This window comes from Callospermophilus lateralis, chromosome 16, assembly GCF_048772815.1.
Source record: "Callospermophilus lateralis isolate mCalLat2 chromosome 16, mCalLat2.hap1, whole genome shotgun sequence".
Taxonomy (NCBI): Eukaryota; Metazoa; Chordata; class Mammalia; order Rodentia; family Sciuridae; genus Callospermophilus; species Callospermophilus lateralis.
The window spans coordinates 22,413,852-22,702,209 of record NC_135320.1 but is presented as its reverse complement, the minus strand read 5'-3'; the positions used below and the strand labels follow the sequence as shown (position 1 = coordinate 22,702,209).

The window sequence follows — 288,358 nt, the reverse complement described above, 5'->3', positions numbered from 1 at the left end:
GATTGCTGTTATTCAGTTAGTAATGTGGTCTGTGTTGCTCTGAGATGAGAACCAAATTGCAAAGAACATGGTGACCTTCAGGAAAGGCCTTAGCAGTGTGTGGTACCACCACTGAAACAAAATGGCACCCAATACAAGGTCTTAAGAGAAGTTCCTACCATGACAATCTGACTCCCCCTTTCTGAGGTTTACCCTACTGTCCTGATTTTACATCAGCCTTTCTCTGTCTTCTTTGTTCTTGTTCTCTATTGAAAATATGGAATAGGACACTGTGGAGTGGCTTTATTTTTTTTTAATCACTTCATCACTAATCTGATAATTACATGACTCCAACTTTTGCCTGAGAGAAAGCTTCAAAATCAGTTTCCAAAATTGATTTTTGTTTAGTCTTCAGTCCAATCATTTCTTTTACTTTTTCATTGTCAAGTCAAACTCCATTGGTATAAAAAGGGTGAAAATTATCTTTGTCCAGTGTGTTCACACTGTCTACACTATATACCCAATAGTCACACAGCAGCCTTTTTGTTAACAGTTAGCATGTCATTGAACCACAGTGTTTCAGAGTGCCTACAACATTCACCTCAGCTCATTTCATCCTGGGGGCATTTTATTGTCTCACATCATCACAAGAAGGGGAGCACTTTATAATAAGCCATTGTGTGAGAGAGATCACATTTACATAATTTTTTATAGTATATTGTTATAAGTCTTCTACTTTATTATTAGTGATGTTCATCTCTTTCTGTGCCTAATTTATAAATCAAACTTTACAATTGGTAGGCATGCATAGGGAAAAACAGAGAATACGTAGTGTTTGGTCCACTCAGTGATTTTAGGCATCTATTGGTGGTCTTGGAAGGTATCATCCATAGACCAGGGGAAACTAAGCTCCACAGATCTATATCTTTCACAGGAGAGGACAGTTTCTTTCTTCCTTTCAGTTTCCATAGAGAACATCACCTTTCTCCCAAGGCTTAACACTCTTGTAGCAACATCAAATCTAGATGCCACATAGTTTCTAACTCGGCCACATGTTTCCTACTTCTACCTAAGTTCCTTCTCTAATACTTGCCTGTTTTTTTATTCAAGTTATTAGAGTTTCCAATTTGGAATCATTTCAAAATGATCTTCCCCAAACATATAGGGCCATTTGCAAGTCCAAAAGTTAAAAACAATTACTGACTTTCCATTGCCTTTTTGAGATAATCAGAGAATTTGTGCTGACATTCAAGGCCTTTATTCTGCAATCTTCCCCTGCTTTATTTTGGTTTTTACTCCTGCTTCCCTACCAATACCCTAGGCGCAAATCAAAGTCAGCTGCTATTTGATGGATATGTTCTGTACTTTCCCATCCTTGCTCTCTTAGGTATTTTGTGCTTCCTAACTTCTCTACCTAATGTACTTCTACCCATGTCCAATGACACAATCGCTTTGAGCCTCTTCTGAAGCCCATTGGTTTTGTGTTTGAGACTCATGGCACTACCAGTCTTAGATGTACTGACATATGCATCCCATTAACGCGACTGCATGGCGACTGCATCGCAAGTCTTTCAAGAACCAGCAGATCCAGTAGCACCTGACGTTATTACATGCTTTGGACACAAATTCCACATATGCAGTCTTTTTGCCACTGCATTTTGGAACTGCTGCTTTGAATATTGACCCGTGACATGGGGCCTCCCCATTATTACTGCTGAAGATTTGCTTTTCAGATTTTATTTTATTTTATTAACAGTGTCTTGACTTCTAGTCGCAGGGAAAGGATCCTCAGTGTTCACTTCAGGATGGAATGGCATCCAAAAGGAAGCCCAGGGATAGAGGGTGGAGATGGAGTTCTAGGCAGCTTGGAATCAGAAAATTACAGCCTTGTATGGGCTCATGAGCAGCCCAGCTCCAAATCAATCCTGATGCCCTGCACCCTGACTGTAGGGAGGAAGGTCTCAGGAAATATATCACTAAATAAGAGCTCACTCTTCCAGGTGAGCCTGGATATGAACTTGTTCTGGCTCAAAAAATGATACCCCAAGGTGTGACAGTTTGGGATGCTGAATATTCTGAACTAAAGGACATTGGTAGGACCCAGAAGTAGCCCCAGAATGAAGGTCTCTCTGCCCTCCTAACCCTCTTGTCTCTAGGCCTTCATTTTCCCCAAATCAAAGCATAGAAAGTAGAGTTCCTCTTCTCTAAGAGGGTCATAGAGACTAGAGCTCCTTTTCCCCAAGCAAGACAGAAAGCCTAAAAGATTACTCTAGCCTTCCCCTGCCTCTCTGTTTAAAAACTGTCCATAAAGAAATGATCTGCCTACCTTTTCTGGCAGTACATCATGAGACCCTCATTCTAGAAGGGGTCCTGCTGCACACCCCGGAGGAAGAACCGGAACCGGAATGTCCAGATGTCCAGAACCTGATTAGACAGGCTTTGCTAAATTTCCAGTCTATTACATTCCACCAGTCTGAAGGCTCCTGGGGCACATGAAATTTTGATTCAGTACTTTTTGTTTTGCTTTTCTCTTGCTGACTTTTCTTTAGTTATAAAAGTGTTGGCTGTGACTCTTTGAGGGGAGGGGACACCTTTCCTGTCCCCCAAACTTAAACCAGAACAGTGAGAAAACTGAGCCTCATCCAAGGCAATAATCAGCATTAACTTTTCCGTGAATATGCTTCTGTTGTAAGGACACACGAGGCAAGGCACCAAAGATAGGAGGAAACAGTTTTATTTGGTTGCAGCCAGGTTCAGAGGGCACAGCTTTTGCTGTAATCAATCAACCCCCTGAACCCCGAGTTCAGGAAGTTTCAGAGTTTTATACCCAGCATGTAAGGGGAGGGGCTCAGAAGTTCACAGTCTGCAGAAGTTCACATAAAAGCACCTTTTTCTTTCACTGTTTTGGGCAAGTTAACCCTTCAAGGACAACACCTGAGAAGGGGAGAGCTTCTTCTCCCCTTTCTTTCCTCCCCCTGCCAGCTGTTACCATGGAGCCCAATTGCTAACTTATCTTAAAAATGTAGACATCTCTGTGAAGCCCAGCTCAAGGCCAGAGGCCTTGTTTGCACATTTCTACAAAGTACTATACTGGATACGTTTGTGAAAACTAGTAAGGGGGTGTCCAGACCTGGAGTGCTGGTATCCTCCCAGACAATGGCCAAGTGAAACAGGGCGACAGGAAAATAGGAAGTTTATCTAAATTGAACTCTATTGCAGAGACTCTTTTGCTGTCAGTCCTAAAATCAGCCATGGTGAAGAGGGCTTTTCTGTGGAGAAAGGGGGTGCTACTTCACTTCAAACTCACTTGGATGGAAATAAAGAGTTGAAGAGGCAAGTTGAATTATTTGGGGAGCCAGGAGCTGTGCAGATATTCCTAACATAATAATCTTTGACAAATAAATCGTTGGCTTTTTTGTTGATTCTCTTCTTGTGCCAAGTTCAGATCTTCACTAGGCATTTTAGAGAGAGTAATATATTTATTTAATCTTTGCATTTTCTGTGAAATCAGCATTTCTTTTCTATTTTAGAGATGATGAGACAATCTTAGGGAGATCAGGCAATTAAAAAGGTGTAGCGATGTAGTTCTGGAAGACAGCTTCAGAGAGATAATCCTAAACCACAGGGGGTCAGAAATGAGTGTGCTTTGTTCAGCACTATGAAGTGGAGGAAGCACAAATAGTAATAGCTGTAGAGACAGCCACTTATATAAAAGAGAGTCCAACTACAAATAACCACAAATAGAAAGATAGTCTCTATGTACAAGAATCATTATGGCTGTTCTTTCAATTTTGCTGTCAAAATACATTTTCAAATGTTAAAAGAAGCAACATTCTCAAAATGCTTTCTTTCCTTCTTTTTTTTTTAATAGCAGAAAGCTTAGGTCAAGGTCAACTTTTGGTATTAAGCCCAAGTTTAACTGATAGTGGCACAATCTTTATAGTAGTGACAGGTGCAGAATATCTGACATGAAGATATTTTTCAATATGTTTTCTTTGTTACAGCTTCATGTGAAATATATCTGAAGCTGTAGAAGAAAATGATGTAATTATCTAATTTCTCCCTTCAGTTGAGCAATGTAAAGCTTTCAGGAAATATAGCAATATGCTAGGGGCAGTGGCTCATTCCTATACCCCTGCTACTTAAGAGAATGAGGCAGGAGGATAACACATTTGAGGCCAGCCTAGGCAACTTAGTGAGAATCTATCTCAAAATAAAAAACAAAAAGGGTTAGGGATGTAGTTCATTGGTAAAGTGACCCTGGTTTCCAGCCCCAATCTCAGAAGGGAAAAAAAAAAAACAAAGAAAGAATGAAAGAAAAGAAAATGTTACAATATTATTCTTGTCCCATCAACATAAAAATCGTGCGACTGTGATTATATAATTAATATATAGTATGCAGATTAATTCTAGTAACTTATATGAAAAGGCTATGAAAATTGTAATGTCCTTAAACTGAATGGTTTTAAAATGCAATTGGCCCTAAAATACTTTCTGAAATATAATTCAATTATCTTTTAATGTTTATAAAACAAATCATGGGAAACTAAATGTCAACCAGATAATGATTTTGTCTCTATGAAAGCACAAATTCCTTATCATTAAACAACTGTAAAATCCTTTTATGTTTCTAATGATGTGGTTATTATAAAACTAGATGTAATAAACTGCTCATTGTTTTGTGTTTTCTTGTGAAAACAATTTCATCAAGAACAGTTAATTTGCACTATGTGAAAATGTGATCAGAAATATTTTTGTATTTAAGTTGTAAAATTTTGAACAGCACAATATTTGGGAGAGTTGTTTCTATATTAGAAGTCTGTTTCCACTTTGGGATTTTTAGCAAAAAGCATTTTATTGTGGCTTAACCAAACCACATCTGTAACTCTATTTATATAGTGGTATTTTGTATTAGACTTATTAGAGACTAGAATTCTAAAACTTTGTGAGCTCCATATTAAAACTGTCCTTCAAGTTATATAGAGATCTTCTAATTATCTCTTGTAAATTCTCTCTCATTCCTCAGAGATGTTTTTTGTTTTGTTTTCAACTATTATCATCTTTTCAAGTTCCTTTTCTTTCCTGTTCTTATTTCTTTGGTGTGTGGTTTGTTGGTATTCTTGTATCTGGTTTTTACTTTTAACCTGTCTATGTCTTTATATTTAACATGTACATTTGAAGTGTATATTTAGATTTTATTTTCTTTTTTTCATCCAGTGTAGTAATTTTTGTCTTTTGAGCATTTAATCTGTTCACATTTAAATTAATTCCTGCTTTAGTTGCTTTAATTCCATTATCTTGCTATTTGTTTTGACCTAGTCTCACTAATATCCTTTATTTCCCCTTTTCTGACTTTGTTTGGATTAATCAAGTAGTTAATCAATAAATTTAATCATTAATTTTTTCTCCTTTATTAACTTCTTAGTTTTTAACAGTTATCTTTCAGTACATAATTCAATATGCACTCTTAACATTTTTGCAATGTATTAATTTCTAAAAGACATAAAAATCTTACAAGAGCGTTTCTTGTTTGCTTTCTTCCTTCCAAATTGGGACATACTGGAGAATAAAAATGTACATTGTTAATAAACTGGGCACATGCTGTACCTGAATAACTTTTTGGCAAATTAATTAAACTGCAGCCCTAGTCTCACCTGTAAACCAAAGAGAACATATGAGCAAATGACATCAAATTCATATGGATATTCTGAGAATTTAAAAACAAAATGCTGTAGGGCACAAAACCCTGCCTGGCATATGTTAGCTATTTAACAAACGATAGTGATATTTTTTCTATAACATTTTCCAGAAACAGATGCTTGCCTTAACTCATGTTTATCTTCTGCATTTTTAAGAATCTCCCTATATTCAAATTAAAAGGTACTATCCCAACAGTTTGTTGGAATGACCTTCTGTCTATACTTACTACTAATCTTTCCAAACACATATGGAGTATGTCACTCTCCTGAGGCTAGTTGGCTATCACTCAAGAACAAAGTTCAAACGCATTTACATGGTTTCACACTGTACCAATAGGGGTGGTGTGGTTCTGTGGTACCTGGCAACAATTTAACCTCAAGGATAATTCCTTCAAGAGGGGCAAATTCTTTATTCTTGAAACAGATGGAACAAAGATAGTTCCTGAATTAATTGGTTTATTGAAACATAGTCAAAGCAAAATAAGCAAGAAGAATATATGAAATTACAGGCCAAAATAAGTAAAAGAAAATCACCAAGTACAGAGTGCCAGTAAGGAACCAAGCACCATGCATTCATGGAAGAAATTGTCCAAATGGTCTGGGAGATCAGTTCCCCCAAGGTCATTCTCAAATAGTTCTAGAATGCTTTCAAGTTGTCCTGTCGGTGAAACCAAGGACTGCTCGGCCAATGTCAATGCAGAGCGAACATCTGCAAAGCACAGTGTCATGGTGAGATGTGTCTCAAACCTGGAGGACATCAAGTCTGGAGGCACTGACATTTATGGTTCCAGAAGGGTATTATCCTTTCAGATGTCAGATTTGAAGGGAAACATCCAGGACACCAACTCTCCTATTTGCATACAGGTGCATAGTTTTCAAGGTTACTATCAGCTAGCCTGTTGGCTCAGTTACAGCTTGTGTTGTAAGAGAAGACTCAAAATAGAGTTTGCTGTCAAAGAATATGCATATTAACCAGAACTAAAATATCAGTTTACTTAGATTCACAGGAATCATCACATGGCAAAACACACATGACAATACATGGCAAAGAACTTTCCAAGTCCTTCCTTGACAGTCCACCAACATAGCCTACATTCTAACAAACTTAAATACTTCTACAGCAGATTCAATCAAATCAGGCATAGGGGCTTTTATTCAGGCTGCCTGGAGACCACTTACTTACTCTTCAGATCCATTTCATCAGCATTACTAAGGTTTCTCTGGTCTTTCACAATTAAGATAATTGTTCCCTCTTTTATGCTCCCATATGACTAGTGTGTAGGCAAATTTGAAAGCAAGGGAAATGAGTATTTTGAGACTTAAACAAACAAATGAGATCAACATGACAAAGACACCCTAGAGGTAATGTTTCCCAAACCAAAATTAGGAGAAACTACAGTATCCAAGTAGTTGTAGCTGTTATCCAAAGAGCATTTAAAAGAATTTGTAGGATATTTGTGTTATAACAGTGATCGAAGGTACAGTCACTTCTGCTATGATACTGGTTCTAAAACTGTGAATTTGTTCTAAGACAATTAATAGATTAGGGAAACAATTTAAGTATTAGCAAATTTCGAGTTTGCTTCTCATAACATTTTACCCCTGGGATCACTAAAGTGAATGCAGAATACTACACTTGGATGACCCCAAGTGTTTGGAATACACAAAATGTACATGGTGCATATTTCAAACCTCTCCCAACTACCTAGGTCACAGTGTGTGCTATCCTGTGAAGTTGCATTTTATAACTCTTCTCCATTAGTGAAATTTTATATATATATATATATATATATATATATATATATATATATATTGCATTTTATAACTCTTCTGCATAATTTCACTAATGCAGAAGAGTTATAAAATGCAACTTCACAGGATAGCACACACACACACACACATATATATATATATATATATATATATATTCATATATATAACATGATTGTGTGTTTTTGCGTGTGTGTGTGTGTGTGTGTATATGTATATATATACATATATATATGTATATATATATATTTAAACACAAAACTCATGGATCATCCCAAATCTCTTTAAGCATCCTGTTTCAAAAATGTCAAGTAGTGCTTGTCAAACAGATAAATAAATAAAAAGAAGATAAGAAAAACAAGCACATCTAGTTACAAGGATCTTATGGAAATAATCAAGTCTTTTGTGTGTGTGTGTGTGTGTGTGTGTGTGTGCGCTAATAGTATCAGTTTAGTACTTTCAGATACCAGTATAATTTTTTAAGTTTTCAGCTGCTCAGTGAAGCTCTAATTGCAGAGAGGAAAGGTGAACAGGAATTTCCAGCAATGATATAGAGGTTAATTGAAGAAAAAAAAAAAAAAGCTATACATTGGATCCGATTTTCATTTTTGATGAAATAGGTATGACGATAATTTGAATCTCAAATGTTCCCAATGGTACATGAATGTAGAAGAAACTCTATTTATTATTATGAAGCCTAAATTCCTACTCAATTTTACATTTAAACTCAAAATGTTCTTAAGCATTTAAAATTTACATATATGCTGAATTTTTTAACAAATGTCATTACTATGTAAATTGAGGGAAGACTATTTTTTCCCCCCAAAACTGTTCTCCACTTAGGGAAGGCAGCTCCCTGACAGCAATGCCAATTAGGATATATGAGTCATAAAAAGGCAGGGGATGCCGGGAGAACAACCAAAAAACAAATAAAAACACTTCCAACAGGAATAGTCTGTTCTTGCATCATATTCATAGCTATTCTATCTGTTTATGCAAAGATTTGACTGCTTAATGTATCTTGTATAATCATAAATCAGCGTTTACACATTGAAATAGATAAGTCGAATTCCTTGAATAGATTTAGGGCATAATATCCTTTTAGCCATGTCTTTTGTTTTCTATCTTCCAATGCTGTGGGATTTTGCTGCTGGACACTAACTGCCCCACTTGCTTGAGAGTAAACAATTCACCTGTATGTGCTCTTTTCCAATGCGAACCAACCAACCAACCCGGAGCCCATGGACCAATGCCTGCTATGTCAGACTCTCACACGCCAAGCCACCATCCATTTGCCCTAGTCACCCAAGACCAGAGACAGTCAAAAGGAATAGGTCTTCTGCATAACAGCCTGCCCACACTATTTCAACCCAAGCCTGCTTACCAGCCTTGCACAGAAACCAAGACAAAGGCTCTTGCTGTAGATCCCATGACAAAGGCTCTTGCTATAGATCCCTTCTCCCTCTGCTGATCCACCCCAGTGCCTCTCCTTGTAGCCTCTCCACCCCATGACTTGTTGTGCTCCTGCTTTTGGGAACAGTAACAAATCATCTCTTCAGTGGCAGTGGTCTCCTAACCTGTTGGCCTTGCCATACCTGAACAATACCATCAACATACTATATTTTAGAACAAATATTTATTTTAAAACATAAAGCTTGGGTTTTTCATATTCGTTTCATGATCATGAAGGGTTGTTACAAAATATTGGTTTAAAATGGTAGTCAATCTGACAAAATTGAAGACTACTGGGCTAGAACTTGATAGTATTGGATGAAAAATATCAGCCTAGTTTCAGAAAGACTATATCAATTGGAAGATGTTGGTTGCCTTTGAGCTGGGACAGATAACAGACACACATTTTACCTGTCTGTCTCGGCAGTGATGAATGAAAAGATGTCTTGATAAGCTTTTGCAAAGGCTGGCTTTCCTTTCCTATTGTGTATGGGAAACACCAGGTGGAGCCTGACACAACAGAGTCTCAAAACTGTCATGACCCTCTTTCCCAGACCCCATGATCAAATTCACAACATTATATTAATGTGACCTCAAATACCATGTTTTAACATGGGGAAAAATGATAAAACAAGAATGAGAATATCTTTTTATTTCTTGCCAATTAAAAATTTCCAAATGAAATTAAAATTACATTCTTGAAAGTGTAGTTAGTACAAATCAGCATCCCAATCTGATGATTCTAAAACAGTAGGAAAATCAAGGAACTAACCCTAGAAGACTTTGTTCATCTTCAAGATCAGTTTGACCTTGATAAATGAGGACTTGGGTTGCACAACCTTGAGAAACTCTTAATTTTCCTTTCCAAACTTCCACAATACTTCGCTGCTGTTAAGTCATTTGGTTCTGTAATTACAGTATTTTATTAGTTTGGTTTTGTATCTTCTGTTTTCCTGTTTCTCCTTAATACCTAGGGTATATATTAAAAAAAAAAAATACGTGAAGTTTTTAATGAAGAGCACAGTTCCAGAAGCTCTTGGAAAATTGTAATTTTCTTTACTATTATTTCTGTTTTTTAATACTTTTTTCAATCTTTTTATCCTCTCATTAGAAATGACAAACTGATTTCTACCTCATTCAGTTTATTTGCTTCCCTCAATTTTGATTTCTTTGTGATGCAAAAACTAAGAACTTGACATTTGGATCTCAACTCTAGTATCTCAAATATTCAAGAATAACTCCAGAAAGAATTGCCTCTACCCAGTTTTCTAAATTCTTTATCTTTGTGGGAAAAAAAATGACTTTTTACCCTTGTTGAAAATGTTTTAACTGAATATTTTGCCCACATTATCTAAGTTTTGATTGAAGATTAGGCATTTGGTTAGTGAGGAATAAATAAATGGAAAAACATCAAGTAAGACTGTTAGAGGAAATTTCATGCATTTAGATAAAGAAGAATAATCAAATGATTTTTTATAAAGGTAAAACACTTAGCTGTCATTTATGTACAAGCAGTATTCTCCAGTTCCAGTCTTGTTTTCCTTTTATATTTTTTCCACTTGATTCTAAAGTCATAAAAACAAACCATGGAACACACACCAAGGATAAATTGCCAATTCTAGTAATACTTTGGTAAAATAAGATCATATGTTATTATCAAATAATGTTAATGATAGGGGCAAATATTCCAAAATCAACAGAAATTTAAAATACAAACTTTGTAACTTTTATCTTCTTTTATTTGCTGAAAGAACTTCCTGTAAAGTTGACAAATTTTGAGGGCAATTCTGGCTGTTGTCCTCAATCACAGTTCCAGTTTCCCTCTAGTTGTACTATTGAAGTTCAAGGTAGATTCAATAAAAGTTGAGTTTTATGCCAGTGCTTCACATGTGTTGACAGAAGTCATCAATTCCTTAAAATAATAATGTTGGAAACACAATAGTGAACACCAGCACAGTAGTCCACCCAGTAGCTTGCTAGAAGTGTTGGGCAGTTCCCTCATAGGAGCACCTTGAAATGGTGGTGGTGAGAAGCTTCATTGAGTAGTAAGTAATTTTTGATCACTTAAGTTCATTAGCATGTAAATATTGTGACAAAATGTTCAGATATTCCCAAGTAAAGTCCAAGGGAGAAAATGCCTAAAAACATAGGGAAAAGTAATTTATATTCATTTTGATAATCTCTAATAAAATAAATTATTTCAATATATAGTGAGATGAGTTATAGTCACATTGAGTTTGAAAAGATGATTGATGCTTTTGTGTTGATTTTATTATTGCTCGGGCATTTATGAGGTTAACTCACCTGCTATTATTTGTTTTCCTTTTTTGTTTTATTTTTAGCATCTAGGTATGCGTTTTTTCTTTTTCTTTCTTTCTTTTTTATAAAGAGAGAGAGAGAGAGAGAGAAATTTTTTAATATTTATTTTTTAGTTTTCGGCAGACACAACATCTTTGTTTGTATGTGGTGCTGAGGATTGAACCCGGGCCGCACGCATGCCAGGCGAGCGCGCTACCGCTTGAGCCACATCCCCAGCCCAGTATGCGTTATTTATTCTTTTAACAAGAAGTAATAGGATACGGGGAATCGTGAGTGATTTAGAACAATGATTTCTTTGACATATGTAATTCCATTGCATACAGTTATTTTAAAAACTTACCCATGTAAAATTTCATGTGCAACTTTATAACACGTCATCTGGAAAATGCAGCATCAGGTAAAAATAGTAATATCTGTTTTAAAAATTCCCCAAGTAGTTAAACATATTATATAAAGCCTGCATTCATTCTAACTCAAATCCAAAACCTTACTCTTTAGCCCTAAACTAGATATTATAGGGAGTATACAAGAATTTCATTTTAGCTCTGAGTTTGTAACTACTTGTTCATAGACATGAACAAAAACACATGAATTCTATGTTTTCACAAATCATAAATTTAACACATTTTATAAATTTTAAAAACAAGACTTGGGCTATTAATAAACAATATATCACATTTTCCTGGTAAAAGAATAAGAATGACCAGAATGAAGGAGAAGATTTTAAAAGACCAGCTGAATATTATGAGGAAATGGAGTGGAACAAGAAGTCATTAAGAACCCAATTTTCTACATGTGGAGGACAGGGCATCTTAATGCTTCAGCAGCAATCATATGTGATAATCTTTTAAAAAAGCAATTCAACATAATAAATACCAGTGTTAAAGGAATTGCTAAAAAATCAATGGTATATGAAAATATTTGCTAACTAGAATTCCTTTAAAAATTAGAATTGAATCTATATACCAAGGAAAATGGGTACATTTCATCTTTATGTAAAACCCTAAAGCTTAGTGCTGATTCGTATACAAGGAGTCATATGGTTCTGGCCTTTCATGGAAGTCCATATCCCCTAGGTTTCCATGGAGGAGCATGAAGAGGGGGTTCTGGAAAGGTTAGTCATTGAAAGGAGTATCTGGCAGTAGATATCAGGGCTCTAGGTTTTGGAAAATTAGTAAAATATTGAGAACTATAGTACATTCTTTGTGATGCTTAAGAATTAAATTATTTAATACAATTCATGGCATAAAATAAACTTGGCCAAAAGTGCAAATACGTTTTATTAAAGTTGGCCTAATATTGAGCTATTAGAACTAAAGGAAAGACTGAAGACAAAGTTTAGGACAGTTCAATGTGGCAGGGAATGGAGGTGAATGTTAGGAATGCCACAGATTGAAGAAGTTGGGCTTATGCTGGGAATGTAGATCAGTAGTAAAATCCTTTCATAGCATACTTGAGGCCCTGGGTTCAATCCCCATCACTATTAAAAAAGAAAAACAAGGCATGGCCAAGAGCCATAGAACACAGAAGATGGCTATCAGATGCAGTAGTGACTTCATGAAGAAGATGGAAGCATTCCATATATGCCATGAAATCATTAAGAATTTGTGTTGTGGATGGGTATATCTGTGCATTCCCTCCCTATGCATGCACACCAGGGAAGGTATCCCTAGTTATCAGTGGCTTTTGAAGGGAATATGTAAGCTAAAGTACAGGGCTAGGACATACTGGTAGAACATTTCTCTCTCGTCTCACTATTGAAACTCCATTCTTTTGTTTCCAGGGGACTGTTCTCCTGGCATAGCCAACTCTTCTGAGCACCATGGACAGGGGAACAGAGCTATACAATTCTGCAAGAAACACAGTCAGTTACCTGAAGAACGTGTCACTGACATGAGCAAATTTTCTTTGACATTTATAGGGGGGGAAAAAAAGATTGCCTGAGATTCCATACCTGTGATTTCATACTATGATAATGTCATTCCTGAAGCTTGTATAACATTTGAAATTGTTTTGATTCTTGAGTACAGACATTCTTACCAAGCAAAGTTGCTATAGTTTGTTGAACTCATGCCTCGCTGTTATATTATTTCTAAGTTTATTACTTTCTCAAAATCATTCAGTTCAAGCAGCTGTTAAATGGAGACCTCTTATAAGGTGAAGATGTTATTTAGCACTGTAAGCTTCAAGTGCTTTTAAAGAATAAAAAGAATTTTGTATTTATTTGTAAAAACTATATAAATGGGTGGCGATAAATCAAAAGTGTAGTTACCTTGACTTCTATTTAATATCACATAAAGAAGTTCAATTCTTAAACTTCAAACAGCAATTTCTGGTTCATGACACCACTCCTGGGTTTTGATTCCACAGAAAATTTCAAAGGCAGATAATGTTAATTTTATCTTTTAGCTAATATATAAAATTTACTAAAGTATTTTAAAGGTGTTAGAAGTTTTTGCTTTTTATCCTACTGGGGGGGTTACAATAAATGAACTCTGCTTATACCTGAAATAATTCTGATTGCTGCTGATAATATAATTTTCTTTTCAGTCTATGATTCACGTTTTTTTTTCTCCCCAACTATAAGATTTCATCCAGCTGCAGCAATGAGGTGAAATCAAATCAATCATCTGACTTAGGGTTAAATGTAGATGACATTTCTTAATAAATATTTTGACTGAAAGTTAAAACAGAATAATAGCTTATTATTATATGAATTCAGCTAGTTCATTATCATTTATCAGAATGTAGCACCCCAAAAGGATTCATTGGCTATTATATTGACTATTATAAATTTTCATCAAAATAACAGTGTGACCCAAAGTGTCAAGTATAAGAATTAACATGAGGGGCTGGGATTATAGCTCAGTGTTAGAGTGCTTGCCTAGCACATGTGAGGCACAGGGATTGATCCTCAGCACCACATGAAAATGAATAAATAAAATGAAGATGTTGTGTTCATCTACAACCAAAAAAATTTTTTTTAAAAAGAATTAACATGAGTAAGAACAGTTTTATATCAAACCAGAAAGTCCACAACACATCAGATTGGCCTGATTGTTGATAATTTAGTTAATAACATTTATTACCTATTTATTTAAAAAGCGTTTTTTTTTCTTTTACATTAATATGCTTTATTTGGGAAATTTGTTCGCATATATTTAAAGATTTATAGTTAATAAAATAATATTTATTCAAATTGGCATCAAATTTAAAAAACTAATTTTCTTTGTTTTTGTTTTGTAATTTCGTTGCTTTTTTGAGAAAGAGAACAATGGCATTAAAACTATGTCAACCCAAATCCAAACCACATTTCTATATCTATAATATTATTTATGATGCCTAATGTGATTTTTGATGGTCTCGAATACTGTGAGATATGAAAGTTTTTCTGAATCATCCAGAATTTATTAGAATAATAAATAATTTGTTAGAATAATAAGAATTTGTGGAGATACCAAGTGTATAATGTGGAATCAGAAGAGTTGTTTTGGAGTACTGACTTGGCCATGCACAGTGTTTTATGATTGCCAAGACTTTCATCTTGCTGTGCCTCAGTTTCCTCACCTAAAGAGTTGATTTAATAATAGCCTCATCTTAAAGGACCAGTAAGAATTTGAAGATATGATGAATGAAACTCTGCTTTTTAAATTATACAAAGATCTATTTAAGCATTTTTTTTTGTAGTTTTAAATTTCTCATATTCCAGTATGTTGAAATTAGTAATCCAAAAATAGAAACCAACCTGTTACTGTTTGAATGTTAATTCATATGTTAAGCTCATATGTTAAGGCTTGGTCCCCAGATCATGCAGCTATAGGGAAGTGGAGGAAACATTAGGAGATGGGGCTTAGTTGGAGGAAGTTATATTATTGGGGGTGTTCCCTTGTAAGGTGTAATGGGACCCTGGTTCCTTCCTTTTGCTTTTTTTTTTTTTTGCCATGAGGTGAGTGACTTTATTCTACTACACATTCCCTGTCATGACGTTCTTCCTCACCGCAGTCCCCATCCCAAATGCAGTCATTTGTATTAGCGTCTTGTGAAAATATGCATAAAAATGTGGAACATTACCTTAAATAGGATATCGACGTCTATCTTACTGATTTTATTCTAACTCATTTGTGTATGGGGGGTGGTGTCTGCATGAGCATGTGCACATTTAGCTGTATATCTCTTTATCAACTGTGTAGATTTATGTATTGATGACTACCGTCAAGATAAAGAACCATTCCATTATCTCAAGGGTCTCCTGTTAGTCAGCTTTTTGTTGCCGTGACTAAAATGCCTGGTAAGAACACCTCAGAGGAGAAAGTTTATTTTGGGCTCACAGTCTCAAAGGTCTCAGTCCATGGTTGGCTGGCTCAGTTGCTCTGGGCCTGGGATGAGGCAGAACATCATGGTGGAAGGGAATGGAGGAGGGTATGCTCAACTCATGGCAGCTGGCAAACAGGGAGAGAGACAGTGAGGAGTGAGGGACAAAATGTAATCCCCAGGGCATACCTCCAGTGACCTACTTTCTCCAGCCATGTCCCTTCTGCCTACGGTAAAGTAATCCCTTCAAGTTATTAATCTATCAAATGGATTGATCCACTGCTGAGGTTAGAGCTGTTATGATCCAATCATTTTACCTCTGAGCACTGAGACATTGAATCACCCATGATCTTTTCAGGGGATGCTTTATATGCAAACCATAACAGGTCTCTGCTGGGTCCTTTTATTACCAAATCTGTCTCCCTTCACCATTCCCTCATTAGCCTGTTATTAAGTATTCTCTACTTCTGGCTCTTGTCTTTTCAAAGATCTTATATAAACGGAATTATATAATTTGCAACATTTTATGATTATCTTTTCTAAAAAGACAACTTCTTCCCCAGAGATTCACTCAAATTATTGCTTATATCATTAGTTTGTTCCTTTTAGTTTCCGAGTAGCATTCCATAATACGGATGTGATACAATGTGCTTAATGAGTCACCTATTGAAGTATGTCTGGGTTGCTTCCAGTTCGGGGATATTATGAATAAAGTTTTTATAATAATTTCATACAGGTTTTTTGGAGGACTTGCAAGCTTTCATTCTTCTGGGATAGATGCCCAGAAGTGCAATTGCTGGGTTGTATTGTAATTGCCAAACTATTTTCCATTGTGGTTGTGCCGTTTGCATTCTGATAGGCAATGCTTGAGTGATCCAGTTCCTCTGCGTCATCACAAGAACTTGATGTGTTATCACTATTTTTTTTTTTTACTTTGCCCATTACAGTAGGTATAGAGTGATTTCTTATTGTAGCATTAATTTGCACTTCCTTTATTGCTAATGATGCTGAACATCTTTTAATGTGCATATTTGCCATCTGTGTCCCTTTGGGGGAATTGCCTCTTCATGACTTCTACCTATTTCTTATTCAGATTGTTTGTTTTTTTACTGTTGAGAATCCTTACTGTATTGTACATACTAGTTCTTTGTTGCATATATGATTTTCAAATAGTGTCTTCCAGTCTGTAGTGGTCCTTTCATCTTTATAACAGGATCCTTTGATGAAAAGTTTTAAATTTTGATTAAGTCCAATTTGCTGTTTTCTTTGTCTTTGAACTATATAGTGCTCTAAATCCTGAAAAAAATTTCTCCCATTTTTTCTAAGAATTTAATATTTTTACATTTAAATTTAAAACCTATTTTCAATTGCTTTTTGCATAAAGTGAGAGATTTAGGTTTCTTTTTTCTTTTTTGCTGATGGATATAAAATTGTGCCAGCACCATTTGTTAAGAGAATCATCCTTGCTTCTTGAATTACTTGTGTATTTTTGTCAAAATTCAGTTATGTATATTTGTGTGGGTTTATTTATGGGTTCTTTTTGCTGCTCCATTGATCTATGTATCCATCCCTCCAACCATACAGATTGTCTTTTTCATCTTGGTTTAGACTTGGTAGTGTTTTAATCACATCCAGTTTACCTATAGGTGAGGGAGAGAATCCTACCTTAGGGTTATGGAGATGGCCAATCACATGGTACCTAATACTGGATAGATGAGACTGACAGTATTCACTTATACTCACAGCCTCGTGAAGAATGATACCCCATGCCACAGGGAGATACATAAGAATGTACACAGGGATAACTGAAGGAGTAGAGGCTGTAAGGCAGGTTTTGTACTGTTAAAGAGAATGGAATGCTCTTTTGTCTATGGGTGAAACATCAATTCTTTGCTTGGGCAAACATTAGTAAGGTTTCTGAATCTTCTAGACTCATTTGTTTACTTCCTTGTAAAATCCATTTTAAACAGAGAACTCTTTTCAATAATTTAACAAGAACTCCCTCCTCCTTGACATCTCATTACACTTGATATCTCATCAGGTTCTTCGTCCTCCACTCTCCCTCAGGTGATGTCTGATCTCTGGGTTCTGCCTTCAGCAGGAATCCTGTTATGTTGGGTTACCCAGAATCTCCCTTGCCTCTGATGTTTCCTTTTAGTAAATTTCCATCCACCGACCCCGACCTTGTTCCTTGACTATAAATTCTCACGTGTGCATTCTATATTCAAAGTTGAACCCAATCTCTTCCTCCCATTGCAAGACCCCATTGTAGTAGTCTCTTTATCTATTGCAAGAGTCCCAAGTAAAGTCTTCCTTACTGTGTTTTCTGAAGTATTAAATCAGAGGATGTGACTGGCTTCTTTGAATAATACTTTGCAGTGGCAGAAAACTGAAACCTGCAATTCAAAGATTGATAGGAGCTGTACCTGATTCTCTCAATGAGGAGGATTGTTTGGTTAATGGGCCTTATCTACAGCTTCAGAGTGGGGAGGGAAATTTGATGTTAGGCCATTCAAAGCCCTCTAAATCCCACCAGGTATTAAAGCAACACATAATATTGGATTTAAATTTTAGGACTTACACTACAGATAGTTCATAGCTTTTGCGGACTTGTTTTTTTCTTCTAAATTATTTTTTTTTTAAGAGAGAGAGAGAGAGAGAGAGAGAGAGAGAGAGAATTTTTTTAATATTTATTTTTTAGTTTTCGGCGGACACATCTTTGTTTGTATGTGGTGCTGAGGATTGAACCCAGGCAGCACGCATTCCAGGTGAGGGCTTTACCGCTTGAGCCACATCCCCAGCCCCTCTTCTAAATTGTTAAATTAGAAATGTAAACTATTTGGGATTTTCAAGATTAGTCTCATAATAACTGTAGGATCTGTAGTGATAATCCTTATTTCATTCCTGACATTGTGATTTATGTCTTCTCTCTCCTTTTTTTTTTTTTTTTTTTAATGTCTTTCGCACCAGGACTCCAGTCAGGGACACACACACCAGGAGTGCAGTCAGGGACATGCACTATAGGCCTGCAGCCAGGGACACACTTACCAGGACTGCAGCTCAGGACACACACTATAGGACTGCAGCCAGGGACACACATGCCAGGACTGCATGTGTATTCTGTATTCAAAAATCTTAGTGATTTTTTGAAATGATCTTATAAAATAGATTTTTTATTCTGTTGTTCTATTTCCAATATTATTAATTTCTGCTTTATTTCTCTATTATTCCTTTCCTTCTACTTGTTTTAGGTTTACTTTGCTCTTAATTTTTCTAATTTCTTGATGAATGAACATATGTGTGTATATGTATAAAAATATGTGTATATATGTATAAAAATATGTATATATGTTTATTCATACATATCTGTGTATATACATATATAATTGAAGCTTTTTCTCATTCCTAATGTAAAAATTTTTGCTGTAAGTTTCCCGCTTAGGACTGCTTTAGCTGCACCCCATATATTTTGATATGGAGTATTTTTGAACCAGTTGTATGTTTTATATTTGATTTGATATTTTCTCTGTATAGTCTATGGAGTACTTAGAAGTATGTTGTTTAATCTCAATGTGCCTGGAGATTTTTTAAATTTTTTTTTCATATTAATTTCAAGTTTGATTATATTATAGTCAGAGAACATGCTAATATAATTTTAAAAAATTGTTTGATATTTTTTATATGGCCCAAGATATGGTTTCTTTCTTGATGAATGTTCTATGAACACTTGTAAAATTATATTTTCTGTTTTTTATTTTATGAAGTTTTCTTCTGCGAACATCAAAAACTCAATACTGTTGGTTGATTGTGTTGTTCAGCATATCTGTGTTCTTCCTGATATTGTCCAGTAGCTGAGTAAGTTGCTAAAATGGAGTTTAGAAGTCACCAATTGTAATTGTATATTTATATTTCTCCTTCCACCTTCGCCAATTTGGTTTCATGTATTCCAAGGCTCTGTCATTTGATATATACACAGTTAGAATCCTTATGTCTCCCTGGTGGATTTGTGATTTTAAAAATAATACTATTATAAAAATAATACATACATATATATGTCATTCATATATATATAAAATGCACACACATTTAAGGTAATTACTAACATGTTAGTACTGAAGACTCCCATTTTATTATTTGTTTTCTGTTTATTTACTCTAGTTCTAAATCTTTTATTTCTTGTTGCTTGCTCTTTTGTGGGTTCTTTGAACATTTGAGTGGATTTTACCTTAATTTATTTCTACAGTTTTTAAATGCATGACTTTGCTATTTTTTCTAGTGGTTTTTTAGGGATGTTGATATACATGAGCCACTTATTACATTCAACTGGTGTGGACATCTTACCACCTTCAGTGCTTGGAAACCTTACTTCTTTTATGCCTCTCTAGTGTCCTTATTTTAAATATATTGTCTAAAGTATCAGATGGTGTTACAATTTTTGTTTCAATAATTAAATATGATTTCTAAAACTCTTGAGAAGAATGGTGTGTACCCATATGTCTACTTATTCCATTGTTTCTTCTCCTTCTTCTTTTTTTCTATTTTTATCCTTTTCTTTCTGTTTGAAGAACTTTTCTTAGAGCTGGTCTATAAGAGTAGGTCTCCTAGCAACAAGCTCTTTAATTTTCCTTCTTCTAATAATGTCTTTGTTTGCTCTACCTTACTGAAGGATAATTTCACTGGATATAGATTTTTGTGGTTGATAGTTCTTTCCTTCTTAAACTTGGAAATGTGCCACTTCCTTCAGGTTTCCATTATATCAGAAAAAAAAAACAACTCACTGTCACTGGAATTAATGTTCCTGATAGATAGTGTATTACTTTTATTCTGGCTGCTTTCAGGAAAAAGTCTTTCATTTTGATGTCTTTGGTGAAATCTTTGGATTTATCTGCTTCTTGAATCTGTGGGTTTGCATCTTTTACCAGTCATTTTATTTTATTTTTAAAATTTTAAAATTTGTTTTAGTCATACATGACAGTAGAATACATTTATGTACTTTGATATATTATACATAAGTGGGGTATAATTTCTCATTTTTCTAATTGTACATGTTGTAGAATCACATCTGTCATGCAGTCATATACGTACATAAGGTAATAATGTCTGTTTCATTCTACTATCATTCCTATCTGCATATTCCTTCCCCTTTCTTCTCTCCCCTCTACCTAATCAAAACTAACTCTATTCTTCCCTAGGGCCTCCCCCCATTTATTGTGAATTAGCATCTGCATATCAGAGAAAATATTCAGCCATTGGGTTCTGGGGATTGGCTTATTTCGCTTAGCATATTTTCCAACTCCATCCATTTACTGGCAAATACCATAATTTCATTCTTCTTTAAAGCTGAGTAATATTCCATCAAATATATATATATATATATATATATATATATATATATATATATATACACACACACACACACACACACACACACCACATTTTCTTTATCCATTCATCTATTGAAGAGCATCCAGGTTGGTTCCTTATTGTGAATTAAGCTGCTATATAAACATTGACATGGCCACATCACTGTAGTGTGCTGATTTTAAGTCCTTTGGGTATAAACCAAGGAGTGAGATAGTTGCATTCTAAGTTTTCTGAGGAATCTGTATAGTGCTCATTTTAAACAGGGGAAAATTGAAAGCATTCCTTCTAAAAACTGGAACAAGACAAGGATACCTTCTTTCACCACTTTTATTCAACATCGTCCTTGAAGGTCTAGCCAGAGCAATTAGACAAAAGGAAGAAATCAAAGGAATACAAATAGGTAAAGAAGAGCTCAAACTATCACTATTTGCCATTGACATGATTCTATGTTTAGAAAATCCAAAAAAATCTACCAGAAAACTTCTAGAACTAATGAATGAATTCAGCAAAGTATCAGGATATAAGATCAATACCCATAAATCAAACACATTCCTATACTTCAGCAATGAATCCACAGATAAAGAAATTAGAAAAACTACCCCATTTACAACACCTTCAAAAAAATAAAATATTTGAGAATCAATCTAACAAAAGAGATGAAAGACCTTCACAATGAAACTACAGAAAACTAAAGAAAAAATTGAAGAAGACCTTAGAAGATGGAAGGATTTCCCATGCTCCTGGATAGGCAGAATTAATATTGTCAAAATGGCTGCACTACCAAAAGTGTTATACAGATTTAATGCAATTCCTATTAAAATACCAATGACATTCTTTATAGAAATAGAAAAAGCAACCATGAAATTCATTTGGAAAAATAAGAGACCCAGAATAGCCAAAGCAATCTTAGCAAGAAAAGTGAAGTAGGAGGCATCACAATACCAGGCCTTAAACTATACTATAGAGTTTTAGTAACAAAAACAGCATGGTATTGGCACCAAAACAGACATAGAGATCAATGGTACAGAATAGAAGACATAGAGACAAACCCACACAAATACAATTATCTCATAGTAGACAAAGGCGCCAAAAACAATCTCTGGAGAAAAGATAGCCTCTTCAAAAAATGGTGCTGGGAAAAATGAAAAGCCATATGTAACAAAATGAAATTAAACCTCTGTCTCTCATCCTGCATGAAACTCAAAGTGGATTAAAGACTTAGGCACTAGAATAGTCATTTTATTTTTGAGCTTAGTCCCATTCTTTCTCCTCTCATTTAAGATTTTGGTGGTACAAATGTTGGAACATTTTATTATCATCCTATTGATTGTGAGATTCTGGCTTGTTTGTTTTTAGTCTATTTTCTTGCTATTGTCCTAGTTGAATGAGCTCAGTTAATCCATCCTCACTTTTACCAGTTCTATACTTATCTTCACTCTTCTATCGATCCCATCAAGTCATTTTTTTTTCTAAGTGATATATATATATATATATATATATATATATATATATATATATATATATATATATATATATTTTTTTTTTTTTTCCCCAGTTCGGTAACTTCCATTATTTTGGTTCTTTATCTTCCTCTTCTTCTTCATCCTTGAGTTTTATGATGTCTACTTTAAAATCCTTTGTCAGATAATTTCAGCATCTGAAATATCTTGATGTAGATATTTGCTGGTGGTTTTTTACCTGTTCAAGTTGTGATTTTCCTGGTTCCTATTAGGACAAGTCATTTTTAGTATATCTTGGACATTTTGATTAGGAGAATCTGGGTCCCATTTAAGTCTTTTATGTAGTGGACAATCACCCTGTTTTGGTTGAACATGCAAGTTGTAGTCTAATTTTGTGGGCTGCGGTTTCAGTGACAGTTTAATATTCAGAATCTGTATGGTGGTATTTTGTTCTGCTTGTTCATCTGGTACTATTAGTGCTCTGCTGTATTGCCTGGTAGGAAGGATGGGGGTTGCCCCAGGCCAGGATGCCTGGTATGTTTTTGCAGGAGAAGTGAGTGTTAGGCCCTTGAAAATGATGTCCTCTTTTGGACCAGGTGCTTGTTGGGGTGGGTACCCTCTCACAGTTCCCTGAATTGATGTGGAAGTAGAAAGAGGAGTCTTCAGTCTATGGGAACAAAGATGCTTTCCAGGCCAGGGCATTTCTTATATAAAGGTTCTTCCTACAGGTGACATCCTACTGACCCTGGATCTCTCAGTGAGAGAGGGGAGTATCAGATCTATTAGAGAAGGAAAGCCTTTCCCTCAACCACATGTTTTAGCAAGGCTCTTATTGCCTTTGGGCTTGCCTAGATTTGCCTGTTTTTGTTGGGGGGACTCATGTTTAATTCAGGGCAGGAATGACAGTATTTGAGTTATCTCTGGGTTTATTAGGTTGTGTATCAGAAAACACTGAGCCTGGGTAGCTTTCTTTTTTCAGGGTCAGGATAAAGGAAGCATAAAATGTCTTGCAGTTGTGTTATTCCTGTAATCCCGGGGTCACAAATCAGTTATCCTCCTTCCTGCCTTTTAGAATTTCATTTTGGCTGCCTGTTGCATTACTTACTGTACTTATCTGGGAGGACCAAACAGAAATAAATTCTATACCTTCTCGTTTGAGCTAGAAGTCCTAGGCTAACTAAAAGCATGATTTTTATAACTTGCAGAGTGTTGTGGTTCAAAAATCAGATGACTTTATGTGTGTGCGTCTATTTTTGGACTCTATTTTGTTTCAAGACTCTATGTTTTGATTAATCAAGTCTGCCTCTGATCTTCATCACTGCAAGTGATACCTCTGTTCTGCAAAAAAAAAAAATGCAAGTTATAGTTTAAATACATTTTTGGTGCTGCTGTGGCTGCTACTTGTCTATATTCAGCTGATAGGGCTTGAACAAATCAAATTGTCTTCTGGTTCATTTTCTCATCTGTAAAAATAGGAAGATTCATTGAAAATCTGCCTCTGAAATCTGTTACTAAATAAACCATGGAGGACATGAAAAAATGTTAACTAGCAAATGAGGGAGCTATTTGGCAACGGTTCTCCTGAGAATTTTTTCAAGTCCATCAAATTAATAAATACTTACTCAGAATATCTCACCATGTGACTTTGTTCTTCAGTCTTCAGTCTTCTCCCTGTTGGTTTCCTGTTTGGAAAATCAACTTTAAAAAAAAAATTGTTCTCTTGTGGCTCTTCCAGTTTTCTTTGATACTGTGTTTTATAAGTCCTATTCTGGGCTTTATGTTAGATGCAACTAAATGCTTGAAATACAGCTACAGACATAAGATATATATGTGTATATATCTATATATCATATATTGTATATGTCATATGTACATATGACTATCCAAAGGATATTATTAGAATAAAATTATGGTCAAATATCAAAAGCCTGCTAGACCATAATCTCCATGAGGGGAAAAAGTGGATTGATTCATACATGCCATGGTATCTCCAAGGTATCTCCAGAGCAGAGACTCAATGCATATTTATTGAATTAATAATAGTAGTAAAAGGAAAATTCAAAAAGCTGCATTTGCCATGGCATGAGCTCCAGTCAACAGGAAAGTGTATCGAATCCATCTTAATGGAAGCTGGCTGATGTGCTGTACCAGGGGGTGCCACTGAGTGCGGTGCTTGAGTGCAGAACTGGGAGGGAGAGATTGGTGGGTGGCTAGAGGGTGCCATGTGAGCAAGGCTGGAAAGCTTTGTGGATTTCAGATGGGAGTAAAGGGAGAGGAGGTACTTAGCTTGGGGAAATAACCTGACTAGAAAAACAGAGGGGAGAATTCTGGAGAATAGTAAGCAGAATAGTTTTATTTAATTGGAGAACTAGGAAAATAGTTTTTACAAATTGCTTGGAGCCCAGATATCACTGAGTCTCTATTTGTTTATACTCTTCGTTTTCTACTCTAACCTATGGTTGCTTTGTGTGTGTATGTGCCTTCAAAAAACAATAACAGCAAAACAAAAATGTCCAAATATATTTTCTATCATTTCCCTTTGTTTTTATTAGTTAATATTTATTTATTTATTTTTTTGGTACCAGGGATTGAACCCAGGTGTTGTTGACTTCTGAGCCACATCCCCAGTCTTTTTAATATTTTATTTAGAGACAGGGCCTTGCTAAGTTACTGAGGCTGGCTTTGAACTCACAGTTCTCCTGCCTCAGCCTCCAGAGCTGCTGGGATTACATGTATGCGCCATTGTTCGTGACATTTTTTATTATCGTTAAGCTGATTAATTTAACATAATTTTTGGAAATTTAAGTTTGAAAATCAAATGAATCATCAAACTTTAACAAGTAGTATTTAACATGTAATAGGAGCTCACTCTGTATAAATTAGTTCATTTATTGTGGCAATACATAAATGTTTTTATAAAATTTAATGAAACCTATTACCAATATTTTTAAAATGAATGATAGAAAGCAGTATATCTTGAGCATGTTATCCTTGGAGGATGTCTGTTTGATGATCACTTTTCCATTGAGAAAATAAAAACAACTAGTAAATTTTTTATAAGCATTAGTAATTAAGAGACAGAGGGTCATGTTACATGTTTATAAATAAATCATATCAAGACTCCTTAATATGTCTTCATTCTCTCCAACTCTGTTATGATCTAGGAGACATTAAAAAGCAAAAAAAGGCAAAAACATTATTTAGCTATAGAGAAGAAAATATTAATAAATTCTAAATATACTACTTGGCCTCTCCCTTACTTTCCTATCACTATTGACTAGGATACAAGTTGTCTTCTGTCCGAAGCTGGAAAACTGAGAGAATTAACTACCAGTTTAAAAAAAATCTGAAAAACCATTATTCTTTCTAGTAAAGAAATAGTGAAAATACTTATTTCATTATTTGATTTTAACATGGTATCTCAAGGGAGGCCCTGGGTATGCTGGTGAAGAATACCTATGAAAGAGCCATCTCAGGATTGCTTTACTGTGTATTCTCCCACCAAATAGCACAAATGATTCTATTTAGGGAAATAAAAAGATAAAGAGATGCCCTCATATGATGAAAAGGCAAATGTGATTTTAAGTCTTTTATTGTAGCAAACTTTTATTCCTTTTTCCTCTTCAATTGGCAACATTGACCCACCAGTGGTAACACAAAACATTTGCCTTAGGAATTGGTTTTATGCCTTTAAAATGTTAATTGATGGTGTCTCAAGTAATTCAACTTCTCCTAAAGGAAGCAGATGTTGAAAGTGCACACAGCAAGGTTTAGATTCTTTCCCTTCATTAGTTTTGAAAAGATGCTGATCTCAATGATCTCCATAGGCCAATTTGTTAAGAAGAAAAATCACTTTAATAGTTGGTGAATGAAACCTCCCAGCCTCAATTAATCAGTTCAGTAGCAACTTCACTGTGGTGTTACACTAATAGGAATCTTCCCATTTAAATCTTTTGTTTCTTATATTTCTCCAAGCCTCTCTCACAGTCTCTCATTTCATTCTTTCTTACATTCGTATATCTGCTACATGATAACTTACATTCTTCTTTGCATCATTATTTTTTAATGTTAATGTTTTATTTAACCAAATAAATCAGAGTTTTTTAATTTCAAAATATAATGCACATGCAAATGATGAAAAAGATACATATTTTTTTGCCAAGTCTTCAAAATCCAGTGTATAATTTTACACATAGAGCACATCTTGAGTTGAAAGTTAAATTTTATTAGTTACCTGTTATATATTTAGATTTTTTCAGATTTATACTTGAAAAAGAAGATTCAAATATCTAAGTTGTTCTGAACACCTTAATGTTTTCTAAAAACAGAATCAAATGTAAGGTTGTAAATTTAAATTTATACCCATTAAGTCAAATAAATCATTCCAATTCTTTTTGTGGCTTAGTGTCTCACTGTATGGATTGACCTGACTTAACTGTTTATTCATTCACCCATCAGAGGACATTTAAGCTGTTTCCAGTGTTTGGCAGTTCTAATAGAGCTACTGTAAATATTTGCATGTAGGTTTTTGTGTGAACATAATGCTTAATTCCTCTAGGGTAAATGATAAAGGTGGGAATGCTGAGTCATAGAGTAAGTCTATACTAACTTCAGAAAAAATTGCCAGTCTTCCAGAGTGGTACTGTTCTGTGTTTCCATCTGCTCTGTATTTCTACCAGCCTTTGGTATAGTGAGTAACTTTTATTTTAGTCATTATCCTGTGTGTGATATTGTTATAGTTAAAGCTTCATCCCGGGGTTTCATAAACTGACTTCCAGACCACTCACGTATAATCGAATCAAACCTTATTGAATCACACTGGTAGTGGCTGACCAGAACATAAAGCTGTTCCCCTGATCAGCCCTGAACAATTGCAAGGGCACTCCTTATAAGTCTGAAAACCGCAAAAGGGATGTTCAGGGTCTAGCCAATGCAAGCAAGCTAGAAGCGGGAGAGTGCAGTCAAGTGGTGGGAGGCCTAACCAATCAGTTAGCCCAGTCACCCCAGTCACAGAAACTGAGCCCCGTTACCCTAGTTACAGAAACAATGCCCCATTAGGTGGTTTCGTGTTCTTAAAGGTTTCTATAGCAAAAGGAAAGGAACATCTTGCCCCAGTCATAACCCTTCTACTTGGCATGGTTGTTTTACAGGATGAAGTTATAAAACAAAATGGAGTCACATTTGCTTCTACTATCACAATATGATGTATTTCCCTCACAGGTAGTGATGTGGAGCCTTGTTAGCTATGTTTAATTGTCTTTAACATATCCTTTTTGGTTGGTGATGTGTCTGTTCAAGTATCTATACCTGTTGCAGGATCGATGACCTGTATGGCTAGGGGTGGCACTGGTACAAGATTACCTTGCTGCCATAGAGGTTATTTGTCCTTGGTCTGACAGACTGTGGTCATTTCTAAAGTTTCTTAGGTCAACCCTTCTCCATAACCTCCTTGGGAAGCTGTTTCATATGTGTGTAAAAAATTTAGATTATTTGTCATATTCTGCATTTCATCTTGAGATCCTTCAACTTCCAAAGATATATTCTAAAAATCTGGGTACATTAAGGGTACGTTAAGGTTTATTCTTTGAGTTGTGATATTCTGTGGGTTTCAACAAAAGCATATCATCTTGTGTCCAGTGTTTTAGTATCATAAAGAGCAGTTTTATTGCCTATAAATCTACAGTGTTTTACCTATCCCACCCAACTACACCCAACAACACCAACAACAACACCAACTACACCCAACACACCAACAACACCCAAGAGACAACAGATCTGTTGTCTCTTTAGTTTTATCTTTTCCAGAATTTCATATATTTGAAATCACAAAGTATGTAGCCTTTCAAGTCTGACTTGTTTTACTTAATAATGTGTAGTTAAAACTCATACAGATCTTAAATTTCTTTTTCATTTTTTAGTTAATGGGTAATAATTATACATATTTATAGAGTACAGTATAATATTTCGTATACATGTGTATAGTGTGAATTGATCAAATCAGGATACATAACTTACTCACGATCTCAAACATTTATCATTTCTTTGTGGTAAGAACATTTGAAGTCCTCTGTCCAAGCTATTTTTAAATATACCATACACTGTTGTTAACTGTAATCACCCTTCTGTGCACTGTAATCACCCTTCTGTGCAGTAGGATACCAAAACTTATTCCTCCTGTCTAGCTATGACAGTGTACCTGTTATCTCCCCAGCCTCTATGCCCTCCTACCTCCCCAGCTTCTGTAACCACTATTCTACTCTCTACTACTATAAAAATAAGCTTTTAAAAGTTTTGACATAAAAATGAAATCAGGTGGTATTTGTCTGTTTTTGCCTGACTTATTTCACTTTACATTTTGTTCTTCAGGTTCACCCAACGCCATTGAAGTTTTTTTGTGATGCGTTAGTGCATTTTTTATCATGAAGTCATCTTCCATTATTTGAATGTACTCCAGTTTGTTTATCCTTTTATTCACTGAAGCACATCTTGATTGCTTCTGAATAATTCTGGCATTCTGAATAAAGCTGCTATAAACATGTGTGTGTAGGTTTTTTGTGTGGACATAAGTCTTCATACCAGTTGGGTAAATACCTAGGAGTACAATTGCTGGATCATGTGGTAAAACTATGTTTAACTTTGTAAGAAACTGCCAAAAGATCTTCAAAGTGGTGGTACCACTTTATATTTCTAGCAAGGATGAATGAAAATTCCCGTTGCTCCCATTTTCTTCAGCAAGTGGTATTGTCACTTTGGGGATTGTAGGCTGGAGTGCTACTCCAACGTGACTGATGTTCTCACAAGAAGATGGACAGACTTAAGGGATGTATGCATACTGAGAAAAGACCGTGTAAGCTCACTAGGAGAAGACTGCTATCTGTAAGCCGAGGAAAATGGCCTCATGGGATTCCAAACCTGTCCGCATCTTGATGGTGCACTTTCAGCCTTTAGAACTGTACAAAAATAAATTTCTGTTATTTAAGTTCTGGTCTGTAGTAGTTATACCAGTCTTAGGAAACTAATATACAAGGTTTCAAAGGTTTTCTTCTCTGCTTTCTTCAAGAAGATTTATAGTTTCACACTGTATTTTGGTCTCTGATCCATTTTGAGTAAATAATCTTTTGTGGTTTAGTAGAAGGACTGTGTCTGTGGTTCTTTATGTTTTGCCCATTTGCATATAGATATGGAATTATACCAAATACACATTATTGAAAAGACTTTTTTCCATTGAATTGCTTTTGCACTTTTGTTAAAAAAAAAAAAAAAAAAAGAAAAAATCAGTTGGCTAGTGCCAGACCACAATGGCACATACTATCCTGGAGGCAGAGGCAAGAGGATTGCAAGTTCAAGGCCAATCTGGGCAACATAGTGAGACCCTGTCTCAAAATAAAAAATAAAAAGGGGTGGGATGTGACTTCGTGCTTGCCTACTATGTGCAATGGCCTGGGTCCAATCACTAATACTGAAAAAGGTAAAAATCAGTTGATTATATTTGTCGTTATTATTTTACTATTTAGATAAGTGAATGTGAATTAATACTTAAAACAGTACGTACTACTTACAGATATGGCAATGATCCACTTAACTCAATATTAACTATAAGGCTATAAACTCATTGGTACAATCATTAAATCATTTATCTTTATCTGGAGTATTCTTTTTCAAAGATGCTGTCGGACAGATCTATTCCATAGATGAGAACATTTCAATTTAACGAAAATATAGCTCACTTACATTGGCATTTAGGAAGTAAGTTTCCAGGCTAAATATTTTAAGTTATCTCATATTTGATCACAGGAAATCACAAAGGCTTTACCTGGTCACGTCTGGGAGGAAAGCTATACAACCAGGGCATTATAGTCTCTGGAGAGAGTTGTAGTCAAGGACCAATACCACCCCCTGGAGGGAGTTGTAGTCTCTGGATGGAGTTGTAGTCAAAGACTCAATACCACCCCTACCTCCCCTTGCCTTCTACAATCTTATCACCTCTGCATTCCTAGCCTAGGCAACTCCATTTTGAGAATGTATTACGAAGGAGAGGGGGACTCAGCTGTAATAATGTCAAGGACCTCGGCTGAGACTTACTTACGGGGAAGACTGGAAGGTGTTTTTCTTCACTCAGATTGAGTAGTTCTGTATTCCTAACCCTTTCCCACTCCTAGCATCCATAAAATTGTGAGAAACTTTTGTTCAGGGCTTCCTAGGCACTGAGATCTGGGCTAATCCATCTGACCTTCTTTTTGTTCTGTTCTTTGGGAGAAAAAACTGAAACTTTGGGGAAGTCACCATCTATTTTCTCTTCTTGGCCTCTTCCTTACCATTGAAGTGTTGGTTCTCAATGCCACAATGTTGGGGGGTGGTGATTTGGGAAAGTCATTGAATCATGAGGATTCTGACCTCATTAGTGGATTAATCCATCAATGGCTGAATGGACAACTGTGAGGTCGTGGAAATTATAGGTGGTTGGTGGGGCATGGTTAAAGGAAGTAGATCATTTAGGACATGCCCTGGAAATATATTTCTTGTGCCTGGTCCCTCTTTCCTCCTACCCCTGTACTTCCTGGATGACATGAGCTGAGAAGTTTTCCTCCACCATGCTCTTCTACCGTGATATTTCTGCCTTAGAGCCAGCCCACCATGGAGTCAGATCTCTGAAATCATGAGCAAAAATAAATGTCTTCCTCTAAGTTAATTTTCTCAAATATGTGTCATGGTGATGAAAAGCTGACTAACATGCTTAATATTGGAATAAATAAATAAAGGCTTCATTACTAGATTGAGTTTGTTTAATTGTCTTAATGTACTCTCATGGCTCCTGCAGCTTTCTAGCAGTATTTATTATGATTTATTTCTGAAAATTAAATATAGTCCTTAGTTCCTTTTAATGATCTTTCTGTTATCTATCTCTCCATACATCTACCCATCCCTTACTCTGTATCTATTTTAATGAGTTTTATAGATTGTGATTGGAAGATAGGACCATAGTCTGGAAGTTTCTTGGAGATCTTAGAACCCATATCTCTGAAAAAAAAAATTAACATTTTCAACTTTTAAAATCCGCAAATATAATGCTTGTGACAATGGTGAGTGCTATGCTTAAATTGGCCTCAGGAAAAGCAGATAATGGGCACCAACTGAATTTCATTTGTTAACTATAGCCTATGTTAACTTCTCTAATGATAAAGGTTGTTTAGATTACTTGTTAAAGTTAAATTTCCTGAAGCCACTCCAAACCAACTCAATAAAGATCTTTTTCAAGGAAAGGAGCTGGAAACTATTATGGTTAAGTGCCTGGGCTCATTCTTGTCATCAGAAAAGTTTTGGTGATCTTGTCCTGACCCGAAGGTACATAGATATTTGATGATAAGAGTTCTAATCTTTCTGCCTTTGACTTTATCAAATTGTAAAATTTATTAGGTCACTATTGTAAATCATTAGAATGACAATGTTGCTTATTTGGGGTACTGGGGATTGTTGGGTACTGCCGGAGTGAATCCTGGATAGGTCCATCACTGAGCTACATCCTAGTCTTTTTTTTCATTTTTTATTTTGAGGCAGGGTCTTTCTAAGTGACTGGGGGTCTCACTTAGTTGCTGGGGCTGATCTTCAACTTGCAATCCTTCTGCCTTAACCCCCCAAGTCTCTGGGATTTCAGGTGTGCCCTTCCATGCCTGGAGTAATATGCTTTGATTATGTTTTATCCTTCTCTTTTCTTTGAGTCTGGATTCTATTGGGTTTGAGAAAAAAGCATTCTCACGGTTAAATTTTCATTTACTTCACATTTAGACAGAGGACATTTATAAGAATTCTCAGGAAATTTGGTGGCAGACTTATTTTCAGAGATATATTTCATTTGAGTGTTATGAAACTTATACTAGACACATTAAAATGAAGACAGACTCCTTTATAATTTCACTTTCATGTTTTCCGCACTTCTGAAGCTGAAGCAAAGTGCAGTCCTAAGATATTTGTAATTGTAATTTTTATCATGTCAAATTTCTTATGGTTATGACTTATTGCATCTATTTGCAATCCCTGAAGAATTCTACGGAATGTTGAACTAAATTTACTTGGAGAATATTTTTTTCCCCTAATGTTTCAGCAGATTCACACAACAGCTGCTGGACTCTCCTCCAAATAGTTTAGTAAAATGAGGATCTGGAAAAAGATTTGGGCTCACTCTATGCAACAGGCTCAGAGTTTGTCACTTATAATTTAAACAAGCTTCCATACATTAAATAAAATCTATAATATTTAAAAAGTTTTTGTATCTATTTATCCATGGACACCTGCACACATGAATGCACTACTTTCCAAAAGAGAGACACGTATTTGCAGATTCATTACAGAAACAATCATCTTTCAGATTTCATAATAGAAACCATATTAACACAGTGTATGGTAGACTTTGTGCTACCTACAATGAATGCATTTGAGTTTACAGAATTATGCTGTATATTATCATAACAGAATTTTAAATGCTTGAATATAAAATAGATTGAACTCCTACTTTCCCAAGATGTAAGGAGATACACACACACTTACATATGTTTTTCAAAGAATGTTATTTCATAATGAAACATGAGCTCTCAGCTGGGTCAATCTGACTCTTACCATAAGTAAGAATGAGTATTGGATCAATGATTGATATAGATATCTTTGGTCAAAAGTGGAGATGCACTCATTCAGTAGGATAGCTTCATAAAATATGTGAGCCCCTGCCTTTTATCAAATCCACAAGCCAATGAGGGGGGCATATAAATGAGCTACTGAAAGGAAAAACAATAAGTATTTTAGAGGGAAATGCACTATTTTAGGGAAGCCCAGAAGTACAAGTCAAAATAAGTCAGTCTGGAAGTGTCAGATGTCCTCATAGGAGAGATCACTCTCTGGATATTGAGGGAAAGTAGTAGTTGGAAAGGAGGCATTTTAGGAGGAAAAAATAGTCTGCATAGTCATGAAACGTGTAAAAGACTAGGATCTATTTGACAAAATAGTTGTAGACTAACATGTCCACTGTGTAGAATACATGTGAGAAAGAAAGCCTCGCTTACTAAGAATGAAATAAAGTTCCAATAAAAGTAAAGGTTATTGGAATATCATGCCCATCGTCTGATGCTTAAAACAACATTAAATATTTTGATGAATTATTGTTTTGTAATTTTCATATTTAAACTAAAATAACTAATTCAGCCAATAAGGCAGTATTCACTAAGAAAAACACAGGAAAATACAAATGAAGCATACGCAATGTACTTGAGAAGAGAACTTTATTAAATATCCATGTCTATGTGATTGACAACCACTTGATATAGTTTCAGTATATGAACATGATATCAAACCAGGACCCGAAGAAAGACCTGTAGGTATGCCCACCTGAGGGCATCCTAATAAAATAATCAGAAAATCTCAGCAGAGTTGTACTTAAGAGAATTCTACTATTTTGTAAGCTATAGCCATCACTGTGGACCCTGTAATCTACCTTTTAGTGTATTCCTTTTACAAATGAAAGGGCAACTAAGGATCACAAGAGATTGCAGGATATCTTTGAAGTGGAAAGAAAGTCTCACATAAATAAATATGAGAAAACCACCAGAGGGAACAGAGAGTACAGAGAGTAGGAAAAAACTTCAAACATAAATTCCTGGAAGTGGTCCGACTTCCAGTGTGGGTCCCAAGTCATTCACTACTAGATAGAATATCCTAAAAATAAAACCTATAAACCCTGGACAAAAATGTGAAAACTATTATCCAAAGTAGGAGATAGTGAACAACAGTCATCAGATTCTGGAGAGGAGATAACTTTTGGAAGAGAAAACTCTCTGCCCCTGTCAACTCCATTTAAATTAGTTTTTAACCTTAAAGCAGTCTAAAGTTGGCATCACACTGTGTGGCTAAACTGTTAAAAATGTCAGTCTTTCTGTCCTTAAAGAAACAAAGGACATATTTTTTAAATATCAAAAACATTGGAGAGCAAAGTGAAAAACTTTGGAAAGGTAAGAAAATGGGAGGGTAATAAAGAAACTTTGAAAATAATCTATGGCTCGCCCTTATCTACGGGTATGTAAAGCAGACTCCAAGTATCAAATATTCAAATTGAGCCAAACCAAGTTAATTGCCATGAGAAGAGCCCAGAGTCTTTAAATTACAGAGTTCATGATGTCCAGGGTACAATCCAGAATTATTCACCAACAAAAAAATCAGGAAAGTATTAACCAGTTTCAAAAGAAAAGTCAGTAAAGAGAGCTTGAGCCCAATAGTGAAGGAGACATTGGGAATAGTTGGCAGGATTTTAAAATGGATATGCAACCCTGCTAAAAGAGGTAAAGGGGAATCTGTTTCTGATAAGTGAAAAGATAGAAACTGTTTGAAAAACACAACCAAAATGTAATCTAGAACTGAAAACACAGTATTTGACATTAAAATTCACTGGATAAGATTTGCAGCAGCATGGAGTTTAGTGGAAGACAAAGCAAGAAACCTTGATGATAAAATACTAAGGATTTTCTAATTTGAGGAAGCAAGAGGAAAGACGGGGAGAAAGAGAATTAAAGGCTTGTGGTCCTATTGGAGAGCAGGGAAAGGTCTTAGATTCAGTTGAGTCTCAAGATAAATGGAGGGGGGCTGGGATTGTGGCTCAGTGGTAGAGCGCTCCCCTAGCACGGGCAGGACCTGGGTTCGAGCCTCAGCACCACATAAAAATAAAGGCATTGTGTTGTGTCCATCTACACCTAAAAAATAAATATTAAAAAAAAAAGATAACATGAAAGGAGCAGGGGGTAAAAATATGTGAAAGCAATGACTGTGACTCCCATTTCTAACCAAGATGTAGAAACTGGGGCCATATTTACCCCCCTAACTGAAGAAACAAAAAAAATTATGTGAAATATGTGAAACAGCACTTAAGACAATGGAAATTGGGTAATGATTTCCTTAAGGACAGCAAATAAATGAGGTTAATACCAAGTCACTCTCAGCTTAAGGACCGAAGGGTATTTCCAGGCTACAGTGAAGGGAAAGTCCTGTGACTTCCAGAAGTGGATGAAACAGAACTGAAAGTTTGGGAAAAACACAGTCTCTAGACACCATAGGACAGAATATCAGAGAAAAAAAGGAGCTATGCAATCAGAGAACCCCAAAGACCTACAGGGAATCCCTTCAAGGGCTGAGCAGAGTACTGATCCATGCATTCAAGTGTTAAGGAAACTATGGAAGGTCAGAGAAAAAATCAGATCCGAAAGGTTTAGAGGGAGCAGTTCATGGTATTCACACACAACTGGGAATAGTATCTGATCTCACTCTTCAGATGTGTACTCCAGAAACTAAAAAGATGTTGCTGAGATACATGGAGAGATACACTGTGCTCCTGGTCAGAAGACTGCATGTGTCAGTACTTCTACATTCATTTGTAGATCTAATGCAATCCTAACCCAAACCTCAGAAGACTGTTTTGTATAAATTGACAAACTGATTCTAAAAGTACCTAAGATAGCCAAAAAAAAAAAAAAAAAGTAAAAGAAGAACAAAATAAAATTAGATCAATATTTCTTTAATTTTTAATATAAAGCTATAGTAATCAAAAGTGTGTGTGGTACACATAGAAACAATGAGATCAAAGGAAAAAACTAAAGAGATCAGAAATATGTCCAACTTATGGACATGTGGACTTAGGGACAACTAATTTTTTTTTTTACAAAGATAAAAAAGCCATTCAATGGAGAGAAGATAATGGAAAAAGTGGACATTCATACATAAAAAACAATATATTTTTTCTATTGTTCTATAGCATAGTCAGGTAACTATAGTCTACAACAGTTGATAAGATATAATATATTTTATACATGCAAAAAATTATTGTGCAGTACTCCATAAATATGTAAAAAGAAGATGTCAAGAGTAAAAAATTTAAAACTATTTAACAAACAACAAATGAACTTTTATCCACATAGAAAAATTTACTCAAATAGACCATAGATAAAAAAGTCTATAAAACTTCAAGGGAAAAAAAAAAACCTATGAGAATATCTTTGTGAGCTTCGGTTAGCCATATGTTCCTTATATATGACTCCAAAGGCATGATCTACAAAAGTAATCAGCAAAGTTTGAATATCCATTTGCAGGAGCTGGGGGAAGGAGAAATAGGGAGTTATTTAATGTATACAGAATTTTAGGTTTGCAAGATTGAAAAGTACTGAATATTGGTTATATAACAATTTGAACACACTCAACATTGGACTTTACATTTAAAATAGGTAATTCAGTAAGTTTTAGGGAGTTGTGCATTTTAACACAATTTTAAAAAATTAATTTATTTAATCTAATTTGTTATGTATGACAGCAGAATGCATTTCAATTCATATCACAGATACAGAGCACAACTTTTCATGTCTCTGGTTGTACACAAAGTAGAGTCACAACATTTGTTTCTTCATACATGTACTTAGGGTAATTATGTCCATCTCATTTCACCATCTTTCCTACCCCATGCCTCCTCCCTTCTTCTTCCTCCCCTTTACTCTATCTAAAGTTCCTCCAGTCCTCCAATGTTCCCTGTCTCCATTATGGATCAGCACCCTCATATCAAAGGAAACATTTGGCATTTGCTTTTTTGGGATTGGCTTACTTCACTTAGCATAATGTTCTCTAACTCCACCCATTTACCTCCAAATGCCATGATTTTATTCTCTTTTAATGCTGAATAATATTCCATTGTGTATATATACCACATTTTCTTTATCCATTCATCTACTGAAGGGCATCTACGTTGGTTCCACAATTTAGCTACACAATTTAAAAAGTGAAAACTTAAACCACAATTTAAAGAGTAAAAATGCAAAAATAACCCAAATGTCTAACAATAATGACCTGATATTATGAAGCGTGTCATTGCTGTATGGAACAAACCCCTGTTCTCTAAAGGGATGGAAGATTTCATTAATTCATGATTCAGTAGAAAGAAAAAAATAAGATTAGAAAGATGGTGAAATGAGATGGACATCATTACCCTAAATACATGTATGAAGACATGAATGGTGTGACTCTGTGAACAACCAGAGACATGAAAAATTGTGCTCTATATGAATACTATGAATTGAAATGCATTCTTCTGTCATGTATAACAAATTAGAATAAATAAATAAATTTTTTAAAAGAAAAAGGTATGTGAACTTATAATCTGTTTTTAAAAACTTCACTATATAAATTTTTGAAAAACTATAATATTAGCAGACATGATGACTAAGTGGTGCAAGTAATATTTTATTTTGTTCTTGTGCATAGTTCCAAAATTTTCTAATACATATTATGTTTGTAATCAGCTTTTAAAAATTACTGAAATCGGGGCTGGGGATGTGGCTCAAGCAGTAGAACGCTCGCCTGGCATGCGTGCGGCCCGGGTTCGATCCTCAGCACCACATACAAAACAAAGATGTTGTGTCCGCCGATAACTAAAAAAAAAAAAATAAAAATATGAAAAAAATTCTCTCTCTCTCTCTCTCCCTCTCTCCTTCTCTCTTTAAAAAAAATAAATAAATAAAATTACTGAAATCATTTTAGTAAATGAAAGTACATGAGTAATAAAATGTATAGAACTTTTAAGTTACCCATGTGCTTTATTACCCATGTACTTTCTGAATTTGTAATACACCCAAAGTAGAAACAACTGAAATGTCCAGTAGGTGAATGGATGAACGTATTGTTGTATAGCTGTACAACAGAATACTACTCAGCAATGAAAAGGCGTGCTACTGGGTACACACAATAGTGTCTGAACTCAAAATAATTATGCTGACAAGTAGTTAGACTAAAAGTGTATGAGTTCATTTATTTAAAATTCTAAGAAGTGAAAATCTATAGGAGATCAATGGTGGTGAATTGGGTGGAAAATGAGAGGAATTACTAAGAGGCAGAAGGAAACTTTCTGTGTTTTGATTGTAGTGATGTATTCCTGAACCTATCTATATATAGAAAAAAAATCTATCCAAATGTACACTTAAATGTGTGTTGTTTATTTGTATGTCAATTACATTTCAATAGACTATTTTTAAAAATTAATGAACACCAAGTTGAAAAATAAAAATGTAACCAAAATTTGGTTCAATGAAAGTACTGAAGATCAAAAAGAAGAAGAAGATATGGAAAGCACCCTAAAACAGTGAACAAGAGAACAGAACGATGTATTTAGCGATCTGAAAGAAGAGAAAAAAGCTTATCAACTCAAAAATTTATATCTAGAAAAAATAAAGGTGAAATAAAGGCAATTTTAGATATGGAAAAGAGAATTTGTGGCCAGCAGACAGGTCCCTTGAGAATTGCTAATGGGAAGTCTTTAGGTTGTAGGGAAATGATACCACATCAAAATTCAGATCTTCTAGAAGGAATTGAGAACCATGGAAATAAAGATAAACATTTCATAATGTTAAAAGGGTCAGTTCAACGGGAAGACAGCATTCACAAATCATTTCTTCTCTCTTAACAACTGCAAAATCCATGAGACAATAATGACAGAATCAAAGGGAGAAATCATTGTACAACCACAGTTGAGGATTTTAACACCATTCTTTTGACAATTGATAGAACTAGTTAAAGAAAATCAACAAAACAGACAGAGCTGAATAAGCTAACAATTACCTTGACCTAAATTATATTTATAGAACAGTGTACTCAGTAACTGCAGGATATGCAGCCTTTTCAAGTACGCATGATATGTTCACAGAGATAAAGCCTATGTTGGAAACTCATCATGATGTAGTAAACTGAAGAGGCCTGAAAGCAGCCAAGCAGGGTGGCACATGTTTGTAATCCTAGAAACTAGGGCAGGCTGAGGCAGGAGGATTGCAAGTTTGAGGCCAGCCTCAGAGACTTTGCAAAGCCCTAAACAACTTAAGGAGATCTTTCTCAAAATGAAAAATATAAAGGATTTGGGATGTAGCTCAGTGGTAAGATGCCCCTGAATTCAATCCCCAAAGCACATGGAGCATGTTTTGGGGAGTGGGAATGTGATGCGGGATGAGAAGGGAGCAGAAGCAAATGTCAAGCAAAGACTGGGGACCAGAATGGCATGTGACATCTCAACCACATAATTGTCAGAAGATCATGGGAATGTATCTTTCAAATTCTGGATCCTTTCTAATCTAGCATTTATTTTACAGTCAGTTGGTGAAGCTAAAAATACAACATTTTAAAAGATGCATCAATTTCAGAAAAATTGATCTTCCTTGTGCAATTTGTCAGGAATTTACTGGATGATGATCAACCCAAATTGACCTGTAAAACAAGAAAGTAAAGATGGGCCCTGGAAACAGGAAACGCAGCTGAAGAGCAAGGTGGTGTTGACCGTTGGGATGGTGGAGAGGACAAAGCCCAGAGAGCTTGGGAAGTGAGCTCACGGGGGTAGCCTTCCCAATTAGAGTGAGAGTATCCAGGTATTCCTTGAGGATTGTTCTCAGGAGTAAAATAATCCTGTTAACCTGCTGGTTTTTTTTAATTAATTTTTATTGTAGGTTGTTCAAAACATTACATAGTTCTTGATATATCATATTTCACACTTTGATTCAAGTGGGATATGAACTCCCAAAGTGGGATATGAACTCCCATAACCTGCTGTTTATGAAGAGTTTTATTCACACTAGTGGGAGAAAGTGGGGCATGAATCAGGGCAAGGTATATAGGAATGGAATATAAACAGGAGGCCTTGATTAAAGCCAAGGACACAAAACGTTATGCAAGGGTATTCTTCCTCCATTAATGAGTGCACAGTTCAGCTGTGCGTTATTATGTTAATATAAATTCCATTAACCTATCATTAATCAAAAATAATAGATAACTACATTAGGAAAATAGGAAAGAGTACATAAAAGAACTAAATCCACATCTTCCACAGCATTAAGTCAATAAATATTAATATTGGAAAAAATCATAAATACTACTTTGTATGATAATACAGGACTTTGATGGGAAATATGAGAAGAAAATGACTGGACTTGAATATCATTTCCTATGAGCAGCATAGACCTGGGATAAGAAGACATCAGGGGTTAGCTGTGTTTTTTTTTTTTTCCCCCTTTACTGTAGCCTCATAAAGCTTGGATTTTAAATGGGTTAAGTAAATAATAAAAATATGAAATAATATTAAAGATAAGCATCACTCAGATGATTGTTAATTTGAGTTAAATTCCTTTAACTCAAATTCATATTATAAAGTAGAATAATCTTAATGATTTTCTCCATGGAAATTATTAGGGAAATGTTAAGCTGATTAGACACTAGTTAGCATAACAAGTGTAGCAATGTATACTTTTCTAACACAACGATTATTTTTCTAGTAGTAGGAAATTAATCTAAGAAAATTCAGATAATTTTTAGAGGTCTCTTCTCTAAGAACTTACTCAAGAGCAGTAGAAATAGAAAAAGTTCACCAATAAATATGGGAGGCATTTTTATGAAATATTGAATTTATTTAGAAGAAGTGACTTGCAAAACTTACTTTATTGTGTTGTGTATAGACCCTAGAAATATGCCAAGGACATAAGCTGTTACAGGCTTGATGTCCATAAAACACAGGGCTGAGCAAGTCACCACCCAAGTTCAAAAACCTCTACCCCATTGCCTTCAAAATGAAGCCCGAACTTCTTACCTTGACATTTGATACTGTCTCGGCTCTCCCGGAAAAACACATTTCCTCAGTATTTTTGCTCCTTGGCTGTATTCTTCAGTCGAGTAAAACTGAGATTCCAGCAGGTCTTCTCTTCTCCATGATATTTTTTGTACTATTGATTTTGCTAGAATTGCTAGGAATTCTTTTGTCTTCTTTAATAATTCTATTAAATTAAAACATGGATGTTTAATATTAATTGAAATTAATTAATTAAAAGTTACTTAATTAAAAATCAAGACCCAGAAAGGATTAGTAACAAATACACACCTGGGACACTGTAAGCTGTCAACAGATTTTTGGTGAATTACAGACTTGCTCAAAGGGAGGCACATCTAGGAATACAATCTAGGTTGTCAGATCACTTGCAGGACATTAGTTCCACTACAACAGGTTAGTATCACTGAGAAAATATTTCCTGTGTATATTAACTAGCATGATTTATCAGTCTGGTTAAGTTATTGTGTAGTAATAGACTCCCCCTCCCCCACCATGTGATCTACACACACATGGGGCAGGTAAGCATTTCTCCTGTCTTAGTCTTTCAGGGCTGCAGATCTCTTTCTAGTATTTCAGGAATTCACAACCCCCACCATAGACGAGGAACAGAATTTAAAGAGCTTGTGATGGTAATTAAGTGATCCAGTCTGGAATTGATACATCTTAGAACATTTTCCTACAACCAAGTAGCCAGAGCTAATCTTATGGCCAAGCCTAATTTAAAAGTGGCAGGAAATACAATGTTATTTTGTGCCTGGAATAAGAATGAATCAAGGTATTTCTAAATGAAGAATGCTGTGTGGTAGGAAACTGTAGGAATGTGGTTGATGGGCCTACTATATAAATTAAATCTGTTTTAGTAAGGGTTTTCTTCCTCTCTTCATGTTTGATATAGAACACTCCTCACCCTCTAGCAAAACTATAAGTGAGATCCAAAGTTTAGTCAAGTATAGTGTAGGGTTGTGAACAATACTACAAACAATTTTTTTAAATCAGTCTTCCAATTATAGTATGAAAATACAAAGAAGAAATACTTCATTAGATGTGTGTGAAGCTCATTGCTCAATGCACATCTTTCTATGCATGAGAAAGTAAAATACAATCATTGGTTAGTCACTTTGTCTCTTCATACCCCAAAAGAGAAGTTCATTTGGCCATCTTTCTTTGAGAATTGGCACGGTGTAGATGAGGCAGTAATTGCGTATTGTATTATTTTCAAATGGATATTTTTGTAGGACATTATTATCAGACTTGTAAAAGCTGTAGTGAACCTTAATTAGGTTATTTCAACTTAAATGAAGTGTATTGTATGTCTACTAAGTACCAAATATTGTGATGTGTATATGGCTTGAAAGAGTCTGTTAAATAAGATTTAGGGGAAGCCATCATTTTGGGGCTGAGCTCCTGCACTAGAACCCAGCAGACCAGAACAAATCCAAATGGGGTCACTCTTCCTAGATGCCACATAGTCAATCTGAACTTTAAAATGGACCAGTTTCCCCAAAACGGGAGATTCACAGCAAAAAGTCAGAAGGGGGCCCAAGCTACTTGACCTGGCATGATAAAAAAAACCCACTGCTCTGTCTTAACATTATAGAGAAAGTAACTCTTCAACGACGAATCCATTCCTTCCCATTATCTATCTGCTTCTTTCAGCCCTTTTCTGCCTATCAAGCCACCCCTCCACTTAGCTCACTAGAGCACCTTTCTATTAAGTAGGTAGGATGCTGCCAATTCGTGAAGAGACAATAAAGGAAATTGGGTCATTAGAATAAATTTGTTGATTTTTAAAACAGAGGGTAAGAGAATAACAACTCAATAGCAGAATAAGTAGTGTCATACAGATTTTTTTCTAATGTTCCACTCTTGCAAAGGATCATATCCTTGCAATGTGAGTTTTCCCAGCATAGGCATCCTCAGACATGGAAATTGGCTATTTTAGACTTAAGATAAATCATTTCACAGTATTTTTCCCCCCATTTTGCCTCTTTGAACCTAAAAAGCCTGTGTGGAGAGTAGTAAGCTGTGTGGCTAGAGCACAGAGCAAGGAAAGGAAGAAGGGAGGACAAGAGGTCCCCCAGTGAGCCTGGCACCCTGGCCACCTCCCAGGTTGGGGCGAAGACTGGATATGCATTTCTCTAGTCCTTCTGTCTCATATTTATTCCCTTCTCTCCCTTGTCCCTTAACGTGCTTGCTGTGGAACTGACTGGTTGAGCAGGCAATTCTTTCTTTGTGTCTAGACCACAATGGGCAATTACTGTTTCACTTATTCTGGGGCACAGAGATACTTTCAGGTAAAAGCCATTTATCATTAGAATAATGAAGCCTGAAAAGTCATACTGTGATGTTGCCATCCTTAGATTGTCCATGTTAAGGATGGAAGGAAAAGATCATTATTAAAATATTCATAGGTAAGATGGAAATGTATGTTTAATATTCATTATTCCATTTTGTTCATTTGTCAAATGATTGCATAGGACATGCTAAGTCTCAGATTCAGATCTAAGTATTTCTATGAATAGTAACACATTGAATCCATGCACTAACTTCATAGAACAGGTATTATTATGGCCATACTCATCTTACATATGAAGAAACTGTCCCCCCAGAGAGATGAAATGCATTGCCCAAGGTCATACAGAGTTGGGACTGTAGAGTTCCTGCCACTAATTGTTATGCTATGTTGCCTTAATGTTGAATAATGAAAGCATGGGAAAAGAGTTTAATAGCTCATTGTAGCTGTTAATTTGATTTCATTCACTTTCTTTATGGTGTCCAACATCTGGGGGTGTTTAAAGATTGGTCAGGCGCTGAAAACACTGTCAGGGATTTAAGAGCCTGGCAGAACAGATAACTTGAAAACCCTCCAGCTACAAACACCAAGAATTGCTCAATAAATTATAACTAACATCCTTATAAATGCATGGCTGAACTGCTAAAAAAGCCAGGGAAATTGCCTTAGGCCAGAAATGAAGAAGGAACTGAAAATCAGGACAATGAACTGCAGAGCTGACACTGTATTGCCCCTGGGGTATTTATCACTTTAAATAAAATAGAGGCAGAAATTTAATACTGGTGTAGGAACTGGGACTGAGACCCACAACTTTTATGACACTGACTCTTCAGTGTCAGTGAAACTCTGAAAAGTTGTGGGGAGGATTATAAATTTATACAACCACTTTAGAGAGCAATGTGACAATGCCTCATGAATTTGAATATGTGCATCTTTATGACCAAGGAATTTCTTTGCCAGGTTATTACTGGAGATACTCTAGGCCATAAGAAAGTCAGACACGGATAAGAATTTTATTTACTAATGCATTGTTTGCATTAGCAAATACTTGGACCAGGAGAAGTATTTATAGCTAAATGAATTGTGCTGTAATCATACAATGGGATATGCAGAGCAGGGAAATTGATGTTCCACACACATGTATCAACAGGATAATTCTCTAAAGCTTCTCTTGTAAAAAGGAAAGACCTGTTGCAGAATATTTGCCGCATTGAGCCTAAGAGCTGAAATAATTTTTAAAATTTGTAATTCTTTACAGAGAGAGAGAGAGAGAGAGAGAGAGAGAGAGAGACAATTAGCCTTGCAGATGTTAGCTTCCCTTTGGCCTTTCCCCCAGCTACAGAAAGCTCTTCCAAGCAGAGCTCACAGCATAGTAAGAAAGATAGAAGGAAGTTTTTAGCAAATTTTTATCAAATAGAGGCAAAAGTAACATAAAGCAAACAGACCAAATTTCACAAATCAGATCTATATTCCTGTAACTCCTTCTCTCCGTACCACATCTTCACATTTTTCTGGTCTCACCCAGTGTCTCATTTCCTGAAACCACACAGATACATATAGCTTCAAACTAATGTGAAGTCACTTAAGTCCCTTTTTCTTTTAAACATGCATCTTTACCCTATTATGCAGCTCACCAAGGAGTCTCCTATTGGGATCTATTTGTAATTCTATGTATGTGTGTTTTAGAAAAATGCTTTTTCTCCGCCATAAACAATTAAAAAAAAAAAAAAACTTCCAAGAAGTTCTTGGAACCAACAAAACTTAACAAACTTAACAATTTCATATGAATGGATGCACACAACATATACAATATGTGATGCTTTGGGGCTGGTTTCTTTCATTTGCCATGATGTTTTCAAGGTCCATCCATGTTGACGTCTGTATCAGTACTATGTTCATTTTATCACCAAATACATTGCGTGAACAGGTCAGATTTCATTTAGTTGATCATCAGGTGATGGATATTTGGGTCTTTGGGTTACTTTTGCCTTTTCACTATTACGAATATTATTGCTGCAAACATTCATGCATAAGTTCTTGTGTGACAATTTGCTTTCATTTAAACCCAGGAGTGGAATTGCTGGGGCATATGAAAACACTATATATAACCTTATGAGGGACTGTCAGACTGTTCTGCAAAAGTGGCTACACCATTTTGGTTTCACAAGCAGTTTACGAGGGTTCTAGTTGGCCTTGACAACACATGTTATATGGTTTTAAATCACATTTAGCCCTCCTAGTGGTGTGATATAGAGTTATGGTTTAGATATGAAGTGACCCTCAAAGACTCATGTGTTGAAGTCCTGGTACCCAATGCATCACTGTTCAGAGGAACATGGTTGGAAGAAATAAATCACTCAAGACCTGCCCTAGGGACTATGTCTTGTTCCTGGTCTCTTCCTCCCTCTCTCTCTGTCTCTGCTTCCTGGCTGTTATGGGCTGAGAAGCTTTCCTTTGCCATGCCCTTCTGCCGTGATGTTTTTGCCATAGAGCCACTTGACCATGGACTGAAACTTCTGAAACTATGATAAAAAATAAAACTTTTTTTTTCTTTCAATATTTATGTCAGGTATTTTGTTCATAGTATTGAAAAGCTGATTAACATAAGTGGTATAACATTGCAGTTTTGATTTACATTTCTGTAACAGATAATGATGTTAGACATCTTTTCATGTAGGTTTTGGCCATTTGTATATCATCTTTGGAGAAATGTCTAATCAGAAACTTTGCCCATTTTTTAAAAACTGACTTGTCACTTTTACTATTGAGTTGTAAATTTTAGTATTGAGCTGTAAGCTTTATATAGCTACAAGTTCCTTAAAAGATAAATGATTTGACAATATTTTATCCTATTCTGTGGGTTGTCTTTTCACTTACTTGATAATGTCCTTTATACCAAAAAGGTATTTATTTTTATTTCATCCATTTCACTTATTTTTTTGGTTTGTGATTTTAGGCCCATATATAAGCAAACAAGACTTAATCCAGTGTCACCAAGATGTATATTTGTGTTTTCTTATATAAGTTTGATAGCATTTGCTCTTAGATTTAAGTCTTTAAAACAGTTAATTTTTATAGAGAGAGTGAGGTAGACATCCCACTTTATTCCTCTGTATATGGATATCTAGTTGTCTAGCACAAATTGATGGACGTGCTCTTCTTTTTCTACTGAATTGTTTTGGCATCCTTATCTAAAATTATTTGACCGTAAATTTGGACTCTCAATTCTATTCCATTGATATATTTCTTTATATTACTACCATAGTTTTGACTGTGGTAGATCTTTGTAGTAAGATTTAAAATTAGAAGTGTTCTTCTTTTCTAAAATTGCATTTCTGTATGAATTTTAGGATCAGCTTGCCAATTTATGCAAAGAATCCAGTTGGAATTCTTATGACAGCTGTGCTGAATCTATAGATCAATTTCAGAAGCAATACCATCTGTATTAGTCCATTTTCTGTTACTATAACGAAACACTTGAGATGGGAAACTTTATAAAGAAAAAGCATTCAGTTAGCACATGGTCGTACACGTTCAAGGACATGGTACAGTGGAAGTTTAAGGTATTGGGCACGTTCAAGGCATTGGCTCTTCTCTGTTGAGGAGCTCATGCTGATTGGCATCAAAATGGGAGGAATGTCTATGGTAGTGAGAGTTTATATCACAAGATAGGGAGCCAAAGAACAAGGTGAAAGGCTCTTAGGTAACAACTTGCTTTCTCACATATTAACTCAGAGTTCCATAAGAACTACTTTAATCCCTTCCTACGCAATGACCTGAAGACATCCCAACCTCTTTAAGGTCCCACAACGTCTTAAAACCACCACAGTGAGGACCAAGTTCATAACACAAAAAAACTCTTGGAGAACAAACTCAAACCATATTCAAGTCATAGCACCAAATTAACAATAACAAGTCTCTGACTTTTGAATATGGGATATCTTTCATTTTATTTATTTCTTTAATTTATTTCACCAATATTTTGTAGATTTCAGAGAATAAGCTTTGCACTTCTTTTGTTAAATGTATTTCTAGGGCTTGGGCTGTAGCTCAGTGGTGGAGCGCTTGCCTAGCATGCGGGAGGCACTGGGTTGGATCCTCAGTACCACATAAAAATAAAGACATTCTGTCGTTTACAACTACAAAAAAAAAATTCCAAAAAAATGTATTTCTAAGTGTTTGACTTGTTTTTGATGCTATTGTAAATACAATTGTTTTGTTAATTTCATTTTTTGATTGTTCAATGAAAATATATGGACGTAAGCTGCATTTTTGTATATTGATCTTATATCCTGCAACTTTTCTAAACTCATTTATTAGTTTCCATATTTTTCTTTTTTAGTGAATTCCTTAGGATTTTACATATACACTATCATGTTATTTGCAAATGGGAAGACAATTTCTTTTTTTTCCTTTCCAATTACGTTGATTTTTATTTCATTTGCTTGACTGATTACCCTGGCATACATAAATTTCCAATACAATGTTGAACAGAAGAGGCAAGATGCTATTTTTAGCCTGAGTTTCTCCTGAATGTTTTTTTTCTTTCTTGTGATTAGTGTTAAAGTCTGAAAATGGCAAAAGTCAGTGAAATGAATGAGCTTGTGTCTTTTTTCCCTAGGAGCAGTAAAGAAGGAGCAAGTTGTGGCAAACCACACACTTTCCTACTGCCACTCTCTAGAAAGAGTTAAAAGCAGAAAAGAGTAAATGATGACCATTTACAGAAAGAATGGAAGGTGAGCAGGAGCTGTGGCTCCTCTTCCCAGAAATACAAGGAGGGCAAAGCCTGGGTTAGGCCCGAAACATGTCTTGAGAATTAATAGTGTAAAAGCTTATGATGGGTCTTTGTATCTTGAAATATAATCTTAAATGTACTAGACTGTCAGCAGTTATTTCCAGATGATTTTTTTCTCTGTACTCCTTCTCTTTTTGTTCTTAATATTGGCATTGAAGTTCATGCAATTGTTCATTTAAATCTCCATTTTTTTTTGCTAAGTGGCAGAATAGTGAAAGGAGAATTATTTTAAACCAAGAACAAAGACAAATGAAAAAGTCAGTCTAATGTCTTTATTTTTTAAACCAGACTTTTCTTACCTTTTTAAAATGGGTAACAGAAAATTTGGAGATAACTTCTGAGTTATCTTTTAGTGTAGTCAGTGTAGCAGCTCAGTTGATATTTACTGAGGGCTTACTTTGGCCAGCATTGAGCTAAGAGCTTGATCTATTCCCATATAAACCTCACAGTAGCCCTACAATGTAGGCCTCTTGGTTTGGGTATTTTTTAACATTCTACCTGTGGGAGATGAGGCTTAGAGAGAAACTTGCCAAAATTCACAAACTTGGTATGTACTGGACCAGGATTCAAATGCATGGAAGTCCACTTTGTGTTGCCAGGCAACTGGGCTCCTAAGAGGAGACCCAAGAGAGATTCAAGGAAAGAAATTATAATAGACTTATGATGGTTCAACTCACAATTTTTCAACTTTATGATGGTGGGCATACATTCAGTAGAAACCGCGCTCAGCATTTTGAAATTGGATCTTTTCCTGGATCAGAAATATGGGTCATGATCCTCCCTCCTGATTCTAGGCGGCAGAATTGGGCACAGCTCTGTCAGCGGGGACATCACAAGTGGAAACATCTGATACTCTATGGTGTGCTGTGTTGCTAAGTGAGGATGTTCAGTAGGTGACAGGTATGAAGTGCACTTTTGACTTATGCTCTCCTCAATTTGCACTGTGTTTATCGGGGATGTAACCCATACGAAATCGAAGAGCATCTCCATTACAGGCAGGGAACCTGGGGAAGCCTGAGGGTATTCAGGACTCAAAAATCAGGAGGGAAGGAAGGCTCTAGCTCAGAACTTCTATCAGAGTGTCTGAGGCAGAGTAGAGTAAAAAAGGTAGGATTGCCTAGTTTGAAAAATTTCAGCCATCTATAATTTGTGTGTATGTTCTCTAGTAGCCTGGTTCCTGACCCTGAGATGATTATAGCAGAAGAATATTTTCTCCTGTGTGTTGGGGGGGGGGGCGATGGAGGAGGTGTGACTCTGGGATGGTTATTCTGTACATAAAGATCATGCTTCTGAGCCCTCTGCTATCTCTAAGAATTGATCATTATTGGGAGGGGCAATCTTCCTCCAGCTAAAAAGCATTTTAAGATGTCAAAACATATTACAGAGTCCATATGTTTAGGCTCTTGTGTTCTAAAATCTGTGAAAAATTACCAAAAAATATATCACAATATGCAAACATTTACCTCTTCATATTGTTGAAACACGAGATTGCTCAGTAGTATTATAAGAACATTAAATGACATTATGGGATTTTATTCTAGATTGAAATAGCTTTGAAAGTAAAACATTAGAAAACTAATAAAAGGGCTCTAAATGTTAATGAATATTGTATTGACAAGGAGTATCTCCTGGAGCATACTGTAATCAATCTTCTCTGAACCATATTCCTAGCTAGGCCCAACTATTGAACTTCTGTGTCTGCCTTTCCAATTGTAGCATGAATCTTGTTGAGTTGGCTTAGCCACAATCCCTCTTCAACTGAAATGCTTCTTCTTAGTAACATTTCATCCACTGATTCTTGGCTTTGAATTTTCACTTTCCTTTGTTTCTGAGGTCAAGCCCAATCTCTGTCCCTTACTCTGTCCCCATCACAGTAATTCCTACATGGATAGAAACAGACCTGAATCTAGTCTGCCACTTTTTAAGAACTTTAGAGTTATACATAATAGTTGGGTTCATCCTGACAAACTCATACATGTATCAAGTGGAAATCTATTTCAGTTCATGATCCTCCCCTTTTCCCTACCATTTTCTCTCGCCTCTCTCATTCTCTTTCCTCTATTCTACTAGACTGCCTCTCTCTCATCTACTTAATCATATCTGATTGGCTCTTTCTACCTACCCATAAAGGTAAAGTTCCCTGTAGTATATTTATATGTACACATAACATGATTTTTAAAATAATTGTCTGCCATGTTTTAACAATATGAACAATATTTCTTTAGCACTATTCAAAACAATAACAGTATAAAGTGGTTCTGCATAGCAAACGAAAGAACTCATGCTTTTGGAATCAGACAAATTTGGATTTGAATTTTGGCTGTTCCACCAGTTATTTTGGTGTGTTATTGAATAGCTATCGACCTCAGTTTCTTCATCTTTAAATAAAGAGCAATAGGTGTGATTGTGGTTTACTCAGTTGTGGGCAGGTAACTGACTTTGTAATTCAGTCTCAGTTTGTCACCAAAGCCAGTTTAACTGACTTTGAGAAAATTACACTTTGAGAGAGATAAAGATCTCAAGGGGGTATTTAAATGTGTGGTTATCAGCATGCATGCTTAACAAATATAAAGAAAAGCCATTTATTCTGGAGAACAGGCAAAATGCACTTGAGAAAAATCCAGTTTTGCACATTTCACTTCATTCTGTTGCTGCCTAGTATTATTTTTACCTAATTGATATTTGGAAAATGAATATTAGTGAAATGTAGATTGATCATATTTTCTTATTTTCTGTTTGATTCCTAAAATATCCTTACTGTAATCGCTTTGAGACAATTTTTTTAATATTTATTTTTTTAGTTGTAGTTGGACATAACATCTTTATTTATTTATTTTATGTGGTGCTGAGGATCAAACCCAGGGCCTTGCCTGTGCTAGGTGAGCACTCTACAGCTGAGCCATCACCCCAGTCCTTGAGACAAATTTTTGGTATAATGTCATTTTATTAAAGATAATCAGATGGAAAGGAAAAAAATGTTTTGATAGCATTTTTGGCAAAACACATCATATGAGTCAGTATGTGTTAAAAGAAAGTAATAAGTATTCTAAGATACATGAAATCTTGGATTCAGTAGAAAAGATTTGATTAAAAAAAATGTGCCTAGGAATATGAACTAACAAGCAAGAATTTATAGACAAAGGATCTTCAAATGTTTGAGAAAGTGGATATAGCAGGAAACATTTGTCATTAATTCCATCAATTGGTTTTCATTGACAATGGTGTGCAGATATTTCAGGACCAGGCTGCAAGATGAATGGGACCCCCATTTAGAAAGAGAGGGCAGGGGAGAGGGAGAGAGAACACACAAATTTAAGAGGAGAGGTTTAGAGAAACTCATAAAGGTAAATCAATTCTGTTATCTTATTGAAACACTTTCTGTCTTAGTCTTTTTTTCTATTGCTATAAAAGAATACCTGAGACTGAGTAATTTATAAGAAAAGAAGTTTATTTGCCTCATGCTTCTGGAGGCAGGGAAATCTGAGAGCACTACACAGCCTTCCGTATGGTTATTGGTGAAAGCCTTGTGCTGCTCCAATGAGTCAAAGAGCAACTGAGTAGATCTGAAAGAGGCAAAGAGAGAGGGGAGCTCTTGATTTATAATCACTCACAGTCCTGCTGGAGCAAGAAAGGTATCCATCCATTCTTGAGGGCTGCACCCCATAACCCAGACATCTCCCACTACCTTGCCCACCAACACTGTGCCAGTGGTGAATTTCAACATGTGTTTTAGAGAGGACAAACCATATTCAAGCTATAGTACTTACTGTAAACACTTTGTACTTATAAAAGAGTGTTTTATTAAACAAAATCAGTTAGACTTTATTATGCATGTTTATTAATCATGATTTAAACATAAAGGACTGAGAACCTACTTATTGGATGTGTTTCAGAGCCACAGAACGAATCACCAGCATTTTATTAACTTGCTCTGTCTTTAATCTATTCTTTCATCTTTCTGCTCATTCATTCATCCGGTTTTTGGTTTCTCAGGTCTCAAAGTGAGTAAGTTTAGTTGCTGTTCCCTATGACTCCATTATAAATATTTTACAGCAGATATACAAGTTAGTGTGATCTCTGAGGCTTGTAGAAACACAGCTTACCCCCTAGACATTACAGAATACTTGTCTCTTAAGACAAGAACCATCTGAGGGAGGGAGGGTGGGCATTCTCTATGGGGTATGTGCCAACATTTGCTTTGGAAGGAGAGAATTTACTGACTCTTTTGGCTACCTTAGTATTCAGAATGTTTTTGCAAAGAGCTAAGTCATTCCTTTTTATTTTTTAAGTTTAAATTACCTCTAGGCAATAGTGGTTCTACTAATTCTGTTAAAAAGTACCTTTAACCTTTTGTGCTAGGGTTGTTGTGATGTACTTAATTATGACTGAGAATTAGCTGGCATTTGGAGAGATGTGTGTTTGAGAAATAGGTCTCATGTTGCTTATTCCTTGATAGTTAGTCTGGAACAAAAGCACATCCTGTCCTAGGCAGAGTGCCTGATTCCCTAGGGTGCACACCAAGTAGAATTGTTTTGACTTACCACAACATCTTCTGTTTGCTTACTTGCTCATATTTTCTCCTTCCTTTCAATAAATTCAGTATTATGTTACAGTATCTTGTAATATTTTCCATTGTTTAAGTTTTTCCCCTTCCTAATAAAGACTCTCATTCATTAGGATGAAAAAATCAGGACAATTTTATTTTAGAAATTATTAGCAAAAAAGCATCTTAGGATTAACAGAATTTTACTAATAATAACAAGGGTATCTATGAAATTGGAATCTGTAGATTCCCTTTACATGATTCATGACAATGCAAATAGATATTATAAAAATATATTGACATAAATTAAAGGATTTTAGGATACTGCTTATCAACATTCTACATACTAAAAATTAAATATTAGAATTAATATTATATATGGAAATTAAAGAGATGGAAATACCACTTGATAAGGCTGAATGCAGGATTTTACAAGCTAGTAGCGTCTTTTGAATTCTGAATTTAGTAGGTTCAGTAAGTTGGTGTGATCAGCGTACATAGGATCACTTATTCTAATGTGATTGATTAGCTAACATTCAAACTCAAAAGAGATAAACTATCCATTCAATATAGGGCCAGAAAATTAGCCTGGTTTCTACCACCCAGGCTACATCCTATCCCATATCTACACAATGGGAAGTCAGATTATTCATCAAAGTGATTCTAGGTTTGAACAGATTCAGAGCAAAGGGAATTGGTACTCCCAGGATATTGGTGGCCAGGGTTTTGGGTGTTGATTATACATAATCTGCTACTTACTAACTTTGACTTTGAGCAAGTCTTGTCTGATAAGTGCCTCAGTTCTCCCATCTAGACAAATGAGGAAAATGACAGTACTTCTTCCTTCATGAGGTTTTGAGGACGACATGATTTAGTGCAGGATATCAAGTGCTTGTGATGATGCTTAGTACGTGATGAAAGCTTTTCTGTGCCTATTCACTTAAATTGTAAGAAGCATTCAGCAGAAATGAAGAAAACTCACTCTCTATGCCTATTTCCCTTTATTCAAATGTGCTGAGTTCATTGGGAAGATGTTTGTGGCTATTTGTTACAAAGTGGCAAGGTAAAAGATCTAATATCTTCAAGGCTGGTAGTCTAAATTAAACAAAAAATTGTGTAGAACTTTCCTGCTCAACTTCAATATTAAATTAATTTCAAGGGATTACATGGCTCATACTCCTTAATTGGGTCATCTGGACTTCACCATTGTTCGCTCATCTTTTATTGAAAATCATTTGTTTAAGGATTGGTGCAAGGTGTTTTATAAATGAAGTTAGACAAGGGCTTTAGTACATCCTATAAATTGGATTCTGTATACTTGTAAATTATGCTGACAGGCACTCTTATAACACAATGAGGTCAGAACAGTCTCACTAAAAAATGGCCCTTTCATGCTGTACCCAAGCCAAAAAAGGGGAAAGGAGAATAAAGGTACCAAGTTGTAATGCAGAAAGAAGTTGTTAAATTCAATCCCAGCCACGGTTACTTTTCATTGTATCTTAGTGGAACTAGGTGATACAAATTATTAAAACATAAGGCAATGGAATCTTAATTAAAAATATGAAGAACTGACTATATGAAGATATAGTATATTACATGCTGTAAAGTCTAAGAAAATTATTGAGATACAATTCATGATTTTTAGAGAGTTGGCAGTTTAAAAGAGGGACCAAAATATGCATGCAATTAACTAAATGAAACAAAACAGACTTTAAATGCCATGAGTCATAGATAAAGTTTAGCCTGAAAGAACATAGCTGGATTGCATTAGTTCTAAAGACTAGATCAATTCATTTAACTGCTATTTATGGAGTACCTGCTACATGCCAGGTCATGAGGCATGGCCCATTCCACAAGGAATGCTCATATCTATAAACCCAATTCTTGACTGATCTTCAAGTTTCAGAGTAGAGAGTGGAAACAGCTTCAACTTTAGCATTTGAAAAATATGAATTATAACCTTCCCCAACCGATTATACATTAGGTGACTTCAGCAAATAATTTTCATCTCTTAGCTTATTTCAGAAATCAGTACCACCTTTGAATTTCTTGTATAATCTCATTCTATGCATTGATGGATAGATTAATCCTTAAATACAATACATGTTGAACACATCCCATTTTCTCCATTCTCACACTCCCATTCTTAATGCTGGTAACAGCATTTCTTATGGATTCTGTAATCCAAGTTGTCCCTTCTAATCATCCATGAGATGTAAATCATTTCTTAAGGTGATTAAGACTTCAAAAAACTGAATTCTGTTTGGTTTTTAACCTCACATGATGCTCCTTCACCATATATACCTGTTGCTCCTCCACCATCAACCCTTGTGTACCTCTGTACCTTTGCACATGATATTTTTAATGCCAAAGCCTGATATTTTATCCCCATCCTTAATCCACCAAAACAAAAACAAAAAACCTGAAAAACTTTAGAATTTTACTCTTCCTTCAAAAACTTTGCTCGAACTGTATACCCAGCTGCTCAGGAGGCTGAAGCAAGAGGATTGCAAGTTGAAAGCCAGCCTCAGAAACTTAGAGATTCCATCTCAAAATACAATATCAAAAGGGCTGGGGATGGAGCTCAGTGGTTAAGCGCCCCTGTGTTCAATCCCTGGTACCAAATAACTCCACCAAACAAAACCAAAACAAGCAAATAAAAAACCAGGTTCTTTATGAAAAGTACAATCAAATTGTACAACCAAATGATTATTGATTAGGATATAAAGCATATGATCTTGATCCTGCTCTGTACTTTCTTTCTGGCAGTTCTAAGAAGAATAGTCTTTCCAGACTGATTAATTTATTTAGAAAATAAGACCTAAAGGTAGCTTTGCAGAAAATATCTACTTCTGTAATGTGATTTATAAGTCCCTCAGCTGAAAGAAGCTGCCATACCTGACCCCGCACTTTTTGCTCACCACCCACTTCCCAAGGATAATTCTCCTATAAAAACTTGGCATATCTAGGAAAACTCAAATTACCCTGTGAAAAAGGATTGAAAAAAAATCTGAAGCTCAATTATTTTCTCTGGATGAAATTCAAACTTCTGCTTACTCCTTGCTTTTCTGTTTCCTTGTTAATCATTATCTCTTCTTTCTTCTGCTCTCCATTTTCTGGGTTGGGTGGTCTAGAAGAGGGTGGCTGACTTTGTTCTAGCCTGAGTGTGTTCTTGCTCTGCCCAAGTGGATCTCACTGCCCATCTTAGTTCTTAGTTTGTGAGTTAATCCTTAAGACAGCAAGCACAACTCTTTTACTTTATCAGTAGAGTCAGCATATTTTACATAACTCTATGTGCACAGTGCCTCCATTATTTGTATATATGCCAATTTGTTAGAGTCTGTAAACAAGTCAGGATGGCGCCTGGCATTTTGCCAGAGAAATGTTAGAGTCTGTAAACGAGTCTGGATGGCTCCTGGCAAAATGCCAGTGGTTTGTGAAGTAACTCCAGCGAGCCATTAAGTGTGGAGATTCCTTATTGGTTGACTGATGTATCTAGTTTATGTTAATTAAGATAAGCTGTGTGGAATGTATATATACCCTCCTGTCCTACAATAAACGGCTCCTACTCCTGCTGTATCAATCTACACAAGTTATTCGTCACCTCCGGGTTATTTTGCTGCAGCCGGACTGCGGTACCAATTGTCCCAAGAAGACTGAACACCTGAGGAGAAAGACAAGGCCTTTTGCCTTTGAATTCTCAGTTCTTACATGTTGTCTGCCATGGAGAGGAAGAGCAAGAAATACCATAGCAATGATCTCAGATTTAAGGATAAGTGTAAAGAACCAGGAAAATGCTTTGTGGAGGAGGTGGCATTTGATGTAGGCTTTGAAAGCCTTTGAAAATATTTCAGAAATTATAGATATGTAATTTTGGGATGTTCATGTTTTAATATACATAAATGGGTATGTGTATCTTTATGATTCTCTCCTTAATACATAGGCATTTTACTAGATGAAGCTTTGTCTATTCTATCCAAGACCCTTTGTGCCGTGCTCTGAGCATGGTGAAAACTTGGTAATTATATTAATTATTTGTAAAGAATGCTCCTCCTTATGTCTTCTAGAGGAGACTGACTCTGCTTTCAGAAGGATGGCAGACTGATTTTCCAGTTATATCAAAATTACTTGACTTTAAAGCTGGGTCATAGATGGTTTTTCCATATGGTTATTCTCCATGGTTATTAACAATCATGTTATTCTTATAACAAACAAGTGTTGGTAGTCACTCTGTATTTAATAACTCCTGAGGATATTTAAAAAAAATCAAAGTATACCTTTGAACCACAGTGGAAAGCACGTTTTAAACCTGGAAACCTCACTGATATTTGATTAATTCTCTGGCAGATGACCTAAGTTCAATTGTGAAAGTAACAGCTAGGACATTTTCTTCATCTCAAATCATGTCCATTTCAGGTTATCAGTGATGGGTTAAGCTCCTTAGTTCATCTGGCAGATTTCTTATATCTGAATTATTAATTGGCATTAAAAATACTTTCTGAAATATTCTATTCTAATCTTCACTATTGCATCTTGTCACCTATCACTTAAAATACAGAGGAAAAGGTGGGTCACCAATAAAGAAATTATGAGTCACAGAAATCCAGAATAGTGGAGACAGAAAGAATCTATACCAGTGTAGTCTGCTAAGAAAAATGATTCCCATTAATATAAATATTCATATTTATTAATGTAAGTGTTATGATTTTGGCAGCAAATAAGCATAATGGTGAGGAAACCAGGAAAATCGACACTGGAGCATCAGTGTTTTATTTCACAAGAAAGAGACCTCTGTGAAGAAACCTGTGCTGTCTGTAGATCTTCAACTCGGAAATTCCTGCATAATAAGAAAGGTACTGGCTAAATTTAAGGAGACACAATGTATTCAAACATTATTAAGGGAAAGAGTGTAGCATATGGGATGTAGCTAGAGATATAGATTTGAAAGGGAGGGCTGGCTCGCTTTGATCTTTTTTGCCCTGTCAGAGCCTGAAGCAGCTTTGTTTCCAGCCTTTGGGGTCAGCACTTTGGGGAGTTTTTAACCGGTTCTCATCTTGCATTCGCCCGTTGACTTGCTCCAGGCAAGCCAGGTTTTTGTTTCTTGTATTTTAAGAAAAGCAACTTCGTTTTCGCGGCAAACCCTTCGACCCACGCACCTGCTCACTTCTATGCCCTTCTTGGACCCTGAGTTAGTACAGGCAAAGCACAGGTGCCTGGGAGAGGCCCCCAAAAGGATAGTGGGGACAATCCCCTTCGAACTGCAATTGTAGCTGCCAAGGAGTAGCCAACAAGGACCAGATTTATGTGCACTTTGAAAGAAGCACCTTCACCATTGGCTTTTTGAGAGGCGCTGTCGCTAGGGAGCGGCTGGTAGGGCGAGCCCAGCTTCTGGGAGAAGCCCGGGCTGTTTGTTCCTGTAACCTGGGAGAGGGGCGCACACAGTCGCGCGCCCTCGTACGCACACTCCTGCTCGCCGCCCCTGGGCGCCCGCTGGGAGGAGCAGCCTCGCCGCTACCGCCTCCCACCCCCTGATTCCTGCTGCTGCCGCCCAGAGGAGAGACGAGCCTCTGCCTCGAATTTCCCCTCGGCGCTGGCGCTGCGGAGATTCGCGCGGGTGGGCGTGAGGAAGAGAACCCGCTGAATGAGTTCTCCCCTCGCCTTGGAGTTGTCTGAGTTGGCGGCACAGCGCCCGGGTTTCCGGCACTCAGCGCCCCACGACCTCGCCTCTCCCGGGGCTGCTGCCCACGCCCGCGCCGAGGGTGGCACCAGCCGCGCCAGGGTTGCTGAGGCTCCTAAGCTCCTGTCCCAGCCCCATTTCGGGGCAAAGGAGGGTTGTCCCCCACGGAGACGCACAGTCGCGCGGTCTTCTCTCCGCGGCCGATTCAGCGTGTCCATGGCGTCTCATCAGCAAACCCGAATCCAGGCTTACCTAGAGAAGAACAAGATCGGTCCTCTGTTTGAGGTAAGGCAATGTGGAGGAGGGTAGTCCAGCTGTCTTTGGGGGGAAGGGGTGTAGAAACAACCAGAATACCCCCCAAGGGAAAGAGGGTTGGAGAACGCGCGCGGGAAAGGGCTCCCTGTAGCCTCAGTTCACTGGCTAGTTCTGCTCAGCCCAGGTGTCCTGGAACGCAGCCCCGCGGGCACTTCGCCAGTTACCTGGACGCGGACAGGTAAGCTCGATAGCGCCCAGCATCTGCCTGACTTGTCCTGCGCCTGGTGGCCACGTGTGTGGGACCCGGACAAATTGAGAGAGGTGATAGGCACAGATGCACACACTCAGACTTATCTTACACAGGCACACTTTCTTCCTGGAATTCACACTATCTTGCCTGTTGGATTTTCTTTTTTCTTTTTAAAAATGTGGGCGGTAGTGGAACCCGAAAAGGTGGAGGAGGTGCATATCAGTGGGAAGGAATATGGTTAACTGGAAGAAAGCTTAACTGGCAAGGGATAGGTTTCAGTAGGTGCGGGTTTGTTGAGTAAATCTGGCAAACTGGAGACTGATACCGATCACTGTCAGAAAGAGGAGCCCTTTGCATTGCAGTCTACCTGCGTTAGGGGGAGAAAGACACGGAGAAAGGTTTTGGGAAAAGCCCTCGCTTATTTATGGGAAACAACTATAGCTCTGAGCTGTTTTCTTTCGCCATCAAAAAATCAATGACAAAAAACACAGTGGGAGAAAAAAAGAGCGGGAGGACGAAAAAAAAATGAGAACGGAGACAAACCTAGCATCAGCACAGCGTCTCCCTGGTTGCCAGGCGCTGGGAAGGGGTGGGGCGTGTGGGGCAGGTAGATGGGCAGGTGCTGAGGCCCATGGGGAGAGACGCCAATGGTTCCTTCCCCTCCCATCTTGGTTCAGCTATTCAGCTGGGGCATTCAGGGTGGAGAGATACTAGGAGGGACAGGGTGTCCCCGGTGGCCCCCACCCCAGAAACAGCTGTAACCATTAAAGGGTGGTGGTGTGCCTCAGTGACTGAGCCAGACAGAATCGCAGGTGGGGAAGAGGGTGCACTGGAGGTAGCAGAAAATGGATCAGTTTTTCTGGGACTAAAGAGAAAGGAAAGAGATCTGTAGAGAGAGAGGAAAAAAAAAAAAATTAAAAAGGGTGTGTGTGTGTGGGGGGGGGTGCGAATTAATGCCCCGCGCACAAAAATGGAGAGGAGGGCACTGATGTGGTCAAATAGGTCTTTTCCCTGAGAAGGATCGATGTTATTTCATTTTATTTATTTATTTTGAGGATTGATTTTAAATAACCAAGGTTTGCAAGGTTTGCAAGATCTCTGAAGTTTTCCTCCCAACTTTAAGTTAATGTTGTAGTGTCTCCAAAGATACGATCATTGTTTCAACAGAAGCTTTCTGAAAGGGGTCACCAAGCCCTACAATTTTTGTTTCTGACAAAAGCATTAGCAAAGGAAGTCTTTCTGTTAAAAGGGGTAGCAAAATAGACTTTCTGAAACTAATAGAATTTTTTTTTGTCCTTAGTGATTATTGACAGTCCATAAATCCCATATAGCAAGAACAAAAAAGGTAGAAGCAAAACATAACAACCCTTTGCAATAGTATATTAACTGAGCTAAAATAATCACAAATACATTTAGAGTGTCTATTTGCTGGCTGCTTTCCTAGAATATAAAGCACAATTAGTGATGGAAAAATAAGTGAATTGTTTTTAATAGATTCTGTTCTCATTTAACTTATTTAAAAATTCCCAAGATTCTTTCCAAGTAACAAAAATAGAATTTGGAATATAGGTAAACTTTTTACATAATTATGAAATAAGCCCAATTTGATATTTACCCAGTGCTCCCTCTTTTAAATACTCACCAGTTAATTCTGCACTGAATAGTTTTAAATGCTATCAAAAGTGTCTCATAAAAGCTTTAGTTCTCCTCATCAAAAAAAAAAAAAACATGCTTTGTATTTTATTGAATACATATTACATAAGCTTGGAACCCATTAGCATGGATTGCAGTGATGAGTAGTTAATTTTTAAGGGTTGATGTGCACTTTATATAATTGAAGGGGAAAATGCACAAGTTCTATTCTACTAAAAGCAGGTTGGGACACAGATCCTCAGGCAACAGTTTTCATCATGATAGCTTGGTTTTGAGAATAGAATTACACGCTGAAAAATCTGAACATCTCACTAACTTGTAGACAATTTTCCTTCATGCTAGAAAACTGGTAAAGAGATACCACCCATGAAGGGCACATTGTTGGTCTAACACTATTGTCAAAATTCCCAGGATCTCACTCATTGGTTCCATAACTGATTCAGTAGGTCAGAGGAGGTGCCTAAGAATCTGAGTTTACTAAGAAGCAGCACAAATGATTATTACAATTTTAATTCCAGAGGCACATTTGAGGAGACAGTGACAGAAGCTAAAATCTCCTTTGGCCAATCACAAATTGAATTAAGCACTTCCTAATTTTATCACCTGTACTTTGTTGTTGTTATTTGTAGTATTGAGGAACTGTAGCTGATGACACAGACTTCCTTCATAGTTTTGAAAATATGCAGTATCTGATAGTATGTCCCCTTGTGGATTTTATAAGTTAGGAATGTTTTAAGAAAAATTTTTGGAGTGAGACACTTTAAAGAGAATGTATGAAGACTATTAAAACAATAATAAAGATAACCTTCATACTGTATTTAAAATAACTTAATTTTTTTTAACCTATAAGGTTTATTGGCTTAGTTTGGTTACTTAGTTTCTTAGTGTATTTCTAATATCTTAATCATTTGAGAAGCTTGTAATAGTGTTGAATGCAATATGGTGTTCCAAAAATGACTTGAATTGAAATTAATTTTGTTTTCAAGTGATTTTAGGAGCATAAATTTATACTACCTTTGAATGTGATCAAAGATTTTTTTAGTATGATATTTTTTATTAGAGCTTTATAGTTATACACAGTAGTTGAGTTCATCCTAAAGTCAAATGTATGGAATTCGACTTTAGTTCATATCTCTCCCCATCAAAGATGTTTGGAGGCATTAAAAACCATGCCTAAAAATCATTGAGAGGGCTGGGGTTATAGCTCAGTGGTAGAGCGCTTGCCTTACACATGTGATGCCCTAGGTTCAATCCTCAGCACCACATAAAAATAAATAAAATGAATGATATTGTGTTCATCTTAAAAAATAATTGAGAGTGCTCATTAATGATGTTTTAATTCAATAAAAATATGTAAGGTGAAAATTGCATTCCACAAACTCTTTGAAATTTTTGTAAAGTATGATAATTTTACTGGTCTTACTGGCTTTATTGGGGCAGGCAAGCAGGGAACACCTTGGGAATAAGTCTATAAGGAATGCTTGACTTTGCTGAAATAAGATAGAACTCTAGTCCTACTTAATTTGTTTCCTTAGATAACAGGCAGGTGTAAAATGGTTCGGGTCTGACCAAAATACAGTATTTTTGTAACATACATGAGCAAGATGCATAGTGTAAATACGAAACTTGTCTAAAACCTGAGGCTGGCTAGTTAGTAGTCAAAGAAATTGTCAGTCAGAAATTCTGAAGTTGAATAATTATCTGGCCTATAGCCACTTAGTTGATTACAGTAGTTTGCTTGTATTGTAAGCAGTTTGACTTAATTCCTGAGAGATTATATGATTTGGAACATCATAATGCCTTACTTTAAAGTGGTATACAATTTTAGTTTTTCCCATTCCTCTTAGATAAATACACTAATTACTTCAAGATTATGGTTTGATGGGTGTGCAAGAAAATCATATACTTTGGTTCAGGATTGATCACACTCACAAGAGTATGAAATCCTAAACTATTAAAAAGAAGAATAATTGGAGTCTTTATAAAACTTCCAGAGAATTCTCAAGTCTCTTTATATTGAAGACATGGCAAGCCAAACCCTCCGCATTTCTCCAAAAGTGGTCTGCCAATGGCACAGTTTTGTCATCATCTTTGTTAGTTCCGAGTTCACGTGGGCTAACTGCACATGAACTGGCTGGCATGCAGGTCGGAAGGAGGACTCCTGAGCATCCCTCAGCCTGCCTCCTGATACCCTTGGCTGCTGCACAGCTCACTCTTGTCTGGTACCTGTCACATTGGCAACCCCGATTCCATTCTGCTTCCCCCTTTCCCAAGCCCATCACTTTCCTTTGTTCACCTCCCTGAATAACAGTGTGAAAAATGCCCCCTCCCTCATCAGAGAGTTTGTGGGATCTGAGGACATTGCTTCAGTTCTCCTAGGGATCACAGTCCTGGGCTGGCTGTTGCTCAATGCCTGAAAACAAGTACTGCATTGATTTTGGTCAGATTTATGGCTGTAGTAGGGAGGGCAGTGGCGAGGAGTATAAGAAGGATAGTAGTTACTCACTTAGGGCGGAAGGTGAAACTCAGCCTTTAGAAATATAAAAATGACATTTTAATAAATAGGAAAATGCTCTCATAGGAGAAATGATAAAATTAAAAGCTTCAAACTCGTAATGTGCTCAACTTAATGGTTTGTAAATATCTTTGGTGAAATCTCTGTTAGGGTGTCAGTCCCAAAGCCTGAAGTTGTAAAAACTTTTTCTCTATATAAATTTGCACTCATTTTTGTAATCCCAGAGCATTTGGAGGAGCTGCAGACAAAGCCGTTCTTAATAAAATTTTGCTTAAAATTAAACATTATCATGCATTTACTTCAAAATAACCTTAAAATAAATTTTCTTTCATTTCTGCCATAGTATATTTTATTTTTGAACAGTTTATAAAGAAATAAAACAACTAAATGTTTAATACAAAAAAATAAATCACTTTAAAAATAATAAAAGAGAAGCATACCAAAAGTGGCATCAATATATCTGAAAACAAATTGTTTTGGGGTCTTTTCTAAAAGAATGTGATCAGTGGAAATATGAATCTTCCTCCCTTCTTTCTTTCCTTAATTAAATTAATGAGCCATTAGACAGAGCCATGCAAAGAGAACAGCTAAGTTGGGGCAGTTGGCCTAAGAGTGTTAGGGCAAGATTAAAGAAGGGGGCTGAGTGGGACAATGGCCTGGCAGGGCCAAGAGAGTTGTGATAAATGAACTGAAGCCAGGGCATTGAGAAAATAAGTAAATATGTTGAAAATCATGTAAGTCAGTATTAGTGATAGCAGTCACAAAGATTAAAAGGGGATAAGAGAATGAAATTGAACTGGATTGAAATTGGAGTTATTGGTGTGATTTTATGCCTTTCAATAATGTAATTAGGTGTAGATATAATAGAAATATATTTGTAGATATTCTCATATGCTGAAGTGCTTGCATCTGCATTTATTTCTCTGCTTTGTCTTTCCTGGCAATGGGAATAGTCACACCTTAATAGTAATGAGCACACCTAGTATCAGATTTTGGCTTCTAAATACCATTCTCCACTAGTAGAACCAACTGGAGCATCTTGATTCTTGGTTTGGGGCTGAGAAAATATAAGATGAATGAACCTGGAACATCTTATGTCAGGAAGTAAAGAATGATAGGGATGTGTCAAAAGGACTCAGAAGCCAACTTGAAGAGGCTCCTAACCCTAAGACAGCTTGAGGATCAAAATAAAGAATGATAGTAACAGGCTGCCTTGCAAAAAGGGTGTTTCTCTTTTACTAGGTTATAATGGAAAACAGAATGTTTTCAATCCCTGGAGAGAAGAGAAAGTTTTACCTTATAATGTCAGCTAATAAAAGCAGAGGGATAATGGAATTAGAGAATCATTACTTGAAAACCATATGGAAGATAATTCAGGCAAGAAATATTGATGCTAAAACCAATGGGTGAAAATAGGATGAACATAAGATATTCCATACTGTCTAATTATCTTCCTACAAAATACTTGTTGATTTCATAGGGAAAAAGTAACCTTACAGCAAAGAGACCTGGAAGATGCCACTTTGCTCAGGTGATGGGACAAACTAATATTGTATGCCCTACACTGGATGCAATTAAAAGTACACATAGCATTGCAATATTCCTGCCAATCACATATGATTCCAATTGACTAATTAGAAAATAGCTAATAAATCTAATGAGGAAATTCTACAAAGTAATTTCCTAACATCTTCAAAAATGTTAAGTTGGTGAAGATGAAGGGAGGCCTCAGTCTGAGGATACAAGACAAATGCAAAATAGGATTCTAAATTTTTTGACTGCTACTCTGAAGGGCATTATTGGGAAAGTTAATAAAATGAAATGGGATCTTTAGGTGAAGGACACATGGAATTCTTTGTAGTATTCATGTAACTTTTCTACAAATTTTAAATTATTTCAAAATAAAAATATTTAAAATAATAAAAAAACTGTATCCAGGAAATGAGTATTTACAAAATAGTTCATCCTTTGGGTTTTTTAAATAGTAAATTATGTAAAATTCAGTTTGGAATTTTATCAATGTTTGTATATGGAAGTTATTGATAAAATAATTTATAGGAATATAAATTCATTTCTCACAGTTCTAGAGTCTGGGAGGTCCAAGATAAAGGTGCTGGCATTTGGTTTGGTGAGAGGCTTCTTCTCTCTTGTGTGTCCTTACGTGGCAGAAGGTAGTATGGCAGACTGTCCATAGGCTGCCTGAAACCTCTTTTTAAATAAACTAATCCCATTAATGAGAGAGCAACCCTTGTAACCCAATCACCCTTTTAGAGGCTGCACCTCTTACCACAATCCCATTAGCAACTCCCGACTTAAAGGGGGACACAGTCAAATAACATGTAGGAGAAATACTGCTTAGACTTTTCCAGAAGGTATATTAAATGCTACGACACAGTTGGACCCTTCCCAATTTGCCCTTCCTTCTTCTGTTGTCTAAAATGCCCCTTTGTAATTCCTCCAACCCCTCCTCACTCTGTCCACATCCCTAAACAACTACTAATGTCCTTTATGTCACTATGGATGTTTTTTTCATTTTCTAGAGTTTTGTGTAAATAGAATCCTACACCTAGTACTCTTTTTTAAAGGGGTGGTGGTGGTGGTGGCAACATCTTAACAATTACTTTGGTGTTATTCATCTGTGTTGCAGCATGTATCAATAGTTTATTATTTTTATTGCTGAGTCATATATTGTATGGATATATGTTCTCATTTTTCTTGGGTAAATGTAGTATGTTGAATGGATCAGATGGCAGAAACATGTTAAAAATTTTAAGAAACGTGTGCACTAGGTTGGAAAAGTATGTGTACAATTTTACATTTCTGTGAACACTGTAGAAGAATTTTAGTTTTTCCATTATCATCAAAACTTGACATGCCAGATAAATTTAATAATGGTCATATGAGATATCTCATTATTATTTTAATGATTATACTTTAATAATTTGCAAAACTATTAAAATTTAAATTATTAAAATATAATTTAATGTATAAATATTATATATAAATATCATTATAAAATTATATTTTAATAATTTATGTTTACCTCATGATTAATACCACTGGTTATCTTTTCATGAGATTATTTGCCTTCAATGTATCTTTGAAGAAGCATCTGAGCAAATATTTCCCTATATTTATTTAGTTATTTGTATTCTTGTTTTTTAGTTTTAAGATATTTTAAAAATACATTTTAAGCCCTATGCATTTCTATATAAAATTCCAAATCAGTTTTTCAGTATTTATACAAAAATAACTGCTGGGATTTTCATGGGGTTATAATGAGTCTATAGATGCTGTTAGGCAGAATGGGCATCCTAACAGTTTAACAGTTTTAAGTCCATGTAGAAAATTTCAGAGAATCAATAAAAAATAATTTAGAAGCTGATTCTTTTACAGGAACTGTAAGTTAAGTAAAACGTTAATTTATTAAGATTTTAAATACAAGTTGTTTTCAAATGGCAATGAAATTAAAACAGAAAAAGTACCATTTATAATGGTATTAAAATTAATACACGTCACGGTGCTGTATGCCTGTAATCCCAGCAGCTTGGGAGGCTGAGGCAGGAGGATTGAGAGTTCAAAGCCAGCCTTAGCAAAAGCAAGGTACTAAGCAATTCAATGAGACCCTGTCTCTAAATAGAATACAAAACAAGGCTGGGCATGTGGTTGAGTGCCCCTGAGTTCAATCCCCAGTATTAATAATAATAATAATAATAATAATAATATATAGGAATTTATATTTTAGATAACATATAAGATCTCTATCCTGAAAACTATAAAACATACTTGAGAAAGATTTAAAGAGGCCTAAATAAATCAAGAGGGATATTCTTATTTATGGATTGGGAGACTTAATACTTTTAACATTTGGAATCCCATATCCTATTTGGCTTCAGCTCTCATTAAAATGACTGTAAGAATAAAGACAGTGCAGTATTGGTGCAAAGAAAGAGTGATGTATGGACCAGTCTAAAAATGGAGCCCATGGTCACTTGAAGGGAATTTGTTGAATCATTGAAACAAATGGTGTGAAACAATTGAATAAATGTATGTCAAAAAAAATAACTTTAATCTCTACCTAAACATACAGAAATGAACTTGAAATGGATTATACACCTAAATGTAAAAATTTGTACTTCTAAAAGAGAATGTAGGAGATGATTCTGGTGACTTTGAATTTGGCAAATATCACTTAAATCTGACACAAATATATTAATTATAAATAAAAGAATCATGAAAGTAGACTTATTCAAAATTCAACATTTTTTCTTCCAAAGGCACTTTTAAGAAAATACACTGGGACAATGTACATCTGAAAAAGGACTTGTACCTATAATACAATTCTTGGATGATAAAAAGTCCTAATTAAAAAGTAGGAAAAATTATCGAACACTTTCCATAAGATGATGCCCGTAGGTGACAGAACACATGCAGGAGTAGCTGCTCATCATCATTAAAAAATGCAGACTAAAACTCCTCCTCACTCACTGGAATGTCTGAAGTTAGACTGACCCTGGTAAGTTCTGGTAAAGATGTGGAGCAAGTGGGACTTCCACATGCTGACGGCAGGAACACAGAACTGCACAACCACTGTGGAAAACAGTTTTGTACCTTCATTCTAATAGCCCCAAATAGGAAACAGGTGAATTACTACATGAATGGCTAAACATGGTGTGTGCATGTATAATACAATACTGTTCAATAAACATGGATTATCAATGCACACATTACCTGGACAAATTCCCCACTGAGTGAAAAAAAGAATTCTGAAGTTTACATGTTACGTGATTCCATTTCTGCAGTAGTAACAAGATTATGAAAACCGAGAATAGATTTGTGATTTCCAAGTGTCAAGGGTGAGGTAGGGGGAAGAGGAAAGGAGGTGGAAATAACTTTAAACGTGAGGGATTCAAGTGGTGCTGGCCAGGTCCTTGACTCGCTGGTGTCAACATTGGTGTTTGGTGGTGGTGTGATTCTGCAGTGGCAGAACAGTGTTTCCATAAATGGGGATTTCTTTGTATTCTTTCTTGTAACTGTAAATGAGTCTACAATTATTTTTAAATAAAAATTTTAATAAAACTGTTCTTAGCCTTGAAACATAATTTCTTAAATTTTTAAAATTTATTTTACATTTATTCTTTTTAGATATACAGGATGGTAGAGTATATTTTGACATATCATATATACAAGGAGCATAACTTCCTATTCTTGTGGCTGTACATTATGTGGAGTTACACTGGTCATGTGTACACATATGAACATAGGGAAAGTTACATGTGATTCATTCTATTGTCTTTCCTATTCTCACCCCCACCCCCACCCCCCGTTCCCCTTCATTCCTCTTTAATTCAGTGCACTTCTACTCTTCCCTCCCCCACCCCTTATTGAGTGTTATCATCCATGTATCAGAAAAAAATTCAGTCTTTGGTTTTTGAGGATTGATTTATTTACTTAGCATGATAGTCTCCAGTTCCATCCATTTACCAGCAGATACCATAATTTCTCTCTATAGCTGAGTAGTATTCTATTGTATATATATACAACATTTTTTAGTTCATTCATCTGTTGAAGGGCACCTAGGTTGGTCCCATAATTTAGTTATTGTGAATTGAGCTGCTATAAACTTTGATGTGCCTGAGTCACTATAGTATGATGATTTTAAGTCCTTTGGGTATAGACTGAGGAGTGGGATAACTGGGTCAAATGGTGGTTCCATTCCAAGTTTTCTAAGGAATCTACATAATTAGGCAGATGGCCTAATAGAAAGATCAAAGCAAGTTAGAGAATTGATTAATTGGAAGGTAAAATGATTTCTATTTATGGATAGCTGAGATAAAGAGATGAAAAATCTGAGAAGATAAAAATGATATATCAGATATTTTGTAATTATTTTGGGGGGAATAACATGGGTACTAATCTGTGATATTGATGGAAAGGTATTTAAATCTGTGTAATGAGAAATATAAGAAATAGTCAGTGATATTTAATGTAGCAAAAGTTAAGAACAGCATGTTGGTGGTACCATATGCGAGCATGAAAAATGTAAAATATAAAAGGAGATATCAGCAACAAGTCTAGACATAGTGGAATTATTCTTATCAAACTAGATTTTCAGGTGAGATGAAAAATCTTCCTATAATCTGTGAAAGAGACACAACAGGAATGAAAGGCTACAGAATGGTGACACAGAGGAAGATGGGAAAAATATGTACCAATAAAATACTCATCAGGAAGTTGATACTGTGTTTCTAATTGTGATACAATAGGATTCAAAGTGAGGTACATCAGTCGAGTTAGATAGAGGTAGAAATATTTGTATTCCATGATAATATACTTCCTAAACTTTTAAGGTACATCTGTGAAAAGTAGGAAGAAAAGAAAGAAAGGAAGGAAGGAAGGGCATTCATAGCAGGCATATTTAAAATATTTTGTTTAGAGTACATGTATTAAATTGGTAACAAAAGTACTGGAGGAACTGAATAACCAACTAATAACTTGATAATAATTACATGAAATTAGGAATCCAATAAAGAATGAATTGTCATAGTAGTCAAATTTCAAATGTTCTTTTTAGAATTGCACATATCAAATTAATAGAATAAATAATTTATATATAAAGGGATTAAATAACCCAGTAAGAGACTTGATTATACATACACATATATGCACACACACATATAAATGTATACTTACATATGCACATATAAGTGGGTCTATGTATATATACTTTTGTGAGCATATATGTCTGTATGTATATGTGTGATGGTATGTCAGGATACAGAAAGATAGTCACTATCAAATAAATTTGTACTTTTAAAAAATACACTTATAGCATATAGAAAAAATTCTCATAATTTGAGCCGCAACTAACAGTAATTTCACTAATTTAGAAGACCTACTGGCCACATTCTTTGACCACAATACCTGATAAAATTTAACAATCACTGCTGAAGTTAAACCTCCCTGCATAACATCTCTTGCTATCCCCCATCCCATCTGTCCATTAAAATATTTGTGCAGTATTGTACTAATAATTAAAATTACTAAATCAATCAATCACTTTTGAATTACTTATTTGAAGTAGGATATATTATTTATTTCAATATGGAAGTGTAGTTGCCTCAGTATCACTGATTGAAACTTCTGTGTTGGACATTTGTTAAAATTTATCAAAATTAAAAGGAACACTCTGAGCCAGGAATTTCATTTGTAGATTTGTATTCTATAGAAATATCTGCATATATGCAAAAACTACTAGATCATTAATCATGTATTGTATGAAAAGGTCAAAAGTTATGAGCAATGTAAATGCTTACAGGTGGTAAAACAGTTGAATTATTGTTAAATCATATTTTGAACAACTACAACTGTTAAAAAGAATCAGATGGATATATATATACAAGACTATATATGCTGACATGGAATGGTGTTTATAATATATATTTTAGTGAATGAGTCATAGATATTTGTGTTTCTTAAAATATATTGAAGTAGATATCTAAATGGCTATGTAAGGGATAGAGGACTTAGCCTTGAACCTTGATGAAGAATTAATTTCTGAGATTTCCCTACCTCCACAAACAGGGATAGACACATATATAATAAAATATAAATAAATGCATGATAATCATAATGCAAAATTAGGAAAGTTGAATGTCTTCAAATAATATGGTGGGAGTGGGAGTTTTAACTACTTTCCTAATACATTCCAGGGTTTTATGAGTGATGGAAAAATACATATTTGTTATTATTTATATATTTTTGTGTCTCAGCTATCTGAACTTTTCAAATAAAATTTTGTGTAGGTATTAGAATAGAAATGGAATAGAGTATGTATTGTGTGTGTATAAGTGTGTGTAGCATATGTGTGTGTCTCTGTGTGTGTAGTTTGGGAAATTTATATTAAGTGATTGGAAGAGAAAGAAAGGATTAGTCAAAGGGTGACATTTACTTTGTACCCTAAATTATTTCAATATTTAAAATATTCATACAGTACATTTATATTTCTCAATAAAAACAAAGGTAGAGATTAATTAGAAAAGCAAATATTTTATCCAGTAAAGTACAGTCCGATTCAATAGAACATATTTTATTTTGAAAATTTTATACCCAGTGTCATTAGAAAGGATAATAGATTCAATAATCATGGTACCCTTCTAGACAATTTATTATTTCCAATAATTTTTATTTTGGAATAAAATGATGGGAAAGGTCTTGGGTTTTGAAGCATGGTGGCACTATCTCATTACTTGATTGTCTACCAGGGTTGAGTGGGTGACACTGGTTCAATATGTACACCTGCTTCCTGTACTTCTTTCTCATCCATCCAGATATAATAAGGCTCCTCTGCAGGCAAGGTTTTGTGTTAACCAGGTATATACTGACAAAAGTGTTTGTTCACGTCCTATCTCACAGTGGATCTTAGGTTCTTGAGGGTGAGAAACAAGTGTTTTGTGTTTTATTTTGCATCTGCTCTGGTTTCTAGTGGAGCATGAACTGTAAAGCAGAGATTCAGCAGATGTCTATTGAAGTACACAAACCATTGACGTGTGTTTTTTCCTTCTACAGAAGAAAAAAAAAACATCAACAATGAAACTAGTTGGCAAACAGCATCTTGATTTTTTTTAAATTTTATGATCTTTAAGAAAGTATCCTACACCCCATTAATTTACCTTTATGTACAGTGAAAAACTTTTAATTATGCCTGTAGCTACCTAATGAGTTCATAGCCATCTTTTTTTCTATTTTAATATTTGCTTTTAAGAAAGAAGACAATAAATTTTTTTAAAAAAATTGTTCTAATTTGTAAATACATGACAGCAGAATGCATTTTGACACATTGTACACAAATGGAGCACAACTTCTCATTCCTCTGGCTGTACATGATACGTCATACTAGTTACGAGAATGATAAATTAATTCATACCAAAGTGCAAGGTGTAATGCACAACCCTCCTCTAGTGCATTTGTATTTAATAGGAAGTTGCCTGACGTGTGGGTGTGTGTTTGTGTGTGTGTGTGTGTTAGAGAAAAAGAGAGAGAGAGAGAGAGAGAGAGAGAGAGAGAGAGAGAGAGAGAGAGAAGAATATGAATATGAATGAGAGCAATGCAGAGGCAGCTGACCTTTGGAGATAACCGAGGCTTTGCTATCCGCTTGACCCTGAGCAAGTTATTTAACCCTGTGAATATTGCTGTCTGAACCAATAAAATAATATGAAAAGGGATATTATGAGAAATATATGAGATGAAAAAAAACCTAAAGAACGAAGTTCAGTGCCTGGCACTTGGTGGATACCCAATACATTTTGGCTGTCATCACATTAGATGCTGTTGCTTCTTTTTTCCAGCAATATTAATGGCCCAGTGACAATCAGGTGGAGAGAGGCTTTTGAATGTTGGCCTTTGGAGTGTGCCTCTATTCCTTTACCTCTGGAACTGATACTTCTGAGAAAGTATCTTGGCAATGGTGTGCAGAAGAGCAGCACTGGGTTCTAGGTTAGCAGAGTATATATGTGTGTGTGTGTGTGTGTGTGTGTGTGTGTGTACCCCCTAGTGGGGGCAGAGGAAGTTTTGGTGATGCTACTGCATCACCAAAGTGACAGTATTCCCTGCAAAATTAAAATTCAAAAGCATGCCATAAAATTAAAGAACAATCTAGAATATCTCTTATTGTATTAGAGAGGCAGCGTGGATCACCCTTCATTAAAATGGCATACACAACCCCAACTGTTCTGTCACTTTCTGTAGTGTAATTGCCTTTGCTTTCCTTCATACCCCTTATCATCATCTCATATGATCCCATTGGATTTTTTTCCTTTGACTTCAGTTTATGTTTCATTTATTCTTACTAGAATATAAACTCCTTAAAGAATTATATTTTCTTGGGCTGCGGATTTGGCTCAAGCAGTAGCGCTCTCGCCTGGCATGCCCTCGGCGCTGGGTTCGATCCTCAGCACCACATACAAATAAAGATGTTGTGTCTGCCAAAAACTAATAAATATTTAAAAATTCTCTCTTCTCTCTCTCTCTCTCTCTCTCTCTCTCTCTCTCTCTCTCTCTATCTCTCTCTAAAAAAAGAGTGTTATTTTCTTAGTCTTTTTAGCTGTTTGTATCTTCATGCACAGAAAGTGTCTGGTACATGGTAGGGATCCTACTAAAAAGTTGTCAAATGCATTTTTGAGTGAAAAACTTAGGATCAACCTATCAAACCTGAAGTACATGGTTTGTGTTAGAATAATCATTTGCCACTAGGAGCTTGAAAATATTCTTAGTAGTTTGTAGGAGATTTTACTTTCTTGCAAATTAATTCAGTTCATGGTTAACTTTTCCACAGCTATTGAAAAAAAGTTTGTGGTTAACTTTTCAACAGTTATTAAAATCTTCAGTGCATGATATTTGGAACTTTGTGTGTATCCTTTGGTACATATTTTTGTTTGTTTGATCCATTATGTATTAAGAAATACAAACATGAATAAATCCCTTCCTGTCCTCAAAAACTCATGTGTATTTAGAGAATACTGGTACACTTGATGCTCTCAAACTATATTATATTCTGACAATTTTACAAAAGTCTATCATGGTTTTCCATTTATATACTGGTCAAATTTTCAGACTCATCAATACATTAAATCATTATAAGACTAGAAGTAAGAAATTCATAGTTGAAATTCCGATTCAGTGATTAGTTAAGAAATTTTTGGCCATGAAATCAAGTATATAAAATTGGGTAAGTTAAAAGGAAGTTTCACTAAATAAAGCACTTTCAGTTATTGTTGCTTTGTTTCTAGAAGTTATTAGCAATAATAAAACATCTAAAATGGGTTATTAAAAATATCTAGGCATAGGTAGTGTTCTACAGGAAACATTTTGATAGTTTTGGGTTAAGAGTTGTTGCTGGCTGGGCTCCTGTAATCCCAGTGGTTTAGGAGGCTGAGGCAAGAGGATTGAGAGTTCAAAGCCAGCATCAGCAATTTAGCAAGGCCCTAAGCAACCCAGCAGACCTTGTCTCTACATAAAATATCAAAATGGCCTGGGGATGTGGCTCAGTGATTAAGTGCCCCTGGGTTCAATCCTTGGAACCAAAAATAAATAAATAAATTAAACTAAATTAAAAAATGTTGTTCTTGATGTAGAAAAGACAGACAAGCTTTCTTTTAAACAATAGCCTGCAGCAGGAAGAAGTGCATACTCCTGTTATTTCACTGTTAGAGCACATTGATCCTAAATTCATAGTGACAAGCAATATTGCATTGAGAAGACATTTGATTTGTCTGTACATTAAAACAATATGCCTGTGTGTGTAAAGTGAACTTCATGGTATAAGATTTATTGTAACTGTGGTTTTGAGACATGGTCTTTAATTTAATTCTTTTATGTCTATGAATTCTCTCTAGAAAACCTGATTATTGTTTTGGTCATTTTTTTTCTTGTTAATTTTTAATGAAAGATGTAACAGCATCTTAGTATTATATGAAATAGCCATTAAAACCAGCTAAGTTTACTAGGCACAAAATATAATTCTGTTCTGATCAAAAATATTTATTGAGGGACTGGAGTTGTGGCCTGGTAGTAGAGTGCTTGACTAGCACATGTGAGGCACTGGGTTTAATCCTCAACACCACATAAAAAAATAATAATAAAACAAACAAACAAATAAATAAATAAGTGTATAAAAATATTCATTGAACATTCTCTGGCGTTTTTCCTCTTCGCATTAGAGCAATGGTATGATAAACAATACTACTAAGTTTACACAGATCTCAAATACTATACTTTGTTCAAGTTCTAAGCCTTTCCACAGTTTCATGGAACTTTCACAGAAATGCTTTAACTCTCACCCTCACATAACAGTCAGCAATGACATTGAGATCTGTGTACACTTGGCAATGTTCCATTCCCGCAGAGTGGCAGGGAAGACAAGGCACAGGTCAGCATCATGAGACTTACCAGTAGTTCAGGTTTAAAGAAATAATACTCAGAGAAGAATTTGTTAGATTTATGTTATTAACTTCGAAATTAGCAAAAGAAGAGATATTTTTGGATAAAGTTACTTGAACAATGACCTGGATACACTTTTGTGTAAGGCTAGCCCACTGACTGAATTACTTTCATTAAGTTGAGTGGCATGACTGAAGAAGCTGTTTTGTTCATTGAAGAATGTTAAGGAGGGACATGTTCATTATATTAGATAGCAAGCACTTAGGATGACTACTGCATCATTTTATAATGTCAGAAATTACTCAGCCACAAAGAAGAATGACATTATGGCATTTGCTAGTAAGTGGACGGAACTGGAGACTATCTTGCTAAGTGAAATAAGCCAGTCCCCAAAAAGTCTAAGATTGAATGTTCTGTCTGATGTGCAGAAGCTAATACAAAATGGGTGGGAGGGGTAAAATAGAAGAAAGATCAATGGTGTGGAGGAAGGGGGATTAAGGGGAGGGTGGGTGAATGGGATAAGGAGAGAGCAGTGGAATTAATCTGATCTAACTTTCTTATGTACGTATATGAATATACTACTATACTTCATTCCACTTTTTATTTATGCTGTTTGAATGTAATTTATGTTTCTTTGAAAAATGCATTCAATCCTTTCTGAAATAAGGATGAATAGAAATATGTTAAATCAATCATAAGAGATCATACTCTTAGTCCAAATATTTTTAGTATATTATAGGATACAATTTATTTAGTATATTTTAGGATACAATCTATTTCCTGTTGGTACATACTATAGCTGGCTGTCTTCTAAAATTATTTATTTGTCTCATTCTGGATTGTTCGGTGAGAATTTATTTGTAGACCATGTCTTCCAGGGTTAATCTTACAGGCAGTAGGATGAAGCTGCCTAAAAGCCAAGATGGTGCCCTAGGGCCTCTGCAGAATTTCCCCCATTGTGTGCTGACTCCATCTTGCTGCTCAGATTTTTCATTAAAAATATCATCAGATAGACCCTTGCACTCCATTCATCTCAGCAGCTCCCAGCCAGTCTCCATTGGGCCACACTGTTTTATGTTTGCCATAGTTTTCATCAATCACTGACATTTCCCTATTTATTTGTTCAGTGTTTGACTCCTCTTAAATAGAATCTCCATGAGGACAGGCACTTTGGCAGCCTTGTTCTCTGATAGAGCTTCATATCAGAAGTTATAGTTTTTGCTTATCAGAAGCTATAGTTCCTGCAAGTAGCTATTCACACTTTTGGAGGAATTTTTTGGGGGAGGTGGGTACCTGGAATTGAACTCAGAGGCACTCAATCTCTGAGCCACATCCCCAGCCCTGTTTTGTATTTTATTTAGAGACAGGATCTCACTTAGTTGCTTAGAACCTCGCTTTTGCCGAGGTTGGCTTTGAACTCAAGATCCTCCTGTCTCAGCCTCCCTAGCCGCTGGGATTACAGGTGTGTGCCACCGAGTTCGGCTTGGGAAGATATTTATTATTGTTTTAAAATTAACAGATAACAATTTATAGCTACTGATTCTGATTCTTTTTATATTAAAAAAGCATTAAGTAAACTTTTCCCCAGATGGGATATTATGGAATCAATGAAATTTAGAAGATAAATTTGAGATTATATTCGAAATATTATCACCATAAAATATGGTGATAACATGTATACTACAGTGAATAGAATGAAGGATAAGAATGGTGTAGAACTTTTATGTTATATTCTAGGTTAATGGGCTATTTTTAAAAGATGATGTTCTAGATTAATAGGCTTTTTAAAAAAGTATGATGTGCTAGGTGATAGGACTGTTTTTCTCCCATACGACCCATCCAGTTTTCTAAGCTCTCTGCATTACTGCACTATCACTTTTACTATTGTTAAGTCACTGTTTTGGATGATTTATTCTTCTAGAGGTCTCTACTAGCTGCCTCTTAGATACTGTATTTGCATATTAATCCTGAATTTCTTGTCAGTTAAAACCTTAATGGGAAATTTTGGCAGAGACTGAAAGGAGCATTATAATTGAACAGGCCAAATAGAAGTGATCGTAATGAGAGGACAGGAGTAGGCAGAATGGAAATGACTATCAGGTGAAGACAAATAGTGCCAGGTGGGGAGGTGGAATGAGTCAGAATGTTTAAATAAAGCCCTCTTATCCCAATATATTTTCCCTCTTTCCTCCCCACTTTTAAACTCATTATTATTATTATTATTTTGGTACTGGTGACTGAATTCAGGGGCACTTGACCACTGAGCCGCATCCCCAGCCCTATTGTGTATTTTATTTAGAGATAGGGTCTCACTGAGATGCTTAGAGCCTCGAGTTGCTGAGGCTGGATTTCAACTTTCGATCCTCCTATCTCAGCCTCCCTAGCAGCTGGGATTCCAGGTGTGCGCCACTTTTTTTTTTTTTTTAAGAGCTGAAAAAAACATTGAGAATTGTGATGGCCCATGCTATATGGCTTCATAAAGCTTTGTGTTATTTCACCCCATGCCTGAGCTCTTTGTAGGAAAACTCAGGGATGAATTGTGGTAAGTAGTGATAACTATGGTGATAACATATATACTACAGTGATTAGAATGGAGAATAAGAATAGTTTATAAGATATACAAACAGAATGGAGGATAAGAATGGTCTATAATTTTTATATGATATTCTAGGTTAATAGGCTATTTTTAAAAGATGATGTTCTAGGCAGCCTCAAGAAGTGGCTAAAAGCCTTCTTATAACACATTTTCTTTATAGGAGTCTCTCTTGGACATGTCCAAGGCCAAGCTGGAATCTGCTCTTAATATCAACAAGTCAGCAACTGGGATTATGCAGCATGCTGAGTTCAAAAAATTTTTAAATATTTTTATTACTTGTTTATGGACCTTATTTAATTTATTTATTTATATGTGGTGTCTCACATGTGCTAAGTAAGTGCTCTACCATGGAGCCATAACCCCAACCCCCAAAATATTTTTGAGCGAATAATATTTGAAAGAGTTTTCAAAGAGTTGAATCATTTTGCATATGCCTTAAACTCGGAATGACAAAACAAGATGTTGCTTCTGCTGTGGTTAAAATATCCTCCTTTTTTTCACTCCGCATGGCCATGCTTTTCAAACAGCATGTGTATATGTTCTTTGACACATGCCAATAACTGCAGAACATACAAATTCATGTAAATTTTTAAGATAATCAAACTTTAAAGAATTTTTATGATTGCATTTTATCACTTTTAGCTCTGCCTCCATACATCCCGGAGGATGAAGAGGATGAATGCATGGCCCTGTTCACTGAAATGGGACCACCAAGTAGGTTTAATTATGATGAAAGGAAGTTTTTCACTTTTATTTTAAATGTGCATCTAGAAGCATACTATGTTGTTACTTAGGTTGAAAATTTTTTCTGAATTTTCTATGTAGAGAGCCCCATTGTTCGTGAAAATGATAGTGTTATCTCTTTTTTGCAGTTGTTATACCTTTTATTTCCCTTGTTTGGTCTCATTATGGTCGCCATTATTGGGTGGGGAGAGGAAGCATAGAAGTTCAGTGGATTAGACAAAAGGAAATGAGGGGAAGGAAGGGGGATAGGAATAGGAAAAAAAAGTGGAATGAATCTGACTTTACTTTCCTATGTACATATACGAACACTCTACAGTGAATCTCAGCATTGTGTAGATCTACAAAACTGGGATCCTAGTTAGAGTCAGTTATATCCTGTATTTGTACAAATATATCAGAAGAGATTCTATTGTCATTGTACCTAAAAAGAACCCCCCTGCCAAAATAAATAAATGAAAAATAAAACAGAAGCACTCTCAGGAATCACCCAAACGCATCCCATCTTTCATTTTGCTGCCCTGTGATATGGACTTAGTCACAGACAGCTAGTGAAAAATGAAACCAAACCAAACCAAACAAAAACTGCTTTGTAGCATAATCCAAGAATATTCAAAAAATAAAATAGGTGATCAGATGTTGGATGTAAATTGCATAGTAAAAGGAAAAAGTGGTTAGCTTTGATTTGCAGTTTATTTTATATGTTTAACTTGTAAATTTATTCATTTCATGACTCCAATATAAATGTGCTCTTTTGGCTGTCTATTCTGATATGATCCTATATCATGAAACTATATACAGCTACTCTTTTTATACTGTCAAGGTGATACCTAAAGTTTACTGGATCACTGATCTCTTAAAACCCAGTCTATGACATTTCTTCCTGAAAGGTTTAGGTTGGGTTAGTGCCTCATGGATGAGGTTTTGTCCCTACATCTGTTAATGCAAATGCAATGCATTTTTGTCAAACTGTTATAAACTAGCTTAACAGAAAATGTGCAAACTTTGTTGCATGATCTCATATAAATATGATAGAAGAACAGAAATTAATTTATTTGGCATGCTTGGTGCATTATTATAAACTAAGGTGCCATGCTTTGATACCAAATATATATTGTGTTAAAAGTAGTTGGTTTTATCATTTTACTTTTTTTCTCCAAGTAATGATAGGAAATAAGAACCAGTGACAAATTTATAATTTCAATAAACCCTTTAGATGGAATATGTTGAATTTAATGATAGATCATAATTTGAGAGATCCTGGTGAGTAATCCTAGAAGAGAATTTTTTATTGCTGAAATTAAATTATAGCTGTCTCTCACTATCTACAGGGAATTCATTCCAGGACTCCTTGTGGATACTCTTGTCTGCAAATGCTCAAGTCACTTATATAATAAAATAGTGTAGTTTTTCAATCCTCCTACGTGCAGCATTTTATATTACCTCTGTTTTACTTATAATACTTAATTTTATGTAAAGGCCATATACTCTGTTGTTTAGGGAAGAGTGATGAGAAAAAATGTCAGTTCAGCACAGAAATAATCATCATGGATCTAAAGACATATGGCACAACAGCACCAGTGTACAAGGCTTGTTTCTCTTGTCACTATTATTTCAAAGGTCTACCTCTTCTGATCACTACTACTCAACAATCTTCAACTTTTTGAGGACACATGGATAACACACTCATATTATACTCAGAAATAAGTGTATAGCACATTGTAACCAGATGCAAATAAAGACTGAATATGAAGGCCCTCAAATGTGGAAAATAAAAAAAATGAAGTATTCTAAACAGTCTACAAACATCAATACCTTTCCCCTGTCATATGCACAGAAAACAAAATATTTTCTATTTCATTTGATATTTTCTGATTTGAAACTTATTGGAATAGACTGTTGATTGTCATTGCCTTAAAGCATGATAAATGAAATGTTCCTTTTATTATTTGGTGTGATTTGAGTTAAAAATTTCATGGAACACTCCTATATTTCCTACAAATAGTACAATACCTTTGGTCTCTTTTGTAATAAACTTTGTTCTTTCCACAACCCTAAACAGAAAAAAAAATGATGGCCATTATTGATGAAAATATGAAAAGTGATACTTTGTCTTTTTTGTTTGTTTCTATAGATTTTATGCCACTCTGCTGGCTAAGACCTTTAATACAGCGTTGAATAGAGATAGTGGGCAATGCTTTGTATTCATGTGTGTGTGTCCTGGTTTTAAGAGAAAAGACTATTAGCAGACTATTATTGATAGCACCTTTTATAAAGTTAGAAAAGTTGTCTTCTCATAATGATTTTCTAGAATTTTTAAATTAAAAGTTGAGTTCAATACTACTTAAAGGCTGTTATGTATAGAGATTATCATATGAGTTTACTCTTCTATTCTGATAATGGAAAGAACTGCATTATTGCGGTTTTAAGATGTTAAAATAACTTTGCGTTCTGGAAGAACTGCATACTTCTCAGGATATATAATCTACTTGTTTTTTAGTTGCTGTTATTTTCTTTCAATTTTTTCCCTTCTACGTTTAGAAATTTTGAACTCAATTTCTTTCTTTTGTTGTCATCCCAGATATGATAGATAGACATGTGATTTGAGATCTGAAGTTGAGCCATGGGCTAGTTGTTACATGGTACTAAAAGTGTGAGACTTGAAGGCATTGCATATTACAAAAGTATATAAATGCATTTAGCAGTATTGCAAAATTGCTAAGAGAATGAGCTTTATAGTCAGGCACATCTAAGTTTGAATGAAGTCCAGGAATTTAACTTATCCTCTGATTTCCATCCATCAATCCAGCCATGCAAATGTTTCTATAAATTTTATGGAGTTCCTACAACATCTTATTAACTGGGCTCAGTACTGAGGTGCTATATGTGGCAAGGTCAAGATCCCAGTCCTTTCTCTGTTCTGTTCATGTTTGTATCTCCGAGACCTAAAACAATGCAAGTAATTTTTGTGTAAGTGAAGGAGAATAGGGACGAGCATATAATTAGAAATGGCAAACATTGAAGAAAATAAAATTAGAGAAATGATGAATATTGATTGTACTGAGAAGAGGAAGGATAGTTCTTAGGACAGCTTATAAATTGGGTGGGTATCTCATAATCACTATTTGGGTTTTGAAGGTTTTCTTGGGTGGTAAAGTCGAGGCATAGTATGGGTGCAGATAGTTGAGGTTGATGAAAGGATAGGAACAGAATTTGTGCAGAGGAATAACCTAACAGTATGGAAGGAAGCCCTGATTAAGGGAGGTACTTGGTCTGATTGAAATTGGAACACAGGTAGTGTGCCTTAGACGTATAGAATGGAGAAATAAAAGATGTATGATGTGGCCGAAGAGTGGTCAGGGCCAAGTCATGAGGTTAGTGTAATTCCTCCTTTTGGTCCCTCTGCCTTTCCTTTTATGTGCTCTGCATTTTTTCTCCTTTTTCTTTCAAGCATTTCACTTCTGTCTCTCCATGCCTGTATATTCAACTGTGTTTCAACAGATCAAAACAAGAAACAAAAAACCTTGCCCACTAGTTTGTACATCATTTAAAGCAAAACTACCCTGAATTCCTTGTTATTTCTTTATGCACTATTTACACTGAGTGCTTGGTGAATTAGAACTGCCTTTGATTTCTAATATGGCCAAACTGGCCCATGACATTTTATACAAAGGGGCACCTATTTCCAAGTTTCTGTCGTAGAAATAGCAACAGAAGCTCCATGCCCTTTGGAACAAGAGGCCCAATGGAAAAAGTAGTCTATAACCTATCTCAGATCCAAATTGCCCAGTGCAGCAAGGGATACAAGGAATACCTTTTTCTCTTTAAAATGTCAGCATGAAATACCGAGAGAAGGAGCCATCAATCAATAGGGGTCGAAATATGAGACAGGCAGAAGCAAGGGAGATTTGGTGAGCTTAACCATTGGAAGTGGAGGCAGATGGTAGAGGAGGAGGTTTCAGCTACAATCCCAATAAGAATTTTGTAGGATTCTGCAATTTTCAGTTACATAAGCCTCATTGGACAGTGTCTGGTACTGTATTAATCAAGAATCCTTAGGAAGCAATCTACATGAATACTTTATTTTTTAAAAAAGTGAGTTTTAAAGTTTCTTTTAAAGGCCTGCCTATCCTTACCCTTCTACCTCCCATCCCACCCTATTCTGCCCCTGGTCATATGTGTGAGTGTAGTAAGGCTGAGACCTGATAAAACTGATTTGGAATTACACTAAACTACTTCTTTGTTAATTTGTTCAACAATTTTTTATCAAAAACCTGATTTTTCATATTCTGTGTTTGAATGGTAAGTGTCTTCAGAATAAATTCCTTGCCCATGCCTTGATTTGTCGGTAAGGTTAGGGTTAAGTTTTTCCTCCAGCAATGTAGGGAGCCTGTTTTAGGGTGAAATCCACAGTATGGATAGTAAAGCAGAAACAACCAGATCCTTGGTGATGTTATTCAATTAGCCATTCAATTAACAAACTTGAAGTCTGTCCAAGCTAGGGCATTCTAGTTAAATAACCCAGTAAATCTTCATTACTATTTAAGCTAATTAAAATAGAGTTTGCTGTTTCTTTTCACCCCAGGTGTCTTAGTACCCATACATGATAGATAAGTTGGGGGGAAATGATAGAATGGTTGGGATGCCTTTGTTATGAAGAACTTCATTTTTAAAGTTTGAAGTCAGGTCAATATATGAAGGCTGACATTGAGGACATCCAGCTAAAAATACAAACCTACCGTTATAACTTTCAAAAAGTAAAGGATTATCTTTGAGATGAAAAGGGGAAATGAAACATCAAACATTTATATAAATTCCCTGTATATTATTAAGTGCTTTTCCAAGTTAGTGTCTTAGAATTTCAAAAGAAATAGTTGCTATGTGAACAAAATGGGCAAACTTACATGCATCCTTTTACATTATTTAAACAGATATTTATATAAATCAGTTACTTAAAATTGGACCTTGTACTAATTAACAAATACTAGCATATAACCTCATTATTTGGAGAGAGAAACAGATAATGGGACACTTTAGCTATTTGATGTAAAGTCAGAGTCATTGCATCTCTGAGAAATTCTAGTGTCTCTGCAATTGCCATTCCAGGCCCTCTCCATTCCTGGTGGCAAGAATTAGATTGTCTTCTGAACAAAACTTGAGGAAGGAACCATTGCTTTTCCCAGAGGAAGAATGTCTTGCAGAGTTTTCTGCAGCCGCATTAACCAAGCATGAAGTTTATCTACTTCTACCTCTCCTGCCCCTCCCTAACAGCATGGAGTTAGATAACAGTTATCGGTATTATTATTTTTTTTTAAAGAGAGAGAGAATATTTAATATTTATTTTTTTAGTTTTCGGTGGAAACAACATCTTGGTTTGTATGTGGTGCTGAGGATCGAACCCGGGCCGCACGCATGCCAGGCGAGCGAGTTACGGCTTGAGCCACATCCCCAGCCCCAGTTATCAGTATATTATTTTGACCATTGTTACTACCCTTGTTTTTCTTTCTGACTTTGGCCCCCCTCTTGCTCTTGCTGCAATTTCATCTGTTCTTGTCTTAGTCTAATTTTTGGTTGTTAAAACAAAATACTAAAGACCAGACACTTTATAAAGAATATTCATTTATTTAACTTGTGGTTCTGGAATCTGGGATGGCCAAGAGCTTGGTGCTGGCATTTGGTGGGGACCTTCTTGCTGCATGACAACGTGGCAGAGGGCATCACGTGTTCAGGGAGAGCTTGTGTGCTGTCTTGGTTCTTCCTCCTCTTATACGTCCACCCATGTCGTCCACCCCCATGACCTCATCAAATCCTAAGGATCCCGGCGAAGGAACTTGACCTCCAAATATTATCAGTACTTTGGAGGACCCATTAACCACAGCAGTTCCCTTTCATTACATCCATGACTTTCCCTTCATTATTTTTCTTTGCTGTGCTGGGAAGCCCTTCTGTTTCATGGGTACATGCGTATTCATGTCTGTTTTTCTCTGTTACATGTTAACCCCAGGCTCTGTTCATAGTCAGAGATTCTCTATCTTTAGAGTAATTGAGATGCATAATATGGCTGACTATGCCTTTAAATTCACTTGGTAAGTTTAAAAAAAAATGTAGATCCACTCTTCCCTGACAGGAACAAGATGTACTTGAGAGAGAAATTGAGTTCAACCCAGAAAAATAAGTGGTCGAGAATGAAAGAACCTCGAGGAGAAATCTAGCGTTTAATTACGCCTAATTGTCACTGTGGAAATGACTGTTTACAGTATTGTCATTTTAAAAAAAGATATTTTCGGAAGTGACATTTTGATTAGGATAATTTCCTGCTTCTGGCGTAGTAGTGCGTTTTTTTATCATTATTGGGCTTTGTGGTTGTCAACGCCAGCAGAACTGTTGACAGGTTTTTAGATTGGATGAATGCAGGCCCAAGATGTCTTGGTTCTAGCTGGGGTTTATTGAAAACATCAATATTTCATTGACATAAAAAACAACTGTATGCCACACTAATTGGATTTGATTGTGCAACTTGCTAAACAGATATACATAAGACTGTGATGAGTTCAGCAGATCTTTTAGGTGTGCGATTTGCAAAGAAACTCAGGATTAAAACTCAGGCTTAGAAGACCTTATAGACACATGTATTATATTCAATTCAAACCAACCAACATTTTACAACATTTGCATTTGCCTCAGAAGGTTATTAGGGAAAACACTAACTCCTTTCTCTATGGCCATTTGTGCCCTAAGGTGATTTACTGATAGTGCATATTAATATATTAGATAATAAAATGTAAGAAAAAATGAAAGCTACTAAGATAAATCGTAATAGGGAAGAGAAAGCTTAGAGGTGACAGAATTATAATTGAGAACCAGCAAAACATGGGTAAGGGATCAGGAGAAGGGAAGACGACAGGTAAAAGGAAGATACTGGGGAACAAAATTGACCAAATTTTGATATACTGTGTGCATGTACAAATATATAACAATGAATTCCACTATTGTGAACAATTATAATGCATCAATAGAAAAGAACTGCAATTGAGAATATTGGAGAAAATTGTTGTAAAGCATGAACAATTTCCTTTATTTAATACAAGAAAAAGTTTAATGATAAATTATTTACTATGTCTTTCTGAATATTTTAAGAAGTGCAGCAAGAAACTGGATTATAGTGGCTGATCTAATTGTCATGTTATCTGAGAGAGAAAGACTAGGTTACCGTATTCTAATGAAAGGAGAAAACAGTAAACTTAATCTGTATTCATTAGCTCTACTCTAAATATTCCAAAGATCCTAAGGTAACCACAGTAGGTTCCAATTAAGCACTAAATGTTTTCATCTCATATATACTCAAATTACATTTTCAGGCTTGCCAGTGCCGCTTTTCGAATATTCTGGCAGAATTGGAAGACTTCCACCATTTATTTTATTTTTTTTAATCAGATTATTATTGTTATATGTAATTATTGGGTTCATTTTGACAAAATCATGCATGCATGACATTGGATTCATTCCACTTTAGACCCTGTTTCTCTCACTTTTCATACTCTCCTCCTTCCCTTTTTTCTCCTTTTTCTAATCTACTGGTCTTCTTTTCACTTATTTATTTATTTATTTTGTATTTGTGTTTTCTGCATGTACAGAAATGTGGAATTCCCTTTGCTGCATTTATATACATCATGATTTTGTTAAATTCATTACATATTCCCTCCCCATTCCCATTCCTCCTCCCTCTCAATCATCCCTCTCAATCTACAACTTTACTAATCTCCCTGTATCTCTGTGATATTTGAACCTAAATCCTATCTTTCCCACCATATTTTGCTCTAGCTTCCACATATAAGAGAAAACATTTTAACACTGATTTTCTGGCTTATTTCACTTAGCATGATGTTCTCCATTTCCATCCATTTACTGGAAAATGCCATAATTTCTTTCCTCTTTATGTTGAGTAAAATTCCATTGCGTGTATATACACCACATTTTCTTAACCCATTCATCTGTTGGTGGGCAACTGGGCTGATTCCATAATTTGGTGATTGTGATTTGTGGTGTCATAAACATTGATGTGACTGTATTGCTATAGTATATTGATTTTGGTTCTTTCTGATAAATACCAAGGAGTAGGATAGCTGGCTTCCATAGTGGTTTCATTCTTAGTTTTTTGAGCAATCTTCATACTGCTTTTGAGAGTGGTAATACTAATTTTCAATCCCACAACAATGTATGAGTGTACTTTTCTCCATACCAACCTTGCCAACACTTATCTTTATTTGTAGTCTTGATGCCATTCTGACTGGAGTGAGATTAAAATCTAGTGTAATTTTTATTTACAGAGTTCCACCATTTATATCCTAAGCTTGAAATCTCAAAAATCATTTAAAATAGTCACATAAATGAATTACAAATTGGATATAGTATATGTGTGTTCCATTTCTTTATTCTTTTAAAATGATTTTTAGCAACTATTGATTAAATATAGCAAGTAAAAATAATCAAGAGAAATATAAAAGTCTTGTCTAACCCATTCATCAGAAATGTTTTGTTAAAAATTTAATATATACTCTGAGTCTTCTCATGCTGTTACTTGTTATTTAACAAGAATGAATTATACTTTTATAAACTGGTTTCATTTAGAAATGTATCTCCCATAAAAATTCTATTGATAAATTAAGTGTAATGGCATTCTACTGTGTAAATACACAATAACATTTAATTCATTTCCTATTTTGTTGGGTATTTATTTTTTGTGTGCTTGCAATTATAACCATTGTTGTGGTAGATGCATCTATGGAACTGATTACCTTACTCCTAGGGTAAATTCTTACTGACAGATTTGCTATACGAAAAAAAAAATGTGAATAGTTTAAGGAACTTCACACGTATTGCCTAATTGCTCTTTAAAGAGATTTTTACATATATAATCTCAGCAGTACAGTTATCATTTCTCTGTATTTTTGCCTCCATTTTCTCATCTGTGAAATAGGAATAATTATAATAACAGTATTCTTTCCTACTTTCTAGGCTTTTTGGGAAAATAAACTACAATGATATATGACAATATTTTATATGACAGAATTTGTAACCTGAAGTTCCAAGATCCTGATGAGATCTTCTCCAGTAACCGGCAGTTCTCTATCATGTTACTTTCCCAAGTTCTTCCGTGGTTGCTAATTGTTTCCACCTCTTTCTCTTTGCCCCTTGTCTGTCCTGTTTCTGTCTTTCTCACTTTCTAAGTTCTTACGTCGTAGGCACCAGCCAATCATTTCCCATTTAGTAGTAATAAGAGTCTGAAGAGATGGTATTATGACCCACTCAACCAATCAGTTTATGTAGTTGCATCTTTTTTTTTAAATCTACTTAATCTTTAAAGCCTCATATACCATATTAGTTAGAAATAACATTGTTTCTCCCTCAATTTTTCATGCTGCTCTGTGAAAGATCCCATAAAATCTAATGGTTTATATATTGTAAAGGAAGAGGAAGGGTCAGTCCATTTCTTTATATACTCTAAATACAGATCACTTGATTTGTAGACCATGTACCTTTTCTTCTGGGAGAAGCCATTCTCTTTGTTTTGTTGTGATTTACCCTTCTGTGGTAGACTGTACGCATGATTGCAAGGGTGTCTCCATCTGCCTTCCTGAGGAAGATTATCTTCTGTATTCCCCTTGATCTCCTAATTTCACATAATTTTTGAAATATCATAGAACTTTCCTTATTTAAAAAAAATATTTAATCAGTCTCTGGCAAGAAGACTCTGCAGTTAGGGCAACTGCTATAGGTAGATAACACTTATCAAAGAATGTAATCTTAGAAAAGCCATTAATGTCCTGAGATCTGAGTCTTTGCTTGGAAAGTCTAGAGATTTGCTCTTGATATCTTGCCTGGGTATCTCTGACCTATCTCTGAAAAAATAGCTCACCCCTATCAAAATGCATATCAGACAGGTGAGGACAGCCTAATGCCATGTTTAAAAAAAAGATTTACTGTCCTTATGGACCAGCTAGTGATCATGACCAGAAGGCTCTTGTCTTGGAGTCAAGCATAATAAATAGAAAAAATATATATTCAAAAATATTTAATTTATTTCCTGTAAGAAGTCTTCAATTTATTTTGTGGGATTTTCTGTTTGTATGAGTAGAGCTACAGATTCCTTAGGAATGTTACTGGGAGATGTAGGAGGTAAATGTTCTGATCTTACACTGTGTTACACAAAAGTGGCCCAACACACACACTGACATCACAAAAACAAAGGTTTAACTTTTGATACTAGATAACTATTTAAAACTGGCCAGTAAGATCTTTCCTCTGGGTGAGACTTGGGTGGACACTGCCAGCCAGCATTTACATATTACCATTGTTGACAGTCTCCCTTCTGGTTGAAAAGTTGCTTTTTTAGGTTTGTTAAGTGCAATCAGATAAGTCAGGAAGCTTCCTTTGCATGATTTTTTTATATCTATGTTTTTATCTGTTATTCTGGAGTTTTGCTTGGAGGTCCATTATTATTTCATTTGTAAATTGTTAAGAGGTCTCACATCTCCAAGAGAGCCCAGTTAGTATTTTTAAACAATGCTGTTGTTTTTATCATGCCCATCAAGCTGCTTCTAGGAAGAAATACATTTGGATCTGGTATGTTCCTCTAAATTTCAGGTCCAACATATACATGTGCGTGTACAATGCAAGCATAAATATGCTTCTAAATTATTAGCTTCAGATTCATGCTTCAAACTGTAGTGTACCATAATAGTGGACCCTTCTGGGAAAAATTATGCAAAAACTCCCCCACCCCACATGTTGCTCATTCTGATTCTTTAATATTTGCTGAAAGTTGGTCATACCTTTTCTATGGTCCCTGATATGTCCTGGAATATCTTGTCCCAGCATGCTCATGAGGAGAACCAGGCACTGACTAGGTGCTGAAAAACAGTTGTTGAATGAAATTATGTATGTTTATATCATTAAGCAGTCTGAATGAGACTGTGTAGCTTCCTTGGTAGGATAGGGGGACATTTCTCTTCCACTAAAAGCGGCAAACAAGACTTTGGAATAAATATGGGTGTTTTTCAAGCAGTCTGCCCTTCAGATGTGTGTCCTATTTAGAAGTAGACACTTGGCCACACTGCCCTTTCTTGGCAGACTGTTATAATAGGAAGGGACATTTTACTGCTAAGTACTTTAGAGATGGAAGTTTGGCTGGTTTCAATTCTGTTTTCTGGAAATATTATATTAAATTTTTCTTAGCTTCTGGAGGAGACATCAATTTTGAGTTCCCAATCATCTCCTTGAAATTTCAATAGGTTTCTTAACTAGAAAAGGAAAAGACATTCATAGCAAAAACAATGGATCAGAAGAACCCGTATTCAATGACTTTTGCCAGTCTAGTGTTCAGAGTACAGATATTTTGCTGTTTTCATCAATTGCAGATTTACAGTCTGGCCCAACAACATGTTTGGAATGAGGGGCTGTCTGTGTAATATATGGAGCTGGCCTCTGCGGCTGAGTCTGGGCTTTTGTTGCCAGCAGATTGCTTTCCTTGCTAAACAAAAAAGACAAGATTAATTGGTTAATAGTAAAACTCTAGGATGTATGATTAAATGTTGCATAACAGCAAACATTATGTGTTCAGGAAAAGAAACGATGCCCAGTAGAAGCTTAAATGAGTTTCCTGAACAGTTTGCCCTCTGCTGTTGCCGATCACTATTAACTCTAATAGGCTAATCTTGTTTTTTTTTTAAAATACGTAAAAATACTTTGACAAGGATTGTGGTTCAATTGTTCTGTGTGGACGTAGCTGTTATTTTCCCTCAGCCAAAGATACTGTTCTCTCTCTCTCTCTCCATCTATTTTGAAAGATTGGAAATGTGGGGTCCAATAATAACATGATGGAACAAAGCTCACGGTGGAAGCAGATGGTGAAATTTTAACAAACGAGAGATTGGAAGATTCCAACCTTTATTTTGGTGATACATTTTCTACTAAAGAGGATGATCTAGTGCTGGGGCTGGGGCTCAGTGGTAGGACGCTCGCCTAGTACGTGCGAGGCCCTGGGTTCAATCCTCAGAACCACATTTAAAAAAATAAATAGATAAAGGTATTGCATCCAACTACAACTGAAAAAATAAATATTTTTTAAAAAGAGGTTTATCTTTAAACTCTACAAAATAGGGCTTTCCTGACTAAGAAGAAGCTGAAAATCAAGAAAGAGCAAAAACAATGCAATATGCTTTCATGTTGACTTAGAGAAGTTGAATTTTTTGCGAATTTAAATGACTCAAATTGAGTGTACAAATTCATAGTCTATTCCCTTTATTCATAGGCCAACACCTCACTATAATTACTCTGTGCCAATCATTGTCTCATCACTAGGAAAAAAGTACTTTAAATCTCATGATAGCCCTGTGTTACTTGTCACTCCCATCATGGGGATAAAGACATGGAGGCACAGACAAGTTAAGTAAATTGTCTAAGGTTACAAATCAAACAAACGGAAGGAGAAAGTAGGATTCAAACCCAGGAAACATGACGTCAGTATCCATGAGCTCAGTCCCCATTCTATACCTGCTAAGCTAATACACAGGAGTGCCAGCTTACTAGAGGCAGGAATTTTAATTTTCAAGATAGTAGAGTAAGTATGCTCTGGAATCCACCTAAGATAAGGTTAGTTAATCTATAAATAAAATTGTAGAATTTGTGATTAGATGTTAAATAATTTAAAAACACTAGTCAGTGGGACTATATTCCCCACTAAAGCCAGTGTGAATGTATTGGAAGCAAATCATTCACTATTTTGGTATTATGTAAAAATGTGGATGTGTAACCGATGTGATTCTGCAATCTTTGTAATGTTTTGAATAACCAATAAAAAAATAAAATTAAAAAAAAAATCATTCCAGTAGTTCTTTTTAATAGGATAACTGGGCTCACTGATAAGACCCATGAAGGAGAAATAGCTTATCTGAGATTTTTTTCCCCAGACAATAGGAAAAGACTTTCATATGCTGAAGACAGATGTGCATAAGATGGGGAATTGTGTAGCGAGTGATTGTGCAGATATTTGGAGCTTATTGAATCATTCTGCCCATGAGGACGGGTTGGTGATAGTTGTGAGCCTGGAGGACAGTCCCTGCTGCCAGAACATGTCTTGTTCCATATTAAGTTTCAAACAGAAACTTAAATATAAAAGGCAAGCCTTATTTTTTTAAAAAAAATACATTACAAAAAAGGCTGAAACTTAATAGGGATCAATATGAAGCTCAGAATTTTGATTTCAAATGTTCTAAATGCAAATTGTCATTATCAAATAGCTAGAGTAATGAGAACTATGTGGTGATACTAAATATAAGAAGGAAGACTTGGAACATCACACATGTCTTCAACCATGTGGAAGATGGTTGTACAGGTCATGTAACTATTCTATGTATGTTCAGGAGACAAAGCTAGAATCAGTGGGTAAAAAACACATTAAGCCTTCCTAATGATATTACTGTTTAAAAATCGAATGGGTCATCTTTTCTTCTATAAGCTCTTTAATGTCTATGACTGGCCTTAGCTAATGATCAATTCTGCTTAGATCTGTGAGTTGAGAAATATTTTTGGATTCCCTCTGCCTCCTTTCCAAATGCCTTATACCATTTGATCTCCTACAGACTCTTAACTGTCCTTGCTGTTTAGGGCATTAGGCAAGGGTTGCACTATCTTAGCACAGGTGACTCTGTTTTGAGACTGTCCTGCAGGGATATTTAGCAGAATGTCCTGTAGGGTATTTAGCAGAATTGCTGACTTTTACCCACTAGAGGCAGGAATAGCCCTCCCCTAGTAGTGACAATCAAAAATGTCTCCAGGCAAATGTACCCCGAGGAGCAAAATACCCAGTTTGATAACTTTTGCTTTAGGGAAAGGCATTTAGATTCTTGTTAAAATGCAAATGTTAGGAGATGTCTGAAACAATTACAGACCCCTGATTTTTCAGTCTGGCCTTGTATGTCATTTAGCACTGTTAGCTATGGCTAGATGGGATTGAAATTTAGGACAAGTGGAGTCAAGGAAATAGTATGACAAGAATCACCAAAAACTAGCTGTCTTAGCTATTTGGGCTGCTGTAACAGAATTACTATAAACTGGATGGCTTCTCCACAACAGAAATTTATTTCTAGAGGCTGGAAGGTCCAAGACCAAGTTGTAGAGGACCTTCTCTCACTGAGTGCTTACCTGGTTGAATGAGCAAGGGAACTCTCTGGGGTCTTCGTTTTAGGGTACTAATCTCATTCCTGAGGGCACTTTCATGACCTAATCACCTCTCAAAGACCCCTTCTTAAATATTATTACATTGGGTATTACATTTCAACATATAATGAGGGTGGGGAGGACACAAACATTCAGCCTATAGCAACTACATACAGAGAGCAGCTAAGTACAGGGTTTTAGTGGCGCATAAGTCCACGTGGGATTCCCAGTAGGTGTTCCTGTCAAGCCAGGGAACAAAACACTTCTTTTACTTACTTAGCATATATGACATATGCGGCTACGTATAAAAGAATACAAAATGAAGACAATTTGAACTTTGATTTTGAACCCAACAGCATGAGCTCCTTTTCCAGCCTGAGAACTCTTACTTTGAACTTCTCATAAGTCTTTGAAATATTTTCTTTGTAAATTATCTCTTAGCCCCTAATTATACTACAAGTTTATTAAGAAAAAAAAATTGTCCATTGAGTCACAGTGCTCTCTGCTCCCTGCTCTGCCTTGGCGTCTCTCACCATGTCTTAGTCATGCTCCAGAAAATAGTTGTTGAATAAACAAATGAATGAAATTGCATTTGGCCGAACCTTGAATAATAAGGTTTGGATGGGACAGTGAGAGATTTGGGAGGTTCCCAAGGCCTTCCAAGCTGAAGGATGGAATCATGCAAAGAGGGGCTTGAGACACTTAGCAACATGCTTTCTTGAAGGAGCAGCTTGGTGTACTGGCTCATGGTGCCTGAGGAAAGTAGAAGATGGACAGTTGATTGGTTCTACACAAGGAGCAATTTTGATGTCAGGCTGGCAAGTGGGTGCTTATGTTGGTAGGGAAGTGAGAACAGTGAAATCTGTGCAAGTTAATGCTCATCAAAGTGTTGTTTTAGGAAGATACATCTTTTACAATGGTTTGTGGGGTGACTGGGGTATAGAAGGCACTAATTAATGTTTATTGATAGGGAAGAAATGATAATGGCCTGACCCAAGGTGTTAGGTCAGTGGAATCAAGAAAGGAGGACACGGATGGGACTGTTAGGAGGTTTAATTGAATAGTTATGGAGCAAATGAGAGTTGGACAAAGATAGTTCTGAAGTTTCAACTGCGGATAAAAACAGTATTGTTAGTTCCATTAAAAATAGAGAAAGGAAGGCAGTCATCGTGGTGGAGAGGATAATGACAAAGGTTCTGAACAGACAGAGTTCCTAGGCAAGAAGACACAGCAATGGATGAAGATTTGCCATGAGCAAGTAGTTTGCTTCACAGCACTGTGGACAGAAGGAGGAAAGCCACTCTTAGTATCTGTGAAGAACCCCGATCCACATAGGTCATTCCTAGTGATATATAGCTCATTGTTTTCTGAAATCTAAAACATCCAGTAAGCAATCAGGCAGGAATATGTCGTCTCTGGTTAGTTTTTCTTTTAGCCTTAATGTGTAGGCATTATTTTGAAAAAGAAAATGATTGTTATTTCCTCTCATCCAATGTCTGGTCATTTAGTTCTGGTTAGTAAAAGCTACCTACTTGCACTCAAACTTAAACTTTCCACGGTTGCAGGAATTCTTTGCTCTCTGGTGAGCGCTGACCACATTTCCTGGTGGTTGCATCACAGCAATACTTGATTGCCTTCTGTTGTTAACGATTATTTTCCACTGATCATTTTCAGTCATGGATTCTATGAAGATTACTTCTGGTTGTTGTTCCTAACAACCATTTTGAATTCAGTTCTTTCTTTCCTTCCTTCCTTCCTTTTTTTTATTTTTTACTTTTTCTTTCTTTCTTTCTTTTTTTTAGGTGAGATAGACATTTCATTTACTGTCCCCTCCCCTAACTCACTATTCCATGGAAAAAAATGTTCACACAGCCTCTATAAAGAAAGGGTTTTGGGATAACATGCAGTTACTTAATTTTGTGTTTAGCAACTTCAACCATTAAGCGTCCTCATCTCTTTGTATCTCTTTTCAGAGCCTAGGGGAGACTAACTCTTCTTTTCTTCTCTCTAGAATTGATAAAATGTCTTGACTTTCCCAGCTAGCAGAGAAACCCCTCCTCTGAAGTATAAAGTACTATAACCACTGTCCATCTTTATTGTAGTGGAGTGCATTTTGATATATAAGTTTTTTTTTCTACTATCACAGTTTAAAGTCCTTGGGAATAGGGACCTACCCAAATTGCATAGCAGGCTGAAGCAATATGGTTTTATGATAATGAATCTCTTAAGAAATGAGCAGTATATATTCATAAAGTTATTTTTTAAATTAATCTTTCTTGATACATGTCAGTTGATTGATACCAAAACATGTAGTCAAAACAATGCTAAGAGGAAAAAAAAACAATGCTAAGAGGACTAAAATAAGAAGACTTGTGTTTTAGACTATTTAGAGGAGTTGAATGACCTCACATCCTTTAAATCACCCTCCATGAATCTGGTCTCAGTAAACCAGTGATTCTTAAAACCATATTGCATATCAAAATCATCCAGAGGGCTTATTAAATCATAGTTTGCTAGGACCCATTCTCAGAGTTTTTGATTTGGTAGATATAAAGTCATAGCTAAGAATTTGCACCTCTAACTCCCAAGCATGCTGATAAAGCTGGTCCAGGGACCACATTTGAGAACTACATTCTAAATTTAGCTTTCCATGAGTGTTGTAAATTTCTCATTAGCCATTTCTGTCAAGTAAGTGCACCATGACTCTTTTTTGCATTGCCAGTTGATAAAGAATGCATGTAAAACTACCAATTACCAGGTGTGCTGCTCAGCAGGTAGACAGTGAACTGAAGCTTTATTATTGCTAATAAGATCCGGCATCCATATTTTTGTATGCATTTATTATAGAGATTTACTAACTCCCCCGTCTCTGCTAGAAAATGGAGGTAGAATAGTGAGCAAAACTGTGTCCTCATGGAGCCTGTAATGTTTCGAGGAAAAAGAGTAGTAAGTATACAGCTATAAAGGTCCAAAGACATGGTTCTCAGGATATCTGATCGTGGATATGCTCCTTACTTTCTACCTCTGAGATGTAGTTTTGAGAATAATACTTGGTAGTGACCATGAATTAAGTGAGCTATCTAATGTGTAAGTGCCATTTGTGTTATTGAATGCCACAAATATTTGAGGTATAAACTGAAAAAAATAAAAGAATGCTCCTGGTACACGATGAGACCAGGAGAGAGAGAAAACGTGATTATCTAAGGCATTGTGATGATGTCTTTCATTTCAAGCACATCCAGTGCCCAAATGCAGTGGATATCCAGGTTGTTATACATGCCACTCAAGCCTCCCTCATTAAGAGGTGTGAATTGATTTTGTAATTATTATATTGTGAAGGGCATGGTTGACTATTGTTTTCAATTGTTACTTAGGAACTCTGGATTTATCAAGCACTTGGAGACTGATTTATCCAAGGAGTTGTACATTAAAAACCTGAAGGTGTGACTGAATAAAAGAAAGAAAGTGAGTTTTTGATATATATAAGGTGGTTTGGCAATTTATTTTCTATTTGCTTTCCAAAAGGCTTAGTGAATTTATGTGGAGAGAAATATATTTGTTTATCACATCAGAAGCAAAAATCTGATTCAAGGACAGTTTCTTTGGATAGAAATTGTTTTTAGCTTACATAATCCCAGTGCTGACCCTGTTTCTTTTAGAACCTTTGCTAGGGTGCTTATGTATTAAGGCATATGAGTAAGCATCGTGGTGAGCTGTATTTTCTCCTCAAGGGATCACTCTCCCCACCGTTAGGAGTAGAAAGGTGGCTCTGTTGTTTCCCCAGATTTATGTATCTTACCTTTTTTCAAATTTGAATGTGATTTGCCTTTTTCCCTTACTGCTCTTGTACTTTTCCTTTTGGTGTGGGATCTTTTGCCATGGACAGAATGAGAAGAAAGCAGGATACAATGACTGTGCGCTTGATTGGGGTGTGTGATGTGGGTGCTGCCTCTGAGTCTGGCAATCTGTCCCCTGGACCAGTCCCCTATTGTTTTAGTCAGCGTTTTTTTTGCCTCTGTGACCAAAAGACCTTAGAAGAACAATTTTAGAAGACGAAACGTTTGTTTGGGTCATGGTTTCAGAGGTCTAGTCCATAGATGGATGACTCTGTTGCTTTGGACCTGAGGTGAGGCAGAACTTCATGGTGGACAGCTTTGAAGAGGAAGGCCGCTCAGGACATGCCAATAAGGAAGCAGAAAGAGGAGGGGTGTGGGAGAGGGAGAGAGAGAAAGAAAGAGATGTCTTTCCATTTATTAGAGAGATATTATAAACCCCTAAGGCATACCTCTAGTGACCTACCTCCTCCAGTCACATCCAACCTGCCCACAGTTACCACTCAGTTAATCTGCTCAAGTGGATTAATGCACTGATTAGATTAGGGATCTCATAACTCAATCATTTCACCTACTAAAATATTGGTTTTGGGGGGTACTAGGGATTGAACTCAGGGGCACTCAACCACTGAGCTACATCCCCAGCCCTATTTTGTATTTTATTTAGACACAGGGTCTCACTGAGTTGCTTAGCGCCTAGATTTTGCTGAGGCTGGCTTTGAACTTGAGATCCTCCTGTCTCAGCCTCCTGAGCTGCTGGGATTAGAGGTGTGTGCCACCATGCCTGTCTCTAGGATTTCTTGCATTGTCTCATATGTGAGCTTTTGGAGAACATCTCATGTTCAAGTCATAATACATGCCACGAAGTGGTTTGTGTGGGAGTTGAAGACCATCAACTGAGTCTCTTCTTGAAAAAGCAAAGCCTGAAACGTCATATAAATTTAAAACTGTTTAAATCTGTGATTTCTTTTCAGTAAAAAGGAGATATCTACTTGCTTTCTACCTATAGCAAAAATGGATCAAGAAGAGATAGCACAAAGGTCATATATGTAATGGCAAACGCTCTGGTAGTGCAACTTGCCATGTATTGGAGGGGATTCTGAATGAGGCAGTGTCATATGGAACTCTTTACAATTCAGACAGACTCGTTCTGTGCTGCTGTTGCCCCTTTTCATTGGCTATGGAAATGTTATTGATTTTGATTGTGCAGGCTGAGTCTCTTCTTCAGGCTACAGATTTTGGGAACTGAAGATCTGAATTGGAATTTAAATTTCACCATTTATCAACTTGGTTTTATTTTTCTAACATGGAGATGAAAGTTATCTTTAAGAGTGTTGCAGTCTGTCTCAGAGTTCTCCAGAGAAACAGAACCAATAGAGATTTATTTTAAGGAATTGGCTCATGTGATTGTGGATCCTGGCAAGTGTGAAGTCGGCAGGGCAGGCTGGAAACTCAGGCAACCATCAATGCTGCAGTCTAGAGACAGAATTTATTCTTTAGAAAACCTCAGTTTTTAGTCTTAAAGCCAAAACTAATTGGATAAAGACCATCTTTATTATCAAGATAATGTAAATAAAATCAATGATTTTAGATGCTAACCACAGCCACAAAAAAACAAAAATGGTTTTACATCAAAACCTAGGTTGGTGGTCCATTAAATAACCGGATACTGTGGCATAGCCAAGTGACATGTGAAACCGCTACACAGGCATCTTATGAAAAACAGCTAGTATTTATTTTTAAATTAACTTGGTACTTACATGAATTATTTCATTAATTGTCATAGAAACTGCAGGAGGAGATATTGTTATAATCTGAGAAAGGATAAAACTTGCCACTGTAACTCATACAACCACAGGAGCCAGGCTGTGTCTGGGACAGACTCCTGTCACAAAAGTTTTCAAATTCAAACCAGGAATGAGAATGGTTTTATGTCTTAAAGTCCAATGCTGGTGTCTCAAAGTTACTCAAAGATACTCAGCCTGCATAATCAAAAGTCCAATAGTACTGGTGTCTCAAAGTCCAAGGCTATACAACAGTACTGGTGACTGTGTCCTGTACCCTATTTAACACTGTCAGAGACGCAGCTATGATGATGAAATTCAGAGAAAGATAACTACCCTGAGTGGTCCAAGAGCCTTTCCCATTCTTTAATTTGGCCTTGTTCACTGATTTTTTTTTTCTTCTTTCTTTAAGCAACTTTGAGTTGGGCTTCTGTCACATGCTATCAGGATTCAGCATAATATTGTCATCTTTTTTATGACAGTGACAGTTAAAAACCAATTATAAATTCTCAGTACGTTAAACCACAGAGGTCCCCCCGCCCCATATTGCATATACATCTGGGACAGTGGTAAGTTCTGGTCTCTGTCATCTTCACTCAGAATTCTGTTTCTGAAGTTGAGCCAGCCCCCACAGCAGGGGTACAGGAACATGGCAGATCTTGAACTGGCTCTTAGATAACTTCTCTTCAGAGTGTCAGAAATCACTTCTGCTTACATTTCCTTGGCCAAAGCAAATCACCACAAGAAACTGGGAAAGTGCAAACCTACCATGTGCTCCAAAAGAGAAAAACCAGGAAAATGAAGGACTTCACTATTTAATACCAAACTGTTCCTACAAAGTGTCACTCTTGTGAAGCATCAGGGAGGGTTTTGTCTGTAAAAAGGTGATTGATGTTATGAGATTGTAAATTTGGATTTCAGAATTAGGAATTTTTCCATTATTTGCCATTATTTTTGTTGATTAGCTGCAAAATACTTTTCTTCTCTGAGATCTTAAAGATTTTCTTTTTTTAAAAAATAGATTTCTACTCCACCCCCACACTTAGTTCTTTAATCAATCTGGAGTTTATTTTTCTTTGGAGGTCAAATTAGGAATCCAATTTTATTTTATGTAGAGAGAACAAATTGTCTCAATGCCCTTTATAAAATTAGATCTATTTTCTCCTCTGATATGTAAGCCCATGTCTAACATATCACATTCCCATATTTACTTGAGAACATAGAGAATTTTTATTTTCTTTGCAATATTCTATTTACTTGTAGTTTAAAACAAAAACCTAGAATAAATAATGTAAGCTACCTTTGAGTTCCAAGTGCAGTAATATTCACTACATTATTCTTTGGAATTTCTGTATCTTTTCCCAAAATATTAACATTCTGCGGAAACATTTTTTTTTAACTTTTGTTTAACTACTATAGAAAAATTCCAATACAAAATAATTTTGCTCATCAAGTAATTTTCCCAGTTGTACTTTACTTTAAAAAAATACTTAATACAAAAGTATTCCAGTTAAGTATATAAAAAGTGGGTAGCCTCTGAGATTCCACTTGAAGGGAGACTGACCCCAGTTCATCCTCTGTCTGTTCATGGTGCTAAGAATATGCCTGTTGTAGGGACTGAATTCCTATTTTCTGATTTTGTAGGTTCTTATGATTTTGAAAAGTGATAACATCGTGTTCTTGCTTCAGGTAATAAAGACTACATGTTGGAAAAAGCCCAAGAACTGAATGTTGACCTTGGAAATGTTTTCTAAGGAAATGTATTAGAAAAACACATTACTTTCTCATTTTGTTTAATCCATCAGTCAAAATTTTATTTCATTTGTAAAACACTACTTTTACAGATGCTTTAAGCAAATTCTTTGGGGCTGGTGAAGGAAGGAAAGGCTAAAGACGTATACTTCCACATTTAGTGAATTTCATATAATTGAACAGCCTTTTCCTGAGCATGGTGAATTGGATTTAGGTGTTGGAGAAGTGATTGGTAAAGCCTAGATTATCTGGATTGGAGAATAGTCTTTCTCTGTGTTACAAGGAATATTGGTTATGTTGTTCTGATTTGATCACGTATAAAAAAAACATGGGGACTTAGCATATTCTTCATGGTGTTCAATGTTGTGGTAAATAAATAAAGGATATCATGAAGCTAAATAGAACACCACCAATATCCCATGTATTTGGTGGAATGAGGCATGAGAATGTGACCAGGTCAGTGGAAAATAATGCATTTTTATAGTCAACCCTCTTCCCCACCACAGTGCAAGAGCACCAAGCTGCAGTGACTAAGGGAAGGTAGGTCCCAAGGCCAAGCATTGGCATGACTTTTCTTTCCCTTGGCTTTCTGATGGCATGGAGGAAGTAAATGATCATCATGGCACAAATAGAGAAAGGGCAACCTGTGAAATATTGACCCAAGGCAACAACATATTTCAGTGTAGAATTTGAGAGTAGATAAGTGGCAAGAGGTAAAATTAGAGAGATCAGAAAGAGCAATTCATGCAGATCCATCTAAAGCATCCTTAGGAGTTTGGACTTTATTCTGAAGGTGATGGAAAGCCATTGAAGGGCTTCCAACAGGTGAGTGAAATAATTAGAAAAAGTATCAGATGTACTCTGGTGTGTTTTCAAAATGGAACGAGATGGGAGGCGATGACATCTGTTAAGAGGGCATTATGACAGTCTAAGGGACAGGTGATGGCGTGAAGAATTGCCGGGAACTGATCATATTCAAGATTGAGATACGAAGGGTCAGTCAGGCTTAGGAATCAGCTACCTGTGTGGGTGGAGGCGGGAGCTGATGGTGAGGGAGGATTCATGGATAATGCCACAGGCCAACAAATGTGTGAAAAATCTCTGTGTCATTAATCATTAATGCAAGGTGGGTCACTTCACTCCAGTTAGAATGTCTGTTATCAAAGACCAGAAATAACAAAGTCTGGCAAGGATGCAGAGAAAAGGGAAGTCTCATATACTGTTTGTGGGAGTGTAAGTTAATGCAGCCATTATGGAAAAAGAAAAAGAAAGAAAAAGAGAAGGAGAGAGGTGGGTTGGGGAGACAAAGAAGGAAAGAGAGAAATAAAACTACCATATGATCCAGCTCTCCCACATAGGGGATTATATCCAGAGAAAATGTAACTGTTATATCAAAAAGATACTTGAATTCCCATATTTATTGTAGCACTCTGCACAATAGCAGAGATACAGAAACAACTCAGGTGTCCATCCACAGATTAATGAAGAAAATGTGTATATACTCAGTGGAATATTGTTTGGCCACAAAAAAGAAAGAAATCCTGTCATTTGTGGCAACATGGTTGGAACTGGAGGACATCATGATTAGTGAAATAAGCCAGGCACGGAAAGACAAATACCATGTGTTTTCACTTATTTGTGGAAGCTAAAATGTTGATCTCATAGAAGTATAGAATAGATTCATGATCATTAGAGGGTTGGAAGGGGAGAGGGGAGGAGGAAAGGTTGGTTAATGGGTACCAAAATACAATTAGATAGGAGAAATTAGTTCTATCCTTTTGTAGCACAGCAGGGTAACTATATCTACAGCAATGTATTGTGTTTCAAAATAAATGAAAAAAGAAAAGGAATTCAGTTTTCCAACTCATAGAAATGATACATGTTTGAGGAGATGGAAATGCATTTCAATACACATTGCATACATGTATCAATGTATGATCATTGTACTATATGCTCTATATGTGTGTGCATGTTATATGTCAATTAAAAAAAAAAAACAGAATAATGCTACAGCAACAGAATCAATTGCAGAGGCATGCTGTTTCCCAGAGAAGAAACATCCCTGGGAAATTATTGCCTGATTTTAAGGACCAGGTGTTGTACAAAGTAATTTTGTCATTAACATTATAATACCCTTGCATCTTAGTGTCGGATTCCATCTTTTGAACTCATTTGCTTAACAGTTTAATTCCTCATTTTAAGTAAAGGCAATTATCTCAATTCAGTGCTAAAAAAAATACTGGCATTTCTGCTATTGCCATCTAGTGGCCACTATTTAATTTTGTGGTCAAGATTTCATCTCTTGAATTGTATCATTCTGAAAGAGAAGGCTATACTGTGGAAAAATTAACTATTACAAAACTAGTTTTTGAAAATGAAGTAATTAATTCAAGGGATACCTGCCATTGAATGAATCATACTTGGTAGAGTGTTAGTGATATAAAGAATACTATTCAGTTTTTGTAGTTCAAATTCTGCAGTTTGCTTAGAGGAGGACTTGAAGCAACTAATTTTAGGAGTTTTGGGGAAGTTGAGCAAGAAATTCCCCAATAATCTGAATTTATTCATATCATATTCCTTAATGGAAAATACACAAAAAGGTAGGAAATGATTTTTATAACTATTTGTGTATAATACCTACTGACCCAAATGTTGGCATGAGTCTAGCAATTAACCTTGTCACATTTGGGGGGACACAAATGACTTTTCTCTGAACATAGAATTCAGTGGGTGGAAGTAGCAAAATATACTATTTGTTTCTACCCCAACCTACAGACAGACAGACAGACAGACACACACACACACACACACACACACACACACACACACATACTCTGGCCAATAGTAGGGACAAATTCTTTTTTATACCTCTTAGGTTTGCCACATAATCTCAAAGAAAAAAATATGAAAATTAGAAGTCTTATCTAATCACTCTCAATTATGGATATAAAGAAATTTAGAAGTATATGTGAACCCACATTCTTGTGGCTTCTCACCTCCTAAGGGAGTGGCAGGGGTGCAAGTGTGACCTGGTTAGTACCCTTGGAAGGACTACTGCAGTCCCTTCCACACCTAGACAAGAGTTACTTGTGAGACTGTTGGCTCCCCACGACATCTGAGAATTATGCAAATAACATCCTCACTTTCATGAAAAAAATACTTGTTTCAAAAATCTGAGTAGAAACAGGGCAGTGGTGCACACCTGTAATTCCAGCAACTCTGAGACAGAAGGATTGCAAGTTTGAGGTCAGCCTCAGCAATTTAGCAAGATCCTGTCTCAAAATAAAATAAAAAAGGGCTGGGGATATGGTTTAGTGGTAGAGTGCTTACCTAGCATGCACAAGGCCCTGGGTTCAATCACCAGGAAGGCCCAAGAGGGACACCAGGTCCTATATCAATTTCAAGCATCTGTGCTTGAGTTCGGTGTCATGGGGTAGATGGATCACTTCCATATCCTACCCCAAACCTTCAGTGACAATGAAAACTGTAGAATGAATGCAGGGATAGAAAGTGTGCCCATTATACGGAATGGCTCTTGATGCCTGATAAAAACAGGCAGCGATATAGAGGTTTAGTAACTTTTGTGTTTAATGGCATGTTACTCTACCCATACTTTTGAAAATTTTACAGTGATTAAACAAAAAAACACTTTATTTAAAGCACTTTGAGGCCTATTTTTCTCAACTTCTGTACCCCTCTGCCTGCCTCCAAATAATAGGAGACTATTTTATTCATTCTAATATCTCTCAGATCCTGGTGCAGAATTTGACTTATGATTTAAAAACAAAAATCTCAATGTACCTGCATGTTTCTGATTTATATTTCCTAAAAATTTAATAATGAATTCATCATCAATAATTGACCTTCATACTAAATTAACGATGAATTCTGTCTTGTTACAACATGTAGCACATCTCTTAGTGGCTTTGTAAACTTGAACAAATTAGTTGATCCTTGGGGTCTTCTTCCCTTATTTGTGAAGCAACTACCAGTCATTTCCAGGGTCCCCTCCAGCTCTGCCTTTTGGACTGTTTCTATTATTTCCCTCAGCTGTACCCCTTCATTGGTTTTACAGTGAAGCAGCCTCCCTTATCCTAATCCTCCAAATATGCTTCCATTCTCATTTCAATCTCCATGTTTTCATAAATGCCACCCTAACTAGGCACCCAACTTCCAGTTACCTGGATAATTATCTCTTTTTTATAATTATTTATTTAGTTTTTAGGTGGACACAATATCTTTATTGTATTTCTATGTGGTGCTGAGGATCGAACCCAGTGCCTCTTGCATGCTAGGCAGGCACTCCACCACTGAGCCACAATCCCAGCCCTGGATAATTATCTTAACAATCATTAACTAAGTAGGTTTTTTTTTTCATTTTATAATTTAACTTGCAGAGAGAGTCATATGAGTATATGTTAAGTGTTTTATTTGCTTACTAATGGTAAACTATTACAAAGAATGAGGTTCAATGATCTATTTAGCAAAAAAAAATGTTATCAGTGGACTTTTAGGTGGTTTATGATCTTTATTATAAACAATGTTCAATAATTATCCTTGTACATTTATCATTCTAGAGTTGCCAGATCTGGATGCACATTTTCATTTTTCAAGTGCATGGCCAAGTTGTGCTGCATTGTTTCAGAGCCATTCCTTTTGTCCTGTGAACTTCCCTACATATTTTTCTGCTGGTTTCTTCTAGTGTTTTTTTTTTCTTTTACTCAAAGAAAAGCAAAATATGTGTATCACAGGCAAAGAAAATTAACAATCCTGAAGTAAAGATTATAGAAAACACAAAACTACTAAAATATATCCTATGATTTTCCAGTAGTCATTTTAACTTGTTGGCGTCTGTAGTCCCTCTTAATTAACTTAAAAGCCTAACAGGTATACTTAAATAAAGCTAATTAAAGTTCTCCATAGTCAAACCTGTGATTAATACTGGCTAGCATGAACCTATTTATATTAAGTATACACACACAGATTGATTAGCATAAACCTGGAAGGAATATATAATCAACCAATTATTTGGAAACATATTATCATCTGCTGAAATAATATTTTCAAAACTCAATAGTATTATCATAAAATAAAGTGCTTTTTTTGTTGGAAAGATCATGCACACACAAAAAAGGTAACTATTAGAGATGATGGATGGTTTAATTTGCATGACTACCATTTCATCAGGTATAAGTTTATCAACACATTATGTTGTATTCCTCAAATTATGCAACATGAGATGAAGTTATTATTCTGGCACAGGGAACTCTACTTATATAACCCAGCATCCCTGTCCAAGAAATGATTTTATACTCATTTGAGAAAGTTTCAAATAGTCTTGAGGTAGACATCCTGTATTTCAATTGTTTTGCTATATATGCAGTTTTAACATTGAGGAAATTTACTGAAAAAGTGGTTTGTAGCACAGCAGCCTCTGACTCAGCAACTCTTAACATTCTTTTAGTCAGAGCTGATTTCACAAGCGTGTGACCTGTGCGGTCACTCAGGTCTCCACACTCAGGGGGTTCTACTCCTGATAGAGGCTCTGTTATTGCTGTCTTGAAATTCCTGATCACTTTTTTTGGGGGGGAGAGGCAGTACCAGGTATTGAACTCAGGGCACTCAACCACTGAGCAACATCCCCAGTCCTATTTTTTAATTTAATTTAGAGATGGGGTCTTGCTGAGTTGTTTAGCACCACGCTTTTGCGGAGGCTGGTTTTTGAACTTGCTATTATCCTGCCTCAGCCCCCCGCCTCTGTGATTACAGGTGTGAACCACTTTGCCTGGCTCCTAATAATTTTTGAACAAAGCATTCCACAAATGATGTTACCAGCCCTACCTTTAGTATAGTTTTCAGGATGAAACTGTCATTTATTAGAAGGTATTCTTGAGTCAATATTAATCAACCCTAATTACAATGAAATTTTTCCAGTGGAAACAATATGAATAAGTCTGTTTTATTTGAAACCAGCAGCCAATGTATGGTGATTGCACATGAAATCTTCATCCTACAAGGACTGAGGGAGTGAGCCCCATGCATTGCAGAGATTGTCTTCCCTCTCCTGTCACTGAGAAGTTTGGGCATGGAACCCTTTGATAAAGTTTCTTTTGGTTGGATGATAATGGGCATGACGGTCAGAGTGATAGACTGGGATTGTGTCTGTTGATGACTCAGTTGGGAGAGGTGGGAAGTAGGATGGGATCCTCCGGAGAGTCTTTTCCGTGAAGAGAGATCATCAGCTCACTCTGGACCAGAAGCTTCTTGGGCAGTACTGTTCCCAGTGTAATTCATCTCCCATGGTGATACCATCTCAAAGGACTGCTTTTCTCGGGAGACTGGAGTGCAGGGTGATGCTGTGAGACCATCTTCTTTGTGGTGGGATTTGATGAAGGTGGCTCAAAGAGAGGAAGGTCAACCAGGAGCAGGAGGCCAGGAGCTATCCCAGAAGGTGGAGGCTGGAGCAGGAGGAGCCCAGGTGGGAACTGCCTCTACTCTGTGGCTCTAGATGCACATAGAGTGATCCACATAGAAATTAAAAAGTAACCATATTTTATTCAAATCTCTCTTAAAGAACTTATGATGTTCAAGTTGTATATTTTTAAAAAGTTGTCTTTAGCATCTTACCACATTTCCATGTATTTGGCTGCCTCTGATTTTTGTATTCTTATTGTACTTTTTTTTCTTAGATTCCTTTTTTAATCTTTATTGCATATCTCTTCAAGAAAGAAATTTTTAAAATTTCTTTGAAGTGAAGTAGATAAACTCTTTGAATTTCTTGTATGAAAATATTCTGATCTTCCCCCAACACATTTGATGTGTAACGACACATTTATAGAACTCTATAAGATCATTTTCCCTGCTCCCCGTAGTCAAGAATCTTAAAGGGATTGCTCTTCTTTTTAACATCAAGTTTTACTAACAAGAAATTTAATATCAGTCATGTTCCTTCTACTTTACTTTTTCTTCTCCAAAATCTTTGATTATTTTATTTCTCTCTTTGAAGTCACAGCATGTTTCATTATGGACCTTTTTATTATTCTGAACTTTTTGATGTTTTGAGTATCTCTTCAACTTAGGGATTTGTGTTAGGTTTCTCTTTATTTTCTCATCTGTGTTGGCACTGTATTCTCTCAGATGCTTCTTAAAAGGTGTTAGGTCTTCCATATCTTCCATAGTTTCTATTTCTTTTTTGTTTTCCCAATTTGTGCTTTATTTCACTTATCATTAGATTTATTCAGCTTTGTTTTTTTGGTGCATTAATGTGACCTTGATTTTGCCATTCAGTTTTACATTACATTTGTATTTTAATTTTAGCAAAATATTTGAATCCCCATGGACTGTACATTTTCCTCAGTTGTCCCATTTGTCTTGACAGTACCTTCTATATTATAAATGCAACATTCTTTCCAGTCCTACTGATGGATCCTGATTTTTATGATTTTCTAATATAGCTCTATTTCTCCCTGACTCAGGTGTTCTCGTTATTTATAGACACTTGTACAATTTTTCCTGGTGATTTCTGGTTGTTTATGTATAAACATGAAGGAAAGATAAGGTTGCATATGACAGGAAACTTATTTGACAACTTGTTTGGAAGTTAGAACAGTCAAGTGCAATTCCTCATATCCTTGACCAAAGAATGGTCCTTCTCTATCTGGGAAGGTGGTCCTCTTTGACTGGCTGAATGAACAGCTCTGGGAGGGGCGCACATGGAATGGTGAGGGAGAAAGGGGACACCTGCCTAGCCAGCCAAATCAGCTCAATCAATCCTGGCGATCTATAATCAATGGAGTGACAGATGTCACAGTCAGATTGCCCTCACCTCTGGAAGTCTGAGTTTCTCCCTCATCCTTCCTCCTACATAACAAGAAAGGTGAGGTGAGTTGGCTAGATAGGGTAGCAACTGTGCTTCCTGTGTAACACCCATGTGGGAAGTCAAAAGTGCCAAAATAAGGAGAACCTTATTTTATGGGCAGAGTCCTCAATGTTGGCATACTGCTACATTAATTTATATGCTCATTTTTGTATATGCCTGATGCTGTGATTTTTCAATTAAATGTATCAGGGCTACATACCTTGTCATTTGACCTTTTTTGTACTTTGATGCCTTACAAACTTAGATAATTGAAGGAATCTGGAGAAGAAATTCAGAGAGCAATACCATCAGCTGCAAAACAAGGATATTTTTTGTTTTGTTTATTATCTATGGAATGCAGTACCTCATTTATGGTGGATGTTCAATAAACATTTATTAAACAAATATATAGAACCAGCCATTCCAAAGGAAGCATTCAAACATTAATTTAAAAATCACTACATATCTCATTTAACTGGCCCCTCGACAACCCCCTTTATCATGCCCAAGTTGGGACTCTTGTTCTTCTGCCCTAAACGTCCCCTGCTCATTGTCTCATGTCATGGTGGGTGGAACCAACATCAGCTCAGCAGTTTCACCCCTACTCCTAGGTAGTCTTGTTCTGTAGGTGGCTCTCTCTCTCCATCAGGTCCCCTTCTGAAATTTGTACAAAGTCAAGCCGCTGTTTTCTACTCTCATATACCATCACGACAGATAAATAGTCTCTGAACAGCTCTTCTGCATCTTCTCTTGACCTTCATGTAGTGTTCCAGGCACAGCTTTTAAAAGGGTAAGTCAATGTTGCTCCCTTTGTTAACATTGTTCATTGACTTTGCAATATGTTCAAAGTAATAATCAGGATTCAGTGTCTTAGTGGAGAGACTGTGCAAGGTCAAGCCTCTCCTACCTCTTCAACTCATGTGCTTTTTGCATCCTTTCGTTCATTTTGACAGCTCCTCAGACTGTACCAAGCTCCTCAATGCCCTGGAGTCTTTGCATTTATTATTCTGTCTGAAATGCTAGTTTTTTGAATGTCTGGTTCTAGTGTCATCCTCGGGCCTTAGATTAGATATCACCTCCTCATAAAGGCTTTCTTGTTCACCCGATGGGATATATCCCACCTCTATTTTTCTATCATACATTACTCTGCCTTTTTTTTTCATAGAATCTTCCTGAATACATAATTTATATTATTTGTTAATTTGATTATTTTTTTAATGCTTACCTCCTCTCAAGAGCATGGGCTCTCTGATTCTGGACAATGTCAATATGGTTTATTCTGATATAAGAGACTACTAAAAACATGTGATATGAAAGGTAAAGAAGTATCAAGAGAAACCTTATTATCTATAGGTTCTAGAGATTATTATCATAAGAGATGAAACTGCAGGTTGAAACAGTATGTGGTCTTCATTGCCATGATAAGGGGAATGTATTTTTTTCCAGGTAATATGCAGCTACATAAGGTTATCTTTTATTCATTTATTCTTTCTTTCCTTCAGCTAATTTGCCAGAAGCTGTTCTTTGATTTTGGGAAACAAAGATGTCTAAGATATGTTTTCTGACCTCAAGAACTCTACAGAGAGCTGCATTGATAAAACTCTTTGGTTTAATACAGTGGGATGAGTTTCATCTAGAATTGTATTTGTAATTTTATTCTAATGCCTATTATGTCTGACTGTTTGAGACATAGTGGCAATGATTAGAGCTGTTTTTTTTTAATTCCCTGTGTTTCCTATTGTCAAGATCACTTCTTTGTAGCTGTATGCAGTCAGTATCTGAGATATCATTTGTTGGTCATTCCTTTTTCTTCCAATAAACTTCCACTTTCAACGTTCACATGGCTACTAAAGAAACTGTGTTGTTCTACATGGTCTTAATGCTTTGGCCTCAGTTGATGACTATAGCTAGACAGCTGATGTATGAACTATGTCTCTTCCCTGGGAATTTAAACAGTTGAGACTCAGACAGTCAGAATTCTTTACAGGAGTAGATAGAAATCCAGGGTGATGAGCATTGCACTAGGGGCCACTTTCCCACTGAAATGACTGGCCCTTTCAAGTGCTTTGAAAGCCTCCCAAGGAAGGTCAGCAGTCAGATCCCAGGGACTGCCCGTCAGGACCCAGCAAACCCCTGCACTTTGGACTGGGACCCAGAAGAACTTCCCTGTCCCCCAAGTAATAAATAAACAGGAAACTGATTCTCACAAAGACTGCATCCAAGATATGAATCATCTGGATTTCCACAAAAATCTAAATTCTTTAAATTGATTCAAAGTGATTATGGATTGTTAGTGTCTACAGATATTCAGTACTTTTCCTACTCTCTGGAGGAAGCTGATAGCATCCCAGGGCTCAAATTATTCCTAAAAAAACCATCAAGTGCAACATCTGACTCACAACTAGAATATAACCAGGCACAACATTGAGAAGAGCCAGAAATTAATACAATAAAATTAAACAAGGAGAGCCTAGAGATATTAGAATTATGAGAGACAGATATTGCTCCTTTTTAAAAAATAACTTCTATATCTTAAATGAGATTTTCTACTTTTACATTTGTTTCAAGAGGATTGATAATTGATGGTTTAACCACGTTTATGACAGCTGCTTTAAAATCCTGGCCTGATCATTTTAACATCTTTTCATGCCTTGTAGATATTGGCTTCATTGAATAGGTCTTTTTCCATTCAGATTGTAGTTTTCCTAGTTCTCAGTATGAGAAGTGATCAAAAGAATATACTGGACATTCTGGTTAATATGTTGGGAGACTCTTAATCCTATTTAATGATCCTCTGTAATTTATATTAGCAGGCAATTGCACCATGTATAAGTTCTGGCCTGCTTTTTTAGGCTTTAGTTCCAATGACAGTTTGGCTTCAGAAGAGGCCTTTCAGTGCTATTTTTGTCTGCTTTTCTCTTCTAGTTAGTTCTGGACCTAAAGTTCTTTTCTGCATCAGTTGGTATCAGTGAGTGATGGGGTAGGAGAAGGAAGAGACCCTGGTCCTTGGGCTTCTTGTGCTCTTTGGGGAGTGCAAGGAGACAAAGAGCTTTGCTGCCACTGCAGGTGAATGACTGCCTACTGGAGCCCTGATTTGTGGAGCCAGGGTTTGTTCAGTTTGGGGCTTTGCTGCTGCCACAGTGGGAACATCAGACCCCCAACCAGTTCCCTGATTCTGCAGCAGGGATTGAATAACCTAGGGCTTTGGGATGCTGCTTTTGGCAGATCACACTGCCCACCTGTGCTTGGCTGCACTTCAGGGGTTAGGGGACCCACTAGGTGTCTGTTAGAGTTTTCTGGTTCTTCTGTTCTTATTGTTTTGTTTTGTCTGTGCTTGGTGGTTCCAGGCTGTAAACCTCTTTGGTGTCCCCTTCAGGGTATGAGGTATATAAAAGACAACACAGGGACTCAACACATTGTTATTCTTCCTACCTTCTTCAATCTAGATTTCAGAGTCCTTTTATCATTTTTGAATAATGCCCAAGGGCTTTAGTTATATTTAGGAGAAAAGAGCAGGGAAAGCGACTCTAGTTGCAGAACTTGAAGCACAGTTTCATTATTGTTGTTGTTTTTTTTCACTTGTAATTTTACTATGATGTGTTTATATGTAGATTTTCTTTTTAAACTTATTTTACTTGTAACTCTTTTTTTTTAAATCTGTGAATTTATGTTTTGGATTTTTCCACAGTTTTGGAAAATCCTCTGCTATTATATCTTAAAATATCTGTCCATTTTCTCTGTCTTCTACTTCTGGGACCTCAATTAAGTAGTCATTACGCTTTCTCAGTGCATCAATTCTACTTCTGTTTTTATTCTTTGCATGTTTTGTTTCTGTGTATTTTACTATTAATATTTTCTTTGAACCTGTCATTTAGTTTCCAAATTTTATTTAATTCATTTAATCGTGCTATTGAATTTGTATTTTAAGTTCTTAATATCTTCTAAGGTATATTTTAGTTTTGTGTATTCATGTAGTTCTCTATTGAAGTCAGGTGTGGTGACACTTGACTGTAATCCCAGCAACTAGGGAATCTGAAGCAGAGGCAGAAGGATTGTTTGAGGCCAGCCTCACCAACTTAGCAAGACCCTGTCCCCAAAGTGAGAGGTGTTGAGTACTGGGGATGCAGCTTAGTGATAGAATTCCCTTGAGTTTAATCCCTAGTACCAAAAAAAAAAAAAAAAAAAAAAAAAAAAAAAGTAGTAGTAGTAGTAGTTTTAGCAGTAGTAGTAGTTTTCTATTGAACTTTAATATTGCCTTTTATCTCCCTGAACATATTTAAGCCACTCAGTTGAGTTTGTGGTGCTTTGTTATGGCAGCCCCAGGAAAGCAATACAGTGGGGATGGATAACTAGGAAAATCGAAGAAAGAAAACAAAAAGTTAAATGCCTCTTACGTAAACAATGTTAATATCAATAAAATAACTGTCAGTGTGGAAGGACTTCTATGATCAGGTACTGCTTTATATAATTATATCTTTCAATCCTCTCAACAGATCACGGATGGATTGATGTGACTAGTACTGGGCAGGTTAATTTTAACAGCTGACTTTGTGGAAGATGGGGCAGAACCCTGATTTGAATGTTTGCTACTTTCTGAGCTGGAACTGTTCCCAACTTGGACTGTTAAGAATGGTTTTTGAGATTTCAAGCAACTTGTAAAGTTCCTGGAAATTGGACCCTCACTCTGACGAGTTCATTACACCCCTGAAGGTTATTGATCCCGTGTCATTGATGAGTATACTAAGCTAGGCATAATTAAATAACTTGGCCAACAGCATCAGGTGTCAGAGTGACAGCCCAAGGGGAAATTGAAATAACTGCCAGTGGAGATAAGCTCTGCTCAATCAGATTCAGCCACAGACTATGACAAGTTTGAGGAGGGGTCTGTAGGGTCTTACTCTCAGTAGCAGCATTTCCATCACAAACAGAAATGTATGCTCATGGATACATCAGTTAAGGTCACTTTGCTTTTTTAAAAAATAAAATAAATACAGAAAACTCAGAATAACCTATCACAAAAAAATAAAGGAGGAAAGAAAAGAAAAAATGATCTACTGCTGGACATTAATAATAGGTTACACTCAGAGCAACCAGCAGAGCCAAGGAGAAGCAGCTCCAGTACTTCTGGCAAGACTTTGGCTCTGCCCCATTTCCTTATTCTGTCCTCAGGGGCTTCCTAGAGTTGGCAGCCTGTTTATCACATAGTCCAGGTGCTGCTGGACTATGTGAGATACCACCTGAGAATGCCAGCATCCGAGTGGTGTGATAGCATCCCTTGCAAGCTCCTCTTTATGGATTCTGCCACATATGGACCCTTGGGATTTATGGTGTAAGGGGAGAGTTAGGAAGGACAGTGAATTTGGTGTTCATAACCTCTGCCATTCTTTCTGCCCCAGTGGACACTGCTTTAAGCTGAGTGTCCAGATTCCCTTCCATCTAAGTCACAGCCTGTAACCATCATAGGATTTCCAGAACACTTGTTGATCCTTGATTGAACAATACACAGATATCTTGGGGAGTATAATGCCTTGCTATATATGATAATATTTAATCTTCTTGGTAGTGATACTGGCTAGTTTAAAACTTACTACTATAGACTCAAACTAACTGTTCTAACTCAATAGTGAAGGTTTGGCAAAAAAAAAAACAAAAAAAAACAAAAACAAACAAACAAAAAAAACCATAGAGAGGAGCTGGGGTTGTAGCTCAGTGGTGGAGCACTTGCTTAGCATGTATGAGCCACTGGGTTTGATCCTCAGCACCACATAAAAATAAGCAAATAAAATAAATGTATTGTGTTCTCTTACAACTAAAAAAGGATATTAACAAAAAAACAATAGAAAATAGATTTTTCAGAAGCACCTGTCTTACTCTGTTTTGAGCTGCTACAACCAAATGCCTAAAATTGAGTAATTTATAAAGAACAGAAATTTATATCTCATAGTTCTAGAGATTGGAAAGACCATGGTCAAGACAAGTCTTTGGTCTGGTGAGACCTTCTTGCTGCATCTTCACATGGCAGAAGGCAGAAGGGCGAGCTAGCCAAACGCCATGTGTTTCATTTTGTTTTTCTGAAACTGAGGATTAAACCCATGGGCAGTTTATCATTGAGTTAAACCCTCAGTCCCTTTTATTTTTTGTTTTAGACAATATCTCACCAAGTTGCCCAGCCTGGACTCTAATTTGCAATCCTCCTGCCTCAGTCTCCACAGTTATTGGGATTACAGGTGTGTGCCACCATGCCTGACTACTATGCTTGATTTTAAAGTGTAAGATGGGAACACAGAAATCAAAGACATTTAGTGCTGGTGGAAAGGTAGACATACAGATCAGTAGAACAAAATTGAGAACCAAGAAATAGATACACAACAAATAGGCTGATCAATTGTTGACAAAGGAAGAGAAAGTGATTCAATGAAGGAAGGATAGTATTCTCAATAAGTGGTACTGGATAAAGAACATTATTGCCAAAAAATTGAACTTTGACCTCAAACTTTGAGCTTTGACACCATATTCAAAAATTAACTCAAATTGAGTCATTGAGTTTAATGTAAACCAGAAAATTATGAAACTGTACAAGGGAATTCAGAGGAAAATATTCCAGACATAAATTTGGTGAAGAGCTCTTATATATGATGCCAAAAAAACCACCCAAAAACCCATAAAAGGAAAAATTGAAAAGCGGGACTGTTCTAGTCAGCTTTTTCTCTTTCTTGACTAAAAGGTCTGGCCAGAACAATTGTACAGGAGGAAAGTTTATTTGAGGACTCACAGTTTCCGAGGTCTTAGTTAATAGACAGCCAACTCCAGGTGAGATAGGAACAACATGGTAGAAGAGTGTGGCAGAGCAAACCAGCTCATGTCATGATCAGAAAACAGAGAGAGACTCCACTGGCCAGATACAAATACATACCCGAAGCCACACCCCAATTCCCACCTCCTCCAGCCACACCCCACCACTTCAGTTACCTCTCAGTTAATCCCTATCTGGGGATTAAATCACTGATTGGGTTAAGACTCTTAAAACCCAATCATTTCTCCCCTGAATTTTCTTGCATTGTCTCACACATGAGATTTTGAGGGACGCCACATTCTAAACCACAAAATGGACTTCATTAAAATTAAAAACTTTTACTCCAAGAAAAATTCTATAATAAGAGTAAAAAGTGAAATCGTAGGATGGAACAAAATATTCTGAAATCACACATATTGAGCAAAGCAGTATTATCTGTAATGCGTAATGAGCTTTTAAAACTTATTAAATGAATAAATAATCCCATTAGACACATGGGTCTAAAACATGCATAGACATTTTACTGAAGAAGATACATAGATGACAAATGAGCACATCAAGAGATGTTCAACATTATTAGTCATTAGAGAAATACAGTTAAAATTACAATGAGATGTCACTGTAAACATAAAAGAATGGCTAAAATGACCCTTATATGGCAAATGAGAAGGTAAAATTGTATGATCACTCTAAAAATAGTTTGTCAGCTTCTCTTAAAACTAAAAATGGCTTTAACATACAACTCAGCAATTGTACTCTTAGGCATTTAACCCAGAGAAATGAAAATTCTTATTTACACAAAAGCCTCTAAATGAATGTCCATAGCAAAATTATGCATTATATTTCAAAACCCACAAACTAAACAGATGTCCTTTGGTGGTATTAATGAATGATTAAACAGATTATGGAACATCTACATCATGAATATGAGTCGGCATTAAGTGAAATAAACCTCTAATATGCTCAATGGCTTGGGTGAACCTCAAAAAATTATGCTGAGTAGAATACAGAATTCTCAAAGTGATATATACTTTTTTATATATAACATTACAAAATAACATGAAAACAGATTATTGGTTGCTGGATCTCAAAAATGAAGAGGGGAATGGGTGGACACGACTATAACATATCATGAGGAATTATATGATTCTAGTATAGTGTATTATCATCCCTTGTAGAAGTGGTTATTCCTACCTACACTACCATGAAATTGCATAGAGCTACACACGTCCATGCACTCACAGACATGGATGCTTGTAACTTGTTGAAATCTGAATGAGCTCTACAGATACCAGTTTCCTAGTGTTGATATTACACTAAAATTTTCAAGATATTAACATTGGGGCAAGTTGAGTGAAGGGTATGCAAAACCTCCTTGTATATTTCTTTGCAACTTCCTATATAAAAATTTATGGTTATTTTAAAATAAAGAACTACAAACAAAAATAATGAAAAGAAAAAATCTTTAGAAATCTCTGAAAAAAGTCAGATATTCCTTAAAGAAATATGATTAACTTCTCAAAAAAGGAAAAAAAATTTTTTTGAGATGGGATGTCACTGTGTTGCCTTGGCTGCCTCAAACTCTTTGGCTTCCCCTGCACCTGGGACTACAGGTGTGCACTACCACCCCTAACCATCACCTCCAAAAAGAAAAGAAAAGGGTAACAAAAAGAAAAGAAATCCCAATTTATAATTAGATATAATTAAAATATTTTCCAGTTTAAAAAGCATGTAAAATATTTCTGTGCGAAATGAAACAGAGTCTTGTCACCACTAATATAAGAAGTTTTCTCTTATGTTGTTGAGAGTGATCTCAGGAGGATAGTTGGAAATCAAGAAAGAAATAGGAGCAATAAAAATTGTAAATATGTGAACATATCTAAATTAATGCTAATGGTACAAAATTAAGAAGTAGAATTATAATGTGCAACAATAAAAATACAAGCCAGAGGTGATAGTGGTATCAAGTATTCTAAAATCCATGCAGAACCTCACTGTGTGTTTCCTTAGAACAAAAGAAGCTTTGATCACTTTGATCACTTAGGAATTTTCCAGGATCTTAGGAACTCTGTGCTAGGAACTGTGAACAGAGATCTAACATTTTTCTAGAATACCATGCCTCAGACATTGCAGATCATTTTTGGCTATTTTGGACATTAAAAAAACAAGCACAGGCAGCATGTGTTATTTATGTCTTGCTTCTTTTGCTCATCTTTATGCTTTTGGGATTTACCCATGTTATGAAGTACAACTATAGTACTACTCTGCCGCGCAGTCCGGCTGGGCAAAATAACCGAGAGGTGACAAGCAATTTGAAGGTTGAAGCAGGAACTACTTTTATTTATTTATTTATTTATTTGTTGGTTGTTCAAAACATTACATAGCTCTTGACATATCATATTTCATACTTTAGATTCAAGTGGGTTGTAGAGGATAGGAAAGGTAGCAGAAAACAACAGTTACTAATATGGCATTATGTAAAAATGTGGATGTGTAACCGATGTGATTCTGCAATCTGTATACGGGGTAAAAATGGGAGTTCATAACCCACTTGAAGCAGGAACTACTTTATTGCGAGTGAACTCAGCGGGAACTGAGCGAGAACTCAAAGTAGCGGGTTTCTAAGGTAGCAGAACCGCCTTATTGAGGGACAGCAGAGGTATATATACCTAACGGATTACACACAGCTTGACTCAATTAACATCATCTAGATACAGCAGTCAGCCAATAAGGAATCCTCACCATCTTAATGGCTCGCTGGGCTGCTTCACAAACCACTCCTCCTGGCAAACTGCCAGGCGCCATCTTGACTTGATTTGCATCCCCAATACTACTCATTTCCATTGTTGTTTAGTTTTTCACTGTGTGAATATAACACGGATTATTTTTTTTCATTCTACTATTAAAGGATTTGGGTATTTCCAATCTTCTTTATTTATAACCAATTCATTAAAAATGCATGTGGCCTGGCACTTGGTGTTGCCATTTGAAGTGGGGCAGGTTTGGGGGCCTATGTCCTTAAATTTGTGGGATCTGATGCTAATTTCAGATAGAGAGTTTCAGAATTGAATTTAATTGTTGAGCACCCTGGTGGTGTCTGTAGCATCAGAGTTGGTTCTTGGTGGTGTAAAAAACCTCAGAAAACCTCTCAGTCAGGTGGTGAATGTATAATGAAAGCATAGAGATGACTGTCATAAAGGTCTGGAGAGTGGTTAATTTTAGGAGACTGAAACAATCATTGTGAAAAGGGTGGCCATGCTATTTCCAGCTAACAGTTCTAAAATTTGCTCTTGCAATTGCCTGCAGCTGAATTGTCTTGAGGAATGCCAACTTGACAAAATGTTTACTTATCTTGAAAAATATAACATCTGGAGAGACCAAACAAACCAGCCCTCTGCCCTGTATCTTCTTTTGTTATAGGAAACCAAACGGGAACTCCCACTGCTATGAAATATGGTCTTGTATTCCAAGTGGTATGCTATATATTTTAGTATATTCTGGACAACAAACTGATAAGTAGACACTGTCCTGCCAATTTTAGGGATGAGACAACTAAGGCCTTGAGAAATAAGTAACTAAATTCATACAACAGAATATAAATCTAGGTCATTTAAGTACCCCATCTATAGCTTCTTGTTAACTGCAGTATTTTTTCAAATTCTCTTCTAGGATGCCTGCAATCAGAGTGAGGACTTACTGTGTACTTGTGTTTGCCTAAGATGGCCCACTGTATTTATCAGCAATTTGCAATACAGAAATGTATCCATGTACAGAAATGTACATCCTTTCCTCAGATCATCAGTCCCGAAAGGAGGTGCTGGGTGTGCGCTATGAAATTTTCTCATGATCTGCCAAGCTGGTTACCCTATTTTATTTACACATTTTATAGGAATGATAAGAAGCAAAAATAATTTTTACTCAACTGAGAGAAAGCTTCCTTTTTATGACAGTTTCTATATACATCTATTACCTCCATTGTGGATTTATGTAATTAATTTGCTTGAGTTTTGAACTGTTTCAGTATTTCCACTAGGATCACCTATGTCGTACTCCTACAGAGTAATTTCCAAGTGAAAATGTGGAAAATTCCACCTAACACCACATAAGTTGCTCTGATATAATTCTCTAACTAAAAGTAATTCCATGTGCTATGCCAGTATTTCTCACTGGGGACCTCTATGATTGCCTATTAATTCAGCTACAAGCTTCTGTTTTTTTTTTATATATGAGGAGTATCAAAGTGCATACTGAATCTTCAAAAATTTTATCTGAGAAGATATCTCTGGATTAGAGAAAATATTAGTAGGCATTAGACAAAATTTTGCATCATTTGTCATTTGAATAATTCTGCAGGCTAGATGTATTATTTTACCATATTATTAAAAATAGACAGGATTCCATGTCTATGGTTTAGCTTTAGAATTAAGAATGATTAATTTATAGTTGTGGTATTTTCATTTTTAATCTTTATTATAAAGCAACTTATTTTTTATTTTTCTTACTTTCACCTCTGGATTATATTCTATAGTGTACAATGAGGCTAATTAGATGCTTTTTGGTTTATTATAAGTGAGCAAAATAAACCTACATTTTTATTAAATCATATTTAAGAAGGGCCAAAAGACTTACAAGTCAGGAATAAAATTTTCTTATTCCCTGGGTCTATACATTGTTGGATATGAACGTAGGTAAAAATGACTGTGAGCATTGGTAGGCTGGTGAAGACCAGGTTGAACTGAAATAAGCAGGGAGTTAACAAGCACCTTTGTAAAAGTGTCAGCTTGTTTTGCATCTTGTATGCAATTCTTTCATGTATACTGAGTGATTAATTCTATGTAGAATACTTGGCATTTGTGTCTGGTAGGCTTAATAAATGATTAGTATGTCAAATAATTATTGTTCATGTTGTTTTCTTTCCAGATGAGTTCAGCCTTCTAAGGAAATTTCATTTTTAATTGGGAACTAGAAAAGTGGGCTTAGGGAAGGCTTGGGCATGATCCTGACATACAGCAGTCTGAATTCTCTGAATGGTATGGAAGAATCTGACAGGAAAATATCAGAGATGTCTCTCTTGTTCTCACTGTGCATGGAAACCTGTATACTGCATTGGAACCCATTTCTTGCCAACCTGAAAAACTCTTTTTTGGTACCAGGGGCACTTGAACATTAAGCCACACTCTCAGCCCTATTTTGTATTTTATTTGGAGACAGAGTCTCACTGAGTCGCTTAGCACCTCACTTTTGCTGAGGCTGGCTTTGAACTCAAGATCCTCCTGCCTCAGCCTCCCAGACTGCTGGGATTACATGCATGTGCCACTGTGCCCATCTGAAAAACTCTTAAATCTTAGAGATATAATAAGGTGGGGGGAAAAAGCCTTCCTTTTTACTGCCATAAAAAAAGTGAAATGAGAGAGAAAAGCATGGGTTATGTACAGATAGAAACCAAGTTGAGTTCTATCCATTGGGGGAATAGGCTTTTTTGGAAGAAAAGATATTTCACAGCAACTGAGTACCAAACACACATTCTCACATTTATTGACAATTGAATGTCCATTACCTACTTAGTTATGAAATACATTTGGGTGGCAGGGGTGGGGATGGATTTTGGAAGGTTTTGATCTCAAATGCAAATAATTAAGAGGCCTACTTAAAAACAGAAAATTGAAACATGCAGATTTAAAACAAATCAATTCAGTCATCAGATCCTAATGCCAGTTGTGAACTAAAATAACATTTTACATACAGTAATGTGCCATATTCTATTAATATTTAAAATAATTATAGGTGCTGAGTAATAACATATGTGATTAATACTACCTTTATTTAATAAGAGTACAATATCTTGCATATGTATTAAATTTTTTGAAAAGGCCCCATAACAAGAAATTTCTGAGAGTTTGGAAATGGATTTAATTTTTTTTCCTGATAATTTTTTTCTGAGGGTGAAAGGAATATGAAGTGTTACTTACCTCTCAGGCAAATGAAGAAAAAAGTAACTGAACCTCAAGTCACAAATTTTTAGGCAGAATGCCATGCTGTGTACCCACAACAAAAGTTCTTAACACATGGAGGCTGGAGCCTCTCTTCATGGATGGGTAAACACCCAAGAATATTATGTATCATTTGGTGTCTGCATGTAATTATGCACATTTTGTTTACTTTTTAAACAAGGGATTCTATAGCTTCCAACAAATGAAGTACATCTTTTACTAAAATAATTTTTACTGTCCCCTGATTACTCATTTCAGTTTTAGTAACAAACCACTGTGATAAGCTACCAACTCACTCATGGTTTTGGTTTTGTTTAGTGGACAATTAATTTAAAGTGCATTTTGAGACAATCATTATTACCAGTTATTATTTATTTTTTTTGTCTCACTAGTCATTCCCATTTTTTGTATAGTACAGGTTGTCTGTCCATTACTGGATATAGTAGTCCTCAATTCCAGGAGTCTTCACATGTTGTAGAATACAAATTTGTATTTGCTTATTACTTAATGATTCATGTTCTTTAGGTTGGTCTTCCAAATTTTTAAAAATGATGTTTATCTTCCTATGTAATCATAATTTAAAAAGTAATATTTTGAAGTGTTACAAGTAATGGAAGGGTAATTAAAATAATAGGTGACAGATATCAATGCAGGGGGCTGTTTTAATGTATAGTATATTTATGAAGTTAAAGGTTATATTTGGCAATTAACTATATTACAAAGTCAGTTATTAAAATAAAAAATAAAGAATAAAATGTTTTTGCACATACAGCAGTGCAAATGCATGATTATGATAATAGTAGTAATAAACAGACATACATAAATAAATTATATAAAGATATAAATATTGAAAAATCATAGTACACATTAAGATAGTAGCTGACAGCTTTGTGGGTATGTCATTAGTGGTTAAGTCGGAAGAGATAACCCCCTCTGTGTATCCAAGTCCTAATAGGGTTTTGTAAAACTGAGTTTTCATGATGGAGAAGTAGACAGTCAGATGCAGTCAAAGGGACTGTCAGCCGGGATCAGAGGAGCTGACCCTGAGAAGCTCAGCCTGCAGCACAGAAGCAGGTGGTCTCCAGTGCTTGCCTGGAAGCTGCTGCACTTCTGAGCTTTGCAGAGCTCTCAAGTTATCCCAAGCTGCAGTGGAGTTTCCCACAAACATGCTGGGAAGCTGCTGTGAATCTCATCCACTGTCACATCTGCCTGCAGTCAACTTCAGAGTAACTGGCATCACAGACATGAGCTACCATGCCCGGCTAACTTTAGAGAATAATTTCTTCTGCTCCTCTGTGCTTTCTAAGACCCCTACAAATTCCTCTCCTTGAGAAACTCTGACCTAGATCATATGAAGGAGATTCTGGAAATCATTCCCTAGGAAGTGTTATATCTTAGAAGGAAGTGTTAGATCATCCATCATGGTAGTCTACACATAACTCAGGGGCTTTGTGAATGCTTTGCCGTCATTATCTCATTACCCCATGGTAACCCTGTGATGCAGTTACTATTATCATTCACATTAGTACATGGAGTATTTATTTATTGTTTTGGTATGGGGGATTGAATCCAGGGGCGCTCTTAACCACTGAACCTCATCACCAGGGTCTTTTCAGACAGGGTCTCACTAAATTGCTTATGACTTTGCTAAGTTGTCAAGACTGGCTTTGAACTGGAAATCCTTCTTGCCTCAGTTTCCAGAGCCTCTGGTATTGTAGATGTGTTCTACCATGACTGGCTAGTGGATGGAGTATCGGATGTTAAGGTGATTAATAACCTTGCCTAAAGTCACACAGCTAGTAAGTAGGAGATGAATGATCAGGAATGTGTATCTGATTTTAAACCCTATGTGTCTAATTTCTACCATTTCCTCCATTTCCTGTATCACCTATTGCATATTCCATACATGAACAATTTTATTGATATTGCCTGATAAGTTTAAATTAGAATTTAAACATTTTTTTGGTAACAACTGCTAGTATATTTTGATTGCAACCCGAATGACTCAGGTTCATCTAGGCAGTGAGTGCAAACACATCATAATACTTGCATTTTATCAATACCTAAATATTTAGCCTAAAATGTCCACAGGCGTTTTGTTACCAGGCAGAAGTGCTATCGCCACTCTTATTTTCTTTCAACTTAGACACAGAGCACAAATCTCCTAGGGAATTTCATGTCATGACTCTTACACCAATGGCAAGACTGGCAGATGAGCCTCTTCCTGGACACACTCCATCTACGGGTATTCAGAATGTGTGCCTGAGACTGTCTTCATGCTCTGAGATATTTTCTTCCTCTGGTCAGTGATTCTTGTGAAACTTCCTGCTAACATTCTAACTACACATCTCTATTCTCACTTCCTCAAATCTTTCAGCCCCTCGGTTCTATTTTTGTGCCTCTAAGTCCCAGGGGTGGAAAGAAATCAATCTTTTTATTGCCAGGAGCATCTTTGCAAATCTAAGGATTCACATTTTCTTGCCCAGGAAAGGGATTTGTGCAAGTTCAAGTTCTCAGAATCATTTGAGTTCTAATGCCAATGGATATGTGGATTAAATAGGAGGCAGGATCATTCCTCTTGTAAGTAAAATCATCTACGGCTAGATGGATTTATAATTTTATAATCATGCCAGGATGGATTCTACTGCCCTGTTTCCCAACCCAGATGCCTAACACACTCTATTGCAAACATTAACTGTTTTAATTTTGCTGTGACTGCAATTGTTCTGGGCCTTCAATCTCTAATATTTATTAGTGGAATTTAAGTGTAGCCAAAACTAGTCATTAGACTGATAATACTTTTAAAATATAATAGAGATTACTTGGCATATTTTGACTGTGTAATCCATCTTCTGCGGAAAACTTTGGGGAACTGCAGTTTATTTTACAAGAACAAAAATATGGGAACTTCCCGTCCAATCCTCAAGGTGGAATTTTTTAATAAAAAGCATATGATACCTTCTGCGGTCTCAGGAGAGAAATCACTGTGATTCTGGAGCCCTTTACTCTGACCTAATTTTGCTTTTATCTTAGTGCTCAGGCTTTCTGTGACTAGAATAGTCTAGTTGGTCCCTCTGCCTCTGGAGGAGAGATGTCACCAGAAGACAGTAATGAAGAGTTCCTGAGGGTGGGTACTTGACAAGTGGCGTCCTGGGATTATGTCATGAAAGGAATTTCAGCACATGCCAGTCAGAGGCACAGACAAAGATTTATTTGGGTAAGCAGAGACATATTCAAGGGAAAATGTGGGTTATCTCAAACCAAAGGTGGAATGTTTTCTCTGATATGTGGGAGCTAACCCACAATAAGGGGTAGAGGGAATAAAGTTTAGTAGAGTAGACAAAGGGGATTGATGGGAAGGGAGAAGGAATGGGAAAAGGAATGACAGTGGAATGAATCTGATACAACTTTCCTATGTTCGTATATGAATACAGCACAGAGAATCTCACCATCATGTACATCCACGAGAAATCAATTTAAAAAAAATAACTATGGGTAAATGGCAGAAAGATAATAGAGGGAAGGGAGCAAGTGGAGGGGAGAGGGGAGGGGGAGGGGAGATGCTGGGGTGTGAATTAGAATAAGATATATTCCATGCTTTTATAATCATGTCAAGAGGAATTCTACTGTCATGAATAACTAAAAAGACCCAATAAAAAACCCATGAAATTAAATTTAATATTGCAAGATATCATATTATTTTGTGCCTATCCGGAAGCATTCTTTGTCAAGATAATGTCATTTCAAGATAAATAAATAAATAAAACAAATGATGGCGGGAAAAGTGAGATGTGCTTCTGGGGTAACTGGTTCTTTTTTTAAAGAAAACTTGGTGAAGGGTGGGTATGGGAGGCTGGGTAAGGATGGCATTAATCTGGTGATCCCAAGATTGTTTATGATGGTGTTGTCATTCTCAGGGTCTTTAGACTGGTATTGGTTCCATTATATAATCTATAGATAACACTAGAAAGTCCCCTAAATTATAGGTTTCTTAAAATATCATGTCTCTCTTTGCTTAATATATTTATTGGTGGATTAATTAATAGTGCAAAAGGTAACTGTCATGAGTAAGTGGTTTTATGTTAACTCTAAGATTTATAGATTTCCCTGAAATTTGGGAGTGATAGACCTTGGAAGAACTAAGTTTGGGAATGACAGGCCTCAAAAAGTATGAAGAACTTTAAAATTATATTTTCTTGTCCTTCCTTAAATGTCTCCTATGTATTTCTTTTTTCTTCTGTCCTACTTTACTTCTTATTTTTTCTGCCTCACTTCAATTTACTTTTCTTTCCATTTTCTAATGGCATTTGTAATGTACAATGAGCTCAAATAGAATGTAATACATCGCTCTCATAAGTGCAAAATCTGAAATGTTTAAAATTCCAGCCATTGATGTATAATTGGAGTTTAATTGAACCTGCAGTGCTTCATGATTACAACAGTAGACAAATGGCCTCTTTAGTTATAATGCGAATGATGAGATTTTTCAGCAGCAGAAATACATAAGACTATACTAAATGGTGTTTGCTTACCTGTTTTTCAGACTAAAAAAAGTATTACATTTGTCTTATAAATATTTTGCATTACAGTGTATGTAGGGTAGAAACCACTTGCTCTTTTAAGCTCCAAATCTAGGTTCAATCAGCACATTTTTTTGAGATACTTTGAATTATTTGATGCATATCTCTAAGACCAGCTTGGGATCTTGTCATCTACAAAAACCATTTAGGCTCTGCTCAGATAAATCTGTGTGTTTGTAGACTGTTATAAATGTAAGCGAACATCCCTGAGATAATAGGTGGACAAATAGTTAGCAAAATGACTCTGGAGAGTACAAAAGGCAGTGAAGAAAATAAAATGATAAAGACTTAAGAAGATTGGTTAAGGTTAAGCCTCGCTGAGAAAGTATCCTTGTAGACTGAAAGATCATAGGATCACCATCAGCCATCTGAGAGAAAAACATTCAAGGTGGAGGAAAGAGGTCACCATCAACAAAAAGACAATGGTATGGCAATTTCTAGTACCCCTTCCACTAGGATTCCTAACATCTGATTTTTCAGGCCTGCTCACTAGATTGCCTCTCCTAGAATCTGAACATAAAATGACAGTTGACAGACCAGAATTCTAGGCTAAAACCAACAAGATGGAATGTGACTGATAAGACTGAAAAGTGGTGCTTGTGAGTTTACAAATCCAATTTCACAGCACCCGCGGCTTGACAGCTGTTCATGTTCAAACAATCTGGGGATTCTAATTGACCACAAATTGGAGATTGTTTTTTTGCTCTTTCGGACTAGAAAAAACAATGTGTAGATATTACCCTTGGGCAAATTTTGGCCCAATTTAAGGTATCATTAGAGGTATTTAAAAATGGAATGGCCTGTTTCGCAGGTAAAGATCTTGCTGTTGCTTAATGAGAGGGAGAGGGAGAGGGAGAGGGAGAAGGAAAGGGGGAGGGGGAGGGGAAGGGGAGGGGGGAGGGGGAGAGAGGGAGAGGGAGGAACATACACAGAGGAAGAGACCAAAAGATTTACTCATCAGAGATTTTTGTAAAAAGAAGATTCTGTAATGTTTGGGGACTATTTCAGACACTTTTTCATTTCTGTGAATCTCTGCATATTACCCATTTATTTCATTCCAACAAAATTTTCTTCATTTTGGGATATTTATGTGTGGATAAGAAGGAAAAATGACATTAGTATATGCTTAAATCAGCTTTGTGTCACCACGACCAAAATACCTGACGAGAACAACTTAAAGGTGGAAAAGTTCATCTGGGGCTCAAGGTTTTGGAGGTTCAGTCCATGGTAGGCTGAATCCATTGCTCTAGGCCCAAGGGAGGCAGCACATCATGGCCAAAGGGCCCAGCAGTGGGGAAACTGCTTGGCTCCTGGCAGGATCAGGAAACAGAGAGGGGCAGAGGGAGGAGCTGAGGAAAATTAACCCCTTAATGGAATGCCCCCATGACCCACCTTCACTAGCCATGTCCCCCGGCCTATGGTGACCCCCCAGTCAATCCATTCAAGCTAGAATGGACTGATAAGGTCACAGCTCTCATAACCTAATCACTTTAGATTTGAATATACCTCATTAACACAGTAAATTTTGGGGGGTATCTGATATCTAAAACTTAACAGTATATAAGACATATGGTGAATTTTATCTAATGCTTAGTTTGTAATGGCATCTCTCAGAACAGTAAGCAAAAACTTAAAATTCTGAGATGATGCTTTTTAAAAATAAGTATTTAGATAAAATTTTTAGTATATTTAGGTTAACTATGAGAAATAAAGATTAATATACACAAATACTTCTTGGGTTTGCTCTGTTTTAGCTGTGCAATGTAGACAGTTCAGTTCTCTATACTTCACTTCTCTCAGAATGAGAGCAGTAACTTGTCCCTGCCTGAAAATATTCTTAGGATTAAATTAGTCAGTGCCTAGAAACAGTGACGATTGACAATATTAAATGCTAATTTAATGTTTGTTATTATCTTTGCTATGGTTATTAGATATAAATGTGTGCTCCATTCTGTCTTCAGGAATTAATGACCAAGCTAATAACTGAGACACCTGATCAGCCAATCCCATTTCTTATTGACCATCTTCAGTCTAAACAAGGAAATCGTGGACAACTGCAAAGAACTTTGTCTGGATCCGCAGCTCTCTGGGCAGAAAGTGAAACATCAGGTAAATAAAAATATCTTCTAGTTAATTTGTGATATATCTAATGAAAAATTTCAAGTCTTTTTTATTTTGATAAGATCAATCTAGATGATAGGATACCTAAGGTTTTCATGTATTCGACTGTGACTTCACCCAGATGTTAAAATTTATCGTATTTTTGAATTTGACGATATTGCATTGTACTTCAAAATATAAAAATCAGGGTATTTTATTTTAATAGAGATGGTTCAGACTTGCAGAGAAGGATTTCATTGTGTATGAGTTTAACAAATTATTCTAATTTTTTGTTTCTTTTATGAATATTTTGAATTAAATGCTTATAGTTCATCTGTATAGAAAAGTAAGAAAAAAAGTAAGAAAAAAAGTCTACAAAGTTAGTTTTCTTACTTCTCAAACTGATGATCAGTCTCCATTTTCTCCAACCCTTATGTTATCCTGTGTATAAGTTCAGACTTAGGAGAAATCGTTCCTTCTGGATGTTGGGGAACCAGCCCTCCAACTTTATGATAATTTTATTTCTCCAGTAAACACTGGTGAGATCCTTGGGCAGACTTGACTTCACCCTTTTCTGCACACCGTTCTGTTGTCTCAGGTATTTATTTTCAAGCCCAGATCTCCTTGGGTGCCCAACTCCTTGCCTGATTCTCCAGGGAATTAGCTTGTTTGGACTCAAAATGTTTTTTTCTGCAATGCCACTATGACTTCTCTTCTCCCCTTCATGCTCTGTGGTATCTCATGAAAAGGATTTTGTCTCTACATGTGTTGTCATATTAGTGCTTTCTCAAGACACTGAATAGAGAATAGGGTATTTCCTGAAGAATGTAGACATCTCTGGTGTTGATGATCTATGCACAGCTGTCTGCATCATACGGGAAACTAGAATATGAGCTTTTGGCATACAACAGAGGGAACTCTTGTTTTTTCTTGGCCCCACTTTCTTGTGTTTAGATTATAAATTAGGTGTTTAATCTATGGCTTGTAAGTGCTAGGATGGCACCCACCAGGTGAAAGCATATCAGATGAGCATCTGTGAGCTTACCAAAGTTCATGTGAGTCCATGTTTTATAAAACATTGTATCTGAAGAGAGAATGATTTATTACACTGGACACTTTAACCAGTACACATTTAGCATCTCAGTGTCCTTGTTGGAATTTATGCCTGGCTTAGCTAAGTGTTAAGCCTCACCAGGTTGCAAGTCAAGGTGTTGACCGGGTTTCATTCTCATCTGGAGCTTGCCAACAGAAGAATCTGCTTTCAAGCTCATTAGGGTGAATAAAGACTTCACCCAACAGAGGCAAAATCTATCCCGTGCAGCTTTGTGACTGAGAACCCTGTTTCCTTTTTGGCTTTCATTTAGGGACTGTTCTCAGCTCCTAGATACAATGCAAGGTTCATTGCCACATTGCTCTCTCACCTCATGACAGTTTACTTTTTTAAAGGCAGTAAAGGAATTTCTCTCATTCTGTTTTGCTAAAATGGAGTCTTATCTAATATAATGTAATCATGACATTGACAAAACCTTTGCCATATTTTATTGGATAGAAGCAGGTCAAAAGTCCTGACTTTATTCAAGGGGAGGGAATAGAATAATAGGGCAGAACACCTGGGTACAGCGATCATGGTTATAAATTACCATGTTATTTTTCCAGTTTTCTTAGAATTCTGACTTTCACAAGCACTTATGACTCTTTTCTTGCAGAAGGGGAAAGGAGGTAGGAGATTATTATAACTCCCAGTTTATTGACTTGAGTGATGGCATAAATGCTCATTTAATAAGGCAAGATAGGAACATAGAACTAAATTTATAAAGGGAAATATAAGCTCAATTCCTATTGATTAATTTGAGTTTCCTGTGGAAAATCTTTGTAGATAGTTACAGTAGGCAGTTGGTGCTGACTCTAAAGCTCTGGGGTAGTTCAAGGCAGAAGTCCTGGTGTGGAACTCATTCAGTATTATACAACTTGAAAGAACGATCAAGGCTCCTCATCGGAGAAAATGCCCGTTTGTTGAGGAACAGCTCTGCATATTTATAGAGCCGGGGGTGGTTTGACAGTTTGACAGTTTAATGGTTGAATGGTTTGTCAGTTGGCATGGGGTGCTTTATGATTGATGGGTAAGGATCATGTGAGTCAGCAGGGCTAGTCTGATTGGTGGGTAAGGATCATGTGAGCCAGCAGGGCTAGTCTGATTGGTGGGTAAGGATCTTGTGAGCCAGCAGGGCTCACCATTGGACGGCTCTTCTCAGGGGATGGGGAAGTTCTGATTGGTGGGTAAGGATCATGTGAGTTAGCAGGGATCACCATTGGATGGCTCTCGGGGGATGGGGAAGTTAGTCTTTGGAGCCGAAGTGACTCCCAACACAACTAATCATGAAAAACATGAGGGTGAAAGAATGGAGGAAAATGTGGTTAAACATGTGGAAGATGTGTACTTAGAATATGGAAGAATATATGTGTAAGCTCATTCTGGATGCCCTAAATTTTGTTGTTTATTAAGAGGTGAGGTTGTTTGCTAAAGGTAAGAGAGTTTGTTAATCAGTTTTGGGGCCTTACTGAAGTTGAAGACATGAATTAATTTTTAATTAATTCATCATAGAAAGCATCAAGAAGGTGATTTTTTTTCTTCATTAGTATTCATAAGATCTGGGTTGGGAGAGAGAAAAAATTTTGAGGGGCAGATTGAGAATTGTGGTTGTGATACCATGCGGCTCATGGAGGGTGGAAGAAGAGTTTTGTGGAGGAGTTGATATTTGTGAGCAAGTGATTCTGATGATGATGAAGCACAAGGTCAGATATGAGGCAGTGAGCAAGGGCAGGAGGAGATTTAGACATAGAAAGCTAAAAACCTTCAGGAGATTGATGTAGTGAAAATATGAGATGTATAGAAAGAATATTTTTAGGAATAATAAAAGAAATTATTTTTCTTGGATACGTATAGATTTTTTAAACTTATGTTTTTCAAAAGTTTTATTGGGCTGTTGACTGTGATTTTTCAGGAAAATCAATCATGTGTACATTGAGTCTCCTCCACGGCTCTTCATTTCTCTCATTTCATTTGGCATTGTGTTTGCCTTTCATATTTATTGACTCTCTTCTTAGGGGGTTTATTGAATAAAGTATGTTCTCCATGCCACTGATTAAATTTTTGACAGTTCCGGTTCTCTCTTCTTTCTTACTTTGAACACAAATTTAAATGTGTTATTGCATTTTAGTCTCCTACTCATCTTTTTTTTTTTTTAAATGACTTTTCTGTGCACATTTCCATTTTCAATCATAGGTTGGTTGACTTATCTCTGCTTTAATTTCTTTATTTTGTTGGGGGGAGTACCAGGGATTTAACTCAGGGGCACTCAACTACTGAGCCACACCCCCAGCCCCATTTTATATTTTATTTAGAGACAGGATCTCACTGAGTAGCTTAGTGCCTCACTTTTTCTGAGCCTGGCTTTGAGCTTGCCATCCTCCTGCCTCAGCCTTCTGAGCCTCTGGGATTACAGGCGTGCACCACCGTGCCTGGCTCTAATTTCTTTTGGTTTCATACAGTCCGTTTTCTTTTATTTTTATTCAAAAGACAAATCAGTTGTATTCTGATATTTAATGCTTTTAAAAGTATGATCTCTGCATTGTGGATGCTATATTCTTGTGTTTTTAAATGAAATTTTTCTTAGAATTATATTTTTTTCTGTTTATTAAAATTTAAATGTGGAGTATTCTATCTAGTTTTAGGTTTGTCCACCAATAGTGTAGGTGAATTCTTCTTGTCCCCTTACCATGTAGCTTGAAACTATTTGGATTCTTTTCAAACTTTGGGATAGGTGAAATCATGGCTGATATTGAAATTTCCAGTAGTGGTCACATCCTGTCTCATCTCATCTCTTTTCTACCAACTAGATAGGAATAGTAGGCCTTGCTATATTATTTGAATTAATATGAATTGTTTTCCTTGCCCAGAAAGAACTACAGAATAAAGAAACCCATGACACCCAATGTCTTATTCTTCACTGACTCAGTGGTCCTTTGTATATTGCTGTATTTGATGACAAGAATGCCTTCATCCTTATTATTGATTTTTATATGTATTTTGTTTTAACAGAATCTAAAGGAACAAGAAGAGATTTCAGAAGCTATGATAAACCTTGGCAATTAAATGCAAAGAAGCCTAAAAAATCAAAAAGTGACCTTGCTGTGTCTAATATTTCTCCCCCATCGCCAGACTCCAAATCATGTAAGTTTGTTCTTCAAATATTATTTCCTTTATAAATCTGTTGTTCAAGAAATAAAGAAAAAGTAGTAACTGAAGCCAAACTTTTAATCTGGTTTTTAAAAATATTTATTTATTTATTTATTTATTTATTTATAGTTATATGTGGACACAATATCTTTATTTTATTTTTTTATGTGGTGCTGAGGATTGAAACCAGGGCCTCATGTATGGCAGGCGAGTGATCTACCTCTGAGCCACAACCCCAGCCCTTAATCTGGTATTTTTGACCATTAATCCTAATGATTTCCACTTTCAAGTCTGCATTGATATTGAATTATACGTATACCTACTCATCTACTTATACTCTCAAACATGTGTAATGATTTAGACCTAGTACTCTGTTCCTTGAAGAATACAAGTTGTAGGGAGCAGTTCCTTTGCCTCTCATGGCCAGTAGTAGCATTATACTACATTCAAAGCAGAACCATATCTGCATTTAATGAAGTACCAAAAAATCAAGTTAAATCTTTTAGAGCAGAGTGAAAGATATTTCCATTCCAAACATTTAACAACAACAACAAATCTTAAATCCTCTATCTAGGATCTCCCTGACCCTGCTCATTATTATTTGTGACTGAAAAAGTCTCTATAGAAACTCTCCCACAACGCCATAAGTTCCCTTCTCCTAATGTCCCCTCTTCCTTTCCCACTACCTTAGTATCCCCTACATTTCTCCAGGGCTCTGCTGCCTCCACACATGTGGAAGCTTGTTAAATAGTTCAGGAGCTGTTGGAACACAGGAGAGCTTGAAAACTGCTTTTCTTATACATCGATTTCTTATGTTTGTTATAGAGTGAGATGTTTGCTTTGAATTTCAACAAAGAAAAGAGTATGTTTAAAATAATTATTTTTGTTTGAAAATCTTTGAAAAACCACTGTGTGCTAACTGGGGTCTGAATCTGGGTTGTATGTGAAAGAGACTGAAATTAACCCTATCTTCATTTACATAGTGGTACTCATAAAACTATTGGATCAACCCCACCAAGCTATTGTGAGGTTATATGGAATATTATGAACATTAAATGGTCTTAGCAAATGACGATTGTGATTTGTCAACTTCTCCTTCTTTGCCAGTTTAGTATATAAAATTTGATCCCAACATTAAAAAAATACACAAGTCTAAAATTACCATGTCTTCTTTGGACTAGTATGGTTAGTGGTATCCAACGCCATTCCTGACCCAATTATGAATTAAAATGGGAAAAAAATGAATAAATTAGGAAATGAAAATGAAATGAATCAAGTCTCAGTTTCCATCTCTATCAAGGAGTCATCAGCTTTCCCCCTCTTTCTCTATTTGCCCTCCTTCCACCTCCCTTTCTCCTTCCTTCCTCTTTCTACCTCTGTCTCTCTGTCTTCCAATGATAAATCCATAACTATAAGGGTTTACTAGTTTATATTGCCAGTTCTGGATTCCATCACTTATCACTGAGGGGAAAATGCCCAAAGCCCACCTCATTCTGTAGGCTCTTTACTCTACATAGGATGCTACCAGCTGCAGAGTGTTGCTGGTGGTTGGCATCTGATTCTGCCTCCTCTCAACCTCTGGTTCCATAGATCATTAGCAATATTTTAATGGCAAAAACAATAACAAAATAACATTTTCATAGTATGTGTAGAGATAATATATATAACAATAAGAATAAAATGGGTGAAGGGTTAACATTGGAAATATACTATCAAATATTAAAATGTTGTTGAAGTAATAGAATGTCACTTGAACTTAGATTGTAATAGCTTAAAGGTGCATATTATAATCTCTAAAGCATCACTAAAAGCAGTGTGAAATGCACAAATGAGAAGTTAATAGATACATTAAAATGGAATATGAAAATGTTCTTTATCCTCCCAAAACAAAGGCAGGAAGAGAGGAACAGAGAAACAAAGAATAGATTGTAAAATAGAAATCAAACACCAAGATGATAGGTTTAACTATAAATATGAGAGGAATTGTACTACATAAAAATGGATTAAATATTATGATAAAACAAGTATTGTCAGGCTGCATAAAGAGTATAGATTTTTTGAAAAACAAGAAACATGTTTAAATATACAGACAAAACCAATTTTAAATACTAAGCATAAATAAACCTATATGACTATATCAGACTAAGAAGAATTCAAAAGAGATCATCTCATAATGAAAAAAATTATTGAATCAAGAAAACATGATAATGCTGTGAGGCAGTGCACATAAGAACAGTGTTTCCAAGTGCCTGATGTGAAATATATAGAACTAAAAGCAGATAAAGACATAATAAGTGAATCAGAAAAATCAGTAAACACGTAAAAGATTTGAACAACCACTTTGAGTTAATTGATATTCATAGAACACATGCACAATAAAGTTAGAACACACACACACACACATACTAACACACATGTATATAATTCTCAATTTCTGCTAGAATATTCAGAAAGACAATTAATATGGTATGCTGTAAAACAATTATGAAGTTATATGAAATATTTTTGTGAAGAAATTTTCTTAAGTTAGAAACAAATTACAAGAAATTTAGAAACTCTTCTTGCCTCCACATTTTGAAATTAAAAAGCTCATTTCTAAATAACCAAGGAGTTAAGTACAAAATTGCAAAGGAAATTTGACAACATTATGAAAAACAAAACATACAAATTTGTAGGGTGAACTAAATAAGTGCTTAGGAGAAAATTCATAGCTCTAATAGAGGCATTTTAAAGATTGATGTTTTAGAAAAGAAAATGTATAAAATCAATAACCTCAGCTTTCACCGTAAGAATATAGGTAAACAATGAACTAAATCAAGAATTTGTTGAGGGAAATAAATGAGAAAAATAATGTAATTGAAATAGAAAATAAAACAAAGAAAAATTAATAAATCCCAGAAGTTGGTTATTTGAAGATATTTACTTAAACAATAAAACTACTTTGCATATTCTTATCATATGCAAGAGTATTAGGAATGAAAGAATAAAAATTATTACAGATTGTGAAGGCATTAACAGGATACTTAGAAGATAATTTTAACAGTTCTATGCCAGTAAGATTGACAACTTGTATAAAAGATATAAGTCATTTGAGAGACACAAGAAACTAAAACTTACTCAAGAAGAAATAGATATATTTAAGTTTCCTCTATCAGTTAAATAAATTGAATGAATTATTAAATAGTTTCTCATGAAAAGGACTGGAGTCCAAGATGGCTTCATTATGAGATCAAAACATTTGAAACTAAAAGAAATTAATACCATATGCAACTTTTCAGAAAATGGAGAAGAAGGCTACACATTTCAACTCTATTTAGGTGACCTCCATAAACTAAAACAAGACAAGGACTTTACAAGAAAAGAATACTAGAAATGTTCCTATTCCAAGACCATAGATATAAATATTTTTACCACCTTTTAGTAATATTAGTACAGAAATGTATGAAAGTGATCCAATTTATTTTATGTAAGAAATGCAATGTTCATCTAATAGACAAAAATTTATCATTGCAATTCACTATAAAAAAGAGTAAGAGAGAAAATTTATACATTCATTTCAATAAACAGGGGGAAAATATCTGACAAGACACAGCATTTATGATAAAAACTCCATCAACTTAGGAATAAAAGAAAATATCCTCAGCCTAATAAAGCTCAAAACCAGAAGTCTCTCAGTTATTATCATATTCTGTATTGAAATATCGAATACTGCTCCTCTATCAATGAAATAAATGCTTACAACTTCTGTTCAAAATCATAGTGTGAATGAATTTCGGCAAGATAAAAAATATATAATTGCATGCGAAGATAGAAAAACCTTTTTACTATAAATGTCAAAAATTTATAAACATGAAAAACACAAAAGGAACGTAGAAGAAAAAAACTAAAATGAGTAAGTAAAATTGTCAAAATCACAGGATACAAAGTAAGCAAGCAGACAATTGTATTTTGTATTCTGACAGTGTAAATTGAAAATGTCCTTAAAATACCATTTGTAGTAGCATCAAAGAATACCAAATATTTAGGGACAAATTTGAAGGGAAAATGTGAAAACTGCCTATACAGAAAATTAGGAGACATTGTTGAGACAAATTAACTAAAACTTTGGATAGATATATCCTGTTCATATTCAATATTGGTAGAGGGTAGGTGGTACATATTGGCCTAGAATTTGAATATGTCCCTAGCAGGCTTTATTCTAGAAATCGATATAAATATTTGAAAAATATACCAGCCAAGGAAAAAGCCTATGATTATTTATATCACTCCTGATAAACATGAACTAGATAGGAAAATTTACCCCACCTGCCTTATAAAACTGTTGTTGTCAGTTCAACATAAATACCTCCATAATACAGTCAGATGAGCTTCCACAAGGACATATTAATAGTAAAATGGGAAAAGAAAAGGTGACTTCAGCATTGGACATCCATTTGAACAACAAATAAAACGAAATACAACTTAAATCATCCCTGAAGGAAGTAAAGGATTTTTAGGGATGTTCCAGTTACTATGGCTGCTTGACCAATTGCCACAAACTTCTTTTAAATAAAGAGTAAAATAAATAAAGAGTAAAATGTTCAATTGACTGGCATTTAGTACATTCACAATATTGTGCTACTATTCTCTACCAATATTTAGTTTGATAATATTTTCATCACCCCAAAGGAAACCTGTACCCAAGAAGCAGTCCCCCAGGATTTCCACATTCCACCAGCCCCTGACAATCTGCTTTCTGTCTCAGTGGAGTTGTTTCTGTTCAGAGTATCTCATGGATAAAATCCTAGAGGTGTGACCTTTTGTATGTGACTTATTTCACTTAGCAAGTTTTTTGATTCATTCATTTCAGCAAGAACACAACTTCACTCTTTTTATAGCTGAATAATATTTCATTATGTGGATGTACCGCATTTTGTTTATCCATTCTTCTCTCAGTGGAAATTCGGTTGTTTCCATCTTTGACTCTTATGGATTGTGCTGTTCTGGGCATTCACATGCAAGTATTTATTCAAATACCATTATTTTTTCTCATTATTTGGATATATGTCTTGCAAGGAACTTAGTGGATCTTATGGTTATTGTAGGTATATTAAAGTCTTCTTTTATTTAGAATTATATTTCGCCCTTCAAGTATGTCAGCTTTTGCTTCCTATAGTTTGTGACTCTGAGGCTAGGATTGTATATATTTATACTTATAATATATACTATTATAATGTTCTTCTCTGTCATTTGTAGTGGTTTTTCTTTTTTTATTTTATTTTTTTAAGAGAGAGAGAGAGAAATTTTAATATTTTATTTTTTTAGTTTTTGGCGGACACAACATCTTTGTTCGTATGTGGTGTTGAGGATCGAACCCGGGCCGCACGCATGCCAGGCGAGCGCGCTACCGCTTGAGCCACATCCCTATCCCCTGGTTTTTCTTAAAATCTATTTTGATATTAGAACAGTCATGACAGCTCTCTTTTCCACTAATACTTGCATGGATTATCTTTTAATCATTTCTTTAAATATTCTTTCTACTTCTTTATCCCTTTTCTCTCCTTTTGAGACTACCATTATATTTGGTACATCAGACATATTGATAAAGTAAGAAAACTAGTGACATTTCCATCAACACCTGAATGGTATTTAATATAAATTTGCATCTATTTTATATTTTAACACACTATTTTAGGAAGAGAAAGCTATCTTCTTTTTTCTGTATTTTTATGTATTTTTATTGGTGTATTTCAGGTGTGCATGTCAATAGTGGGATTTGGTGTTACATATTCACATATGCATAAAATATAACAATTGAATTTGGCAAATATTGTTCCCCAGTACTTCTCTTTTCCTCCCTTCTATCCTCCCTCTGGTTCCTTCCCTTTACTCTAGTGATCTCCCTTTGATTTTTATGAGGTCCACTACCCTTTTTCTTCATTTTTCCTCTCCAGCTTCCACATAAGAAAACATACAATCCTTGACTTTCTGAATTTGTGTTATTTTGCTTAACATAATATTTTCATGTTCAACCCATTTTCCTACAAATGACAGAATTCCATTCTTTTATTTAGCTGAGTAAGAGTCCATTGTGTATTATTATATCAAATTTTCTTAATCTAGTAATTCATTGGTGGACATTGGTTCCATAGTTTACCTATTGTGAATTGTACTGCCATAAACATGTATATTCATTTATTACTATATTATGCTGAATGTAATTCTTCAGGATAACTACCAAAGAGTAGTATACTTGGGTCATATGGTGGTTCCATTCCTAGTCTTATGAGGAACCTCCGTACTGATTTACACCGTGTTTGTACTAATTTATACTCTCACTGATAGTGTAAAAAGTTTTCCTTTTTCTCCACATTCTCTTCAGCATTTATTATTGTCCATTCATGATAGCTGCCATTCTAACAGGGGTGAGATAAAATCTCAGTGTAGTTTTGATTTGCATTTCCCTGTTAATGATGTTGAACATTGTTTCATATATTAGTTGTCAATTTGTGTTTCTTCTTTCGAGAAGTGTCTATTTAGTTCATTTGTCCATTTAACAATTTGGATTCTTTGTTGTTAATTTTTTAAAGTTCCTTATATATAATGGATAGAAAGTCTTTGTCATAAGAGTAGCTAGCAAAGATTTTTTTCCCACTCCATAGGTTCTCTCTTCATATTCTTTGTTTTGCTGGGTAGAAGCTTTTTAATTTGATGCCATCCATTTAGTAACTCATGGCATTGTTTCATGAGTTTTGGGGGTTCTACTGAGAAAGTCATTACCTGCACCTCTATGTTGGAGTTTTGGCCCTAAATTTTCTTCTAACAGTTGCATGGTTTCTCATCAAATTTCAAGATCTTTGTTACATTTTTAGTTGACTTTTCTACATATGGACAGCCAGTTTTCCCAGAACAATTTTTTTTAAAAAAGGTGTAATTTTTGTAGTGTATGTTTTTGGCACCTTTATTAAGGATCAGCTGACTGTATCTGTATGGGTTCATTTTAGTGTCTTTTATTCTGTGTCATTGGTTCACATGACTGGTTTTGTTCAAGTATTATATACTTTTGGTTACTATAGCTCAGTAGTATAATTTAATTCAGGGATTGTGATATGTCCAGCATTGCTTAGAAGTTTTGGCTTAGAATGGCTTTCGCTATTAGGGGTCTTTTATTATTTCAAATGAAATTTAGGACTGTTTTATCTAGTTCTGTGAGAAATGGCATTGGTACTTTTGTGGGGATTGCTTTGAATCTGTATATTTCTTTTGGTTGTGTGGCCATTCTAACATTAATTCTGGCTATTTGTGAATATGAGAGGTCTTTCCATCTTTTGAGCTATTCAATTTATTTCTTCAGTATTCATTGTAGAGGTCTTTCTCTTCCTTGGTTACATTTATTCTTTGATTTTTTTGAGGCAATTGTTAATGGGATTGTTTTCATAATTTCTGTCTCAGCATTGTTGGTACACAGGAAACCTATTGATTTTTGCGTGTTGATTTTGTAACCTGCTATTTTGCTGAATTTATTAGCTCTAGCAGTCTTTTGGTGGAGCTCTTTGTGTCTTCTAAGTATGGGATCATATCATTTACAAATTTCAATTCCTATTTTTATTCCTTTTATTTCCTTCTCTTGCCTAATTGCTGTCACTACAGGTTCTAGTACTGCATTGAATAAAAATGGTGAAAGTGGATATCCTTGCATTGTTCCAGATTTTAAAGTGAATGCTTTCAAGTTTTTCCACATTAACTGTGATTTTGGCCTTGGGTTTGTTATATGTAGCTTTTATGAAGTTGAGGTAAGTTCTTTTCACCCCTAGGTTCTTCATTGTTTCTATCATGAATGGGTATTGAATTTTGTTAAAGGTTTTCTCTGCATCTGTTGAAATAACTGTGATTTTATTGTCTTTAATTTTCTTTATATGTTGAAAGACATTTATTGATTTGCATATGTTAAACTATCTTTGCATCTTTGGGATAAACCAACTTGATTGTGCTGTACAATCTTCTTAATATGTTGTTGAATATGATTTGTTAATTTTTTTAATGTTTTTGCTTTTAAGTTCATGAGCTATATTGGTCTGTAGTTATCTTTCTTTGATGTATCCTTATCTGGTTTTGATATAATATATAGTCTTCATACAATGAATTTGGAAATGTTCCATCCCTTTCCATTTCATGTAATAATTTGAAGAGCATTGACATTAGTTCTTTAATGGTCTGGTAGAATGCAGCTGAGAATTCATCTTGTCTTGGGCTTTTCTTTTTGAAAGGCTTTGTATTACTGCTTCTATCTCATTGCTACTTATTGATCTGTTTCAATTTCATTTCATTAATTTTAGATCTGATCTTAATTTTTACCTTTCTTCTACTGGATTTGTTCTTGTTTTTCAAAGGCCTTGAGACTCATCATCAAGTTTTTTATTTGGGATTGCTCTGATTTTCTTATGGGAGACACTCCTAGCTGTAAATTTTTCTTGTAGAACTGCCTTCTTTGTATCCCAGAAATTCTGGTATATTGTATCACTATTCTCCTTTGATTCAAACACTATGATTTCTCCCCTGATTTCTTCTATCACCCACTCATCATTCAAGTTTGTTGTTCAATATGCATATATTCAAATAGTTTCTGTAGTTGTTTTTTAAAGTTGATTTCACATTTTATTTCATTGTGATCAGATAAGACATACACAGAGTATATATATATATATATATATATATATATATATATATATATATATTTATATATATATATATATTTTTTTTTTCTAAGGGTTGCTTTGTGGACTAAAATATGATGTTTTGGAGAAGATTCCATGAGCGTTTGAGAATAATGTATATTCAGCTATTAAAATATAACATATTCTATAGAAAAATTTAAGTCCATTTGGTTTATGATATATATTTAAGTGTGAAGAGTCTGTATTGGGCTTATGTCTGGGTGACCTATCAACTGTGACAGAGGTGTGTTGAATTCACACAATATTATTGTATTGGAGTCTTTGGTGCTTTTAAGTTCTCTCCTTGATTTGTAGGTCATGCATTTTAATTATAATGTGCAATGAAGAGGTGCTTTTCTAAAAATGTAATTAGGTTATACCAACATTTGGAGGCATAAATATTTACTATAATTATGTGTTTTTTTTGGATTGTTCTCCTTACTGTTATGAAGTAACCTTATTTGTCTCTTCTGATTAATTTTGTCTTGAAATCTGCTTTGTCAGACATGAGAGTAGCTACGTTTGCTTTTTTTCTTGGCTCCACTTTCATTATATACCAATTTCCATCTTTTCACTTTCATTCTGTGACTGTCTTTGCTATAAGGTGAGTCTCTTGCAATAACATATAGTTGGTTCTTTTTTATTCCACCCTTCTATCCTATGTCCTTCAGTTGGAAAGTTGAGACCATTTACATTCAGTGTTTTTATTGAGAGATGTTTGTTCCTGTCATTTTGACCTATTTCTAATGTTTAATTTGTTCCTATTTCTCATTTTTTAGCTACTCATCAAATGAGATTGGTCCATTTATGAGCTCTAGGGTTTGTTTTAATTTCTTCTCTGTGGAAGTATTTCCTTTAGTGTTTTCTTTAATACCAGCTTAGTAGCCATGCATTCTTGTAGTTTCTCCTTATCTTGGAAAGTTTTTACATATACTTCAATTCTGAAGGATAGCTTTAGTTAATATAGATAGCAACCCCAGTTGACATTGATTTTCTTTCAGGGAATGGAATACATCATTCCTAGTTTTCCTGAGTTCATGTTGAGAAATCAGAAGTAGCTCTGACTGGCTTATCTCTACATGTGACCTGAAGTTTTCCTCTTGAGACTTTTAAAATTCTTTCCTTCTCCTCTATGTTAGGCATTTTAATTATGTTTCTTGGAGAGCTTCTTTTTTGATCTTGTCTATTTAGGGTTCTGAATGCATCCTGTATCTGGATGTTCATTTCATTCTCAAAGTTTGGAAAAATTAGCTGTTATTATTTCCCTGAAGAAGTTATCTATTCTATTATCCTGTATCTCAAACCCTCCTCAATTCCATGATTCTTAAATTTGATCTCTTAATGTTGTCCAGAGTTCTTGTATATTCTGATCATGGTTGCTTATTTTCTTTTCTTTAATGCTGTCTGAATATTCACGGCTGGCCTCTTTATCTTTCAACTCTGAAATTCCACCTTTAGCATGGTATACTCTATTAGACTTTCAGTTGAACGTTTTATTTAATTTATGATATCTTTCATATCTAATATTTCTGTTTGATTCCTTTTCAATATCTCTATCTCCTTATTGATTTTTCCATTCATCTCCGGTATTGACTTCCTTAATTCATTGAGTTGTTTTTCTGTGTTCTTTTGGAATTGACATTTTTATAGTCATTCTTTTGAATTATTTCTTGGTTATTTCATCCACTTCCATATCTTTGGTTTTAGTTGCTAGTAAACTTATGAACTTTAGGATATGTTGGGTCCTTATTTTTTCACATTTGTTGTATTCCTGTGTTGAGTTTTATGCATTAGTTGGGATGGATTTCTCTTCTACTTATGTGTGGGCCCCTTTCAGTTACAACCTTATTTTGCCAAAATGTCTTAGAGTGATCTATATTGAGACCCCTTTTAGGTATGGTACCCACAGTCTTTGTGTTAATTTTTTCTGGTTTTTTTTTTTTTTTTTTGTAGCAGCCGGTGTCTATGAATGCCACCTGAGGGCCCACCCTAGCCATTCTTCCTTGAGGCCTGGTCATTATTTGGGGTTTTTTGTTTCTTCTATTTCTTGTTTTAAAGTATGACTGAAGTGTGAGTGTCACTATTTTGTGTGTGGAGTCAGTAGCTCTATCTCTTGACTGGGTTTAATTTAGCAGCAGAGTCTCTACCTATGACCTTGTAGGATCCCTATAGATTCCTAGCACCCCATAAAAAAGGAGAAACAAAACAATAGCAACAACTGAAGCAAAACCAATTTACAGCATTAAAATAAATACCTGGTTCTTACTATGACATATACAATAATAATTGTTACAGAAACAGGAGTGGGGGGATCATCAGTTGTCTACCACAAAAAAACAATAAATAACCATGACCTAGGTGTGGCATTAAAAGTAGGGGTCAACTGTGCCATCTACAGTACTATTAACCAAAACAACATGAATGGTGGGGGCAGGAGTTATTTAAACACCTATAGTTTTAAAAGATGGTAAAAATACAGTTCACTAAGGAAAAATGTGATAGGAAGGTAAAAGAAAGGTTAGAGTATTCAAAGTGTGAATAGAGAGAATGCAGAAGAGATGTAACAAGTGATGGCTATAAAGGAGGAGAAAAAAAATAAAGTAGTAACAGGAGAGAGAGAACAAGAGAATTTGGCTGTCAGTGGGAGAAAAAAAGGAAAGAAAGTTAAATAAGAGAAATGAACAATAACAAAACAAAACTAAAATAAAAAATCCTGACCCTCAAAAAACAAGGAAAAATAACTATTATAAATAATACTAAAAATGAGAAAGAGAAAAAACATATATCCACGAACCAATCAGCACAGCAAGAACACCAAAATAAATAAATAAAAAGGGAAAAAAGATTCTTAATGAAACATGAAAGAATCCTATCCACTGAGGTGTTTAAAACTGTTGACAAGGATGGATGGTCACTGCCTGTGCCCAAATGCCCTTCTCTCAATTTCTTACTGGCAGTTGGGGATAGTGAGCAAGAGCCAGTGTGCACACCTTCTATTCTGTGGTTACACTGAGCTGCTAGCTGGGATCTGCATCAAACTGAAGCTGGTTGAAATAACTCTCAGCTTCCCTTTCCACCAGTGTAAGTAGGATGGAATGAGAAGTGCTCTCCATTGGAGTTTTGTCTGCACAGACCAGATTGTACTTCCAGAGTGGGGATGCTGCAGAATTTTATGAGGGGTGTTCTGGGGACTGGAGCTTAGCTCTGATTAGGACTTAGGGACTTTGTTGGGTGGTATTTGCTCTGGAGAGATTATGTCAATACACCCCTAGGGCCAGGCAAATGCTGATCATGGCTGGAGTATGGATCTCAGGAGCTCCAGCCAACCCTCCACAGGTCTCACACACTCCTGCTGTTACCCAAAAGACTACCTTCCCAGACTGAGTCCCTGAGTATAATCAGACCTGCCTATTCAGTTTCCTGACTTTCTTCAGCTGATCATATGAGCCACTAGACTCAAAAGGAAAGCAAATTTTACTTCTCTCTGTATTTCTGAGTTGAACACACGTGGTACAATCTTCTCTGTGCCTGTTTCACTCAAGTTTTGCTAGATACACCCTAGGCTACAAGGTAGGTGCTGGGGGGGGGGGCGAGTATGGCAATGTTGGCTATGATCTCTTGGAGCTCCTGCTGCAGCAAGCTGCCACATGGCCTTCTCAAGATGGCTCTTGGCCTCAGCTCTCCACTTGCCAGTTGAGAAACAGAGCACTTTTCAGACACCAATTTGCTGCACAGCCTCTCAATCAGCTATGTTTGGGCTGCTTTTTTTGAGCTGAAGGTTTTTCTATGACAAATTTTTCTATTGTGTTTTTCCCTCTGCTTGTAACATCCCTCCCCTCGACAGTAAACCAGGGCTTCTGCAACGACCAGCTTGGTTCCAAGGTACTCTTTCTTGTTCTTTGTTCAGCGCACCTGCACTTTTGAATCTGTAGGAAACTCTGATTTTCCCATATTGAATTTTATTGAATTCCCTCTTTCATGTACCTGGCTGAGAAGCAGTACTCCCACTGCTTGAATTCCAAGCCATGGAGCAACTGGAAACACAGCCTTCCTCAACTCCTTTTCTTTCAAGAAAATTTCTACCAGATGTGTAAGTCTGATAAACAGAGTTTGTATGATAGTCATTTTTGCAAGCAAGGATGGTGTTCGTCTGAGTCCTGGAAGCTAGAAGTCAGAGATTAGGTGTTGGTGGGGCCATGCTCTCTCTGAAGGTACTAGGAAAGGGTATTGTCAGGGCTGTCTTCTAACATCGGGTCAATCTTTGGCTTATTGCAATAACTTCGTGTTCTTCCTGTATGTAGAAAGATATATTTTAAATTAACACATTACCTGATACCCATATTTGGAATAAAACTAAAAAGTTTTCCAAAAGATTGTTCATTCTTCTTAAAAGAAAAAAAAAGGGCTCAAATATATGAACAGTCATTAACTTTCAGAAAATACTGTAATCAATTTCATTTTTAAAAAATATTTATTTCTAAAACTCACTTAAAATTGATTCTTATGTTGATCAGACCAGTTTTGTGAAGAATAAAACAATCTCTTATTCTCTCCAAAAGGTTGTGAGCTTGGTAGAATGTAATCTTCATGAATGAAGGGTACTTTGTTACTTTAATTCCCACTGTCTTATTCATACCATTTAGAATCTAAGTACCCACTACACAGTTTGTGCCATATGAATGAGTGGATAAATTATTACATTAATGGAGGAGTAAATGAGGATAATTTAAGGATGGGTTAATGTTAAAATATATTCTAGTGTTCACAAGATATGAGTTTAGAAGTTAGAAAATTTCAGATAACAATAACAACAACAAAAACAACAACAACAAAACCTAGCACTTATACAATGCAACTGATAGAAGACAAACATCTCTAAGACAATATTATGTTAGCATTTTCAATGGTTATTTGTCATAGTTAAGGTTGGTAAGGTTCAGTGAAGATTTGCCATGTGGTATTAAGTACTTCTGCTACTAGTTATGTAGCCAGTGGAATGGCTACTGGGAGTGAATAAGATACTCACAGAAATTACAAGAATGTCATTTTCCATAATTTTCTGTGCTTGACTAATAGTGTATGCTGACTCTTTATAGCCATTTCATATTTATGATCCAGTTCAGAAAACCAAGATAAGTATATTGGTTTAAATTAATACCCCAAACTGAAACCAACCCTCAGTAGTTTTATTGAGGCTTTTGCATTTGAGGGAGTATTTCTCAGTTTTCTTATTGCTTAGTATTCTTACATTAGCATGGTATTAACAAAGAGAAATAGCTGGATATTTATAGATTTTAGGACAAAAAAGAAGAGACATTGCACGTGTGTAGAAAATACAAATTACATAAATGTAAGAGAATGAAGATAAAAGAACAGTATCTGAAAAAATCACAATATGGAAATACAGAAGACAGCACACAGTGACGATCTCATTATAATCAATTTTAAGTATATCATAAATATACTACTGGGGATAGTTCTTGTATATTTAAAATGAAAATAGAGTACTTACATGAACTTTCAGAGAAGATTTGAGATTTATTGAGTTCTAAAAAACAATTGAAAAGTATAAATAATTTGAAACTGTTTCAAAAAATGTAGAGGTTTATCAATGGGTACTAAGTTACAGTTAGGACAGTTGACTTGACCTGGTATGCTTTGCACTGTAGGGTGACTGTGCAAAGCATACCAATATATATTAATAGTAACATACTGAGTCTTTCAAAAAACCTAGAAGACAGGAACTGAATGCTTTTCCATAAAGAAAATGCTACATGTACTCTCCCAAACTTAGCCATGATCAGCATTTGCTGGCCCTAGGGGTGTATTATAAATGTTTGAAACATCATGTGTACTCCACAAATATATATATAATTGTAATGTTTTCATGTATCGAAAAGGAACAAAAGAGAAAGAAGTGGAATTGCAGTTGTACTCTGAATGATGATGCTGGATTCTCCATTGTAGAGGTTGCAGTTTTACACACTCATTAGTAAAATAGAATTCTGATTTCAACTTAAAGGAAACGGATAAGCAATATTTCAAAAGTCATGAGGAAGAAACAGAAAATTTATTTTTTTAACCCATACAAGAAAGTGTTGGTGGAATTCACATTGAGTCAAAAATTTGACTGATACAATCATTATTCCAAAATTTGGCAGGCTTAGTATATAATAGGCAGTTCTGCAAAGTAGAAACCTCATTGTGAAAAACTGCTACCTCAAGACATGATGGATGGTGTTTTCACTGGAGTGATCTTTCACTCAGTAGTCTTAAGGATCCCCTCTGATCTCAGATGTTGATAGCCTTTGCTGTTAAGTCTTTTCAGTGACACTGTTCCACTGGTTTCCAGTTCTTCTGGGGATAATTTTATGAAATACATTTAAATTGTAGAACCAAGTTTTTAAATGAAGTGTGACCTAAGTAAAGTTTCTAATCCATTAGAACATTTTACAGATATATTCTCATTTGAAGGCTACCTATTGGATGGATGACCTCCCAAATCTCCTTCTAGAATGTATCCAACCCGCTTTTGAAATCACCTTGCACAGTTGACTTGACCTTGATTGAACTGTCACTTTGGTTGTCTTAGATTTGGTTCCCATAAGTCATGTACCATGTATGTATCAAATTATTACAAGTTACGAAAACATCAAAAGAACTTGTCCTTAGTTTCTCTCCATAGTTGTGTAGGAGAAGTTCTTGAGTGTGGTATCATTTTTGTGTGGTATCTTTTCTCTATTGTGCTGCATATACCCTCCCAGACGCAATGATGTAAAGTCATATAGATTTTTAGATCCTCATGATTTTGGGTTGATGGGTCATTGTTTCTCCTGGTCTAACCTGGGCTTGTCCTTGTTGGTGCATTCAGGTGGTGGGTCTGCAGGTTCAGAGCTCAGCTGATGATGGACAGTGGGGCCTTGTCTGGTGATTATCTGGGGAAATTAACCAGGACTGTTTTTTAAAAAATATATGCTCTTGTTCTGTAAATTAATAAGTACAAGAACAAGAAGACAGTAGGACCTTGATAGCACATGCTAATTTTCAGGAAACTAGATAATGCAGTGATGGAGGATGCAAATTAGAGAAATCATTCAAAGAAAACTGAAGTGTGGAACAAAGTTTTGAAGAATCTGGTACAAATATCATTTTATCTGCTCCCTCATCTCAGCTTCTCTCAGCCTTGGGCTCAACCTATAGGGGTTCCTTGGGAAATTACCTTAATGTGACAGCAGCATGCCTACAGGTATTTTCTAGGTGGATCACAATCACCCTGTCTACACTCTACTGCTTGAACATCCAAGTGTTAATATAAACCACTGCCTCTGTCCCAGGGTCCCGTAAACTAAGAGAAGCTTGGTGAAGCAGATACATTTTGTTTTAATTTTAACTTTTAAGTTTATTTAAATGATAAGAGCAATATTTGCTTATTTGGACAATTAAAAAATATAGATATGTGGCAAAAGAAATAGTCACTCTCCAGTTCTCATCCATCAAATTTAATTCTTCCAGACTTAGCTTTAGCTTTTTGCACCTTCTTGTGCACACAGCATATATAATATGGTGGGTAATTTGCTGTAAAAAATTGGCCCTCAACTGTACAAGTACTTAAGCAACTCGTTTTTATTATTTTAAAATGCATCAGGGAAATATCTCCATGGTAATAAACTTAGATTTAACTTATACTTTTTAATAATTTCATGCTGTAGCATGGTGTGAATGTACCATAATTTATTCAGCTCTTTCTCTGTTGAAGGACATTTACATTTTTTCCAGGGTATATGGAAACTATTTGCTGAAATTAAAAAAAAGTAACTTTCACTTTCTGTGAAAATAAACAATTTTGAACATATACACAAGTACAGATGTGCCATTTCTTTCTTTTTTTAAAAAAATTTTTTAGTTGTAAATGGACACAATGCCTTTATTTTTTTTTTATGTGTTGCTGAGGATTGAACCCAGTGCCTCACATGTGCTAGGCAAGTGCTCTGCCACTCAGTTACAACCCCAGCCCAGACCTCTGTCTTTCTTTCTTTCTTTTTTATACTGGAGTTTGAACCCTGAGGTGGTTTACCACTGAACCACATTCCCAGCCCTTTTTGATTTTTTTATTTTGAGAAAGGGTCTCACTAAGTTGCCTAGAGCTTTGCTAAGTTGCTGAGGTTGGCCTCAAACTTGCAATCCTCCTGCCTTAGCCTGAAAAGTTGCTGGGATTACAGATGTGCCCCACTGTGCCCAGTACAGATGTGACATTTCTTTTTGTTGACTTACCAGCCATAAGATTGTTGGGTCATGAAAGGGTCAGTCATTTCTCAGTATAAGAGATATCATCAGATTCCTTTCTCTAAAGGTGGCAAAATGAAATATTTCAATAGTTGGAGACTATGCGCTATATCCTTATTACTAAAATACTTTTTAAATTTTATTTTATTTTCACCAAAATAAAATGTAGCTGGGTAGAGTGGCACACACCTGTCATAATCCCAGTGACTCCTGAGACTGAGGCAGGAAGATTGAAGTTTCAAGGCCAACCTCAGCAACTTAGTGAGACCCTGTCTCAAAATAAAAAAATAAAAAATAAAGAGATGGGGATGTGGTTCAGGGGTAAAGCACCCCTGAGTTTAATCTTCTGTATTAAAAAACAAACAACAACAAAAATCTCTACCTGATTTAAAAAGTAAAATGGTACTATGAGACAGTAGTATCCTTCTTATTCCCGAACTCTTCTCCTAACGTAGAATAATTTTCAATGCCTTTAGATGTTCCTGTTGACTCCTCTTACATATCTAAATGTATAAGATACCAACTCAATTCTTTTACTTTTTCAATTTGGGCATCATCTCTTGACCCTCCTCCACCTTCATTTTTGTGCTTTGAATGCCAAATCCCACCTCAGCTGGGCAGTATAGTAGTTACTCCACATGCTGGTTAAAAATATTCTGTGTATCAATATTATTAGACTATATTAATGCATAGTTTTCACCATTGGGTCTTACAGTGTCCAACTATTATTTTTTTCTAGAATTAGCAATTTTTTCTTTTCTGATTATTTTGTTTTCTATATACCCATCACTATTGCTTTATTCAAACCCTGCCCAAAGAATTAGACCTTCTCAATATGATCAGACACATCAAGTAATTGGAAACTTCTATTTCATTTTATGCTATTTTGTATTTTTCAGAAGGTTTCGGAGACCTCTCTCCTCCAGTCTTCTGTCCTCTTGCTCTATTCTTGACTTCTGGGCTTCTTGACACTTTCTCAGCTGTCTCTTTAAATCATTCTTCACAATCATCTTGAGAAACACCCTTACTTTTCCTTTTGGGCAGTCACTTGTTGCCTGAATTTCAATCTGTACTTTGGCTTACTGTCTCATTTTATTGGAGTAGCTATAGTTGTAGATTTCTGAGAAACAGTGCCTGAAAGATCAGTTCTTGAGTCCTTTGAATATCTTCATTGGTTCTTTATCTGGTATTAAATTCTGAGTCATAAATATTCTTTAGTTGGAATTTTAAAGGATTTCTCCCCTGTCTTCTAGGGCAAGTATTGCCATTGAGAAGTCTAATATCAATTTGATTTGCTATTTTTGTCCACGAAAGAGTTTAGAATATTTTCTTTTTTGTCACTATTTAAATTTTCTCTTGCCAATATGTCTTAAATTGTGCTGGATATTAATTAGGTGAAACCCTTAAATCTGGAAAACAATTAAGTTCTTATATCTTTATTACTCTGACATTGTTCTCCTCAATTAATGGTTTAATGTTCAAATAGTGTGAAATGTTTACTCTCTTGGCATCCCTCTCTTTAGGGACTTAGGTTTCAGTTGTCTCTGCCTTGCTAAATCCAGTTACCACTCATCAGTTCATTTTGTATTTTCGAGAAAAAAACCAAAAATCTTACCTCATACTGTCCTTTCTCTTTCTTCAATTAGTTCTTTGAGAGAGAGAAAAAAATTGCTTGATCATGGCATAATTTTAGTGGGATCTTGGGAAGAAGTGAAGGTAAATACATGTGCTTAGTCTTACATGATTTTTTAGAAGACATTTGTAGAATGTCTTAAAAACATTTGCTAGTTGGTCATAAAGAAGTAATTATTTTTAAGCTGGTAATATAATACAAAATACGCTTCGTGTGTTTCCCTTAAGTTCCAGAAATGATTAGTTCTACATTAATACTTGAATTTCCCTCTTTTAAATAAAATCTGCCAGACTTTCCTGACATGTTCAGTTAAAACATTTTCTTCAAGCCCAACATTATATCTTCCTTTCTGCTGGCTCATAAGAGGACCATCTCCAAGTTAAGCATTTATAAAATTCTGTACATTGATCTTGGTTCAGTCTTTCACATAATAATGAACAGTGAGTTTGTGTGGTTATACAGCATGCTTATGAAATAACCATTTTTTTTAAACATAGTGCCAAGGGCAGTAGAGCATCCTAAGTGGAACTGGCGGACTAAACCAGGAAGCCGGGATTTTGATGAATTGAACCACATCCTTCAAGAGAGCAAGAAGCTTGGGAAAGCCCTTGAGAATCTCTCCCGAAGTAAGTTCATTTACTTGATTATAATTGAAATTCTTAAACATCATTAAAAAGCAGAAACATTCATTACTATTGGCAATGCCCCATTTCCAGCATCCTCATTACAATTCTCTGAAAAACTGAGGCGTTCGAAGGGTGTGAGATTGGAAATGACTGATTTTGCATATTACACAGATTTCTGGGTAGACTAATTACAGAGCATTTGAGGAGCTGTAGAACCCCTTGGATCTGTGTTACTCTATCCCTCTACTTGGTTTTTGCTACCCAGTTCAAATGTATACCTGATGGCATCTTCTTCATTCTTCCTTTTTGAAAAACATCATCATCTTTCTAACTAATAAACATACTCATGGTGTCCATAAGTCTTGGATGTCTTTGAAATTTCATGGATAGTAACAACTGGGCCAGATTCTTCTTAGAATCCTTTCAGAGCCTAGGAACAGTGCATTTTAATTTACTTTTTTTTTTTTTTTTTTACAAAAGCGATAACTGTAATCAGAAAGCCTGGGTTAGAGGTTTTGCTGTGCTATAATAGCACAGTGACCTCCAGTAATCACTTAACCTTCTTGAGTCTTGGTTTTCTCATCTCCAGAACAGAAAGCTATGACTGTGCCTCCTGGTAGGGGCAAAGGCTTAAAATACTACTTACATCCCATGAAAATTTTAAATAAATCTTATTTTCATCAGAGCAGGTGAACAAGCATTTTGATTTGATGAATGCTCTCTCTGTATGTAGACCTGCATAGGCACTTCAGGATTTCAGTGGTTAGTTCACAGTGTTCCTCTCTTTCTCTGGTTCTCTAAGTGCTTATCAGTTTTAAAAATTGAATACCTTTAAAAGCATATTAATATCAGGGTCTTGCTAAAATATTCCTTTAGTGCCATGGAATATTCAGGATTCTGTGACAATGGATGTAGTTCAGTGGTTGCTTGCTTACTATGTGTGAAGTTCAGTCCTCAGCACTGAAAAATGTTAAAAGATTGTGAAATGAGCATCTGTTTCTTTGTTTGCTTTTAGATAGCATAGTTATAATGATTTCATGAATTTTATCACAGGTAAATATGGGCCCTTGGAAGGTTTTAGAAGAAGTTTTATTATGTTATAATTATATGTGGTATATAGTATTATATACATTTATATGCATATTATGCAATATATATATATATATATATATATATATATATATATACACTTACACAAGTATAATTTCCATACCTTTTTATTTAGAACTCAGTCAAGCCTTTCTTAGACTTTTGTGCAATGAAACCTTTCTAGAAGTTAAGCTGCATTATAATAGGATCTTAAAACTTTCCCATTAGTAGAAACCCTCTGGATGGGATTTAAGAAAACCTTAAAGCTTTTGGCTAGATTTTATTCTTGGAACAAATAACAATAAAGTGAGTTTTTAGCTTATTACTGTATTATGTTCATGAAAAGAACTTGATCCTATTAATTTGGCAAAGGCCCCCTATTAATTTTTCTAAAGGTTACCCTTTGGCACAGAGCCTGTGGCTCTTCACAGCCTCTCTTTTCATAAAAGAAGGGTGATTGAGGAATGTGGGTGATTATTACACAGAACTTCAAATATACTGTCACTCAACTCTTGCCCTTTAAAATGCGGCAGTGATCTTACAAGCACTTGCTGTACTGTTGTTAATTTGTAGGATGCCACTTCATCTGTCCCCCAAACTTTTATTACTGTGGATGACTGTATTTCAATTGTTTCCTTACCCAGATTTGCAACAGAAGGATGAGAGAGTTCAAATGTGGTTTGGATGTGACCTTACAGGCTGTTTTGGTCTATTCAGGCTGCTAGAGCAAAATCCACGGAATCAGTGGCTTATAAACAATGGAGATTTATATTTCACTGTTCTGGAGGCTGGGAAGTCCCTGATCAAGGCAGGTCTGGAGTTTGGAGAAGGGCCATTTCTTTATTTATAGTTGGTGGTTTCTCTCTGACAGGGTAGCTGTCTGGGACCTCTCTTATTTGGGCATGAATCCCATTCCCTAGGGAGGAACATTATTACTTAATCACCTCCTAGGTCTCACCTCCTAACCCTGTCACACTGGGGATGGGGATTATGTGTGAAGTTCAGTCCTCAGCACTGAAAAACCTTAAAAGATTGTGAAATGAACGTCTGCTTCTTTGTTTGCTTTTAGATAGCATAGTTATAATGATTTCATGAATTTTATCATAGGTAAATACTGGTAAATATTTTAACATATGAATTTGGAGGGAACACAAATATTTAGACCACAATGCAGGTGATGTTTTACAACCATGTCCTGTGATCAGAAGCCCACGACTTGTTAAGTACTTCAGGACAATCTGGTGAAATGATAAATGCTTGGGGCAGCCCATGGCCAGCAGAATAGATGAGAGGCAGACCTGGGACATTGTTCTTGGAACAAAGCCAGAGCCAAGGAAGCTATCAGGAGAATCAGTGGCTGGACCTGAAGAGAGTGTAAGTCAGCTCCTGTGTTTATGATGGGTACTATGTCTGGATTTGCTTGGTGTTTTTAAGGGACTCTATTTTGTGAGAGTATGGTGGTGGAGCTTATTTGAGAAGAGTAAGAGGAACTCTTTTCTATCTCAAATTTATTTGAATGTCTTTCTGAACAAAGTGATTCTTTCTTTGAATGACTTAATTTTCAGTATTGAGTTTTAACATTGAATCCTTGTCTTAGGCCCAACATGCTCATAGCTAACTTATCAGTAAAACTTCCATGGTCAGAATAAATTAATACAAATGCACATTTATTATTTATTGATGTTTATCTTGCTGTCTAATTGTCCAAATTCAGCAACAGAATATCACACACATGGGTCTAGCAGCATTCTGAAGCAGAATATAATTCATTCTTTGAACTAGTTTGAATCAGTTTGTAAGTTCTTTCACTGAATAGTAACTTTACTGCCTGTGTAGCTCAACTTTCCTTCACTGTGAGAAAATCAACTTAATGGCGGAAAGATTTACCTTAGCTCGCTGTTTCAGACATTTCAGTTCATGGTTGGCTGGCTCCATTGCTTTTAGTCTTGTGGCAAGGCAGAACATCATCCATCGTAGGGAGCAGGTGATAGAACAAAGCTACCTACCCGTGGTGCCCAAGAAAATGAAAGGGAGGTGGAAGGAAGGAGAAGTTTTATAATAAAGCCCTCCTACCAAAACCCACTAAACTATGAATCTATGAATGGATTAATCCATTTGTGAGATCAGAACCTTTGTGATCCAATCACCTCCTCAAAAGCCCCACCTCTGAACACTGCTGCCTGGGGTACCCTGCCTTCAACACATGAGCTTTTGAGGGACATTTATGATCCAAACCATAACACTGCCCATTGTTTTGGTTACAAGGAAGACATGGGAGGTGGAATTTTCTTCCAGGTATCATCAAAAGAAATTTCAGTGCCTTGATATTGTGGACCTTTCTGTCCAATGTCAAAGCCATTGATGGGAAAGGTTGAAAGTTTTCTACTGATCTCCTAATTTTAATAGTCTTTAAGGAGAGCTTGCTTTGCTTTTTCTTGGTTATACATTCTATAACAATCCTACATTTTTTCAGAAGTATTATTTTTTAGGTGCTTTGATAGCAAATAATCATTTACATCCCCTCAAATGGCAGACTTGTCTCAGCCTGGCAGCTGTCTTATAGAGACTTACATATCATACCCACACCCATTTAAGACAAGGTTCCAATAATCCAGTTTGCAAACATAATTTTGATTTCATTAATAATGATACCAAGCTCTCTCTCTTATTGCAAGCTTTTCAGTGTGATGTTTGACCTTTAATTCAGTCTTAAACTGGGGGAGTCTTTGTGATATTACTCCACTGTGAAGGTAGATATGTTAGAGTGACTTATACTGCCTTTTCTTGCCACATAGTCATGATGTGGTGGATATGGTGAGATTTTGGTGCCTGGATTTCTCTCTTTGAAGCATTCTGAACTTTCTTCAGACACTGATTCTCTCCTCCCATGAGCTTGGGACTCATACTCATTCCTTTCAGTGTTTCCCATCACCTGGCTTTCAACTAGTAAACTTTTACCTTCATGTCCCCAATAATGTCTCCTCCAGTGAGTGTGTTTGCAGGGCCTCAGGGCAGCATCCTTCTAGGTGGCTGCTAATGAGGGCCCTTCATTGTCATTGCTGGCTGTACTAACCTTTATCAGTTGGTTAAGGTGGTATCTATCAGGTTTCTCCATGGCAAAGTTCGAACCTTTCCCTTCATTGATAATACATATTTTGAAAAAAGATACTTTGAGGCTATCAAAACATCCAGTTTCTTTTTCTTTTTTTTAAATGTGGTGCTAAGGATCAAACCCGGTGCTTCACATGTGCGAGACAAGCATTCTGCCACTGAGCCACAACCCCAGCGCTCCTATCAAAATTTTAATGACATTTTCCACAGAAATTGAAAAAGTAATCTTAAAATTTGGAAGCATAAAAGACTCTGCTAGCTAAAGCAATACTGTGTAGAAAGATCAAAGCTGTAGGTATTATTCTACCTGAATTCAAATCATGCTACAAAGCTATAGTAATCAAAACAGTATAGTACTGGCATAAAAACACACATAAATCAAAGGAATTGGAACAAATTCATACATTTTCATCCCATGGGTTTTTGACAAGGGTGCCAAGAACACACAATACAAAAGGATAGTCTGTTCAATATATGGTATTAGTCAACGGGGTTTCCATATGCAGAAGAATTAAATCAAACCTTTATCTCACTAGAGATCTCACTAAAAAAAGAAATCAACTCAAAATAAGTTAAAGATTTATATACAAGACCCAAAACTATTAAACGACTAGAAGAAAACATAGGGAAAGAGCTCCATGATATTTGCTATGGCCTAAAAGTTTCTTCTAAAGTTTATATATTAGAAATTAAATCCCCAAATTTATATGTTAATGGGTATTTGGAGGTGATAGTTTGGGAAAGTAATTAGGATTAGATGAGGTCATGAGAAGGCCCCTCGTTGTCATTGCTGGTTTTCTAAAGGCTAGAATGATTTCCTTGTTTCATCTCATCGTGTCAAGCCCTCCACAATGGTAGAGACAGAAGGAAACCCTCGTCAAATGCTGGAGCCACAATTTTGGACTGACAAACCTCCAAAACTGTGAGCTAAGTAATTTTGTTTCTTATAAATCATTTAGTCTGCTGTATTCAGTTACAGTTTCTTTTCATACTTTCACCCTGCATACGTCAGGCTGAGTTCCAATCCCTAGTAACAAGAACAACAAAAAACTCCCCCAAAACAAAACCAACCAAACAAACAAACACAAACAAAACTAGAAAAAAAAAACAAAACTCTCAATATTTTCTCAATGTTTGGATGGCTTAAGTGGGATTTTTTTGACAATGTGCTAAGTTTAGCTGTTTCCTGCAACAGTTATTACTATGGCATTCTAAAGGGAATTTTCTATTTTGCTCCCAAACATTTGTTCACTGAAATTCTTTTGCAGTAAAAAACACAAAGATTTCTAAGCACTCCTGTTCTAGGGCCTATTCACCTTTGCCTGTGACAAGCCAGATGTCTGTTGAATATTTAGATATGGATATGAACATGGATGTGGATATGCATGTAAATGTCAGTATACATGTAATTATATATCCATGGATATTGTACAAGGGGACTATACTCAAAGTCAGTTATCACTGATTATTTTGGGGGAGGGGGTTGAAAATACTGAATTTGCCAGATTAAATTTATTCAATAGTTTTCTCTTTTTTAATATGTATTTTTAAGTTGTATGTGGAAACAATATCTTTATTTTATTTTTATGTGGTGCTAAGGATTGAACCTCATATGTGCCAGGTGAGTGCTCTACCACTGAGCCCCAGCCCTATTCAGTTTTCTTAATAAAAAAATACATAGCTGGGTGTAGTTGCACATGCTTGTAATCCCGGTGACTCAGAAGATTCAGGAAGGAGGACTGCTAGTTCAAGATCAGCCTGGGCAATTTAGTGAGACCCTGTCTCAAAAGTGAAAAGGTTTGGGGTTATAACTTATGGGTAGAGCACCCCTGGGTTCAAATCCCTATTCTGTGTATCACCAAAAAAAAAATCTCAAAAATTTTGTGAAAATGCCTTTTCTATCTACATTTTTCATAATCCTATTTTCAACCTATTTCACAGACATATTCGGAAATTTAAAAAAGTATTGTTAGAGGTTTGTCCTTCAATTAAAACTATGAGGCAGTATTATTAAAAATTATTACATTGGAATGGTCTAGGTTTCATAAATAAGTGATTTTGCTCTATATAATCATTTGTGGAGCTAGATACATATGTATGTAAATAATCAATAGTTATAGGAAACTTTCAGAGAATGAAAGCAAATGGCATATTTTGGTTACACATTTATTTTGTCATTCTGAATTCATCTCTGTTAAAGAACATCTCACTTAACTATATTTCAGCCCCCCCCCCACATACTTGTTTGAACCTGCAAAGCATAAATTCATTTTTTAAAGTGTTGATTTTTTAATATCACATGGACTCTATGTTATCTCCTTTTCCAACACCACAAGGTGCGTCACCCAAAATAGGTACAAGTGCTGTCTGTACTTAAAGATGACCTGGACCCTGCTCTACCACTCTTGGCTTCAAGTTCTGAGTACACTATTAGAATCTTCCTCAGTTTCTGGCTAGGTATAATGAGAGTATTTACACTAGATTAATCCCTCTCACTCTCACAAGCCTTTATGTTAATGTTGGATAATTAGTAGTCCAAAATTACATCATGCTTTTGACTTAGAGACTGTGGTGGGACATGGGTGCATTGATTCTACCTCACTCTCCTTACACTGCACCTCCTGTGTTTGGACCTCCTGGATATCTCCTGATATTGGTTCCTCTTCCCCATCTCTCCATCTTGGTCTGTTTTAAGTTTTGAATAACATGATGCCATAGCCTGGTGCAATTTAAAAAGAAAGCAGTTCATTTTGGCTCATGGATCTGGTTCAAGGTTGAAGGGCTGTGATCTTAGTGATGGCCTTTGCATTGGAAGAATGCTAAGGCTGCACAGGGCCTCACGTGGTCAGAGTCAAAGAGTATGGCAGAGACCTAACCAAATAGGCTTTCATACCAGACCCACTCTTGAGAAAAGCAAATTAACCCTTTATATGAATCAAATGAATGAATTAATCCATTGTTGAGGACAGAGCCCTAAATACTTTCCTAATATCCCACCTGATCACACCTCTTAATATCTCATAATGTGGATGAAATTTCAATGTGAGTTTCAGCGGGGACAAACCATATTCAGATCTTAGCACTCTCCCACTTCTGCTCTTCCCTTCTCTCCTGCCCAGACTAGACAGTGAATCAGTTTTAGTAATATTTATTTTATTTTTCATCATTTTGTCAGATCATCTTCTTTTGAAATTCCCATCCTTGAATAAATGCTACAGCTATCATCTCTTCTTCACCAGTAAGGCTGAGAGTCCCTGGAAAATTGACACACAAAAGCTGAACATTATGTCAATAATTCATAGTTTTCAACACTATTTTTGAACGTTTTGGGACAGTTCTTCTTTTCTCTGCAACTATGAAAGCACCACCCAAGAATCTGCAATCCCCCACTCACTCCCTGCCTTCTAAACAAAAATCTGCCTCTAATTCCACAGAATTTTGATTATATAATGTGATCTTATTCCACATTCCCCTTTCCCCACCTGTACCCCTAAGGACACCCTACCTATCCTGTCCTACCTCCGTTCTCAGAAGAGAAGGCATTTCTCTTGTCTAAGTCCAGCTCTTCAATGGTGGTTTTGATTCGGTTTCCTGCCTACTCCTCTGAGATTTTCTGATTACAGCAATTATTTTGTTATTTTTGAGCTTGTAAACCTTTTAAATACTAGCTATATCTATGATGAATTTTGTGACCTTAGAAGATTTCCTAACCTGTGTGTCAGGTACCATTACTATAGAATTGCAATATATTATGATGGTAACTTATTGCTTAAGGTTTTTATGAAAATAAAATGAGACAGTATATTTAAAATGCTTAGTATGGGTGCCTGTGGTGTGTAATAATTACTAATTAAATGTTAGATTTTTTTTTGTACTGAATATTGAACTCAGGGGCCCTCAACCACTGAGCCACATCCCCAGCCCTATTTTGTATTTTATTTAGAGACAGGGTCTCACTGAGTTGCTTAGCACCTTGCTTTTGCTGAGCCTGGTTTTGAACCTGTGGTCCTCCTGCTTTAATCTCCTGAGATGCTGGAATTATAGGCCTGCACCACCATGCCCAGCTAATAGATATTTTATTACAGTTTTTTCCATGCCTTATAGATTATCACAAATTTAGTGGCTTTAAAAATGCAGAGTCTGGGGGTGTAGCTTAGTGGTGGAGTGCTTGCTGGCAGGTGTGAGGGCCTGGGTTCAGTGCCAGCACTACAATCAAAAAAATCCTACAAATTTATTATCTCACAATTCTGTGGTTCAGGATTGTGGGTGTGAGTTAGCTGCTCAGGGTTTAAACAGGTAGAAATAAGTGTCGGGACTGGGGCTGAGATCTTACTTGGGATTTTCTTTCAGCCTTCTTTAGGTGATTGGCCAAATTCAGTGCTTTCTGTTGAAGAGATCTCTGTTTTCTCATTGACTATTGAATGGGGGATGGTCTCAGAAGGGAAAGCCCATTCTTGCCTGTAGCTCCCTGTTCTCACAATTGTATTTTACTTGTCTCAGGCCACAATGGAGCATCTCTCTGAAGCATCACTTTCTTTAAAAGGGTGTACCTGATTGGATCAGGGCCATGTAGGTTAATCCCCTTCTGATTTACTCAAAATCTGCTGGATAGTATTCTAATCACTGGAGTGATGTATCTTCCTACTCAGTAGTCTCACTCAAGAGGCAATGGGAAAGACTTACACAGATGTGGATCTTGGAAGTCATTTTAGAATTATGCTTATCCCAGCCATTGTTAATCTTGCTGCTATTTATCACTCTATATAACATGCACCAGCTAAGCACTGCCACATGTATGATTTGATATTTTCAAGCAAGCAAACATGAAAGAAAAGCAAAAGGAAATATGAGATGAGGCATTTAAACCCAATGTTTATTTTTTCTTATATTCCATATAAAATAATCATTGATATATTTTATATATATGTGTGTGTGTGTGTGTGTGTGTGTGTGTGTGTGTGTGTATCTCGTCTTCAAACTGAGTTTTAATTGAGAGCACCTTGTTGGACTAGTCACATTTCAAGTGTTCAGCAGCCACATGATGAGTGGGTACCATATTTGATGGCACAGATCTAATCCATGTTAAAGACAAACACACAAAAACTCTTCCTGAGTTTGAGTTAACTTTGGACAGCATACTGTTTTCTCTCCCTTTTTTATACAAAGTTTCAAAAAGAATAATTAGTGTTCCTAACTGTGCTCACCCATCTTCCTTTTAGTCCTCTGAGCAATTATATTGTACCAGTTCATTCTACTGAATCGTTTCTCCTTGTGGTCACTATCTGATTCCAGATTGCCAAATGGAATGAACACTTTTCTAGTCCTCACCATACAAAATCGCTCTGGTATTTTTTGCACTGAAGATTACGCTTTCTTCAGACTCTCAGACTTCCTGCTTCCTGGGAGCTGGCGCTCATTTGATCCTCACTGGACTCCCTCACACCAGTTCTTGTAGGATTTACCCAAATGCTCCTCTTTCTTTCCTGTATTTTTTTTTTTTTTTGTAGTTGTAGATGGATTATGTGCCTTTATTTTATTTGTTTATTTTTTATGCAATGCTAAGGATCAAACCTAGTGCCTCACATGTGTTAGGCAAATGCTCTGCGACTGAGCTCCAGCCCCAGCCCTCCTGCTGTTTCAATACTGTTCCTGCAGTTCATCCTTCACCTGTGCTTCTCTACATGATCTCTCTTTTCTACTAATCCACCTTCATCATTTATCATTCCTACACAACTCAATCACATATATATTATCCATCCAGACCTTTTAGACTTTTATATTAAATGTTTGATGCATATCTCCATTTGGATATTCTACTGCCACATCAAACTCAAGCTATTCAAGTGGATCACAACTCCCTGTTCAATATGACCTTTCTTCTTCATCCTTTGTCTTTGATGATGGTACCATCGCTTACCAATTCATCCAAACCCTCTCTCTCTTATTGTTCATAATCAACTAGTCAGCAAACTGTGGTTGGTAAGTAGTGAAGGCCTCTGAAATATGTCTTGAGTCTGATTCTTTTCTCTACTCCATCAATATCTTCAAACTCAACCTCTCAGACCAGATCATTGTTTCATCATTTAATATGTTCCATTTCATCCCTGTCCTGTGCAAGAAAAAAAAACAGGTATATTTTCTGATTTAGCTTATGAATGATTGAATTATCACAGCCTTTTGCTACAGGAATTTCATAGACAAAAATCTCTGTGACTTAATACAGTGTAAATATTTTCTTGCTCAGGGATTAGTTTGATGTGGTGTTCTAGGGATTCTGACTGTGTCCATCTTGTTATTATGCCATCTTCGACACATGCCTTTCAAGGTTGCTGCAGATGAATAAAGAGGCAGCGGAGCCTCTTAGAAGAGGTTTCTAATGCCTAGGTGTGGAAGTGGTGTGTATAATGACTGCCCACATTCTACAGGTATCTGCAGAATACAAAGTCTAGCTTGTGTGCTCAGGAGAGGCATGGAAATGGTTTAGAAATGAATCACCAGTCTTGCCCACTCTCTATTTGGTTTCATTGTTTCTCTAGTAGATCCTCAATTTAGTGGATCTAAAGTGAAAGCCTGGCACTTTTTCCCCCCCAGATATTCAATGGCTGTACTTAAAAGCTCAGCGGAAGTGCTTCACGATCTGGCCCATTCATCGTGTCTCCTATATCATCTCCCATGTGTCTTATTTAGCTTACTCATTCGATGTTCCTCCTTGTTATGCATTGGCTTCTGCCATCTCCAGACCCTGAAATGTCACCTGACTTCCTTACACTGCTTTCTTTCCTGACAAACTGAATCTACGCTTCTCTTTAGCTTCAGATCAAATATATCCTCCAAGAGGATCTCCCTGTAGCTTTCCTTCTCTAGACTGGGTTTGCTGTCCCTCTTTTTTGACCTTCTATACGTTTCTGTGAACACACATGGCTCTGTTTGCCTCCTCTCTGGAATGGGAGGTTCCTGAGGGCAGGGGCACTTTGTTATTGAATTCCCTAGGACTTGGTGTAGAGATTAGTACCAAAGGTCGTCATGGTTTGCTGGTGAGTACTACTTGTGTTTTCATTTCTTTCTAATCCATCTTCTCTTTGGAACCCTCCTTCACTTTTCCCTTTTTGCTTCTGACCTGCCTTGTCTTTCTGTAAGTATGAGCCTTTGACATAAGATTATGTGAGTTTGGGTGTTTGTAGATTTTATTTGTTTGCCAAGAGCTTTGACTTTGTGGCTTATATTGTGCAGCAAGAGCTTTGCAAGAAGGCCATGATTCTAATCAGCTTTATGTTTTTCAATGACCCATCACTCTGGACGAAGCATGGGCAAGAGTTGCTGTGGCCTGTGCCTCAAGGCTAGGACAGAATCAAAAAGAGCCTCATAAATAAGTAGGTATCAAAGGAAATAGCTAAACAGATGAAAAGCAAAAGAGCAACCCTATTTTGTGCAATTTGTCCTCAAAACTCATTTTCCTGGTAAACTCATTTTCCTGGTGAGGTGCTGCTTCCAGGGTGGCAGGACTTGTGTTTTCTGAGTCTTATCCTTTTGCTGCCTCCAAAGGCTTTCTCTGAAGTGAGGCAGTGGTGAGAAGAAAATCTTCTAGATATTGGTCTACAAATTGCTTTCATGTGAAAACACTGACCACACCTTTTCCAGAGAAAAATGCTCAGCTCTTGAGGGAACAGGGGACAGATATTTATGCTCCATTATTGGTAATAGCTATCAGGACTGAGCCAAGATAAAAATAACAAAGGACCTCTGTAGTCAGTCAGTCACAAGCCTACCACAAAGTTTTCTCTGACATCATGGTCTGAGGAGCTAGAGAATAACAACCCACAAGAAAAAATGGAGGCAGATAATGTGGCTATTGATTGTTCATTTATTCCCACATTGACTTGATGCATGTGGACCCAGACCTCAGGGGGGATAGTTGTGAAAACCATAATGTCAAAGTCATGTTAAAAGTACTCGAAGACATCCATGAGAGAGTAGGAGAACCTCCAACAAGGGTCTTAGGGACAACCAGAGAGAGAACACATCAGAACCACATCTGGAAGGATCAAACATAAGGAAATGTAAAAGGATAGAGGAGTGTGTCCCGAAGGATTCTCTTGGCAGAGAGAGAAACATGTGTATGATGGTTATTTCAAAGAAAGAGGGGAAATTTTTGTAGAATGTTGGTACATATGGAACCAAGATGGTAATAGCAGTGAAGCTGGACTTTTGGGGAGAGGAGAATCAGAGGAAAGTCCTGTGCAGCAAGAGTCTTGTGAGAAGTCAAAGTCCTAACCAGCTTTATGCTTTTCAATGATCCATCAATCTGGACAAAGCGTGGGGTAGAATTGCTGTGGCCTGTGCCTCAAGGCTAGGTCAGAATTGAAAAGAGTCTGAAACAAAGTGTTATTATCGAAAAAAAAAAAAAAAAAAAAGAGTGGTTTAACAAAAACAGAAGATTTTGTGACCAAAATTTATTGCCCAACAGGAAAAAAGGGTGAAATAGAGATAAGAATGTTTTCAGCTTTTTTGGTCTCTAGTTTTGCCTGCAATCAAGGTGACTGGGTGCTTCCTCTACCTCACAAAAGAAGTTTGAGGGTTGGAGGAGTGTTATGCCTCAAACTTCAGTTTCAAATACTCTGGGAAATCTGAATGGAGTGGGCCACTGTCATCTGTTCCCATTAATCATGGCGTGTAGGAGTCAGCAATGTGGGGCAAAGGTTTGCTTAAGGGTATAGGTGTGGGAGTCTTTAGTGTAGAGATAAGAAAAGGCACACAAAAAACCAACATTGGAGATGGTGAGTAAAAGGGATTTGATTGAGGAAGCTGAAAAGAAATTTTCAGAAGAGTGGCATGAAAACCAAGATGGGAAATCATAGTATCCAAAGTGGCAGATAAATTTTTTAATAAGATGGAAACATGCCTTGTGTGTGCAGCTATCTCCAAGCTGTGCCTCTGTTGTTTACTGCACTGGGATTCCAGTGAAATGCTAGACACTAAGCCACTTTCCTTAGAAAAATGAATAAATCATTGTCCATGTGCACAGTGATACACTATATGGTCATTAAGGATAATGTAGAAAATATTAATAAAAAACATAGGAAGGGGCTGGGAATATAGCTCAGTTGTTAGAGTGCTTGCTTCATATGTACCATGCCCTGGATTAAATCTCTGCATCACACACACACAAAAAGTAGGATATTTTTAAAATATGTGTGTTTGTATATGTATTTTATATGTACCAAAAGCAGACAACAAAATATTGTCTTTTTTTCAATTTCATTATATATATATATATATATATATATATATATATATATATATATACACACACACACACACACACACACACACAGACACAGCACATAAGATTTGTCTGTATGCCTATGTGTGCATATGATATTATTTGCAAGAATTCACAAGTTGTTTTCACTAGTTGTCTGTGAGTGGAGGTTATTTTTCTTTTTCCTCTTATATTTTAACTTTTTTTCTGTAATAAATATGAATTTGATATCATGAAACATAAAATTCTTGGTTTGATTTGACAATCTGGAGATGCAGGGTTACTTGTTCAAGCACAGCTTTCAGAGAAAAGTAACAGCAGAAGCCAGCAAGCAGTGGACAGAGAGGGAGTGGGGAAGTGGATAGAGAGGGAGTGGTGGGGAAGGGAGGAGAGGGTCACAGATGCTCCTTAGAAGTCTTCACGAAAGGCAAGGTGTGAAAGAGGGCAGTTCTTAGTAGAAAAAGACAAGGGGTATTTGTTGGGAGATTTTGGCCAATTGGATTTGGTTTCCTTTAGTGTGTGTGTGTGTGTGTGTGTGTGTGTGTGTGTGTGTTTCGGAAAGAGAATGTATGTGGGTTTGCATGTCTGTGTAATGGTTTTTAGGGTTATAAGAGAAAACCAAAAGAAAGATCTCAAAGGTTCAGGACAGAAAGAAAATATAATAGATGGGGCAAATACCAGAGAAGGTAGATGCCGATAGAACCAAGAAAACAAGTATGGAAATTGGACTTCCTAGGAGAAAGAAAGCTTTGTCCTGTGAGATGGGAGGCAACAACATTGGTGGTTCTTTGAGGGAGAGGATGAGTGAGGGTGTCCAGGGAATTCAAATATGATACTTCCAAAATTTTCAGGATAAGTTGTGGTCCTTTACAGTAAGCAAGAGGGGGAGGTGGGAAGAGGAGCCCGATGAAAACCAACAAGGTTTGGAACTGCCCTTGGAGAAATGCAAATACAAGAGCCAGTTAATCAAGGATAAAAATTGGCATATGCTTCCAGAGTGGGGGTTAGCAAACCCTGGCCCCATGGGCCAAATGTGGCTTGTGGTAAGTTTTGAAGCCCATGTTCTAAGCGTGATTCTTATATATTGACAAAAGGAAAATAAGAACATAGGTGGCTTATAAAACTTTACTTATTATTTAGTTGTCTGTAGAAAATTTTATCCACTTTTGTTCAAGGGTGACCAACTGAGGATAGAATCCCACAATTCCTAACAGGAATTCCCTTTACCCCAAGAGCGGTTAGCAGCCTGTTTAAAGAGTGTTTCATTCACAATGGCCAGGGGTAGGTGGCTCATCCATTTGTTGATATGGTTGTTACTTTCACAGATATTTGCTTTAACATATTCACTATACTTGGTGCTGTAAGCTAACTCAAAAAAATAAGCTTGATTTTAAGGGCAATTTCCAAGGTGTTAATATTCCCATCATAGCTAATTTTAAGCTATCAACATGACATCATTGAATGACACATTGAAAGAAAGGTATGGCCATCGTTCTCACAAACCAGTGTGGGCCAATTCCAGCACAAACCCAGTATTTTCATGTTGCATACTCTGTTTCTGTTTTCTTTCAAGATGGGGAAAAGCCTTTTTAAAAAGGAAGAACTGGGGAAGTCTGAGTCTCTACATTATACTCTCATTGGGTTTCTCCCAATTGAGAAATATGTTTTAGAGAAGTAGCTGGTAGAGTTTCATATTATATGAATTTTCTGACCTACTTTCAGGAAATGAATCATACTGACTAAGGTCCATTTCCTGTAGCTACATCCTGTTTCTAACTCGATAAGCTGATGCCTGGAAAGATGGAAATCTTGATGAAGCGTATACCTCTTGCTTTCTTGATAGAACACTGTTCAAATATGGGTATGTGTGGAAGGTGTTTTGGAATAAATTCCTGATACATCTGAGACCACTTAGGAGGTTAGAATAAACGAGAAGTCCCAGAAATGAAAGTACACAAATGGAAGGTATTGAAATAGGTTTTCACTGCAGAAGAATCAGGCAATGTGCCTTTGGCATGCCTGTGTGGTGTGGTTGCCTTTTCATTTAGGAGAGAAGTTGACTTTCTGAAAGAACTCATTTCCCCCATTTCTTTCAGGAAGCTCATTCCCATAGTTGGATGCCATCACTACTATAAGCCATGCCTCCTTGGTTACTTTGATGGGACTTTTTCTTTAAGGTCTCAGCTTGACTTTTAGAAGGACCACATGTTCCCTCTCTATCAAGAGTCCCACACTTAAATTCTGAGCTTATTTTCTTATATTTCATAACAACCCACTGTATTTTCTCGTTACTATGTACAGCCAGTCTAGAGAAACCTTAAAAATCTCAATTTCTCCAGGCTCAGTGACACATGCCTATAATCCCAATGGCTCAGGAGACTGAGGCAGGAGGATTACAGATTCAAAGCCAGCCCAGCAACTTACTGAGGCCCTAAGCAATTTAGAAGACCCTGTCTCAAAATAATAATAAAAAGGTTAGGGATATGGCTCAGTGGTTAAGCACCCCTGGGTGTAATCTCTGGTACCAAAAATAAAACAAAACAAAAAATATCCCATACAACTCAAGTAAAATATGATTGTTTCGAGATTTAATGAAATATTTAAAAATTAGCAAGCTCTTCTTAGGAAATAACTATGGATTTTCTGCTAAATCTTAGGATGAATATCCTGGCCACTCTATGTAAATGGTACTCATTAGAAGCTTCATGCTCCTGTGATGTGTTTTATTAAAATTATTCCAACAACTTTTAATCAGTGTGAGCTTTGATTAAAAATGAAATGAAAAAGTGAAAAATATCCTAGGCGGTTTGACATCAATAATACAAAGCTGGAAGGATTCTATGTAGTAGAATGAAGATTTATTTGGATAATTTCTGAAGCAAAGTCACCAAAACATGTGAATGTTAGGAAAATGTGATAATAGATATCTATTGTGAAAATGTGATAATAGATATCTGAACAAAATATGGTCAGACCAACCACTTGGAATAATTAGAGGCATAATTCTTTCTCCAAACCAAATTTTCCAGTTAGCTAGTTTGAGTTTTATTGTGGGGCACATCCTTTCTTATACTGAAATATATCTTCAGAGCAGCATTTCTCTCCATCTCCATTCCCCACTGCTGAAAAATTTCAGCCCTGAAAAACAGCTCATGGTGCTTGCTAAAATTGAGAAGAGTACTATGTGACACACATTTTGACTACTCACATTTTTTTTAATTACTTGCCAGTTCTTGGCTACATTCTAAGTGATATATTGCTGCTATCTTTGTGAATAATGGATTCATAAATCTGAGGTGAAAAAGAAATTCAAAGATCAACTGATAGCTTTCTAAAAATTGGATGAGAAAACTCATTTTTTTGTCAGATTCAAGGGCATTAGTGCAGCAAGTAAAAAAAAATCAAGAGAGTTTCAAAAATCTTAGACAATTGAACAATGGTTTGTTTAATTCCAGATAGCTAAGCTTTATGACATTCCGAAGGAGAATCTTATTTAACATTATCTTCTCTCTCTCTAAAATAGATTTCCTTCAAATATTTATATTTAAGTACAATATTGTCTTAATCTTGAATTCCTATTAGAAAGGAATATTTTCATAGAATTATACTAGATGTTAATATAAGAATATAAAATGTATGTTCTTTTATAAACTAGAATAATGTATTTCAGATCTTCTGTAGACTGTGACATAAACCATTTGGGATACCTAAGTTCTTATATTTTCTGGAAATCTGAGTTATGAACAATGACCATTTGTCATTCTCTGCATTTTTAAAAACCCAAACACTCATGTATATGCAATTTATGTTATGCCTTTAGAAATGTTTATTTTTTTCCCAGAAAGATCTGGGGTCTCTTAGGTATCATGCCTCCTCCTCCCTCCTCCCCGACTGTGGTACCTTCATTTCTGAGTTCACTTTCACTGCACATGCAGTGGTGATAGGACCCAGGTTGGATGCTAGTCCTCCATAAAGTCTTTTCTCCTTCAGTTTCTTGAAGAAGCATTCTTCATGATTCAGCAAGTCCTTGAAAAATGTTAAGCTCAGGTCTCCGCCAGTTTCTGAATTGAGAACTAGACTCTCTTTTAGTGTAGGGACACATAAAAAATCTTAATTAGCAGTATCTTTTACCAAATAAGAATTTCACAGATTTATTGCTATGAAAAATTCTCTCAAATATGCCTGTGTTTCTAGATGTGTCTACAAGGGGATGAATGGTGTCATTTTCTGAGAGGAAGTAGAAGATATATTTTTCTGCTTTGTGTGATCACTAGCTCACTAGTGTGGTGAGAACTCTAGGAATTGGCAAAAGCATCCTCTGCAGAGATTTTGCAGGTGTCTAAGTGGGCGGGGAGTCTGAACCTGAAATAGACTCTTGACTTAGTTTTGTTTTCTTGAGACAATTTTCAGGCTTTTTTTTTTTCCAACTCAGCTCTTTTTTTTTTTTTTTTAAATACCATGGATTGAACTAAGGGGAACTCAACCATGAGGCACATACCCAGCCCTATTTTGTATTTTATTTAGAGATACGTTCTCACTGAGTTGGTTAGAGCCTTGCTGTTGCTGAGGCTGGCTTTGAACTCATGATCCTCCTGCCTTGGCCTCCCAAGCTGCTGGTATTACAGGCCTGTGTCACTGCGCCCAGCTTCAGCTCATTCTTTCTTACTCTTCACAGTGAAATTAATTTCAGTTTTGAATTCTGTTATTTTCTTTGTTCCCTTGGATTGCGAACTTGAGCTCTTCCTTAGCCCTTGACCCATGCCCCACTGGAGTTTGACACCAGCTCTTTCCTGCTTGCTACCCCAACCTGAGGGCTGGCCACACCTGCTCCAGTGCCCAGCCACAGTCCCCATATTCAGCACTAGGCAAACAATTGTCTGAAACAAAAAAGCAGAGCAACAGAAGGAGAGTGAGTGGGATGGAGGATGTCTTTAGTCTGACATGTTGAGACTGAAATGCCCACAGGGATTCAGCAACCAACTCAGGAAAAGGACTGTGCTGGCAATGAAGATTGGTTGCTCCTTAGCATGTAGAGAAATAAGTGCAACAACAGTGTGGGTTGGATTACTAGGGTGAAGGACATTAAATGAGAAAAACACACATCTTGGCACAGAGTAGTTGGTATTTTAGGAAAGGATCCCCCTTACTCACAAAAAAGGACTCTTATGGAAGAGACAATGGCAGAAAAGAGAGGGTAGCATTTCAAGAAAGAATATGGGGTTACCAGAGTCTCTCACTTCAGAGAAATGAATTAAGGACTAAGATGCTTTACTGACTGAATAATTTTGGAGGAATGATAAAGACACAAGTCAGACTAGTAAGTGGGCGGTGTATGTGCATAGTGGCAAGGAGAGCTTGGGAGGACAAAGCATTTGTTCATTGGCTCAAGAAGCTGTCACTCCAAGGACCTTAAGTCCTCTATAATCTTTATCTTCATAAACAAAATAAGGAAATTAAAATTTATGATCCTCAACTACTATCCTGCATTAATACTGCATCATTTTAAACAGTCTAAATCAATTTTTTAATTTTTTTCCTTATATATGATAGCCGAATGCATTTTTTCTCCTCTCTTTCTCTCCTCCCCTCTTCCCTATCTAGAATTCATCTATTCCTCCCATGTTCGCCCTCCCTACCCCACTATGAGTCAGCCTCCTTATATCAGAGAAAACATTTGGCATTTGGTTTTTGAGGATTGGCTAACTTCACTTAGCATTATCTTTTCCAGTGCCATCCGTTTACCTGCAAATTCCATGATTTTATTCTCTTTTATTGCTGAGTAAAATTCCATTGTGTGTATATACAACATTTTTTTAAATCCATTCATCCACTGAAGGATATCTAGGTTGGTTCCACAGTTTAGCTATTGTGAATTGTGCTGCTATAAACATTGATGTGGCTGTGTCCCTGTAGTATGCTGTTTTTAAATTCTTTGGGTATAGTCCAAGGAGAGGGATAACTAGGTCAAATGGTGGTTCCATTCTCAGATTTCCAAGGAATCTCCATATTGCTTTCCAAATTGGCTGCACCAATTTGCAGTCCCACCAGCAATGTATGAGTGTGCCTTTGTTCCCACATCCTCACCAACACTTATTGTTGTTTGTCTTCATAATAGCTGCCATTCTGACTGGAGTGAGATGATATCTTAGAGTAGTTTTTATTTTCATTTCTCTGATTGCTAGTGATGATGAGCATTTTTTCATATATTTGTTGATTGCTTGTATATCCTCTTCTGAGAAGTGTTTGTTCAGGTCCTTGGCTTATTTATTGATTGGGTTTTTGTTTGTTTTGGGTTTTTGGTGTTTAACTTTTTGAGTTCTTTATATACCCTAGATATTAGGGTTCTATCTGATATGTGAGGGGTGAAGATTTGTTCCCAAGATGTAGGCTCTCTATTCACCTCACAGATTGTTTCTTTTGCTGAGAAGAAACTTTTTAGTTTGAGTCCATCCCATTTATTGATTCTTGATTTTAATTCTTGCGTCACAGGAGTCTTATTAAGGAAGTTAGGGCCTAAATCCCACATGATGGAGATTAGGGCCTACTTTTTCTTCTATTAGACACAGGGTCTCTTGTTTTATTCCTGGATCCTTGATTCATTTTGAGTTAAGTCTTATGCATGGCGAGTGGTAGAGGTTTAATTTTATTTTGTTGCATATGGATTTCTAGTTTTCCTAGCACCATTTGTTGAAGAGGCTATTTTTTTCTCCAATGCATGCTTTTGGCACCTTTGTCTAATATAAGATAATTTTAATTTTGTGGGTTAGTTTCTGTGTCCTCTATTCTGTACCATTGGTCTACCAGCCTGTTTTGGTGCCAGTACCATGCTCTTTTTGTTACTATTGTTCTGTAGTATAATTTAAGATCTGGTATAGTGATGCCACCTGCTTCGTTCTTCCTGCTAAGGATTGCTTTAGCTATTCTGGGTCTCTTATTTTTCCAGATGAATTTCATGATTACTTTTTCTGTTTCTATGAGGAATGCCATTGGTATTTTGATCAGAATTGCATTAAATCTGTATAGTGCTTTTGATAGTAGTCATTTTGATAATATTAATTCTGCCAATTTAAGACCAAGGTAGATCTTTCCATCTTCTAAGGTCTTCTTCTATCTCTCTCTTTAGGGTTCTATAGTTTTCATTGTATAGATCTTTCACCTCTTTTGTTAAGTTGATTCCCAAGTATTTTTTTTTTTAGGATATTGTGAATGGGGTAGTTTTCCTCATTTCCTTTTCAGAGGATTTGTCACTGATATACAGAAATGCCTTTGATTTATGGGTGTTGATTTTATATCCTCCCACTTTGCTGAATTCATTTACTAGTTCTAGAAGTTTCCTGGTGGAGTCTTTTGGGTCTTCTAGGTATAGGATCATATTATCAGCACATAGTGCTAGTTTAAGTTCTTCTTTTCCTATATTTATGCTTTTAATTTCTTTTGTCTGTCTAATTGCTCTGGCCAGTGTTTCAAGAACTATGTTGAATAGAAGTGGTGAGAGAGGGCATCCCTGTCTTGTTCCAGATTTTAGAGGGAATGCCTTCAGTTTTTCTCTGTTTAGAATGATGTTGGCCTGAGGCTTAGCGTAGTTAGCCTTTACAATATTGAGATAAGTTCCTGTTATTCCTAGTTTTTCTATGGTTTTGAACATAAAGGGGTGCTGTATTTTTTCAAATACTTTCTCTGTGTCTATTGAGATGATCATATGGTTCTTATCTTTAAGTCTATTGATGTGATGAATTACATTTATTGATTTCCTTATGTTGAACCAACTTTGCATCCCTGGGATGAATCCCACTTGATCATGTGCACAATCTTTTTAATATGTTTTTATATTCAATTTGCCAGAATTTCATTGAGAATTTTTGCAACTATGTTCATTAGAGATATTGGTCTGAAGTTTTCTTTCTTTGAAGTTTCTTTGCCTGGTTTTGGGATCAGAGTGATATTGGCCTCATAGAATGAGTTTGGAATAACTGACTCTTTTTCTGTTTCCTGAAATAGAAAAAGTTCTATCTATTGAAGAGTATTGGTATTAGTTCATCTTTAAAGGTCTTATAGAACTCAGCTGTGTATCCATCTGGCCCTGGGCTTTTCTTGGTTGGTAAGGTTTTGATGGCTTCTTCTATTTCCTCACTTGCTATTGGTCTGTTTAAATTGTCTATATCTTCCTGATTCAATCTGGGAAAATTGCATGACTTAAGAAATTTGTTGCTGCCTTCAGTGTCTTCTATTTTATTGAGTATAAGATTCCAAAATAATTTATAATTATCCTCTGTATTTCTGTAGTGTCTGTTGGGATATTGCCTTTTTCATCAGGTATGCTGGTAATTTGAGTTTTCTCTCTCCTTCTCTTTCTTAGCATGGATAAGGGTCTGTCAATTTTATTTTTTTTTCAAAGAATCAACTTTTTGTTTTGTCATTTTTTTTCAATTATTTCTTTTGTTTCAATTGCATTGATTTCAGCTCTAATTTTAATTATTTCTTGCCTTCTACTGCTTTTGCTGCTGATTTGTTCTTTTCTCTCTAGGGTTTTGAGATGTAGTGTGAGGTCATTTATTTGTTGACTTTTTCTTCTTTTAAGGAATGAACTGCATGCAATGAACTTTCCTTTTAGTACTGCTTTTATAGTGTCCCAGGATTTCGATATGTTGTGTCTATGTTCTCATTTACCTCTAAGAATTTTTTAATCTCCTCCTTGATGTCTTTTGTGTCCCATTGTTCATTCAGTAGCAGATTGTTTAGTCTCCAGGTGATGGAGAAATTTTTATTATTTATTTTGTCATTGATTTCCAATTTCATTCCATTATGATCAAATAAAATGCATGATAGTATCTCTACTTTTTTTGTATTTGCTAAGAGTTGCTTTGTGGCATTTTTATGGTCTATTTTAGAGTATGATCCATGTGCTGCTTAGAAGAAAGTGTATCTGCTTGATGCAAGTTGAAATATTCTATATATGTCAGTTAAGTCTAGGTTATTGATTGTGTTATTAAGTTCTATAGTTTCTTTATTCAACTTTTGTTTGGAAGATCTGTCCAGAGGTGTGTTAAAGTCACCCAAGATTATTGTGTTGTGGTCAATTTGACTCTTGAACTTGAGAAGAGTTTGTTTGATGAACAGAGCTGCACCATTGTTTGGGGCATATATATTTATGATTGATATGTCTTGCTGGTGTATGGTTCCCTTGAGCAGTATGTAATGTCCATCTTTATCCCTTTTGATTATCCTTGGTTTGAAGTCTACTTTATTTGATATGAGGATGGAAACCCCTGCTTGCTTCCACAGTTCATGTGAGCGGTATGATTTTTCCCAATCTTTCACCTTCAGTTGTGTATGTCTTTTCCTATCAAATGAGTCTCCTGGAGGCAGAATATTATTGTTTTTTTTTTCTATAATCTGCTAGCCTATGTCTTTTGATTGGTGAGTTTAAGCCATTAACCTTCAGGGTTACTATTGAGTCCTGGTTTGTATTTCCAGCCATATTTGTTTATTTTTATTGTTTTACTTGAATTGATTTTCCTCTTTGATTAGTTTTTCCTTTATTGTACTACCTTCCTCTGCTGATTTTCATTGCTGTTTTACATTTCCTCTTGATGAAATATTTTGCCAAGGATGTTTGTAGTGCCAGTTTTCTAGCTGTAAATTCTTTTAACTTTTGTTTATCATGGAAGGTTTTTATTTCATCTTTAAATCTAAAATTAATTTTGCTGGATACAAGATTCTTGATTGGCAGCCATTATCTTTCAGAGCTTGATATATGTTGTTCCAGGATCTTCTAGCTTTCAGGATCTGTGTTGAAAAATCTGCCATTATCCTAATTGGTTTTCCCTTATATGTAATCTGATTCCTTTATCTTGTGGCTTTTAAAATTCTCTCCTTATTATGTATGTTGGGCATTTTCATTTTAATGTGACTTGGTATGGGTCTGTTGTGATTTTGCATATTCAGTGTCCTGTAGGCTCCTTGAATTTGGATTTCCAATTCATTCTTCATGTTTGGAAAGTTTTCTGATATCATTTCATTGAATAGATTGTTCTTTCCTTTGGTTTGGTCCTCTATGCCTTCCTCTATCCCATTGACTCTTAAATTTGGTCTTTTTATGCTATCCCATATTTCTTGAATGTTCTGCTCGTGGTTTCTTATCATTTTCACTGTGTGGTCTATGTTCTTTTCAAGATGATATATTTTATCTTCATTGTCTGATGTATTGTCTTCTAAATGGTCTCCTCTGTTGGTGATGCTTTCACTTGAGTTTTTAATTTGGTTTATTATTTCTTTCATTTCAAGGATTTCTGTTTGGTTTTTTTTGTAGAACCCCTGTCGTCTCCCTGTTGAGGTGATCTTTTGCTTCTTGGATTGGTTTATGTAGCTCATTGTCAAAGTGATCTTTCACTGCCTGTATTTGTTCTCTTATGTCTTCTTTGAGATCCCAAAACATTTTAACTGTGTATATCCTGAAATCTTTCACTGTCCTTTTTTCTGCGGTAGCTGCGAATGCTTCTAATGATGTGTTGTCTTGAATTGTTGGTGATACTTTCTTCCCTTTTGCTTTTCATGTTGCTCATGTGTCTTCCTTTCCAGCTCTGTGGATCTGGTGTGTTATTGTTTTTACCCTATAGATTTGTAGTGCTCTTGTACGGTTCCAAGATCTCTCCTCTGTGGGGAAGGACAATGTTATCAGATCCCAATATCAACAATACATCACCTATGAACAAATTGTTGTTATTAAGACATTTACAGTCCAGAAATATTGGATTCAATTATTATTAAAATATAATCAGTAATTTCAAAAAAAAGGTTTACAGTTTCTGGTGGTGGAAAATTAACTGAGGGTCAAGCATAGGATGAAATATTTAGGGGAGAGATTGTGAGGGTATAGAGTTAATATATCTTAGGAAATGTGAAGGAGCAATCTAGTGAAGAGGGTTAGTAGCAGGAAAATAGATAGGAGATAATTTGGGGTAGGCAATTATGTGGGAAGACAGTAGAGTACATAAAACAAACAAACATATGTTTTTAGAAAAATACAGGATGTTTAAATAGTATAATTTGGAGGGTGAAGAAAGAAGAAAGAGAAACAAGGAAAAGAAAGAAAAAATAGGAGAAAAAGAAAAAGGGGCTTATGCAATTCCTCTATATTATATTATTCAGGTGACTTAGTCCTCAAAGTCCTATTTCATGCAAAGTTCTTGGTTTTACATAGGTTGGGGATCTGAGGGCCAGAGGATAGAATTGTAGAAGAGAAAGAAGAAGAGGAAAAAAAGATGCTCTTATTAGAGATCCGTTTCTTTCTCTTCTTATCCAAGTAGGTGGGATTGTCTCATCCAGTGAGGTGTCTCTGCCCTCAGGATGGTGTAGATAACCAGGTTGAGAAGACTGGACCTGTCGTGGAGCTTCTGGAATTGGGGAGTGCTTCCCACCAGTTCCAGCAGGGAAATAGCGCCTCATGGGTCTTTTTTTTTTGTGACCACTCATCTGACTTGAGCCCTCAGTATCGTCTCCCGCTCTTGCCTGGAGATTGTGAGGGTATAGAGTTAATTTGGAGATTTCCCAAATCCTGATCTCTCCGTTATGCTCCATACTTCAGTCCCCTCCCCGTTCTTATTTATCAGGTTCCAACTGCAGGACCTCTCACCCCAAGGCTCACACCAGGCGGGCGGCACCCTGTTCACACTGCAGTCCTGTCCAACTGAGGGCTGTTCTTGTGTTGGGTGGCCACTGTGCCAAGTTAATGCTGTTGGGGAAGGGGGAGGAATTGGAAATCAGGTACCTGCTCAAATGGCCATCTGATCTGATAGCCACGTCTACCACAAAATGGCGAGGAAAGTTTTCCAAGATGCCATTGGTCTGCTTCCAGCGCTGGGGTGTCTGGTGATGTGGGGGGAGCTGGGCGATGGCCTTGTGCTGTGGATAGGTGTCAGCCAAGTGACCTGCATGGGAGCGGAGCACAGTCTGGAATTCTGCAGAGGTGCTGATAGGTGTTTCTGTTAAGCCACTTGTGAGCTGCACGTGGGCTAGAACTGTGGGCTTTGGGTCTGGAGTCCTGAGACTTACTGGACCCCAGAGGCTCTGATTTCTGGGAAAGTGGTTGCAGTACTGGTGATTTCTGTGAAAATCCACTGGCTCCTGGAGATCCCATCTGGGAACTGCCCCCTCCTAATATGGCGACAATGTTGAGCCAAGATGGTGGTAGTGTGCTTTAAGCGCCAGGGTGTCTGGTGAGGTTGGGGGAGCCCGGTGATGGCATTGTGAAGTGGGTAGATAGCAACTGAGTGACCTGCGTGTGAGTTAGCAAAGTCTTGGCGATCTGCAGATGTGTTGATAGGTCTAAAATTCTTTTTTTTTTTTTTAGAAAGAGTGAGAGAGAGTGAGAAAGAGGGAGAGAGAGAGAGAGAATTTTAATATTTATTTTTTAGTATTTGGCGGACACAACATCTTTGTCTGTATGTGGTGCTGAGGATCGAACCCGGGCCGCACGCATGCCAGGCGAGCGTGCCACCGCTTGAGCCACATCCCCAGCCCTAAAATTCTTATTATACATATAGAGCACAATTTTTCATATCTCTGGTTGTATACAAAGTATATTCACACCAATTCGTGTCTTCATACATGTACTTTGGATAATAATGATCATCACATTCCTCCATCATTTATAACCCCATGTCCCCTCCCTTCCCCTCCAAGCCCTCTGCCCCATCTAGAGTTTATCTATTCCTCCCATGATCCTGCTCCCTATTCCACTATGAATCAGCCTCCTTATATCAAAGAAAACATTCAGCATTTGGTTATTTAGGATTGACTAACTTCACTTAGCATTTTCTTCTCTAACTTCATCCATTTACCTGCAAATGCCACAAATAAAATCAATAAATTCTTTTATTGATGAGTAATATTCCACTGTGTATATATGCCAATTTTTTTAACCATTCATCTATTGAAGGGCATCTAGATTGGTTCCACAGTTAAGCTATTGTGAATTGTGCTATTATAAACATTGATGTGGATGTGTCCCTGTAATATGTTGTTTTTAGGTACTTTGGATATAGACCGAGGAGAGGAATAGTTGGGTCAAATGGTGGTTCCATTCCCAATTTTCCAAGGAATCTCCATACTGCTTTCTATATTGGCTGCACCAATTTGCAGTTCCACTAGCAATGTTTGAGTGTACCTTTTCCCCCACATTCTTGCCAACACTTATTGTTGTTTGTGGTCATAATAGCTGTCATTCTGACTGGAGTGAGATGGAATCATAGAATAGTTTTGATTTGCATATTTCTAAGTGCTAGTGATGATGAACATTTTTTCATATATTTGTTGATTGATTGTGTATCATCTTCTGAGAAGTATCTGTTCAGGTCCTTGGCTTACTTATTGATTGGGTTATTTATTTTTTGGTGCTTAACTTTTTGAGTTCTTTATATACCCTAGAGATTAGTGCTCTATTTGATGTGTGAGGGGTAAAGATTTGTTCCCAAGATGTAGGCTCTCTATTCACCTCACAGATTGTTTCTTTTGCTGAAAAGAAACTTTTTAGTTTGAGTCCATCCCATTTTTTGATTCTTGATTTTAATTCTTGCGTCACAGGAGTCTTATTAAGGAAGTTAGGGACTAAATCCCACATGATGGAGATTAAGGCCTACTTTTTCTTCTATTAGACGCAGGGTCTCTGGTTTAATTTCTAGGTCCTTGGTTCATTTTGAGTTGAGTCTTGGGCATGGCGAGTGATAGGGGTTTAATTTCATTTTGTTGCATATGGATTTCCAGTTTTCTCAGCACCATTTGTTGAAGAGGCTATCTTTTCTCCAATGCATGTTTTTGGCACCTTTGTCTAATATAAGATAATCGTAGTTTTGTGGGTTAGTCTCTGGGAAAGATCTACCTTGCTCTTGGATAGGCAGAATTAATGACCATACTTTCAAAAGCACTATACAGAGTTTAATGCAATTCCAATCAAAATTCCAATGACATTCCTCCTAGAAATAGGAAAAACAATCATGAAATTCATCTGGAAAGATAAGAGACCCAGAATAGCTAAAGCAATCCTTAGCAGGAAGAGTGAAGCAGGTGGCATCACTATACCAGACCTTAAACCATACGTCAGAGCAGTAGTAACAAAAACAGCATGATATTGGGACCAAAACAGCCTGGTAGACCAATGGTACAGGGTAAATCAGTTCTTAAGGAATAAAACTGTAACAGAATAAGTAGTATACTGTATTGTCACCATAACGTAAAGGTGGTTCCACACTTGTCCTGCCAGTTTGCTCTGCCTCTACCAACCTCTAAGAGATGGGGTACTTGTTTGTTGTCCTTGCATAACTTGCTTGCCCTGTTTCAGCATTTTATAGCTGTCACAGTTGACTTCAATCCCTACTTTGTTTTCATTAGTAGACAGTTTGTGCTGCATCATTTTGAAGAACAAATGAAAAGAAAATTTAAATTGGGAGATACACTAGTTTTACAGATGAAATTTTGTTTTTGCATGTAATGTTGGGTTGTTGAAGATTGCTTCTAAAATATTTTTTTTCTACAAATCTCTTTTGAATCGCAGGTATTGCAATTTCAGATGAACTTGATAAGGTAAGATGAAAAGAAAATGTGTGATTTCTATTTTAATCTGCTATCTAAATTAAAGTTAAAACATAAAAATGTTAAAACATAATTTAAGTGTTAACAATTTAAATCTTTCAAAGTTATATAGATTCTCTTATTAATATGTATTACCCGTTCTGTGGAGTCAAGGCCTTTGAAATTAGAGAGAAAAGAACCACTAAGTAATTGCATTAAAAATGAAAACTAGCAACATTATATTATGTAAGTCGTTTGGATTTTGGCTGTATCTAAATGATGATGATGATGATGATGATGACGACGACATAGACACTTACTCAGTCATTAAGTTCGGTCGCTTGTTTTCAGTTTTCTAATATGCCGAGACAATATGATGATTTGAACAGTGGTAGTTGTGAAGTTGCTGGGAGAGGTTTGATTAAGAATGTGTTTTCACACCAGTATCAGTAGCACCACCAATGGATTGACTGTGGGAGTTGCAGAAGAAATTAGTCAAAGATGATTCCTAGATTCAGGAAATCAAGAAGGAGGTGAACTGTGGTGCTGCTTACCAAAATTGGAAAAACCTAGGGAAAGACCAAATTTGTCAGGTGGATAAGAGTTCTCTGTAGGATCATTTGTTTAAGTTCTCTGTTAAGTATGTTTGTATGAGTTGATACTTTGTGAGGGAGATTTGATTCACTGGGATAGAAGTTTCCAATTTTTTTTTTTTTTTTTGTGTGTGTGTGTGTCAGGACCCCTTATAATAAATTGTGGAAGGATCCCAAACAGCTTTGAATTATGCTGATTGTATCCATCAATATTTGCCGTGTTAGAAATTAAAACTGGTAAAAATTTCACATGCTTATATTATTTTAAAAGAAGTAATGACTAAAACCAGTACATTAACACGAATAACATGTATGTACGAAAATGCTTTATTTTGCAAAGCAAAATAATTAGTGAGAAAGTTATCTTGTTTATGTTTTTGGAAACCTCTTTAAGATCTGGCTGTGCAGAAAACTGTTGAATTTCCTTATTTGTTTCTGTATTCAGTCTGTTATAATTTTTTTTGGATGAAAAAAATCAGGCATCAAAAATATAGTTAGAAAAAGGATAAGCACTTAGAAATATAGCCATCATCAATATTTGATGACTATCAGTTAGATATCTCTCTAAACAAAAACTATATTGAAATCTGGCTTGGTGCCTAGATAGGTAGATTGAAAGAACACGATAGAAACTATTGTACAAAATTGGAATCATTTGAATCATGACACTTTAAAATAACCTACAATATAAAAATTGTATTAACAGAAACAATAAATAAAGTTTGTATTCTACCTGAAATAGGAATATACCCATTGAATTTTTCACCATAAAAATGCATTTCTGACTCACTAAAAAATGAATAAAGTATAGGTATATACATTAATATATTCAGATAATGTAATAAATCATCATAACGTTTTAAGACTAGTTTGGTTTCTATCTGTACTAGTGCCATACAAAACTATATATTGACTATATAGAATAGCCTGGGTGATGGGGGGCAGGTGGGATCTGGATTTCTTTATTAATTCCTGCCCTGCTCTGTGTGTCCCTCGTTGTTTTACCCTATTAGTGTCCTTATACCATGACCTTCCTTACAATTTTCAAAAACTTAAGATTTCTATGCCTTGCATTTGTGGACTATGTTCATTTTAAGTACTACATATAATCATCATCACTTCTAAATTCATTTACTTTTTCCAATATAGTCTTCAAAACCCTGGCTGACTGTACCTTGTATGAGTTTGTTCCTCTTCTTGATTCTCTTCTCCCCTTTGCCCTGTTCTCTGACTTGTGGTGGCACTGGTGTCTGTACCATTTTCAGTGAGAAAATGAACATTTATTATTCCTTGTGCTGACATGGATGTAACTCTCACCGGGTAAGTTGTGAATACCCTGACACTTGGTTAAGTACCATCCTCAGGACATATCCTTCCCCTCACGCTGTCTTTCTTCTCAGCCTTAGGTCAGGAAAGTGTTCATTTAATGAAATTGAAAGACACTGCCAGTTTTCATTTACTTACATAATATTTCTATTTTTGAAAACTTTATGGAAATTCCTAAAATTTCTTTGTACATTTATTTTCATTTTTATTGAGGATACTGACAGTTATCATAAATAATACTGTTATTGAAAAATATTTAGGTCAGTGCAAAAGAATAAATAAATAAAACTTGATCCTACTCTTCTTGCATTTGATTTTCAAGGGTGCCAGGGCTATGGCCACCAATCTTTGCTTGCTTGGAGAGCGCCCTTGGCTGAGTGGGAGAAACTGTCCTATAGCACCCCCTGGTGACCATGAAGCTCACAGTCCGGAACTTTCCTGAATAGGCAGAAGTGAAGCTCAGGCAGCTGCCAAGAAACAGTCAATCAGAGTGTTTTGCGGTTTGTGTTGGCCTGGCCTCTGTGTCTTCAATGTAATAAGGAAAGTAATTACAGACCCTTTCTTTTAATCTTTCCTTCATGTTTTTGAGGTTTCATTAAAGATGTATTCTTCTTAACCTTTATAAAACATTGCTCTTTTATTCTCACCTTCCAATTCACCTGTCATTTTGTTGAAATCATTTTTTTTCTGTGACCTTTAAAGTTAGTTGACAAATTCTGATTAAAGTAATGAGAATTTTTAGTTCTACTTAAATAAAATAAATAAAAGAGTAATATTACTGTTAGGGTCTTTTTAAAATTGTGAGAACTCTATCATTACTTATTCTTTAGTCTTTTCACTTCCTTCTTTAGCCAGGATTTGGTTTTCCATGGTTTTATAATAAATTAAAACTACACCAATTTATTATCTTATAGTTGTGTGGTTTAGAAGTTCAGCATGAGTCCCTCTGAGGTAATGTCGAGGTGTTCCTTGGAGCTGCAGTCCTTCCTGAAGGTTCTAGGAGAATTCTCTTTCTCTGCCTTTTTCCAGCTACTGGAAGTTGTTCTGTTCTTTAGTGCCTGGTCCCCTTGCTATATCTGAGAGCCAGCAATGTCTCATTTCTCATTTCACGTAGAAAAGCTCTTTGCTTTTCCAGAATCATGTTAAGTTGGGGCCACATGGCTAATCCAGATAATCTTCCCATCTCAAGGTCTTCAACTTTAATCATACAGAATTCTTTTGGCTATATTATGTAACATATTTATTACCATTACCATTATTTATTATCTTGCCATTTTCTAGCTATGTGGCCCACAGGTTTTAGGGATTAGGATGTAGACATTTTTGAGAGGTCATTATTCTGCCTATACAGCCACTATCCAATTTCACATGGGTAGTACTTTGTATATATATGAGTATGTGTAATTTTATTATATATATAATTTATTAACATATAATTGATACAATTATTAATATATGACTATTTTAATTTTATTAATATATAATTATACATATAATATTCAGGCTCCTATACTTTGAATTTACCCTTCAAAATGCCATATTGTAGACACTGTTAGTGCCAATCCAGTTCCCCGTTACTAAGACAATGTGATCTATCCTTCCACTACCACGTTAGGTGCTTATGATCTTACTCTTCTCCCAAGGGTTGTCTCAACCCAGTGGGATTTATCATAATCAAAGATCCCTGAGTTGGTCTTTTGCCCATGACTGACTGGGCTCTGAGCTGCTTGTCCACATTCCAGAGCTCTGTATGGGATCATCCTGAGAGGAGCCTAAAACCAAAGGCATATCTTTTGCTAGCTTCTCTGTCTTCTCCTGCTTCCTTTACTTTCTTAAAGGTTTCACTTGAGAGAACCCCTCAATAAGTCACTTTCTCAGTCTCTGATTCTAGGAAACTCTAGCTAAGATGAAGCACCTAAGGAACCTACCTAAAGCAGAATCCTGTGCAAAATTTTCCCAGATTCTCTGCTACCTGCCATATTAAGTACAGATTTGTTACGCTAGAATTAAGTCTTTTTTTAAAAAATATTGTATAGCTATAGATGGACAGAATGCCCTTATTTTAATTGTTTATTTTTATGTGGTGCTGAAGGTCAAATCCAGGGCCTCATGCATTCTAGGCAAGTGCTCTGCCACTGAGCTACAGCCCCAGCCTCTAGAATTAAGTCTTTATCTGGGCTCACATTTGTATTCTAGATCTTATATTCCTTTTCTTCTCTATTCAGACTTTGTACTGAACTCAGTACTGCACTTTACTTTGTACTGTACATACTTTGATAGGATCAGAAAGCCAGAGTATAGTACCTCCAGGTCATACTTTCATTTATTCCCCATTTTTGTGCATGCCATTTCTTTCCTTCTCTCCAACTGTTATCCATCCTTCAAACTCCAGCCTTCCCTGGACAGCCTTGCAGAGAGCAAGGTCGTTTTTCATAGTCCCTTGAAGGGTACAGTGACTTCATTCCAATGACATTTCTTGTCTCATATTGTGGGTATTTGTGTTCACTGATTAAAGATGTACCTTAGTATTATGGAAAAATCCATAGATAGACCTTGGCTTGAGTCCTGGCTCCTGTCATTACTACACAGCCCCTAGGAAAGTATCACAGATGCTGAGCTTGAGTTCTTTATGTGTAATATTTAGGGGGTTTAATAACTATTAAAATGATACTAGGGGCTGGGGTTGTGGCTCAGTGGTAGAGCACTTGCTTCCCATGTGTGGGGCACTGGGTTCCATCCTCAGCAACACAAAAATAAAAAATTTTAAAAAAGGTATTGTGTCCATATACAACTAAAAATAAAAAAGAAATTTTTTTCTTTTTAAAAAAATTGATATTAATTTTCTGCTATAGAATAATTGGGGTAGATAGCTAAAATATCCCAAATATGAACATTTCAAAGTATATGGTAAAATCATTTCACAGGGAATAGAACATAGGAAAAATTAAACCTCCTGCACAAAATGTAGGTTTGAGGTTCTGTAATCTTGTTGCAGTTTTGCCACAATTGAATTTTTTTGTTTCTGTTTTACTGCACTGGAGCTCCAACTCAGGCCTCATGCATAGTAGGCAAGCACTCTGCCATTGAACTACATCCCTGGCCCACAACTGAACTTTTTATCAGTGTTGTCATCATCTATAGGATCACAGCAAACTAGGTGTTCATGGGAAACTAATCATTCCTTCTACTGAATCCTGAGAAATTTTTCTTCCATTTATCCTTTTGAAGCAGATGCTGTAATCAACAATGTTATCAAAAATATTCTTATACTTCAGTGCACCAAAAGATACTGTCAACAGAATTGAGAGCCACAACCGAAGGGGCCCCAGCAAACTTCCAGCTGATTGGCTCCTCTGCGGTGATGCTCATTGGGCTGTTTCCCGGCCCTTTCAGACAATGGAGCTGCTTACTGGGGGACTCTTTTGGCTCCGCCCACGCGACTCAGCCAATCGGCCTCAAGAGCAAGAGGAGTGGGGGCGTTGAGAGGCTTGTGGGAAGCTGGTGGTGGCAGTTGGACTCTGAGGGAATTCCTGAAGAGCTTGTGTGGTGTGGCGTGTGTGTTCTAAAAATAAAGTTCGTTTCTGTTTGATAAGTGGCTCCTGAATTGTGCCCAGCCAGACTGCGGCATTTGGTGGGCTGCACGGGGAACGACTGAGGGTAAGTGATAAGGTAAACTGCTCGCCCCTGAGGGTAGGGCAAGAGGATGGGTAGCCATTTTAAGATTCTTCTTTCATTTTGTTTCGCTTTTGTTTTAAGTTGCCTGTCCCTGGAGATGGGGTGAGACGGAAGAAAAACTGCTCACATCTGAGGAAAAACTATTTGCGTCTGAGGAACAGATAGGGAGAAAGGACAGATGGACATTTCAGGAGGATAGAAAGGCTATAATGATTTTGTGTTGTTCCATTTTTGTTTCATTCTGTTTTGGTTTTGTTTGGCGTCATCTTGTTGGGTTGTATTATAGTAGAAATATGGGATCAGAAATTAATAAAAAACAAACCGAAAGAGTGTTAAGTAAATTGTTAGAGGAAGGAGGCATCCCAGTAAAATCAAGAACAGTCAGGGCATACGTTGATACAATACAAAAATGTAGCCCATGGCTTTTTAAGGAGGAGTTGTTAAATATATCACAATGGAACCATCATGGTGAAGATTTAAAAAGAATAGAAAAGAACAGCCCAGGAACTCTGCCAGTTGGCACATTGACATTGTGGGCGTTGGTATCTTGTTTGCTTAGTCCAAAGCTTTCAGTTCAGACAATGGTAGAGGAAGGAGAAGACATATTGATTCAAGTAAAAGAGAAGGTCTCTCGAGCTAGTCAGACAGAGGAAAAAATTCAAGTAAAAGAGGTCTCTCAAGCTAGTCAGACAGAGGAAAAAAATTCAAGTAAAAGAGAGGGTCTCTCGAGCTAGTCAGAGGAAGAAAGTTTAGAGCAGAAAAAGCCATCAGGGGAAAAGTTACAACAGGAGACTGCTACTAACACCTTTCTATCACCAGAGGGCATAAGTGTCCAACCAACAGTGCCACCTCCATATGCTGGGAAGCCCCCAACCCCTGTAGTTGATAGATGGGATCCTGAGACAGGACCTCAAATATTAGCATGCCCTGTATTTGAGCAGGCAGGAGGGCAGTGAATTCACCATGCTTTAGATTTCAAAACAATGAAACAGCTAAAAGAGGCTGTAACAACCTATGGTCCTCAAGCATCCTTCACTGTAAGCATGGTCGAATCCATTACCAACTTGAACATGACGCCAGCAGATTGGACTAGTATGTGTAAAGCTGTGCGAAATGGAGGACAAAACCTGTTATGGAAGGTTGCCAATGAGGAATTTTGCAAGGAGACGGCTAGGAGAAATACAGCAGCTGGTTATCCTCAGAGAAATTTAGATACGTTGTTAGGAAAGGGACCTTATGAGGATCAGCAGCAACAAATTGCATAAGGTCCTGGCATATACTCACAAATTGCTGCAGATGCGGTTAGGGCATGGAAGACTTTATAAGGACTTGGAGGTTTACAAGGTCAATTATCTAAGGTAATACAAGGAGCTAATGAACCTTATGCTGAATTCATAGATAGGCTTATTCAAATAGCTACCAGAGTTTTTGGGAATACAGAACAAGCAATGCCATTAATAAAACAATTGGCTTATGAGCAAGCAAATCGTTGGTGCAGAGAGGTCATTAGACCATGGAAACATGAAGATTTAAACACATATATTAAATCATGTAGAGACATTAATGAACAAGGGCAAGTCTTGGCAGCTGTAGTACAACAGGTTTTAGATGCCAGGCCAAAAACATGCTACAATTGTGAACAAACAGGACATTTTAAAAGGAATTTAAAAGGGTTTAACAAAACTAGGTATCAAAGGAGTAGAATACACCAGGTATTTGCCCATGATGCTGTAGAGGGAGACATTAGGCTAATGAATGCTATTCTCAAACCACCATGGCGGGTACTCCATTATCAAAAAACGAACAAGGACCAGGTGTCTATCCACGATATCGTGGAGAAAGGCATTGGGCTCCATTGCCAAAAAACGGACAGAGGGGCCCAATGCTCCAGGGCCCAAGACCACAAATATATGGGGCACTGGAGGAACCCTGCAACCCCATCAGGGTAGTGCCCAGGATACAATATCCATTAGATCCCTCACTAGACAAACCAGAGGGAGTTCAGGGTTGGACATCTTCACCTCTGCCAGAACAGTACTAACTCCAGAGATGGGAGTTCAAATCATTCCCACCGGGGTAAAAGGACCTCTTCCCCAAGGAACAGTAGACTTATTATTGGGACGCAGTTCTTCTACTCTAAAAGGACATGATAAGTCCTGGGGTAATTGATCCCGATTATGAAGGTGAAATAAAAATTATAGCCAGTTCTCCAAAGGGTATATTCGTAATTTCACCAGGAGATAGAATAGCACAGTTATTAATAATACCCAGCCTACATGATAAATTTTCCAGTCGTACTGTAGAAAGAGTTTCCAGGGGATTAGGCTCCATAGGTGTAGACTGGGCTATGCTTTCTTTAAATTTAGATTCTCACCCCATGCTAAAACTAAATATTTAAGGACATGAATTTAATGGGCTACTGGATACAGGTGCAGACCTTAGCATCATCTCTCCTCAAGAATGGCCAAAACATTGGCCATTACAACAAGCCACTCAAATGCTTTGAGGCCTAGGAGTGGTGACTAATCCCCATAGAAGTGCAACTAGTATTAAATTGGAAGGATCCTAAAGGATGTGAAGGAACTATACAGCCATATGTATTGGATCATCTTCCTGTAAATTTATGGGGATGAGATGTCCTAGATCAATTAGGACTAACATTAACAAATAACATCAATTCAAATGTGTCCACTATTATGGCTAGACAAGGTTTTAGGAAAGGAAAAAGATTAGGAGAACAAGAACAAGGTATAGCAGCACCAATACAAATAGATCAAGGAACAGACAGACATGGATTGGATTTTCAGGAGGGGTCATTGAGACAATAAAAATTACTTGGAAATCAGAAAGACCAGTATGGTTTCCTCAGTGGCTCCTGACTAAAGAAAGGATACAAGCAGCCCATGACCTTGTCAAACAACAATTAGTGGAAGGACATATACAACCTTCTGTATCTCCCCACAATACTCCCATTTTTGTCATCAAAAAGAAATCTGGTAAATGGAGATTATTGCAAGATTTAAGAGCCATTAATAATGAGATGGTTATTATGGGACCTGCTCAATCAGGGATTCCCCAATTGTCTGCTTTGCCAAAAACCTGGTATGTTTTAGTTATAGATATATTAAAGATTATTTTTTTTTCAATTCCAATTCATCCTGAGGATAGTCCACGTTTTGCATTTACTATCCCTGCACTGAATCGTGAAGGTCCTGATCAGAGATATGAATGGAAAGTACTCCCTCAAGGGATGGTTAACAGCCCAACTGTGTGTCAGTTTTACGTTAACAAAGTAATCCAACCACTTAGAAATCAAAATCCTAAACTACAAATATTTCACTATATGGATGATGTATTATTAGCACACAAAGATAAAAACACATTGCTAGAATGTTATGCCACACTTACAAACTTATTAAAAAATTATAATCTAGAGATAGCAATAGATAAAGTACAATTAAATTTTCCAATTAATTATTTAGGAGTTCTATTATCCTCAACCATGGTCCGTCCACTAAAAATTCAAATACGAGTAGATCAACTCAAATCACTTAACGACTTTCAAAAGTTATTAGGAGACATAAATTGGATTAGGCTTTATCTAGGCATACCAACAGGAGAGTTGGACCTTTATTTGATATCCTAAAAGGTCCATCAGATCCAAATTCACCCTGAATGTTAATGCCTGAAGCAAGAAAGGCATTAAAAATCATTGAAACATATATGGAAAATATGCATTTGGATAGAATTGATATAAGTTTGCCTTTATTATTTATTGTACTACCAACAAAAAATATTCCTACAGGAGTATTTTGGCAAGAAGGTCCATTATTATGGATAAATTTATCTTATTCTCCTAACACTATTCTTACTAGGTATCCTGAGACTGTAAGACAATTAATACTCAAAGGAATAAAAGCAGCAAAGGGAGTGTTTGGAATTTCTCCCAATAAAATTATTACTCCATATACTATGGATCAAATTGATGAGTTAGCTAATGAGTTAAATACTTGGGCAATAATCATGTTCAAATCTAATGTTTCATTTGATAACCACTTACCATCTAATCCTTTATTGTCTTTTTGGTCATCACATCCTGTAATTTTTCCAAAAATGTCAAGAAAAACACTTATCATGAATGCTCCAAATATATTCACTGATGGGTCAAATAATGATACAGCAGCAATAGTTACATCTGATCAAACTTTTACATTTTTAGTACCCAAACAATCAGCTCAAAAGGTAGAGCTTAATGCAGTATTACAAGCTTTTGTGATGTTTAAAGATTCTGTATTTAATTTATTTTCTGATAGTCAGTATATAGTTAATGCTATAGTATCCCTTGAAGATGCTGGTAGGATTTCCCCTTCCTCTACTGTTTTCTCTTTGCTTTCCACTATACAAAGTCTAATCTGGGACAGAAAAGATCCATTCTTTATAGGACATATCAGGGCACATACAGGATTGCCTGGAGCCCTTAGTTTGGGCAATGATTTAGCAGATAAAACTACACATGACATACATATTTTCTCTACACTAGAAGAAGCTACAAATTTTCATAAAAAGTTCCATGTCGATGCTAATACTTTACAAAAGCATTTTAAAATAACTAAGGAACAAGCTAGACAAATAATAAAACAATGTCAAAATTGTGTGACCTTTTTACCACAACTTAATCTTAGAGTCAATCCTAGAGGACTGATACCTAACCATATTTGGGCGATGGGCATCACACACTTGTCAGAATTTGGAAAATTAAAATATTTGCGTGTTACAGTTGATACTTCTTCCGGATTTTTGATGCAATGAACTCACACAATGGCATATTATCCATTCTTCTAAAGAAGAAAATATGGTCACATATACAACTTGTGTGAACCTTGAAGACCTGGGTTACATGAAATAAACCAGTCATAGACAAATATCAGAAGATATCACGTATATGAGGTAAAGTAGTGACATTTATAGATGCAGAAACAGAAAGGTAGTTGTCAAGGGTTGGGTGTAAGGGAGATGGGGAGCAGTTTTTTAATGACTATAGAATTTATTTTGCAAGATGAAAGATGTCTGCTTAACATTGGTAGGCCCAGAGACTGAACAATAATGTGAATACATATAGTGCAACTGAATGATACCTTAAAAGTGGTTGTGATATTAATTTTATATTATGCATATTTAACTACAAATAAATACATGCATTTAGTGCTTTAGTACATTTGCTTTTACTACAATGTATCTATACTTTGACTAAATAAGACCATTATTTTAACAGGAATTCTTACAATAACGTCCACCGACCTAGACAGATGTTTTAATGCAAAAGCAAATTTCTGTTAGAACAATTTCAGTGGAAATCTCAATAGTGAAGGAGAGGACAGGCCTCTCTGATGTTCTTTCTAGCTTATGAAAAAAATATATGTTGGAAGATTTAGAGCTATAGGCAGTCCACATACATTTTAGAAAACCCATCAGAAATACTGCTGTCATTCATTCCATGTTGAATGATAATGAGATTGACTTTCTAGTTCTTGAATCTTTAAACAGATGCATAATGATAGTAGACATCATGAATAATAATGTACTATTTAGTGTGTGCTGTATTTTAGACCCTGGGGAAGTATTTCATATAGTTTATCCATTTATCTCAATAAAAATAGCTGACACTATTGAGAACCTTCTATGTGCCAGTCACTATTCTAAATGATTTATCTCATTTATCTTGTTCAGTATTTACTAATGCCCTGTGAAATAGGGATTATTATTGCCACTTGACGAATGAGAAATTTGGACAGAAAGGAGTTACGAAATTTACCTAATATTATATAGATAGAAAATAAAAGAAATGGAACACAAACCAAGGTAAGTTAACTCTAGAACCCAAGCTCTTAACAGTTGTATTTATGGGCTGGAAACTATGACTCCCCAGTTGAACAGATAGAATAACAGGAACTCTTAGAGTCTTATTAGCTCCCCTCAGTCCCGTAGTAAGTGGAAAAGCTAAAATCCAAACCCAGAAATTTGCTGTTCAGAGTCTGTACTCTCAGCCTCTGCAGTGGGTTATGTTCATTATTTCCTATTGTTTTGGCTCCTGGTCCAGAATAATCACTGGAGTAATAACTGCTCTTGTTATTATTAGCCATCTTTTCCCATAGTGCCTGCTATTGTATGGAATATACTAAACGTTGGGTAAATAATGGCAAAGCAAATAATTATCCAGAGCTTACTAAATATTTGTTCTTCTCTTTAAGTTGTTCTTTTTTTAAGGACTTTTCCCATTTTTTCCCCTACCACTGTCAAGACATTTTATTAAGACCTGATTTAATGTGGTATTAATCTAGAAAAAGGGTTAAGACAGTGTCATGGTCTTGCTTACAGTGTTTCAGCGTAAAGTTTAAATATGTGACCGGGGGAAGACTGAGTAGGCAGAAGAGGAAAGATGGTTTAATGAGCACATAGTGTGATGAGCATTGTGTAAGGGCTTAAAGCACACATTCACACACATGATCCACAGCCCTGTAACAAAGCTCCTGATATCTTCATCTTACACATAAGAAAATTGATGTCCTCGGAGTTTGGCAACTTGAGCAAATTTACAGACATAGATAATTTATTGCCAAACTCAGATCTGAACAGACTGAAACCCCAAAGCCATTCTCTTAACTATTTTATTATTTTGCCTCTTTAAAAAGTTAAGAGGGTCAAAGCAAGCCTGTTCTAATTTATTTCAGGCTGGCCAAGAGGGTGATATTGGAATTCAGTGCAGACATAATGTGCCAAAGGCCATCTAGCCCCTCGACGGTGGTTTTATTAAATGTACAGGTACAAGGGGTGAAATGTTAACTTCTTTGAAGTAAGGATGTCTTTTCACCAGGTACTTTTGTATTGCCATTCACCTTCTGTTAATTTTTCCCTGGACAAACAAATCTGGATTTTGTTGCTTTTTTGTTTTGTTTTGTCATTACTTTGGAGAATTGAATGGTTTGGGGATTTCTGCTATCTAACAGAGCGTACTAAATCAGTCTGACCCTTTTGTCTTGCTTTTCTTCTGTGTTCCAAAGTCTCTTGTGCACTCATTTGTGACCCATGTACCCAACACATGGTATTTTGGGAAGTAGGGAAAAATCCATAGACCTATTTTATATGCTATTTTGGTTGGTTGTATGTTGATTTTTAACAAGAAACACTTCTATTAAGTTATATGTTTTACTAAGCGTTCTGTCAAGGTGGTTCTTGTTTGTTATGAAGAACCTATTTTTCAAAAATAAAATGTGGGAAGAGACAATCAAAGAAAAATACTGAAATTTATATCACAGACAAAGCTTTGTATTATAATTATAGGGTGCTTCTAAAGATAGAGAATAAAAACAGCTGAATTCCACTAAAACTGAATGAAAGTCTGTTCACAGGGGGAGAAATCCTTCTTGACTATATGAAAAGATGCCAGTCTTGTTTAAAATAAGAAAAATGCAAATTAAACACCTCTGCTTATCAATCAGGTTTACAGAAATCTCTGTTTGTCAAAATACCTTTTTTTGATGAGGCTTTGGGGAAAGGCACTTTCACACATTTTTGGTGGGAATGCAGAGTGGCACAAACACCACAAAGGGACATGTTGGATGACATCAGATGTGCAATTATCCATGGATTAAATGATCCTATTTTTTTGAATTTCAAGGACACATCAGAAAAATATGAAAAGATTTGTACATGTGGCAATATATTGTCATACTGTTTTAATAGCAAAAGGGTGGAAACAATCAAATGTCCATTAAAAGAATACTGGATCAATTTTAGTATATCCACACAATAGAGAATTATGCAGCTATAATAATGAAAAATAGTATCTGTATAATATGGAATGATCCCCAGGATATATTTTTAAATGACAAAGACAAGGAGAGGAAATTTGATTCTAGTTAACTACCATTCATCTAATTGAGTATAGTAAAAATATACTTGCATATTCACTTAGATTAAAACCAAAAACAATAGCAAAACTTATCAAACTGTAAAACACACACACACACACACACACACACACACCTTCATATACACATAATTTTTTTTAAAGTTACCTATGGCAGAGGGGAAGGTATAGAATAAAGAGTAGAAATAAGGAAAGGTGTAGAGAAGAAAGAATAAGGATAAAATATTGACTTCTTAAAATTTTGGATGTCCATTCACATGTGACCATTAGAACCATTTGGAACTTCTAAAATATTTTTTATAATTTGAAACAAAGTTTCATCTTGAAACAGTAATTTCTTATAATCAATGGCAAAATGAAAAAAAAAATGAGCACAACTGTCTTTCAGGCTGATGGCATTAAACATGTTGAGATGAATTAGTTCAAGTCATTATAAGCAGGGACTTGCTTGTCTCCAGGGGGTTATTCTCTGAGGACTTCCAACTCACTCTCAAATGGTTTTTAGTACCTCTTGTTAGTTTACAGTGTTGATGTCATTATAATGAGATTGTTGTCTATGTTTTGTTTGATAAATCAAAAAAATTCTGTTGGTATCCTTAAGAACTAAAATTTTTGGCACTCAGAACGGAAATAAATATGTAAATTCAACAAATTTAAATAAAAATTATGTAATTCTACTTGCAAATGGTAGATATCTTTATATCCTTAAGAACTCAATACTGGATATGATCAGAAAACCATAAATTGGCAAACATCATAGTAATTGATGCAGGTAAGGGTCAACAAATGGTGTTAAAATTAGTAGGTGAAATTTTGATGAATTTCAGAATATCTACCTATTCTCAAAGTTATGACTCTTCTACTCAGAATTGCTTATTGGTTAACAAGAGAAAAGTAGCAATTTTATATAAGAGACAACTGGACGATACCCTTAACCTAGTGATCAGGGTTCATACAACTAGTGGTGGGAAAAATCAACATCCTGTCTCCTTGATATGAAAAGAATATCTCACTTCTGTGTTATTCTGTTCAAAAATGCATACCTTGAATATAATCATGAGGAAGCATTTGAAAATTGTAAATGGAAGGATTCACATATATGTAAATGTTAAAATGTTAGCCAAAATTATAATGGAAAATATCAACCAACATTATTGATGTTATTGAATCAATAATAAACATTTGGGCAGTTCAGGAAAAGGATGTACAGGACTTCTTTGTTGTTTTTTCTTTCTTTTTGCAACTTTCTGTAAGTCTGAATTATTTAGCAATATTTAAAAATACATCTTTCCTAGCCTTATGCTATTATCAACTCAATTATTAGTATGCCTAATGCTAAGATTCTAATCTATAAAAATTATTTCATATTGAGAGGAATCAGGGGTCCTTGGAATAATGGCTAATTACAGGTCTGGAGCATGGATTGTACAAAAATAAGTAGCTGTATCTTGTCATTACTAGAAAGCAAGAATTCTGTCAAAGATCACTAAGATTGTGTCAAACAAGCTCAGGAGCCAGCTAAATTCATCTCCCACGGGTAAGAGTTGAGAAAATTTGAAATTGAGTAAGAATAACTGTAGTGTAGTGAGTTGTATCATGAATGTTTATATCCATATTTTCATCCCCAAAATCTGTTGTCTTTGGAGGATGTTAGGGGTCCAAAATTATTATTTTAAAAAAACTGGTAAAAAGGAAAGAATAAAATGTTGAATCTACATCTTTTCTATACAAATTTACTTCAGGGTAAGCAAATATATCATGACAGGAAGTTCCTCTTTTCAAAAATATTCCAGTAAATAAATGAGTATGGAATTATAAGATTAGATAATGGCCCTTCAGCAATTGTTGGTGAATTAATGAATCTAAGCAAAATGATCAATACTGCCAACATCAATGTGAAGGAGAGTCCTTGAGACATTAAGAGCCTCCTCTGGATGAAACTAGAGCTGTTCTCTCTGAAGTAGTGCTGGCAAAGACAAAAACAACAACAGACTTTCATCCAGATCTAAGTGCTAATTTGCAGAAACTACAGAAGGCAGAGGAACATTTCCAACCACATCACAGGGATGCAAAAGGGAATAAATGCAGTGTGCAAAACTTACAGCATAAAAAGCTCCCAAACTCAGGTCTTTGACCAACAAAGGATTACATGAGAAAAATGAAGCAGAGGAAGAGAATCTATCGATTAAAATAAATATAAAAGACTTTTAGTATATTCCCACATGTGGAATATTATTTAGATACTAACTTGTGCCACCAAGGAGATAATCAGGGAAATTTGAAAACTAAATATCTGTAGATATTAAATAATGATGGTTGATTTATGGTTTGGTAAGATAATGGTATTGCATTTACTTACCAAAAGACACTGTGCTCTTTTTAGAAATACAAACTGGAACATTTACAAGTGATACGATATGATGAATGGGATTTAGTTTGACATAATCAGGACAAGGCAGGGGAATGTAGAAGAGATGAGGGGGAAGACAAAGGTGAAGTGCATTCACCCATGAGTTGATAATTGATGAAAATATGTGCAAGTACAAAGGAGTTCATTTTATCATTCTCTCTAGCCTTGCATCAGTGTGAAAATATCCATAATAAAGAGTAAAAAGTTTTAGGTCATGGGTAGGAGGGTGCAGAAACGAAGGAGGGATGATATTGGGCACCTTTGATTGCTGGCAGACATGTTCGATACATTTTGATAGACTTCTGAATTTGGTTTTCACAACAATCTCATGAGATAGTTATGCTTTTTCTGTTTCACAAATAAGGAAATGGAGGTTAGAATGATTAAATGATCTCACCTCTGGTCCTTGGTAGATTTGGAATAAATCCTCATCTCCTGGCTTCTGATATCACAACAGTCTAACTAAAAATCCATGCCTTTTTATATTGTACCATAAAATGAAAAATCTGAAAACAGATTTAATGTATTATTTTAACAACTTTATTGAGATGTAATTCACACATCATAAAATTCACCTCTTTAAAATGTATAGTTTAGTGGTTTTTAGTATAGTCACAGAGTTGTGAAATCATCACCATAACCTAAGTTTAACATTTTTTTTTCTTTTTGGTACTGAGGTTAAACTTGGGGGCATTTTACCACTGAACCACATTACCAACCCTTTTTATAAAAAAAAAAATTTTATTTTGAGACAAGGTCTCACTAAGTTGCTTTGGGCCTTGCTAAGTTGTTAGGGCTGGTCTCCAACTTGTGATCAACCTGCCTCAGCTGCTGGGATTGCAGGCATGTATCACTGCACATGGCTAAGTTTACATCATCATCACCCCCCCACAAAAAATCCTGAACCCATTAGCAATTCCTCCAAGTCCCTCAATCTCTTCAGTTCTAAACAACCTTCTATCTTTATAGATTTGTGTATTTTGGAAATTTCATATAAATGCATTAATACAAAATATAGTCTTTTGGGAGTGTCTTCTTTCACTTAGCATGTTTTCAAGATTCACCCATGTTGTAGAGAAGCCTCAGTATTCCATTCATTTTCTTTCTGAATAATATTCCATTGTAAGGCTATACCTCATTTTGTTTATTCATTCATTGATAAACATTTGAGCTATTTGTATTTTTTCAGCTATTAGAAATAATGTTTTTAGGAACATTCATATGCAAGTTTTGTATGGACATGGGTTTTCATTCCTCTTGGATATATACCTAGGAATGGAATGCTGAACCAAATGGTAACTCCAAATTTAACTTTTAAAGAATTACTAAACTGTTTTATCTAATGGGGGCACTATTTTATAAAGAGTAAGGGTTCCATTTTCTCCATGTTTTGCTGTTCCTCATTATCGCCTGTCTTTGAAGTTACCCAACCATCCTCATGAGTATGAAGTGGTATTTTATTGTGGTTTTGATTTATATTTCCCTGGTGACTAATGATGTTCATAATGCATTGTTGAATCATTTATCACCTCAACTTTAGTCGTTCTTTCATGTACTCAACAAATCTTTTTTGAGTACCTTCTGTATACCAGATTTCAGAAAAGAAGAAATGACTGTTCACATGTAACTGTGACTTGGTAGTAAGAAGATGAGCAAAGTCTCTTCTGATTGGTTTCATTTTCTTACTGAAACGATAAGCAACATCAGTTGGCCAAGAGAGGTTTGGAAGCTAACTAAGGAATGAAAATTTTACCTCAATCAAAAGGGAAAGAAAATCCACACCCAGATTAATGGAACTTCAGCTAACCTAGCATATGTTCTCTTGTAAATCATAATACAATGAATATCTAGGTATCTACCATGCAGTTAAAGAATAATTCATTACTGATGTAGCTGAGAGCATGTATAGTATAGTCAACCCAGTGATAGCCTACATCATCTGTCCTGAATTTTAATTTTATTCTCTTGCTTTTCTTTGTCTTTTTCACACACACACACACACACACACACACACACTTTCCTATGTATATATTTCCTAGTTTTGTATCAAGATTTTAAATTTTATATAAATGATGGGTGTCTTACAACAAAAACTTTTTTTTTTCAATTTGCTCTTACCAAAAAACGATGCTATGAACTCTATCATACACATTTCTTGCCTGCATACCTGGTTTCCCTCAGGTATGCTTTCTTGTTAATATGACATGTGCATCATATACATTTTTTTTGTTAGATAATGTAGAATTCTTCTCTAAAATGTTTGTATATGTTTATATTACCAACAATTTGTAATAATATTTTTCTCCTGATTCTTGCCGAAACTCTCTGCCATCCAAAATTTTAATGAAAAATGGCTTCCCATGGATTCAGTTAGTAATTTTACAACATTACAATATGGTGTAGATCAATATGGGAGAACTGACATCTTTATATTTTTAAGTCAGTCATTCTATATATGAACATTCAATTCATATATTTTAATTAAATTTCATAATGTTTTATAATAAAGCCATATGGTTGTATTCAAAAGGATATTATGCAAATTTTTATTAAACTGGTTCCTAGGCAACCTCTTTTTTGGCTGTTAGTATAAATGGTATCTACATTATATAGCATATAGGAATGAAAATGATTTGTTAAATTTTATCTTAAATCCAGTAAGCTCGCTTGCCTCACATTAACTTATAACTTGTCTCCAAAATCTCTTGATTTTTCTATAAATAATGAATAGATGTGAATGGCAACAGTTTTGTTTCTTATTTTCCATTATGTGATAGAACCCCCATGAGATAACCATATTACATATTGCCATTAGAAAAGAAGAAAAATGGGAGCTTTATAGAATCCCTGACTTAGAGCAATTCTGAATTTTTTTTTTTTTTTAAAGAGAGAGTGGGAGAGAGAGAGAGAGACAGAGAGAGAACTTTTTTAATATTTATTTTTTAGTTATCGGTGGACACAACATCTTTGTGTGTATGTGGTGCTGAGGATCGAACCCGGGCCACACGCATGCCAGGAGAGCGCACTACGGCTTGAGCCACATCCCCAGCCCCAATTCTGAAATTTTGCTGGGCAAATGTCACCAGTTCTTCCTGTCCCAAGAAGCAGGCAGAGTGGGCTGTTCCTTAATAGTACCCAAGGAATGGGATCTGGATTCCCTGGGAGTCCCCATCTATTGTTTTTCACAGCTCTTAGCTTCCCTTCTAGAATTTTCTTTTCTTCTTTTTCTTTTTTTATTAACTTCAAGAGAGCACTGGAAAAGATGCCTTGGAGCAACTTTTTCAGCTTGTTTTCTGTCTGGCAAAATGGGGTCTCAGAGGACTTTTTATATCTCCTTTATTTTACTCCAGGCTGGTGTTTTCCCTGACTCCAACTCTCTCAGATAATTTGCTGGTTTCCTGTATATTTTGATTTCTCTTCCATTCTTGTAGCCAAACCATATTCATAATTCTTTTCAAGACATGCCTCTGTTTCCAGACTTAGTTGACATTTTAGGTGTTGTGAACAGCCTTAATAAACACCATCTTAATTTTTTCAAAGGTTTGAATAAAGGGTCCCATACCCATAGCCTTAATTTCTTCTTTACCCTGAGACCTAGTTTATCTGGCAGAGCCCTGAGTTTAACATTTGCATAGGATTTGTATTAGTTTAAAGATCTTTAGATGTCTGGGAAGGCGAGAGATGAGAAACTTGGTCAGACTATTAACGCTTGCTCTAAATTTTACTTGCAAATTGGCCAGTTACTTTGTGAGCTCATTTATTTCTTGAAGAAACATATATGTAGCTGAAAGCAAATTACATGATGTTTATAATATTTTTCATGGATATCTCCATTATCAATTTTGAAAGACTATTAGGAATGCTTTCTCTCTTCCAAGTATCATCCACAGATGACAGTTTTATCATATAGTTTAACACCACATAAAACTGGTCTTCATTTTTCAAGCCTCCCATGATAATTTCCTTACCATTTCACAGCTTTCACCAACCACGATATTGCAAAGCCAAAGGCATTAATTTAGTCTTTTATTTAGCAACACCATATCTCAGTTAACTACCAGCTAAAAACTCACTCCAAGATTCTGTGACTTTTTATTGCCTTGCTTGTCAGCTATTTCTCACTAAATTTCTGTTGCCAGAGGAGTTAAATATTCTGGATACCAAACCATTTATCCTTCTCTCTGCACTCTACTTTCCACCAGCAGTGGAGTCTATCATTTTATTTAATTTCCCAGCAAGTAACTGCAGAGTTATTTCTGATTCTCTGCAGTTCACGATTTTTTGGTCATATCCAACTTTAAAGCCTCTTTCTTTCTTCTTTGTTTTATGGCATCTAAGTTTATTTATTCTGTTGTTGTAACTGTTATTTTCTTGGTACCAGTCCTTAGGCTACTGTGAGCCAATAGCAGGATAAATCTTCAAACCAAATCCTTCCCCTTTATGTAAATAAAATGAATAACATCAAATTCATTATCTCACCTTTCTGATACATTACCTATAAAATAAATCTTTTTAGATTGATAAACCACACCATCAATTTCCTGTTCTATTCCTCTGCCCATACTGATTACCAAACATCTCTTCTTACCCAACTCAACCTTTGCAGCAATTCTGGTTACCTCTTCCAAATATATGCATAGAAATGGTTTGAATAGAATCCATTTCCATAAATAATTATATTTAGCATATACCCAGAATTTTATGATTTCACTCTTACTTATGAATTCATTTGCTATAGTATATTTAATAATTCCCATTACCAAACTTTGTAGTTGGATGAAATACAATTCAGAGAATAACATTTCAAATAGCCCAAACTAGATTCTGCCTCTGTAAATATGTTCATTTTTTAAGTTCTGAAAAATGTCTTTTCCCTAATCAGCTTTGAAAAGCAAATGTAGATTTAATTTTTACCAATATACTCAATTTTAATTCCTTTATTTCAAATGACATTCAATTTTGGTAGATAAATATGACTTTCCAGTTATTTCAAAACATTAATTTAATTGCATGATTTCACAGCTGAAATCTATGGAAGTTTTTTGTTTTCCTAACTCAGGGAACATAAGTGCAGAGAGAGTTCAAATTACTTGTTAAGTTACACACTCTTATTAAAGTACATCTACTATGTTTTATAGGCTGAAACAATATTTAGGTATCCAACTACTTTTTATTACTTATTCTCACTTGGAGAAATTCTTATCAAATATTATCTACATCATTCTTTATATGCGGCTTTTGAAATTGTATTTGTTATCTATACATTATATTACATATATGATATTATTATTTTTGTTGTACATGTATTGGATTTGTATATTTGTGAATTGTAAAGACTCAGAACACAAGATCTAAATTTTCAGAATTGTTCAAGACTCTTCTAATACTAAAACTTATCATTAGACATAATTTAAACAAAGCATGTGTTTTTTAGATCAAAATATTTTCAAAATCACCAGATTCTATTTATCATAAAATGTTGAAAAGACATGGAAATACCAAGTCAAAAGTTTAAGATCACCCTCAATTCCTCCCTTCAAATAAAACCTTTATAAAACTTTGGTTTTACTCAATGTTTTGCCTAGTAAAGGGCAGTTTTTTGCACATACTAAGACTCAATGGACATTAGAGAATGAATGAATGATGGCTGTCAATCCGTATGAATTCTAAACAAAAATTAGATCAATATATATGTATTTCTTTTTAATTTGTCATTTTTTCACTTAAAATATCCCTAGCAATTACATATATTCAGTATCTTCATGCAATACAATTTTTATAGCTGAATCATGTCCAAGTCATTCATTTTAAATCTATGAAAAGAGATTAACATTTTTTGAATTAGTATGACATACCTCTCACTGACATTGCCCTGCTTCAAACATCTACTGGATCTTTAAAAGTCCAGGATGCTCCGCAATTGGAAATGATGTGCCCATCTGGCCCTATTGCCTCTTGACTTTGTCTGTTGACCCCAACCCAATTTCTCCCAGAGAAATTATGTACCCTTTCCCAGGAGTGACACCATGCTCTCAATTTGTGGGCCCTAAAGCACCCTCCTCCTTCCACCAGGAATGCTGGTCCTATACTCCTCGTCTGAGAACACATGTGTAGCCTTCCAAATCCAAATCCAAGATATTATTACTAAATCCTGTATCACAGTGATCCTCAGGAATCAGCCTAAACCACTCAGAACAAGCAGTTGAGTAGAGATGAGGAGAACTGAAGTTTTATGTCAATTCAGAAGAAAGAAAAGAACATTTTGGTTTGAGTGAGCAGCCAACCCTCTAGACAGGGTTATTTTCCTGTTGTCCGTGAACAAGAAAAAGCCATCTAAAGCAGCACCTTCTTTTCTTCTCTTCAGGAAACAGTGGCATTCAATTCCTCTCTTCTGAGGCCCCGAGTGATCGGAGAATGGATTGGTAGAGAAGAAAACGATGCTGATCCACTAGCTGCTGAAATGCTGCAGCCCCCAGTTCCAAGAAGTAAAAATGACCAATGGGAAAGCGAAGACAGTGGCTCTAGCCCTGCAGGAAGGTAAGAAGAGATGCCTTCCAGGATTCTATGACTGGTCACTAAAAGATGAATGGAAAATAAACCCAAGTGCAGGATTTTGATGAGATACCTCATATAGGAATTTTATGTAGAAAATTGGTAAGCTTTGTGTGGGATAAAACATTTAGCTAGATTTAACTTTCCCACGATGTGTGTGTGTGTGTGTGTGTGTGTGTGTGTGTGTACTTCAAAATATCACATCACACATAAAAATACATAGTTTTTTAGGGATGTCTTCTCTGTTATAAGGGAGGTGACTGAAAACAGAGTAGGGAGGAAGAGCATGAGAAGAAGATTACCACGAAACAAGGAAAAGAGGTGGGAGGGAATGGGAGGGAGAAGGGGAATTGCACGGAAGATGGAAGGAGACCCTCATGGTTTCACAAAATACATATACAATGGTGTGAGGGGGAAGGGAAGAAAGAGAGAGAGAGAGAGAGAGAGAGAGAGAGAGAGAGAGAGAGAAGTGTCACAGTAGAATGGGTAGAGAGAGGTGATGGGAGGGGAGTGGAGGGGAGAGGAGGGGGGATAAGGAGGGCAGCAGAATACAACTGATACTAGCATTGCTGTATGTATACACATGAATGTATAACCAATGTGATCCTGCAATCTGTACACGTGGAAAAATGAGAACTCATACGCTATTGGAATCAAATGTATGATAAGACAAGATCATTGTATTGTCTTGAGCAACAAATAAAAAAAAAGAAAAAAAAAATAAATAAATACATAGTTTTACGTGTCAACTTAGAGTGTCATTAGGCTTGCTCTTGCTTTGAGTGTTTTTCTTCACAACTAGGAGGTTACCATCTCTTTGCTACTAAAACCAAAAGGGAAAATAATTTCAAGGTTATAAGCTGTTAGTCAAGACTAACTATAACACTGGGCAGCAAATGGCTGGCTGTTAAGACTTGGAGAGGGGATTCCTGAGGTACTAGAATGATGTAGTTCATCATCAGGAAGAAGAAAACTTAAATGCATATTATACTGTAAGAAATAGAGTAAATGTGAAATATAAGAAGATAGAAAGGGTTTAGAACTATTTAGGTTTATAGTTGAAAACTATGATTGAATATAATTATCCATAATTTATTTAATTTTTAAACTATTATAAACTTGCAAGTACATATAACTCTTACTCAGAGCCCTGATGCCCAAATGGTGGCAAATTTGCCTAAAGTATCCTTATTTTGATACAAGTGAAGTAATGTTGGAATGTCCAGATCATATTTATTAGGTAGGGCATATTCAACATTATCTTGTTTTTGTAATACCATTTTGAGAGTGCAACTCAAAGCAAAATGAAAATTTCAAGGAAGTTGAGGTGGAAAGCATTATGGGAGGCCTGGCCGACACCAAATTGAGAAAACAAATTTAAATATTCATAATTAAAATGTACCAGGAACTTATAATAGGAACTTTCTGTGTCATTAGCTGACCACCACAAAAACCTTGCTCCTATGCACAGATCAGCCACACTAACTTGGTATTGCCTCTGTTAAATTTAGCAGCAGCCCATAAATACTTTTTTTCTCAAAGAGAAAACTTATTTTCTACAATGTAATAGCTTTCAGAGGTTCTTTGCTTTGACTTATCACTTGGCTGAAGGGAAAGAAGTTCAAAATACTCATTAGTGTGCTTCAGGCATATAGAAAATTGATTCTATTTCCATGAGAAATAACTTTTAAATTATATAAATAGTTGAAGTGTCCTATATAAGAAGGAGAAAAACATTTTTAAAAATCCATTTATCTTCTTCTGTGAAATGCCAGATCAATTTCACCTATCAATGAGGGTAATTTTATTTTTAATATAAGACTTATAACACCCACTAGACCTTTATCTTTATTCATTGGTAGATATTTAGTTCTTAAATGTAAAATAGAGAAATGTCAGCTTTCATTTTGCTTTTATTTAATCATAATAATAATCAGGGCTATCTTACTGCTTCTATGTTCTTCCTAGCCTCAGTGAGGAGGCTCTTATTCTCTTTGGAATGCTGAATAAAGGGGAATCCTAATTGAATCCGTTTCTGCAATCCTAATTGAATCCCTTCCTCAGAAAACTTATTATTATCATTATTATTATTAGTAGTAGTATTAGGGATTGAAACCAGAGGTGCTTAACCACTGAGGCTCATCTCCATTCTTCTTTTATTTATTTAGTTTTTAAAATTTTGAGACAGGGTCTCCTGAAGTGGCTCAGGGCCTCACTAAGTTACTGAGGCTGGCTTTGAACTTGCAACCCTCCTGTCTCATCCTCCTGAGTCATTGAGATTGCAGGCATGCAGTCTATGAAGAGCTTTCAAATATTTGTCTTGGAAAGTTGCTTTCACTTTTATTTTTCTTTAAGTTATGGGTTCAGACATACCTATGAACATAAGAAAGTGGTGAAGTTCTACCTTGATGTGCCATTAGAGCAGAAAAAATTATGTGCACATCTAAAGTACATGTAGAGAACAGTGGTAAATTCTGTTAGAAACTACATTTCTCCCTTTTTCTAATTCAAGACAGGATTCCTGTGTTTTTGCTACCAGTTCACACAGAATTCGGTTTGATTTGGATGAATAAGAAAGTGTTGTAGATAAATTTTTAATGGCTGTAGAGTCTGTACCTATAATATTAGTCTTTCCCCTTAAATAGTAATGAACATGTGCAATAATTTAGCAGTCTTAAACATTAGCAGGCTGAATGATATTCTAGACTCCTCAAAGAAAATTTGATTTTCAAGCCTGACTTCATCCATTTTTCTTTCTCTCACTGGGGCTTGCATATGGTTATTGTCAATAGGCATCTGTTACAGGAGTGATAGAGGTAAGGACTGTCACTTGACATCTGCAAGGTAAAGCTTATTCACCAGCTTATTAACTTATTGTCTATCTTTAGTTGTGGCCCATATCCCTTACACATTTTTTTCCTACCATCTATTGTTCATATTTTTCTCTGAATTGTTGTTATTACAATACTCCATCTTTGGCAAGTAGCCAACTTTCCCTTTCATGCAGAATGATAGAAACATGATGGGCTGAATTGTCATAATCTTAAAGAGAATTAAATAGATGTTATACTAAACCTTGAGAGTCTTATGGGTAGAAACTTTCCTGAAATATTTTCCTAGAGGATTTTTTTTTCTAAATAATGTATGTCAATTAAACTTTTTTCCTTAGCCCCCCTCCCCCAAGTATGGCATTGTACAAAAAGGTCCAACAATTTTGGAATGTGTAACTGACACCTCTGGTTGAAATGAAGGCAGTTGCAAGGGTACTATGGAGAAACTGACAGAAAAGAACAGGAGACACTAATATGCATCCATGACCCCTAGCCAGTCTCTGGATGGGACTCAAGAGCTCTGTGAATCTTTTAAATTCCATGCAAAATGTTGATTTAGAATCTTTTAAATTCCATGCAAAATGTTGAAATCAGACAATTTCCCACCTAATCTTTCTTTGACTTTCAAATTCAGAATTGAGAGAGCTTAAAAAAAAAAGAAATTAAAACACCTGAACAAGAGAAGAAAGGGTGTTTATAAAAGTGAGGGGGATGTGTTGGGGAATGCTTCAAGACTTCTTATGTTTGTCAGATACCACTTAATCGCATTGTTGCTGTAGCTTGTCTGGCCAGTTACTGGGAAAGCATATATACTCACTGCACATGAAGAGTTATAAACAATAATCACATGTTTACAAAAATAAATGTAAACAAAAATTTTCATAATCCTATATAATCTTATTTTAAACCATCTTAATTAGACATTGCAATAGCCGTGTAATGAATTTCCTAAAATGACTTGTTAAATCTTAATGTGAATTTGTAAATAGGCTCATCAAGCCTTGAAAACCTAATGAGGCTCCTTTGAAGCTGAACCACCTTATTAAAACAAGAATAATATCCATAAATATTATAGATCTGGTGAACTGGCTTTGTAACTTAGTGCTGCTATTTGATTTTAAATATGCCATATAATTAATAGAAATCTTATTATTTAAAAATGTAGGTTAAATGTCCCTATAGAAGTTAAATATACTTCCTTTTAAGAAGTTTCCCTTTCCTTAAAGCTCAAAATGGCTTCTGATGTGCCAGCGAACGAAGCTCTGAAATGCTTCCCTTCCAGAGAAACAGACCAGGCAACTTACAAATGTGTGACATAAATTTAAGCGGTATTAGGTCATATGATGGGAAATGAAGCAGGATTAAGAAGAATAAAGCAGATCAAAGAAAGGGTACTCTTTTACATGCAAAGACCAAGAGCAAAGAAATTGCCCAAATATTGTGATATTTTTGGCTATTGTGGACATCATACAAAAAATGTAAAATACAACAAAGAAAAGTCAAACTTAGTAATTTAGACATACTCTAACATGAAAATTTTAAGGGTATAAAATATTGATTAATAATAGTAAATCTGTCAAAGAAATCCAAAAGAGAAGCCTTAATAACCAAAATATACAAAATTTGTACCTCGTGACAAATTTCTTTTTAAACTAGAAATATAAAGCACACACTTATTTCAGAATATCAATGAAGTCATTTTCATAGGGCTTAAAATTTATTTTAAGGTGTTTAGAAATACGTTAATTTATTTGTGTAGAAAAACATGTTTCAGTTCTAATAATTATTTTGCAAAACACAGTACTAGTTATCCATAGACTTCATGTGTGTTAAGCAACATTTGAGGCTTGCTCCATATCTAGGTCTTCCAGACGTTTGCTATATTAACGTCAAAACCATGTGTTTTAATGAGATCAAAGAAAATACTTGCTTCAACTCTCCTGAAATCATCTTGATCATTGCAGGTTGATGCATAGAAGTTCTGCATTTATAATCTAACATTTATTCTTCATCTTCAACATTACTATCTATGTGTTTTCTTCTTCTTTTCACTATCAATCTTCCTATTTACCTGGATTTTCTTATCTCTTACGTTGAAGACATATGTATCCTCTTAATTTTGAATTTATTTAATGTGTTTGTAAGAGGATAAAAAAGTAGTTCAAAAAGAAAAAAGTCAACTTGCTAAATATTTATTGAACATTAATAGCAGATAATGTGCTAGATACTGGGTAAGAGTAATATGAAAGGAAAAAAATAACTGTTTTCAAAACACTTGCTTCTTTAACATTCAGGAAATGAGAAAGAAAGAGGGAAAGAAAGGAAGGAAAAGAAAAAGAAGAGTCTTATTGCTGCAATTCAGCACACACACTGCTAGGCACATAATAAGCTTTTAATAAGTGAGCATTTACTAAGTTGATTATAGAACATAGTATTTAGACTTTTTTTTAAAAAAATTCTTCTACATAAAAACCTAATTACAACAGCTAAGCATGAAACTCTTCAACTCCCTGGGCTTCAATATGAAGGGAGCCACTTAATTTCTAATTGAAGTTAAGGAAAGAGATAGATTCTTCCTAAAATGCCATGAGGTTACATTCTATAAGCTCAGGGTCTAGTTCATGAGAGACATCATCCATTTTTCTACCACACAGAGCACACACAGGGCTGATCAAACAAATTTTACCAATCTGTGCTCAGGGACAGAGCGTGAAGCAAAATGAGCAAGGGTGGGGACACAGGGGAGACTGGGGAGAGGAGGTGGGATGGGTGGGGGGCTGGGAGGGGCTTCACCAGGACAGGCAGGCCCATGGGGCTGAGGTGAGGTTGGCCACTAAATTATTTAAACTCTTATGTTTCCATTTAACTCCAGTTTAGAAGTTACCCTTCTCAACCAAAACAAAATGGATTCTTTGAATGTATTAACATCAAATGGAAATATTGACTGCTGCTTTTTTTCATAAGGGCCTCCCAAGATGTTCCTTTTCTTGTTATGTTGGACATTATGGCTCAAGAGAAGCCATGCAAATCTTTAGGATGCCACCTGGTGTTCTTTGAACACATGACCTATTAAATTACAACTGAGAGACTTCTCTGTGTGTTCTATCTTGATTCATTTTATCATTTTTTAAAATTAATTTTTTATTTATATATGACAGCGGAATGCATTACAATTCTTATTACACATATAGAGCCCAGTTTTTCATATCTCTGGTTGTATACAAAGTATATTCACACCAATTCGTGTCTTCATACATGTACTTTGGATAATAATGATCATCACATTCCACCATCGTTTCTAACCCCTAACCCTTCCCTTCCTCCTACTGTATCTATTCCTCTCATGCTCCCTCTCCCTATCCCACTATGAATCAGCCTCCTTATATCAAAGAAAACATTCAGCATTTGTTTTTTGGGGATTGGCTAACTTCACTTATCATTATCTTCTCTAACTCCATCCATTTACCTGCAAATGCCATGATTTTATTCTCTTTTATTGCTGAGTAATATTCCATTGTGTGTGTGTGTGTGTGTGTGTGTGTGTGTATATATATATATATATATATATATATATGCATTTTTTAATCCATTCATCTACTGAAGGGCATCTAGGTTGGTTCCACAGTTTAGCTATTGTGAATTGTGCTGCTATAAACATTGATGTGGCTGTGTCCCTGTAGTATGCTGTTTTTAAGTCCTTTGGGCATAGACTGAGGAGAGGGATAGCTGGGTCAAATGGTGGTTCCATTTCCAATTTTCCAAGAAATCTCTGTATTACTTTCCATATTGGTTGCACCAATTTGCAGTCCCACCAGCAGTGTATGAGTGTATCTTTTTCCCCACATCCTCGCCAACACTTACTGTTGTTTGTATTCATAATAGCTGTCATTCTGACTGGAGTGAGATGAAATCTAAGATTCGCTTTATCTTTTTGAAAGCATTATTATTATCCCTATTGCAACAATGAGGAAATCAAGTCCTGGAGTCTTTGTTTCTCTGTTCCAAGGTTGGTTATGAGACTCTCTTGCTCCAAATTCTGTGCCCTAAAATGATTTACAGCCTGTCTCTGCACAAGAGTTCCAGGATTGAGACCTGGAAAAGTTGGCGGGGGGGGGGGGCGCAGATGAAGGCCTGGAGAACCCTTAGATGCTCTTAGAAAGACCCCAATCCTCTCTTCCTTTTATCTCACTCAGAACTGCTGTCTGTATTCTGGCTGCCCACAACATTGTTATTTTTTTCTCTTTCTAAAATTATTAATTACTTAATAAAATCTTAATTGGGTATATATGATAGCAGAACACATTTTGATTCATTGTATATAATTGCATCACAACTTTTCATTTCTCTGGTTGTACACAATATAGCATTGCACCTTATATGCTGTCATACATGCACTTAGGGTAGAGATGTCCATCTCATTCCACCATCTTTCCTTCCCCTATACCCCCACCCTACCCTGCCTTCTCCTTTGCCCAAAATTTCTCCATTTTTCCCATGCTCTCCCCCCATTATGCATCAGCATCTACTTATCAGAGAGAACATTCAGCCTTTGGTTTTTTGGGATTGGCTTACTTTGCTTAGCATGATATTCTCCAATTCCATCCATTTACCTGCAAATGCCATAATTTTATTTTTTAAAGCTTGAGTAATATTCCATTGTGTATATATACCTCAGTTTCTTTATCCATTCACCTATTGAAGGGCATCTATGTTAGTTCCATAGTTCAACTATTGTGAATTGAGCTGCTGTAAACATTAATGTAGCCACATTATCATAGTATGCTGTTTGTAAGTCCTTTGGGTATAAACCAAGGAGTGGAATACCTGGGTTTCATTCCAAGTTTTCTAAGGAATCTCCAAACTGCTTTCCAGTTTGGTTGCACCAATGTGCAGTCCCACCAGCAATGTATGAGTGTGTCTTTTCCTCCACATCCTCACCAACACTGTTGTTTGTATTCTTGATAACTGCCATTCTGACTGACGCGAGATAAAATCTTAAGAGTAGTTTTGATTTGCATTTCTCTAGTTGCTAGAGATGTTGAACATTTTTTTATATATTTATTGATCGAATATGCATCATCTTCTGAGAAGTGTCTGTTCAGCTCTTTAGCCCATTTATTGATTGAGTTGTTTGCTTTTTTGAGTTCTAATCCTGGAGATTAGTGCTCTATCAGACTTGCATGTGGCAAAAATTTGCTCCCAAAATGTAGGCTCTCTCTTCACCTCGTTGATTGTTTCTTTTGTTGAGAAGAAGCTTTTTATTTTGAGGCTATTTTCTCATAATGGTGCTATTTTTGCTTCTTTGATCCTCAGCCTTTGGGGCTAGAGAAGAGGCAGGACCGGTCTTTGCTTCTCTGCTGCTTACAGATTTTGCTCTATCACTTTACCTGCTGCACCCCGCCCCCACCCCCCAAAAAAATTCCTCCCTAGAATCATGGCTTCCAGAATCCCATGTTTTCAGCCTGATCATCATCCACATGTTCTTGAAGCCATGCTTGACCAACCCCTGGTCATTTCTCTTTTTCACATAGGCACTTTCCCTAAATCCTTACCTTCCTGGTGAAATCAATATAAACATCAGTGATTCTTCCCTAAATCTGGCCCCTCCTTTCCTTCACCCGCTCTTCATTATTGGTCTTGAATTCCACCTTGCCTGACCCTCTTATTCCCTCTGTCATATCCTGTACCCTCTCATTATCATTATCTGCCATCGCTAATGTCAATTTTAGGTATCTCACCCTCTGACGGCCTTTTTCCTTGTTCATTCCTTCTGGCACCCAAATTTTGGGTGTGCCAAGTTTCCATCCTGATAATTTTCGATTGTGTTAAATTTCCATTGCTCCTGACCCACCACCTTGTTCCTTGTTTTTCTCCTTATTTAGCTTTTTTCCATGGCCCACTATTGTAGTCAGTCTCTTGAAGATACCTTCAACTGCCTCGTCCTTCTTTTCCTTTGTCTTAGTTTCCTTTTAACAATCCAGTTCTTCATTCTGTGGTGAAACCAGCAAAGGCTGGAGAACCTGTGGCTCCACTGGCTGGCGTCACTGAACTCATGACCTCTCAACAGCAGGTGCACCCTGGAATGCCCGGTGAAGTTGCTGCCAGTAGCTGAACAATCCACATATCCACTTTCCTCAGGAATGATTTCACGTCTTCACTTCTCTCCTTAAATCCCCAACTCTTCTCCTCATCTTCTTCTCTACTGATGACCCTGCTTCCTGTTTCATGGAGGAAATAGGTTCAGAGACTCTTCCTTCTCAAATGCCCTCCCAGCACCACGGGTGGGCGTGGCTCACCTGTGCCCAAGTGGGTGCAGCCCACACTCCCACCCAAAGCAAGTCCCTCACTTGGTTCTAGATGCTCAGTCTCAGCCACTGTGCAAGCTGCTTATTCCCTGTGTCCCCCCTCTATTCCTTCTACTAGGTCATTCCCATCAGCATTAAAGTCTGATGGGATGCCTCTCTACAAAAGGAAGCCTCCTCCCTGGCCCCAGCTGTCAATTCTCTCTGCTTTTCATTGTTCTTACAGTCAGGCTCCTCACTGTGTTCACTGTCCCCTCCACTTGTAATCTTTTCCCAATAGAATTTTATTTCCACCACCTGTGGAAACCACCTTTATCAATGTCAACCAGATGGCTTTTAGTGTCTCCCATTGTCATTCCAATGACATGACTTCTGCCTTCTGAAATTCCAGCATCAAGTCTCAGCCCCCAGCTTCTTCCCCTAACAGCAGCATTTGGGAACCTATCAATTGTGTGTTCGGATGTGTTCCTCACAGTCCTTATTTGTAATTATGAAATTCAAGCTGCTCAGAAAACTGAAATGGTTTTCGTAACTTGTGACAGCAAAACCAGATCTGAACACTGTAGATTCTTTATGTAACCTACTCAGTGGTGATGCTGATACATAACGACATAGAAAACTGCTGTAATTGATAGCAAAGTCAAGCCTCAGACCCTCCTTGGAGGTGTTACATAATATACAGTTTATGCAGCAGAGCACATCCAGCCCCAAATCTAGAAAAACAGTTGTGGACCTGGAGTAGAAATCTAATATTACATTCAGGAAGATAAATTTATTTGTAACTCGGCATGTTTTGATCATATATTAGCTTTATAAAACAATGTTATTTTATGGGAATGAAAATAAACATTGGCCTTATGATTATTTATATCAAATAACATCTTTAAGATAGTATATATCTTAATTTTGCATGAAACATGTAATTTCTAGTTATTGTATATAACTTAGGTAGATAATAATAAATAAACTTGTCAGAATCTTTATAAAACACCTGCTTCAAACAGTAATACTTGGAGAATTATTATTTATTCCTAAAGGGGAAAATCTCTATAGAACTATAATTGTATTTTTGCATAAAAACAAAGTAATTTTGTTAAGCATATGATATTATTCAATAAAATATTTTGTTGTCATTTAAATTTACAGTATAAAATGCAAAGTCATAAATGAGAACTTCAATTGCTCTATTCAGCAGGCATATTAGTCTAGCTACTTTCCATAGTGCTACAAATATTAGCCCTTTTAAATTGTCAAATTGTCTATATAATAGGCAATACTATAATCTACATTACAGATAAAGAAAGCAAGAAAAAAAGGGTAAATAACTTGCCCAATATTATTCATGTTGAAAATAGATTTGGTTCATTTGTCAAAATAATACGTATATCCATTGTCCTAATCCAAAGCTAATGAGCCATAGTGACCCACAAATACTGTTATTTTTAAATAATTTGACTTAAAATAATTTCAGGTGTAAATTACAATTTTCATGTTAGATCTATCAATTGTGAAATCCAAACTAAAATTGTGTGATTTTTTTTTTTTTGTATTACTTCTCAGTGAATAAAACTGGTCATGGTCAACTTTCAAATCATTACATTATTTCTCAGTTAAAAGACATACAGAAATGATGCAGATACAAATGCCATGACAATAAACTGGAACTAAAGAAACTTTTTCCATCAATTGGCAAATGTACAGTTATGTTTTAACCACACTACTATTGATTATTTTCTTTAATTATTTAAAGTTAACATGGGTAATAATTAAGATATTTTAAAAATTATTTTAAAAGAGGTACATTTTTATATCTCAGCAATAATCCTTTATATGTTGGAGAACCTAATTGGAATAGAAGACAGATATGAAATAAATATTCATATATTTTTCTCCTCAATTTTTTACATTGAAAAATTTCTAACCATAGAAAATTTAAGAGTAGTGATTATTAATATTCACATACATTCCACTCATATTCATTAGCATTTTGCAATCTTTGTTTGCTGAGCCATTTAAAAATTCGTTGTAGATATTATCACTTATCAATTCCCTAAGTCTTTGAAATGCATTTCCTAAGAATGAGGATATAATATAATGATTATATCAAAACATTTAACAATGATGCCATAAAGTTTTTTATATTAATAATAATTTTATATCATATTCAAATTTTCCTAGTAAGATCTTTTATGGGCTTTTGTTTGTATATTTATTTATTACTTTTTTAACTAGTGTCCAATAAAGATTGTGTGTAGAATTTAATTGTCAGGTCTCTTTAGCCTTCTGAAATCTAGAACAGTCCTCTGGTTTTGTTTTCCTTCATGACACTGGGATTTTGAAGACTACCTACATGTTAGTTATTTTGAAAAATGTTCCCATATCTGTATTTCTTGAATTATTTCTTGATTAAACATTTTTGGAAACAATTCTTTATAGGTCTCATTATGTATTTCCTCATGGTATCATATTAGGAGGCATATAATGTCACCTTGCTCCATGATTGGTGCCACTTAGTTTGATTGATTGGTTAAAGTGGTGTCCACCATATTTGTTCAGTGTCAAGATATCATTTTCCCTTTTTAGTTAAGAAATCAGAATTAGAGCTCATTGGTAGGGCACTTTCCTAGCATTCATGAGGCCCTGAGATCAATCCCAAGTACAACAAATGTTAAAGAGCTTTTGCATCACTATGACCAAAAGACCTGACAAGAACAACTTCGAGGAGGGAAAACCTATTGTGTCTCATGGTTTCAGAGGTTCAGTCCATGGTCAGTTGACTCCATAGTTCTTGGCCCTAAGTGAAGCAGATCATCATGGTGGAAATGCGTGGTGGTGAAAGGAAACTCAGGACATGAAAGAAGGAAGGAAGTTTTTCAAACAGGAAATGATGAACAAGAGAATCTTGGAACATTGGGAAGGAAGAATAAATAGGAGAAATATGAGTATATACAAGGGATTATATATAGTGGTTTTTGAAACAAAAATTATAATGCTACTGGACACTCAAAACAATAATATTTAAAAATAAGGAAGGTAAAGGAATTGAAGCAGAAGTAAGGTGTCCACACTTCACTCAAAGTGGTAAATGTTGATACTTGTACATCAGTCTCCTGACTTTGAGGACACACATGAATATATTAATAGAAAGAACAGTCAACTAGGAAATTATGCAAAGAGGTGGACTTGAAAGCACTATAATTATTGCAAGATGATTGGAGGAGAGGGTAGTGTTTTCAATAAATGGTGCTGGGACAACTATATACACAGTAACTCAAAAGAAATTAAAGCTGTGTATTTTTTATTTTTTAATCTTAGTGTAGCATGTTAAATTACTTATCCCATGACTTGTATTTTGCTTGACAATCATGTGTTTTGTAAATCAGCAAATGATTATCCGAACTTTCTATTTCTTTTAAAATATCAGAAAATCTATTACTTCTCACATGGCAATAGTTGGTAGGTGCAGAACATAGTGCCTCCTCTTTTAAGTGAGTGTTGGAGTTTTCAGGTTTCCCGCACTCACTTGGGAATTTGTTAGTGAATTGTTGTCTCAGAGAGATTCTATGTCTTTGTTATTCTTGGGGAAAATATTAGTTGATCTGTCCATCAATTTGCATAACAGAATACATGAATGAGAAAATTTGTAAATTCTCTTTACTCACCACAACTAATTAATAGTAAATATTTCTTCAGCTTGAAGATGGAGCCCAAGACTAAAGGATTAAAACAGCAGCAGCAGCAGCATAAGAAACTCCTGGCAGCCATGCTTTCTCAGGATTCCTTTGAGTCCATCCACAGCCCTACCCCATCTGTAACAGAAGAAGACATTGACAACGAAGATGATGCAATGGAGTTGCTGGGTAACTTTAAAAATTAATAATTTATCTCTTTCTTTTTTCCTCTTGTATTGTAAAGTATGCAGTGGTTAAGAGGTTTTTTAAAAGTTTTGAATCATTTTGTCTTAGGCAAATGAGAACATTTAAACATATTCTTTAGATTAGACTTTCATGAAGTTAAATGTAAGAACTAAATTGAAATCAGCTAAGCATGTGAAATATTTATTAGATTGTATTTTGTGCTTTGTGTATGCAGCACTTTGCCTTCCGATACTTAATCAAGCTTTATTGTGTGTGCAACTGTGATAAAAATTCAAGTTTGTCTGCTTTATTCTCTGATTATAATTCCCTTGATCACACCTATTATCTTTAACCTATTATCTTTAATATATATCCAAAGTGCACATTTCAACCCTCATCTCAAGATGTCCCTCTGTTATTTTAAGGATGCTTTAGAAAAAATAGAATAAAGTTGAAAGAGGCAGTTAGTAAATTAGTGTTTTATGTGTTCCATAAATGACAGGAACATTTGCAAAGATTTTTAAGTCTCTTCGGGGTCATTACTTTCATGAAAACTATTAATCTTGTATATATAGAATATCTTTTTATATGTCTTAGTGAAGCATATGTATGTTTTGCTCCAGTATAAATTTCTCTTATTTATTCATTTATTGTGGCACAAGGGATTGAACCCAGGGCCTTGTGCATGCTAGGCAAATGCTGTACCACTGAAATACACCCCTAACTCCCCAACACATAGGTATTTTTTAAATTGAGCCTCACTTTGGAAAATCATTTTTTTTCAAAAGAAGAAAATGAAATTTTATTTTAGAGAATTAGCCATCTGTAACACAATGTGGTTTTAATTCAATGATATCAGTTTGTCCATATAAATATTTAAAACAATTTCTGAATTTTTTGTGACAAGATACTACTATATTTAACTGGAAAGAGAAAAAAATAAGGTAAAACTTTGAAAGCTTCACGTAAGTTTTGCATATAAAATATGGAATGGAGTCCCAGGGGGAAAAAGAAATTTTCTAAAAATATTTTTTTTTCTAAATCACATTTCTTGATTTAAAGTGTCAATAGTAGTAAAGTACTTTCATTATAATAAATGATGCATGTCTCCATATTTAGACTTCAGAGGTGTTACATAGTCAATAATGGCAGGTTCAAAATGGTTCCTGGTATAATAACTGCATTTGTTCCACCATTAGAGAGATTGTATAGTAGCATTTTTACTACATGCAATTAATAATTTTTTTCTTTATTTTGCATTTTTTAAAAGCAATTAAGTCTTTCTCCTCACCTCTAAATCGTTAGTGTGGTAGATGTGCCAGATGTAGTCACAGTATCTGCATTCAACTTCCATTCAACATTCAATAAACATTTACTGAGCACTTATGTGCTAAGCTGGGCTTGGTCCAGGGGATATAAAAACAAAATAATAATTGTCTGTTTGCAGGAACTTTGCACTCAAAGCACTCAAAATAAAAATGTAAATACATCTTTCTGGTGGTGTTTTCTACCTGCAATAATTGGGCTAAGCACCCACTTGCATATAAAGGCAACATTTAATGCAGAAGTGAGGGACAGTGATCTGAGAATGTGTCTTAGACATGCTGATGCCCCTGGTTAGTCCTGAAGGACAAGTAGGAATAAGATTAGTGGGTGTAGTGTGGTCATTACTCCTGTAGGTTTGTTCACAGAGGTATGGGCCCCTCTGTGACTGGTCCTCTGTCTTGGTCAGTGACAGCGAAGGGGATAAGACTAAGGGATTCTTGAAGGAGACACAGGTTTCTTCTCAGTGCTGGTATCCCCTACATCTCAGCTGCTCTTTTATGAAGTTTCTAGTTTCCCAACTAGAGGATTGGGTTTTGGAGAATATCTAATGATAAACAATTCATAATTGTCCTTTGTTAATTCTTTTTTTTTTTCATTTAGACACTCTAGTTTATGTACTGAGCAAGTTTAATATTTAAGTTTTGACTTTCTCTTTGTAATCCCACACATCTCAGCACAGGTTACTGGTGGAAGAATAATGTTGGTTTCTAAGTTTTAAAGTTTCCCTGTGATAACATGGAATGTTCTAAGTCCACTGGACTATTCTCCAAATAGTACCATGTACATTTTCTTAGTTTTGAAACTGACTGTAGAGCAACATGCAAAATACAAATGTTAAGTTCTTAAAAATTTATGAATGTCAAATTTTAGGACATAGGACTATTGTAAGATGCAATAGAGACATTTGGTATTTCAAATATCTTTTTGAATCTACGGTATGTTGTAGAATGAATATGCTAAAACTTATGTGTTTTTAAGGGTTTAACTTGTTATGTATACCAAGATATAACTGGCTGAAAATTTTATTTATCATGCATGGGAAGCACTCTGTAAATGCATAAGTAATGCATAAGTCAAAGGTATAATTATTACCTAATATTAATATAAACAATGATTATTCCTCAATAAAATTGGTTGATATAAAGGGAAACATATTTTTAGTTGAACTAGTAGATATTAGTAAAACTGGTGATTCTTGTTTCAGCCATGAAAATATCTAGCATTGTTAATATATTATTGATTAATAGTTAATTACTCAGTTGTCTAAGTGTATATATGTGGATATCTTTTTAACTGTTTTAGGCATATGAAAATATTATATATGACATCTATAATTTTTAAAATATAATAAGTGTTCTCTGTAAGATTGTTTTAAATACTGTCTATAGATTCATAGTACAAAAATAGATTAATTTAATATTAATGCTATCTATCAGGTAATAAAATAGCCAAACTTGTAGAATTTTAATACACAATAGTTTTAAGCACCTTGGAAATTGATTCTGTAATTATGAGTCATTGAATAATATATCTGTCATGTAACCTCAAACCATGAAATCTCAACCACAAATGCAAAACATTCTTAAATATTTCAGTAGTTATGTTGGCATACAATGGCCACAATGAGTAAAATATTTTACTAAGACTTTTTCTTAAAAATTATTAAAATCTAGCCAGGCATGGTGGTGCGTGCCCATAATCCCAGTGATTCAGGAGGCTGAGGCAGGACAATCGTAAGTTCAAAGACATCCTCAGCAACTTAGAAAGACCCTAAGCAACTTAGTGAGACCTTATCTCAAAATATAAAAAAAATAGAAAGGGATGGGGATATGGCTCAGTGGTTAAGTGCCTCTGGGTTCAATGCCTGGTACCAAATTTAAAAAAAAAGATGTATTGAATTCATTTTTTTTTAAAATATGATGACAAGGTGTCATGATAGAAAAAAAGTAATTTATAAAAACTACATTTTATTCCATTCTTTTCAAGAAAATTTTGAAGGGCTTCATTAGTTTAAAAAATTTTTCAGTTTGTAAATATGAGCCCATTTTTAAAATATTGCATGCATTTATCATCTTTTACTAGTTGAAACTCAAATATCTATTATGTGTTTGGTTTTTCTCCATGTGATTTATACTGATTTGTATTCATTTTTAAAATCCTCAGAATTATATTTGACAGACATAACTGGCTTTCTTACAGATTTTAGTATGAAATATTACTTGTAAAAAGTTTTTAGGCTGTCTTAGAATTGATGCTGAGGCATATATCTAAAAGTCACAATTCCAGAGATGCTTAAAAATAAAAACATTAGTCATGCTTTATGCTTTCCATCCTTAGCTCATAATTATATAAAATTAAAAATTAAAATTATATTGCCAACCCAAATAAAGTTATTACAAACAGATATCACTTGTTTTAAAATGAGTAATCATGAACAGTTTATAATTATACTGATTATTTTGCTGAATGTAGTCATTGAATTTCTGTAACTTCAATATCATGCCAAATTTTGTAAAATAAAACTTAATTTGTTAGAGGGACTCATTACCTTAAGGCATTCTTTTGGCAAATTGTTTTATATCCTGATCAACCTTTTAGAAAAAGAATATTCACTGTTGTTTTTAAACCGAAGACCCCTTAAAACAAAAAGCTTCTCATCTTTGCAAAATAAGAACACACATTTCTCCTAGTGAAAAATGAATGCTTTTTCTCAATGATGTCAAAATACAAAAAAGGGACAGGACCTTAAATGTTTTCTTAAAAATTACCTACTCTATTCTATCTATCTATCTATCTGTCTGTCTATCTATCTATCTATAACTTAAGGTATATAGAACACTGTAAAACCCAAAGTACCATACATATGCACTTTTGTCAATTTTTTTTTCTTTTGAGTATTGATGAATGGAACTATCGGTACGACAGAAAAGTTGTCACTATAAAATGAGGATTAAAAGATTCTTGACAAATGTCTGAAGATTTTGAAAAATTAAATCTGTGTATCCGATTGCTTAAAATACTATATGTAAAGTTATTCAATACAATTCAAAAATGATTTAATATAGAATTAGTACATATTGGAGAATAACATACCCCAACATGTGTTATTTTAAGATATAAAAAATTTTTAAGAACCACTGAAGTTAGAGCTCTAAATCTCAGATACTGATAAAATAACATCCCAATTACCTCAATCTGAGTAGGTCTCATCTTGAAATATATGATATTCTAAAAATTCCAGTAATTATTGTGACTGTTGATGACCACAATTAACCAGATTATTGAAAATCTGCACATGTATTTTTTTACTTTTCACTAAATCAGTTTGCACAGTTGAAAAAAATAGGACCTTATGAAGATGTCTGAAAATATCTTTCACATGCTAAATAGTGTTTTTTCCTGGTAAACCTGTGTTTGAACAGTAACAGTCCTGTGAAATATTCCTCACTACAGAGTTTTCACTTATGTTTCTGAATCCTGACTTCGGCTATTTTTGGTGCCATCTCTGCCTGCACAAATGCCAAGTTAGTACAGGTTGAAGTGTGACCTTTGAGGAATTAAGCATGGCCCTGTGCTTGCCTTGCCATAATCCAATGATGACATTTGAGAAAATCCATTCAAACACATTCATTCAGCAAGTATCATGCTCCTGCTCGGTGAATTGCACTAGTTCATACTAACATATAATACTAGTAATACTGCATCTTACATTTTCTAATAACCATGACCTCTTTGGGGTTTGAGACAAGGTTGAATAGTGGGAATGTTTTTCCCATTGAGACCCAAATAAGTTGTAGTTTTCTGACAGCTCTCAATTGTTCTATTCATTCACTCACTCGCTCATTCATCTATTCACAGACTTATTAATTTCTTAAATGTGTAACTCTCACCTCCAGAGTAACTATACTTATGTTTATGGGAGTTCAAATTTGAACAAACATGGAAGTTTTGACTCTAGGAAGTTGATTTTTAAGATTTGGTTTGCTTAAAAATCATCTGGGGAGCTCATTTAAGTACATTGTCCAGTGCTCCCTGCCCCCATTTTTTGGTTCATTAGATTTGGATACAGCCCATCAATCTACCAATTTTTTTTCCTACAGGAATGTAGATTCCATTGCAGGGGATCTGTGGAGCATTCAGGAACCCTAACCTCGTAGTTATAATCAGTGAAAATTTTTGTTAGATATAATGTACTGGAAGTGAGGAGGATATTAGAAAGTCTATTTTTTAAAAAACAAAAGATCATGAAATAGAGTTTTCTGAGTTACCCAAGCTCTTCCAAAGCTGTCCTGGAAATAATAAAGTCTTGCTAACAAATTTTCACTAATGCAGTTTATATCAACTTTTTATCCCTCTTGCTGATATATTTTTACAAGATCATTTGCTTGTAGTAGAGGAGTTATAAAAGTTATAAATGATTCTAGCATAAACTTGAGAAAATTATTTCTTTCTGATTTGATTTTATCATCAGATCATATTAAAACCTTACCATGTTTACTGTGCTTTTCTTACATGTGATTCAGCTGCCCTCCTCATAGCCTTGTAGATGGACTTCTGCTTGGCATTGTTTTCATGTTCCATCCTATTTATTCTTTAATTCTGTTTCTTGTCAACAGAGGATCAGAACATTTGCAAATATAACCAAGGTTTGGATGTAGAGATTGCCCTTTAAATAAATATAATAGCTCATGGTTTTACATGATTTACTTTTATGGAGTTTAATAAGAAATGTTGTGCTTTTTTTCCCCTGTAAGTTTGTTTTCCAATGGTAAAAGTAGATTAATGTTTAGAATCAAATAAATAATTTACAAATAAAATCTAAACCCACAAACAAACTCTTGCCAATGTCCCTTCATCTCAACTGTATACCAGGTGAAGATTTCTTTATTTTCGAGACAACTGTTTGTAATATATTTGTAGTTAGTAGGGTTGTTTATTTTACATATATATTTATCATTTTGAATAAGTTACATATTGACTCATAGCAATGATAATGTGCTTTATCATGTTTATGCTACTTTTCACTGAGTATTTTGGCAAAGCTGGGGGGGGCACGGTGTGATGTGGCCTTTGTGGCCTGTGGTCAAAGCACTGGGCTAAAATTCTAAGACCCAAGTCCAGCCTTCATCCTTTCTCTGCTAGTTTTAACATCTGAGCTACAAGTAATTACTTTTAATTCACTAGTAACAACTTATGACTTTCATACTCCAAAAGAAAAATGTTATACTGATAATATTCCCTGAAATGTTATTAATTTTGGAAGTGGAATATTCCCTGAAAGTGCTATTACTTTTTTTTTTTTGTCATGGCTATCAGGAATATTGAAAAAATAATGCTAGATTTTATGCAAAAATGTTTTCTTTCAAATAAATTGATATTCCCTAACCCATCTACATTTCAGGTAGATACAAGAAGAAGAACAAAAGAGTTCCTTTAACTTTGTGCAATTGTCTACTGACAGTAAAAATTTATGTTTCTTAGGATATAGTAAAAGAGTTGGAGAGAAAGTAGGTGAAGCTATAAATGTATTTGCCTGCCAAAATATGTAATAAGTCAGTACAAAGCACTACATCTCATTTTTTAACATGGATATTTAAACAAAGGTAGACATTTATGTGATTTGGTTTTGGTGTAGAGCAAATTACTCTACTGTCTTTAATTTTCTTGCTTATAAATGTATAATTTCTAGGAGAAAAGAAAAATGTTTTGTGCCTATCCATGTGTTGATATGAAAAAAGTAGAAGTTGGGGAAGGAATAAGAGGAGGAGATACAAAAAAACTAGAAATTTGTACTCTATGTTTATATGTTTCTGTGTGAATAAAGTCATAAACAATTTGAAAATATTTAAGCTTTAAAATTATATTGATATTATAATATTATATTGATATATGCTTTCCTATTATATTGATAAATATGAACATATTTGAAGTAGCACAATTTTGATGGTTCTACATTAATACACTGTATAAGCAAATCTTAACCAAATTAAAAACCAGTGTTAAATATTGTTAGGGTTTTGTTTCTTTTGAAATAAACTTGTCCTTTTTACATATTTAATTAAAAGGTGATGTTGTATTTCAAGATGATTTGTTTAGCTATTAATGATTTTCATATAATTTAGACAAATCTGAATTTCCTGCTTAATGTAAGAGACATTTGAAAATGGTGCAAAATCATAGTTTTATTATATTTTTCTTGGTTGAAAATGTGCAAAGGAAGTGTAATTAATTCAGCAATTATTTACAAATTAACATCAAAGTCAATAGTTATTAAAGATATTATATGGGTCTTACTGAATTGTTTAAAGTGATTGTATAAATTATAGGAATTTGTTTAGATTTTTATATATGACAATATCACTGACAACTTACTCATCATCTCTGAATGGAAATGTTAAAATTATTGAAGTTGAATACTTGAATACACATTCACCAAAGAGTGGCCACAAAACTTGCCAGTTATTTTCATTATCTGAGAAACAGTAGCTTTTGTGATAAAACTAATTCAAAATCTTTTAATATATTTTATTAACATATTTTTAAAATTTTAAATGTCTAAACTGGTCTTATGTGTGAATTTCTTTTGGAGTGAAAATATGATTTTGTTTTCAAATGTCTTATGTTCTATTATTTCAGAGAGAAATATCCTTAGCAATGGTGAATGTATGTTTTTAATCACTCTAAGTCTTTTAAATAGAAGAATACTAAGGAGTACAAAAGGAAAGAGATGACAATGTTCTGGTGGAGATAATTCTCACAATTTTAATGTTTTTTTCAATTTTTTTTTTTGGTTTCTTAGGACAAAAGAGAATTTAATTCCTTGTGTTAATATAGGATGAGTTTGCTTGTATTAGAATGAAAACTTATGGAAATATAACAAAATTTCTTTAAAATTCATCTTTTCAGGAATTTCTAGGAGTTTACTGGTTTAGCAGTTTTTCTTCTCGTAAGTGCTGTCATGTTTACTTTTTAATTACTGACATTTAGAAAGGACTGTGTGTTTCAAAACTTTAATGTAGATTAATATTAATACAATAAAACAAAATTAATATTAATTATCTTACAAAATTAATTTTGTAGAAGCAATAAATAACAGAGTGTTAAAATTAATAATAGCATGAGCTTTATTTGTAGATACATAACCCTTGTTTCATATTTCATTAGTGCTTCTAATCTATGACTTGAGGATAGTAACTTTCTTCCTGCAGATATCAGACATTAGAAAAATGGGAGTAATAAAAATACTTAATGAGTTTTGTGAAGATTAGGTAAAATAATCTATAGACAGTTTCTGAGTTATTAGATAATGAATTAGAGTCAGAAAAAATATGTTACTATAATTTATATAATTTTTATTCTAATTTCTCCCTTTATCTGGCTAGTGCATGAAGAAGTATACTACATGTAAAAAATAAAGTAATACCATAGGAATTCAGGGGTTTAAATATTTAGTCTTTTTTCATATATGTCTCACTTAGACATGCTCCTTGTATTTAGAACTCATTTCAACAAATGATTTTTCTTCTTGATGTTTGTCTTCTAAGTTCTTCTTTTCTTTTTTATTAATTTTTTTTATTTATATATGACAGTGGAATGCATTACAATTTTTATTACACATATAGAGCACAATTTTTTGTATCTCTGCTTGTATACGATGTATATTCACACCAATTTGTGTCTTCATACACGTACTTTGGATAATAATGTCCATCACATTCCACCATCATTGCTAACCCCCTGTCCCCTCCCTTCCACTCCCATCCCTCTTCCCTAGCTAGAGTTTATCTATCCCTCCCATGCTCCCTCTCCCTACCCCACTATGAATCAGCCTCCTTATATCAGAGAAAACATTCAGCATTTTGCAGGGGGAGGGGATTGGCTAACTTCACTTAGCATTATCTTCTCCAACTCCATCCACTTAGCTGAAAATGCCATGATTTTATTTTCTTTTATTGCTGAGTAATATTCCCTTGTGTATATAGGCCACATTTTTTTTTATCCATTTATCTATTGAAGGGCATCTAGGTTGGTTCCATAGTTTAGTTATTGTGAATTGTGCTGCTATAAACATTGATGTGGCTGTGTCCCTGTAGTATGTTGTTTTTAAGTCCATTGGGTATAGACCGAGGAGAGGGATTGCTGGGTCAAATGGTGGTTCCAATCCCAATTTTCCAAGAAATCTCCATACTGCTTTCCATATTGGCTTCGCAAGAACTCTACCAACTGAGCTATATCCCCAGCCCCCTTCTTCTTTTCTTTTAATGATCACAGACAGTTTTCTTTAAAGGCCATATCATATGAGCCTACATTTTCCTCAAAGTGTTAGAACAATTCCTGCCCTGTTCTCCTATTTAAAGACAGTTCCTTATTATAAATGACCACTATCTTGTTCAAATTTTTCTAATAATTTAACCAAACAAATTATATTCAGCAATATGAAATATTCAAACTTTTAAAAAATTATTAAAAGCTAAAGCCGAGTGTGGTGGCGCATGCCTGTAATCCCAGTGGCTCCGGAGGCTGAGGCAGGAGGATCTTGAATTCAAAGCCAGCCTCAGCAACAGCAAGGGGCTAAGCAATTCAGTGAGACCCAGTCTCTAAATATAATGCAAAATAGCACTGGGGATGTGGTTCAGTGGTGGAGTGTCCCTGAGCTCAATCACCAGTAACCCACCCCCTACCTTCCACCATAAAAAAAGCTAAAAACGTGTATCTCCTTTGCTTTTATATGCATTTGTTTTTGTTACCAGGTTACCGGCTTCTCTGATTAATAGTCATGGATACTCTGAGGTACTATGGCATTGGGAAGATGGTCTCTGGTTTGTAGAATCATAGAAACTTTCTAGGCTCCATGAATCCCAACTTATAATGGGAATAGGAGCTGCAGTATTGCAAGATTAGCTCAGAGAAGTAACGTTTTCCAAAGCTGTACAGGCTGTGTACTGCCTTTGATTTTATAATGCATTCTTTGATCCTCTGACAATGCAGAGAATCTGTACCCTCTAATATAAGCAAAAGTATCAAGAGATGAAAAAGGGAGAACTTTTCTTTTTTCAAGTTTCAATCTAATGTTCTTATCTTCTCTTTATGGACTTTTGACATTTATGATCTGAAACTTTCTTAAATAGCATTGTTAGAATTTTCCTTATCAAAACTAAGGAAAATTGAGAATGTGAGAGGAGTTATTCTCCAACATAAAAATTATTAACTGAAAGAAAGAAAATTGAGAGAGAAAATAAAATAAAAATCCCCAAATCAATATTCCTTTTCCAATGAAGTTCACATTATTTGCTAATGGAGCTATTCCTTTTTCAGACAAGAAGCAAATATGATTGTTTCTTTAGAAATGCTATCTTTCTTAAAATACTCTTGCTTACCATAAAGAATAATGACATTATAATATATACATTTATGAATTTTTTATTGACTTCCTAACATACATTATTGCTTTCTCTAGTAACCAGGGACTTGTAATATCTCAGTTTTAAAAATGAAGGGAACAAAACAAAGTAAGAAAAGTCATATGTGCCTATTATTAATCTTTTAATAGCATTAATATCTTAACATTCTTAGTACCCTTTGCATTCCAGTGTTCAGATGCTTATGCAATCAGGTTGGTTTCATTGTTTGCTTTCTCTCTCTCTTTATTTTGAAGTTGTATGTGTCTACATTGCCCAGGTTCATCTCAAATTTCTAGCCTCAAGCAATCTTCCCACCTCAGCCATCTCAGTAGCTGGGACTATGGGCAAACATCATGCTACTTGGCTGATTTCATTGTTTATTACCTTCTTGATCAGCAAAAACTTTTAGAAATTTGAACAAAAAACTTATGCTTTTTCGCCAAACTGTTGGCATAAGTAAGTCAATATAGGCCAACTTGAAGGCCTTTCTAATATCAAAATTTCTGGGAGCCAATTTTCCTTTAAAATACTATTGAGTTTTCATTACTAAAAGAGACGTATTCATGTTAAAGAGCATGAAAATACAGAGGTCAAAATGAACAAATAAATATTACCATGTAATAATTATTCTTCATGTTTTAGTGATGTTTTTAGATTTTAATATAGTATGATTAAAAAATAACATTAACATTTCTAATTCACTATTCACTATACTAGGTGCTTTCTGTACTCTACTTAGCAATCACAAAAAAATGCCATCAAGCAGGTAATCTTTTTATCTTTATGCCACAGACAAGGAAAAAGGTCCTTGAGGAACAAAATTATCCATGTTACATAGTTGTTATTCAAGAATCAGTTAGCTAAACCTGAATGATTAAATACTAACTATGCAACAGTGCACATTAAATACACATATATGATAAGCAAAGCTTTTATGATAAACAAACTTATGATAGAGTTTTAGAAGTTAACATCTGCACCTAGTCAACAGAATGGCTGACTTGTCCCTTCCCATTAAACAATTTTGAAATTAGACAAAATTTATGAAATCATCTTTTCAGGCACTTGATGAAAGACTCAGCAGAAGACTTCATCCTCTAGAGAAAGGATACGAGTGATCTGAGCCCTTTATTTCACCCTGGCTTTCTTCGTGGTATCACATCCAGAGCCAGCTTGTATGGAGGTGGAAGTGCAGTGCCAGGGAAGAGCGGGGCTCTCACAGAGCTGAGGGGCACGGGCCTGCATTCTGAGGCCTCTGAAGGGGTTGGAATTTGTGGAATAGTGCCAGGAGAAGAAGGCTGAGAAGATGCTGTTGACAGAAGTCATGGGAATGTTCCCCTTGGACCTTGGGCTGAAAACTAGTCTGCTTTTGCAGCAGATTTTGTAAATTTTATAAAAACTGAGGGAGGGTGTTATGTGTTTGGTAAGTGAATAGAGAAACTGAGGCCAGACTGAGCTAGGACTCCTCTGAATTCCACTCCTGAGAGAATGAGTAAATCTCCAGGAATTCCTTGGGCATTCAGAGCAGACCTAGGAAAAGCCAAATATTGATGGCTATTCCTAAGAGTGAGGTAGAAATTTAAATAGAACCAGTTAGATAGGACAGAAATTATACCTACAAAGTTGAAGTAGATCTGCCACTAATTTAATTCCTGACAGAACAAAACTCAGCAACCCTTAGAGAAGACAAGCCTTCATACGAAGATGCAGCCACAATGCTTATCATATAATACTGAATTACTCGTTAGGAAAAGAAGGATAGTGTGACCCAAAATCAAACCAAAAGAGCTACCAATAAAGGCAGACTTTAATATAGAGAGATGAGAGCCCTGGGTTTGATCCTCAGCACCACTAATATATATATATATATATATATATATATATATATATATAGAGAGAGAGAGAGAGAGAGAGAGAGAGAGAGAGAATCCAAAAGATTTTTTAAAGAAAATTTTATACATATTTTATGCATTTAGAGGAAAATATTATCCATATTTTGTGCATTCATAATGGTAAACAGATGGGAAATCTTAGCAGAGAAAATAAAACTAGAAAAAGGACCAAAGGGATGTCTAGAACTGTAAAGTACAATATTTGAGAGTTTAAACATCACTAGTAACATTGATTAATATAAAATATAATATAATAGGAAGGATCAAGAAAATTAAAGATAAGTGAACAGTACAGCTAAACGGAAGAGCCCAAGATAAAAAGAAAAAAGGAAAACAAAATGAGAAGAACTTCAGTGGCCAGTGGAACAATATAAAATATTTTATCAGAATTCTAGAAAGAAGGGATAAACAATAAGAGAAAAACATATTTTAAGAGATATTATCCTCTTTTGTTTCTGGTCTTAATTTGGTGAGCAACATAACCTGTAATATAGGAAGTTTAGAAAATGCCTGGCTTAGCAAACTACACCTAGGGCTGGGAAGGATACAGCTCATTTGATAAAGTGTTTGCCTGGCATGCACTCCAGCACCCCCCCCCCCCAAAAAAAACACCTAGCCATATTATCATCCAATTGCTGAAAGCAAATAATAAAATTTTAACAAGCGCAAAAGCATCTGCAGAAAAAAGGCAGTATTGATAGTGGAACAGCATATCAAAAATAATCAAGGTCAAAAGACAAAAGAATGGCAGCTTTGGTGTGCTGAAAGAAAATAAATGTCTTCCAGATTTCTATAACTAGTAAAAAATGTGCTAAAAATATGCTTTAAGGCCTGGAGATATGGCCTGAGGCACTGGCACTGGTTTTGATTCCCAGCACCAAAAAAAAAAAAAAAAAATGAAGAAGAAAAAAATTCAGTAAACAAAAGCTCAAAGAATCAGTTATCAGTAGACCTACTCAAAGAATTCCTTGGAGTCCCTCAGGCTAAAGGGAAATGATACTAGATGGAAAATCAGATATATAGGAAAGAATCAAGACTATCATAAATGGTAAATACATGAGTAAATATGTATTTTTTTTTTTGCTCTGAATTTGGTGAACAACATTACCTGTAATATAGGAAGTTTAGAAAATGCCAAGCTTAGCAAACTACACTTAGGGCTGGTGATAATTTGTTAATTATTCAAAAGAATAATTGCTTTAAACAAAAGTACACACAATGTAGTATAGGGTTTATATTATATAAGGAAGCAAAATATATGATGAGTAGCACAAAGGATGAGAATAAATGGAACTATATATAATATTATAATTTCTACATTTTATAAGAAGTGATGCAATATTAATTATAAACAGACTATAATGTTGGGAATACATTTTTTTAATCTCATGAGCAATCACTAAAATAATTGAAAATAAATCCAAAGAAGGGGAAGAGAGGGATAAGATTACATAAAGAACGAGAACCAATCAAATTCACATTAATGGATGAGTGAAAGGAGAAGGGGAGGGTAAATGGAGGATCATGTACTGATATCAATTTCCATGCATGTATGAGTTTGTCAGAATGAACCCAAAGACTATGCATAACTATAAAGCTTTAAGAAAAGAAATTATGAAATGTTGTCCCTAAAACTGTTACTTCATTTATCCTATTTTGGAGAAAATTAGCCATTTTAGAAGAACACCATCCTTTGATGGCTGTCACCCAAGACAGTGAAACGTTCTTGTAAAAAGTTACTATCAAAGATGAATAAAAGTAAATGCAGTTATTTTATATTAGATCTTGTAGAGCTATATACATGCACAGAGATGCCTAATGTCCTAAAACCCGCAGTTTTGTTTCTGATGCAGTCTCTTTCCATTATGTTATTGGATGCTTTTTAAGGGATTTTTCTGCTTTGCATGAAAAAAAAAAAGATTAAGAGAATTTGTATTTCTTTGTCAAACCGACTAGCCTTAGAATGAGAGAGAAGATGTGTTGGGCATTATAAAATGTTTTTGCAATTTCAAGTTAGAAATGATTGTGAAATAATAGCTTCATACTAAATAAAAAATTTTCTTTTAAGGAAAAAAACATTAAATACAAAGAGATTCACCTAAAAAGCTAATTGAGGACATAAAATGATATACTACAATATATTTGACAAAGAATAGCAAAGGAATCCAAAGCAGTTGTGAAAAGATAGAAAAGAGAAGGATGGTAAGCCTATATTCAAACATATTAATAATTATGATAATGAACATATACATAAGTAGACTGCATATAAAAATTAGCAAAGATTATCTGTATGGATAAACAAGTAAGACTCCTATGAAAACTATAAGATTTACAGTTTAAACACCAGATAGGTTGAAAGTTAAATATAGAAAAAGATTTATGTGCAAAACCTAGGCACAAGATAGTTAGTGTAGCAAAATGATAAAAGAGTGTATTCAACAGAAAAGGATAGCAGTTCTAAATGGGTGTGCATTTAAAACAGATTTTCAAAATACATGAACTGACAGAACTAAAACAAAAATACAACTGAGTGATTATAGTTGAATATTTTAATTGCATTTTTCTGAATAATTGATAGGAAAAGTAGACAAAAATCAGTAGGTTTGTAGGAAACTTGAACAACACTACCAGACCTTATTGTCAATTACAATTGATAGTACATTACATCCAATAGCTGCCAAACACATATACTTTTTAAGTACAGGTGATACATTCATCAAAATAGAACATGCTAGATTGACTTTTCTATATTATTACCAAATTATGAGAAAGACAATAAATCAGTAACAACAGGACAAAATATTTGGAAATCAAACACTTCTTAATAACACATGAGATAAAGAAAAATCAAAAGGGAACTTAATAGTTCAAACTAAATAATAATGAAACTATAACACTGGAAATTGGGGAATGAGTTATTATAGCTAAAACAGTGTTTAAAGAAAAATTCCATTATAAAGAAGAAATTTTTAAAATCATTGATATTTTTCTATTTTTAAAAATGGAATGAAAATCAGATTAATACAAATAAGTAGAAATAAGGGAATAATACAACTATAGCTAAATCAATTAAATAGAAAAAAATCATAGCAGACTATTAGTTATACCCAAACTGGATAATTCTAAGTAACATTGTTAAAGAAAAGATAAAGAAACACATTTCCAATATCAGCAATGAAGGACAGAACCAGACTTTAACACAAATCATACAGACACGGAGGACAGCAAAAGATAATTACAATGTTATGACAACATATTTGACAACTTACAAATAATGGAAAAAAATCTGTCAAAGCACACCATGTCAAATAGAAAACAAGAAGAAATAGTTCATCTAAATATTCTTATGTATATTAGAGAAGTTGAATTTGCAAGCTAAATCTTTCCCAAAAAAGGTTTTAAGCTCACATGATTTCATTGATGAAGTCTATAAATATTTAGAAAAAAATAATGCCCAAAATGTTACAAACGGTCAGAAAATAGAGAAGAGGGAACTATTGTCAGATTGTGTGGAGACCAGCATAGCTGATAATAACTAGACAAGAAAAGAAAATTGCAAAGTAATATCATAAACAGAGATATATCTTAACAAAATATTATTAAATTAAACCCCTGTGATTCCATATAATCAAAAAAATTCCCAGTGAACTTTAAAAAAAGAAAATGACTAATTCCAAATTTTTATATGAACATAATGACTTAAAAAGGAAAGAAAAGAGAAGAAGGAGAAGGAAGAAAGAGGAGGAGGAAGAGGAGGCGGCGGAGGAGGAGAGGAAGGGTATTGGTGGAATTACAGTATCTGAATACAAGATTTACCTACCCTAAGTAGTCATGACAACAGAGTTGACATAAAACATACATACAAACAGATCAGTGGAATGGATTAAAGTCCAGAAGGTTCAAACATGTGTGGTCAGTTAGTTTTCAACAAAGGCACACAGGAACCCTTTTCTCTATAAAAAACTTGATAGGAAAAGGAAAATACTTTCACCACTGGTGCTGGAACAAATGGGTAAAGGTAACAAAAAAGTTTGAACTCTGACCAACTGCATCATGCTATTAACAAGAACTACTTTCAGATGACTTATAGGCCCAAACAAAAGCAAAGCTTATAACACATCTAGAAGAAAATTTCAAATTTGTAATGTTTTAGCAAGCAAAGATTCCTAAAAATCATGAGATAAAGAAAATTTTGATAAACTGGAACCCATTGAATTTATGATTTTTCATAATTGAAATTATCTCTTCAAAAAATAAAACAAAATAAGAAAAAATATGTAAAGGCATGCCACTCAGTGATTGGAGAAAATACATGCAATATATTTGACAAAACCTGGATCTAGGATGTATTCAGAACTTCTACAAATCAGTTTTTTAAAAGGACAAATATTATGAAAAAATAGGTACAAGACTTCAATAAACACTTAAGAATATAAGAAATTGGCAAGAAGCACATGAAGAGTTTCCAACATCATCCACCATCAAGGACATGCAAATTAAAACAACACTGAGATACTACTCCATGTCAGCTAGTATGTCTAAAATTAAAGACTCAACACCAGATGTTCACATGGATATGCAATAGTGGGAGCATTCTGATGTTGAAGAGGATTTTTAGGAAATAGTTAAATTTAAATGTATTCATGAGTAGTATCCTAATCAGATAAGATTGGTCTTCTCTGTAACAAGAAGAAAAAGTAATCTCCCTTTCCTCATGCACACATGGTGAAAAGGTGGCTGTCTGTAACCCAGGGGGAGAATCCTTAGCAGATACTGGTTCTGCTGTATTTTGATCTTGGACTTACAGCCCCAAGAACTGTGAGAAAATAAATTTCTGTTAAGAAAGTCTATGTTATTTTTTTTAATGGGACGCTGACCTAAGACATTTATAAGCATTATGTTGAATAAAAGAAATACATAAATGATCACATACAATATTAATTTAATCACAAGAAATTTTAAAACAGGAAAAAATAATCTATGGTGTTAGAAATCATAATAGGAGATAAGGGATTGACTTGATAGTGATACAAGAAGACTTTCTGGGGTGATGGAAATGTTTTGTATCTTGATGCATAAATTTATGCAAGCTCATAGAATTATATGCTTAATCCCTATGCATTTTACTGCACATTTTCAAGAAAATAAAATATTAATTTTCATGCATGATAAATCATGGCTGTGTAGTGTTATATCATGAGAATATATTAGGAATCAGAATGAACCGACAGTTTGGTGTTATTTCTGAAATGTAATGATTATGATCATGTTGAAATTTTGAACTGTAATAGTGAATTTGTCTACTTCTTGAAGTTCTATAAGTTTTTACCTCATATGTTTTGATCCTGTTTTATTAGCAACATAAACATTAAGAGTTGTTATGACTTCTTGAAGAATCAATCCCTTATCATTATAAAATGCCCTTCTTTTTTCCCGATAACTTCTGTTTCTCTGAAGTTAATGTAGTTACTGCCTCTCTCTTTGGTTGGTGTTAACATGGTATATCTTTCTCTATTCATTTTTTAAACCTTATGCATCTTTATATTTAAAGAAATATCCTTATAGAAAATATATAGTTGACTCTTTGACCATTCTGGCAATCTCCATCTTTTAATTGATGTATTTAAACTCTTGATGTTTCTAGTGCTTATTGAGGTATTTGAATTAATATCTACCATATTTATTTTTGTTTTCTGTTGTCTGTGTTCTTTGTTCCTCTTATTGTCTTCACCATTTTTATCTGCCTCTTGGTTTTTTTTTTCTTCTTTTTTTCAGAGGTGGTTGTTATTGTTGTTGTTGAACCATCCTTGCATGTCTGTAATAAAACCAACTTGATCATGGTGCATGATCTTTTCAATGTGCTGTTGAATTTGCTTTGCAAGTATTTTATTGAGGATTTTTACCATATGTTCATTAAGAATATTGGACTATCATTTTCTTCTTTTCCATTTTAATGTTTTTTCTTAGTGCATTATTGTTACACACAATAGTGGGTTCATTTTGACATATTCATGAATACATATAACATAGTCTCTACCACTTGGGTTTTTTCTTTTTGCAGTAAAATTATGTTTTTTTTCCTTTTCTTTTTAAAAATTTTATTCTAGTTTGATATATGTGACAGAAGAATGCATTTTATGTTTTTCCAATTTTCTCCTCTCTTATCATATGAGTTATACTTCTGTTTACTCTGTTTAGTAGTTGCTGTTAGTTTGCAATCTACATTTATGGCTATTCAACTCACTTTCAAATTATATCATACTACATCATGGGAAATGCCAGTACCTTATAAAAATAATCTTAATTCCTCTGTCTTACCCCTTGAATCATTATTGTCATCAATTTAAATATATAAGCATGTATATACATATACACATTAACATAGATAAACATACATAATTTCATATATTGTTGCTGTATGCTGTTTCATTTTGAATGAACTTATCTGTTAGATCATTTAAGACTAAGAAAAATCAGAGTTTTTATCTCATGTTTACTTATTTACTTTCCAGGGATCTTCCTTTCTTTGTATTTCTGATCTACATTGTTTTCTTTATCTCTGATAAACTTCTTTTAATGTGTTGAAAGATGGATCAAATTTCCTCAATTGTTTTTTGTCTGAGAAAGTATTTTTCCTTAATTTTTAAAAGACAGTTTCATAGGTTACAGGATTCTAAGTCAGTGGGATTTTTCCTTTTTCAAAGCTTTAAATATTTTACTTCACTTTCTTCTTGTTACCAGATTTCTGAGAAGTTGTATATAATTATTATTCTCCTCCTTCTGTGGAAGTTTTTGTTTTCCTGTTTCGCTTTTTTTAGATTTCTTCTGTTTGTTTGACTTTTTCTTGTTTGATATAATATGCCTAGGTGTGGGTGGTTTTATTGATATTTACTCTGCCTGGTATTCCCTGAGTTTCCTGGGTTTTTGGCTTACTGTCTGACATTAACTTGGGGAATAATTTCAGTCATTATTGGTTCAAATATTACATCTGCTCTTCTGTCTCTGTTTTTCCCATAATGCATATGTTACGTTCCTTTTGGAGTTGTTTCACAGTTCTTGGATATTCTAATCTGTTTTTTTTCCTCCTTGGTTTTTTTTTTCTGTTTTGTAAATTTTTATTGACATAACTTTCGAGCTTGGATATTTTTTCCTCAGTCATGCCCTGTCTTCAATCAGTGAGCCAACAAAAGACACTCTTCATTTCTCTGACAGTGTTTTTGAATCTAGCATTTATTTTTGATTCATAGAATGTCCACCTCCAGGAGTACATTGACCATCTGTTCTTGCCTGTTATCTATGCTATGCATGAAAGCCCTTGTAGATTTTTAAAATTCCCAGTCTGATAATAACAACACCCTTGCCATATCAGAATCTGGTTCTGATTCTTGCTCACCCTCACCCCCCGCCCTCTCTCTCTCATTTGAGTTCCTTGGGTTTTGGGTTTTGATGTTGCTTTTCCTTTTAGCATATCTTGTAATTTTTTTCTCTGCCAGATATGATCTACTGGGTAAAAGCAAGAAACTTCTGTAAATATGTCTTTAGTAATATAGTAAGATATTGGAGACAGGGATGTGTTCTACAGTCCTGTGATTGGATTGATATCTTAAGCCCATGGCTTAACTTCACAAATGGCTCCCCACCCACCTATCCCTCAGATAGGACCACATGGCTAAACATAAATGCTTTTTTCCCCTAAAGGTTTTATAGTTTCAATTAGTTCTATGATCATGTTGAATTCATCTTTGTGTATGGTGGAAAGAATATGTTTAATTTCATTGTTTGGTGAAAATCCAGTAGTATTAGTACCAATTTTCAAAAATACAAAATTTTCTTTTCCATTGAATTTGCTTGGCACTCTTCTAGAAAATTAACTGAGCATAAATGAAGGGTTTTATTTCTGGAAGCCCAATTTTATTCCTTGATCTGTATGGCTGTCTTTATGACAATGCTACACTATCTTGTTTACTCTAGCTTTGTGGTAAATTTATTTTTTATTTGTTCTTTTTAGTTATACATGACAGAAGAATCTCTCTTGATATATTTATACAAGCCTGGATTTTATCTTATTCTAATTAGAATCCCTGTCTTGTGGACGTACACGATGTTGAGATTCACTGTGGTGTATTCATATATGTACACAGGAAAGATATGTCAGATTCATTCCACTGTTTTTTCTATTCCTATTCTTCCTCCCTTCATTACCCTTTGTCTAATACATGGAACTTCTATTCTTAACCTCCCCCCTTGTTGTGTATTAGCATCCACATAGCAGAAAGAACATTTGACATTGTTTTTTTTGGGGGGATTGGCTTATTTTACTTAGCATAATAGTCTCCAGATCCATCAATTTACTGGCAAATGTCATAAAGTCATTCATCTTTATGGCTGAGTAATATTCCATTGTGTATATATGCCACAATTTCTTTATCCATTCATCTATTGATGGGTATAGAGGTTGGTTCCATAGCTTAGCTATTGTGAATTGTGGCACTATAAATATTGATGTGGTTGTGTCACTGTAGTATGCTGATTTTAACTCCTTTGAGTATATACCAAGGAGTAGGATCAAATGGTGGTTCCATTTCCTAGTTTTTAGAGGATTCTCCGTACTGCTTTCCAGAGTGGTTGCATTATTTTGTACTCTTACCAACAATGTATGAGTGTACTCTTTCCCCCACATCCTCACCAACATTTAGTGTTACTTGTATTCTTAATAATGCTATAATTGCCATTCTGACTGGAGTGAGATGTAATCTCAGTGTAGTTTTAATTTGCATTTCTCTAATTGCTAGAGATGTTGAACACTTTTTCATACATTTGTTGATTGATTATATTTTTTCTTTTGTGAAGTGTCTGTTTAGTTAATTTGCCCATTTATTGACTGATTATTTATTTTCTTGTATTCCTGAGATAAATCCCTTTGCCACATAAACAGCTTTTTCACAAGTTCCTGAATTTAGTTTGCTAGTATTCGGTTTAGGATTTTTCTGTTCATAAGAGATACCTATCATTTGTTTCCTTTTTTTTTTTTTTTTTTTTTTGGTCTTCATATGGTTTTGGAGTCATGCCATATTGGTTCCATAGTATGAGTTATGAGGTATTTTTCTCAACTCATATTCTTTGGTGGAGTCTGTGGAGCACTGGTATTAATTATATCAGTGTTTGGCAGAGCTCTCCAATAAAGCTATCAGTACTTAAATTTTTAAAAAATATTTATTTTTTAGTTTTAAGTGGACACAATACCTTTATTTTACATTTATGTAGTGCTGAGGATTGAACCCAGTGCCTCATGCATGCTAGGCAAGCACTCTACCACTGAGCCCCAGCCCTAGCCCAGTACTTAGCTTTGTGGTAAGTTAATTTTTTATTTTTAAATTACCATCAGTCTCTACTTATTTATAGGTCTGTTCAGATTTTATGTTTCTTCTTGAGTTAGTTTTAGTAATTTGTGTGTTTCTAGGAATGTGTCCATTTACTCTAATTTATCAAAATTAGAGTATTCAGTTGGTATTCAGTCGTTCAGAGCATTTCTTTTTAAAATTGTCTTTATTTCTGTAGGGTGGAAATGATGATCCCTTTTTCATTCCTGATTTTATCTATTTAAGCCTTCACATTTCCCCCCTTGATCAGATTAGCTAGAACTTTGTTAATTTTGATAATATTTTCACAAAACTGACTTTTGGTTTCATTGATTTTTGTGTAATCACATTCTTGATGATGCACCAAGGAATATATCAATACCAACACAAAACAAAAGTTCTATGAAATAAATGAGAAGTTTGAAGTTTCAGAAAATTCTTATGGGTTTAACTTTGGAAATAAGTTGAATAAAGGCAGAAATTTAAATCAAAGACAAAGAGAGATTATATACTTAGTAATACCTCATATTTTAAGAAACTCTTAAGTATTCTATTTCCTATTTATGCCTCAAGACAAATTGAAAAAAAATGCAATAGAAATATCTACAGATAGAAATAGAAAATGCCTCATAACTCATACTATAGAACCAATATGGCATGACTCCAAAACCAGATAAAGACAAAAATTTTGTAATATAAAATTTAATATATTCAAGCTTTTACAATTTTGTGAATAAAGTTTACATTAATATATCAACATATCTAAATTTTTGGTTATATTTTTCATTGAGTTCTACATTAAAATTGCCACCTATGTTGACAATTTAAAGTAACAAAATACGTTTATTAATGTGGACTGTAGGTCACATTAGCAGGCAGTTTTCTGTGAAGCTTTGAATTAAATTTAAGGTACAACCCTCGACTTAGTTTATTTATGACAGTTTAATATATGTATATATGTATAAACAGGAAATCAAATTTAATTAAATTTATGCAAAATAAGGAAGCTTGCTGAATTGGTAAAATTGACTTATTTTATATATGATAATTGACTATTTTTTCCTATCTCAATTGTAATTTATAGTCTTTAACATACTCATAGTGATGTTTATAAAAAACAAATTTACAATTTTAACTTTCTTGATAATATCTTCAGCATTGCTTTGGGTTAGCCATCTATGAGGTTTTTGTGTGAATCTTCACATTTAATTTTCATAAAAACCCTATAGAGTAAGTCATATCAATGCATTTTATATCCAAGGCAACTGAGGCTCAGAGAAATCTAATGATTTGGACACAGTCAATCATATGGTCAGCAGTAGAAGTAGGATTTAAATGCTAGGTAACAAAACACAGTATGTACACCCATACACACACACACACACACACACACACACACACACAATTTTTTGTCACTTTATATTAAGTATTTCTGTGTCATAGAATTTTAGTTCTGTCTCTTGTATAAAGCATATAGCTATTGGGTTTGGAAAACTCAGCTTTAGACACTTATCCACTAATTGGTGGGTTTGCTGTTATATTTACTATGGATCTAAGAATATTTAGCTTTTTTTTCCATCTTGTTTTATGTTTAAATTTGCTACACTTTTTACTTTCTTTTTCTTAGTTTTTGTTTAATACTCAATTACCTCTGCCTTACTGATTTCTACTGGATTTCAAGTTTTATTTACTGTCCAAATGAGGTAGCCTATTACAGGGAAGAGAATGGTGTTTGGAAACAGAATGCCATGGTTTAAGACTCCCGGGTTCAGGTACAATCTTTGGCCCTATATTTCAGCTTCTCCTTTTTACCCTTTCCTCATCTGCAAAATGGGAATACCATTCAGAGAGTTGTAAAGATTAAAGTAACAGTATTAAAATAGGGGCTTGATGCATAGCAATAGGAAGCATTTTGTGAATGTTTGCTATTTTCCATCTCTTTTCTTTTCTCTTACTTTTTATTGAGATGGGATTCAAGGATTCTGTTTATAAAATTTTTAACATGCATTTTGTCCAGAAAAGTGTAAGTTTAATCAGCAATTCTAATCTTTTTTTTTTTTTTTTTTTTTTAAGCAAGCCTGAGATTTTGGAAAACCTTTGTGCTATTAATCCTTTCACACTCCATTCCATTTTGATTGTTTGTATTTCTGGGGTCTTAGTTCTACCTGGTATTTAAATCCTGATGCTGGCTTTTAAAGTCAAGGGGTGTTTTAGATTTACCAATTTATTTTCCAATATATTTACTTATTTCACTTTTTATAATTCCATTCTTTCTTCTGGATTCAACCCCCTCCTTTTGAAACAATTCCTTGATTTTTTTTTTAATTAGGATCTTCACTTATCCATGCTCGTTCTTAAATGATGTTTCAGCAAGGTGTACATTTGTAGGATGACAGGCATTTCTCATCAAGATTTAAAGGCATTACTTTGAACAAGTCCTTTGTGTTGTTTTCAAGTTTATTACATCTTTGTGTGTGTGTGTGTGTGTGTGTGTGTGTCCTTTTAGTGACTCTTGAGATTGTTCTCTTGGAGTGATCCTCTTGTCCATGATTAAGATTCCATCTGTCTTAATCTCTGCCAAATATTTTTGAAAGAAAATGTAATCATGATATATTTCAAACATCAAGAATATTATAGAAAATAATCAAACCAATCTAACGTATTCACTCTTACTTGCAGATGTCACCATTTTGCCATATTTGTGCTTTTTATTTTTTTAAGAAAGATATTGCATGGGGTTAGGTTCCCTGTTCCTATTATTCCAGTTCCTTTTCTGGAGGCACTGCTATGCTAAAGTTGATTTTATTTTTTCATTCCACAGTTTTCAGAGTCAAGGATAGACCTATAATAATGCACATGGTTTTTTTTTTTTTTTTAATGGACAACTATGGTATCATACTGTACATATAATTAGGAGTTTCTTTTTCAATTCTTTTATGCTTCACAAATGTAGCCATATAAATGAATGTATATCTACTCCATCAATTTAGCTGCTACTTATACTTAGTGTTGTTGCAAGAACAATGCTAAGAAGGGAAGCTGGAGGTAGGAGGCCTAGTCCATCTAAATTGCAGCTATTCACAGCAGGTTGGCGGAGCCAAGTTTAGGGGCACGTGCCTGTCGCTGTTTGGTCAGGGCTGATGTGAGCTGATAGGGCCATTGCTTCAGCCACAGAACCCATGGTGGTTGGGGTCCATTGCCATGTCAGCTTCTGATTGGCCATTTCGGCTTCCTCAGCCAGGTGGAAAGACCCTGGCCACAGCTGCCATGAAAGGGAAGGGGGAAGGGAAGCCTGCCCACCCAACACATGTAACTTTATGGACATTGCTAAATTCCTCTCTAGTTTGCCTCTTTGTATACATGCATAAGTTTCTCAAGAATCTACATAATGCTTCTCAATTAGGGATGCACTATCCAAACATGTGAAGGCAGTTTTTTTTCACTTGGCATGAAATCTGATATCTATTGCACGGGAGCCAGGAATTTTAAATAACCTGTATTATGCATGTTTGTTTTGGTTACTGAATAACTTTCCTACACAAAGGCCATTGAAGCCCTTGTTAACACACATTTCTAAAGGGAGTATACCTTGAAGTAAAATTCTGACCCATGTGGTATAAAAAAATCTTCAAATTTGGCTCAAATCACCCTCTTGAGATCTAAAGAGATCACATCAATTTATGCTCATACCAGTATTGGATCAGTGTTTCTGTTTTTCTATAAATTGATTGTCCATGATAATATCAGATTTCAAAAAAATATTGTCAATTTTGTTATAAAACAACTCATTACATTAAAATGTTTTATTTCTCTAAGTGTGATCGTATTTTCCATTTCCACATTTATTTCTGTGGTGTTATGGATAAATTGTTTAGATATTTTTTCTGTTTTCTGATTCTTCCTATAAGTCTTTGATTTGTAATTATTTTGACCATTGATATTTTCACTTTGAATTACTTTATTTTTAAATCTAGTAAGTTTCTCCATTTTTTAATTTAAGCTTATTTGTTGTTGTTTCCTCCCACATTTACCATTCTTCCTATATAATTTATGAATGTTCCTTTTATCTCTTTAAATATCTTAAATTAACTTACATTTAGTCTTTGAAGTGATTCAGTTCTAGTTCTTAGGTATTAATTCTCCTTTTCTTTTTATTTGTTTATACTCCCTCATGGTAGGGGTGTGTGTGTGTGTGTGTGTGTGTGTGTGTGTGTATGTGTGTGTTTTATAATTTTCAACTTTGATGTAATTTGGTGGAGAGTGAAACCCATTTACTCTGGGCTGAACTCTGGCTGTATTCAAAGTGCACTTTTGTTTTCTCAAAGGCCCCAATTGTTCTTTCATGTTAATTTCCCAATCAGGATTTTCTCCCTATTTGAGCAATGAAAATCCAGATTTTACACCTGCCTATGGCGTCAGTCTGTGTCCCACCTCTAATGATTGTCTTCTGGGGAGGGTTGCCAGCGGAGGACAAGCTTCTTTGCCAATTCCTGGTGCAATAGGGAGAATTTTTCTGGCCTCAGTTTCTGGTCACTATTTTTACATAATTTCAATTCTATAGAATTTCCAGGTTTATTCAGCAGACTAGTATCCAAATTTCTTATCCATCCACTTTGGGGAATAGAAATAAAATGGGAAGGAACTTTCACGTTTTCACTTTTCAATATGTTGTTGATGATGATGATGATGATGATGATAACGGGAATTGAACCACTGAGTCACATACCGAACCCTTTTTTATATTTAATTTAGAGACTGAGTCTCACTGAGTTGCTTAGGGTCTTGCTAAGATGCTGAGTCTGGGTTTGAAGTCTCAATCCTCTTGGCTCAGCCTCCAGAGCCACTGGGATTATTTGAGTTTGTATGCCAGTCATTTTAAACAAGATACTAAAGTTACTAATAACTTTAAAACAAGGGGTTCTGTAATACCTTTGGTTAGTGTCTTGATAGTTTTAATAGTAAAACTCTGTGAACCTGAATGACAGGTGGTGCACTCCTTGTGTAGCCTGCAAAGTAGCACGTGGCTCGGGAGGCCTAGAGCTGGCTGAACCAGGATCCAGGCTCCGGAGCAGATGGCGGAGAGAGAAGAGAGGACAGCATCCCCAAGGCGTGCTGGAGGGGAGGACCTCGCCAAGCTGACCTTGACTAAAGCATTCCACGGGGGACATCCGTGTTCAGCTCTTGTCCTCCGTGTTGCGTCAACCTTATGGCATTTTAAGGTTGTCGTCAAGAACCATGAAGTTCTGTGACATTTAAAACATTTATAGTAATTTCAGTTGTAGGTGTGATAGCTCCTATCCACAAAGGACAGGAAAGGTCCCTTGAAATTCCCTTACACTGTTAACACCAACCTCATTCTGGTAGCCACATGTTCCTTTTTTAAACTTTACTTTCTTATTAGGCTTTCACAAGCCAGTTTTGATTCCCCATAAAATAAAAAAATAAGAATGCTTACAATAAGTTTTCTTAAACCTAAGTTTTTTAAAACTTACTTTGTACTCATAGATTCTTTCTGCATACATGAAACATAAATTATTCACATTAACAATATATTTTATTATTTTACTAAATTTCAATGTATTAATAGATCCATGGGAAAAAAAAATTGTGCTCTCCACATACTGATTAAATATTACTTCAAACTACATTATTTCCCTGCAGGGTAAAATAAAGTTTGTTAGCTTCTGTGTTTTGTAATTAACTTGTTACCCATTTATAACTGGCATTTTAGTCAGTGCTTGGTTCTAGGCAAATAATTTTACACTGAAAAATCCATTAACCTTCTCTGTGGGGGAATCATTTTCTTGTACATTAAATTGCCTAATTAGCTGATCCTTTGGAAAACTGATTCTGAGCTTGATTCCCAAAAGCTTAACCAAAATGTTTCTACCTTTAAAATAAAGTACTTTCAGATTGCTTCATAAAGAACCAGATTCAAATTACTATTTTTTAGACCAATAATGAGACTGCCTTCCCAGGATGTAATCGACTCATCAAGACAAATTGTTATTTCATTGTATTGGTATTTACTTGATGCGTGTCTACCCAGATCCCACAGGGTAAGTAGAAGAAAAAAAAAAAAAATACCGCTTTGCACAGGGGCTGCCAGAATGTGCTCTTGCTTTCCTTACAAATGGAGTGCCATCGAACAATCTTGGGACTCAAAATGTGACTTTGTCAAATCAACTTCCTATATTAATAGGGAATATATAGACATCCCAAAGAATAGTTGAGAGGCTACTTTCATTGTGCTTTCTACTTAATATTCAATCCATAATAACAGATATTTTCTGTTGTGCTCTTTTGTTCTAAGGCATATGAGAGATGGAACCTGTCCCGACCGGGTGCCCAGAGCATAAACATCACAATAATGGGTAGGGATGGCTGTTGGCAGACAGGGATAAGAAGTGAAGAATTATGAACAGATGTGAGTTGGTAATGAAATATTTTAGAATACCCTCAGCCTTGATTTTTGGCCATTTGAATAAAATACCCTTATAATAGGAGAAAGAAAAAGTGGAAAATTCCTACTTAAAATATAAACAGATACTACAAATCCTCTGGATCTGCAGTTGCTTTTTTTATGACTCTGACTCTTATCTATTTGTCCTTCTCTATGAGTTCTGAACTTTTTAGAGATAAAAGTTACAGGAGAAGAGATGAAAATTATACAATGACCCTGTACATTTTTATTCTGGGTCAACACAAAACTAAGTTGTCCTTTATTCCGCAAACAGTTTGTATGCACACTGATTTGAGAGTGAAGTTAGATTATTCTTCACTTTATTTGGGGCTTTCAATCTAACTTTGATGACTAACCTTAAAATAAAATCAAAGAATTTTCTTTAAAAAATTAGAAAGCAAATATATGTCACATGAATTTTTAAAATATTAAAGTGTATCTATTTTACAATAAACTGTTTCCACCAAACAGAAAAGAAAATCTCTAGCAGATCATGGTGGTGCACGCCTGTAATCCCAGCAGCTCGGGAGGCTGAGGCAGGAGGATCACAAGTTCAATGACAACCTTAGCAACAGCAACGTGCCTACAACTCAGTGAGACCCTGTCTCTAAATAAAATACAAAATAAGGCTAGGGATGTGGTTCAGTGGTCAAGTGCCCCTGAGTTTTATTCCTGTTACAAAATAAAATAAAATAAAGAAAAGAAAATCTCTAACCAATCAGTCCCTATATTTTTTCGTAATAGAGTGGACCAATGTGGAGAATTTACTTAACTAAAATTGTTCCAGCGGGGCGCTGTGGCACATGCCTGTTATCTCAGTGGCTCCGGAGGCTGTGGCTAGAGGACCATGAGTTCAAAGCCAGACTCAGCAACTTAGCATAACCCTAAGCAACTTAGCAAGACTTGTCTCAAAATAAAATATAAAAAAGGGCTGGGGATGTGGTTTAGTGGTTAAGTGCTCTTGGGTTCAATCCCTGGTACCAAAACAAACAAACAAAAAATCATAATTGTTAGATGGGTTGTAAAGGAGGGATAAAAGAGATAAAGAAGGAAGTGGAGATAGAAGGGGAGAAGGAATGAAGAACATCAAGAGCACAGGAAGAAATTTGGGGTCTTGTAGAAAAAAATTTTTTTAAAAGTTACACATAAAAATGGGCTAATTGATTTTTATTGCAATTGGATAATGGTGCTAAGGGTGTTTTAAGGGTCTATTTTATCAAGGTCATTGATTATGCCAGGTTTTGTGCTGGGTACTGAAAATACAGAGCCAAGTGAGGTTCCACTGAAACATACCCACATACACATGTATATATATATATAAAATAAAATATGAATAAAATGAATAATATATAAATAAAATACTACTAAAATATAATCATAGAGAAAGACAACAACCAAAATAAATAGAAACAAACCCTTGGGCTATAAACACTATTAAAAGATAAAATAATCAGGCGAGAGAATAAGAGATTAATTTTGTGCCTGGGAGAGTCAAGGGAGCCATCACAGAAGTGACAGGTTAGCCATTTGGAAGGATAAAGAAGGGTTTTCTTGTAAAAGTGAGTGGGGAAAGGCATCTGAGAGTGAATACTAATATAAAAGAGGACAAAACCAAATTTGCATGTTTGAAGAGTTATTATAACTTCTTGTGGTGGAAATGGCTAAAGGGGGTCATCTTTCCATTTGGAGACTAGAAGCAACAGAGCGCAGAAATCCAGAGGGAAGGTAGCCACCAAGGTGAGGGAGATGGAAGAAACTAAAATGATTTCCACGTGTCTAGCTGAGTGAAAGTTAGTGTCACCAACACAGAAAAGGAATACAGGAAAAATTAATCTTTTTTTTTTCTTGCATTGAGAAATAATTTCACATTAAGATAGTTTTAAATTGTTTTTGGACATATCTTGTAAATTACAAGTCATGGATAAGTCTGAGTCGGAGTGGGATGATTAAAGAAGACAGGAAAATTAGTTTTGCAAATTAAAACTGCTGGGAGAGCTTTAAGCTAAGAATGAAAGGGTACTAGTGGGAACTTGAGAAATGGCACATTAGTCATATGGCAAATAACTCAGGGGCACTTGACCAGTGACCCACATCCCCAGCCCTAGAAGAATAACTTGAGGAATGTCAATGCAGAAAATCGATTTACAAAAAAAATTGTTTTATTCTTAAGTGTCTGTAAACACCTCAACTTCAAAATTTAAAAAAAAAATGAACATGATTTAGGTATGAGATTAAGCACATGGCCATGAACTTCAAAGATTTCAGAAAGGAGTGGGTTAGGTGCACATTTAAAACACAAAGAATGAGGTGTGAAGATGTGGCGAGGGTGTGAAGCCTGGGAACATCTGGATGGACTTGGCATGAATGGAGGAGGGCCAGGTGTGAATAGAAGGACTGGAGCGGGTGACCAAACAGCTCTTCTTGACATCGGGTAGGTTCACAGAGAAAAATTTTACTGTAGTGGAGGACAACAGAGATCATGGAAGCATTCATAGCAGGCGGTTTACTAGGCAGGAAGCAGAACACTTGAAGTGGTGAAGCCTGACAAATCGCCTGAGTCATATAATAATCAAGAGCTTTGCCTTTTGCCTTTCTCATTTTAAATAGTTTGAATTTTCTCCACAGTCTGTAGGGAACTATGGCAAGTATGACCAAGGGGGGTCACATGATTATTTTTATTTTTATTGATTTTTTGGGGGCGGGGCATGCGAGACATTGCCCTATGGCAGTCTGGATACCGTATTAGAAAGTATTATTCCCTACAGGTAGGGAAACACACACACACACACACACACACATGAAATATTTCACACATATGCAATAGGGGAAATAAACAGGATCCTTTGCTCCTGACCATTTTTTTTTTTTTTTTTTTGGTATTCATTTAGTTTTGTACCCCCAAAAGTAGCTTTAAATTTTATAGTTACATATTCTGAGCTGTTAACTCAAGTATTTTCCTTCCACTGTCTTGTGCTGTTTTCTTTTTTCTTTTCTATGGTGGTGGGTGGGGTGGGTACTGGGGATTGAACTCAGACCAGGGATTGGACTCAGGGGCACTTGACCACTGAGCCACATCCCCAGCCCTATTTTGTATTTTATTTAGAGACAGAGTCTCACTGAGTTGCTTAGCGCCTTGCTTTTGCTGTGGCTGCCTTTGAACTCTCAATCCTCCTGCCTGAGGCTCCCAAGCTGCTGGTATTACAGGGGTCCACCAGCGTGCTGGGCTCTTCTTCTGTTTTCTAGTGTGCTATGAAGCCAGAAGCTAAAATAGTCCCAACAGATTTACCTTCATTTAACGACTTGGTAGAGTGAGAGCATGATACCATAATGAACCTGACACTTGGGCACCATTCTTTATTGTGACTTTTCATCCTGTTTCAGCTATTCTTTTTAAGCTAACAAAGAGATTTTTTTTTTTCATTCAGCATTCATTAAATCATGTTGGCCATTTTACTCTAAGATGGAGCCTGTGCAAGGCACCATTTGTCAATTTCTGAACTCTGATTATTTGGAAGTTGGAATGAAAGTGTTTATAATTCCAGCAAACATATTTATTGGGAACACTGGTGGGGTAAGAGGGAACACTGAAAAAAATACAGCATTAGTGTGCTTTTTTTTTTAAATAGCTTTGTTTCATGGAGGTGAAAGAAGGGGAAAGGGAAAGCATCTGGGATGAAAACACAGAATGCGTAACTGTGTCATGCCACCTACTTGTTCATGTGTCTCTCAGCAGATCAGGAGCTCCTGGGGTGTTAAACTTAGATTTTGCTGCTGTTTTTTTTTTTTTTTTTTTTGTACTAGGGATTGAACTCAGGGACATTCGACCACTGAGCCACATCCCCAGCCCTATTTTGTGTTTTATTTAGAGACAGGATCTCACTGAGTTGCTTAGCGCCTCACTGTTGCTGAGGCTGAATTTGAACTTGCCCTCCTCTTGACTCAGCCCTCTGGAGGCACCAGGATTACAGGCGTGCGCCACCTCTCAGGCTAGATTTGCTTCTTTCATACTCAGTGACTTAGCATGGCATTTTGAACATGTTGGCATGCCTACTGCCTGTCAAAATTATGAACCATGAATTTTTACCGAAAGATTAGGATTTCTCATTCATAGCTTAACCTTGCTAGACTTGTATCCAAAGCTATATTTTGTGGTTTAGCACTGTAATTTTTTAAAAGATGCATTTATTGAATGGTACGATCCATTTTGGTTCCAGATGACTGTATTAGCAAATTAATACTTTTCAAAGATGTATAAAACCGTTTTTTTAGGGGACTATTATCCTATACACTATGTGAATTATCTCAGTCTATGTGGACCCTTACCCATTCTAACACAATTAACCTTCTACTACTTCTAGCTTCTAGCTTCATCTGTGATGTTTTCATTAATCAGCAAGATTTTAGAGAAGTCATCTAAACCTGGCCAGATAGCCAGGAAAATGCTTATGAAGCAAGAAACTAAGATTTTATTTTCACATTCAAAGTAAGGAAGTATGCAAAGATCTATGAAGTAAATCCTAGTGTCATAGCTCCCTATATTTTGAAAGGCTATCCTTTTTGAGTTAATGGCTGCTGTATCCCTATATCCAGTTCTAGAAAGGAGATGGAGTTAGGAAAGGAAAAGCATTAAAGGAAACCTCTGTTTATGGGAACCATAATGAGAAATAATCAGTGACCTTAATGAAAACCTGTGAAAATTTAGAATAAAAACACAGCTTTTAAAGGGTTTTAGTAAGTGTTTTCTTTTTCCTCAAATGGGGTGACCCACAGATCCCAAAGGAAGGAAAACTCAAATGAAAGCCAACCAGGAGATTTTGGAGGGGTTATGTTTCAACTTTGGGATTATCTGCTTGAGAGAACTAAATTAAAAATGAAGAAGAAAACAAAATGAAGGACAACTCCATCAACACTTAGTGTGCCCTCAATGTGATAACATTCTGTGGCTCTGCTACTTAAATAAGACAAAGTTCCCATCCTTAAAACTTTCTCACGTTAGTGCGGAAATGGACGAGTAATTGAGTGATTATATTAGTAATGAGTGATAAAGAAGAAATCTGTGCAAATTTATAGAGCAAATAGAGGAAGGAGCCATCAACACTGAAAGTAAATCAAACAAGTAGAGGAAACGGGAATCACTGATCATAATTTCCCTCCAGACATCTGCTAGGCAATTTTTCACAATATTTAATATTAACTAGATAAGACAAAAGAATAGCTGAAAAAGAAATACCCGCATTTTATTTAAACTTCAAAATTAAAACATGCTTATTTTTCTACTCAATCTACATATCCTTAACTACATTATTTGGCTGTCAATAATTCAATATTTCCTTAATAAGGTAGAGTCTTTTTAGTATAATAAAAATGACATGTACCTTTTTTTTTTTCAGTACTGGGTTTTGAACCCAGGACCTCATATATGCTAAGCAAGCACTGTACTACTGAGCCACATCACCAACTCCATGTTTTTATTTTTTTCTGAAGCTTTTTTCTTTTTACAAATGAGCCAAACTGAGTTTTTGTAAACTTTGCAAAATGGCATTTGTTGGCAATATTTTTTTCTCTCTCTCTCTCTCAAAAAAAGTGACTATTATATTGAAAGAACAGAATGAAATAAAGTGTCATTGATCATTGAAACATGGACTTGCTTAAAAATAACAATTTGGTTACCTTTTTTTTAAAAAAAAATAATCTAACTCTGGAAAGATACACTTGAAATTAGAAACTGTTCCAAAAGACATTATAGAAACTGCTGACTCAGGATTCACCCTAGAAAGTGTGACATGTTTGTAAAGTAACAACCTTCTGGTTCATGTTTTTTAATATTAGTTCCAAATGTGGAAATTTGTCTAGATTGGAGTTTGGGGCAGCAGTATGCAGAGGGGCCCAGTAGGCTGATGGACAGCTCTGACCTTGATTTGGATCCCCTTGACTTCAGGCATGTGATCTTATCCTATGAGCTCTGGTTATCTTCTCTCTAACTTGAGGAAATGGTCCCAGGGATCCCTGAGATTCTTTCCTAGCAGAGGAAGATCTTAATATCTGAGAAAAGTTGGTATCAGAGCACTTGAAAGTAATTGATTTTTTAAAAGAGTTGCATAATTACATAGTTAATATTGGAGAAAGGTTTGGCTAGAATTTTTCCTAAAAAAAATTAACAATTAGTTTAAAAATTATGTTTGTTCTTTACTTATAAAATTTAAGTTGCTACTACCTGTCAAAATTATGAAACATGATTTCCACTATGATTGCATTCTTAGAATAAAGAGATTGCACATTATTAGACTAAAGAATGAGTTGTGTTGCCTTTTAGGGCATCATCGCTGCAGGAGAATGTAAGGCCACAGTCTTCATCCCTCATGTAATTTTCAGTACTTTCATAGAAATAGTTGGTTTTGAATAATTATTGGAGGGCTTTGATCATTTTTCTAAGGTTCTCTCTGAATTCATTGAAATTCACATATTCATCTAAAGCCCATCTAATCTCATCACTCCTATTTTGTTTCCAGTTGTTTTAACCTGATCCTAATTTCTCCATGGCCAAGCAGGGATTTCCCAGTGTTCTCAGTCCACTCCCTTTAGGTCCACTTTAGTATCCTTTGTATTTGTTAAGATTTTCAATTTGCATTTTTTCCCCCACCAGTTCCCAGCAAATCTGACAGACTTAGTAAAAGAAATGGGAGAGTAAGTCTGTGAGGAATTGTCAAGTGGAGGTCATTTTGTACACATGGTCTCTTTATTGGCAAGTTTATATATATATATTTGTTTCCTCTCTTGAACCCCCAAATATGCAGATTTATAAATGAAGAGTTGGATAGTGCATTCTGCTTCAACAGAGTTCTCTGACCTGGTCCTTGTGTGCCTGTGACACTAGGAAGTCCCTGTAGGACTAGGAAGATTCCTATTAAAGCAGGGCACAGGTGCAGGGTGGCAGCAGCTTCCAGCCACCCCACCAGCCCTTCCTCCTGAAGTCTGATTCCTTGGCCTCTCCTGCTGGTCTATGGTCTGTAGCCATCAGGACAAAGGCATAAGATGAAAGAGAACCAAAGTGAGGGGAGGGAGAAGCAGAAGAAAACAGGTTTATCAGTGGAACTCAATTCCATGCAAGTTATAAAATATAAGTCAGATATTTGCATTTAATGGAATTCGTAGAGTTAGGTTGTTGTGGACATAATTATTGCATAATTATTGGAGGGATAAAGAGAGAGAGATTCAGACTGAATTGTGTAGTTACGTTGAACTAATGTGTGAAGGAACAGATGAGTGTGCACTCTTGGGGAGGAAGCTGACTTCACTCTGTCATACGCTTTGGGTGAAGGGTAGGGCACCTGGCATTTTACAGTCACCACAACTCTCTAATAAAAACATCTTTAATGCCTTCTTTCTTCTGTGTCCACCCAGGGGAGCAGGTAGAAACAAGCACGGTGAGTTTTCCCTTCATTTCTTGTCCTTAATTTATTGCATTTGAGTTTTCAGTTATCTTTTTCTCGGCCTTACATCTAACCCTTGTGGACTTTGTTCTTGCCTTGCCAATCTGTGTTGGCCTATTGCTTCTGACCTTCTGGGTTATCTCCAGAACTGTAGTCCCTGTGTTTTCAGGGTCAAATCCAACTTCATTAACTTAATTCTCAGTCCATTTGAGGAGATAAATTGATGTCCCCAAAGATAAAGCTGCTTTCCCAGTGGTTGCAGGTCAGGGTAAAGCCAAAGTGAATCAGTATCCTTATTCCACAATTATCTTCTCAACATGCCATGCAGAGTAGGGCTTTTTCAACTCTATTTTCAAGGTAAAGAAAGGGGAGAAAGAAGAGGGTTGAGGGAAGAGAAGAGGAAAGGAGGGCGGAAGCATTTAAAGGACAAAAGAGAAATACATTTTATTTTACAGAGTACATTTTAGAAACTCAAATAATGATTACAGCAGAACAGGTCAATCTTTCGCATCACAACACTGAGCGTTTTTTAACCTTGGGGAAGGGCAGAGATGGATTGTACAAAATTCATCATAGCATTGCTTAAGCTATTATGTCATCTGGCAGCATAGATTCAGACTGACTCCTTTATTGTACCTTTAAGTAGAATGTTTGAAAAGGGATTTAAAGGGGTTGTTATGAGATTTTAAAAAATGAAATATAGCTATATAGCTACAAGAACTTTTTAAAAAATGAAGCGTCAAATGTATCTAAAATGGACAATCATGTAGCAAGTCTGAATGGCTTGAAAGAATTATAGCTTGTTCAAATTATACATGAACAGGAAAGGTCGAAGTCAGCTAAATAAGAGTCTTACTCAAGATGCTGTTATTAAACTTGCATTTTGCAAAAGCTGGCTGCTGATTATATCTTTATTTTCTTTGTAAAAAACATTTCAAAGACATTTGTAATTTCATATTTATGAAAAGACATGTTTTTAATTTTGGCATATCATTATATCAAATACTAATTGTTTCTTTTTCATGTGAAGTATTAGCCTGGTGAACGTTAGTTATTAGGGAAGTATTGGTAGGGATGACTGTCAGGTTAAAGTTTAGAATAGAGTTTGGATTTTGAGATTGGTTCCGTCACTTTTTTTGTGTTATACTAGGAAGTTTAATAGATTTTTAAGTGTTTGATTATTAATCTATAAACTGCATTATAGTATAGAGCAGTTTAAATAATTTATTTATATTTTATCATGTTTAGCACAAAGTAGATGATTAATATATGGTAACTTACATCATAACTAGATCATAGATTTTATAAAGGCTCAAATTCTTCATAACATTTTGTTGAAACACTTTTCATAAGAAATTCTAAAAATATAAGACTTCTTAAAATAGAAACTAATAATATTTTAATATAAAACCTGGTAAAAAAAAATCTCTCTAGAAGGTCTATAATAGGAATAGGAAAAAATCTCTTTGTAAAGAGCCAGATAATATATTTTAAACTTTGTGGGTTATCCAATTTCTCTTGCACTATACAACTCTGCCATTAGAGCATGAAATCAGTCATAGAAAATAGGTGAACAGAGGGCATGGCTGTGTCCCAATAAAACTTTATTTAAAAGACAGTGGGTCAGACTTGTTAGACTTTCCTTTGTCAAATCCTGTTGGAGATAGTCTGCTTTCTCTTCCCTTCACCCATTTACCTTTTCAAATAAATAACTACGTGGTTTATTGTTTTTAGAGGTAAGGTATAGTTTTCTATGCCAAGACATGTGCTCTTCATGTATTTGTCCTTACAAAGAAAAGAAAATTTGGAACTAATCCTGCATCACAAAAGAGTTTTCCTTCAGAAACAAAAGTACCAAGAATGATAGAGAATAAGTGATTATTTATAGAATTTGAGCACACTCATATGGGAGTTGGCTAAATAGTCCGTGTGAGGCTGTTACTTCAGTGTTGGACTGAAGTCTGCCAATCATGAAGTGAAGAAGGAAACAGGCAAGAAGGAGGAGAAAGCAAAGACAAATCAGAACACAAGAAAAGGTACTGGAAACCCACCTCTAGGTCTCCACCTTTAGTGAAGCAAGGGACTTTCAAAATCCAGCCCCTGTCTTATGCCTGGGTCACACAAGACAGATATCTGGCAGGAGCTGGAGAGGCTTCAGGCCTGGGACAGGGAAGCTTCCTGTTCTCCCTAGCTGAACGTGGCTTCCTCTTCATTTCCTCTGCAGAGCTCACTTGAGGCCATTCATAACCCTGAGCTGTGTAGGAGAAAAATTCAGGGGAAATTTCCACACAGCTATATTGACAGAGTACCACAAACTCTGTAGCTGAATTACAGGATCACCTGCCAAGGAATTCAGAGACAATGTCAATCAGTGTCATTCAAATTTAATCATGCTACCTTACTTCAGTTTCTGAAATAGCCAGAGGACAAATAGTGCTGACTTCAGTATTTAAGAAACTCCAAAGAGCACCCACATTCCCTCCTCACTTACCCATCTGAATAATTGAAGGAACTTCAAGAAAAAAAAGAGTGGTGATCATCAGTGAGATTGCCCCACACCAGATTCCTCTCAGACTCTCTTGTCTGCCTTCCTCAGGCTGTCTCTTCATATTTCCTAATATCCTCAAAATAATTGTCTGGAAGCTTGTATTTCTTTATATTGAAGATAAGATTCTGCCTTCAAAGTATGAGAACCATCACCAGAAAGCAAAACATGTACATTACTTGAACACAGAGTCACTAGGTAGGGCCAGCAGATATAGTTCTGAAACTGAATCTAGATTTGGAAACTTTTGGAAGGATCTTCATAGTTTGCCTTAGTTTCCTTACACATTTCTTTTTTGCATTTATTGCCTACTTCTCATCCCTAGGAAGCTTCCCAGCAAACACATGCTTCCTAACCATGTCTTCATGAGTCTAAATACACTCAAGCATGGGAACAATAATAGGACTATCATGCACCACCTAGATGAAGCCACACAGTGATTATTGGTATTCAGCAACATGGTCTTTATTGCTCTCCTGTGGTTAGGAGAGCAATCCTCATGCTAATAAAACAATGCAAACCAAACTCATTGTGAACATTTGTGTTGCATCCAACACCAGCTGTAGTTCTCTCCCCTCACTTCTACACAGCATGAAATAAAACTTGGCACAGATTTCCAAACCCACACATTATTTCCAAAATTTCCCCTGCTAGGTATAAACCCCATGAAATAAGCAATTAGCCTCTTGCTACACAAAGGTTGTTCCTGAATCATCAGTGTAGGCATCATCTGGGATCTGGCAAGCAAAGTAGATCTCAGTCCCAACCCCAGAGCCCATGAATCAAAGTCTACATTTTAGTAAAATCTCTTTGTCATATGTGGGCACATTAAGGTTTGAGAAGTACCAATTTAACTCTTACAATCTCACTAAATTGTAAATCATCATATAATACTTCCACAGATGGTCAAAAGTATTACATGAGATATTCCATGCCAAGTATCTGGCACAGAAGCCTGGGGTAAAAGGACTTCCCTCTACTAAAAAGAATGCAAGGCATACTTTTGTGACTGTCTGGTTGCTCATGAAGGCTGATGAAAGAAACTGTGACTGTTCACAGGGCACTAATCTACAGAAAAGGGCTTGTCTACTCCTGGGAGTGCAGCATTGAGAACACATATCAGTCAACTTCATTGATCTCATGAAAGATGTGCCAGCATGTCTCCAGTCCTATGTGTGGAGGGAGTCCTGAGCTGTTGACTAGACCAGGTTACTTAGTCCAAGCCAGACTATCTTGTTGGCATATCTCTTGCAAGTATAATGAGACTTAAAAAAATTCCTGCTTTATTTGTGCATTAATTCCCAGAAAGAAATTACTCTCGGGACCATTGTAATCAAGCAAGATTCTGTTTTAGTCTTCTTGCCCCAAAGATGAAAACAGCTGTAGAGTCCAGCTTTGTCATTGTACAGTTCTTCTTACAAATGCAGCGTACATACACTGCTCCCGTGAGTTTAGCCTGTGTCTTCCTAGTTGATTTAGTTAAAGAAATGTAGATGGAAAGGATGGGGTGCCCAGAAGCTTTCAGTTCCTTCATCTAAAAATGAGTATGGAGTACCCAAGGTGTGTAACACCCTTCACAAGTTGTTCTTAAGCCTGATGTGTTTATCATGTTGTTGGTGGGTGAGCTTAGTATAAGTAGATGCCCAGGTGCATCTATACTTATGTATATAAAAGAGATAAAGAAAAATGCTTTCTATGTGCAAGTTTACATATCATGGTTGATAAATAAATAGCATTTACATAGCAGTAGGAAGAAGCATATAGAAATTGCTAACTAGCCTTTTTAATCTTTTAATGCCAAGGATAGCTAGATGTTCACTTACATTGCTCACATAGATTTCAGTATATAAATACATTGAGTAGGCCCCTATCTGCTATAAAAGCAAATGTGTGGACTTTTAAATACTGACAATAATGATAGATGTAAAATTATATATATATTACTTCAAACAGTTTGTTAATGCTTTTCAATTTAACTCATCTTCCGAAATGAGATCATTTGTCACTCTAATGTTTGCTATTTGAAAATATCATTATAACTATATGCTAGCTTATACTAGCATATATGCATATTACACAACTCATGTGACATTTCACCCCATAAACACATAATGATGACTGGAGTTTTTGGAGCTGTTTCTAGAGGCAAAAAAAAGAGAATGGATCTTTTAAAATAATTTTTTTTATTGGTTGTTCAAAACATTACAAAGCTCTTGATGTATCATATTTCATACATTAGATTCAAGTGGGTTATGAGCCATATTAGGGGCTGGGGATGTGGCTCAAGAGGTAGCGTGCTCGCCTGGCATGCGTGCGGCCCGGGTTCGATCCTCAGCACCACATACAAACAAAGATGTTTTGTCTGCCGAAAACTGAAAAATAAATATTAAAATAATTTGTAATATAGTTACCAGAAATAAATATGCAATACCAACACTGATGATCCAGAAAAAAAATTTCCATTTCATTATCTACATTTTGATCACTTCATCTAGTACTTTTTTTTTCCTTATCAATTCAGAGAAATATTGTACTGCTGAAAGCTATACTTAGGTGTACTCTTAAAAGTATTTTACTCCTATTTGCCCAGATTTGATCACTGCACTTTAGTGTACCATAAACAATATGCTGGGTTTTATGCCAGCAGCCTGTTCTCTAAAAGTGCTAAGCTTAGCAGGATTGCACTGTGATGATCATTGCTTTTGAACCTAACAGATTTTATGTTTCCAAACTACATGGATAATGAGAACACATGGCCAGTTTTCCATATAGGGCTGGAATTTTTCTGTCTCCTGGGGCAACCCCAGATAATTCTGGGCTCTCTTTTATACTCAGACTTTCAAGGACTTGATTATAGTTTTGGCTTCCCCAAGTCTTTTTTTCCTTCTGCTAAACACTTTGATTTTCAACAAGTGCTCTACAATGCCCTGGTCTTTAGGACTTTCTCTCTCCCAAGCCTCTCTCTATGATCTACTCCAGTCTCTAGTTAAACACCTGGGTTCAATCCCTAGCACTGGGGGAAAAAAAGAGTGTTGTTGGTTTTAGCTCTTTCTCCCCTCTGTATCCATAGTTTTAGCTTATGGTTGTTCAGTTCCTCCTACAAATGCAGGTTATACTGCTCACATGAATTTAGGCTGTTACCACTTGATTTAGTTAATGAGATGGAAATGATGGGAGGATGATGCTTTTGAGACTAGGACATCAGAAGCTACCATATTTCCACTCCCCTGTTATATTTTTGTTATGTTCATAAGCAGAATGTACACTGCCTGGTCCAAGGAGGAATGTAAGATACATGGAGGCCATGCAGATCCAGTCCACAGCTCAGAGCCAGATTTCTACCCTGACTTTTTCAAATGACTTGCAGATACATGAGAAAGAAATGTTTATTGTCATATGAAAATGAGATTTTGCAGTTGTTTCACAGCACAAATGGACTGATACAGGTCTGTTCTAGTTAAGATGATATCCAGGACAAAATGTGAAGGATAGGTGCCTTTCTTTGGGACACTTAGGATTAAGTGTTGCACAATTGCATAATCCTATTTGTGAAATGTCCTAGATTATGCTTCCACATAGACTACAATGATGTTAATACAATGAACTCACCTCCTATATTGCTTATTATTATATTATTACTGCAATTGTGTGTGTATGTATGTTTTTGTTTGTTTGTTGTTTGTTTGTTTTTGCAGTGCACAGAATTGAACCCAGAGCCTGGCACATGGTAGGCAAGTGCTCTACCACTGAGCTACACCCCCAACCATGCATTTGACTGTTTCTTTGTTCAAATTAGAAACATTCTTGGTTCATATAGAATCACTATGGCAGATCACCTCATCATTTGCTCATTTGTTTAATATTTTTAAATACGATCTGAATATGTAGGTTTATTTTGTTGATCCTCATTAAATTTCAATTTGATGATTTGGCTATTTGAATTTTGAACTAAACCATGCAAAATTCATCTCATAGAATCATCCTATGTAATGTTCCTTAAAAAAAAAACTTTGGTCAGATAAATTTCCTAAAATATTTATACTGTATTATTATCTTGCATATTTTGATAAACATCAGATACTCAAAAGTTCTGAGAGGTTCTTCAGTTTATAAGTCAAATTAAGCTTTACTTACCTAATATTTCTCAGATTTATTTTTCAGATAATACTAATAGTATTCAATAAAGTCATGTACTGCCTAATGTATTTTATGAATTGTCAATCTAAATCTATCAAATTTTTTAAAATTTTGATTCAACTTTACAATAATATTACCTGTTAGTTCCACATTTGGATAAATATTTAAGAAGATATATGTCTTCATCCAAGATACTGAAAAAAATGGTAAAAGGTAGTGTTATGATAAACAACTGAAAATCTTCAGCTGTTATCTGCCCCTGATTATGTGATATTTTCTGAATATTGTTTTTCAATCAAAAATTCAGAAAGTATTCACCTATTAGATATATCATCCATCCTACACTGTTTCTTTTGGGTCACAAAATTAAGATAACCTTGTTCAGTATTTTAAAATCAGAATATTTCCCTATTTAAAAAGGGGAATATACCAAAGGTAATTTTGGTTGTATTTTGTTGTTTAAAAATTTTTGGATTGTAGAGTAAATGATACTTCTTTTAGATTGTTATAATTTAGAACTTTATTTTCTCCCAAAAGTCCATGTATTCAAGGCTTGGTCCCCCCTACCCCACCAATGGGGCTATTGGGAGGTGGTGGAACTTTTAGGAGGTGGGGCCTGATGGAAGGAAGTCAGGTCTTTGGCCCCTCCTCCTCTCCTTGTTTTTCCTAGCTGTCATGGGATAAGCAGCTTTGGTTTACCACACACTTCCCTCCAAGATTTTCTGCTTCATCACCGGCCACAAAGCAATAAAGCCAGCTGACCATAAACCAAAACTTCTGAAACTTTGAGCCAAAATAGACCTTTCCTCCTTCAAAGTGGATTTCTCTCAGATATTTCTCACAGCAATGGAAATCTAACACAGAGATCATTTAGAATTAGGTAATATACTACCCACAGAGGAAATAAGACTCACAGAACACTAGTTACTGTTTTTGTCTTACATGTAATAATAACTTAGTGTGTGCATTTGTCTTCCATTTCATATAAATTCAAAACACATGCCCAAGAGGCTACCATCCTACCTGCTGGAAGATCTTATTTGCAAGATGTGTGTGTGTGTGTGTGTGTGTGTGTGTGTGTTTCTTCCCTCCCTCCCTTCTTTTCTTCCTTCCTTTCTTCCTCTGTCTCTTTTGCAGTGCTGATGATCATACCCATAGTTTCATGCATGCTAGGCAAGCATTTAACCACAGAGCTATGCCCCCAGCTCCATATTCTACAGTTTTACTTGTAAAAAATCTAACAGGAGTAGTAATTTCTTCAGAGTAGAAAAATAGTCCAAATTATTTCACATTGAAATATTTTCTTTGATTGCTATGGATTCTTCAGTGAAATATTTAAAAAAAAAAAAGAAGAAGAAATATAGCTTGCAAGTAAATTTCTTACTTTCGTATATAAATTCAAATCAATATTAACTACAGCTGGAAACTATTTTAAGTGAAATAATAAATGTATGTAAAAATCTAAACTCAAAATAACGTTTCTATATTAATTATCCTGTGTCTGAAAAGAAAGAAATACAAACGATTAAAAGTTAAAAATGTCATTAGGAGAGAGGCACAAGCGTGTCATAAGTTTATAATTTTTTTACTTATAAATGTGTCTTGCATTTAGACAGCTAATATGCACTCATATTCTTGGCAAATTATATTTAAATGCCAATAAAATGGTTATACAACTAAACTAAATCAGTGTAAAATAAATATCTAAAGCTAAAAGTAATTTATAGCAGCTACTTCCTAATCACTCTTTTTGTCAGGTTGTTACTCTTTAGTTTATATTGCTACTTTTGGCACTATAAACAGGGTAGTTTTCTCATCTTTCATACTGTCACCTCCCAAAGTACTTGTGCTCCATGCCTGGCCTACTCATGTTTTCAGTCCCTATGTGTTACAGACTGTGCTGTGGTATATGGGACAAGAGTTTGAAATTGTCATTAGAGGTGGTGTTCGTTTTTCATCTGACAAATGATTGAAGTAGAAAACAAAAAGATATTTTGTCAGTATAGACAAATACATTCTAGATGCATACACAGTGATGACTCATTCCCAATCTTTCTAAAGGCTGAAATGTCCATCTCTTACTGGGGGCTCTGACACAAACAGTGTTGGGGGTTCTTTTAAGGGACTCCTGGGTAAAGTGAACAGAGGCAATGTGATGATCCTTCCTCATGCTGTGTGCCTTCAGGGATCTGCATGCATTAAAAGGCTCTAGTCCCTTGTCTTGAGGAGCTTATTGTTTTTGCTGGGTATTAGTCAAATTGTATCATTGGCTCCTAGTGATAAGGTACGTTATTAATGTCCTTATACTTTGATTTTCTAATTTGAACAACTCAGATAATAATACAGGCTTGGCTTTTTGTATGGTGGACTAACATAATTCTAGTAGGGTTTTGTTTTCTTCTCCATTTTATAAATATAATTGTGTTATTTGTACACCAAAAATTATTATTATTCCCCATGTTTCTTAGCACCTGTGTAGTAACCTTGCTTTTATTTGTATTCCAAGATAGAAATAAGTGAGTAATATACTGTTACTTATCACCAATTAAATGTTCTTTTAATACACATAATCTCATTCTCTTTTCTATCTGCTTTCCTAGAAATAATGATTATTAAAATAAGTTATAATAAAATGGAAATATTAAAAATAGGGGGAGGATAAAGAGGAGGAAAAAGAGAGGTACTAGAGGACAAAATTGACTAAATTTTTTTGTTATATTGTGTGCATGTACAAATATGTGACAATGAATTCTAGTATGTCCAACTATAATGCACAAATACAGCATATTTTGAAAAATAAAAATAAATAATAACCTTTTCCTTAGCATTTAAGGCTTATATAATCTGTGAAAAAATGATAAAATTTAAATAGTAAAATGCATCCATCTAGCATTCAAGTGATTTCTTTTCTTCTAACTATGAGACAAACTTAGGGATAGGAGGTTACTCAAACCAAGCATCTTTGGCTATTTAATGTCACAGGTAATAGGTAGAGTTTCCCTTAGCAGAAAGAGGCACCACTTTTTAGTTACTCTTTCTTAGCCATAATTCTTTCAGTATTGTTGCCTAAAAAAATCATTAATAAGTCTATAATAGTTGGAGGCTGCATTTAAATACTATATTTTATGGAATAATACAATAATATCTAGAAGTTATAAAGTTTTTATTGTGTGCCTAAAAGTGTGCCTAAAAATTGTGCTAAATGCATTGTCCCTTTGACATTTAGTCCAGATAAAAACAATACAGTTGAAATTCATTCTGCAGATTGAATTTTGACTCAGGCAAATATTTCCATGAAAATCTACTAGGTGATAAACATTTAAAGGTAAATTGTATATCAAAGTAGCTTTATGTTTTCATATTTCTAAATTGAAAAGGCATCAAAGAGAAATACAACTGGGAGATTTTTTTTGGACTTATTAATATAAAATAGTATATTAAAATACACATGAATCTGTTAATTATTAGAACATTTGTCTTTTTAAAATGTAACTATACCATTAGTTATATGGAATATTTGTAAATATTTTAAAATAATTTATACACAAATTTAAATAAATTTTAATCTATTAGTATTCAGAGAGGGCTGCTTGGAGCTTCACATTGGTAAATTTGGGGTGTTTATGAGAAATACAGAATCTCAAGTCCCACCTAAACTTTTAAAACCATAATTTGCTTTTAATCAAAACCCCAACAGATTTATACATATGCAAATCGAAAAACCTATTTTAAAAATAAATTTAAGTGATTTAAATATATTTTTTATTATGAAGAGGGATAGAAAAATTATGTAACAAAGTATTAAAATTGTGTTTAAATCAGTATATTACTTTAAACATTTTAACTAGTTTATTATCCACTTATACTTGGAAATAACAAAACATTAAATTAGATACTAAAACATGATATTTTCAATTATTATATGCATTATTAAGAAAATTCAGACAAGTTTATGGATATGCCTTTGTGCTTAAAATCAGTTAAGCCACTAGGGGGTGCTAGTGCTTTTGATTTGCAATTGCAAAAAACTAGTTTTCAAAAAGAAAAGAGTGAGTATGTGTACCATGTAAGTAAACCCCACACAGGAAGAAAAAAAAATGATGTATGCTATTAAAGTGGAAAGCTGGATTATAAATTAAATGTTATATACAATATTCTTTTATGTGAAAAGTATCATTTAAAAACACTGTTTCTACTCTTTGCTTTCTGCAAAGTTTAAAGAAAATGTTTAGCATATACATATTGAAGAAAATATGCTGAAATGTGAACAGTGGTTCTCTCATGAGGCTAGCATTGTAAGGTTTTTATCCTGTTCTGTATTCTTACATGTTTTTTCCATTTCATTTTCCACTACAGTCACAAGGGGGATTTCATTTATATCCAGTTTTTAAATAACTTTAAAAAAAGGAGAAAAGAAGAAAAAAATGAAAGAAGGAAGGGTCACACTCATTTTCCAAGATAAGTTGGTGCTAAATTCAAATTTTATTTGAGACTTAACAAATTGTGAATGTATTCAGGACACAAGAAACAAAGCATTTGAAGTTTTGTGAATAGGGTTAAGTAATATTTACAATGTCAAGATATACCTTAGACTTTCCAGTTTTCTTGTGGTGCCTAATGAGGCTACAAGTAAAGTAACATGACTTCATTGCAGATTTCCTGCTTAAATGGGTGTATCATTGGACGTGATTTCAGTAGGAAATTGGTGGTTTAGATTTACCCTAGACTACTACAAAGGTATTACCTTTGTCAGGATGTATGATTCTTTTATATCAGAGGGTACCATGGATATGATTTCCCTAATGCATCTAGAATGAACTTGGTGTTCCTTTTTCATAAGGGTGGCAAGTTTCTTAAGAGACTTTTGTTAATATATTTGTGGGTAACTTAGGTCCAGGAGGAAAAAAACAAAACAGTTAAAACAAAATATTTAGTGAAAGATATCTGTGGTTTATTATAGATAAAATATGATAAATAAATACACACACACACACACACACACACTCCAATACTGACCTATAGTTTGAAGAAGAATTTAAGTAGTTAACAGGTTTTGCCTTGTTTTCCCAATCATTTTGCCACTAATATATCATACATACTCGAATGTCACTAGTATGTTTGAATTTCAGATGGCTGCATTTCTAATCAAATTTCTAATCATATTTACACTGGTAATTATGTGTGTAAAAAGTATGTAAAAATATATATTATTTAAGAGTTACACATTTTAAAAATAGCATAATTCTCACCATATTATGTTTACTTTTCTATTTGTAGTATCTTCTAATATCAATCTTCAGTTATTTAAAATGTAAGAATAAAGGACAAAGCATATGCTTAAGAAAACAGCACAGTATTCCTATTGATAGCACACACCTGTAATTCCACCAGCTCCAGAGATTAAGACAGGAGGATCATGAGTTTAAAGTCAGCCTAAGCAATTTAGAAAAGTCCTAAGCAACTTGGCAAGACCTTGTCTCAAAAGCTAAAAAGGACTGTGGATGTGGCTCATATTTAGTGCCCCTGGGTTCAATCTCTTATACCAAAACAAACAAACAAAACAAAAAGCAAAAACATCATAGCACAAGACTTCCAAAATCACATAGAAAAATCTCTTTTCTTAGTGTACAAATGAGATTAAGGAGTGGCACGTATTTAAATGATTGCTGTTCCAGACTCAACCCCACTGAGTTTTTGTCCCTGTAAGGTTCTAACCCTTTATTATTTATGGCTATGACCGTGTACATTTCTCTGTGCTTGCAGGCACAGAAAATGTTTTTCCTTGGTTCATCTTGATATAAGTGAGAGAAGATGATATTCCTAAACCATGTTTATCAAACTCTGTGGGAGCAAAAAATAAAAATAACCTGATGGAAGCAAAATTTTAAATTGCTTGTCTGAAACATTTCCAATCATTAAATTGCTAATAGAAGCTGGGCACAGTGGTGCTCACCGGTAATCCCAGCAGTTTGGGAGGCTGAAACAGGAGAATCACAAGTTCAAGTCCAGTCTCCTCAGCAATTTAGTGTGAGGCTCCTTCTCAAAACAAACAAATAAATAAAAATAGATAGGTTTGTGGCTTAGTATTAAATTGCCCTTGGCTTGAATCCCAGTACCTCCCCCCACCAAAAAATAAATTAATTAAACAATACAAAAAACAACCTAACAGAAGCAATGAACAGGTTCTATTTAGACCTAACTTAATCTTCCTTATCATAATATAAAGACACAGTAATTCCAAAGAAACTAATACTTCTTTAAATTTATTCCTCATGGCTTTGTTCCAGGTAATACCTCTCTTGGGGGTCAGCTGAACTTTTGTAATAGGGACAAAGAAACTGTTATAGCTTAAAAGCACTAACTTCACCAAAGCCTGCAGATGTCCAGGGAGGTAACTAAAAGCAGAATAAAATCTCAGCATCTTTGCCTTCATTCTGTATCTGTCTCCTTTCTGCTTCAAACTTTGGGTCGGATTCCAGCTCAACTGGGTACGTAGACATGGTAAACATTTAAGGAGTGTCCATCTGACACTGGTAATTCTCCTCCTTCAAGGCTAAAGACATCAAGATAAGAGGAGCTAAGATATTTTCAAGATTCTAGAAACAGTGGGCCTTGCAGGAAGACCACCTGATGGTGATGAGAATGCCCCCCATCCCCAGCAGGAGCAATTATCTCATGATGGGAACTGAGGCTGCCTTCCAGAACCAGAAGCAATCATCTCAGAGTGAGACCTGAGGTGCCCCCTCTAGTGTTAACGGGTTCCCGGGGCCAGTGGACCTTCCCTGAACTAGACCTGGCACGACTATCAACCAGACCACAGGTTGACTGAGACCGGTTCACTATGCAGATTTCTGTTCCCTCCACTTTAGTTTCTTCCCCTATTTAAACCTAAAATTCTGGTCAGTGTCCAGGAAGACAGAGCTGAGGACACTTACAGGCTTGCCTTCCAAGTATAGCTATACTAAATAACGTCCTTTCCTGCTTTCCACCATCATTTTTTTCCCATCTGATTTTTGGAGCAAAGGTCTAGAGCTGGTGGTCTATTGCGACTCCCCAGAGTCAGGCCCTACTCTGGCCTAGGACTTTAGTAGCCCTTGGGCTGCTCTCTTGGCCTTTTTTTGCCTTCAAAATCTATTCTGATGGTTTAACCTTTGTAAAGTTGCATAGTCAACTTTCTCTTACTCCTCCTCCTTCTTCTTCCTCCTCATCTTCTTCTTTGTCTTCAACCTTGATATTTCAAGTGTGCTCTATAGACCAGCAACAGCAGCCGCAGCTGGGAGCTGGTTGGAAATGCACACCTGCTTCCCATCTGAAGGCTACACCAGGCTGAGAGCTGCTTCCAGGCAGGGATGACTGAATAGGTAAATTTTAGAACAAGGATGAAGAGTACAAGGCAGATGTGATCCTACTTTTCTCTGTTGCAACCTAAGGTAAATGAACATGGCATTTTTTTTCTTCTTCTTCTTGATCCCAGACTTTGCCTGAGTCAAATTCTCAACCCAGTATTTCAAGAATCCCCTAATATAGATTAGATTAAATCTGTTCATTATAGCTTATCTAAGTCATTAAGTCCCAGGCTGCCAATTTCGTTTGGTCTTAGAGAAATCAAAGACAAGTTATTTTATAAATGACAGCTCATAGGGCATTGAAATGTAAATTAATAGTAAATTTAGAAACTAGAACAAATATATATAATGAGCCACAAGGGCTATATATAGATGAACAGAAGAGCTACATATAGATAGTAAGTGAAAGAGGATTACTCATTCCCAGAACTAGAAAGAAGATTTTGGACAAAATTCCTACAGAAAAAAGATTTTATTTTTTTCTTAAAGAGAGAAGCAGAATGTCAGAGATTTCAGGGATGAAAGAAACTATTCAACTTCCACCTTTTAAAATTGTAAAAAGAAAAGAGAAAGAGAAGGAGGAGAAGAGGGAAGGAGAAGGGGAGAGACCAAAGGTACTTATTTGTCTTGTTAATAGTTGGTCATTGATATTATATTACATTGACATTAAATCATTAGACTTGAGAATTTGTTTTAAACTTAATTGTGAGTAATGAAAAAAATAGCAAATTTTACAGTAAATGCTATCAATACAACTATAACCTCATACTCAGGGTTTTTAATCAGGTTGAATCACGTTCCAGGTGTGTTCTGCTTTTACAATTTGTGGGAAAGGACAGATATCATGAGAATATTAAGTGGTAGAGAATTCTAATTGTTTCTTTATGTCTGCCAGTGCAATCAACACCTAATATCAATACATTATGATAAGATAGACTTAATTACTTCTGAGAAGATGAGAAATTGAATAATATGTATCATAGTTATTAATTATAAAATTTAATTTTCTCCAGAAAAGAGATAACTTTCCTTGCAAATAAATGAAGAGATTGATTTTTCTGATGATGGAGTTGCCTACTCCCTAGGCTTTTCAAAGAGAAAACTTTTTCCTACTTTAAATATCTAATGTCTAAGGGCTGGGTTTGTGGCTCAGTGGTAGAGTGCTTGCCTAGCCCATGTGACGCACTGGGTTTGATTCTCAGCACCACATAAAATAAATAAATAAATAAAATAAAGATATTTAAAAAAATTAATAAATACCCAATGTCTAGAACAGGTTTGGAACCTAATGTGGCAAGTGTATTACTTAAAGTTAAGTGTGGAAAAAACCCCTAGCTATTTCAAGTGCAGAGTGATTTAATACAGGGAAGTAAATATAAAGGGGAGAAATAGATTTTCCTTACCCCTCTTAGAGACTCTTGCTGGGTTTGAAAGGAAAGCTGACAAAGACAGAGGAAGGTGAAAAAAGCATACAAATTTAACTTAAGTTCTATGTGACATAAGGAATTTCATAAAGAAATGAAAACCTAAAGAAAATAATAAACCTGTATAATTCCTATACAAGGTTTGAGGAAGTGGATAATTGTGGAGAAGTATCACTGTGTTAAAAAGTATGGGGGGGAAAAAGGAAAGAGTAAAACTGAGGGAGGACTTAGCAAAGCGTTCAGATTCATCTCTGTGACCTGTGCCTTCAGAGATAATGATATTCCTTTCCTGTGGGGGCGGTGGGGGGATGCTCTAGAAAGAGTGTCTGATGACCTGCGTCAGGGTAAAGTCAGATAAGATTTCCTAGGTTTTATGATCAGCTTTAGGAGAAAAAAAAGTGAGAGGAAGGTGAGAGTGTTCTTCCTGCTTCTGCTACTCAGCAGAACGGTCGGGCAGACCCAAAGATGGTGGCTGGCAGTGGGGTGCATCAGTGGAGGTCACATAGTGAAAGTGCACATTTCTGAAGCCTATTTTCACTGCCAGAGGCCAAATGGCCTTTACCAGTTTTCTACCTTCCAAATTTCTTGCCAGTTCAGCTCATTGGAGGAACTAAATTCCATACAGAATCCCAGCTGCTATGATCATAGTTTGAACAACAATGATCTGTGTTCACAAATCAATAAAGTATTTTCCTGTCTTCTAATTCCTACGAAACTTGGAAAAGCACAAGAAAGGATAAGTGTGAGTACCAAGCAGTGTAGAGAAGGAAAATACCACTTTTTCTCTACCCTTGTAAGTTCTCTGATGGGGCTTCCATCAGAAAATAAAATGGGACCCCCCCACACACACACACAGAAGCTTATTAACATGCATAACTCATGAGACACCCAGGGAAATGGGTATATTTCAAAGAAGTGGCTTAGAAACCTGGCTTAAGTAGCACCTTCTGTTACATCATGAAACCAAACTGTGAAGAGGCAAGTTATGGGGAGATGATCAGGAAAAGCAGAGTAAAGAAGAGTAAGTAAGGTTTGTTATTCAGGTTCAAATTAGTGCTTTCTCCTTCAATGTCCCTAGTAATTTAGTCAGTCTTCTCTTCCTGGTACAGAGGAAGAGGGACACACACAAGTGGAAATTTCCTCTATAGATGTAAATTTCCCTTAAAAAGGGGTAACTTATGCTGTTTTTAGAGCCTTTCTGTGTGTGGTGTCTGCTATTTCTCAAAATAATCAGCTCCAAGTCATTCCTGTGCCAAAGAGCCATATTGAAGGTAGGATATTTTGGTCTCCTACTGTCCTTTTTTGGAGTAGCATAATTATCTTCTATAGCAGAAATACACAATAGTCAAAACGTAAGGGGAAAAATGAATGATTTGCAGGAAGACAATTGGGATATACAGTTGTCCCTCAGTATCCACAGAGGATTGGTTCTAGGAACCCAGGGATATCAAAATCCACAAAGGCTGGAGTCCCTTAATACAAAATGGTGTTGTATGTGCACATAACCTGTGCACATCCTCCTGAATACTTTAAATCACCTCTAGCCACTTATAATACCTAAAATAATGTAAAAACTTCTTAGGCAAAAAGTTGTTATACTGTATTACTTAGGAATAATGCCAAGCAGAAAATCTGTATGTGTTCAATATAGAAGTAGCTTTTTCCTCCAAATATTTTCAATCAGCAATTGGTTGAATCCACAAGGAGAGATGACTTGATATCTGATGTGAGAGAAACTTCAGACTTTTACATGATTACTTAATTTAGTATTTCTAGCTACTTGTAAATTATTATCCCTACTTACACTGAAGCTTAGAGGATGTAGGTAATTTGTCCAACTCCATATAACCAGTAGTATTTGAACCCTGTTCTCTCTGAATCTAAGACATTTTTTTAATTCACTCTATGGTGCTGAACTCAATGAATTCCTCAGGTAAGTAATGACCCAGATGCCTATTTAAATTAATATCTATTTCCAAATCCTCACAGTGATATTTTTCAACATGTCATTTGAATTCCATTTCTTTCACAGTCAACAGACCACGTGTAGTAAAATGGTTCTCACCAAAGATGTAAATATATTACATTCATACATCTCTATAGCTATGAGGACTTTTGTAATTTGTAATTACGAATATTGAAAAATATAAGTTATGCCTATTTTCAAGTTGAAACAAGAGCAAAGTTTTCCAAACACATTATCATTACTTTATCTTATTTTCATTTCAATTTGCATTCTTGAGTGGAAGAGGGGAAAGGGGCATGCCTAGGAATGTGGCCTAACCCTCTGGCATCTACTTAACCAATTGCATGCTCATTGTAAGTGACTTTTACTAATCATGATGAATCATAAAGTGTGTTACTTAACCTCAAAATTTTTTAAAAAAATTCTGGATATACCGATCTCTATCATGTAATGATGATAAAACTGCTGAGGTAGAATATTGAGGAATACTTATTTCTGACTCTGTATTCACAGATTATAATTTGGTGCATCAATTCTTTTTCTGGTTTAACAAATATTTATTCTGTTGTGCCTACTGTTTGTAATATACAGCATAGATAGAATTAGAAGCTCTGTCCCTAACCCTTAAATGGTACCCTCAGACTGATTGACTCCTAAAACTCTGTCCCCTAAACTCAATTGAAATTGTTGCAACAAAGCTTCTGTCCTGATCGAATTTGGAGAAAAAAAGTTGGACGGAACCTGATCAAAGAATGAGAGGTGAGCAAAATAGAATATCCATTCTTTTCAGTAGGTGAATTGGTTTTTTTCCCACCAACTGACATGAATAGCTTTCTGTAGAAATCCTAACTACATGCATATAAACATACATTTCCATATGTATATTTGGAATATCTACACATGTACATGTCCCTACCTTCAATGTCCTGTCTCATCAGTACCAAATGCACAGAAAAAACAAATGCACCACAAGGAGAACAGCTGGGAGTCATTACTCATAATTATAGCCAGGATCAAGGGGGAGAAACACCCGGCAGGTGGAGTGTTCCCTCTGACAAAATTGTCCAGAAATCTGGAAAGGGAAATATTGTTTAAAACATGGATCTTAAAATAAATCATGACTATAACTTCCTCTGGTCTTGGTGTTCTTTTCTTTTTTCTTTTTTAAAACTCAATTCTTATTGCTGAAAAATGGAATATTTGGCATGATAAAATAATAAGCAGAAATTAAGTTGTGATGGGACTTAGAGGATTCCATAATGAACATGGATATAACCCTTTTCTCCTCTGCCTGTGCAGCCTATTAACTGTCGTGCCAACATTATTTTGTTGTTGTCACTTTAAAGTGGAGATGTGGAAATGGAGAAAGAGAAGATCTGAAAACCATTGCAAGCCCATCTCTGTTTGGGAAATTCGCTTATTTTCTCTAGAACCAAATACTAAGATTTATGAACAAAGATCATCATTGTTCAAACTATTATCATTGACCTTGATGCTCACTGTAGGGGCAGAACAGAGGGTAATCCCTTTCTTGTTCATCATAAAAGTTAGGACCAACACCCCTGTAACATAAGACAGGTGAGCAAGAGAACATCCTAATAAATTTGTTCGGTCATAGTTTTACACAACACAGGAGACTTTAAATTGAAGACCAATGGACCCAGGCTGAACTGTCCATTTTTATGCTTAGATTTGATGAAGGATGTACAGCTGTGCAGACATATTATTGGACAAATAGCATCTGATCTAATAGAACAAACTGGAGGCTGGTGAGTACCTAGCGAAGCCTGTCTGTGCAGATGCTTCTTGACCCGTTGGTTGTAGGATTTCTTCCTTTTCAGACATGGAACAGTATCCTTTCCGGCATGGGGTTCTTATGTCTTGTAACCAAACAAAGTAGGTCAGATTATTATTTATGTCTAGCTCCTATACAGAAAGTGGGGGGGGGGGAAGTGAGAGTAAAACATTTTAGTTTTTATGGCTGGCTTTGGGGACAAGGATTCTGGGTCTATGAAATGCCTAGGGGCAAGAAACATTTTAGTTTTTCTGGATTGCCTCAGGGGAGAATGAAGAAGAGTAAGAGACAGGAGGGCAGGAGAAGTTTAGAAACTCTGCTTCTGAGGCTGCATCTAGAGCCTCCCCATCAGTGTATCATTTTCTGAGCCCCAACATCAGCAGGCGACAGTAGGCAGAAACTTGAAAGTGGGCAAAGTAAGCCTGCCCTCAGGATGCTTGTATTTCAGTATATTTAGCAAAATGGGAACAAAGCAACAGGGTGGAGAGGATTCCTAGAGGAGAGAGACAGAAACCCACCCTGTGGCTTCCTAGAAGTGATGGAACAAGGCAGAAACTTTGAAAGACAGAGGGGAATTTTATGGACTAATTTGTGAACTCAGTTGGTTCGAGAGCGGAACAGAAGACATTTTTGATCTATGGGTTAAATAATAAACTGGATTCTCATGATAAATAAGGGGAGAATATTCACTAAAATATTAAGGAGACAGGCAGTAGCTTGTATTTTGTTTTGCCATGAGTCACAATATTATATTAGTCATCTACATTGCATTAAAAATATCCTAAAACCTAGTGACTTAAAACAGTAGTAATTTATTACTTCACAATCTGGGTGGGTCAGACATTTTGGGGCAGAAAATTTGGTGGTTATGACTGGGGGTATCTGTGAGGCTGCAGTTACTGGCTTGATGGGACTGCAGGGTTCATTTCAAGAATACTCACTGATGTATTCCAAGAATACCTCTCCGTAAGCTGCTGGAGTGTCCTTATAAGATGGCAGTTAACTCCCTCCAGAACATGGAACCTAGGAGGAAAGAAGAAGAAAAGCAGAAGGTACAATGTCTATGAGGTAGCCTGAGAGACAACATACTATCACTTCCTCTATATTCTATTAATCACCCCATTCAACCCTGACAGCACAGGAATTTCCATGAAAATGTGAATACCAGGAAGTGGGATCTTTGGGGGACCATCTAAGAGGCTGGCTACCACAAATACCAATACTAAGAACTGAAGATGGATGTTTTGATTCTAAGCACACACACATACACACACAGAAATGCACACAAGTCAGAGAGAAGGGGAAAATTTTACAGAGGAAGTTTGTAGTCTGCACCTGGTTTTGATTCTGGACCTTTCTACATCGGGGAGAGCATTCATAGCCAGATTTTTATTTGATACATCTTTCCAAATAACCTACATTCTCTATAATTTTAAAGAGAAATGTGCACTTATGTAAAAAAAACTGTACTGTTACTTGTGAGACAATTATTATAATTTTTGCTACTCCATGTGGTTGCCAGAGGTCTTATACCATACAAAAAGGAGACACTTCTGCCATTTTCTTGCTTACTTATGTTTTCATGGCTAGCATTATCTTTAATCTATTACTTGTATTCAGAAGTCTTTCAAGCCACCTCTCTATTTTGTGAGAGCTAGCTAAACCTGATAACAAAAATCTATTAATTTACCTGATCTATTCAGATATTGATAATACCTTTCAATTCACTGAGAACAGATGGACAGAGCCACACTGCTGACTGCTCTGGCCAGAGAGACTTCTACTCATCCCTAAGGTTCTTCACATTCTTCTTCTAAAACAGGACCCTAAATTATAAAGTGAGAACACAACAATGTTGAGGTGCAACTCAAATTAAGATGGTTTTATTTTCTTTTTGAAAAACATAATATGTTTAATATTTTCCCTGAACCTTCTCGAATCTGTTTTATGACTGAAGAATTTCTCAAAACTTATTTTTCCTTTGTTGAACAAAGGACTAGGCACACAGCATTTTGATCAGGGATTTGCGAACTATGATCCAATTTCTTTCCTCCTTTCATAAAATAAGATTTATTGTAACTCAGCCACAGACACTAGTTTACATATTCCCTAGGGCTATTTTTGTACTACAACTGCAGAGTTGAGTGGTTGTGACAGATTCTCTATGGCCTGCAAGGCCACATATTTACTATGTGGCCCTTTAGAAAAAAATTGGTCAGCCCCAGTCCTGGGTGCTTTAAGTGTCCAGACTCAAGTAAATTTGAAAATAGTAAAATTTGGTGATTAAAGACACAGACTTTGGCTAATCATAGGAAAGCTCAGAAGGAAGAAAGAGAAACGAAAGAAGGAAGAAAGGACATTAAAAATCCCGAGTATGACTTTCTGATTTATCAGAAACAATTTTATTAAGAAAGAAGTATTCCTTATTCCCTTTAATTTCCATTAGTTTAGTAAATCTGGTCTTTGAAGTAGATCATAGGGATTTGATCTCCAAGTCAAAATAGAGAGGTCTCAGGTTATTGATTAATAGACGTTCCTATTATACTGGAGCAGGAGGAAAGTCTCAGCATATTTGACAAAAGAGAATGATGGAAAAGAAGAGAGATGGGAGATGAAAGAATCCTAATATTTATTCCCTCTGAGAGCCAGTACCAAGAGACTGAAATCATTAAACCATTAAAATTGAAATCATTAAAACCTCCAACTACATATGAAAGCCCTCAAGATTTGAGTCTGCAAATATATATATATATATATATATATATATATATATATATATATATATATATATATATATATATATATATGATATTTTATTTTATATATATAAATAAAATCAGGGTAAAGTTCTAGCCAGTGATATTTACATAGCCCTAGAAATGAACCTTAAATGATTGAGATGGGTGATGCACTTGCAAAAGCCTGGAGAGAGAGATGGCACAGGCCAAGATTAGACCAATCACAATGCAGGAGAAAACCATGAAACAGGACCATGGAAATTGAAGGCCCCTTTCTCTATTGCTGCTTATATATAACCAATCACCATCTTGGAAAGATCAAGGGGAAGCAAGGAAAATCTGATCAACTAAGGTATGATGTGAAAGAGTCCAAGTCATGAAAGCAAACAAACAAAAACCAAGCATCCTACTGAATTAAAGAGTCTAACTCTTTTATTTGACAAAATACTGTTATTTTCATTTATTTTCTTTTACCATTACCCATTGGGATAGAGACCAAGAGAGGAACATTAGATGTAAGAGAAAATCAAAAGGTACATTTCTTTGCACATTTGAATAATATCAAGTAAATTAGACCATCCAGTAAGATGAAGAGATTTTGAAAAAAAATCATCACAGTATTGTCTTAAAGGGAACTGAGCTCCACCTCACTGATGGTAATAATGGCATTAGTTTCACCAAGACAAGATGGACAGGAAAAAAAAGAATGCTTAAATTTCCCTGATATTTCATAATTAGTAGGTCCTCTGAAGTTTGGTGGGGAACAAGTTAAACCATAGACTAATGTCACATGGTTGCTCATGCACATTACAGTGTATTCCAACAGGTAACCCAAACTAGACCCAAACTATCTCACTCTATAGCCTATCATACCATATGGAAAGGGGAAATCATTTAAATAAAGAGAGTACCCGACCCAGAAGATATAGTCATCATCCCCTATCATCCCCTCCCAAAGAATCTAGCATTGTCTTTAAAGATGAAAAGCAACATTTGACAGAATTATAGGAAGAGAAGGATGAATGCAAACATCCATGGTATAGAGTACAGAAAGAAGCAGAATATTTAAGAACACAGTGCATAGAGGAAATGGTATTTCCCAAGCACACATAATGTGACAGGTGCAACACAAATTCCCTCCACCTACATGTGCTTGTGCAATTCTTGCAAATGTATAAAGCACATAGTATTATTTGCATTTCTCAATTGAATATGGTATGACTTAAAGAACTTAAGAATATAAATGAATTGCCCATGGTCAGATTGTGAATAAAGACTGGAGCTGTATAATTTCATGAAGATTGTTGTCTTTTATGATGAAGGTATTTAGTTATTCTTAAATTGAAATATAAGTTATAATGCCTTGCATAAGAATACTGTTAGAAAGAACCTTCAAAAGAAGATAATGTTTTAAAGTGTAAAGAAAAGTACTTACTGATTTACCTTTTTAAAATAACTTACAAGTATATATCCTGGGGCATCAATCATCTGGTACAGTTCAGGACACCCTGACACATTTGTCCCTGCAATGTCCCTCTCCACTAACTTTAGAGTTTCCCCCCTTGCATCCTTTCTTTGTATTTTCTTTCTTTATACATTTCACATATCTACAGTAATACATTTAAGATTTTAAAAATTATAATTACTTTTATAATTATAAAATTTCCTTTTGGTGTTTTGATTGGAATTACAGTCAATCTTTAGATCAATTTAGTATACCTATCGATTGAACGCTTTTTTATTACTTTTGTGTGATTTTAAATGCATCTTCATAGAGATCTTGATCTTTTTGGAGTTATTTCCTGGACAATTTGTTGATTGGGTTTTTATTGTGATTGCATCCAATTTTCTAAAACCTAGTTAGTTATTTCTGGCGAAGAGGGATGGTTTTGAGCTTTATAACTTAATCTTTCTTGGTCTTACAAAATTGCTGACTCCTCTTATTTATTGTGCATATGTGTTAACTATTTTAGGTTTTCTCTGTAGTTTATTAAATGCATATTGCAATTTTATCCTTACATTTTTTTCTTTCCCTTGATGTTTTGAATACAGTGATCATGCTGAGCTGCAATGTCATGTTCTGAGTCATAAGGGGAATGCATCTCAAGTTTTATCTCTGTTTAATGTGATGTTTTCTGTAAATTTTAGTGTTTAATCTTTATCAAGTTAAAAATTCTCCTTGTGTAGTTATCTTTCCCTGAGATTTATTAATCTGGAACATTTGTTAAGGTATTATCAAATACTTTTGCTCTCTTTTGATGATATAATTTTCTCCAGTTAAATTATTAATGTGATCAGTTGCATGATGGAACTTTATGCTGTTGGAGTTTTAAAATTAAACTTTAGTGATCTGGTATTTATTATCATTTTAGTACAGTGTTCTAATCAATTTAATCATATTTAACATCCTGATAAGTATCAAGAACTGAGAGGTCTAAGATTTTTAGTCTACTTGCAAGCCAATAAGATGGTCTGCTACAACTTCATATATGCTGGCTGTTATGGTTTGGATATGAGCTGTCCCCAAAGACTCCTGAGTTAATGCAGGAATGTTCTGAGGCAAAGTGATTGGATAATGAGAGATATAACCTAAAAAGTTCCTAGTTTGAATGGACTGACTGGGTGACAACTGTAGGCAGAAGGTGCATGGCTGGAAGAGGTGGGTCCTTGAGTGCATGCCCTGGAAGGATTCATCTTCCCTGAAACCTGCCTCCTTCCACCTCTCTGCTTCCTGGCTTCCAATAGCTGAGTATCTTTTCCCACTTGCCCTTCAGCCATGATGTTCTGTGTCATCTTTGACCCAGAGCAATAGACTAAGCCATATATGAACTGAGACCTCAAATTGTGAGCCCATGATAAACTTTCCCTCCTCTGAGTTCTTCTTTTCAGACATTTTGATCACTGTGACTGCAGAGCTGATTAAAACAGTGAAAGCATATATGCGCCTATATTGGAAGAAGGTCAATTTATCACAGCATTAGCAGTAGGCAGAGTATTCGAATTTTTGTATGCTAGTTCCTTATACCTCAATTCCCATGGATAACATAATGAGATCCATTGATGTCTGCACACATGTGTATAGTGTACAGGAAATTAATCACAAACCTTGGAAGCCCCAGTCTTTTATAAGTTGCTACAAGCAAACCAACGTTTGTCTTGGAGGGAGACATTACCTCCAACTGATCCTACTTCCTCAACAATATTGAGGTAATTTCTATATTCCAAGGCTTACTACTCTACTAAAAAGATAGTCCAACAAAATAGGCTACCAAGGCAAGCAGGAACACAAAAACTCCTAATATGAGTGGATCAACTATTGTAATATTCAACTCCAAGAATTTCCCAAGGTATGTGTAGTTTTGGATCCCAGTGTACATGTAGTTGCTATGAATCCTGCAAGCTCTAAAATTCTCTACTTTTTTTTCAGTTCTGATACCTTTTTCATAGAAATCACTGTGCACAAGGCCCTAGGTTCAATCCCCAGCACAACAATAAATAGATAGATAAATAAATAAATAAATATTGTCTACTTTTTAGCTGAGAGTTGAAATTAGGTTTCTTTATTTTTAATTAAAATAATGTTATTGTAATCATATTACTCCTTGGAAACATACAGATTTTCAAAGACACACTTCCCACGGCAGTGGAAAATTTTTGGTTTTGCCATACCATATGCCATATGCCTATTGAGTAACACAAAAAAAAGTAAAGTATTTGAAAAGTCAAATGTGAACAAAATAAAGTCTTAATCATTTAAAAAAGAAGTTTGCTTTTCAAAAAATGCAAAAACTCAATTGAAACTCAGAGAAAAACTCTGAACATTAGAATGCTTATCTTAGAACATCAAAGATGCTAGAAGTTATCTCTGGACAGAATTTTAGATAAACTTCTTCTCATGAGGATGTTCCTGAGGTCAGAAAAACCCCATGGAACAAACAATGAAGACGATACAAAGAAAGGCATCATGTCTGTTGAGCTGCAGGGGTCTGGTGTCGCAGATGTGAGGTTGGGTCACATTTCCACCTCATATGGCCTACAGACTGGCTTTCTAACTTTTTTTTTTTTTTTTTTTTTTTTTGTGGCTGGATTTTTATTGTGTGCATGGAATAAGTGGGTACTTTAAAAAAATTATTTCCTAGGGAATATCTTTATCTTCTTCATCCACATTGCTTTGGAAGTATAAGGGCATGAACTTTATATTGAAAACTCATTTGTCTATTTTTCTAAGTTCAAATCTTAGGAAATTAAGGGAACTTAAATAGATCTATCCTGCAGTTCAGATAATACATATGCCAAATTAGAGAAAAGAGAGAGAGGACATGGAAAAGAAAAATTTAAATGGATTCTTTCCCTCATTATTTTGGCATCCAAGGAAGAACCCCAAAGGGACTCTCTTTGCTAGAAAATTGATACTGTAAGTGCAATTTTTCTCATGTTTCAGATAATACTTTTAAACCCACTTTAAGCCTTAAAGTACTATAACTACTAGGAAAAAGTAGTTTTTTAGTTTCCTGTTTCTTGTCACAGTCTGACAGCCAGTAGCACATATGACTTAGTTCTAACTTACTTTGTACTGATATATATATTTCAAATCCAGAAAGTTTCTTTCTTCCTAAAACCAGTTAGATTTCAGTACATTTGAATTATGACTTTATCTGTTTTCTTTATTACATTCAAGAAAATTATCATTTTGATAAAACTGTGATCATGTACAAATTCAAAATGAAATTTTAAATTTTAATTAAAAAATTAAAGCCTAATGCTAAACTAAGGTGACTATACCTGTATATATTTGGAGAACTTCTTCTTTCCACACTCTTGTCATGCCAATCAAAATAAACAGTTTATTACTACTGACACCAAGAAATGGAGTCAATGGTTTCCATACTCCTTGAGATGTTTCTGCTAGAAACAATGAAGTAGAAATCAACAGGGAAACTCCATAGATAAGCTTCAGCTCTCTTCTTTGGTCAGTAATATATTACTCAATCAATATTCCCCAAATGTCTGAGAGGCTGTGAAATGTATCATACTCTAGCAACACAGCATTTGGGATACTTTTGCTACCAGAAATCAAAAGCAATGGATACCAAATGTTCTTGAGGAGCAAAAGTTTGTATATTATGCTTGATGTAGTCAAGCAAATTCCCCAGATATATTAAAGAACACCATCTGGAAGGGGTCACAATATAGTTAACCTGTCTGACAGTGTTATAGAAAGCTGGAAAATAATTTTAGGGTATCAAAGAACAAAAGAAACAAAACAGAAGCCATCTCCCTCTTAATTCTAATTATGCTGTTTCATTGAATGGATTTTAGAAATTTTCATCTGTAAGATATTTCTTTTCAGATTTGAAAAAAAGCATTCTAAATAGTAAGTAGCACAGTTAAAAAAATGCAATGTAAACTTTTCAGTTTTCTTTCAAAGAAAATAAGATTAAAATACAAAACATAATATTAAAATAGAAAACATAGTAACATTAACTTAAAGAAAAATAAACAAGTTGTAGATCACAAAATAAATAGAAAATACAGAGACTGGGGAAGAGGATTTTCTGTTGCTAAACCAAGATTCACTATATAAGAGAGAGGTAGTCAGGCACAATGGTGCACACCTGTGATCCCAGCGGCTCAGGACTCAGAGGAGGCAGGATCACAAGTTTAAAACCAACCTCAGCAACTTAATGAGGCGCTGAGCAACTTAGTGATATCCTGTCTCAAAAGAAATAAAAAGTGCTGCGGATGTAGTTCAGTGGTTAAGCACTGAGGGGTTCAATCACAGTACCCGCCCCCGCAAAAAAATAGTAATTGGTAAATTTCAGACATTTGCTTTTGTATTCCCTACATTGAAAAAATATGGGGGCTGGGGATGTAGCTCAGTTGGTAGAGTGCTTTGCTTGCATACACAAGGTCATAGGTTCAATCCCCTGTACCACAAAAAAAAAAAAAAAAAAAGGAGAGAAAATATGAAGTATATGAAACCAGAAAAAAACAATAGTATATACAGTATGGCAAAATTTAAATGAAGATAAAAGATCAAAAGGGAAATCTAAAATGGAAGTTATATAAGACTATGTCAATATATAAAAATCAATTTTTTAATAGAGCAGCAGTCAAGGGAATAAATAAATAAAATATCTAAAATACCACTTAAAATAGCATTGAAGACATACACACTTAGAAATAAATTTAACAATATTGTAAGAGTCTCCATTAAACATAAACTTTGAATGATATCAAAGATGATTCAAATAAGTGGAAATAAACAGCATGCTCCTGAATTCGATGAATGAATTTTTTAAAGTGTTAATATAGTTATAATGCAATCCCAATGAAATTCCCGAGGTTTTTTTTTTTTTTTTCTGACAAGCTGTTCCTAAAATTTGTAAAGAAACACAAAAGTCACAAGAGCAATTTTATACAAGAAGAACAAAGTGGAGGAATACACTATTAAATTCAAAATTTATAGATTACAGTAATCAAATCAGGGTCGTATTGGAATAAGAACAGGAAAGTAAATCAACAGAAAAGAAAAAGAAAGGCCAGAGATATATCTTTGCATATATCCCTTGAAAGAAGAGCCTTTTAAGTGAATTCTGCCTGGTAAAAATTAAAGTGCATTTCTCCCTTACACAGCACAAAAAAAATGAATCAAGATTTATTATACACATAAATATGAAAACTAAAATTAGAAAACTTCTAGATAAAAATACAGGAAAACATATCCATGGCCTGAAGGGAGACAACATTTTCTTAGAGAGGACATGGAATATCCCAATCATAAGAAAGTGAAGAATTGGATATCATCAAAATAAAAGATTTTGGTCATCAAAAGTCATCTTTAAGAAAATGAACAAGCAAAAGAAAAACAATGTATGTATGATTCCATTTACATGAATTTCAGGAATAGGTAAAAGTAATTGATGGAAAAAACATGTAAGAATTGGGGTTGGGGAACTGATGCTGCAAGAAAGAGTTTTCTCAAGTGATAGAAAAGTTCTATGCTTTTACTGGCCTATTAACTATAGAAAATATTTCTGAACTTTTAAATTGCTCTGAAAATGTGTGCATTTTACTGCAAGTACATTTTACGTCAATAAAAGAAGTGATAAATACTAATAAATGTGTTCTACATCTTGTAGGAAAAAAGACCTCAGTGTCATCATGAATTATAAGGTAGAAAATGAAATAAGACCAAGAAAGAATAAAAGCTAAAATGTACACCTAAAAATTAAAAATTTGCAACAGAAATAGATAATTGAAAAAAAAACACCATGGAAATTCAAATTATTATATGGAAGGCACTTTTAAGAAGCTTTCCAAAAACTGCAGAAGAAATAAAAAAGGAACTGAGTATAATAAAAGATATGATATCCCTGAGTATGTAACATGTAGAAGAGTCCAGAAACAAAGAGACAAAAATCAAAGGGCCAAGGGTACTGTACTAATCATCAGACCTAAACCATGCAACACTGAGTTAGTTTTTTTTTTTTTAACAAACTCAGTTTTTTTTTTTAACAAAGTTAGTTAATAGTTTTTAAATTTCAGAAATAAAAATTTCAGTAACTAAAGAAAAAGAATGTGTACTTCACTATGAAATGATAAACAGTCTATTATTCTATAGAAGGTAAAATTTAAAGTACAAATAAGTTCAAAATTAATCATTTATAATAATAAATGTAAATCTTTAATGACAACAATTTTCATGTGTTTAAAAATATGGGATTCACCCACAGTCCTCTGATCATCGATAAAGGAGCAAAGGTAATACAATAGAATAAGGAGAGTCTTTCAACAAAAGACACTGGGACATTTGGACAGTCACATTCAAAAGAGGAAAGAAAAGAAGGAGATAAAGGGAGAAGGGGAAGGAGGATGGAGGGTGAACTAGACAAAGATCTTAGGCCCTTAACAAAAATAAATTCAAAGTAGATCACAGGCCCTAAGGGTAAAATATAAAACTATAAAAGTCCTAGACCAAAACATGGGAGTAAAGCTGGATGATCCTGGGTTGGTACCAAAGGTGTAATTCATAAAAGGAAGAACTGATAAGTTAGACTTCATTAAAATTAGTTCCTACTCTCTAAAAGACACTTTTGCAAGAATGAAAAGACCAGATACCAACTGGGTGAAAATATTGGCAAAAGACACGTGATAAAAACTATTATCTAAAATCTACAAAAAAACTCTTAACATTCAACAATAAGAACACAAAGAATTCAATCAAAAAATGGACCAAGGACCTTAGCAGGCACCTCACCAAGAAAGAAATACAGATAGTAAATAACCATTTGAAAATTTGCTCCACATCTTATGTCCTCAGGAAACTTCAAATTAAAATGACAATGAGATATCGGTTTAGGTCCATTAGAAAGGGCAAAATCCAGAACACCAACAGTACCAAATTTGGGTGAGTATGTGGAGCGACAGGAATCCTCATTCACTGCTGATGAGAATGCAAAATGATACAATCACTTTGGAAGACAGTTTTGGCATTTCTTATAAAACTAAAATTACTTTTATTCTATGATCCAGAAATTTCACTCCTTGGTATTTACTCAAATGAATTGAAAGCTTATGTGCACAAAAATCTGTACATGTATGTTTAGTATATGACTAAGTAGTGGCTTTACTCACAATTACTCACAATTATCAAAACTTAGAAGCAAATAAGACATCTTTCTGTAGGTGAATGAATAAATAAACTGCAGTACATCCAGGCAAAGACTTATTATTCAACCCTAAAAGAAACTGAGCTGTCAAGCCATGAGAAGACATAGTGGAAACTTATTTACATATTACTAAGTGAAAGAAGCCAATATTACAAGGCTACCTATGGTTTGAAACCATCTATATGACATTCTAGAAAAGAATAAACTATGAAGACTGTTGTGGTTTAGATGTGAGGTGTCCCCCAAAAGCTCATATGTGAGACAATGCCAGAAAGGTTAGAGGAAAAATAATTGGTTTACGAAAGCCTTAAACCAATCAATGAATTAATCCCCTGGTGGGATTGATTGAGTGGTAACTGAAATGGGTAGGGTATGGCTGGAAGAGGGTCATTGGGGGTGTCCCTTTGGGGGTATACATTTTGTATCTGGTGAGTGGATTCTCTCTGTGCTTTCTGATCATCATGTGAGCTGCTTCCTTCCACCACACTCTTCCACCATGATGTTTTGCCTCACTTCAAGCCCCAAGGAATGGAGCCAACTGTCTATGGGCTGAAACCTCCAAAACCGTGAGCCTCCAGGTAAACTTTTCCTCCTCTAATTGTTCTTGTCAGATATTTTAGTCACAACAGTGAGAAAGCTGACTAAATCAAAGACAATGAAAGCATTAGTATTTGTGGGGATTGGATGAAGGAAGAGATGAATAGCTAGAGCACACAGGATTTTTTCTTGGCAATAAAAGTATTCTGTTTTATACTGTAATTGTGGATATTATTGTCCATTCCATAACTCATAAAGTGCAAAACAGCAAGAGTGGAACCTAAGGTAAAGTGTGGACTTTGGGTAATTATGATGTATCATCGAAGGTTCACTAATCATAATCCATGAACCACTAAGGTGGGTGAGGTGGGGGGTGTTGTACTGGAGAGACCATTCATATATGGGGCAGAAGGTTTGTGGGAAATCTCTGTACATTCACTTTGTCTGTGAATCTACAACTGATTCAAAAAAATGAATTTATGTAATAACATACAGAATTCTCCATAAAGTCCAGAATAAGCAAGACTATTATTTTTCTATTACTTTTAGCTAATGCAATAGGAAACATAATTAACGAATTGAGGAAAACCAAATTGTGATTATTTGGAATTAATTCTATTATCTATTAAAAAAAATCTAGGAAAAAAAAATTTTAACTACTAAGTATTTGGTAATGTGACTTGAATTAGCAGTATTAAGAAAAATAATTTTACTGAGTAAAGGAATTTTATCTTTATTTGTTGGGGAAATAATCTGTAATGTATCCTAACTGGATATTGAGCAAATCATAAATAAACAAAATATTTATGGATAAAAATGGCCCATAAAGTAGAGAGAAGGGTAAGAGAATAATGAATTTTAAAATTCAATAATTAGCTTTGTAATAGTTCAAAATTGGTGAATTTTAAGAACTTTTCAAGTCATATATTACCTCGGTTTGCAAACTTTTGAAGGATGATAAATTGTATTTTTTGATATTTAATTTGGATCTAGTGAGATTAATGTCATCCAATAAATCTGTGGCTAAGTTAGCCAATGTGACATCATGCTTTCTAATCTTTACTATTTGTTGGAAAAAATGTTTGTAATGGAAAGGCCAAAGTCACTGGATGCTTTTATGTTGGAGGGCGCAGAAAGTGGGTGAGGGAGGGGGGATAGATGAGGATCAGCCATAATGTTGATTAAACTTATCTGGTACCACAGTGTTTAATCTCTGGTATCAAGATAGGGATCCAATCTTCAGTGGGATTTTACTTTTTTTTTTTTTTGGATATTTTGAAATGGAAATAAACTAGTAGAACTAACTTAAGATCTTCATGTATCTGCCCTCAAAGCACTTTGGGCCAGAGCAATAAAGTTATGCACAGTGGCATCTTTCAGGAAACACTCACCCACACACTTTGTGTCTCCAGATGTTTACCATTTGTGATTGTTTTTAAAAATGAAAAGTACCATCTGTGTTTCTAACCCTCAACCAGAGTGCATCACCAACAGCTGAAGGTATTCTCAGGCTATTCCAAGGCTTTGTTCATCAGAAAAAAAGGCAAAGAACAAAGGAGATTAATTTGTTTTCATCCTTGCTTCATTAGCAACAAGACTCTTGTTTAACTCCAATGAATCTTCTTTATTATTATTTAAAATATTCACAACCAGCATTATTATTTATTAGTTCACTAGGGCTGCTGTAACACAGTACCGTAGCCTAGATGGCTTCAGCAGCAGTGTGGGAGGCTAGTTGTCTAAGATAAAGGTGTTGGCAGAGTGATTTCCTCCTGAGCCTCGCCTTGGCTCATAGATAGTTGTCTTTTTTGTGTGCGTTCTCTGAATTCCCTCTGGATGTATCTGTATTCTTTATTTTTCTTTTCATAAGGTCACCAAGTATAGTGTGTTAGGGCCCACCCTAATTACCTCATTTTGACTTAATTCCTTCTTCAAAAACAGTCACATTTTGAGACATTAGGAATTAGGACTTCAAAATATGAATTTTTGCAGGCAACACTTTAGCCCAATCATCAACTTAACATTCATTCTAAGTCCTGAAAAATCCAGATTTTATTGTAAAGTTAGGAATTATTCCCGGTGCAGTAAAAATGAAACTCACATTCTGATAAATATCAGAATCTTCAGAGTCTCTGTTCCATTATTTCCCACAGCTTTTGGTATCAAAAGGAGCAATAAATAATGTCATTTGGACATTATTTATTGTCCAAATGTGTCTAGTCTTGATCATGTGTCTACAAAGGTTATGGCTAGGATGTATTGCAAAGGATATGGTTGGGATATTCCACAGGATTCTAATGAAGATGAATTATGGAACTTCTTTAGAAGTCTGTGTAGTCAGAGAGGTCAGGGAAGTACCTGAAGGAAACTGAATGGAACTTTCTGGTCAAGAAAATGAGTAGAAGATGGGGAACAATTAATTTATTCTTAATTTATTCACTCTCTCATTAATTTATTATTTTATTCACTCTCTCATTCAGCATGCCTATAATATGTGCTGTACAGTGAAGCACATATTATGAGTTCAGAATGAACAATGAAATCTGGCTTCTGTTCTCAGTTTTTCCTCAGTCTATTGGGGAAAGAAGTATCAAATGAAGTACCGAGTACCACGTGGGTAGAGAAAGAGGTAGAATAGGAACATAGACAACAGTGAGCTAAATCACTCCAGAGCTTGAGGAAAGGGTAGAAGAGTCTGAACTGATGGAGAGAATTTCTCTGTTGACAAGGATGTAGATGATGAGTGTGTGGAATGAGGATTTTAAAGCAGAGAGACTGACCGACAAGAGGAAAGGTACCGTGCTAGGAGAGAGCATGATATATGAATGAAACCTGGAAGCATAATAGAAGTAGGGAAAGAAATTGAGACTCCAATATGGGTTTCTTTGTGCAGTGCCTCCTATGACATCAAAAGAAGTTGAGATGTGTTCTGTAGGCAAGGATGGTCTGCATATAGCATGTTCAGAAGTACATATTCCCTGTATAAAAGATAGTTTGGAAGAGGATGGGATAAGAAGTATGGAGAAGAGTTGAAGGCTTTTGTAGCCATCCAACAGAAGGAGGACAGATATTTTAGTACCAATAATAATGATGAAGTAAAAGAAGTAACTATAAGAAATATGTGGGAGGTAAAATTAGCAGATTCAGAAGATAGGTTGTAAAAGAGGAAGAGGGGAGTTGGACATGAAATAGGAATGAGGATGAATTTTCAATTTCTGTGTCATAAATTCAAATATCCTTTAGAAGGCTAGGCTCACTGGAAGTATACCTAGGAGTTATTAGTTGTCATGTAGTTGTTAAAACTAAGGGAGCAAAAGTGATCTTGTAAGAAAGGACAGAGGGTAAGAGGAAGAGAAAAACTAAGTATGTAAACTTGAGGAATCTAAGAAGGAATGTCACACACCAAAAAAAAAAAAAAAGCTGTAATAAAGGTTGGAAACTGGCATGATCACAGAAGCCAAAGGTCTGAACAAATTTAAGAACTGGTGATCATTGGTGTGAAACTAAAATGAGGACTGAGTAATCTCTTTAGGCTTAAAATTTGGAAAATCACTGACCCTATTGAGAACAGTGATGTGGTGAGGGTGGCAATGAACTTGTAGTAGATAGAAAAATTAATGGTGGGTAAAAGTGGAGAAAACTCCCTTGGGTAATCTAGATTTCACTTCCAGGGAAGATAGTTAATTTCTCCTTATGTCATTAATATTCTTGCCCATTTTGAAGGCCTGTAGATATGGAGCGAGAAGCAAGCTGGACAGCACTAATTATGATCCAATCACTAGTTTTGTGGAAGGTGGGGGAGGTAATGAGATCAAACACAATGAAACCAGAGAAGTATAGCTAGGTGGAGACAAAGAATAATGAAGTTAAAAGGTGGACAGAGACAAAGAGATGAAGAAAGGCTGAAAGATAGCATGGATCAAGAGCATTGCGATCTCTCACATTCACTCAGAAAAAATAAGGAATATATAACTAAATGTGAACATCACCCATGAATTTCCACATGTACTGTGGTTAATGTTAGATGTATAGTCAAAACAGAATTTTTAAATTAGCACATAATTTTCTTAACATGAACTTTTGCATGAGTTTTCGATATATAATTTTGTTACTTCTAGGAGTTATGGGAAAGTGGAAACATCAGAAAGGGATGTGAGCAACCCAGACACTATCCATGAAACTAATTATGTGAGGCAATGCATTGAAGAACGTACTGTTTGTGGCACTACATGTACCAAGAGTTGGTGTTGACACTTCTATATAAACAGTGGCTACATTATTTATGTAGCGATTCTCTAATGAAGTACTGCCTTGAAGTTCTCTGGTTCATTTCTCAGGAATAATTAAATGCATGCTAGAATAGTAAACCTATATTAAGACCACAGAAATATGTATGGAACAAAGTCTAATGGAATCATATTTGAACTTAACTAATTAAAATAACAAGGCAAACTTTCATGTCTTCTTGCCTTCATTCGTATATTCAGCAAATTTTAGGTATCTACTAAGCTTTAGGAAGAAAATACCTGCTAAGCCACGGCTAGAGGAGGATATTACCTCTTCCTGAATCTTCCAGAAAAAGGCAACAAACATTAAACCTGATCATGTGGCATTTGACAACAAAGCTACATTCATCTGAAGTTTATGTGAAAAACAAAAACTTCTGGCTTGATAAAGTACAAGATTTCATTTTTGTTGTTTTCACCCTTGGGGTCTCTGCTTACTGTTTCTTATTTGTAAGTACACGGACAGTTGAAATTGAAGACTAAACTAACATGACTAAACTAATAGAGGATGCTATTCCCTCTTCTTCAGTCTTGAACATAGTTGGGGACATCTCGAAATTGTAAAAAAAAACTCTAAGGACCAAGTAATATAACTAATGAGAACATGTTATTGTGGTATATGTTTTATTTTTGCATTCTAAAGATGAGAAAATAAGGAATAAGATAGAAAAGCTATGAATTATTATTTTTTTTACTTAGAGTGAATCTTGATAGGTTTTCAAGGGAGTGATAACTCCAACCTTAAAGAAATCACATAAATTAAGACATAGAAATGAAAACAAACAAGAAATGTTTAGGTAGAGATACGAAAATTGAAGACTTCTTTTTTTTACAAGCAAGAACTGAGTTCTGTATTTGTCTTCTTGTCCACTCAGTTGGGCAGTATTTCTCCCAGTAAAAGGGTAATAAAAGAACTACATCTAGGTCAAAGAACCTGGCGCCCTCAGGAGATCTCTGGAACTATGAGCTGACACTGCAAGAAATGAATGCATTTCATAAGTAAATATCTCTAAGCCTGTCAAGCCAATTAAAGTCGTAAACTACTCACCCATAGAAGTAAATATACAGCATTGTTTAAGTCAGAATAGAAGCAAACCTACCACTTAGAGTTGTTTTTGTTAATCTTTGATTTGAAACTGGAATGGTCTTGTTCTTTTTTTTTTTTTTTTTTTTTTTTTTTTGTAAAGTTTTAAAAGCTTTCATTTTGGAGTGGCCTGAACTTAAGTCAGTATCAACTAATTTATCAAAACCGCCACTTCTGGGATAGGTGGTCATATATTACTTGGTACCCACTGTTTACAGATTTTGAGTCTGCTCACAGTTTTAATTAGAGAGCAAAGTAGAAATGCATGTTAGTTTAGTCTTCAATTTCAATTGTCCGTGTACTTACAAATAAGAAACAGTAAGCAGAGACCCCAAGAGTGAAAACAACAAAAATGAAATCTGTACTTTAGTGAGTCAGAAGTTTTTGTTTTTCACATAAACTTCAGATGAATGTGGCTTTGTTGTCAAATGCCACATGATTAGGTTTAATGTTTGTTGCCTTTTCCTGGAAGGTTCAGAAAATTGAACTTATGAAGGGTCACATTGGAAGTGAAGTATATTGGGCAGTGGTACCCGTAAAATGAATAACAGGATTATGATATTCTTTCCTATAGCTTCAGGGAATTAGGACTATCATCCAGTGTTATCTGCAGCCCCCACTCCATTTCCATCACTTCTCAAACTAGCAGCACCATCAAGGTCTGCTGACAGCTGTCTATTGCCACACACGATTTTATACTGCCTCTGTGTGGATGCACTTCTTAGCTAATATGGCAGTCCTAAGTCAGCTATGGGAATCTGAGGCTCTGAGATGTTAAAACAACTTGCCCCAAATCACACAGTGAGTCAGATGTAGAACCAGAATTTTAATCTCTGTAGTCTGGCTCCAGAACTGATGCCTTGCCATCAACTGTCCCAGCTCTCCAGTGTTCTGAACACAAGGGGTAGCCATGCCCTGGCTCCACAGATCCCTTTGGCTTGTCCGACTGTTTTGGCCCATATTGCCATCAAGACCTTTTATGAATAAATATCATTTTGCTCAGTCAACTCTGTTTCCCATAAGGACCTTTTATTTATTTGTATATTCAGGTGATACTTTTTAATATTTATCATATGCCAAGAACAATATGAGTTCTGGACACATAAAGTAAAAACTGCTATGGTTACTGATTTTCAGGGGCTTAAGAATTGAACCCAGGAGTGATTTACCACTGAGTCACATCCCTACTCCTTTTTTTTTTCTTTCTTTCTTTTTTTTTTTTAAGACAGGTTCTCACCAAGTTGCTAAGGGCCTTGCCCAGTTGCTGAGGCGGGCCTTGAACTTGTGATCCTCCTGCCTCAGCCTCTTGCATGGCTTTGATTATGTGCCTGGCTGTCTCTGAACCCTTTTCTAATATGGTATGACAGATTTATGTGAATTAATAAATCAATATCCAGGATCAAACACCCATCTTTAGAAAAAACTAAATTCCTAGCTGTATAAGAATTGGCATCCTAGCTGTCATAAAGCATTCATCATCAGCCTGCAATTGCCTGAGTTTCTAGTACCAATTTAATACTTTACCAATATTGAGTATTGGTGGTTTTGCAATCTTTTCTCAACTGGGAAAATTAAAAATATTTATTTATCTTCCAGAAAGGTGCAGTATACTTGAAAGCATGTAGCCTACTCATTATAAATGAATTCCAAACCATTCCTAAGATAACAGTCTTTGAAATGGGAAGGTTTCAGTGAGTTTAAAGGAGAGTAGGAATGATATACAATGTTGGAATTAAACTCAAAGATATAAGAGGTGACAATTGTAGAGTTGAAGAACTCAACTACTGTTTGAATTTTTCCTAAGAAGGACACTTTCATGATTG

At 35.5% G+C, this 288,358-nt stretch overlaps 1 protein-coding gene across 1 annotated transcript; it reads left to right on the top strand.

The window, feature by feature from the left end:
- The first annotated feature begins 58,275 nt into the window (after positions 1–58,275).
- C16H8orf34 (chromosome 16 C8orf34 homolog) lies at positions 58,276–214,154 on the top strand. Its single transcript, XM_076836055.1, is given in 9 exon segments — positions 58,276–58,410; positions 58,412–58,520; positions 58,523–58,596; positions 127,027–127,174; positions 131,265–131,396; positions 150,509–150,637; positions 178,645–178,673; positions 200,957–201,129; positions 213,971–214,154. Coding segments are annotated over 9 exon segments (1,113 nt in total).
- The last annotated feature ends 74,204 nt before the right edge of the window (positions 214,155–288,358 follow it).